The sequence below is a fragment of the Vanellus vanellus genome, assembly GCF_965231255.1.
Source record: "Vanellus vanellus genome assembly, chromosome: 2".
Taxonomy (NCBI): Eukaryota; Metazoa; Chordata; class Aves; order Charadriiformes; family Charadriidae; genus Vanellus; species Vanellus vanellus.
In genome coordinates, this window is record NC_138906.1 from 87,710,696 (window position 1) to 87,999,053 (window position 288,358).

Here is a 288,358-nt window from a genome sequence, read left to right on the forward strand (position 1 = left end):
ATAACTTGATTTTAGTTTTGAGGCCAACATGCTAAACTTTAACATGAGATCTGTTGCAAGGGAAAACTGACTCCAGAAGAGACGTGAGGCATTAGTAGTTGATGCCTGTGATCTGTTTGCCTCGTTCGTCAGAGCCTTCAAGTCCAGAGATTGAAATTCGGAGGAATTTTCCAGATGTTGCAGTACTTGCACATCAGCTTGCAAGGTTCTTAGATGACTTCTACGCTTGATTTATTATTACTTCATCTTTTCTATTTTACTCATTACTCTTGCTTGTGTACTTTTTTATTTTCTTTCTACAGCAGATACCCCAGACTCATTTTTCAAAGGCAAACCGTTTGCTTGCTTCAACAGTAATAGATCACAGCCTCCTACTGTCTCTTGACTTAAACACAGATTTCTGCTCTACAACTTTGGTCCATGTATAACTGAAAAATAGTGCATTTGACACACACAGAACCCTTGTATTCTCAAATAAATAATAAGGTGGCTGGTTACCCAGACAGTAAATGCTACAATTTAGACAGCATGGGTAAACTGATTTTTCCTGTGCACCATCATTACTTCTGTAATTTCCCGTGGAAGTATTTATCTTGGATAAATTAGCAGCCGATTAGCTCTTTAGTACTTAATATTTCATAAACGTTAATGCAGATATCCCTCAATTGCTCTAGAAGCTCTTCTTAGCCTGATTATTAGCTCCACTGGCTAGAGAGAAGAGGAGGGGATTATTATTTAGAGTTTTAGTACGGGGGAAAACTACTGTTGCTAGTCTCCTCAACGCCAAATCCCTGCGTGGCTAATCCAGTGGGGGTGGGGAGAACAACCCTACTATGTTCCCAGCTGCAGTCTCATTACAAAATCAAAAAAACCAGCAACAGTGTTTGCTATAAGCAGTGACTATATAAACAATATAACAGTTACTGTTCTTGTGTTGCTTCCACATTTGTGAGAGTTCCAGGGGGAACAATTTCTCCCAAAAGGGTCTTCGTAAAGAAATTTGGTTTGTGTTTGAAAACTTTATGTATTGTAAACCATTTTTTTGTATATTGAAAATAAATTTTTAATATAATGAAAATGTGTTTTCAGTAAAGTGAGCAAGCTCTTGTTTAAAAAAGAAACTTGATGGCTAGGAAACCTTGAGAGATGGAGCTTGGTAGTGGTCAGAATTGGACTTCTAGTGACATAGCTGCTTTTTAGATGTATTGAGGACTCGTATAAACTTATGTCAACATCCTGGAAGTATCATTTCTACATAAGATGGCTGTGTTCACCGGGTTTTTTTTTGTCTTACAAGGGAAAACTGAATGCACAGGAACTATGTCAGAGCTGAAAGATCAGTAGATTTCCATGTGGACTTTACCACTGGGTTTTTTTGTTATTTTTCCAACACAGACTGCCTAGTTACCTTAAACCTGGTGGTTGCTGGTGCAGCTATAAACATCTGGCAGGGAAGTCTGCTGAAGGAGAGTCATTACTGTGTGATGAAAAAATTAAAGACTGCACAAATGGAGAAAATTAAGGTTGCCTGGGTTACCTTAAGGCATTTCCTGTCCACTCTGCAGACTTGTTTGTTCATTTTGATATGGCATCTGTATCTACGTAAGCCTCAGGACTTTAAAATTGCAAACAGAACTATGTCCTAAAATGAAAGATCTTGCCACAGGTCCCAAGGATAATTCTCCCCCCTCTTTTTTTCATGCAACAGTTTCCCATCTGTTCTCACCACAGACGAGGAGCCGGCGCTGCAGAAAGCAGCTGTGTTGGGAGGCCTGGTCTATCAAGAAGATTCAATAACAAATTAGGGCCTGTCAGGGAAGGAAGTTGTTTTTCTCTTTCTTTGCTTAGGATGAGTTGAAGGAAAGAGTATCAGCTAAAATGTCAGGTCTTAAATGTTTGTCAGGGACACCTTTGCAAACAAGGTAATCTTTCCTTTGAGGATCCACCTATGTAAATGGACGCAGGGACACAGTATTGAAGGTCTAATCCTGCCACACGTCTTACTAAGTCCCGTGGGAGGCAAGTATGTCTGGCAGCGTGCCAGTAGACCTTCTTAGCGAGTTGCCCAAGGTCAAGAAGAAAATCATTGGCAAGCTCACGTGCAGAATTCAGGTCCCCACATCCGGCATCACAGCAGCATACTTCATTTTGGTGATGCGGACGCACCGTTACGGTTAGGCAGTTCAAAATGCACAGCAGGTCTCTGATCTCAATAAAAACGCACGCATTATGCTTGATTAGACATGTCGTAGATGATACTAAGAACAATATATAACATTAAATGTGGGCATAAATCTCTACAGTGCCATAGAAAACTTAAGATTGTGAACTGCACACAATGAACAACTTAATTGTCTTTCATTCCAAACTTTTTATAACCTGAAGATCATATTTGTTATTCATATATATTTTACACATCTTTGCAATGCTTGAAATAGAAGGCAGTAAGATTTTTTCCAATACACACATTTTAAAATGTTACCGTAATTTGTGTTTAACACACTGTCCTGACACTGTGGCCACCCAGGGGGGGTTTGCCTTGTCTGTGCCGGTGTACAATGCTTTTTGATAGAGAAAGGTTTCACTTTTTTCCCCCAGTTTCTTCTCTTGAAGAAATAGGATTCGTATTATATTAAAGAAAAAAATAAACTAAATGTAGCACACAACCATCTTTGTGGGAGCTTTATTATTGCATTTTCTGATTTGACTTTAGTTGGTTATTTTAACAACAAGTTAGTCTGGGATTTGTATATGATACATTAAGGACACCTTTCAAAAAAGCCTGGCTCTTCAAAAAACCCCAAATCTTCAAAAAACCCACATTTTTCTGCATTGTTGTAAAGGCTTGACATAAATTGGACCGTGATTCATTTTTGTGAATTTTTCATCGGCATAAATGGGACTGTTCATGTGCTTAACATTGAATGTATGTTTACTCTGAAAAATCAAAGATTAAAAATTAATATGACTCTTTTTTTTATTGATTTATTTTCCTCTCAGCAATTACACCCCAGAAGAAATAATTCACTGAAATTAGGTTATTCTCATATGCCAGTTTGTGTTCTTTCTCCTGAAAAATCATCTGCAGATAAGATGGTGGTGCAAAAGGTATACTATCGGTACGGGGAAATTATCTGAGCTTTGATAATCCGCTTGGACTAAGCTGATACGTCCAACAAGCTGTTTGTTCTACAGCTGCTTGTCTCAGTAAGTGCTTTCTATGAAAGGTTAAAATTGTAAATCAGGCAGATGTGGCTTCCACCTTAAAATGGTGGCCTGCAGGTTCTTTGAAATTCTTCTCCTCATCAGACTTCAAAACGGGGTCCAAGATCTTCTGGTCTGCAGAGACTTTCCCCACCATTTAATTACTGCTAATCGCACCAAAACATAGTTAGTGTCATGACCATTCATTTCCTTTTGTGAAACCCTGGACTTGCGAGCACAGACTTTGATGATGTGCAGTGTCCCTGCGCTAATTGCAAGGGAAGTTCATAAGCACTTTTAATTTGCTCCTTGGCTGTGATCATACACAGCTGTCATACTTCTGCACCTGTACAATCTGTTTTCAAGTGCCAAATTCTGCAAGTCCTGGCTTTTTGCAGCTCTGGATTCCGGGGTCTCATTGCTAGCTATTGGATCTATTTAACCCTTGCTAGCTGTTAAATTTACTTAACTTTTTCAAGATGGCTCGACCTGCAACATTTTCAGAAAGCTACAAAAATCTTAAACTGTAAGCACTGGGGAAGACAAGCTGAAGTCGAGCTCATCTGGGGATAGACTATGTCAATCGTATCATTTTATTTGTTGACATTTCATTAAACTGTGGGAGGACGTGAAGGGATACCACTGAGTCACACGGACAAGACGTGTGGAGGGCGTTGTGCTTTGAAACCGATTCGCTGGTCAGCAGCGGGAGCCCTGGAGCCCTGGTCACTCATTGGCACTGGGCTGCACCTACTGGAGTACTGGCTGGTGATATGTAATTGGTCCTTCCTCTGGGCTTCCGGGTCCCCTGACTCTACAGGGAGAGGTAGTATATTAAATATCTTTTCTTTCCGTGCTAGAAATGGAAGGAACCACGTGTCTGTAGCTGTCAGGCAGAGGTTATAGGGTCGTGGTTGGGCTGGATGAGAACGCCACAGCCAGAACACAGGTAACCTGCCAGACTCGCTGAGAAGAAAAATTCCCTTCTGTACTGTGCCATACAGTTAAAACTGGGCAGGAAAATGCAAAATGGATCATCAAAAGGGCTAAATTTATGAGTGATCTGGCTTGCCTCCTGCTTTAAAGAAGGTGGAAATCCTTTCTCCCAGGGCTGTGGTGACCAAGGCGGGACAGACCGTCAGTGCGTCCTGGGAACCTGCCTCAATATAAATAAGTATCGGGACAGGGGTTATACCACACCCCAGACACACCGTTTCTCCGCCCAGGAGGTTAGCACAGACACTTTCACTGATGGGTTAAGCCAGTTCACTGGCCTGTGAACTGGTGTGTATCATGAATTGCCCCACGTTTGCTTTTGCTGACTTTTCTGCAGGGGGCAGTTCAAACAGCACTAATGTAAAATAGAACAGACAGACAATAGGACTCATGAGCCTCAAAACGGCAGCTGGGCCGGTGATTATAGTTGCCACTTGAAGCAATTCCCCAGTATGAAGGGATGTGAGGAGTCACGAAAAGGAGGGAATGATGAAGCAGGATGAGTTGAGAGAAGGAATCTGGGTAAGGAGGTGTAAGTGTATCGTTATTTCTTCACAAAGAGCTTGTATGTAAGTAAGGTGGAAGTTGCAGATCTGTGCTGTGGTTTAACCCCAGCTGGCAACTAGGACCACACAGCTGCTCACCCACTCCCCCTAGTTAAGATGGGGGAGCAAATCAGAAGAGTAAATGTGAGGAAAGACTCGTGGGTTGAGATAAAGACAGTTTAATAGGTAGAGCAAAAGCCCCGCATGCAAGCAAAGCAAAGCAAGGAATTCCCATGGGCAGGCAGGTGCTCAGCCATCTCCAGGAAAGCAGGGCTCCATCACACATAACGGTTACTTGGGAAGACAAATGCCATCACTCTGAACATATGCCCCCCCCCTTCCTCCTTCTTCCCCCAGCTTTATATACTGAGCATGATGTCACGTGGCATGCAATATCCCTTTGGTCAGTTGGGGTCAGCTGTCCCAGCTATGTCCCCTCCCAACTTTTTGTGCCCTCCCAGCCTGCTCCCTGGTGGGGTGGTTTGAGGAGCAGAAAAGACCTTGAGATCTTAGCAACAACCAAAAACATTTGTGCACTATCAACAGTATTTCTCATCCCAAATCCAAAACATAGCACTACACCAGCTGCTAGCAAGAAAATTAACTCCATCCCCACTGAAACCACGACAATCTGTAATTCCCTTGGGATTTTAGTAAATCAGGCTTCTCTCCTGGTTTCTGACATTACCTGAATCTTTTGATAGAACTGCAACCCTGTCATTCACAGCTGGTTGTAATTCATGTGTTATATAAATCTGTTAAGGGCTTTCAATGATACCACTAACTATCAAAGCACTGTTCAAAATTTAAAATAAAAATTTTGACACTGTTTATAATTGGACAAGGTACTAGCATCTGTTAATTTTCGTAACATATGGGAAAGGAGAAAACTTGTATTTAGATGTTAGATGCACATGTAAGCATGCATACCCATTATATTCCTTTGAGGGTATCATTTATTAAGATCATTCTGTGATAATCAAGAGACTCTACAATTTTTCTACAGATCTATATCTGCGCATCTCATTGCATCTCATCTGTGCATTGTGAGATTCTGAAGTATCTCAAATTAATGTATTCCAGCAAACTAGAATATTTATACATAACAAACATAAAGGACACCTGTCATGCTAGCTGTCATCTAGCAATAAGCAAAAGCAGTAAATAACTGATCTGGGAATGGGTTAGTGGGTATTTCATTGCCCCTGAGACAAATCAATAACAGCTTGTTGGCTGTATCTCTTGTCATCTTCCCTGGAGTCAATGGCGTGCTTTATTGACCTTAATAACTACTATAATAAATCCAGTATAAATGACAAAAACCCTGCTCTGTAATGAAAATCTGATAGCTTATCTGTCATGTTGTCCTGTGTAAAGAGCTATGTTCATTTTGCCCTGTCCCGCAGGACATTGTCACTAGATATGCTGCAAGATTATGAACTACCACAGAATTTTATATGAGGTTCATCTTGTAGCTTTTCTATACAATGGTATTTCTCCCAATCTCAGTTTTGATCTTTATTAAATTGAATCCTGTTTGCTTCTGTCTTTTATTTTTATGATTTCTTTAACCAGATGGACTTATCAGCAGGGGAAAAAAGTGCAAGTGAAAGAAAACTAGATCCGCATTGTACATCATCACTTTTCTGTTTAAGTAAAATTAGATGGTCATAAAAAGTTGTATTCAGAGATCAGTTCTTCCATTCTCACTGCAGAAGTTTCAGCCCAGGAAGCAGCTCTGAAGTGCACATTTTCCATCACTGCATACCTTAAGTACCTAAAGCTATTGATTTTGAAAGACCTTTTAAAACATAGTTTACCTTCAGAATTATTTGGACTCCAAGTCATTAGATATAAGTACGGTGGTACCAGTTTTGAGATGTGAATGTTTAAGGGCTGTTTCGGAATTTCCTTATTGGCAGTGTTTTCTTCATTTCACCCTAGTTTAGTAGAAACACAGACCGTTTGCTGATTTTATATAAAGTCTGTACTTACAGGCTTTAAAAAACTGATGTTGTTTGACTGTCACTACTTGGATGACCTATTCATGTCTGCAGACCTCAATCTCATTACCATCCCTGTAGACTGCGATGGTCCTGACAAAGCACAGCTCTCTAAAGAAATACCAGCTGCTTCACAAGCTACATGTGTACTTGTGTGCTACTATCAGGAATATTCAGTACTGACCCTTCGTGGCAGGCTTCCAAGAAAAAAAAAAAAAAAGGATTATATTTAGAAGCTGGATTGCACCTTCTTACGTGAAAAAGCTTCATAAATACTTTATTTTGAAAGATCTCAAAAGCTGAATACTGCCAGCAGTTGATTCAAGAAACCGTTTGCTGATTTGTATTTCTCCACTGCACAATGTCCAAGTTTCAGTCAGGGTAATTAGACATAATGTGCCCTTTTTGGCTGCTGTTTTATCGTGGTGAGCATAAAGACCAACTGCAAAAGATGTCATGAGATTGCTGTATTGTGAGCACTGATGCCGTTCTGTCAGCGTTTCAAATCTTGCTACAGAGCAACATATAGATAAGTCTAAAGCTGAGGTCAAAGCAATCTGACAATAAACTTTTACAAAATGTAGACAATAGTCTCTTTGTTGGCCGGTTTCTCAAGATGAGGATACTTCAGTCTCCATTCTGTTTCCTGCTGGCATTATTTTGGGGGATATCAATTCTGCCTTTGTGAATTTTTTAGGAATAGTGTAAGACTGGAAGAAGAAAACCTCATGAATGGATCTGATGTAGTTTGGACAAAAGATGCTGGGGGAGGACTACAGAGGAAGAAGTAGTCACTGTGAGCGTCCTGATCATGCCATCCATTGTATAGTCTGGGTAATTTAAGGTCACTCAGGAAACAAAATCTCCCATTCCCCCAAAACAAAAAAGAAACCCATTCTGAGTGACAGCTTTAAAGCAGTAGACACCTCCTAACTACAAAACACTCGTGATATGTATGAACTGGGAAGCCCCATGCCAAATTTACGCTCTTACAGACCAACCCACTCCCTTGCTGTGCCAGCATAGCATTATGCTTTGTGGTGGCATCGCACTGTCACATTGCACAGGTTAGGCAGCAGCTCTCAGAGCTCAGATAGGTGCAGAAGAACACCAGAATACCCGCAGGACCAGGAGCGTCGCACAAAACCTCCCTCTCCAAGGGCTCTCCAAGCTGCAGCATAGAGGATGGGCACAGCTTAGCCAGAAGTGATAGGGTTTATGGATTTACCATGCCCATGAAGCAGCATGTACTAATGAGTAGTTGCAGACTGAGGCTTGAGCAGCAGTTTCCTCAACTGAAATTGGAGCTACTTTCCCACTGCATCACTCTTCAGAGTGCAGTCCAACTGTTTGAACATAATTTTGTCTCTCAGTTACACAGCTGTAAATCCCAGCACATTTCTAATAGGACTGTGGGAGTAACTTCCAATTAAATAAAAATAGCATCGGGTGTATTTCATAAGCATTGTTTTCTACTGTAAATGTTTAAAGCAGGAAGGATTTAAAAAATAACATTTTAGATTGCTCGCACGTCACTTCAGGTTCCTGGGTATTATTGCTAAACTGTAGTTAGGTGTTTTACTGGCCACCTTAGGCAAGATTACTGTCACTCAGTCCAGTTCAGTGCAGACTTAAGCACAAGCTCATCTCCATCCAGCTGAGACATCACGCCAAGCCAGACGTGTAGCGTGAGTCTGTGAACCTCTGCCCGGACTGCCTGCTGCTGCGTATGCACAGGACTCCCTGCCGTAGCAACGGCTACGGGCAGTCCCAAAAGCCCACTCACATGGCAATATCTCGGAAACAAAAGGTACCTATCAGCAACAGCAACAAACAGGAAGAGGTGAATACATAGGGAATGAGAAGAAAACCCTAGGAGTGCCTGACCAGGTTCCTAGCTTGTGAGCATCTTGAGGGCATCTTTTCACCACATGCATAACTAATTTTCTCAACAGAGCCCTGCTCAGACTTCTCAAACAATTAACATTTTACATCTAAATACGGAACTCTTTTTCATTTTCAAGTTTCTTCAGCATGGGTCTTTTTAAAACCACTAAGACTATTTAATCGTAAGAATGATTAAATGTTGCTACACAGCCAGATGTAAAATTAAAAATACATACTTTTTCTGGAGGTTTAGTTATGCTTTTAGAGCTGGATTGCTACCTTTCTGAGGTCAGGCCAAGTATTGGGAAAACATAAAATGACAATTCCGACTGAAGTACCCTGACAAGGAGATCCCTTTATTGTCTTACCGTTGGGAAGGTCCATTTCCTACATGACCACCAACTTAGTGCAGCATGAAGGCAGAAGAGGCCTTACAAATAATGCTCCCCCATTTCAGCAGTGCCGGTGTCACACGGTGGGGACACTGCAATGACTCTGACTGCCAGAAGGTTCCAGTAAACACCAAGCACAGTGGTAGAAGAAGGTGACTTTCAGTACAAGGTTTGAATTATTTATCTCCTTTCCCTAAAGGCAGGTGCTTTCCACAGCAGTAATCCAGCCACCTGAGTAATAGGAAGAGTTGAATTTCTAATCAAGCTGAAACGCCCCAGTGTAAACACAGCGCTGAGCCCGAGTTGTGCAGCCCTTTCGTCTGTCACTTCCCGGGAACAAAAGAAAAACAACTGCAAGCGCGTTGGTGTTGTGCGAAGAGAAGCGACAGGAGTTTAGGTCAGAGAGAGAATCTGGAGAGGAGGCAGGTTAGATGGCTGCAAACAAACCACCCCGCCTGGCTCCTCAGCTCAGCTCCTTGGACCACAGCTGAGGTCTGTCTGTGCCCATGGCCGACAAATCCCTGCCGACAGGGACAGGGTGAAGTGGCAACTGGCAAAACCAACCCTTGATCTGATTGGGTGTGAAGGGAAAGGACTCGAAGGCTGCCGAAACCCTGATTGTTCCCTGTTAGAAAATCTCGCCGGTAGCTGGGCAACCTCAAGAGATGATACTTTGGTCCTTTTTAGAGGGTCCTAACTTGAACCCTTCGCTGTCCATGTTTCTTGGTGTTGCAACAAATGGCGACTGGGTCTGGAAGCTTCCTTATGTAAAGAAAAGGGAAGAGCTTCCCTGGTTCCAGCATTACTGGCTCAGGATGGGTCCCAAACCACAAGCACTTCAGTCATCGAGTGAGTCAGTATCCTCTGAGGATGCCATTAATAACAGGAAAGACAAAACACACAGCCCTAATTTAGCACACATTTTGTTCTTGACAACACTCGGTTTTATCTTTTGATGTTTACTTTTTTATGTTAGCTTTTTCCCGAGAAAGGAGTCACCTATTTTTCTGAAGATAAGAGGAAACCTTCTCCCATTACTGCAAGACAGAAGTTGACTCACTAAATATGAACCTACAAAGCTGAGCTGCTTGTCCCTTTCAGCTAGTAAAGTTTATTTAGGTCGGTCAGCAGCAAAGACCGCTCTGAATTCAACCAGACATTTTTATTTTTAGCCGGGACAAAATATCCTTCGGATTTGTTGACACAGAGAAACTGAGTCTAGAAAATGGTTGGACTCGATGATGCTAAATGATGCTGTGATTCTATGAAAGGACTTTAGAAATTGCCTCTCTTGGCCAAGGCAGAGCCATGCTGCCAGATTACTGTTCAGCAGAAGAGCAGTAGTGGCTGCGGTGCTTTACCTGTGCACAGAGCAAGGGCTTGACTTTCTGCGGTTTTTACTCTGATAACTGTGACTAGGAGGAATACCACTATTCTGCTCAGCCCTCCAGATCTCAGCTGGCCATTTTGCCAGATTTCCCTTCAGATGATTTCCACCCATCTAACTTCATCCTGCTGGGATTTTCACACGAAGACGTTGGTCTTTGCTTCCTCTCTGAAGAGGTTTCCACTCGCCTTTGAATTTTTTAAACTTGGAGAAGAATTTGTGCTAGATGCAGAAGAAGGGAATAGTTGTGTCACAAGGTTTCTAGAAGGCTTTGGGATGCTTTTGAGTGAAAATCTCTTGCAAAGATTCAGTAGTTTTCTAACGGAAAAAACTACTGACATAATAACTGAAGAGCAAAACCCACATATACTGCACTCTTCTATTCAAACTTCTCCCCACAAACACACATAAAAAATCTTTCCAGTTGTGGAATTCTGAAGTAGTTAGGGGGAAAAAAAAAAAAAAGAGAAAATAGGGGTCATTAGTCACTATATTTCACTGTATCTGGAATTCTACCTATTTGCAGCAGCTGGGCAGAAAAAGGCATGAAGTTCTGGTAGTGCACTTGCTTAGATGCATCCCCACAGGTGTTAACTGTTTTGAGAAAGCATTTGCAAAGATCCAAATACAAGTTATTTCCCAGTTTCCTTTTGAAAGACCATTGGAATTAGGGCACTTGCTACAGTCATATTGTTGAAAAATAGCTGTTTTTCTACTGTGTTTGTTACGCAAAAGTAAATGACTGTATTTATGGAATTGTTCTCTACTTTATTTTCTGTTTACAGTTTGCTGCTGCATCCTGTGCAAATCCTGTAATTCATGGAGTAAGAAACGAATGAGCATTGCTGCACTTTTATGGGTGTTAGGGGAACAGTATAGAGTAGAGCAGCTGGGATAAGAATCAAAGGAAATAGAAGATATGGTCTCATGTATCCTTTAACGAGCCTGGAACTCAACATCGCTACCATGTCTTTCCAGTCTACTAATTGTCATACATTGCAAGTAAACACAAATACCGAATGCTGCTACAGGCAGACTGCATGCCAAGAACGTAGCTAGTACTGGGCTTACTAACTTCCCCAACTTCCTCTACCATCTCAAGCTCAAGCGCTTAGTATCTGTGTACATAAAACAAAGGTTTTCCTATTTCTAAATAGGGACATAAACTACCTCAGCAGCTTTTGATTCTATTCTGGGACAACAAGCTGATGGAAGCCAGGAACTTCGCTTTTGTTTGTACCAAAGAAATTGCATGTTTATTGACTTGAATGCTTTCAGTAAATAAGTAAACCTATAAAGTTATGGTTCAACCAAGACCTAAACATATCCTAAAATTACATGTGAGTAAGATATTAAAGCAGAACACGTGTATTTGGGAAAAAAATTAAGCTACCAAAATTGAATATATCACATCAATGCAATACCAGGAAGGGTTTTGAGAGGATTTCAGGCAAGATTTGTTAAGTTGTAAATTTGATTATGAAAGGATGCAATGATCAAACTTTATTTTTGTATTATAAAATACAGTTTTAAACACATTTCTTAAGAACATCCTCTGCTATAATGTGTAGGTTTGCAGCATTTTGAGTGTCTTGCTAAGGCTGTGTGGTTGACATTTTAATCCCTTCCAGAGTTTGTGGGAAATTATGTCTGCTTTGAATCGAATATTTTGCTCTCCTGTGCTGTGATGGGATTTCTTGATTTCAGACACAGGGAGGAATCCAGGGGCAAGAGGGAAGTATATTTCTTTACAATGGCAGATGCACGGAAAGAAACTTATAACAGAAGAGTACTGATGGACTGTATTAATTATACTGCAGGGCTGATAGTCTAAATATCTGAAAGGCATAGACTTTCCCTGAAGCACAAGGTACCACAAAGGCTGTTCCTCCTGGCTCTTTGAAACTGTGATCTGGTACAAGGAATAAATGCTAGCAGCAATGCAGAGCACCCTTGTCCAGAGAATTAGTCAGAATCAAAACTTTTTTTCGGTCAAGGCTCTTTTCAGAAACAAACAACAACAACAAAAAAAAAAAAAAAAAAAAAAACAAACCAAACCAAAACAAAAAACAGAAGTCAAAGCAAAAGAAAAAGTTTGGATTGGTTCCCCCATCCCATTTGCTGCACTGACCCGTGGAGAACTGACAGCTACATCACACAAGCAAATAGTGCAGGGAAGTAAGAGTGTAGCTGTAGAGAGAAACATTGTGCTAGGGAACCCACTGTCCATCACTTCTCTTCACAGAAAGGGTTGTCCAGCATTGGAACAGGCTTCCCAGGGAATCATAGAATAAAATCATAGAATTGTCTAGGTTGGAAGAGGCCTTTAAGATCATCAAGTCCAACCATCAACCTAACACCGCCAAAACCACCACTAAACTATATCCGTAAGCACCCATCTATGCATCTTTTAAATATCTCCAGGGATGGTGACTCCACCACTTCCCTGGGCAGCCTGTTCCAATGCTTGACAACCTTTTCTGTGAAGAAGTTTTTCCTAATATCCATCCTAAACCTACCCTGGCGTAACTTGAGACCATTTCCTCTTGTCCTATCACCAGTTACTTGGGAGAAAAGACCAGTCCCCACCTCTCTACAACCTCCTTTCAGGTAGTTGTGGAGAGCGATGAGGTCTCCCCTCAGTCTCCTTTTCTCCAGGCTAAACAACCCCAGTTCCTTCAGCCACTCATCATAAGACTTGTTCTCTAGACCCCTCACCAGCTTTGTTGTCCTTCTCTGGACATGCTCCAGAACCTCAATGTCTTTCTTATAGTGAGGAGCCCAAAACTTTAAAAGACATGTAGATGTAGTGCTGAGGGACATGATTTAGTGGCAACTCGGCAGTGCTAGGTTAATGGTAGGACTTGTTGATCTTAAAGGTCTTTTCCAACCAAAAATGATTCTGTTCTATGATTCTGCCCCAAGTGCGTTTCAGGAGGCTGTGTTTCAGACCAGCTCTAATCTGACCCCATGTCCTGAACACCCTTCAGGTGGTAAGAGTATTTCTGGGGCACACCTTTTTAGCTTAATTTCCTATGGTGGGCACCCAGTTTGCATGCTGTGGGACTGCTCCCCAGTGTGAACCAAAACATGAGAAGCGGGAGAGACCTGGAAGCTCACTTCTAAGGTGCCAAGCTCCAGCACCGAGGCAGGCTTACCCTTTGCACGTATTACAGCTGAGGGAGCGATAAACGGTGAGGATAGAGTGCGGACATTGTTTAAAGCGGGCTGACACCACAAGTGAGAAGGCAGCCTTTGATTTATATTTGCTGACTGACCAGCTGCAGTGGCTTAAGATATGAGTGGCCCTCGATGGGGTTTGCAGCCCTTTTGCCGAGGATTTTTCCTTCCGTAGCACCGCCAGTGGCAAGGAAAGTGTGGGTGTTCCTTGTTTGCCTTAGTAGAAATGAGGATGACCTAGTTTAAATTGCTAGGGGAAGTGTTTTGAACTAACCTGGCTTACGCGGCACGGAGGCAGCAAAAGGCGCCCTCGCCGGTTCGCCCGGTGGGCTCTGCTCTGCTCCGGGGGTGGTAACCATTGGAGAGGGGTAGTAACGTTTTGCACAGGTCTGACTACCCGACAAATGAACATGAGCATAAACCGTGACTGCAGGGTTCGCAACTATAAGTTGCCTTTAAGCGTGTGTCTTTAAACAGGCTTCCTGGGTGAAGACAAGGAAAATATATTCACAGCCTGATTCAGAAGAAGATGAGAAAAGCTTTCATTTTTTTTTTCAGGCTTTTTCTTATGTTTCCCCACTGTCTTTATCCCTTAACTGATTCCAAGTTTTTTGATAGCTTTTGTCTGTCACTCCTCTAGTTTTCTTCCAGCAGATGTCTTTATGTGATAAACCGATGGACTTGTACAATACAGCTTTCTCTGTTGGTATCTTTTCTAAAAACTGATACACGGAATTAAAATGAATAGGTTGCAAGTAAGATTATAAGAGAAGAAGAGCTGGATTAAGAGATGCTGGTGAGGAAGAAATGCAGTAGCTATCTTAAATGAGATGAAGGGCCGATGAGGCTCAGACAGCTGAGGGTGAGAGAAGCTGCACGTAGGGACCAGCATGCCACCACGAGCAGTGATGCTGCCTGAAGGGCCCAGAAGGAAGCAGGTCACTTCGTGATACAAGGGACTGCGTGAAGAGGCAGCCTAAGGATGATATGCAAGGGAGAGCAAGGCTCTGCAAAGGGAATGCCTGAGGGCTGAGTAGAATTCAGGAAATAGGTAAAAATATGGGGAGTTGGAAAGCTGTCCATCTTCACATGTGTGCTGCCAGCTGTTAAATCAAGAGGTGGCTCTATGTCATTGGGAAGAAAAGGTTGGAGTCTGTGAAATGTATTTTGAAATCTTGCGATAGAGACCACTTTGTTATGTGGAAAATAAAACTCAGAATCTTCCAGGTAAAGGTTCTGGCCAGAAACTGAGTATAGTAACACGTAGTTAACGCCCTTCGCCAGACCCCAAGCAGGTATGGCTAAATGCACCGTAATATGGAAATCCGGCTCCATGATAACAGTTTTGGATTTGAGCACCCCAACCAAGGAATGGCCCTGCTGTTGTGGATATGTGGTCAGCCCACCAGCACAGAAGGTATCACACCCATAATGTCTGCGATTGTTGTGTGGGAATTCTACAGTTATTATTTTTGTCTCATCCAGGAATCCATAAAAGTACTTGGACTGAAACTACAGTCAGGGGAGTTACGGTGTAAAGAGGTCGAAGTGATGGAAGAAGCTGTTGGGATCCAGAAGAAAGAGGGAGGCTGAAGAAGCCAAAAGAATGTCTACCAGCTTTTTTCCTTCATTCCTATTGGGAGTTTGTTTACATAAAAACAAAATGTTGAAATGACTTTATGTTACAGTAGCTATAAATGAAGCTGTTACAAAATCTGCCAGCTCTTCACTTTTTGTTTATTTATTACTCCTAGAGGTTAATAACTAAAGTTCATATGTGAGTATGAACAATTAATTTGATCCATTGCTTGTCATGCGTAAGGGCTAGGCTTATCCCGGCCAGATGTAGTTCGGCATAACTGGACCTAATGCTAAAGTACTTCGCATCTCAAGGAGTTCACGACCGCTAGTCAGACGCTGAGCTCCCCGGTCCAGCGCATGGGGAGAGCTGGCTTACAACCAGCCAGATTCAGAAAAAGAGGGCGGCTGTCCAGCCCAGTTGTTGGAAATTCACTTGAAAAGAATCCATTCGTTATTTGGAAAGCTAGGACCAGGACCTGGAACTGGCTTAGGAACCTGAGCACATGCTTGCGAAGGAGTTAGGATGGACAAGAACATGACAAATCTGGGTTTTTTGCTCTGCACGGATCATGACAATTTTGGCTGGAGCAATCTTTTCTTTCATTGCACCTTCAAAAGTTGTGCGGTAGCAAACTGTGCTCTGTGCTAGCAGTCTGCCTGCACGGTCACCCACTACAGAAATACTTGCTTCTCCCACAACGCCTTGCGCTTGAACTCTGATATTTTCTTGGACAATGTCAATGCCAAACATCTTGCGTACCAAAAGTTAGTTAGCTGAAACCTGACTGGAGCTCATGAGTGCAACAGCGGCTCCGGAGAATAAACACAAGTAGTGGTTAAACTACTCTTCTGGAGTAAGTTTAAAGAAACAGGAATTCTTACCAGAAATGCAGACCACATGCAAAGCCACTCTGAATATGAAGTATGCCACGGACAAAGACCCGAAGAGGAAAAATCTGAAAGCACATTTTGGAGATAGCACTGGATGAAATGAGGCCTTGAACTGGCAGTAAAGAAACACGCTGCTCCATTTTGGTGAGACGAAAACTTTAAGGTCCTTTTAATTAATAAGATTGAATTTACTGAATCTATCACTTAATTCTTCGACTGGAAACAATCCACATGTCTGACAGAAGGGACAGCGGTGCCGTGGGGTGAGGCAGATATAACCTACCTCAGTGTGGTCAGCAGGGAAAGGAAAGCTCCTCCAGAGGGTGGTGCAGAGGGAAAGCTTTTGTGCCATAAACCTGTCAGGCATGCAAAAGCTAAAATCATCTCAGTTCAATGATACCACTGTGGAAAAATGGCAACTATAAAAATAAGGTAAGTCAGGCAAGAACAAAGCATCACATGCCCTCAGTGAAAACTCATCAGCCTTTTTAAATAATCATTGAATATAAAGATTTCTGGGATAAACATGCCCCCCACAGATTTTATATTAAGGTTGGGGCAATCGAGTGAGGGTTTGCTAATTGAACAGGGGGCCGGATTTGTGAAATGCACAGAAACCATCACCATGGACAATGAGACACGGCAAAGACATGGGGCTTGCAACAGAACAACCTGTTTGGTTTCAAACACAGGTACTGTCATGGCCCCAAGGGCACCGCAAGCCCTGACGGTCCCTGCCCACCCCCCGAGGGCTGCCCCCACCTGCCCGTGGCCCGGTGCCCCCCGTCTGCCCTGCTCCTGGCTGGGGCGGTGGGATGGGCCCTGGCTGCCGGGGTCTGCCACCACCCACCCTGGGGAGCCCCCGACGCTCCCAGCCCTGAGGAGCCAACAGCACCCACGGTGCCCTGACTGTTTTGGTAGATGAGAACGGGGGGAAAGGTTACTTTGAAAAATGGACGTCTAGAATTTGACCAAGAGTGCTCGAGGTATTGAATGAGTTAATGGTTTGTTGAGATGCAATCATGTCTATGAACTTTGTAATAAATGCAGGTGCAATAAATCTTTAGAAAAATGTCCTACAAATTTGGTCTGTGGAAATTCCCAGTGAAGGAACACGGCTCAGGTGAAACATATGATTTATACCTAACTGGGCTTCAGTCAACTTACGGTAACCTTCAGTCAACTTACGTTGGTTTTACCTCCAGAGCAGAAATGGAGTGAGATGCATGCTATGGGAGATTTCCAGTTGTTGATAGAGGGAGAAGTGGTTGAAATCTGTTTTAAAAGTCCAGGGTCTTAGGAAAGTTGCAGCTGCTAAGATTACTTTGGAGCTGAGGAAGGAAGAGATGTCTGTCTTTTTGTCAGACATTTGGGTCAAATATGGACTTCAGCAACTACTGGGAGAGGGAAGAAAGGTCAGAAAAGCTGGGTGAAGATGTGACCTGACCCATGTAATGCAGCGAATTTAGGTGAGGAATAATAGAACGGTCTAACAGACAGGCTGAGAGGAAAGCCAGTCTAGCAAATGCCAAAGGTGTACTGCATGGAGCAAGAGAGAGGCTGGGGGAAAGGGGCCCGCTGGTCAGCCACCTCACCACTGACCACCCGCACAAGGTGGGAAGACCTTTATGGCCAGTGAGGAGGAGTCTCATAGGGAGGTGGAGCTGAGCCTTCCGTCCGTTTCTGGCCCTTACCCGGACTGAAAACTGAGCCGGCACACATGTGAGCAGCTTCAAAAGGAAGTAATTTACCTTAGGCACACAATCAGCGAAGGAATTTCCACTGATTAAAAGAAAATTGGAGCTGTGCACAACTGGCCAAGTCCCCAGATGTTCATAGATGTATGGAGCTTTGTACAGCATAACTGTGGGGTTTTCCAAATCCCAAAACAATTGCATAAAATGAGTAAGAAACCAGTGTGGGGTCGTTTTCAGAGCGGGAAAAGGAAACGCCGTGTTTCAATCCCCCTTTCCTATGAAACACAGATGCTAGCCCTTACAAACCGCAAGCGGGCCTGACAGAAGAAGACAACGAAGGAAAAAAGGGACACGTTTGTTGGAGTGAGCGTACAAGCTGCTCTCCCCTTCCCCTGTTCTTCCCAAATCCCTCTTCCTAGACCCCTCCTGCTCGTGCTTCTTTGCAGTTGTTCTAAATCCTAAGAAAAGTCTTAAGAGTTTTACAGTCTTTTGCAATACATCCACGCCACAAGAGAATACTCATTCTTTCTGTGATATATTTTTAGGCTGCATAAATCTGGTCCTATTCTATGGGTAATGGTTTCTTGCAATTTACTGCAATATTCATTTAAAAAAACACAGACTGCTTTTATTGGATGACAGATTCAAAGTTTTCACAAATTCCTACATCATTGTGCTTCACAGACCTGAGTACGTGCAATGCAGTAGCCAGACATGCGTGTTACATTCCAATAGCATGGTGTCAAACGAAGAACTCAATCAGAAGTCAAAATAACTTAATAAATACCCCTGATCTGACTCAGCCCTCCCCAAATTCGGGCTTGTCTGAGTGGGGAAGCTTTCTGGCAGAGTGACTGTGGCAAAAAAACCACTCCCCTGGAGTAACTTTGGAAGCGCAGTAGTTTGGAATAGAGTTACAGAGCTTTCACATCAGTTTTATACCATATAATCTACAGTGGAATAACTCTTCAGAGTAACTTCACTGTGAGTTGGTATTGTGTAGACAGGCGAATTCAGGTGAAATCCTGGGCAAACCTTGAGTTTCGAAGCAACCATAGGAAGGTATGAACCATATACCTGGGTGTAGAGACTGGGGGGAGTTGGGGATGGCTGGCAAGAGAAGTGACCCTCCCCAGGCAGCCCCCAGGAGGCTTCAGGGTGTCTTCTGGGATGTCTCCTAAGGGATGCTGCCGGGGGGACACTACGCTGAGCTACCGAGAAGGTGGGAAGCGTTTCTGCTTTTGCTGCCAGGAGCCGTTGTGGCTGGCCACGGCAAGGTGACCTGGGAGAAGCTGCTGATCTATAGAAGATGACCATGTCCAAGGCAGCTGCTGCCTTCCTGAAGGCTTCACCCCAGCCTGTTTCTGTCTGACGGAGCCAGCAGCCACAGCCCCCACGCAGGCTCCAGCAGGTACCTATTTGACAGAAGGCCCCTCTTGTGCTGGTTTGTCCCAGCTCTAACCTTGATGGCACAGCAGTCTGCCTGGATGTCTCCTGTGAACTTCCAAGACCAGCAGAACCCTATTTTGGATATTACATATCTCAAAGCCAAATCTCATTTACCTGCTCTCCTCTTTTTTTTCTGTTGTTTTTTGTTGTTGTTGTTGTTTTGGACACTAGATAAATGGAAACAAAGATGAAAGAATGTTTTCCTTGTGCAGTGTATGTATTCTTAAACTTGCTTTTTTAGCAGTGCTTGTTGTGCTCTACACATTAGCTCCTATGACAACTTAAAAAAATGAGAGTTCCACACTTGTGATTATTTCTGATATCCAGGGCTGGTCTCCTGCATCACTGCTCACACACTCAAGCTCCCAAAGCGACATTAAGATTCTGCCTGCGAACGAAAGACTGAATACTGCGTTCACTTTCTTTATGGCTCTAACTTGTTTTTTACTACAGTTTATCCTGTAATGCGAGTGAAATAGGCCCGCTTTAATAAAATGTATTTCAAGATTTGATTCTTGTTACGCTGCTTCCTGCGCTGTGACTTACCACAGGGCCAGAGCGCAAAATGATAAATGAGAACCGTTTCGAAAAAAAAAACCCAAACAAAAAACCAAGCAAACAACAACAACAAACCAAAAAACAGAAACGTAAAGGACTGGGAAAACTCAGAAAATGAGCTGCTGAAGGAAGCCCAGCGCATCCCTAGGAGGTGGCCCGAAGGCTATTTCCATCCGTGCTGCTCTCTCGGTGCCAAAGTCATGGCAGTGGCAGTATGTATTTAGGAAAGGAACACAGGTTTTGCCACAAACCCAACAACGAGCTTGCTGCGTGCAGGGCTAGCCCGCAGGTATATATATATTCTTTAGGAGACGCTGAACTCCGCCGGTAACTTTTGCCGGACGGCGGTGCTCCGCCTTGCAAAAACCCGGGAGCGAAGCTCACCCCCTCCCCCCGGCGCCGAGCCTCCCCCCGCCTTACGCTCCCCCCCGTTCGGACGCCCCTTCCCCTGCCCCCAGCAGCCGCCGGGGGCCGCCGCACCGGGACGGGACGGGACGGGACGGGACGTGGCGGAGGGGAGCGGGGTGTTGGGGGCGGGGGGCGGCCGGGGGTCGCTGCCCGCCGGGGCGGGGCGGGGGCGCGGCCGAGCGCGGCGCAGGGAGCGGCGCGGCCCCGGCTCCGCCTCTGCCCCCGCCGCGCCGGGACGGGACGGGGCGGCCGCGGGGCAGGAGCGGGCGGCGGCGGGAGCCTCCTTCTTCCTCCCTCCTCCTCCTCCTCCTCCTCCTCCTCCTTTTCCTCCTCCTTACCCCCCTCCCCCGGCTCCCAGCGGCGGCTATGTGCTGCCGGGACCGCCCGGGCGAGCGGCTCTGAGGGGGCGGGCGGACAAAGGCTGCGGGCTGGTGCCGGCGATGGAGCGGCGCGGCGGCTGAGGCGGCTCGGTGGGGCCGAGCCGAGCCGGGCTGGGCCGGGCGGCACATGGTGCGCGGCTGTGGCCGGGCGCTGCGCACCGGCGGACGGGCCGAGGGGCCACCATGGACAACTTCTTGGCGGAGGTGAGCGCGGGACCTTCCTCCTCCACCACCCTCTTCCTACTCCTCCTCCTCCTTGTCTGGCGTGGGGTGGCTTTGTGGGGCGGGAGCCGGCAGCGGAGCGGTGAGGGACTCCCGAAAAGTGTCGTGCGCGGCTCCCCGAGCCACCCCGGCTTGCAACGGGGGGGGGGGGGGGGGAGGGGATGGTGCAGGGGCGGCCCCCCTCGGGGGTCGGGGCTCCGTGAGCGGGCGGGGGGGGCACCGGCGCCCCCTCTCACCCCCCAAATTATCAGCTTTGCGGGCTGCGAGCGGCGGCGGGACCCGAGGCCGCCGAGCTGAAGCGGGGGCTGCTGCTGCCGCCACCGCCGCCCTCCGCCGGGGGGGCGCTGGGCGCTAATTGGGGCTCATTAGGGCGCGCGGCGCTGCAGCCGGGCAGGGCTGGAGGTGCCGCGGCCGTGTGTGTGTGTGTGTGTGTGTGTGTGTCCCGGCCCCGGTCTGTGAACTGGGTTCAGCCCGCCTGGCGTGGGCACAGCCTTAGGGACATAAGGTGTCCAGTGTTAATGCGGCCGCTCCTGTGCGTGTGTGTGTCGTGCTTGTAGGTTGCTGGCCCCGCGTGCGTCTGGGCTGTGACTTCTGGTGAGTGACTGCACCAGCGCTTTCGTCGCAGCCTTTGCTGGAGCGGTGGCACGGTCAGGGTTGTAAAATGCGGGCCAGGCATCTGTTTTACAGGGCTGTGACTAAGCTGCAGAAGCGTCCTTCGCCCTCGTGAAGTAACTTCCCGTGTGTTGTCGGTGCTGCTGTTGATGCTGCCACAAGAAAAATAGGTGATCTGTTTACCGGGATAGTAATTAGTCAAATAAAAGAAGGTCACGCACCTTGCTGCTTGTTAGGTTTTCGTTTGTCAGACAACAAAAGTTCTGTCAAGTGCAATAAGAAGGAAGAAATGCAGGATTAATTTTCAAAATGTCTGAGTTAAGTAGTAATATTGCTTTTTTTATTTTCCCACTGTAGAGGATGTAGCCCTCGCCTTTGAAAAGCTTGCAAGCCATGAGCAATATGGTAGCATTAGCCTAGCCTTGCAAAATTAATCTGAAGAGTCATTCGCTCTGACACAAAGTACAGTAGCGTGCCCTACATAAAGGTGAAAAAGAGAGTTAATGGTTTTGACTCCCCTATTAGCCAAAATTACTTGCCCCAGGGAAAAAGCAAGTAAATTTTGCTAGTCTGTGTTAGTATTTCAGCATGTATTTATGTTAATTCGCGGTTGCTGCATGCAGACTTTGATCTTTCTTAAGAACTCTTACTGCCTTTCAACGTGTTGATATTACTTTAAAAGATCAGTAAATACAGCGCTTCGACTTTAATCCGCATCCAAAGTCCCACCCATAAGTATAAACATTTTCCTTTCCTCACACCGGAGTGGAGCGTATGTAAATCGCATATACAGGGAGCGTAAGGCACAATAGCAGTAAGGCACGGGGCCCGGCCCAGCTGCCAAAGAAGAACGTCTGTTGAAGGCACTGGATCGAGCCACTAGCTGGGTAATTTAATTTGTGCGAGGCAGACATCCTGCAGCTGCTCTTTAAGAAAATATTTGCTGACTTATCTGGGGGAATTATTGTGCTCCTTAAAATAAGTCGCAGGGTGCGGAAGACGGAGGAAGCTGGGTGAAAGGAACAGGTAGCAGCCCTGGTCTGCTCCGCTCTCCTTCGGCAGCGACGTGACTCCGCTTGTGTTGTGTTTTGGGAGAAAAGCTGGTAGGCGAGAAGGATGTGTATACTGGCGCTTCATAGGGGTCGTTTCTCAGCGTTACCAAGAAGACCTCATCCACTGCGCTGGAGGCAGGACTGTCTTCAGGTCTGGCCGTTGTAGAAAACCACCATACAACTAAAAGGTGTTAGAGGAAAAAAAAAAACAACTACCCTGCATTACTACTTTTTCCATATTTTTCAATAGCTAGGTGCTGACTGTAACCTGCTCTTAGTCTGTGACGACGCTTGCTGGAACAGGAGGAGGCAATGGGGTGAGATACTGCTGGAGTGATGGAACGCGCACCTCGCAGAGGAGGCGCTCCTGTTGGGACTTGCTGCGTTAAACGTGACGTGGGATAACGCCAAGCTCCTGCCAACCAGCTGATGCTGCCGTTGTCCGAGACTTAACGGCTTTTTGACTTCTCAGTCTTGCTGCCCGGTGTCCTTCCTTTGCTATTTCTTATTTGTCTTTTGTTCTTCTAGGATGACAAGTGGTTGTATCTGTCTCCAGAGGAGCCTTGATCACCATCCCTATCCCAGTTTTCTGACTCAGCCAGTTAAAAAAAAAAACCCACATTCTGAGGAAAGAATTAGGCTGGAAGAGTGGTCCCTGGAACTTACCCCCCCAAAATGCTTTTATTGCTGGAAGATATTAAAGTAATTATAAAATTGCGTTCTAAATACAGAGAAGTGTTTTCAGAGACTTCTAAACAATATTTCAGGCTGTTGATTGATCTGTGCTTACTTCTGGTGTTTGAAAGAAGGTTGGTTGTGGAATCGTAACTTTTCCAGTATAGTTAGATAGTCATATTTCCATACGTAAAGTGTTAACACCTGTAGAAATCCCGGAGGTCCATACTCAGAGTTAAAAATATGGATGTGTGCAATAGAGCCATTCGGCTGTGTTGCTCAAAACAGCCTGAAAAAAATTGTTCCCTTATGTTTTACCAACAGCTAGGGTGCCCACAAGGGAGCAGTCTCCTGTGGTAGCCGAGGTCAGACCTCTTTTTTCCAATGAGAATGTGTCCCTGCTAAAAGGGCATGTATGCCATGAGGGAATGAGCAGAGTCATTTCAAGAGGAGAAGGAACAGAAGGAAATTTTGCAGAAAAAAGGCAGGAGAGGGAAACTCAAACTGCTTTTTTAGCACCTGAAGTTCCCAAGCAGTGCTTACCAGGCAGGGCAACAGGGGAAGTGGATGGAGAAGTCAAGTTCATCCTCTTCCCCTTCTGTTGGGGGGTCACTTTGCCCTATACAAACAGTGTGTCACGCTGAACCATGGTCACTGTCCTTGTCACTGGAGGAGGGTGGCGGTTGCTGGTCCAGCTGAGGTCAGAGAGTGGTTGAGGCTGGGGGGGGGGGGCGGAACGGGACTTGTGGAGGTCATCATGTCCAAACCTGCCCTCTGAGCTGGTGCTGAGCTCCTGGGGAGCTTGCGGCACAGTACGCATAGCGGTGGCTGCAGGGATCCATTGCATTTAGTTGCTGCTGAGCTTAAAAGACAAAGGATTATTCTCTCCCCCCACTTAATTTCCACAATGGGAAGAGAAGAGGGAAGAACAGCTTTGTCTCCAGCCCTCAGTCTAGCATGTGTGGGTAGATGGTGTTGAAGGAGAGCATTATAAAAGCAGCATCATCATTGAGGTCCCACTGATGTTTCTCTAACGTTCCACAGAGGTTTATTGAGAACTGTGGGTAGTCTCCTTTGAGGCACAGCAGACACTCTGTGTCCAGCATGCTTTTAATTTTAGCACTACTGCTGGTACCTCCAGATCAGAATGGCTTCCACAGTTGGAGCATATTTGCTTGCGTACCCAGTTTTAAGGGCAGGGCTCCCAGCACGTGTCCTGAAGGAGCAAGTGTTGAACCTCCCTCAGTGGGAAGGATGTGGGGCAAAAATTAATTCTGAGGCTTTGAACTTAGCTTCAGGGAGCCGTCGGAGGAAGTATCTGCCGAGCCTGGAAGCTCTTATTTCGGATACGCAGCTCGCAGCACACTTTTCCTTGGTGCTCCCGAGCTGCGAGGTTTGGAAGATCACTGCTTCCCAGCACTGAGTCCTTCACGCAGGCCTTTGAGTGGTTCTTAAAGTGAAAATCTGGTGATGCTAATAAATCAATATACACAGATTCTGGCTGTGCTGTGCAGCATGGTGTACGCATTTAGGGCAATCTGAGAAGTCTCCCAGTTTTTTTTCCGAAGTGTTTTTCTGATAGCACAAGTACGGGTTTGATGTTCCAGCTTGTGATACTGGTGTAAGCTGTGTAGCTTACTCCAGCAAAGTAGTCTTTCAGACTGGTGGGGCAAAACCATCATCCCATGAGCGATGGTGTAAAGGTTACATTTCTGGAGAGCTTCTGAGCACCAAAGCCATGCCAAGAAGGAGCAGTGCCTCTTTCGGCTGTTGACGTTGGCTGCATTTTCTGAAGTTCCTGAGCTGTGACTCCTTCTCATATTCAGGTTTTTTAAAAGCTGATGGTTGTTTGGTCAATAGCTATTTTTAGGTTAATTAGAGAGCATTATGTTTTGAGTAGAAAACGTTTCAAGGGGGCTGAGGACTACTTTACTGAGTCGGAAAGAAAAAGTTTTTGTGGGTTTATTTCTGTAAGTCAGGAAATCGCGTTCAGCTCATCAGTAGCACGTCATCGTAACTGCCTACTTGTTCACATGTGCCTTTCATAAGATAGGTTTGTGCAACTGAAGCGTAGTTGCCGTTGCTGGGCTGGAGCCTAGCAGCCCTGCTGGCACCACGAATATTGTAAAATGACACAAGAATTCTCTTAAAGCTGCAAAACACATAACTGTTGAAATTAGCCATAGAGGCGCTACGTTTTGCAGGGTCTGCTTGTGGTTTTTTTAGGTATGTTCAGTCAGACTCCAACCAAAGGAGAGCTGTGAGACCCCCCCACCATTACAGAAGTCTTGGCTGCTTCTGAGTCTTGGGTTTTTTTTTCACCATCTGGTGACACCTCACTGAAACGGTTACTTCTTTTTTTTCCAGTCTTTTTCCTGATTGTGTGTTTATGTCAGCATTTTGTGTTTAAGCTATTGTGCTCTAACCGGATTTTTTTTCTTTATATGTATTTTCATTTGGTGAACCCTGTGTATCACAGAATGGTCAGGGTTGGAAGGGACCTCTGGAGATCATCTAGTCCAACCCCCCTGCCAGAGCAGGGTCACCTACAGCAGGTTGCACAGGATGGCGTCCAGGCGGGTTTTGAATGTCTCCAGAGAGGGAGACTCCATAACCTCTCTGGGCAGCCTGTTCCTGTATGGGTGTGAAGGTTGCAAAGCTCTTTAGCTCTTCTTTTTTTTTTTTTTTTTTATTTTTGTTTTAGAGCTGTCACACAGCCTGCTGCCCAGGGAAAAGGAATCGTGTTTGAAAGCATGGCCAATCTCAATTTATTTGTGAAGCTGAGTGGCACGGGCTTTTACCAGAAATGCTCCACAGTTTTTTTTTTTTTTTTTCCATGGTTCTGTGGAGGCGAGAGAGGACCGCTTTGCAAGAGTGAGGGAAGCAGAAAAGAGCTTGAGCTTTTTGTATTGTTTTGATCGTTTAGTGACTTGATCCCATGAGTAACCTGGGAAACTCTGCAGCCTTTCAGCGCTCTTGTTGCCCCAGCGTGCTGTGAAAAGTGGAAGGAAAAGTTTGAGTCCCCTCATCAGTAATTATGCTGTTGGTTGGCTTGGTGGTACCACGTTGCGCTTCCACTGTGGTGGTGATTTTTAGCCAAATCTTGTGCCAGTATAGATAGTCTCATGAATCTGGTTTTTGGCATTTGAAGGTAGCTCAAGGAAAATTGGTAGGTCCTTGGTACTGGGGTATGTGGGTGTGGGTGGGTACGTGTGTGTATATTTATAAAGTGTCACTGTTATTGCACAGAATAAATCCAGACTTAACCCCCAGCAAGTGAATAACACACCTGCTTATTTTTTTTATTTCCCCCCCCCCCCCCATTTTTAATACAGGGAGTGAATATTGATGTAACTTCTAAAAAAAAAAAAAAAAAAAAAAAAATTTCTAGCAAGAGAAGTGTCTTTTCATGTCTCCTGGGTGGATGCAGCCTCAGAGGAAGGTGCCGTAGTCTCCTGTGAGGGCCTGGAGTGGCAGCCCCGTCCCTCGCACGCCCGGCGTGGTTCTGGAGTGAAGCACGTCCTCTGGCTAGTTTGATCTCACCAACCTTTTTGGCCGCAGGGCCAGTATTTTTCCTTAGTGAATCACAGTCCCCTAATGTGGTCAGAGCCAGGAACGTAGTTTTGGGTGGAGCCCCGGTAGGAGGGCAGGAGGTAAAAAGTCACTGTGAATTAAGATTTTTGCTGAGGGGAGAGGAAAAAAAATTAGCGGCCCTAGGTCACTAATTGTGGCTACTTTACAAGTTTTGGGATGTGACCTCAAAACTTGCTAGATTGATTATGACTTCAGGCACGTATGAGAGGGTCATGGCTTAAGCATTCTCATTTCTCTTTATCTTCCTGTGATTTATCATTATGTGACATTTTAAACCATTAGTGAGACATGAAGGAGGATGGCTTTGTGTTGGAATAGCAGTTCAGGGCAAGTTTTTGGTATTATTGGTTCAGATTTTGCATGGTGGCTTTTTTTTTAATTTACTTAGGATTTTCTAAGATGTCCTACGTATGTCTGAAATCTGAGCATTATCCAGTGGTCATATTTACTGTGATGCAACTTTGTTTTGGCCAACTGCCTGATTAAGAAAGGTTAAGTGGATTACCCTTTTGGTTAGAAGTCCATTAAGTAGCTCAAATGATCCTTTCTTTTAAAGACAGGAATTTTCAAGGTTCGGATGCAGAGTGGGAACCGATATTAACTATCTTCCAGATCCGCCTTGTGAAGTAAACTAAATCCACGCTGAAGAAGAAATTGCCGCTTTGTTACATGGAAAATATGAGCATTATATTGGAAAAGTACACTGGGAAAGGTTCGTTGTGACAGAAGGAATGAGTAAAGATTACTAGTACTTCTAACTGTACCCGTAGGAAGTAGAAGGATTTGGGGGAAGAATGTACCGTCCATTCCTAGACTCATTTCTGCCAAGTCAGTGAGCAAGACTGTCATCTTGGGGAGGCCCCAGTACCTTTCATCCTTGTGCTTAATGTCCTCAGCTGGACAGCCAGTGTAGAGCTGGCTGAGGGGGTTGTGTGGTGGCTGCTCTGCAGGGTGCTTGCTGTTCCATGGACATCATGACTGGCCAGACCCTTTCCCACTGCGAACCAGTGACTGACTGGGGGAGGCTGCTGAGTTGTTTCAGCTGTAAACACGTCACACCTGTGCTTGTTTTACTGATAAATGTAAATACTTGCTCTCGGTTTAGGTGCTGTTTTCCTTTAATGGCCAAGTGACCGTTTTTCAGTCTGTCCTGTAAAAGCCTTCTTATTTGGCAGAAAATTTATAGAGGGTTGGGGCTTTTTTTCACTGACGTCTCAAACACGAGTGATGTTGGAGGAACTTGATAATATATGTTTTTTTCCTTATTTAATACCTTACTAGGAACAGACCTAATTTTGGTTCAGATTTGAAGCGTGGCAGAAATTTGGTGTGTGTTTGTTTGTTTTTACTGACCAAAGTTAACATTTCCATTCTGTGTGAACTCTTCTTTAGAGGGGTTTAACACACAGTTTCTATATGAGATCTTGTAATTTTTCCTTGTGAGCAATTGTGCTTAGTTATTTTTCATTAAGAAGGAGCAGCCACAGTCAGTAACTGGAAAAAAACAAAACAAAACAAACAAAAAAACCCCCCAAAACAAAGAGCACTCCAGCCCTTTTAAGACTTTGAGGGAAACTTTACGGTTTACCATTTGTATGGATGGAAGTTGTCAAAAGTGAAAGGTACTGGTCACTTGCATGATTTTCTGAACTTGCACTGAAAATTCATATCCGATACATCTTAAGCTGAATTTTTTAGGTGTCTCAGTGGCCCTGCCCCCAGTGGGTAAATATAAGCACATTTCAAAGAGAAGAAGTCTGATACCACAATCCAAGTGGATTAGCGTTTGCTAATGTTAGCAAACTTTAGCAAACGCTAATCCACTTGGATTGTGGTATCAGACTTCTTTTCTTTGAAAATACATACTCTTCCTCACGTGGCAAGCCTTGCTAGAGATTTTGAGTGAATATTAAGCAAAGGTGAGTATTAAAGAAATCAATATTCTCTTCAACCCATCTCTCAGATGGGTTAAATCTTTCTGTGAAGTGACTTGGGTTTTGGTTTTGTTTTGTTCCAAATGATGGAAAGAGGAAGGAAGAGAGGGGAGCTCAGCAGCAGACTCCAGGAGCCAGGCTGTCCCTTCACTCCTCATCCTGGCTGATGGCATGCACAGCGTGAACGGCTGTGTTGGAGGACTTAGGAAATAAAAGGCTAAGTGCACTTTGATGTGTTAGTGTTGCCTCTTCCTATATATTCTTGGGAAACTATTCATAATCCTTTATTATAGGTCAGTGATACAAGAGTCTGTTGATACAAGTCTCTGTTTTGTTTTTGGAGAATGCCCTTGTGGGAGATGCTGTAAGGATACCTTAGCAGAGGAAAATGGTTGTTTCTTTTTCGCCCGGAGGCAAAACTGCATCCCCACCCTGCGTAAGTTTACCCAAGGGCTTTTTATCATGGGATGTCTGCCTCTATACTGGGGTAGTCATTAAAAGTATTGAGGGTTTTGGGGGTTGTTTTTCATGTTCTTAACTTCTTGAGATGGTAATGCCGGCAGAATGGCACCTTGCTGCCTAAGCCTGCCATCATGGTCTCAAAGTCAGGATTGATTTTGGTGCCTGGGGCACACCTGGGGTAGAGACCTGAGGCCCAAATGGCTGATGAGCACTAGCTGTCATTAACTCCAGCTGGAATTACAAAGCTGAGTATTTCTGACAGTTGTCATCAAACTTAGCAACCCCAACCCCTTGGCCCTCTTTCTCTTACAAACCTTTAAAACGCTTTAGAAAACTTGTTTTGGTGAACTCTACAACATCTGGAGAAAACATTTACGTCATTCTTGAAACGATGTTGGACTGTGAAAATGGTGCTACTGGTGAAGCCTTGCGTGGTTTTGGTGTTGTGCACCTCGTGTGTCTCTCTTCCTACTTCCCGACCTTGCTAACAGGAATGCAGGATTCCTCTGGAAAGATTCTCACGCCTCCCCTTTGCATTCAGCCAAAGTGGCCCTGGTTTTGGGGACAGGAGATAAGAGAAGTTTATTCCTTGTTTTGAAGGAGTATTAATGTTTATAGCATTAACGGAAATGGATTATTTGGTCCTATTTTGGTTGCTGTTGTTTAATGTGACGTTAAAATGTTTACTCAGATGAAGTTAAATATATTTGTCAAGAGAATGGGTTTGTTTTTCTTATGAAACTGTTTATCCTGAGGAAAAGTCAAATCCCTTTGTTTAATGTACCCATCTGGTTTACAGAAGCAGTGGAGATCATTTCTGTTTGACCATGTTAGTGGGTCAAAAACCAACTGTGTATCTTGGTTAGGGTATATTTTTGTTTGCTTCAGAAAGGAGCCAAGTTGGCAAGATGCTGCAGTTCACGTCGGGACAAGGAGTAGATGCCGATTCTGTAGGTCAGACTTCTCGCTTTGTTGGTCGTCGTCTTGGTTCCCTTCCCCTTATTAAATATAGACTGTGGTTTTGTGATTAGGGTTTATCTCCTCATTACAGCTTTCTGGTGATGGGTATGATGGATAGGTTTGTTTGGTGTGTGCAATCAGTTAGTATATTCCCTAGAAGAAAATGAGAGTGTTGTTTGCAGCGGGGCTTTGAAGGGTGGCATTTCCTGCTGCTTTTCAGCCTGTGTACCAGGAGGAACGTCCGATGAAGCAAACTCTTTGTTGTTGAAACTCCCAGAGTGGGATTCTGCCGTGTGATACCTGATAAGCTATTTCAAGGGATAAACAAATGCAGCAGATCTGAGCTAGAAAATACAATTTGCGCAGCAGCCCACTTTTTTTTTCCCCCCCCCTTGCAATTAAGTTTCTAATATTCTGTGTGCCAAATCTGAGAAGTTTTAATAGATGGCAGGTGGGATTTTGTCATAAAGTTGCGTGGCGCTTGCAGCAAAAGGGCGATTCTGTGTTGTGTGTTAGTTTTGGGGGTCTCTACTCCTAGTTTCTGTTTCTGTCGCACCGTTTCTGCCATCATTTTGCTTTGGTCATTCAGTAACTTAAATGACTACAACCCTAGTGCAGTAGTAAACTCCCTGGTTTTCTTGTACAGAAGCCCATGAGTAGATGTAATTGCAACATAATGAAATAGAGGTATTAAACTCTTACTGTAGAGTTTCCACCTTTGTCAGTAGGATGCCTTTGTACTGTGCAGTTAAGGTGCAGGTGGCATCAGTAGCTGGTGGAGGACAGAAGGTGGTACCCACATCTGTGCGTTTTCTTGTGAGCATCCTTTGGTCTTTTGTTGGTAGCTTGTTCATAGCAGTCCTTACTGAGTGCAAAGGGCAAACACTGAGTCATGGCATCCTTTTCCTTTGGATGGCGATTCAGCATTTACTGTGTTCAGGTGCTTCTGCAGTCAGGCAAATACAGGCTGTAATCCTGAATTTTGAGTTCTTGCACTAGTGTGCTGCTTACAGAAACACTCCTTTACGTTGCTTGCAAATATTTGATTTGAAAAGTGCACAGTCACTTTATGTAGTCAGAGAGGCCACAAAAGCTTTGCTGTTTTCCTGGGAATTTTGTTGGTTTTGTTGTTTTTTTTGTTTGTTTGTTTTTTTTTTTTCTGCTTGGAAGGCATGAGAGATTTCCGTAGCAGCTGTCCCTGAGCACGGGGATGTCCCTGCCTCCTGCTCCACATGTAGACAGGAGTCCTCTCTCTAGGGGAGAAAAGTGGGTGCATGTTAATTGGTGGCTCAATTGAAGGGGCAAGAAGGGCTCAAGGCAGAAAAGGTCTGGACACCTGCAGCAATAGATCATGGGTCATGTCTCTGTGGGGATCGCCTGAGGCTTTCCTGGGGAAGCGCAGGAGAGGAGCTGTCATTGGGCTCTGAGCAGGAGCAGATGCTTTAGCAGGGCGGCTTCTCAAAGGGGTCTCCTTGTTGCATGGGATAACGATGCCTGATAGCTACTGCTTTAAAATGCATAAATTAAGCTTTTTTTGGCTTTTCTTGTGAGAATAATCTTCTGTTGCTGTCCTGAGGCCAACTGGAGTTTTCCTTGCTGTAGGTTTTGAGTGTGGTATTATAAATGGCAACATTTTGGAAAGTCTTGCTTTTTAGGGTTGTCTCTTTTTCAATTTTTTTTTTTTTTTTTTTTTTTTTGGCAGTATTGAGCGATGACGTGCTTCTGGATAGTTTCACATAAGCTTATTGGAGAAATCTGGGGTTATTCTTGAGAAAGCTGCAGTAATTTATGTCGTAAAAAGTAGGATGTTGGCATTTGGTAGTACTGCTCCATCGGTGGCAGTATTATTGCAGTAAAAATTGCCATTTTTACTTTTATTGAAATTCCTACTTGAATTTTGTTGTCATGCCATCGTCTTTCCCCCTAATTTTGTTCCAGATGTTGTACCAGAGAGTAACTAGTAATCAGCGAGTTGTTCTTTCTCTCTAGAAGAACAGCCATGGAAGCAGTTGGATTTTTATCAGATCTTTGTAACTGTTAATGAGGAAGAAATTTCAAGAGCTCTCTGTCAGATGGGGCGAGAGCTTTACCAGAGACTGCTGGAGGCAGCCTGTGCTTGGGATCTTTGGGAAGTCCCCTCTACATTGTCCTCGGTGGAAAGGTCTGAGAACACGTGGAAGCTGGATGCTCCTTGTATATGCCTTAAAAAGGGAAAGGCTATGTCAATAAGCCCCAAGATAGGACTGTATAAACTGCTGCTTCTTTTGTGGGTGTCAATATTTATTTAACTTGCTGATATTTTGTTCCACTCCAGCTGCAATGCTGCGTGCTGTTGCTTCCTTTCCCTATTACCAATGAAGAAGAGAGGGGCGGGGGGAAATAATACCTTGTACTCTTTGCTGGCGTAGATCTAAATATATTTGTGCCTTCTGTATAATAATCTGTTGTTCCTTGCTAATGCTGATGTTTTTTAACTTTCTTGTATATTGCACACTTTTTTTTTTCCATTTCTTAAATTTAAGTAAATGATTTGGCACAGCTGGGGAAGTGTCTGCATAGGAGGAAACATATTGCAATGAGCTGCTTCAGGATTATTTAAAAGCAAAAAAAAAAAAAAAAGCTGTATATCTGTTCCCTCTTTCTGACTTTGTAGTTGGAATTAACTGAAACAGATTTTTTTGTTTGTTTGTTTGCCTTTTCTTTGTTTGCTTATTTTTCAATGACCTGGGAAGCTCAAAAGCTATACTGAGCAAAACTAACAAAAACATCTGAGTAGCCGAAAGCTTAAATTCCCTGCTGGAAAGGTGGTTTGTTGAGGAGAAAAAATAAGTTCAGAAGTGGTAACCATTAGTGGCTATAAATAAAGAGTTACTTATTTAGGCTTTCAGATGGATAAAAGAGAGAGGTTGTTCCAGTTTTTCATCTTTACGGTGTGGTAAAAAGTAAGGTATGTCATGCCCTGCCATTTCTTTAGATAGCTTTAAAAATAGCTGCACTTGTGCTGTTTTCTGCTCAAAGAAAGGTCTTCAAGTATACTTGCATAAATGGCACAAGTTGTTTCGCCCCAGTCTGAAATAAATACGTGAATTTATGAATCATTTCACTTTTAATAAGATGTGTTCCTCGCAGGACAGCATCTCCATTCTGTCAGTACATTTAGAGTTGTGATAAGACACTGGATTTTGTTCTAAACCAGTATCTGTAACGGTGTGAGCAGTGTGGAAATGGTATAGGGAGTAGCTAATGGGTACCTGGTGGGTCAGTAGGTCTTGTCTTTTGGAAAATAAAACCTGGTTTGCAACCTGGTGAAGGAGCAGGCTGATTGTCTTCCTTGGGGTCACCTGCTGTGGGGGTGAGGAGAATGTCACAGGCCAGGGAGAAGTAATGATGTGCTGAGGCTCCCCCAGGGACCCTGGGCGAGCCCTGAAGACCCTGGGCCCTCTGTCGACTTTGGGAGCAGCTTTGGAGGGGAGACGGGTTTTTCTAGTCTCCAGGTGTTGAGATTAACCTTTTCGAGGGGGGCACCTTCTGCAGTCTGTGGCGTTGGGTTCCTTGTGCTGCATATGGTGCTGATTCCATAAGTTAAATTTTTAGTTTAAAGTCTTCGTTTAAAGCAGCAGCTACCTTTTACACTTCGCTTAGTGTGTTTTCAGCCTAATTAAGTGAGCAACGTGGGGGCTTGCGTGGATAGCTAAATAATTAACCTCTGTTTGACTTCACTGGTGCAGAACTGCGGCCTTTCTCTTCAGACCTAGATGTTTTCTGTTGTGATGTTGGCTGACCAAGCATCGATGCTTGTTATGTCCTCTTCCCCCTTTAATACCGAGTGTGTTTGCGGACACCTTACACTTCTCGATCTCCTTTGGAAAGTAATAATAAAAGACGTAGTGCTCTTGTGTCAGAAGAAGTTTTGGTGCTGAGTGTCCTGCTCACCGTGGCTCTGTGAAGCGCGTTTTGCACATCAGCTCTCTGGTGGCCCAGAGGGCTGTTACAGAGGTCCCTCCCAAGCGGCGGGCAGTAGAGGTGAGCAGACTGTTCCCCATCGTGATCTTTGCTCCTCTTATCAGCGGACGTTGGCGGTTCTCAAACAAGCAGCCGCGATAGCAGCTTCGGGCTGGGCGGGAGGGGAAAGCTGTTGGCGAAGGACAGGCGTGCGGGTGGCTAGGTTTAAAGGTGTCGGAGAGTTTTAGGGTTTTGTTGATTATAGCAAAGCTACAGATGATGAACCCCAAAGAAGCAGTGGGAGAAAGTGTTGAGGCTTGGGCTTCTAAAATTTGGTGCCTTGACTTGCATAATATCAGGATGTGTCATTTTATTTATTATTTTTTTTCCCCATGGAGATTTAGCTCCTGATGTTGCCCTACTTAAATCGAGATCTCTTTACTTATTTTAGCAAGGTTGTTAATTCCAGGATGAAAGTGAGACTCACAGTTCCACCTGAATTAGAGAAGAGTAGTAATATATTTAAAATTAGGCATGTTCTGAAAAACCTTGTGGTTTTGGCCTCTAGCTGGGTACAAGTTGCTTGGCTTCCTACACATCACAAGCACATGTGTAGGATGTGCTTGCCATGGGGGAGTTCATGAACATCTAGGGAAAAATGTCCCTGACCATGACGAGGGGGGTTGAACTAGATGTTCTTTAAAGGTCCCTTCCAACCCAAACCAGTCTGTGACGCTGTGAACACTGTCATTGCTGGGACTCAGGAGACCCCCAAAACTCCACTTAACAGTAACGGGTCAAAATGACTAAAATCCAGTAGGTAATGACTGCTGATCTTAGTACAAATTATGCTTAAGTAGTAGTGACCGTGGTTCAGGCATAGCTTCTGCAAGTCTGCCCTTCGGCATTGCTGCTGTGGCTCCCAAGTGGGTCACGGTGGGTGCTTAACAACAGGAAAAGGGGCAATGGGCACAAACTGGAACATAGCAAATTCCCTCTCAACATGAGGAAAAACTTCTTTACGTTGAGGGTGGCAGAGCACTGGCACAGGCTGCCCAGAGAGGGTGTGGAGTCTCCTTCTCTGGAGACTCAAAACCCACCTGGATGCATCCCTGTCCAACCTGCTGTAGGTGACCCTGCTCTGGCAGGGGGGTTGGACTAGATGATCTCCAGAGGTCCCTTCCAGCCCTGACCATTCTGTGACACAGCCCCGCATGAGGTACGCCCCCAGGAGCGCCGTGTCTGTGCCGCTGGGGAGGAGGGCGGGAATCTGCCACAATCGGGTCTCTGTGCTCTCCGCACAGATGAGGCTTTGTTAACAAGTGACTTACTGCTGTGTGTTAACCCATCTCAGTATCATTGTTACATTGATTTGTATGTGACTGCAGAGTTGCTTTTATTGCAGACCTGTTCCTGGAAAGCTAGAAATGAGTTTTTTATTTCTAATAATTGTCAGTGTGTCCATAAATTATTTTTTAGACAAAATAAAAATAAATACAATTTTGTCTGAGGGAGAGACTGGTACAGCATATTGGGGTAAAAAAAAAAAAAAAAAAAACAAACCCAAACAAACTTCTTGCAAGTTGGCTGATGTTGTGTATTGCCTCTGGAAGTTGGATATGTGCGAGATGGGTCTTAACTTCATTTTGAGGAATAAAATGAAGCACGTGTCTCTGCATACTTCTAGCTATGGGCCTAGATTTTGTAGTTGTCCTGTACAAATGGGATCCTGCTTATGTGAATATGTGGTGGGGATTTAACTCCTGGGAGAAGAAAACATCATGAAAGCATGTGTGTATCTTAAAAAATACACAGAAGTTCTGACAGTCATATTTGTGCATAAACAAACATGCTCGTGCCTATCTGAAGATGAAAGGGAACTGAAAACGTGACCAAAACAATGTTGTTTAAGTGCTCTCTTCAAAAGATCTCAGTTCGGTGATAAACAGCTGCCAGAGTTCAGCTGCGCTCATCGTATACGTGAGCAGCTAGAATTATGGTGAAATTATAGTCACTTCTTCAAAACAAAGACAAGTTGATACTTGTAACAACAGGAAAGTTGTAGTAAGACGGACCCATGAGCAAGAGGGAAGGTGATGTCATGTGAACGCTGTTGTGGGATTTGGGTGATTTAAACTGCATCGCTGCATCTGCCAAAGACTTAACAGCCCTTAATAAGTAATTCAATCTGCTTTTGCCTTGGTTCTTTAGTTGCAAAATACTATAGGATTTTCTATTTCCAACATTATTTTTTTTTTTTCCCCCTTTTCCTGGGTAGAGAGGCGTAGTGCATAAGGCTCTCGCCCTTCCCAGGCCTTTGTGCTGATGCAAATAAAACCAGATCTACCGCCCGTGCTAAGCGAGGGGACGCGTTCTGGTCGACTTTGGTGAAGGAGCAGGCACATAGTCCTTGTGGTTTGCAGTATTTTCCGCTCCACACATGAAAGTAGCGTGGAGCTCCAAGGACTCAAAATTAATTTCCTTGCAGTTGAGGAAATCTCTGTTCCGCTCTGCAGAATGAAGTGTGTTACACACTGCGTAGGGGGTTAAAGGTAGTTTGTGCACTGAGCAGAAAGCTATTGTTTTTGAGTTTATGGCTGCTTTGAAAAGCAAATTGGTTCTATTTAAGGCCAAGTCTTTTTGACCAGCCAAGTCAAAGCTTAGAGGAAGCTGAGAAGGAGCTGGTGGTGGAGCAACACTTTGCCACTCAACGCTTTCTTGCAATAGGGAGTTAAGTGGCTTTTCATCATTCCTACTGTCCTAGTGTTAAGGAGCACTGCAGGGGCACCACCTTCAGCAGAACTGTTGCATGGGGTTGAGTTTTCTGGTAGTCATGACAAGATACTTCTCAGATGTTCTGTTGTTCTGAGATTAATGATAACAGGCTGTTATTTTGTTTTTGAAGAGTAAAAAAACCGTTTTGGCTTAAGCAGTCTGAACAATTAGTAACATGCTTAAAAACATTAACTTTTTTGCAATGATACTTCTGAGAGTAATTCAGTAGGGAGAGGTACCCCTCCAGGTGACAAAGTTTGAAAAGCATTTTTCCCAAAGGAGGTCTGGGCTGAAGAAGCACTCCTTCATTCTTGGGCATGTGTCACGTTCACATCAGCTGAAATGAAGCACGTGCTCTTTCAGGGTAAGGAGGCTTTCCTGAATCCTCTTCTGTTTTACAGTAATTTACCCATATAATGCTTCTCTTTGCACTGTTGCATGGTTTAGCATTTGTGGAGAAGTTGTTTTTCATCAGTGTTTAGGTCATTTTACCTAAGAGTTATTAAAAAAAAAACACCACCCAAACCCAACAAATAGCTGTTTTGTTGACTCACGGTGTGGTAATATGAGGAGTGACTTTATTACTAGTATGAAAAGTAGTAAAAGATGCTGGCTGTGTTTAGGCAAAGAAAGACATTTATGTTTGTTTTAGGCTTACGTTCTTTAGTGCCATAAAAATCTGATTATGGGTAAGTAAGATTAAATATGTTTTAATAGCACTATGTCAAGCAGTTATGGAAAATTCCCAGTCTGAGCTTGTGCAGGCGCTTCAATACTATGAAGTCCATATACTTTTGGTTTGGTTTTTGTTTTTTTTTTTTTTTTTTTTTTTTTCCTGTTCTTAGGGTTCTTTTTTTTTTTTTTATTATAATTTAAGAAAAAGCACCTCTCTGGGCAAGGAAGAATCAGTAATGCTGCATTTTGAGTGCTACACTTGCATTTTAATTTAGGCACCCTGCTAATTTGACTTGAACTTAATTGCGCAGTCACCTTCTTTATAATTAAATTAAAGCAACGTCCTTGTGATGGCAAGCCTGTAAAGTCCTCCCAGGTTTCACAGACTGGGGAACTGCACCACGCTGTGGGAAGTAGATATTTATGGAATTGTCTGGGCTGATGTTTACAAAAGAGTTGGTTGACTTAATTCATTGCTAAGTAAAATAAATCGCTGTGTAAAGGTTCGTGCTCCTGAGTAGACGTACTTTCAGAGGTAGCTAAGAGAAGGATCATGGTTCCCTGGCCTTTAGGGGCAACAAGCGCTGCTTATGAAAGCTTGCTGTCCCCTGTGTTGACTTGTAGCTTCCAACATACCTTTTGGGTGGGAGGGTGAAGGGGGGGGGGAATCTGGGACAGGCGGAGCAGGGAGGGACGCGTAAACCTACTGGAGCAGTCTCCTTGCAGGAGAAAAGCATGCTTTGGTCAGACTTGCAGTTGCTGCGTGGTCTATATATGTTGTCTATCTGTTGCCTGACAGAGGTATATTAGTCTATGGGTATTGGGTGCTGTGTTTGGAAATATCATCATAGAATAGTTTGGGTTGGGCAGGACCTTTATAAGTCCCCTAGGCCAACACCCCTTCAATGAGCAGGGACAACTTCAACGAGATCAGGTTGCTCAGAGCCCCGTCCAACCTGTGCCAGTGTTTCACCATCCTCATTCTAAAAAAAAAAAAAAAAAAAAAACAAACAAAAAAGACAAATGACTTCTTGAAGATGGGATGGGCAGAGTGGAAAGAGGTGCCAGCTCTTGGGTATGCTCGTGCTAGCAGCAGGATCCCCTGCCTGTTGGTACATCTCGGGCTCTCCACAAAGATACTTGTGCTTCACATGCAAGTACATTTCACCCCCTGTAGGTCTCCACCGTCATTTTGTTATTTTCACTAGCCTTAAAGTCTGCCGGGGCTCACTTTTGAATACTTCTGTCTCAAAGCAGCTGTGTTCTTGCTGTGCCTTTCTCTGGTCTTGAATCCATTTTTCTAATCTTTCCAATTTTCTGCCACACAGACAGTGCTCATGGGAGCTCCTGGCTGGGGGAGATGTGGCTGCTGGTCACAGCTGGCAGCTCTTCGTGTGAAGGAAACAGGATCTCCTCCCTGGATTTAGACCAAAAAACCCTGCAGTTTAGCATCTCAGCCCAAGCAGGTCACGTTGGTAGTAAACAGTACAGTCCGATTTCAGACCTGGTCCTCCTGGAGAAGTGGGAAGAAGAATCTCCCTCTCTGCTGCGATGACGCTCGGCTTCTTGCTTGAGCTGATGCCCTGGGCTGATGGGAAGAGCTTGGGTGCAACGGGCTCCCACCCTGTTACTAGAATGGTGTGACACTGGGAGGTTAAAACATATAGTTAAAATCTTTTGGCTGAGAAGGTCCTTTGCCTGCTGAGAGGCGTGCGGCTGTTCAGCACTCTCTTCATTGTGCTCTTGTATACTGGGCGTAGCAATCTACAACAGAGGCTCAGCCCAGATGCATTTCTCCTTGTACTCCTCGTTTATCTCTAGGGTAGATGTCCATTTTATCAGGTATTAATGCTTTAAATCACTTCTGTTTGGTTAAGTTCTCATTGCTTGTGGTTTAATTTCGGATTAAGTCTTCTATCAACGCGCGGTACAGTAAAATGTGCACACGTGCAAAAAAAAAAGTCACAGAAACAACTGCTCTGCGTTTCTGCTTTTTCTGTTCCAGCCACGTGTTGAGGTAGTCACTCTTCTTGTTAACAATTACCAGCTCATGTAAACGTGCATTGAAGGAAAAAAACCACACCAAAATGGTGCGGGAAATGTCATGGCAGGGATGAACAACAAGGGCGCAGAATGGGAGTGTGTCAGATCTCTAGGTGTGCCTGCAAGTGCCTCACCTTTTTGTTGGAAGGTGGAGTGCAAGTTTTTCAGCTTCTTCAGAAAGATGCTACAAGCCACGAGGAAAGGTGCGTTGCTGTACGTTCCAGGGACCTGTGAGCTGCTTTGTATGACCTGCCTGGGGGAGTTGTCTATAGATGTGAGATGGGAAGCAGTATGACATTACAGGGTTCAGTCCAGCATGTGGTGTGAAAGCATCTATGACAGGAGGAGAGAAGGGTTGCTGATATAAATACCTGCTCCGTTTGGGGGTTTTTGACTAAAGATGTTCCTTTCTGGCAGTTTATTGGTGAAGGAGTTTAAAGATTCAGTTTTTATTATATGTAATATATGTGAAAAAAATCCGAATAAAAGAGAAAATGAGTTGCCATAATGACTCAGGTGACTCACCCTGTATGTGCTTCATTTTATAGCTGCGCACTTGCAGAAAACTCAAACCATGTATGTTAACAGGAGTAGCGTTACTGGAAGGAAACATATCTGGTCAGGGAGAAGTGGACTAAGCAAAAGCAGGAGATTGCTTTTCAGGGGGTTGGGACCTTGAGGGACCGAATATAATGAACGCAGTGTTTCAGGCTGCCTTTTTACCTTGCGACTGCTGCATACCATTGGTATTCATCAGCAGTGACGGGGCTCTGCAGTGGGAAGCCATGCAAAGCATCACCTCGTCCCTGAGAGGAGTTTAAAGGTGATAAAGTGCAAAACTGTTCAAAGTGCACGCAGGAAATGCTGCCTTTTATCAGAACTTCGTCGCTTTCGAACTTCAGCTAAAATATAAGCTTGGTTGTTAAATGTGCCTTTGCTATTGATTCCCAGCTCTCTTTTCTGAAGTTGCACCTTCTGTATGTGTTGCGGTGGTATAAAACGCCACCGGTGCAGCCTGCTCTGGTGTCACGTAGCCTGTGGGAAAGCGGAGATTAGCCCTGATGGACAGTCGTCTGCTCGCACCATCCAACAGCTGAGTGACAGACTGCGCCGGGATTAAATTTCTCTTCGACTACTGCATCCTAATTCTCCCTGTCCCCAAAGGTCCCTGTTTTGCTTCTGCGTCCGGGAAGTGAATTAGGTGTTTGCAAACACCTGTTGCAATTGATTTTTGTTTAAAAACATTTGATCGCAGATTGAGAAGTAATCTGTGAGTGGCTGTTTCATACTTACCGACACTTTGGTGTTTGTTTCAGGGTTGGTAGGTTAGATCCTATTTATGAGTTATTTAAAAACTGAATGAATTTTGAATTGAATAATAAATTATTTAAGGTTATAGGTTTTTATCCTTCACAGTTTGATATAGTCTCTTCATATTTCAAGGGGGTGGGGGAACTTTTTACGTAGAAGTACTACAGTGATCAAATCTTACGTGGTTTTACATCTTGGTTCGTGGCTGAGTGTTGGGAGACTTTGTTGAGTTTCTGACCTGAGAATGAGGTAAAGACTTTAGTAATCATTGGAGAAGAAGATGGGGAGAGCTGCTGCTAACAGACAGTCCTGCCTGCTCCAGACCCAAGAGAAGTGTCCACCAAAGTCTCAGGGTGTGGTTCCTCCCAGGCATCCCGCACTATGGATGGGGTTAGGTAGGGCAAAAGAAAACAAGGCTTAGGAAAGCAGAAGAAAGGATACCTCTTTAGGGTTGTAGACAGGTGCAGTAATTTCAGAGGATCCTGTTAGTATAATTTTTTTTCAACTGCTGTGAAAGCAAATTAATTCTGAAATAAATTGAAGGGGGAATAAACTCTTTTTTTCTATCTATGTAGACCTGTGGGCCTCTTTTACAGGTCTGCTAGGGAGTCTGAGGGTCACTCTAAGACTCTTTTTTTCTTCTTTTTCTTCCCCTTTCTGAAAATAGAGAGTATCTATTAAAAAAGTTGATGCCCTGACTGCTCCTTCAGTTGCTTACTTCTGTCCCGTTGGTCGAAGCTCCCGTAACTCTCCAGCAGACGTGCTTGCCCCTTTCTGCATAAAAAAATAATACGTGTTACTTAGTGGGTTGTGAGTGCTTTAACGTGCTGCTAGGATTTAATTAAGATACTGTTGCCTGCTCATTTTTGTTTTCTAAAAGACGTGCATTTCGTTGCCATATGCAAGGCAGTGACCTGCAGGAACTCAGAGGGCAAAAGGGGTCCTGATATCACATACCATTAAAAAGTCCAAACGTCCTTCTGAGTTATCCCCTAAGATGGGAGAGATTTTTTTGCCTTGTTTGGAGCGTGTGTCTGTGTCCTCCAGGCTTCAAGAGGGTGAGGTGGCCCCATGCGTGCTGTGCGAGGAGCCAGGCTGGGCTCAGCCGATGCTCGGTGGGCACGGCTGCGTTCCCTTGCATCCGCAATCCCCGAAAAGCCAGGCTGAGCTCAGCTGATGCTCACCAGGCACGGCCGCGTTCCCCTGCATCCCCCGCGCTCCCCGAATGCATGAGCCCTGGGCCACCAACCTCCAGCGTTTCCGCCTTGGGTACGCGGGAATGTGCCAGTGCTCTGCCCTTTAATGATAAAGCATCCCATTACATTCTGCCTAATTGGTTGTGTTTTCATCAGGTGATCTCCAGACCAGCAGTTTGGAGTTGCTCGGTGATTACTGTGGTTTGCAGCATACAAATTAGTGTGGGAAGTTGCTAACGCCTAGCCTTGCAAACTGAGGACTTCAGTGGCGGGATGGGCTTTTTCCGCACTCTCCTGAAGTGCGGGAAGTGGGGAGGGGGAGGGCGCAGACAGGTGCAGCGCTGCCCTCCATTTGTTGGTATGTCCACGTGTTGCTCTGGCGCAGGATCATCCCATCTTCCAAACCTGCTTGGAAAAGCCAGGTACCACAGGAGGGCTTTCGATGTAGAGGGGTGCGCTCCCCCAAGGCAAGTAGCTTGCATCCCGGATTTTTAAGGATTTAAAGGATTGATTAATTTTCATTTAATTAATTTTTAAGGATGGTTGGGTCCTGGGTGTGAAGTACTGGTTCCCTGCCACCTCAGGTTGTTTCATAACCCATGTTGGACTTGTTCTGTGTGATGCTTCAAGCCTGATAGCGTCTGCCCGAGCTTCCCAAATTGGCCTCGGCGCTGCTGCGGGCCAGAGAACCTCATTTTGCTGCCTAGGTGTAGACATGGTCTGTGTTTATCCTTCATCCAGCTTCTGCCTTTGAGCTGTGGTGAGCTACCTGGTGCCTGCCCTGAGGGACCACGTGTGCGAGGGGCTGGCTGCTGGGCTGCCTTAGCTCTTGGAGACGGGGTGGCGAAGCAGTGCGTGTTCTGGGTTTAGGACGTTGCCCCTGCGTTAGAACAGGGCATATGAGCAGGGTCGAGTGGGTGCTGTTGGTGAAAGCTCTGTGGCTCATGGGAATGGAGGAGCTGAGCTCCGTCTGCGAAGGCTGGTGCAGCCCAAACCTGTCAACTGCTTGTGGTCCAAGCGTGGCTGGGATTTGCTCCTCAGCGTGGGGTCAGACTGGCCGGATGGGCTGTCAGAAAGGCAAGGCTGAAAGAGTTGTTGGAAGTGCTAATGAACAGGTCCAGCAGCACATCCTAATTTACCACCTGTCCAGTATTTTTCATCTCTTCCTCCTGGTTTCTGTATTCTATTAGGTATTAACCATAGTAAGTCTTCTACAGATGTTTACCCATATGCAGGGTCCTGTTGACATCTGTAGGACGTGGTAGTCGGGCAAAGTTACAAAAGGGTTCTGGTGTTTGTAGGGTAAACACCATGTAGCTTGCCAAATGAGATTAATTTAAAAAAAAAAAAAAAAACAAACCAACAACAAAAGAAAACACCTCGAAGCATGAACTAGTGATGTAAAGAAATAATTCGGTGCAATTACATACTTCAAATACTTGTGTTTCTGTGGTGAAATAGAGATAGGTCATGATGATATTGTGGCAGTGAAGCTGCAAAGAGAAATGAAGCTTGCAATAGTCTCTTGGAAATTCAATGTAAAGGATCAATAAAACTTAGGAGAAGATATTGTGACCCGATATTTTAAATTCTCCTATTTTCAATAATCAACATTTCTATTAGTGGAAATAAATGAAAGAACTGTGGGCTGAGTGGTACATTATTTTATTTTCTTTTTCCCTTTCACACTTACTTCTTAGCCTTGGAATACAGTCTTGCTAATTCTTATGGCGCCAAAGAGTTAACTGTGTCTTTTCAAAATCCTGAGTTTTAATTTTAAGCAAATAGGGAAGCAATAAGCTGCTTCTTGAAAGAAGAAGCGAAAACCCTGAAGAAACACTGCTAAAGAATGTAGGCTGGGTGGGTCAGTTTGTTTTTTGTCTTAAGGCTCTGATCTTATAGTCGTTTTCTGCAGCAATTAAGGCTGGAAATATTTTTCCCTTCTTGCCCATCCCTACTCTAACCCAGGAAAATGATTCGTGTGTAAACTGATATTTTTGAATTGCAGGGAGATGTAAACAATAAAATAAAAAATATATATATAAAAAAATCCCTGTAATATTGTTAGACCTGGAAAAAGATAATGAAAATTGACAATACAGAAATAAGAGTTAAAGTTGAATGTTTTGTACTTTGATGCCAGTAACTTGCAAAGTGAAAGCTGTGGTACTGTTCTTGGGAGTATTTTTTAAGTATGCTGGTTACCTTGCACAGTCTGCTGCTTAATATGAATTACCTTTTTCATACGAGAATCTCACTTGATTAAAAGTAAGTTTTCTTGGAATTGCCTGCTTGTTTGGCTGAGGCAGGGGAGAGAAAAAGAGGAAAGAAGACAGCACTGAGCTTCCTAGAAACCAGGAATAGTCTGTGCCTCACAAAATTCATACCCTCCTGTGTACTTTCTGGTGCAACACTGGCATTTTATCAATAATGCTCCCTGATGCAAGAATGCTTTGATAAATACCACCATAATAAGACGCAAAGAGTGGTCAATGGTAGAAAAGGTATCTTGATCAGAAATTTCATCAGCTGTGCAAATTCAAATCAGGCTGAACCAGTATAATGATCCTCTAGATGAGGCATATCCGTGCTTGTGTAGCACATCTAGCACCTGTGGAAAAATGAGCACTGCATAGTTGTTCTGCATCAGATTTTCTTCTAAAAAGTCAGTGTCCAGGTACATTGTAGAACAAAGTTAAGAACTGAGCAGTTCCTTGACTAATGAGCCTAAGAGAGATCCATGTCTCATGAAAATAAGTGTAAATGCCTCTCTTGAGGACCCATGTGTCAGAGAAATGTTTTTGGTTTGGTTTTGGTTGTGGGTTTTTTTTTTTTGGTTTGTTTGTTTTTTGGAGTTTTTTACTGAAATCAGCCTTTAAGTACTCAAATTAAAGATGTTCCTCCTAAATAAAACGCGTTGAAATGAGACTGAACATCTGTCTTTACAAGCAGGAGTTCCCATTTGCAAACAAGACTTTCCGTGGGCTTTGCAGGAGGTGAATGAGAAACACCTTTTCAGTTCAGTCTCAAACTAAACCTGGTTTCAGAGTAGTCGGTCTCTCCTGTACCACACGACTGGAGCTTGTGACTCGGCTCCCCTGGTCTTCGCCTTGCGTTCTGCTCAGGCAGGAGAGGCAAGAGGAAGGTGGAAGAAAATGCTGGGGTGTTTTACAACTCTTGTGAAAAATGGTTTTGAGACCATTAGCAATCTGTTGCAGATGACAAACTTGGTGCCTGGGAGGTTTTAAGGGCAAAGTCTCTTAAGAAGAGCTAAGTTGCGTGGCTGAGCCCCAGTAAAGAGGGTAGCGAAGAAGATATTTCTACCAGCACTTTAGCTTTTGGACTGGGGACTGTCAAGCACGCTGTGGATGAGCTACAGGCATATTGGCAAGCTGTCCTCTTGTCCCTGACTCAGTGACAGACAGTGATGCATGGCAATGTAACAGCTTACTAGACGATATGGAAAAGATTATGTTAGCAGAAGCTAGTGGTGATTTAAATTGGCTTGTTTGGGCAGTCGTGCTGGGATAACTACTCTTGATGTATTGCTGTAGGCTTTGGTGAACGGTTTTTAGAGAGTCTCTTTTCCCCCTGCTGCTTTCGTGTGTGCTGTCCTTCCTCGGTTCTGTCTTTCTTAAAATACCTGTTGAGGTTGAAAAAATCTCAGCTCCCATGGATGAAGAATTGAGGGGGCAGAATAAGTTAAAGAAGAATAAGTTAAATTCAGTTGGTTTTAAGGAAACAAAGTTTTGGGCTTTTTGTGGTTTTGTGTTTGGGTTGGTTTTGTTTTTTGTTTGGTTGTTTTGTTTGGGGTTTCTTTTTTTACATTTGTACTCATGACTGTAATTAATAAAAATCATTTTTTTAGAAAAATGAGTGCTTGGCAAAACTGTGCTGTCATCAAAAACAGAACTGCAACTCCCATTGAAATCTGTGGAGGCAGAGTTAGGGCTTGTTTGGTTCTTGGGGTAAGTTTTAAATTTTTTTGTGAGGATATTGTATATTCCTCTTTAGGAATTCAAGTAAGGGGAGAGAATTACATGCTACTTTTGAGACGACCATGAATGTACCAGGAGGTCTGTCATTTGCCTGGCCGCTGCTACCCCCCCGCCCCAATATAGATGGTGATGGACGGGTTTACAGTGGCCCCAAACTCTTTCCGCCTGTGTTCCTTACATCTCCCCGCTGTCATCAGTAACTGCCCCCTCTTCCTTCTCCTCACCCACATATTGTCTTCTTGAATTCCTTACCTGTCTTACTGAGTTTTAACAGATTAAAATTCCCCCCTGCCCACCCACAAGCTAAGGTGGGGAGGGGAGAGCGGTGGAGGTGGCATCCCATGCTGGCCGAGTCTGTGGTACCTCCTGCTTCTGTACAGCGGGACTTGGAACTGTGGATCTGGTAGATAAAGAAAAGTTGCTGTATGTTTTTCCCATTTCCCTAATTTCCCATTTTTTTTCAGTTTTATTCATGATTGGTTGCCAGGTAGTACGTGGACCACTGATTTTTTTAATTTCTGAATTAGTCAGAAATGCCATTGACTTAACTGCACAGAAACTGCTATTTCTTCACCTAAATTTGCAGGCACGCGAAAGAGCTGTTGTCCACTAGCAGCCTGTCTAGCTTGACTGCAACTGATGATGACAGTAGGCTTCCCAAATTCCTGTATTGTTGTAGTTTTGCAACCATGATACCATGGTGTAGGTTGGGCAGTTTTGAAAGCAAGAAAAGTATTTTGCAAAACCTGTCGAAACGTAAAGACAGCATTCGAATCTCTCATGAAAGTCGTAATTCAGACTGTAGCGATACTGATAACTCTCCCAAAAAGACTTGATGGCACCTTGTTGCTGGATTTGCTTTTGAAGGTATGATAAAACTGCTGTTTTGTAGCGGTGTGGCAACCTTGTCATCCTTAGGAGCTGGCAACCACGTCTTCAGAGCTCTAGTGGAGTGCAATTGCGTTTTGGCTTTCGAGTGAGCTTTGTAAGTGATGTGTGTCTTCACACTCACCAGCAGAAGGTGGGGAGGAGCGTACTTGTCTGCCCGCATATATAGAGGGTAATCTCAGCGTGCTGTTTGTGTTGGGAATAACTGGAAGATAAAATGTTTTGGTTTGGGTTTTCTTTTAATTTTTTTTTTTTTTATTTTTTCAAAAAGCCATATTATATGAAGCGGTGGTCTTGTAAGAAGCACTGGTGCTTTCAAAGGGCTGTGGAAGGTACAAGTTTATTCCGGTTCCCTCCCCAGTCAGTAATAGTAATAATATATGTTTTAATCCAGTTTCTTTTTTTTTTAAAGTGGTATGCCATAGTTGGTGCTGCGCTATCTCCAATTACTGAAACAGAAGGAGATGGAGCCTGTTCAAGGTTAATCAGCAGCTGTTGCGCAGACCTCGGGAGCAGGAGAGCTGGTGCTTTGATCTGGTGTGGGGGATGGACAGACAACAGAAACATCTCGTTTTCAAGGAGACTTTGTTCTGCAGGAAACTAAGCCCCCTCAGCTGACCTTATACCCCATGGCAACATCTTCATGGCTTTGTTCTGCTTTAAAACAGTAAAGCAAAGTGGTATTGTACAGGAGGCAGAACTAAATTTGTTGAGAGAAAGGTGTTAGTAGTTCACTCCTGCGATTAATGCCTTAAGTGTTTTGAAAATGAGATTTACCCCATTCAGCTGGATTAAGTATGTACCTAAAGTGCATAGTCAGTTCATGAAGTGGAGTTTAAGGTACTGAAATTCAGATTACATGCTCAAATACCTTCCAAGGCTGTCCTTTTTCTCACTGTCTACCGAGATTTAGGATTCAGCTAGTCCCCGTGACTCCATCTGTTCCTCACCACCCCAACATCCCCAGACGAAAACTATGGGCAGAAGGGAGGCAGGCTGGCCGGAGAGAAACAGACCCTGTTAGTGGCACCATCTTGGAGCGGTTTCTAGAATATTAATTTATTTCCTTTCCATAGGTTGTGCAGTGGGTAGCGTACGTAGACTTTTGTAGTGATTTTAGTATTTTGGCCACCACCAATACGGGCTTTTGTCGATGAGTGCAGGAAAGCTGCACTGGGGGAGCTGGGCGCTGCGGAGGAGGGGATCAATATTCTGAATGACAGAGCAATACGTCAGACAAATGGCCATTACTACTTGTTTGTTTCCCTGGACTTAGGTATGGAAGAATGGGTCTCATTTTCCACTTAAGAGGCTGAACGCTTCGTTTTGGGGTTGATCTCCAGCTTCCAGTGGACTTCATGAGTTTGCCACTGAGTAGTCTGGCCAAGCACACACTCAGCACGTTAAGGTTTTGGGGTACCAAAACTGAAGTGTTTTCAGTAATCTTCAGATAACAAGGAGGGGTGAGTTTTCAGAAGCAATAGTGTTCATTAACACGAAATTAACAAAGTCGTATTTTTGTCTGGATAGGTTCTTTCTTGCTATGGCCCTCCCTGTGGTCAGTGTGTGAATTAGTAAAGAGGAGGAATGAAGATAAATGTGGTTTTAGTTATCTTTTCCATTAGAATGCTCTGTCCAGCTTGACCTAGTTAAAAACATCTCTTCCTGTCTCTCAAACTTTGTATTTGGAGCCAAGCTACTGAGGTGCATAAACAAAAGGTTCTCTAAGTACATATTGACTGTTGTTCCTTTTGCTTTGCCAAGCCCTAATAGCAAAATGCTTTTTGAAAGCAGGTGCAGCATAACCTACATTCATTGCCCTTAATTTAAAGCACTTTTAACTGCTTTGGATCAACAGCATTGATGAGTCAACTGGGTTTTACGTTACAATATGTGAATGAGCAGCATTTTGACTTGAATAAGAACGCAGTTATTATACTGTATGTGCTTTTATATGCATACAGTATGTATAAAAATGCATGCAGTATATATAAAAATGTAATTGATGTGCAGGCAGTTATTTTATTCAGTGTATAACCTGTATGCATAAAGAATCTAGCATCTTAATTAACATTTTGTGACAAATGTTCCACCATTTAACTTAGTTGAGATAAAGTTCTTCGCTAATTTTGTAATTTCCAGCATATACTTCCAATAGAAAGTAAAAAAGAGTGGTTTTTTATCATCTCCAAGAATAGAATACAGAGGAAGTAAGTGGTAATGTTTGCATTTTCAGCAGTAAAATCTGTGAGGTTAGAAGGACTAGGGACTTCTCCAGGTGGTCTTGCAGCTGTGAGATTTGCAAACCTATTTCCTTTCCCTTTTGCAAATTTATTTGCTATGGAAATGATGGCATATGGTCCTTCTTCTGCAAATGCTATTCCAAGTATTTTTACAACCTCGTTTCGTGGAAATGAAAATCATTGGGCTTTAGTAAGTGCACCATGGCTTGGCTTTCCCCCTTATGAAAGAACAGCAGCTTGTTGGGGAGCTCTGGAGTAACCCCAGTTATGAGGCTTCTACCGTCCCAAAACAGGTCCCGACCAGTATAATACGCCGCCTGTGTGACAAGTCTTGTCCATGATTTAACTATGAGTGAAGATGATGTTCTCAAAACTGTTGCTTGCCCCTAAAGAACGCATCGCAGCGGGGCTGTAGCCCAGTTGCAGCACTAGCTGGGTACAGGAGGTGGCTGTGACTTGCGAAGCTTGTGAGGTATCTTTTGCCAAGGCTTGTTTGTTTGTTTGTTTGTTGGTTTTTGTGTTGTTGTTGTTTGTTTTTTTTTTTTTTTTCCCCTCCCCGAGATGGGAAGGCCTTGCAGAGCACCCATCCCATGGACAGATACCGTATGGTTGAGCTACCTTGCCAGGGAACACGTTGTATTTGCATTGGAGATGCCTCGGGCTTTGTGAACTGCATTGTTCCAGCCTCCCCTGAATAGCAGCTATTGACCCCTAACAATGTACATTTGTTTAAATCAAACTCTTTGGTAATTGCTTTAAAAAGCTTATTTTAGGACTAGCCCAACCGAGTGAAAGCTTCTGTGCAGGCCCCTTTTTTTCCCACTTCATAGCCAGAAAAAAAAAAATAATGCATAAGTAATTATTTAATTTCAAGATGGAAAACATTCTCCTCCTTGTGAGTGGCTATTTTGAACGTTGAGGTTTTGGCAAATTTTGTTGCGGCTTAATATTTATAAGCTTTTCATTGCCCTTGAAAGCATAAACTTCATGTTATTCGAACTCGGAGGCTTTGGCAAATAATAAACCAACGAAACAACAGGGGTTTGGTTGTCCTGAAGGACTTGAAGAACTTGACTGCATTTTGACAGTTGTTGTTTTTTTTTTTTTTCCCTGTTTATGTGTGCATTTAGATGGATTGCATTCATCGAGGAGGAGGGGGAGACTGACTGGTACAGACACTTAATGCCCAGCAGCAGGCTGGCGAAAGCATTTTTCTGGGTGGTGGGAAGTCTGGGGCCAAATTGCCTTTGCTGTTCGTGGTGACTGTAGTACACGCTCCCACCCCTTGAGCCATCAGATCTCCAGAGCTTGGCGGTGTCAGTAGTCATCGTCATTAAATCTGTCACAATTTGTGAACAAAACTATGGTTGTTTACTCTGTGTGTGTGAAGCTTTTTTTATACCTTGTTCCTGTGGGGTTATTAGGTCGAGGCAGAAAAGCCCAGTGAAGTAAAAAATTTTCTATGAGCTGACCAACCTTGTCGTCTTTCCATTTTATGCCAGAATGATCCCACTAATAACAACAAAATACTCAAACATGAAGCAGAGGTTGTAAGATTGAATAGGGTTGTTTCATGGGCCGACAATTCTTTCTCTTGGTACCTTATGTTAACTCAGGAGTATTGCATCTCATGAGGTTTCTATAGGCTGGATGCATTGGGAAAAGTGTTGCCAGCAGGTTGAGGGACGTGATCCTTTCCCTCTACTCAGCACTGGCGAGGCCATACCTGGTATAACATGTCCAATTCTGGACTCCCCAGTACAGGAGGAACGTGGACATACTAGACAGGGTCCAATGAAGGACCACAAAGATGGAGGGAGTGAAACATCTGTCCTATGAGGAGAGGCTGAGAGAGCTGGGACTGTTCAGCCTGGAGAAGGCTCAGGGAGGGATCTCATCAATGTATCTAAATACCTGGAGGGAGGGTGCAAAGAGGAGGAAGCCAGGCTCTTCAGTGGTGCCCAGTGGCAGGACAGGAGACAATGGGCATAAACTGAAACACTGCAGGTGACCAGGTACTGGCACAGGCTGCCCAGAGAGGTTGTGGAGGCTCTCATCCTTGGGGATACTTGTCAGCCATCCGGATGTGGTCCTGGACAGCCAGCTCTAGGTGACCCTGCTTGAGCAGGAGGGTTGGACTAGGTGTCCTCCAGATGCCCCTTCCAACCTCAGCCTTCTGTGATGCACAGGTGAAGTGAGGTGGCTGAGGACATACAGGAATCCGAGGCAAAAGACTCGGCTCATCTTGCCCTGAGTGTATTGCGTGGTATAGTACGGGTATGTGATCTCTCTTCTGCAGTGCCGTGTGCTTGTGCCTTACAGGCTTTAAACCCACGCTGTGGTGGACAAAGTGGGGTGGGCGGCAGCTGTGGCCGAGGACTGCATCGCACCCCCTCGCCAGGGCTGAGGGGCAGCCGCAAGCCTCAGGTTCTCACTCTCGGTCACTCTTGGGGACGGTGGGCTGACGGCAGCAATTGCATTAATGAGAAGGAGCCCTTTATCTCCCGCCCTGGCAGTTGTGGTAGATATTCCTTAATATGGAGGATGTCGCCTTCTGAGTTGTCATTGCTCCTGTGCCTGTATGTAAGGGACCCAGGCTGGCTCTGGTGGGCAAGTACCAAAGGAAGTCCAAGAGCAATGCCCTCACATCTGCCTTTCTCCCTCTGGAAAGCCCAGGGCGTTCACACCTATCGCCGTGAGGGTGTTGGTGCTGCTCGAGAAGACAAAAAACAGAGCGGCGCCCTGGGTTTCCTGATGGCCAAAGTCCAGTGCAGACCTAAGGGAGCGAGTGGAAGTCTTCCCACCGCTATCACTGGGGTTTGAATTAAATGTTCAAGTCCTCCCTATTGCTTTTACCACTTCTGGGGAGTCCTCTCCCCGCTGTTTCCCAGTCTCCTGCTCCCCCTCTGCCCTCACCCTGCGGTTTTGAGTCAACATGCCCTGTGTTTGCATTGCCTTGGACTTGCTCTAAACCTGGAAACCATCTGGCTCGAGATTTTGGAGGTAAAAGGGCAAACAGCTCTGCAGGCATTTGCAGCATTTAAAATGGAAAGCAATTTGTCAAAAGGTGGAGGGGTGGAAAAAAATGAGGGATACTCTTACATGGTCCTCTATGTGCAGCTGAGCTCTTACCATTCAGAGAAACCAAGCGGCAAGAGATTTTACATTCTCCGGGAGTATTATTTTATGTCTCAGTGCTGCTGTTCTCCCATCATAGAAACAAGAATAATGTCTATTCAACATTATCTGAAGTGTGTGCAACTCGTAATGTGGCTGAAGTCCATGGTAGACTCATGGGCCGCTCGCCTTCTATATGCAACAGAAATAAAAATCTGTATTTGTCATGGTTGTTAATGAGGACCCTGCACCCCACCAACTTTAATAAGGCTATAAGTCTAGTTTCTGTGTGTAGAAATTCAGGCAAGGACAACCTTTGGATGCTAGCATGCAAAATTAATTATTTGAATTTTTTTTTTTTTTTTTTTTTTTTTTTTTAGTGATTGTGCACCCAAAGTCACAACCTTCTGATTGTCAGGGTATATCCTAACCCTTTTCTACCACCCCTTTACGTTTTCTTTAGGAGAGAATATGACTGTTCTGGAGAAAAAAAAAAAATAAAAAAAAATCTCTGTTCTCTAAATACCACTAAAATCTTGTCTTTCTGATATGAAACCCCCTGTCCGTTTGTAGGGAACGGGAGTGTAGTTTGGGCTGGAGGTCAGACCACGGGGTGCTGCTGCTGCTCAGTGTTTTCATGCCAGCTGAAGCCTTCTACGCTGGAGCAACTTGATGGGTATTGTGAACAGGATGGCTTTTGTTGCAGCTGCAGCATCAGCTGTGGTTCCTTCTCCCACAGCCTCCTCCCTTGTTGCCAGTGCTGGGTCTTTCTGTTTTCTTGACATTAGATCTACCAGCCAGCTGAAAATTAAAATAGCCTGCACCTACCCTGTTTTACTAGACTGACTTAGGTGTCTCACTGGTAGTGTCTCTGTTGCCTCCTCACCTCTAAAAAGCAAATGTCATTTCTTTGTAACCTTGCTTGCTTGTCGGCAGTTGGGTTTTTTGGTGTGGGGGGTTTTTTTGTTTTTTTTTTTTTTTTTTTTTTGTGTGGTTTTTTTTTTTTTTTTTAAATCCTCTGCATTGCTGTGCAGCCAAGAGAGGAGGACCGTATAAAAGGCAAAGTGGTTTGGAAAAAAAAAAAGGTGAAAGATGATAGCGGGGGGAAGTGCAGTGAGTGCCTAACGGAGGTTGAAAATAAACAGGTAGGGAGCCAGCCAGCGTGGAGGAGGATCTTTTAAACTGTGTGTAAATTCAAACACCGCTTTGTAATTTTACGTGTGCTAACATGAGGCGCGTGACTCAGAACTGGCTCCAGCTGCTCTTGCCTGCATTTAGGAACTTCTATTAAAAAAAAAAAAAAAAAAAAAAGGCAAAAAAAAAAAAGGCACTTCAGTGTAGTTTTCCTGTGTTTACGGTTCCGGCAGAAACCAACAAATACTTGCTGAGAGATTATTTTATTTTATTTCTTTCACTTGCTTATTTGCTATCACTTTCTCTCCTTCTACTTGATACGTACTTCCAGAGAAAAATAGTGAGTGAAATGCTTTTTTTCAGTTATGCCATCTATAACTCTGTTTTGTTTATTGTAGGGGTCTCGGGTCTGGCTGCGAGAAAATAATCAGCATTATCCCAGTACTGTTCATTCCTGTGCGGAAGGAGTCGTCGTATTCAGGACAGACTATGGTCAGGTATGGGCATCGCTCCTCTATGTTTTATCCTTTTTTGACACTCTGTGGAAAAGAAGCTGTTCTCCTTGTGGTGAGAGCATAGGGGAAACTAAAAGCCTAAGGTTTGTGAATAAAACATTCATTTTGTATGACCTGAATGTGCAACTTTGGTTTTAAGAGCTCTTTCCATTGCCTGTCTGGTCAGTTGCTACGTTTTTTGCTGTTTTTTCAATTTTAACTGCTCTCTGGCTGTCAAGTGCTCCTGGTTCCTGCTTGCCTGCAGGGATGGAGATGGGTCCCAGCGTCTGCTCCGGTTACATCGGCCGTCTTGTGCCTGCTGCGTTAGTGCAGCACCGGCAGTGTCTGGCTGCCGGCTGGTCAAGGAGGCTGGTGCGGAGCTTGTTCCCCCCTCTTGTGTTTTTTATTTTTATTTTATTTTATTTTCCTTTTTAACCCCCAGAAGAAGGCAGAACTAGCCCTGCCAGTTATCAACAGCTTGGAAGTACTCTGCTTTCTCACACGCTGACTTTTTATTTATCTGTTTATTCTACTCTCCATTAGGGCACAGTTTGTCCAGACCTAGCTTCCTGCAGCTTCCCTGAAATTTCAGTTTTAGGTTGAGTCAGATATGAACAGCTACGCTGAGACAGTCATCAGCCTCCGGAGGACACTCCCTTTGACTTTTGGAATATGTTTGTTCCCTCGGTTTTGCTTCCTTTTCTTAGTCATTTGCACCAGATGAAGGCAGCTTCAGGTAGCGAACGAGGCTGAGGAAAGCATGGTAGACCGGAAAACATGCTGCCTGTTCTTGCTGCCTTCGCTTAATGTCTTTCTGGGTGAGCATGGTGGAAAAGCATGTCTTTCATAGCCAGGGAACCCTTACTTTGCTTGCATGCCTTTCTCTGGGCAGGAAAGGAACCAGACAGAACGGCACAGTGGTTTTTGATGGGCAAGATGTAACCTACTTGAGGTTAAATTGCTGCTGTCCTGGCAGTGAGGGATGAAAATGGGTGTGAAATAACTGGGCTTTCAGGCAGAGAAAACAATGTCTGTCTTCTCTTCAGAGTCCTTCAGTGTGTAGTAAAGGAAACAGGGTGACAGAGAGGAGGTCATGACCAAGCACCTGTGTCTGGTCATGTCTCTGGTGGCAAAACTTAGTTGTGCTCTACATCCTGAGGAGGCTGAGAGATGGGTGAAAATCACTGCAGTCTTTGGCATCTGAAGAGGTAGTCAGGGATCCCGACTCCTTGATAGCTGTTGCATTCTTACTCCCATCTACTGCCATCCTAATGTCACCGGTTGGTTCTCGGGCCAACACCTGCATCCTTCTAGAAGTTATGCTAAGGCATATGGAGGACAGGGAGGTGTGATGAAAGACAGCCAGCGTAGCTTCACCAAGAGCAAGTCTTGCCTGGCCAACCTAGTGGCCTTCTATGATGGAGTGACTAGATCAGTGGACAAGGGGTGAGCTACAGATGTTGTCTGTCTGGACTACTGTAAGGCTGGAGTGCCTCTGCTATGAGGACAGGCTGAGAGAGTTGGGGTTGTTCAGCCTGGAGAAGAGAAGGCTCGGGGGAGACCTTGCAGCCTTTCAGTACTTAAAGGGGGCTTATAAGAAAGCTGGAAAGGGACTTTTTAGTAAGGCCTGTTGTGACAGGACGAGGGACGATGGTTTTAAACTAAAAGAGGGTAGGTTTAGATGAGGTATAAGGAAGAAATTTTTTACACTGAGGGTGGTGAAACACTGGCACAGGTTGCCCAGAGAGGTGGTAGACACCCCATCCCTGGAAACATTCAAGATCAGGTTGGATGGGGCTCTGAGCAACCTGATCTAGTTGAAGATGTCTCTGCTTATCGCTGGGGAATTGGACTAGATGACCTTTAAAGGTCCTTTCCAACACAAACCATTCCATGATTCTGTGATCCTTTGCACATGCACCAGGTTATCAGGCACATTGGATTGGTGACCCAGACACACATGGTATGGGGGAAGACATCCACAAAACAAGACTAAGAGCAACTACCACTAGGTACAAAGCCTCCTCACAGAGAAACAAGGACACCTATGTGCTGGTGTTTTTTCTGTGGGTTGCATGTTAAATTGTGCATTTAGTGTTGCTCAGATTTGGGAAGTCTCACATTTTGACCTGTCCTACTGACATATGAGGTCCAGTGAAGTGGAGAGTCTGAGACCATCTCCTCTGTTGGCTCTTTGAAGCTAAAAAAAGAAGGATCCATCACATTAAAGCATCACCGTTACATTTGGGTTGCAGAGTAGGAAGGCTGCCATGTGTGTTGTTACACGAACATGTGCTCCAAGCAGTGTCCAGCACTGGGCCTTTCATTTAAATATAAGCCCTCTCCAGCTCCTTGTAGGAGTGACCCACATGCTTATAGGAGGGGCTACCTGTAATTTTCACAGGATTCCATAATTGGACACATAGCTGTAAAGAACCTGACTTTTAGAAGTGTTTTGAGCTTCAAAACCCGTATACTTAAGGAAACCACAGATGCTGTTGTAAAATGGACAGCTTGTCTTGGTGCCCTAGGAAGGGATGGCAGAGTTAATGTTGGCATCTGCCAGCGGAAAAGCTCCTTGATAATGGCCGTGTGTGCGTGCGTTACATGTGGCGTTGCTGCCTTTCCGTGATGTACATAATGCAAACCGAAACTTCAGGGAATGTGGAAAAAGCCTCGAGTCATTACCGTGGTATCATCTGACTGATTACATTTTCTTAGAAAACCTTGGTGCTATAAACATCACTGAGGGGGGGGGGGGGAAGGGACGGACCAAACCGAACCCCCCTTCTTTAGTTTGGCCTGCTTGTGTTAAAAGCAGGTGGTGCGAAACGGGAAGGACGTAGGGAGCAGCCTACAGACCTGGGACGGGGCATTCGTCTCTTCGGCAGGTCTGGGCTGGCTGCTGCCCAGCCGAAGGCATACTAGAGACTCGCTGCGTTTGATAACTTTAATTTTTTTCAAGGCTTACATTTTCAGGAGTGCGCTTTGCATGTAGAAGGATTGTGACAGCTGACATTGGCCAATTAATTTTTTTTTTTTCCCCTCCTGTTAATTTTCCGGATGCACTTTTAGACCGTCCTGCCCTTGCTGTTTGGTTACCTGCGAGCTGCAGAAGGCTGCAAGTGGGTGAAATGAAACTGAGATAGTGCAGATAATGCCACCTCTGGTGGCTCGGCAATCCCTGCAGTGCTGTGTATCGCTTTGGCGAACAAGGCAGGGGGAGCAAGGGATGAGATTGCAGAAATATGGGGCAATGATGATTTTTGAAGCGTGGCCGGCGCATTGATTCCCAGACCCTTCTAACAGCTGCAGCTCGTGTTGAAGTATAATGACGGACTGATGAAAGTGTTGGGACCTTATCAAAACACAGCATTGTTATTCGTCTTCTCTGATTTAGTAGCTTCTACTAGATGTTGCACTTCTCACCTTTCCCTTTTGTGTGACTTCTCGAGAAGCGATTGATGGGGCAGTGGGACTAGGAAGGTGTGTTTGCTGGAGTTGTGCTCCAGTTCTATGAGTTCAGACTTCAAGTCTCTGCCAACGCCGGTTTGCAGAATAACGGAAGTGTCATAGCACAGTGCATTATGTCTTAATTTCTTCTTTTTGTTCTGAGCGGTGGAAATAGATTTGCCACAAAAACCTGTGGCAGCCAACAGTTGTACGCTGAAGGGCTGTTGGTTGTAGGGAATCCTACTCAATGCCAATATTCTTGTGAGAATACGCCATGACCTTTCTATAACTTAACAGTTGCATATCAGGTACTGAAGCCCTTCTTGATAATCACATGATGATATAACCGCTCCTCGCGTATTCTTGTGTTGCCTGAGTGTTTTATTGAAACAATCTATTAGTTAATTCTTGTTAAAGACGATTGTAGTAGTGCCTTCTGCTGTTGTCTCCCTCTGGGCGGGATGGTTGTAAAGCTGGCTGATTTGATTGGCTGCGTGGAACATCTGATGCACATGATACGGATTATTAAAAAAAGGAATTTCGGGGTGTGGGTTTGGGTTTCCCTGAGCAAATAGCTACAAAACAGTCTTAACTCTTTGGGGGGGGGGGGGGGGGGGGGGGGGGAGAAGAGCGAAGTGCGGCACCGTATGGGGGTAGATGAAAGCCTCATGAAATGCAGGGAGGGCAGGAGTGCATCAGGGCCGTGTTTCACCACCCCGGCCCACGATAAAGGAGTGGGAGATGAAAGGTGTAACACGTTCGTGGCGTTGGGCTGCAGCTGGTTCTGGAGTGCTTCACAGAAGCCTTCTGGAGGCTGGCCTTCGAAACAAGGGGTCTGCACTGACTCGAGAAGCTGCGATGAGCAGGCAATTCAGATTGTAAATGTTTTCCTCTTTATAAGCACCTCCCAGCTGCTTTCCAGAAGAGAAGATGCTGTACTCATTTGCCGGTGGGTGGGTGGGTGGGTTGGTTGGTTGGTTTGGTTTTTGTTCCATTAGATGTTTTGGGAAAACCATGTCTGTGGATATACATATAAAGTATGTCAGTGCAGTGTATGAATACCTGGACTTAAAAAAAATAAGTCCTAATCTTTCCTTACATATATATATATAGATGTATACATATGTGTGTAAGATGGCGTTACAGTTACTGCATCTTTTTCTCATGTTTGAGGGTATTTTTGCTACCTCTGTTTTTATGGTTAAAATGCCTTCTTACTTAAGGGTTTTATTTACAGCGAAGCAGACTTTTCCTCATCGTCATATTCTATAAATTTTTAATGAAGTTGTGTGAGCTTATAAAGCACTCAAGTGAAAGTTTAAATAAAATGCTAAAAGCCCTGCTGTCACTGTAGGCTTTGTTTGAAATTACTTACTTTGTTTGAAATTACTTACTTGTGTCTATTTGGTTAGAGTGTCAGTGGTTCTGTTGAGGAAAAAAAATGCTTTCCAGTTTCTCTCCTTTTTTTTTTTTTCTGCATAATGTAAACTTAACTTTATTTCAGAGAAAATACTGACTTTTCCCCTTGCATGAAGGAGGACTGCATTGTGCTCTTGACTTGTCCAGGCACACTTGAAACTGTCCCCAGTGAAAGCATAGATAGCGAATAGAAAAAGTTGGGGGGGGGGGGAGCGAAATCCTTCAGAAGAGCTGTCTTGAGTTGGCGTGGCATTAATTTCAACAGCATCTTTCTTGTCTCCAAATTAGGACTTTCTACTTTTTCTTCCATTTGTACATTCAAATATACATAAAAATACGTATATTTGCCAATAAATGTATAGTCAGCATGTCTGTTGTCCCAACCCCCCCCCCTTTTTTTAATGCAGTCATGGTGGTTTGTGTAAGTGGCACTGTGTTCAAGCCTTTGAGCGTCGGTGACTTTCAGAAAAGCACCTAAGAGTGCACATTTTTAATAATGTAATAATACCCATTCCCTTGGAAGGGAAAATTTATAGAAATGTAACACATAATGTGTGTCTGTGTAGGGGAAATCTGCTCTGAAGAAACCGATCCAGGGAGAAGTAAAAGTTGAATCAGTTGCTGCAAACTGTCCGGAGTCTGACACTGACATTTTGGGATACTTCATTGCATACCTGCTTAGCTGACCGGGGGGAACTTTTAAATCAAATATGTTATAAATAGAAGCAGCTGAGCAATAATATCCCAAAAATGCAGGCTCTTCAAAAACAGATGTCACATTTCACCAGTAAAGACTTTGTCAGTTAAACCCGCTTTCTGTGAACTTTCTTTACAAAGAAGTCCTTCACAGCATGCTGTTATGTCAGCAAACAGAGTGCCGCTCTGTATCCTTAGCTTCAAATCAGAGGCACCTGTAAATGGTTTGGTCAGCAACAAAAGTATTTTTTCCTGTGTGTTTAACTTAATGTGGCTCTTCTGGGGCATTTCTGCATCTCAAGAATGGGAAGGCTACAGATGTTCCTTGTTAAACGCAGCTCAAGTATGTTTCCCGTGGAGGTTTTCACCTTTTTTTTTTTCCTTCTGGTTTGAAAGCTGGGAGAAGTTTCTCATCATGACCTCATTCAAAAAAGTTAGACCTGGGCTTTGTTTGAGATTTAGTTTTCGTTTGGTTTTGGTTTTTTTTTTTTTTCTTTTTTGCTTGGTTTGGGGGGGGGGTTCCTTTTGCTTTATTTTTGAGTTTGCAGTAGGATTCTGTTGGAGTTACCATGTGGTTATACCAGGGGAGTTCATGTTTCCCTCATTTTTGGTTTAAGAAAAAAAAATAATTAAACCAAAACAAAAAAAATACAAAACAAGCCCAAACCTGGAGGCAAATGGTTAAGCACTTTTCATAAGGACTCTTTTCTTTGCCCTGTGTCCTTTCTCGCCCTCGTTTGGGACGCCCTTGTGCTAGCCTTCGCTGCTGTGAGGAGTCCTTTTAAACAAGAGTCTTCCGTTCATATTCACAGGGCATGAATAACACCACTGAAGTTACTTGGCTTAAGTTATTGAAGTCAGTAGGACTGTTTATCAGTAAATGCTGTGTTTGGCTGCGTCGGTTCATAGGATCAGGCATCGGAGAAGTAAATCCTTCTGGCCAAGGATTTTCTTAGTTGTCGTTGAAAAGCATCGTGCTCGCTTCTAGCTCTTCCACGCGAAGACTCGACAGTATTTCCAAACAGTAGTTATTTGGACATTTCCCTGAATTTAGTATCTATTACCCTTGAAATACACCCTTACAAGGGAGCATTTTAAAGAAGCCCATTGTGCGCTCCCTTGTATATACAGCCTCTTAAGAAAATACACAAATATATGCGGTGGGCTTTGGTCTTGGCTGCTCTTAGCGTTAAATGAATCCATCTCTTTCTGCAAACTTTATTTATGAAGACTTCCATCCTTTTTAATTTCTTGGTGCTTAGGAAGAGTTGTGACTACCGACTCTGGCCATTGGATGGCTCGTGCGTGTTTCGGGCAGCTGATCTGCTGCCTTTGGGGCTCTGGGTCAACGCCGAATTTGGCAGCATTACACTAGGAAATCGGATTCCATCTGTCTTAAACACTGTAAAGTTCACTTTATTCTGCAGTTAGTTATATCTGGCTTACTTGTAATAATTCTCCGGATTATTTTTAGTGCACTTAAAGTTTGGTGCTGTGATCATTTGCATGTTGTGTGTTTTTTGGGTTTTTTTTTTTTTGAGTTTGGGGCTTTCTTTATTGCTGTTGTTTTTAAGGGATGTGCGTGGGAATTTCGGGTTTGGGGGCTGGGGTGGTGTTGGGGAGGGCCAGAAGTCAGCCGGAGCGCCTTTTAGTACTCGGGATTTATCTTCTGCGGGGAAGTGTTTACATCGTTACGTGGGATGTCAAAGTTCAGCAACTCCGGCTGCAAGCATCTGTTGACGTGCTGGTAAACAGAGCTGAGGACAGATGTGAGCCGGGCGCCGCCGGGAGCATCCGTGGGGAAATGGGCCTCCCATGGCCTGGGCTCATGCCGTCCCAGGCGCTGCCCAGTTTGGGGAGGTGGCGTTCGGTGGCATTGTGGGGCATTGTCTGGAAGGGATTGCAAGGAGGGCGGGCTGTGCCCCGCTGGCCCATGCTTTCTCCATCTTGCGCCCTTTAGAAAGAGATTTTTGGGAACCGAGAGAGGCTGCAAGCCCCCCGGGCTTCCTCGTCCTGTCCCTCCGGTGAAGCACGTAATGGAGCATCACTGCAATGCACAACAGCCTTCCTGCGCCAAGTAAGGATTTCATGCAACAGTAGGGCCTCACAGCAAACATTTTCTTTAATGGAAACGCTGCTTCAAAACCCTAGAAGTTGCTTATAAGTACGATGCTTGATCACTGGTTCAAGTGGAAGCGCTCATAAATTGAACAAGTTCTCTTCTAATGTGCCATCTTCTAATTTTTAAGTACTTACAAACTGGAAAAATCCTTAGTTTGGGTCTCTCAAATTCTCCAAAGTGTTACTTGGTATAGCATAGAAATATTAAGACATTTCATAATGCTAAAGAAAGCGGTGTCTGTAGCAGAAAACTTTTTTTTTCCTGATTCAGGAGCTAATTCAGCTTGCCTTTTTATCCTCTTTGATATAGAGCGGTATTTTTACTGCTATTGTCTGAATGCTTGTTAAAGGGTAATAGGGAAAAGCCTCTTTTTATGTGTGTTTTTGCCTGAACTCCTGTGTATTTATTACATAAAAAATACAGAGCAGGTTATGAAGTACTTCTTGGATACGTTGCACATGTGCTGTCCTGACTTTTTTCCTGTTACTTGCCTTTCTGCCAAAATCACTATCAGTTTGATTAATTCCAGGAAGGGGAAAGTTTTAATCCTGGAGTAAGATATTTTAAGAGAAAGGTTGAATTAAAAAAAAAAAAAAAAGAAAAAAAGAAAAAACAACAACAACAAAAAAAAAACAACCCCACATCAAAATCCAAAAATAGCAAACCCCAACCCTGACTGCCAGACCAAGTTGACGGTATTATTCCTGCAAAATGAACTTTCTGGCTACCAGTGCACAGCCACTTTTTGTCAGAAGTCAGGGTGTTTGCAAGTGAGCAGCCTAGGGACTTCTAATGCACTAACGATGGGGGCAGGAGGGCTGAGCAATGACCATAAATAACCCCTTTAATGTTGGGTTTTCAAGGGTTTTGTACTGTGTTTCCTAAACATAAGGGTAGTGTTTGCTTTAGCTTTACTGAAATTAATTTGTTTGGCATTAGTGTGGCCGTTTGTTAAGTGTTTTACTAACAATATAAATTAAATCTGTATGAACAAAAGCATTTCTCTTCGAGCAGAGAGTTGCTTTATGCTTTTTATAAGACCTGACTGAAAGCAGTCGATATCTGAGATGCTGACAAAGAGGCACTTACTGTGTCCCCCCTTTTTTGCTGTGGCCACGTAATGGGTTGTGGCTACGTAAACAGTTGAGATGTCAGTCTTCTCTCCTGCTCTCTGCGAAGAAAATCCAAACCATCTGTGCTTTTTTGGTGCTTTTATTATGCTTGTACTAAAGAGAGCAAAACTGCTTTTGTTTTAAGATTAAAGCAGATGTACACAGGCAGCCATATTAATTTCTTTTGTAAGGGAACACAGTTCAGCTGTTCACAAAACACGGGAAGGAATTCAGACTGCGTCGTGCCAAAAAACGACGACGACAACGATGAATCTGTAGCATCGTGACAAGCAAATTTGTCACTTGGGTTGTGCCCTTGTTCCTAAATTCCCTTGGATATGGGGCTGGGCTCATTGTTCAGTGCTGTCGGTGTTTTTAGGAACACGTGGTTTAGGTTAAGCGCAATTAGGCGCCGGGATACTTTGCTCCTCAACGGAGCACTGCTCGGTTTTGCTCTGGTGAGGTTTTGTACCTTACAGTGCAGATAAATGGTGGGTGGACACGGAGATCTTTGCTCGGAAAAGACTCCCGTGACCTTGTGTGTGAACTTATACCCATTAAGATTTGAGCAAAAGCCAAGTAGTATAGCATGCCCTAGTTTTTTTATTATTATAGATTATTTATTTTACTATTATTTAGTTTTTAAATTAAAAAGTCAAAGAAAGGACTGGGTAATTCTGGATGGGATTTTACACAGTGAGGGCTTCTGAGAAAACACTAGCGTGTGCGCAAGCAACTATTTTAAAAAGTATTGAGATCTGTGAGAGGAAGGTACCCCCTCTCTCCATGATGTCCTGCTGCTCGGGAGCCCCAGTTTGGCACAGCCGCTGCCCTGTCGGGGATGGAAGGCTGGGCTGGGTGAAAACCCTTTTAGGTTACTATTTTGAGTCAAGCGAGTCATTTAAAAAGCATAGCCATCTGACAGATGTGTAGGGTGCCGCGTTGGGCGTGCTGGTGGCCGCAGCCCTGGCCCCATTAGCAGGTGTCGCGAGGTGGGGGTGAGGACTGTGTTGGGACGTGGGCAGTGTCTGCTGGTGGGTCTTCTGGGGAAGGCTGCGGTGGCTTTGGCTGCGAGGTGCAGGTTCTGTAGATGGGAAGCTTGTTTGGTCTTTCCCCTGTGGTCACTTGAGTGGTTCCTGAGGCGCACCTTACCTCTGTGTACCCGGGAAATATGGAAACCAAGGGGGATATTCTCTGTGTTCCCAGATAGGCTTCACCACATGAGTTAACTTCGTTTACAAACTAAATCTGTGCAGTCAGATTGGATTTTAGATGCCAGATTACTTTCAAGGCTTGTTGTCTGAAGTACTCTCTGTTTGAAAGATGTAATAGTTCTTGCAGAACTTCAGGTTCTTTTAGCAGGGAACACGGGAGCTTCCCAGTGGGATAAAATGTGTCGTTCCACCTTCGGGAGCCACGTGACCTTTCTGTTCTTGAACATTTCAAAGCGACTTATTGTTGGAAAGCGTCAAGGTTTCTCATGAGAACGTTATCGGAGCGAGATTTCCCCTGAAGCATTTCTGCAATGCGATAATAAACTCTTTCAATATTGGGTGCAAAAGCAACTTTAAGTGCTCTTTTCATAGTGGTGCTTTTACGGTCGCTAAACCAGGGGAAGAAAATGTTAGTGTAGGTCACGTGCCTCTTCCTCATACAGCACACTTTATTTTGCAAAAACAAGCCAGGTCCTATTTAGCATACACATGATGGAGCCGAGAGACGGTTTAAGATTTATCTATCCAAGCTGACTTAACTAAGGAGAAGTGAAAAATGCACTTGGAAAAAGCACTGTGTTGTGAAGTCAAACCCTGAACGGTTGGGGAATGCTGCAGGACCTCTGTTTGCACTGCCCGCGGTACAGAAAGCAGCGTATTGCCCCTCTGCAGTTAGGTGGTTGTGGCACACGCGGGAGAGGAGGGGGACCTGGACCAGGGGAAGCAGCATCAGCTGGCTCTGAGCAACTTCTGTATGGGGGCGAGTATGTATGAAGGTGGAAGTAAAGGATGCTTGTTCAAAGCACCCTAATAGTCTTTCCATATATTTGTGGGGTTTCTTCTTTCCTTCTTTCTCTTTATGCCTCCTACCTGCCCTTTGTCCTGTCTTCCATGCATGGGCTCCCATGCTTTTACATGTTTGGTCTCTCCAAGTTTCTGCTTCAACTGCACTTTCCCTAACGTGTCCCCGCTCAGTCGGCCCTGCGGCCTGGCTCCTCTTTCTCTCTGACACACACGTGGATGCGCACCCTGTCATGGGTGTTCCCCAGGGTGGGTGACGGCAGGACCTGGCCACCAGGGCCCATCCTACCATCCCAGCCAGCAGCAGAGCAGCCCGGGGTGGGGGGACATCAGGACAGCCCCAGGTGTCGGGCACCTCCCTGCAAACCCGGCGAACCTCAGCAGAACACAAAACCTCCCCCAATCTCCTTTAGCCCATGGGGAGCACGAGGGACAGACGGTCTCCACGTCCTCCTCTCGCACGCTGTGCTTTGGGTTAACATAGATGGTGGGATCTGGGAGCTTCACAGAGAAGCACCGGGAGGTCTCGTTGGGCAGCAGGTAGAGCACACCAAGGGCAGACGGGCTTTCCCAAGGCGTTTAGCTGCTGGATGTCTGAGGCTCCACCGAACGCTCGCTGTGTGATTTTTCTCCAGTGATTTATAACTTTGCTGAACTGATGACTTTTACAGGAAAGATAATATCTTGCCTCTTGGAAACAATTCATTCCCTTTTTAAATTAAACTTACCTTCTCCAAAGAAGGGTCTGGTAGAGCGTTCACGTATCGAATCATCAGAATTATGGTAGGCCTGAATGAGACAAGAATACTGTTTTGCCTGTGGTGATAAAATAAGCTAATTTGCAAGTCTATGCATTGTTAGTAAGATGTGTACCTGCGATTGAATGCTTTGTTTGAAGCTTTCCATGTGTAGCAGCATTGTAAGCTATTGAAAACAGATTTGGGAAGGGAGCAGTCTTAACAGCTAGAAGTGCTACAAGCCTGTAAAGGAATGATATGTCTTTTACTGCTGATTATTTCTCTTTTTAAAGTGCATTTTTTTCACTAGCATCAGCAAGGAGTTCTAATTAGAAGTAAATAGTAAAATCTGTTCCATTATTAATGCTGCTTTCAGGCAGGTATTTAATATACATTGAAATCCCGATGGCCAGACTTCCTTGGCATTATCTGTGCATCATCACGGGCTTAAATGCAATTACACAGGGTTTCTGTCACCACAAGATTTGTCCAGGAAATGTAAAGTTCTGTCAAGGATACTTCAAGGTCTGCTAGGCATTTGAGATATGTTAATGTTTTTCACATGTCCTCAGGAGGGGGGGTGGGGGTGGTGTGGAAGAGGGAGCAGTATTTCTGCATGATTAGGAAAGCAACAGAAGCATGACAAAGTCCGGCTAAGTCCAGCATATGAGCATGTACTTCTAAGGAGAATGTGGCTGCTGCACTGAGCTTGTGCATGAACAAAACCCCTGATGTGGGCAGGGGCTGCGTCCAGCAAAGCCTGCGCAGGAGGGCAAGAAGCAGAAGGCTGCTAAGGGTCCACATTTTCTTAAGCATCACCCTTGGTTTTCTTCTGAGTTGTTTCTCTGGGCATTTTTTTTGAATGCTTGCCTTGTATTCCAGATCTGACCGGACACTGCTGTGCATATTCAGTTACTCCTGCTGTAGGTGACCCTGCTCTGGCAAGGGGTTTGAACTAGATGATCTCCAGAGGTCCCTTCCAACCCTGACCATTCTGTGATTCCATACTCCAAATCAGTTGGTGATGGCTGTTAATCCCAAACATACCCATATTGTTCGAACGCTTTCAGAAACGAGCAGATCTGTTGCAATGTAATGCAGTATATCAGTGCCTGTAATAGGTTCATACGGCTCTTCTGGAATGTATTAAGTCATAGAATCATAGAATGGTTTAGGTTGGAAAGGATCTTGAAGATCATTGAGTTCCAACCCCCCTGCCATAGGCAGGGATACCTCCCGCTAGACCAGGTTGCCCAAGGCCAGGTCCAGCCTGGCCTTGAACACCTCCAGGGATGGGGCCTCAACAACCTCTCTGGGCAACCTGTTCCAGTGCCTTACCACCCTCAAAGGGGAAAAACTTCTTCCTAACGTTCAATCTGAACCTGCCCTCTTCCAGTTTAAAGCCATCCCCCCTCGTCCTATCGCTACATGCCCTAGTAAAAAGTCCTTCCCCAGCTCTCCTGTAGGCCCCCTTTAGGTACTGGAAGGCCGCAGTAAGATCTCCCCGGAGCCTTCTCTTCTCCAGGGAGAAGTTGTGTATGTGTGCTGTGTAGATGATGAGGTGGGCGAATGTACGTGTAGATGCTGACATAGATGTACACACGGACTGCTTCCCCAAAACACTGGACTTAAAATGTGTTTACTCTGCATCACATGCATGTCCGTTTCTGTCTACAGAAACATTTCTGTCTACAGAGATCCCAGACAGCAGTAGCCTACAGAACTTTTCTAAGTGAAGGCTTGATTTTTTTACAGTTACAACATTACGCTGATGCCAGATTAAAAGAAAACCCCAGACCTCGGCTAAAGAAAACAAGGCTAGGTAGAGCAGTATTCACCTTGTGCTATTGATAAGCTCCGCCGTCATGCTTTGAAAAGTCCTTGAACATCGCTACTTGAGTCAGTGCTGTTTGAATATGAAATCCTTAAATCTGGCTCTCCCCAAGCTGAACAAACTTTACCCTACCTAATGTCCTTAGAGCAGATTAGGCAGCTCGAAGTAGACAAAGATTCAGACATGGCAAAGATTGAGAGTTGCTGAAGCTGCTCTCGAGCCATGCTTTTTTTGCATGGCTTCGAACCTGCGCGCAGCGTGATGTACTCATCCATTTCAATGTAAACGTTACGTAAATACTAAGCAGCTTATCAGATGTGGTTCGGGGTTGCAGTTACAAGCAATGCTTCCTCTGTTTATGTATGAAAATGGAAAGAAATGGCTGATTAGAAGTGGGCAACTGATGGGCAAACTAAGGGCGCACATTACCACGCTGACGCTTGTAAAACAAGCTCACCTTTGAAGAGATAGCAGCGGAAAACAGTAGCCACTTCTCTTTTCTTGAGAAATTTCTGTATGGACAGATTTATTTTTGTAACGGAAGATAAAATTAACTTATAAGGAAGCTTTAGGAACCTGGTTGCAGATTTATTTTTTTTTTTTTTTTAATTTTAAGTTGCAATCTTGAGCCGTTCGTACCGATGAGTTAATGGAGCCAGACTTTGCCACGTGAAAGGGAATCCAGTTAAGCTCATTCCCGTACATAGCACAGATGTTAAATCCATTTTTAATTTGCGTTTGGACTTTATGTGTCACCGATCTGAATACCGTAGTAGAAGTGTCAGTCTGAAAAAAGTGTCCTGTAACATCCGCAGGAGCTCAGGTATGGCGGGGTGTGAAGTAGCAGGTCCTGCATCTGCACCGGGACACAGCTGAAGCAGCCAAGTTATGGGCAGCAGTGGCCCTTCTAACCCCGATCTTTGCATGAACTTTTCTTCTTGGGAGGCGTAAGGGGCAATTGAGCATAAGTTGCCGAAGGAGAAATAGCTACCCCTCTGTACTTCCAGGCCAAAGTACACTTGCCTTTTGGAAGAGTTTGTGAGATGATGGAAAAGCAGGAAAAAAATCTGGATGCTAACCTAGTAGTTTCATCTACTCCCATAATTAAGCTCTGAGTACTTGTAGTTTAGTCGAATCTCTGTTTTGTTTGAAGCTAATTTAGTTTCCAGTCTGGCAGGAACCGTCCCCTTAATGTCAGGATTTTTTTTCTTTACCCTTCTTAGCGCAGCACATGCTTTCTGGAGACCAGCATGTTATTTCTGTCTAGCAAAGGCACCCCCAGTATGCTGATGTAGTTCTGGAATTATACAGCTACCAGCATACGTGTCCCTGGAGTGAGTAACAGCTCTTTGCAGAGCATATGTAAATATTTACATCTATTTCCCTCCCACTTGGTAAAGTACTCCATTCTTGTAAAGTACAAAGTGCTTTGTATATGGAAAAAAAACACCCATTGTTTCGTTCTTCGGTTTTGTTTTGAGGGGGCGTTATATTTATTTAACAAAAGGCCAAACGAGGCGCAGCGTGCATTTTGCAGGGAAGTCCTGCTTTCACCCAGTTTCACAGCTGGGCCGACAGATTTATGAAGAGGTGATGGACTTCTTCAAGGTCAGGCGGTGAATCGGTGGTTAAGTAGAACCTTGGGTCCTGCTGACTCCAGTGCTTCATGTAATAGTTCCAGCGTGCGGCTTTGTCTTTGCAAATTACCGCAGCAAATAAACCAAACTTGTCCCCAGCCTCATGGTTAATTTCAATAAACGAATTTTGTGGGGGGCTGTTGGGCTTATTTAAAAGGAGGTCGATTGGTACCGATATGCTCAGACTTGTCCTCCTCGCAGCAGGGAGGAATTCTGAAAATGATCGTGGTGATCCTTTCTCACTCTTCAAACACTTAAAAATATGTACTTAATACAAGTAAATGTGTGTGCGTCGGCTACTGCTGCTTTATGTTTACTGCAGAGCAGTAACACGTACAGATCCTCATCCATTTGTTACACCGCTGTACGCAGTAGCGCATAAAGGCAAATGGCAAAAGTGAGGAACTCGTTGTGCGGCATCAATTGGAAGATGCACGGCAAGTTTGGGCCAGCGTCTGCCCGTGTTGGGGCCGGGTAGGGTGGGCTGTAGCAGCAGGGATGGCGGGGGGTCCCACAGCCAGCCCTGGCATCGCCTGGGCTCTTAGGGAGCAGGTTCCTCCTTGGCGTTTTCCTCTAAGGGGATATGCTGTACGGCAGAGGGGCTGGGGCTTGCAGGAGAGGGCTTACCTTAGCTTTGGAGAGAGAGCACTAGGTTTTTCGTGCTCTGGATTTTAACTTTTTCCAGCGTTTATGTAGATGGTAGGTTCCAGTTGTTGCCTTCAGCCAAGGGCACTGCAGGTTACTTGTTGACTGAGGCAGGAATGAGTTCATGAATACTACCCGCTAATTTCCAGTTGTGAAACTTAAGTGATCTGCGTTTCTGTTAGAGAAGAAAATTACCCGTCTACCCATTGAAAAACGCTTAGTGTCTATGTTAGCCCAGGCTTGCCAACAGCGCGGCGTCTGCCAGTATTGTCCTGGCACGTCGGCTGAGCTCGGAGTCACCTGGAGCGGTGTGACTTCCACGATCTGTCAGCACCACTTCCAGCTTCCTTCCACGCTTTCCTTTATGCTCTTTCACCTGACTTCAGACCTGGCCATCCCTGTCTCAACGTGCAAGGTCTCAGCAATATAATCCGGGAGACTTAGCAAAGCTGTTATTTTTTTTAACTGATTTTGAGCAAGCGTGTACTTTAATTTTCTCATCAAAACGTGCTATTGCTAACTTCAGGTATTAAAACTTTATTTTGTTATGCATCGAGTGCAATATTCCTGGGGCACTTAATTCTGAATTTATTTTTTTTTTTCTATCCTCTACATATGGATGCAAATGGATATATTCATCTCGCTTTTTTTGTGATATCTGAGTTTTGGCCTCAGTTTGAATTCCTCTTATCAGTCCCGTCTGCGTGCAGAAGTTACAGCATGTCAGGAAAGTAAGGTATGCTCGCACTCTCTGTCCGATGCAATGCAAAAATAAAATCTCTAGCTTTATGCATTTAATAGTAAATGAATAGAGATCTTATCAGTTGTTAGAGATGTATATTGCTAAGCTCAGCTGAAAACTTGATGTGTGGTAGGAAATCAAGCTAATACTTGCTCCCTTCGTTAAAAGGAGTAAGCACAGTAAGAGGCCAAGATAATGAGATGAGTATAAAGGGAGCCGTGAATTTTACTATTAGACATAGTTTTGAAAGCTCATTATTGAACAACAGGTTTGTGAAGAGGCTTGGAACGAAAGCCAGCTCTTACTGTTAGAGTACAAATGGAGTCTGAACTTTCGTTTAAAAGATCTTGAATCCATTACAAGTACTTGGAGCTACGTGGTAGTGGTAAGTGTCTGAGTTTTGGTCCCCGATCTCGTGGAAAACTTAGTTTCTGGGACTAGGAATTGACTATTAAAAGGCCTGTCTTTCACTTCTTGCTTTGTGTTTGAAAATAGGTCTGTGGGTCAAAAAGAAAAAAAAAAAAAAAACAAACCAAACAAAAAACAACAAAACCCCAAACTGTCTTTTACATTCTGCTTGAGAAGTATCACAGCTTTTCTTACTGTAAACAGTCAGAAATGGGACTATAGTCATGGGAGTATAAGCATTTTTCATAACAGAAAATACTAAGGAATACATCCCATAGCAAGTTGAGGGGAACTTTTCAGCTCCTGGTTAGTTTAGCAGCTGTATGTGCAGCAGTACCTGTGCTGTGTTTTCACCTGTACGTGTTGGGTTTAGCCAGAGACTCCTGCTGCCGTCCCGGCGGGTTGGATCTCACCCGGAGTTGGAGCATCCCACTGGGGTGAAAGTTGTGTATCTGATGTTGAGCACAGTTTGAGTGTGGCTGCTGGGGCGGCCAGAATCTGTGCTCCTGACAGCCTCTGCCCACTGGTGATAAACACTGGCTGGTTGCTGATCCAAACCTGCTCCTTCATCCTACGATCCAGCAGCGGTTGTGGGGGCCACTTGCTTGAACTTGTCTCAGCGGTGTTATCTTCTGCGATCTCGAACCGGAGATGGCAACGGCTTACTAACATTTGAAACTCCCTTATGTTTTGGGAGCCTGTCCCGCGCCTTTCCTCCGTGGCAGGTTGCGGTGTTGCATGCCTCAATAGCGCCAACTGTGAAATCTCTGTTCCCCGTGGTCCATATCCCACTCGAGGCATCTGACTGTAGCACTGTGCTCCAGGGGGATGTCTCTCTGCCTGTTCAAAAACATCTTTCAGATCTCCCAAGTTGACGAGGCTTTGCATCCTAACTCACATTTTGACGTTCTTTAACTCACACGAGCTTATCTTTCTCACCAGATCAGACAGATAAATGTGTGCCTGTGTTATTGGCTCTTTGTGGAGGATCTTCACGTGTGAGGGAAATAGATCTCTTTCTTGGATTCTCTGCTGAAATGACAGCTGCTGCCAAATGCACGTACCTCCTTTGGAGGGATGTTTTACAGAATAACTGCTGACCACCGGAGACGTGTCTGAAGAAGGCTGTAAGCCAAATTGTGACACTGAAGGTTTTAGCTGCAGTGATACAAATTCTGACATTATCAGTGTTTTATGTTGGTATAACTCTCCCCCCAGCCCCCTTTTCTTCCCAGCACTTTTATCTTTCACTTTGTGGGAAGCGGTTTATGCAGAGTCGAAATAAAAATATCCGTGTGGGGACTGACAGCACTGTAACTTCAGCTGATGCAGCAGAGTGGTTGAACTGCAGTGGTGCGGTCGTATCGATAGAAAGAGATGCTTGTAGTTAAGCGCTGAATTTTGTCAGGGCAAAGTCATCCTTAGTTCCCTTGAAACTGGGCAGGAAAAATCCCATTCAGGTCCAAGGCCCCCAGCCTGCCAGCATGGTCTCAGATGCTCGTGGAAAAGGGCCAGGGGATGTCGGTAATAGCCAAAACAGTGTTGTTGGAAAGGGTTTGACTTCAGTTGCTGGTGCTGTGGTAGGGTGAAAGACCTTTGGACTGCTGGAGCCTGCAGCACCGAGGGAATAGTTTTTCAGTTTTATTACTTTTGTGCATGGTTTTTATTGGATTGAACTGTGCCCCAAGGGGCCTGGAAAAAGATTTTTGGCAGATGTGCTAACACTTCCCGGCCATGGGGACAGCCCGCTAACCCTGAAACAAGTAACCCTAGTAGCCCTGTGAGCAAAGAAAATTCACCAAAAAAAGCACAGTTGGTGTAAAATCCTGCTGAGGTCAAGGGCGTCTGCGAGGAAAATCTCTCATATTCGTGATTCACAGGGCTGCCTCAGCAGGATCTCGTGCAGACCTGCCTTAACAGGAAAAGCCTCTGATGTCGAGAAACGGATTTCTTCGGGGACCGGTGCTCGCTTATGCGCTGTCAGCAACCCAGTGTATCCGGCTGCTTGAGCTACCTTGCTCTGAGCTGCAGCAGGTAGAGGGGGTCAAAACGGGTGCTTTTCCAACTTTGTTATCTGACTTAATCTAATTGTGACAGGTTGTATGATGGGCACGTGCTTTCGTTGGCTTGTCCTCCCAAGAAGTGTGTCCTGGTAGTCGGCGGGTAAACCTTCCCCTCACCAACAGGCTACAGGCTTCCTCTGCTGGTACCTGGGCTGCGTGTGCTGCGCTTCCCTGCCTGGGAACGGGAAGGGGTGTTTGATGGATGTGGTGGAGGAGTGGGAACTCTCAATTTCTATGCAACCTCTGATAAAGGGTACCTATTTTGGTCTTGGGCAGATCAGTTAAATCAAAACCTATAAATAATGGTAAGTGAGATCAGGTGCTCTAATTTAGATAATGATGGGAACTGGTGTAGCTTGCTAAGTTTCTTCTAGCTGTTTAAAGTTGTCCAGTATTTCATGTTAAGATTTTGTGCTTGACTTCCAGCATCTGAGCTTGAGCCTTCCATCTGAGAAGGGCTGGCCTCCTGGAGAGCAGCTCTGTTGGAAGGGACCTGGGAGTCATGGTAGACGATACAATGACCGTGAGGCAGCAATGTGCCCTGGTGGCCAAGAAGGCCAATGGCATCCTGGGGTGCATCAAGAAGAGTGTGGCCAGCAGGTCGAGGGAGGTCATCCTCCCCCTCTACTCTGCCCTGGTGAGGCCACATCTGGAGTATTGTGTCCAGTTCTGGGCTCCCCAGTTCAAGAAGGACAGGGAACTGCTGGAGAGGGTCCAGCAAAGGGCTACAACGATGATTAGGGGACTGGAGCATCTTTCTTATGAGGAAGGGTTGAGGGACTTGGGTCTTTTTAGTCTAGAGAAAAGAAGACTGAGGGGGGATCTTATCAGTACTTATATATACTTAAAGGGAGGGTGCCAGGTAGATGAGAACAGTCTTTTTTTCAGTGGTGCCCAGTGATAGGACAAGAGGTAACGGGCACAAACTCGAACATAGGAAGTTCCATCTTAACATGAGGAGGAACTTCTTTACTTTGAGGGTGGCAGAGCACTGGCACAGGCTGCCCAGAGAGGTTGTGGAGTCTCCACACTAGAGACATTCAAAACCCACCTGGACGCTGTCCTGTGCAACCTGCTGGAGGTGACCCTGCTTTGGGCAGGGGAGTTGGACTAGATGATCTCCAGAGGTCCCTTCCAACACTGACAGTTCTGTGATTCTCTTTTTTGGTTCCATTCTTTTCTGAAAATTTCAGCTACAGCGGAACGTAGCAGATGCAAAATCGTGAGGACGGTGTTCTAATTTGTCACACTCACTTTTATTCCTGTGCGGTTACTACGAGTGGGTATTTTACTGATAGGCTCCTGCAGGGTGTTTTTGTTTTCCCCATAGACTAGTAGTATTTGGTTATAAAAGCACATGTATTTCTGTTGCATCTGCTAGGCATGCACTGTTTCGTGATGGTGGTGTCAGCAGATTGGTTGGGTTAACTGAGCTTTTCAGACAAGTGAATCCCAGAATTGAGCACTTCCAATATAACGGTAGGGTTTTTTTATCTGTTACAATACAGCGGTCTCCTGAGAATAACTTAATACCAGCTAATTTTCAAACCATACCAGAAACAAGTATGGTTTTCTTGTCCCTACCTGTCTTGAACTAAATGAGGCGTTCGGTGATTCCTCACAGGTACTGAATTTCCGTGGATATAACTGACTGTTGGAGGTGTTTCTGTACTTTGCCAGGTCACCCGTATCTTGTTTGTCAGTGTGGATGTTAAAGAAGGTATCAGTATAAAGATTTGTATTTGAAGCTATTGTAATGCAGGATGACAGATAAAGAACAAATCTTTTATTTTAATAGTTGTTAAGCATTCTACTGTGCTGAAAGGGAAGAATGCATATATCTCAATGGATTCTTTTAGGAAATAATCTCTTCATTTGCAGGTTAAATACTTTATACACATTTATGCTATGTTGTAAGAAACCTGCTTTTAGTGCTGGTGCTGAGGCATCTTTTGATGATGAAAGAGCTGGTGATACAAATGTTAAGGTGTTTTGTTTTGTTTTTTTTTTTTTGTAGGATAACAGCATTTTTCATATTTTGCAGTTGACTTAGATTCAGTCGTTAGTTCTGAGTCACCTGGTGGTGAGTCAGCTCAATGCTGCATGACTAATTTGTCATGTCATCTTACTATTTTTTTTTTTTTAATACTCTCTTGAGTCGATGGTTGGGACTGCAACTCCGAATTTGCTGAGTGCCATTGCTTTCTTGTTAGTGGGAAATATGGCCCTCTGTTGAATCGGCTTGTTACGCCTCACTACCTTCAGGTAGCGTTTATGGCAATAAAATGACTCCAAATAAAATACGTAATGGAGATTTTTGTATATAGAAGTCCTAGTAATGTGATGCATATTTTTTGTCCTTCTTGTTTGGACTTACTTTCACCTTTTTGTCCTAGCTGTGGCAAGCGTAACCACTTACTTGAAGGCACAAGTCTGGCCTAATCTCTAAAGCTGAGTTTTAAGACACAAAATTTATTAGAAAACACAGTAAAATAGACGTTTGGATAGTGGAGAGTAGCCTGAGAAGGTGAGTGGAGGGCAATGCTATTTGCTAATACACAAGACCGTTGTGTCCATGTTTCTCTTTCACAACCATTCCTCCCGTGCAAGCAGTCGGAAAAGGTAGTCCAATTTTAATCTGTTGCTTCTAATATGTTTTTAGTAACATGTGAGGGTAATCTTACTATATTTTCTGTTGAACTTATATCTAACCCTCATTTTAAAGAATATGCACTGGGGCTTTACAGCTTCATACGCTTGAGGTTTGTCAAGGCAAATTAAAAAATAAACAACAATATCCTTACAAAGACGGAAAAGTGCTGGTGTATTTTTCTTTGCAGCAAAAGCTTGTTTTTTTTCTTTCTAGGACTATAAACATTATGGTTATGTGTAAAGCTACTAAGTAATTCTCTGAATGTAAGACATTTTTATTGTCTGCCTCCGTAATTCTGACACAACTACTGAAGAAGTACTGTCCTTATGTGGGGGGGGGGGGGAAAGATGCTATGAATTGCTCTTTGCTTCTATCATGGGATCTAATTGTAATTGGGCTTCTCCAACATGATACCACCTGGTATGTCATCCAAATACGGTTTCCAGATGTAAGCACAGGCTAGCTGTGGAAAATTAAATCACACACACGCTTTTTAATAAGCAGGCGGCCTTCTTAGGTGTTAAATTTGCTCTTCTGCTTCTTGAACTTGAGGTTTGTAGTTCAAATGCAAACCAGACAGTTTTTATGCTGATTTTATGGGAGTGACTTACAGAACAGTCTGTCAAACTTCTGGAGCGAAGAGCAACTTCTTCTCATTATCAATATATAATGCATGTTCTCACACATGTCAAAGCGATATCCATGCCGTACAATATGACTTGCGACCTGGCTTCGAAAGGTATTGCATCTCGTGACCACTCCATCTGGCCATACCTGTGGATTCATGCCCTGCGATGACTGATGGGTGTTCCAGTCTCTGGGGCAAGTTCTTGTGGTGTCACTTACTTATCTTTTTCTTAAAAGAAGTCTACTGCATGAGGATGACCAAGACTGGGCATATTCAAACCTTCTACCAGTCTTTTTTTTTTTTTTTTTTTAAAAAAAAAAAAAAGCTCTAAGGTTTTGTATGTAACATCCACAGGCTTTTTCCCAAGTGCAATGAAAAGATACTCTTACCTGCACAGTAATAGAAAATGTACAGTAATACATGCAGTATTATCTCCAAGGACTTAAAAAGGGGAACTTGTAATGAGTCTAAGATAGACAAAAGAAAAGCTTTTCTTAAGCCAGTCTGTGAATTCTTACGGCTCCTGGGCCTGGTATATTTATTCATGCTCCTTGTAATTGAACTTTGTAATAGAACCAAGCAAAAGAATGTAATATTGTTTTTCCACCAAACCAGACATATTAAAATGTAGTAGTGTTGTCATATTTGTATTTCAGTATCTCTAAGAGGTCTTTCTGTCTTTGGGCTAGACACTGTAAAATTTTATAGCAAAGAGGTAGCTTTTTTTTTCCCAAAAAGCTTTCAGTCAAGAAAAGAGCTCACTTTGGCATACCTAACAACCTTTACTTTATTTGAGTAATAATCAAATTTACTAGCATGCATTTGAGAGAACCTAAGTAATTAGTGCCTGACTACGTAATCACACTGACTAATGCTCCCATTCAGTGCAGATTAGAAGACTACTGTGGCGTGCTGCTTGTAACTAAGCAGAATTTCTCTTCTTCCCAGTCTAGACATAAAGATTTTAGGCTTCGTTATAAGTAAGCATTCATGTCCAGAGCAGTATTTTCTTACAAATGGAAGTTGCATGTGGGCTTGCAGTGCAGGCAAATACACAAAAATCTGAAATTCCTATGAGTTTACACATTTCAAGTCTTCCCTCCCCCTCATTTCTGTGCCTTTTAAAAACAAGATACAGTCAGGGTTTTGTTTATTAGATGTCCGTTTTTTTTTTTATTTTTTTCCCTCTTCTTTGTACTCTACTACTTCCTTTTCTCTTCATCATGGTTGAACCATTGTGGAATATGCATCTATTTTTGTTGACCTTAAACCAAGACCAGTCCTTGGGCAGGGGAGGTCTGGAAAACTTCACTTGTGGGGTTGTCCCCCCTAAAAGTAAACAAACAGCTGAAAAACAAAAGGTGTTACAACAGGGAAACCTGAAGATACCATAAATGAGCTCTCAGTGGCACTTTGGCTCCTCTGACTCGGCGAAGGATGGCATGTGGTGGTGGGAACCCTCCGACTTCAGCTGCGCATGGGGCTGGCGGAACCTCAGTCAACGGGAGCCGGTGGGGCTGTCTGGGCGTGGGTCTGGGTTTCACGGTTGTAATGAAAAATGCTTAACCGCCTCAGCTGCTGTCTTAAGATACGTGCAGCTTCGTCTCATACTTGTCCAAACCTGTTTTGTTCTTTCTTGCAGCAAGGTCTCCTCCAGCTGCAGCTAACAGAGCTGGGGAAGGGAGGGTGAGGGGTGTGGAGAGCCAGTCCCAATTATGCCGATTTAATGAGTTTCATATTTCCTTACCGATGAGGGTTGTGGCTCTCCGTGGCAGTTCAGTGTAACAAGACATGTTGGTGGGCACTTTGTTGTGAGAATAACATACAAATGTGAGAGCCCCGAGTGCTTTGAGGCTTTAAACCTTTGCTTTATGCCACAGCTAACGAAGCGCCTCGGTGGCTTTTTGGGAAGACCTCGGGGTTGAAGAGAGTGAAACAAGGCCCCACTGCAACAGGCTGACATGTGTAACGCGCCTACAAGAAAGCTGGAGAGGGACTTTTTACAAGGGCATGTAGTGATAAGATGAGGGGTAATGGCGTGAAACTGGAAGAGGGTAGATTTAGATTAGGTATTAGGAAGAAATTTTTCACTTTGAGGATGGTAAGACACTGGAACAAGTTGCTCAGAGAAATCACAGATGCCCCATCCCTGAAAGTGTTGAAGGCCAGGTTGGATGGGGCTTTGAGCAACCTGGTCTGGTGGAAGGTGTCCCTGCGTATGGCAGGGGGGTTGGAACTAGATGGTCTTCAAGGTCCCTTCCAGCCTAAACCATTCTATCTATGATTCTACTCACTGCCCAGTAGTGCTCCTCCAAGGAGCTGCCAATGGTCATCTGCTGGAACCTACTGCCCCCTGCCTGCCTGGGACTGGTGGATGCTGCCCACACGGTGGGCACAGCAACCCGTGGTTGTCTGCTGGTGGGGAGGCAGGATCTCTTGCTCCTTCCCTCTGCAGACACAGAGTTCTTTGTCACGGTCCTGGTGCAGGGCATGCCGGAGCAGTGCCCCTCGGGAGGGATTATTGCAGAATTATTATTTCAGAGGATTTGCAGACTTGGGCAGCCATCCCTGCAGTAAATCATACACTGGCAGGTTCCTCTCCAGCATAAGGAAGCTGGATTGTCTATTTATTTTTTTTTTTTTTTATTTCTATACTGAAGCTGAAAATCTGATTTGCAGCCAACTCCCAATCTCCTGGGAGAAACAGGAGTGTGAGGCACCCTGAGTTCATGCAGGACATGCTGGCAAGAGCAGTGTAGCCCTGCTGAACCACAGAGACAGCACTGTGGACCGGGGTGTTGAGGTTCAGTGTCCCGGTCTGCGGGAAGACTGGCTCAATGGGGCGCAGAGCTGGAGCTGAGCTGCTTCTCTCCATCTCTGCTGTGCTGTGGCAAAGCCGGTAAATCCTTCCAGCAGTGTGCTGCATGAAGCCTTCTTCCATCGTGGCCTTCTTGTCCCCTTTTGGTGCTGCCATGGGCTGTAGTGAGCTTTACTGCTGGGTACGGGGAGATGGGCAGCTTAAGCCGAGTCAGCAATTGATCCCCTCCTAGACCCAGGCTGGTTCCACACACAGACTCTTCCATGTCTCTGGACTGCATCTACCAGGGTACTGGTTCACACACTTCGGTCAGAGGAAACCATACTGGTGCTGTGTTGAGCCAGCTGAGACTTAGCTCCAGCCTCAACTATGAAATATGGCTAAAGCATATTCTGTCCCTAAACTGTGCTCTTCTTGCCAATGCTTATATGGGTTTCAGGTGCCACACGAATGGCACTGGCTAATTCTGAGTGTGAATAAATTACCTGCATTTTTTTTTTTTTTTTTTACTTGCCAATACTTGCATGTTAGCAAAAAATTTTTGTTGATATTTGGGGTGCGTGCTTGGGTGGGGGAAACAATGCTGATGTGGGACTCAGCAGTAACTTGGGTAGGTTGAGATGTGGCCTTGGACATCTGCTGAGGGCTGGTCTGTCGCTGCCTACCCTACAGTTACCTCTGCACGTCAGAAGCAGGCACGTTAGGTAAGGAGGGGTCAGCCCTTCCCGCTGCTGTCTAAGGGCATCTTCTAGTTATCTTCAGTCAGAGGCGGAAAAAATCCCGATTGCTGTTTAACAGAATTAATGTCTGTAGCGACGGAGGGAGTGGCCGTGCAGTGTTCTCTTTGGGTAACCCTTTCCTGAAAAGCTGATGAATTGTTTTGAGATTAGCACACGTGATAAAAGTTAACTTTGAAATAGCATAGCCTTGCAAACAAGGCTACCATACAAACTGTACTGTATGCTTAAGTTTGGGTAAAATGCCCAATGTTTCACATTCACCTGCCTATGATTGTGTGTTGAACTTTCTCTGTTGCGTGTTATATGTCATCATGTACATATTTGTCTTCATGGATGGACGTCCTTAGGAGCTTACTGTATTCAGGGCTTGAATTTCTCCCCTTTCTACCTCCCATCCCCCGTCTAAGTTACCATTCTACACCTATAATTTTTGGGGAAGGGGAGCTGAATAGATAGCTATCTGATTAAAGGACTGCTTCAGTCAATCTTTATGACAGCATGAGTGAGGGACTGACGTTCAAGCCAGGGTGTTTGCCACCAATAATCCAGTTTCCATTTTCTGGGTTAGAGCAATAGTCAGTGGTGGCAGGGGTGTGGGTAGGAGCATGGTGTGCAGGTTGCCAGTCATGGGAGGGGTTTGGCTTGTCTTTACAAGGCAATTAGTGATACTGTAGAAATGCTATTTTGTGATATTATAGAAAAAAAAAAAAAAACAAACAAAAAAAAAAACGAAAAGTTAGTTTATAAAAAAGTATAAAGGGACTCTGGCTTTTGTTGTCTGTTAAAATGAGTGTCATGCTTCAATTCAGATTTACACTTTCGGGATTTCTCATACTCTTATTTTTGTAACATAAAAGCAAAGAAAACTCAAAGTATTTTTATATTTTTTAAGCAAGCAAAGACTCCTATCTAAATTTCACCAGAGTTGCATCAAAATTATCTTGGAAAGTAGTCACTGAAAGGTAATTTCAGAGTTCTGCCAGTTCACTCTCATGTTAACCCCTTGCCTATTGTGAATCTCTTGCCCATTCTGCTTCTCCAGAAACCTGTCAACACAGAAAGATCTAAAAGCTGTTCTTTAAATGAAGGCAGGAATGTCCTACTGAAGCAGACATATTGCTGTTGTGAACAAAAAGTTGTTTGATTAAAAAAGTTATTTGAGTACAATCGAATATTGTTGCTTTGGGGTGTGCAGTATTTACACTAGGAGAAACCAAGCCAAGATTTGGAGAAACTAAAATAAAATGGAAACACTTAATTTATGAGAGTTTTATAATTAAATGTTGTCAGGAGATCTGAAAGCTGAGATTATGTGTGTATGAACTTCCTCTATGCACATGCAAGTTGTCACATCTTTTAATTCGCGAATGGCTTTAGAAACATTCAATGCATTGGGTGTTTTTGCCTTCAGCACTGGATTTGTGAATGATGCCTGCTGGTATCATTTTCTTGCTTTACGGTGAGTGAGATGTAAACCTGCAGCTTCTCCTGTGGGTGGCTGGAGCTAAGGGAGGAGTGAGGGAAACCGAAGCTCTAGGGTGTCTCAGCCTGTTGCAGGGCTGGAGCACCTCTGCTATGAGGACAGGCTGAGAGAGTTGGGGTTGTTCAGCCTGGAGAAAAGAAGGCTCTGGGGAGACCTTATAGTGGCCTTCCAGTACCTAAAGGGGGCCTACAGGAACGATGGGAAGGGGACTCTTTATCAGGTAGTGTAGTGATAGGATGAGGGCTAATACCTTCAAACTGGAAGAGGGTAGATTTAGGTTGGGTATCGGGAAGAAATTCTTTACTGTGAGGGTGATAAGGCACTGAAACAGGTTGCCCAGGGAAGTTGTGTATGCCCCATCCCTGGAAGTGTTGAACGCCAGGTTGGATGGGGCTTTGAGCAGCTTGGTCTAGTGGGAGGTGTCCCTGCCCATGGCAGGAGGGTTGGAGCTAGATGGTCCTTAAGGTCCCTTCCAACCTAAATCTATGATTCTATGAAGTTTGCCAGCAAGACCATCCATTTTGGTGTAAAAAAAAAAAAAAACAAAAAAAAAAAAAACAAAAAAACAAAACAAAAAAAAAACAAACAAACAAAAAAAAAAAAACCCAAACACACCTTTCTGGCTCTGTTTTCTTTTTCTTTCCTCCCAGCTGCCTCTGCTGAGGGGGCCGTGGTCCACTTTCGTTGGGGGGACCAGCCGGAGCCAGGGCACGGCAAGGACCTTTCAACTTTCAACCTTCATAGGTGGTGCTGTGGAAGGCCCTCCTTGGGCTTAGTAATAATACAGTGGTGATAATTGCTACAGACTTTCCTGACGAGAGCTTTACCCCAAGCAGCTGTGCCTGGAGGCTGCTCTCCAGGCAGCCCCCTGGTTCCCCTGGGTGTCCCTGTGGGCTGGTGACAGGGGGAACGGGGATGGTCCCTGTAGGGTTTGGGTACCATCGACACCCGCAGGTCATGGTGGCTACCTGGGCAGGGTCCGTTTGTATGAAGTGTTGGGCTGAGAGGAAGGTAGAGGGAGGGAGGCCAAAAGGCTCGCCATGGCGAGGTTTTGTTTGGCATCCCGGAGGGCCTTGTTGGAGTATCGCCCTCTCCGGCCAGCCTTCGGCCGGGACAAGGCTTGCTTTGCAGGGATGGCCCCTGGGAGCTCCAGCTTCCATGTAAGTGTGGCCTCTTGTTTCATTACTGCGGTGCTCCACACAGGCTGCTCCTATTCCAGACTCGGAGGTAGTCCAGTCAGCTGCCTGCAGGGTTGTTCTTTTTTTTTTTTTTTTTTCTTTCCTTTCTTCCCCCCCCCCCCCCCCTTCTTTTTCAGAAAAAAAAAGACTTACTGAGATTAATTGCCTTGTGCCTCAAAAAAGCTGGTATAATTTGTAGGCTGTTTATTGAACAGAGTTGTTCCAGTTCTTGTCAGTGGGGCATTTTATTCAAATACGGTCTTGTTCATTCAGTTGCAAATAGTCATTGTTTATCTCATATGAATCATTGAATAAATATGACTTTGAAATTGAGAGTTTCACTTGAGCTCTAACTGATGTTGACAGTCAAGCTAATGCTTTCAGTTCCTGGCATCGTCCATAGATGCACTTTACATTGTGTGGAAAATGATGTATAAAAGGTGAGAGATTTTTTGTGTGTGTGTTTTTTTTTTTGGTTTGTTTTGTTGTTTTTTTTTTTGTGTTTTGGTCTTCCTTCTGAGAAGAGGAAACCATCAATTTTCACCCCCCTGTCCTTGGAGCTAGTTCAGGCAGTACGCATTGAAAGCAAAAGGAGTATTGTCGCTACATCTGTTTACTGGGTGCTGCTTGCAGTAACGCTGACTTGGGGCAGTGCCTTTGGTGGGGTGTCCTAAACCAGGTGGAGGATTGAACCCACGGGGATCGTACGCCCAAACTTCCTCCATTCCTCTGCTGCATTCTGGGATCTGCTCTCTGCCTCATCTCGCAGTGCCCTGCAGGTCAGAGGCCTCTTCCCTGGCTTGCTGCGTGGTCAAAGCTGGCTTCCAGCTGAGACCCTGTTGTTGACCAGCTAAGGGCCGTCTTGTGGTACGTCTCCTGCATCCCTGCCCTTGGACTACTTGACTTGGTCCGGTGTTCTGGGAAAGCCTGGGCAGCTGCAATCCCTCCTCTTCGTGGTTCAAGAAGAGAAAGGAACGCTTTTCTGTGGTGAAGCGAGTGCTGGTGACGTGCCAGGAATGTTTCACGTTTTCTGCAGTGCCGTGGTCATGGTATTTGTAGGTGGGCTTCTTAAAAATCAAGCTTTGCGGTGTCTTCAGGTGCTGTATAAATAGGTTATGCAAGGTTCCTTGCAAAGAAAATTAAATAAAAAATGCACTTTTTTTTTTTTTCTTGTAAGAATTAGCATGGACTGCCTAGAGGCTTACTACAGTATAATCTAGGTAAAATTGATGTGTTTAATTTGAATTAAATTTCTTCATTGTCTGTGTAGGCAAGCCCAATTGAAGGGTCATAAGCGCTGAACCTGTAATTGGAAGCTTGTTCGTACTTGATGATAGAGCTTGTCTACGAACGGAAACAGGTCGGTGTGTGGAATAAACTGCCTTGAAATACGTCTTGTGGAATAGGCGTTACGTGGGAAGTCTTGATCAGACAAGCTTATTGACAGTGGTCAACGCATAGGAAAAGAACAAAGAGGTGTGATTTAGTGGGTTTGCTGAACTCTTCTGTGGTGATGACCAGAGTTGCCATCCAGGCAGCATGCTGCCCCACGCTGCAGAGCTCAGGAGCAACGAGGGACATTCTGTGCGGGTGAGACAACCCAGAAGTTGTAGTAGGAAAGCCGTTCAGAGGAGGTGCTGCAAACCGTCACTGGTGGTGTCACCGCTGGAGGTTGGGGAGAGGGTGGGGGAGGGTACTGGGACAGGCTTCCAGCACTTGAATCTGGGAGCAGCTCCTGACTCAGATGTCCCAGGCCCCAGCAAGTCTGAGAGGTTTTATGAAAGGGGGACTAACGGGAAGGGTTTGGAAGAACTTCAATTAATAGGAGCAAGAATGAAGAGTGAAAATGGCTGGGACTGAAGTGAGCAGGGGGCAAGGATTAGAGGACAGAGGATAGAAGTATAGAGGACAGAGGTAAGGACACAGGATTATACACAATTGATGGGTTGTGTAGGTACAGTAACGTGCAAAGCGGACATTTAGACATTTTGCATTAGAGGTCAAGATTAACATCTAACTGGGAAGGGAGGTTGGGCTGTGGGGTGATTCCCAGGGTAAATGGGGAGGAATTTTACAAAGCGGGTGGTAAATAAGCTGATTCTCAGTTCATGTGTGTGGGGCGTATTTACTTGAAGAAATATGTTAGTTACAGTGTTAGTCACGTTAGTAAAGACACTGGTTGGTAATATTTTTTTTCTTGACATCAGTAAAAGCTTTACGTAAAATTATTTCATTTTCCTCTATAGTTTAATAGATAAGAAACTTCATTGTGGTTTTTTTTTTTTTCTTTTTGGCTTTGAAAAAAATAAATTTATACCGCATCAAAGCGAACCTTGGGCCCTGGTACATCTTGTTGCCTGAAAGATTGTTTTGGGACAGTGGAATGGATGTCTAAGGTCAGCTGTTACAGAGATATAGTAAATTATCAGACAAAAACATTACCTAGGTCGCAGTCTTGTCATGATTAACTATAGAATTTAAAATGTCAGTAGTTAATTTGCTTTACATTTGGTCTTAAATTGCTTTTGATTTATAAGAGAGCCTCCTTGTCCTATATGTTAAGTATCTACTTAGACAGTAGAGCTCTCCAGGAAAAAAGGGTAAACTTACAAGATTTTTATTTTTGTTTTTAACCTCTGGGTCCTTGGGCTTGTTGTGATTTATTTTTCTCCCTGGAATGCTGCATTCCACAGCTTGTAATGTGAGCCCAAGGCCTCTTTTTTTTCTGCTTGGACTCATGTATAAAGACATTTTGTAAGATTTATTGCATTCTTGTAAGTTCTAAACACGAGGGAAACACAAATGATGATCCTCAGTTCAGACCAACAGCAGAGAATGAAAAAAAAATTAGTTTTTTAAGTGGATGTTTCTCTATATAGTGCTGTGTGTTTTGCTGGGCTATGCTCATCTCTCTGCTGCGGGGTCAGTGACCATAAGCAAGAAGTTGCTTTAGAAAACTGAGGGCACTGATATCTTGAAAGTATGAGCCAAGTCCTCTGGAGTCGCTGTCAAGCTGTGTGGATTTTCCTGGGCATCACTGTAGCAGTTGAGATTAACCCTGTGGAAAAACTCCATGTAGAGCAGCCTTTGGGGCAGCGGCAGGAAGGCTGATGGCTTCAGGTTTTGGGTCATGATTAGCTTTGCTTTCTGGTGTCTGTGGGCTGGCCAGATGCTCTGGTAGTTGGTTTCCCAATATCATAGGCGTTATTGAAAAATATTTGGTTGTTTGGTTGTATCTTCTACTGTTAGTAAACCCATCTCCAGGATGGCATCTGTACAATACGTCTTTGCTTTCTCCTTCCCTATCTTACTGAATTTTATGTTTAAACTAACATATTTTACATTATCCCTCTGGTTATATGGATTCAAGCAACTTAATTTAAACCAAGTGCATGACAAGGCTTTGATATTTCTTTTTTTCCATGTACGAATATCAGTATTATCTTCTGTAATACCTTGCACTTTGTAGAGTACACTTAGGGCTCAAAAAAGTTTTCTTATGTAGAAAAGGGCAGCGGAGGGGGGTTGGTTGCTCCTTTTGTTACCCCTACCAAAAAAAAAAAATCCCAAACTCTTTATTTATTGCACCACCACCAGCGAATGGGGATGTGCCAAGCTGGGTAGCCTTTCCCCAGCACCGCAGCGTGCAGTACCCGGCGTTGATCGGACTCCACCACGTCTGGTGTGTGTTATCAGTGGTGAAGCTGACGGCATGTGACCGGCCGAAATGGCTGCTGCCCCGCATGGTGGGTGGTGGCTGTGAGGGATGGTCCAGGCTGGAGGCTGTGGGCAGGCGTCCCTTCCCCGTCCAGAAGCCGCAGCGGTGGGTAGACTGTGCCTGTCACCACCCTTTGCTCCAATCCAAATCTCAGTCTTTGAATTAAAGAAAGAGACCTGAGCCTGCACTGACTGGGGGTTGTGCTTGGGAGAGGCCCAAGAGGGTTCAGGTCGCTGTACAGAAGGGGCTGTTCTAAAATGCTCACAATACGTGAGCTTTTCAGTAGCTGATCAGATTCGGTAACGTTCTAGCTTGGTCAGAGCTTCCGAGATACAGACAAACCTATTTCTGCCCTTAAATAAAAATTGCACAGAAATCTTGCTAAAATGATGACGATTCAGTCATTAGTCAAATACCAAATTGTTGATTAGAAGACTTTTAGAGGACCTTCTGCCTTCCTCCCATCCAATATTGATCATCAGCATCTGACCAAAAATCCAGCTGCTTGTGAAGAGCACCCTGAGGAATTCGGTTGTGTTGGCTCGGTGCAGACTGGAAAGCCAAACTGTGATTTGTAGCTTTTGGAAGAAAAGGGGATTGTGCGGGGCTTTTTGATGTGCTTTACCTAAGCACTTAATTCAGCATTCTCCTAAACTTAATTGACTCAGCTGTTGTGAAATCCCTTGATACCATTTAATGACCTTATTCAAGCAGGGATTTTTGTCACTTGGCATCATGTCACAAAATGATACACTGAGAGAGAAAGCATGTGTGCTCCTGTCATTGAGGGCCCACTCTGACGTTCTTTCCTGGTGTTAATAAATTGTATTACAAATTAAATCTTTTGTTAAAGTACAGTTTCCATTAGATCTTGAGCTTAGGGGTAATTTGTCAGTGCAGAAAATTAATTAGACATTGTTTTGTGATACTGCCCTTAAATGCAATACTTGAAAGACTTTTTATTTTTTTCTCATGCCAGATAAATCGTGCAGGATAAAAATATCATTTTCAATGTAAAGAAGTGGGTAATACTAAGGTCTTCATGCTGGTGGTTTTCATGCTCTTTAAAAAGCATCAGTGAAATTAATTTAATTGCAGTAATGTGCCTCAAACTCCTGATTTGTTGGTGGTTTGTTTTCTTTACTTTCTCACTTGTAATTTTAAGAGTATATTCATGTAAAATACTAGTTATTACAAATTGCATGGAGCACAAGAAATGCTTTTCTGAATCAAATATAAAGATAACAGCCTTATGTAACAAATGCTTGCACATTGTTGAGTACAATATTGCACTGCTCATGCAGCAGCATTTATGAATAGATATGGTATTTATGAATAGGGAAGAATGATCTATTTAGTTGCTAAAGCCATCATTTTCAATTCATGTCTTTGCCTTAGGATGTGGTTTAGGAGTTGTTGGCTTTCCAGACGGAGTCCTTTAAGAAATTATTCATTTATTTATTTATTTATGTTGCTCCACCATTTCTTAACAAACCCCTTCACAAAACATCAACTGCCAAACCCCCATTTACCTCGTGCTCATCTGCAGTCTCACCTCTAATTTCGTTGCGTGCTGCTGTAAGTTCTCTGCCTTCTACGGTGCATTAGAGAGTGTCCGACTGGCGTCTTCAGCAAAGAGAAGGCGCTTCCTGCAGCAGCATTTGGGGATCTGGATGGTGTTTCAGAGGGTGACATGGGAGTCTGTCCCGTCTGTGCAATGCAGCCGTGCCCACATCCCGGAGATGTTGGAGGGAAAACCTCAGCAGCACACCAACTTTGTTTTCCGTTGTCTCATGTCTAAAGCTAATGTTCTCTCTGTCAGATGACGAATTAATTTTCTCTACCTTTCCTTCTTTCTCATCTGGATAGTACTTTTGGGAATTAGGAGTGTAGTTCTCACTCTCAGTATTTGGGGCTTGATGTTGTGTCCTAAGGCAGGTCTGGCAAGTGGTGCGGGTGTCACGATGGTTGAGCAGGCAGGCCTTGATGCTGCTCTGGGTATGTCCCTGTCACAGCCAGGCTGATGAATTTTACCCAGTTCTGGAGAGAATAGAATCGGGCTCATAATCCTGTTGATTTCTGAACAGACATGAATCAGCACATGGGGTCGTGTCACCAAAGCCTTGAAACAGGCTGTCACAACCAGACCAATATGGTTTGTTTTTAAAAACAGTGTGACATGCAGAAAGTGTAATGTTCATTCACATACTCCTGTCCTCTCCCACCCGTCTCTTCCATCTTTCCTTTTTTACTAGAGAAAGAAATCTGACTCAGTAGCATGTGATTACTTTTTTTCAGTCATATTTTCTTTCTTCTTCAAGAGACACAAAACAGCGTTCTTCCAGCCCTCGGGTGTGGGTTCTCCTTTCAGCAAGCTGTTAATATCTGGCCATTATTTTTGAACCTCAGAGTGCCTCTTACAGCTTTTTATCGTGTTACCCAAGGACCTTGGTCGCATTGGTTCCCTGGCTTTTCAGATTGCTTCCTCATTTGAGTCCCTTCTTGGTGTGTTCATCACGCCATGAGTAAGCCATGGTAGGGACAGTCGAGTGGTTTTGAAGTGGTGTTCTCCTTTCCTGGTGAAATGCTCTTCATTGTTGTTTAGCTACGTTTGCTGTTTCATCTTGTCTTTCTTGAGCTTGTTGTTTTTGTTGTTGTTCTTTGCATTGCTCCTTCCTATCTCAACCTCTAATTTTCACTTCCATAATAACTTTGAGAGTTCTTATTTTGTGTGCTGTCTCTTTAGGGATTAATTTACAGTTTTCCATGTATTCAGCATGTTTGTTATCTTGGACCATTTATATCTTGAGAGGAAAGAAATTTTTGCTGAATTCTCATTTAGGCTTGTCTTAAATCTTCCAAGCTTCCTGCATGTTTTACTTGACCTTCCAGAAATGCTGGCAAGATCCTGGAGGATGGACACTCCTGCGCTTTACCAATGGGCTCCTCTTGAAGTTCAGGAGCCAACTCGTTCATCTTCCTCTTCTGCATGCTGACCCCGCAGAATGCCTCTTGGTTCCTATTTCCTGAGGATTTCATCTGCCGAAATATTTCATAACGCGACCTTCTAATTACCAACGATAAAGTTCAAGGTAGCTTTTTCACGTCCTTGTCCCAGTGAAGGCGTGAGTCAAGATGGAATAAAACGAAGCAGGCCTTCCAGGGCTTGAGCAGGAGCACTGCTAAAAGCCCGTTCTAAGGAAATGAGGTCTGCACATATGATCCAGCTGCCCTCTCTGACGACTTTGATGTTGTGAGATGATTTCAACCAAGTTTTACAGTGGGTTTAGGCAATCTGAAGGATGCATGGCTCTGGTAAAAATTAAAAGTAACAGAAAAGTAATTCCTCAGTGTTGGGGAAGAGGCTCTCCTTTGTTCTGGTCTGGGTGGAAGCCATTATGACCGGTCGGTGTGTTTTCTAGCTGGTTGACATGGATTTATCTCTGAGTCAGCTCACAGAGCCATTTCCTCACCCAAACAAGGGAGCAAGGCTGGGAAGAGCTGGAAGCATGAGAACAACCAGCCTGAAGAAGAGAAACTAGTGGGTGTGAGTGGGAGGGATGAATCTGCAAAGACCATTTACGATGGTCCTGCCACTTTCAAGTCAACCATCATGTTGTTTTTCTCGGTGCGTTATTAATTCCTCATGTTAATAAGCGTGTAGTGATGTATGGAGTGCTCTGCTTACCCTCCTAACCTGTGCATCACATATCAAAGAACGGAAATCACAAATACAAAAATTCTCCTCCTACAAGTGATGTTTTGTTTCCTCTCCATGTTCACATGAGCCGCACCCACAGGATATGTGCCATCCACTTCTGGTTTCCTAATTCTCTTATTGACTCTTATTTTTCTGTTTTAATTCCATGCTGATACATGACTTCTGTTAAATTGCTTACTTTTCTAGAATTTGCTCTCCTTAAATCCCATTTATTTCCAAGTCTTCCAGATTAACAATATTCTTTGTTCTACAGTATGACCTTTGGGTTTTGTTGTGTGTTTGTTTTGTTTTTTTTTTTGTCATGGTTCTTCCAACTAGGGACTTCAGTTTATTACACTTGAAACGTAATTACCTTTAATTCCAGCTTGCACTTTGTGTGGTTAGTCTTGGGACTGCTAATGCTGTTTTCAGTCTCAAAGTTTTGTTGTCAATTGATGCTGTTCACATTTGTTCTGTCTGTTAGGTATCTGGACCACTTGCCCCTGGATCATGTACCAAGTGGTTACTTTCTCCATCCTTGTCAGCATCTCTCTGCCCTGTACGAGCACTTGTCCTGTCATCTTGATGGTTGTTTACCACGAAATATGGCTCAGATCTCTCCGTGTCTGTCTTTTTCTCGCAGTTAGGGATTGCGCTTCGGACGCTCTGAATCTGTGGGAACTTTCTGATGGTTTGCTGGCGTGTCCTGTCAACATCCGTGCTGCCTTCCAGCACCTGTTAGAAATTTGTTTCCTGGATCTCCTTCCTCCCCCCGCCTTCCCCCAGTATGCTTTGTGCCAGTGCGAATGACAGCTGGAATGGTGCGACAGCCTGTGCCAGCATTTGGCACACCCAGCATACGATTTTAATGAATGAAATTCATCAGGCAGCTCTCCTGATGTCAGCTGGTGGGATATCCGAGCGCAGAAGCTCCGATGCGGAGGACGGTCTGCGTTCAGCCTCTTGCTTCTTCAGCTTCTTTTTCTCCCTCGTCTCAGCCGGACAGACAAAATCACTATTTTCCTGAATGGCCTCAGCCGTCCTTGTTCAGTCTTTTGTTACCAGGAGTAGACGTCTGGTTTTATGCTGAAATCATTTGAGGGGTTTTCTCTTCCCACGCGGACGTGGCCCCTGGTGCTACCCCATCCATGGGGCAGCGGTGCGGGATCCCCACCCCGCAGTCCTGCAGTGCTCGCCAGCACTCCGGCTGCCGCTTATTCTGCTTCTTCCATCGCCTTTATCAATATTCTTTTAAAGGGTCTTGGAAGGTTTGTTGTTTGTTTTTGTGTGTTTTTTTTTTTTTTTTTTAATATTTCACATCATTAAAGTATTTACATAAACCCCATACTTGACTTTATTACACCGAAACGGTGACGTTAGCAGGGACTAGTATTGCCTGAGTAGCGTTGGCTATGGGATGCAGACACATGTCTATAAGGATGAGTTGCCAAGATGTTAAAAGGAAATGGAAAGCTGAATTCTAAAGCTATTGTTTTATAGTCTTTAGTGATATCATTAGTATTCATAAAAGTTTATTTAACTAGATTGGGGATGTGTACATCTTCTGAGCGTATTTGTGATAGTTTTATAGCAGATACGTAGAAGTGTTTTCCGAGTGAGTATTTAAATTATGGATTTTTTTTAGAGCTTTTACTGTCTGTTTGGAACAGGCTTCAGAAATTTGTCTCAAAACTGCATTAATTAGAAATCGATTCGCCTATTCATTTTCCAATATCTGCAGCACAGTGAACTAAGCCTGCTGCTTGCATTGGGAATAATGGCTCAACCCGACAGCGGTCCTGACCAGAGGATTGAATGGGAACATTTAAGTGGATTTCAGATCAAACATATAAACACTTGCAGCCTGTTAGAGCAATAATTTTCATTTACTGTTTTGCACACTGTAAAACATTTCCTCCCAAAGTAATTTGAGTTTACTGTAAGGAGTGGGTTTTTGTTTGTTTGGGTTTGGAATTTTTGGTAATGATTATTGCTTGGTTTATTTTTCTCCTGATGGAGTCTAACCATAGTCCAGTGTGAAACGAGATTACATTTGCCCTTAAAAAGGAAAAGACCTTACAGTCCTCTGTGTGCGTTGTCAGTATCTGCTAGTTTCACATGACCCCCCCATGCACGTATTTGGGGCTTCAATTGTTGTCAGAGAAGCTTTAGGAGAAGGTATGACTCACAGACTGGTATATTTTACAGGTCTGCACAGTGATAAACTGGGTAGGGAATATGACTGGGTATGAAAGCTCCGGTCTCGGATAGGAGTTTTTGAATGTGTGCTCTGGTGCTTATATTTTCTTTGTTTCCCCTCTTTCAGGTATTCACTTATAAACAGAGCACGATCACACACCAAAAAGTAACGCCTATGCATCAAACGAGCGCAGAGAGCGTGGAAGACATGGCAGCGCTCGTAGATCTCCATGAAGGCTCCATTATGCACAACTTATTCCAGCGATATCAGCAAGATAAAATCTATGTAAGTTTCTTCTAAAATTAAGAAAAATATCCAGAGGGGATGTTTTTGAATGGATAAGTGCTGCGCGTGTTTTGCTGTTCTGTGGTATCTCCCTTCCTAACGTTCTCCAGCTCTTTGCGTATCCACATAGAGCTGAAATGTGCCTCATCGAGCGACTTCTCGCCAACAGCGATGGAAGGAGAAGGTAGTTCAGGGCTGGCCAGGCAGTCCATTGGAAACCTTGAAAAAACAGCATGCTCCATACGCTTTTACACTTCCAGTGACACAGTTGTGTAGAGGGCTCTCATTTTTCTCTTCTCCTTTAGACTCTCTGCCCCAACGCTATGGGCTGTGTGTGTCACCAGAGAGGATGTGGTGGGATCGAATGTGTGACTGTCATCTGAGATCCCATCAGGCCAACATCCAGTTCTGATCAGCATCCCCTTTTCTGTTGTAGTAGAAGGGGGATGGTATTGCATTCATGAAGCCGAGGACCTGTGCCTTTAGATACAGGTGGTCGGAGTTTGGGGTGTGTGAGAACAGGCAGCTGTTCAACAGTTTCAAAAACTAGGAATTCGTCTACACAGAATTCTTTTTCCCAGCTCTGTAATGAAGGGTTCTGTGATTAGATTTACCTGCTCTTAAAATATTTTCATTAATCTTGAACTTACTAGATGTGAATCTTTCCTAAATCTGAAACTACACTAAATATGAGACAGATATATGCAATATTAATTGCTGTTACAGGTTGTGAAATCTCATTTTTCAGTGGTTCAGTTGTTGATTTTCTGCTGTTTTTTTTTTTTTTTAATTAATAATTACAGAATATAAATAATTTTTGCTTGCTTCACCTGTCTAGACCCTTGATTTGGCCGTATACATGCTTTATTCTAAGCATCATCAATTAGGTTTGGCTTCTTTGTTTTTAAACATAAACATAATATTAAAAAAAAATCCCCATATGTAGAAATTTCTTTATGATATAAAGCAAAAAAAGGGCAGAAGGAAAATATGTGCCTTTGTACATTAACTTTAAAGGGGCTAGTACAGAGAATCTTAAACGTTGAGGTAGTTCTCTTTGCAGAAGTCATGTATGTTTTTTCTTAAAACAAATGAACCATTTTGCCTTTCAGAAAAATCAGTAAACAAAAAATGAGTACCATATATGAACAATCTTTCATGTATGAAGGAAAAAAAAAAAGCTACTCATTAAGAGTTTAGTTTTCCACCAGCATTATTAGCTTAGAATACAATATCAATGTGAGTCAAAATAAAAAACATTCGTTTTCTGAGCAATTGCATGTACTTGGATGTGGGATGCGGATGTCAGCCTTTCTCCCTCTTAAAAAGCATGTGCGTAAAAGGTGGTGATTTTTTTTGAAGAGGCAAAGAATAGCCTTGCTCTGAAGAGACATGTCCTAGCTTACTTCTTAGCTTGTCAAGGCAAGTTTGGGGTATTCTGCTACTTGGTGCTCAGTGCGGTGTACGTTTCTAGACAAACAGGTTTGTGTGCTGTTAATAATGACAGATCTTCAGTTGCTGCTGAATACTCGTCGTCCCTTCAGCTTTGCGAATTTTACTGCTTACTCTTTTGAGTCCAGCTCACCTGAAGAATAATTGAAAAGGTGATTGGAAAAAAGGTGTGTGTTGAAATGTATATGAAAGCCTCTCTGACTTATATGCGTAACCAGGACCTGATGTAAGAACCTCCTTGGTGTACCCTACTCTTGTGCCGATGGCAGTGTTTTAACAGGACAGGCCTCCAGGAACAGAAACCTCAAGAAAACCTGATTAAATAGCTTGAATAATGTTATGAAAACTTGATAGATATATGAGCATGTGTTGCAGGAGGAGGTATTGGCGTTGCCAAATGAGCCGTGTCTTTTCAAGCCAAAATTTCTTAACTGTTTTGAACAGTGCAGCCATATTTTAATGTTTGATGTTAAAGAAGAAAAAGGCCTGAAAGCTGCATTAAGTTTAGCTTTGCTGAAGGCATACTTGCAGCTGAAGAAATTAGATTCCTGGTCATTCTGTTTTGGGACTAGACTAGTTCTTGTACAGGACAGTAGAAACCACTGGAGTCAGTGCCAGGAGCAATCAAAACTTTCCAGATTGTACATTTACCTTCTCCCTCCCTCCAAAAACTCCTCTCCCTTGGCCAGGAGTTGCTCCATCGGTGTAGTGGACATCCTGTCTCTTGTATCCGCCTCGGCACCTTGGCCGAATCTGTCCCGTGTGCGTTAGGGATAAGTCAGGAAGGCATGTGCCCCTCTCCACTCCGAGCTTAGGGGCTGATCGTCCCGTTGAAAGACTTCTTGTGATCCGTGAATATCAACCACCGTATAATTGCCGTGTCCTGGCTTTTAGCTTACAGGTCCCTCTTTACTTCAGCTGTGTGCACCTCCTTGTCCACATCCTGCCTGGGGGGAGAAGATAGGCAAAGGTGTGTGCTGGCCTTTTTTTGAGTTATGTGCCTGTAGTATTACAAGCATATTAGTGTGATTTTTGAGTCTGGCAGTGGCCATGAGACCGGGAAGCACCTCTGTACCCTCAATTAGGATGTAAGTTTTGGGGCTTGCTTCTTCACACGCACAAAAAATGTATATGAAGTGCAATATACTAAATTGTAGTGTAAAGTATATATAATTTCAAAAATACAGAAGAAACAATTAAAAGTTGCTTTCTCAGGAAGACAATTGTTGATGCAAATCTTCCACTGTTAACTGATGCGTTTGTCTGTATTTGAGGAGCTGTTTCTCTAGAAAGGAGCATTTAAGTATCTTCAAATGTTCAAGTTCAGTTTAATCTTCCTATACTTAATAACATCTTTGTCTCACATAATCATACCCGTGTTCCTAAACTCTTCACTACTTCCTAATTAATGCTATGAAGTTATTTGCTATGGATGCCAAGTTTTGTAAACATGTCAGTGACTTTCTTTGCTGCTGCCAACAGCTGCAGCTATAAAGGGTCAGCAGAGGATTTTCTGTATTTCTTGCTGTTTCTGGAGGAGGGAGGAATATTGATTTAGCATACAGACTGTGTTCATAGCGTGAATGACGCTTGGCTCTGTGCTTAATGAGTTGAGGCTCAAAGCTGAATCTGTGCTGTTAGTGAGAAGGTGAATGACAAAATTTGTTTGTGTCTATGTGCAGCCATCTCTTTGTATCATTGTCAAGTCTGGTGATGTCTGCTTGTGATTTTTTTTTTTTTTTTTTTTTTTTGGTCTGAATTTCCCTGAAAGAAAAAAGAGTGCATGCTTTCCCTTTTTGGCATGTGAGGAGCATGGGATGTACAAGCCCTTCCTTGATTATTTAAAGCGGGCTCCTGTCTGGTATTTTTTTCAGGTTTCTTGATTAATACTGCTTTTATCTAAAAGTTTGCTTCTGGGCTATCGCCGCTTTTGTTGTCCGGGGAAGGAGCAGAGTTAGGATGGTGGTGATCATACGGTGCAGGGGTTTTCATCGCTACTCCCTCCCACACTTTACTTCATCAGGAACAACCCGATATGGGAGGTCCAGCTCCTGGACATCGGCATACAAGGTTTAACCCCCATCTTTGAATGCTCAGATTAGCTTGCGTGCCAGGCTGGTGTGTGGCAAAGTACGGAGAGGTAAACACCAGTGCTAAAAGCAGAAGGTGCCCATGTTTGAAAACGGAGCCTTTTGTGAGGGCGAACAAGGGATTTCATTGCCTGTGAAGCCAGGACAGCACGGGGCACGCCGTGTGGAGAGGGGAAGTGCTGCGGCGGCCGAGCTTGTCGCTGTTCAAAGGCCAGTTGTTTCCAAAGCTGTTGATTCTGGTTTACTTTTAGTTGAGTACACGTTGCTCAGCCTTGGAGGGGACGCCGTGAACCACGCTGCCTGGATGGTGCTGCAAAATGCAGAAATTACGGTGTTTGGGCTGGCCCTGGGATGAGCCGTGGCTGTCTTGTCCCTGTGGCCAGCGGCTAGTTACTGATGCAGGCCGACGAATTTCAGAGGAGCAGACCAGAGGATCAGAGAGCAGCTTTTGCTGAGGCGAGAGGCGAGTTGGAAATAGCTGCAGTATACATTGTGCAGGTCAGTATGGAGGTTTTCGGCAGGTCAGATCCACCCTCGTTTGCCTGCGCTCAAGCAATAAACAAGTTTCAAAGCAATAAACAAGTTTCAAAGCACATCTGATTCGTTTCTTCCTTTTGAATTAAGCTCTGAAGTGCCAGGTGGGCGCGTTCCACTTTGAAGCGGTGATGACTTGGCACGTGCCCATCCTGTTTAGGTGGAGAACGCGTACCCGTGCCGGCGTGCCGCCTGGGCTGGGGCGCGGCGGTCCCTCGGTCCCTGGTGGGGAGAGTGTCCTCCAGGTTGTCCGGCAGCTGGGTGTGGTGGCCAGAAAGGGTGAGAGGGAACACAACCTATTTTTGCTCACTTTCCAATTAGGGCTGCAGCTTGCCCGCCGATAATTATAACCATCTGTTAGGTTTGTATGCGTATGTATAAAAACTTCTGTACCAGCCACGTAGACATGTAATGCTGTACCAGCCACATCCACATCAGAGGGAGGATGATGGTAATTAGGAGCTCAGTTTTCATGGCCGGCTTCCTTTCTCTCTTCAGCTGAAGCAACAAACATGGAATAACTTGGATGAGAAAGCAACATTTCTCTGATTTTTAAAAAAAGTGTTGAAATGGAAAAGTTGTCTCTTCCCTGACAAGGTTGCTTGCAGAGCTCCTAGCCACTTCACTACCCTGAAGCCTCAGTTATCTGTTCTTAAAAGGTATAGTCGGTTACTTATGCATCAATTCTTAAATCTGTTTGTGTTTGTTTCCTTTAGCAGCACAGCATGTTCAGCTGTAGTTTGTTAAACTTGCAGTAATTAGATAATTTATCTCCCTCAAAGTCATTAGAGTTCCCTGAGGCAACTAGTTGATGTTTGTGCAATATTAATCAATAATCACCGCTGGGGTTTTTTTGAATTATGTTTGCAGACACAGACACTTTAGTATCTGGGTCAGTTGCTCTTGGTGACTTCTTTGTCTAGGGTTTTGCATATTCATTTTTTTCCTGAGTACAGTGAAACTCATTTCAGATCCAGTGCAGTTGCTCTGTGCCATGTTACGACGGTCAGCGGGAAGTGGATGTTGCTGCATGCTGTAGTGAGAAAATAGCAGGGCACACTAAAGTCATGGCTAATTAGTACACACAGACAGACGTAATTCATACATTTTGAAAGCACTCCTGTTCGGATGTCCTCTACCATGGACACAAGTCGTAGGTGGAGGCAGAGAGACGAAGGAAGATCAGTAGAAGACAATAGCCCCAAAGTGTTTGCTTACAAAGACAAGACCTGCCATGACTGATTTCTTAAGTGGAAAAATGTGGATGCGCTCCCTGCAGAAATTGCACCTAAAAAGAATATTTATTTAGGACCCATACACCATCCTGGACAGCTCAACAGCCTTGGTCTTTGGCCTGTCATGCTCCCTGGTACACGTAAGTGTGGGCCATTGACTTAAAAAAACCCAAACAATGGTACACACAAGTTGTGTCATTAATTAGTACCATAAAATATATATAAATATTGTACATGTACATTTAGACCAAGTCCTTAGTAGTTACACGAGCTCCTAGAACTGCGTTTATCCTGGTGTTGTCTGCAGCCCAGCTGTGGTTGCGGAGTGCCTCTCCACAAGCATCCAGTGCTCTCCAGCAGTCACAAGTAACCAGTTTGCGGGATCTGCTCTATGGTCAGTGAGGAAACTTCTGTTTATTTAATTGCTCTGCTTTTACAGTAACGAAATTTTTAAAATGTGCTGATGAATCACAGTGTTTTCTATGCCTTCCTATGCCGTTGGGGAAATGGGGAAAATTCTCTCCCCCAGCTCCTTTAGTGGAGCTGCAGAGAACACCATTGCTAAGAATGCATGACAAATGTCTATACATAGCTACTTACCTCCATAATTAGCATGTTATGCTTACACACATCAGATAATGTTTTCAAAATGTAGTTCAAAGTGAGTTCCTGTCTCCAAGCATTAATTACAGCTTCCATTTCACATCTGTTACTAGAGAGCAGCAGACAAAGATCTATATAAACACAGCAGGCTTTTAATTGGAAATCTAGTGGAATTTATTTCTGGTGATTGCTATTTCTAAAGGATGGCCAGTTTTATAGATCAGCAATTGTCTGCCAAAGACCAATTATCATTGTTTTGTGTTTGTTTTTCTTTTTTTTTTTTTTTTTTTTTTAATACATGTTAGAGGGAGAACATAGCTGTAATGATACAAGGAGTAAGCAAATGCCATCGGTTGGTTAACCAGCTTTGCTTCTGAATTCCTCCATACTGCAGAACTTGTGGGACTGCTAATAATGATATCAACAACAACAGTAAAGAGTTTGCCTGAACTTTGTCCTCACAACTGAAAATACTGGGGATTTTAAAGGTGCATATTTTCAGATCTTTGCAAATATTTCAACCTGAGGATGGTGTGATCAACATGTTACCATTAAAAAGGTCTGTGTAATTGAGTACACTATCATGTATGCAACGGCTACACAAACACATGTATTTGTATTGTGGTTTGTAGCACATTAGGTACTTGTTGGTAACCTGCTGTGTGTATAGGCTGCAGTAGGGATCTCAGCCTCTGTCATCAGTGGGCTGTTTCAGTGAGACAGATGGGGAGGTGAAGGAGGTCAAAGTTTTAGTAATACATCAAAAAACTTCTTCTTTCTGTCTACTCTGTACCAGTATTTTTATGCTCATTTGTTTGGTTGGTAGGAGAATAAATAATACATGCAGGGTCAGCAGGGTCAATTCCTGTTGACTTCCCTGAGTTTGGAATGATACCTAAGCCCTGTTTAACATTAACTTCATATTGAAAACTGCAAAGAAGAAATCTGTCATCTTGTGCAGGTTTTTGTCATTGGTGGTGGTATATATTGCTAACGTCCTCTCAGATTTGAAGGCTTGTTTTCATAGAATCATCTAGGCTGGAAGAGACTCTTGGGATCATCGAGTCCAACCATCTACCCTACTCTACAAAGTTCTCCCCTACACCATATCCCCCAACACCACATCCAAACGTCTCTTAAACACATCCAGGGATGGTGACTCAACCACCTCCCTGGGCAGTCTATTCCAATGCCCGACTACTCTTTCTGTGAAAAATTCTTTCCTAATGTTCTAAAATGTTCTAATGTTCTAAATCTACCCTGGTGGAGCTTGAAGCCATTCCCTCTTGTTCTGTCATTAATTACCTGTGAGAAGAGACCAGCACCAACCTCTCTACAGTGTCCTTTCAAATAGTTCTAGAGAGTGATGAGGTCTCCCCTCAGCCTCCTCCTCCTCAAACTGAACAGTCCCAGCTCCTTCAACCACTCTTCATATGAATTTCGTGTTGTTTTCTCCACACCTTTATTGAATATCACTGCTGACTCTATAAGCTAAGAGCAGAAAGTAGACCGACATGCGGAATCAAAAGGAACATTCTTCAGTTGTTTGCCTAAGTGTCGACAGCAGCTTAGTGCCATTCAGTCAGAGCTTTTACAAATGGCGCTGGACGCTTCTGCGTGCGCCTTCGCCTCACTTGCAGGTAAGCTTTGGCTCCTTTCTCTAAGGTCTGTTGCCCCGAGTCCCGCAAAGGCGTTGAAAGGAGGGAAGGAATTTGGACTCCAAAATGTAAGCTGCTTGTCTGCCACCAATACATGTTTTCTTTACGTGAGTTGGGCTTTGACTGTAAAGGAAGCCGCACAAAATTTACTGCTTGTACTACACTCTCCAGCTGCCTTATTCATTCACATATTCCAGCAGCTTAATACTCGAAAGGCCACTGACAACCCATTTTAGTTGAGAATGAATTAAATTATTTTATAGCTATTGTCTACCTGTGTAAATGGACTATTGATTCATAGCCAGTCTGTTACTTTTATTTAAAAAGATGTAGTCCATTTTGTGCAAAGCAGTTTCAGCTTTTCCTTTTGATGTCTGCCGGTGTTTCCTTTTAAAAGCATATGGAGTCCGAAAGTTCCATTTAGCAGACTTTTGACTGCTAATACCGTTTGCCATCTTAGTGCTGATTTCTAGACCCACAGCTATTTGGCAGCAATTCAGTGCCATCCAACAAGCTACCTGGCATGGACTTAGATTTCAGTTATTCTGGCTTTTGATTCCTGTTTTCATGCTCTGTTAAAGCGTAATTCCTGCTCTTCCTGCTCTTCTCCTAAAAAAGCCCTTTCTATAGAAGAGGTCTTAAAACATTAAAGGACCATGGAAGTTAGGAAGATCTGGATATCAGTCTGTAAAATAGTCGCAGCAAGAATGAAACAGATATATGGTAATATATATTTCTCCAGTGTCTCTAGAACACTGGCATTTTTGTTTTCATTTGCATGTGTTTTCTCTGAAAAGGCCCTTCATCTTCCCAAGACGAATCTATAGGAAGGAAGACCATTTTTTTTTTTTTTTTTTTTTTTCCTTGCTGGAGGGTGAATTAGACCTTCAGACAGCTTTGAAAGACTCATTTGAGCATTGTGCAATAACAAAGCAGGAAGAACTAGCGTGTGGCCACAGGCCATTTGAAATGAAGTGATGGGCCATGGGGGTCTCCGCTCTCTGTGGGGCCTTTTCTGATTTGAGCTAGAGATCCCCTGGTTAGAGTTAAGCTTGTGCACTTGTGCGCACAGATTGCTACAGTCTGCTGTGCAAACCTACATTCACATGCTGTATTGCAGCCCATGAAAATGGCAAAAATCAATGTCTCGTTGTGATCGATCATGGTTTTTTGTTCAAGAGGTCACCTCTTCTCTCCACTTGGCAATAGCGAAGAGAGATACTCTTCCATAACTGTTTATATAAACAGTCTATGCACAAAAGGTCATTATCCTGACATCCAGTATATAGGGCTGCTACATGGTGGAGATTGTATTGTATTAGTCAGCAAAAAAATGTAATAAAACCAAGGAGATTTGATACTTTTTATACAGGAGAAATACTGCCAGAAACCTGTGAATTTCTGAAATAAGGAAATGTGTCTGTCTGACATCAATATTATTGTTTCTTGTTTTGGTTTTTATCTTTGGCTGTAACCATGCTCTTTTATCAGCTTTCTTTATATTGTTTTCATATTTCCCAGCTGGATTTTTTTTGTCCAGATTCTGGAAAACACTCGCAGAGTTTCCTCGAGTATCACCATCCGCATGGAAAGGTCTGTTCAGCAGGAGAAAATTAATGGGAAAGTAAGATGAGATTAAGCTCTAAGTGTATCTCTCAGCCTGTGGGAGCTCTTAGTTTTGTGTGGGTTCTTTACCATCTCTGAGCCTTCTGTGGAGTTAAGCTGAAAGATGTGACTGCCTGTGTGCACTGTTTTGGGTATTTACATCGGCGGCTAAGGTGACCAAACCCCAGTTTTTAGGCCTTAAGAAATAGACAGATCTAGGCAGCTTCGGTTAGCTGCCTGGAACAAGGACACTATGAATGTGCACGGTCGAAGCTGTAGGGAGTGGAAGGATTCACTTAGTTTAGAAGTTAAGGTAGCTGGGTTGCAAAGTACCCCTTTTTTCATGAAGAGGTAGAATAGCCTTTGCCTTTGGAGGGGCTTGGGAACAGGGTGGTGTTGCTTAATACTCTTAGAATCATAGAAATCGTCTGGGTCGGAAGGGGCCTTTAAGATCATCAAGTCCAACCATTAATTTTGTACCAAGGGGAGCTTAAGGCCACTTAAGTTGGGTTGAAGGGTCAACCTAACAGACAATGATGCGTCTAATAGGGTATGCTGCTGCCCAACAGTTGCCTCTGATCATCTGGAATCACATATTAAAAAAAAAAAAAATAATAATCCCAAATTACTCCAAAATTTTCTTGTAAGCTGTGCCAGTGAAAACAAGCATGAAGCCTGGCTTTGAAAATGCCGTGGTCTGTTATGCCTTGGATCTGATCTGTACTCAGCAGAGGAAGGGAAAAGGCTGCCCGGGAGGCAGTTGGTAGAAGAGGCTGCTGCAGTTTACGTCGTGGGCTGAAGCACATGGGAAAGTGCAGCTAAGCAGTGTGAACCTGCTGAGAAGACGCTTTTTGAAAACAGTGACAAGGAGAACATTTAGCAGATGGGTCTTGGATGTAGGTAGCTGCCTGTTGGCTCCTGGTCTTCTTAGTGACATTCTCTGTTGTGTTCTGGTTCCCGTCTAAAGGTCCTCCCCTAACGATGCTGACTCCCGCATTTGTAGTGTGGCCTCTGTGTTCACAAACGGCTCATTTTGCAATCAGTTCTACAACTGACCTTGAGAAGAAAAAAGGACAATTTAGGTGTCGTAAGATTGTGCACGTTGACAAGGAACACAAACATAAAGAAAAGCAAAGCTCATGTAAATTCGGGCAGTTGGAAACCCACCATGAGTCACCAAACACAGTGAGGGCTGCAGAAGCCCAAGCATGTAAGGATGATTATAGAGTATGACATTTCCATCTTAGAAATGGCTTGATTGGTTGAAAACATCTAAACTTGTAGTTTAGTGCTTCACTTTGATTATGGTTTTTAAGAAAGGGGCTTGGATTCAGACATTTTGGTTTATAATTTAGAGAGGCAACTGGATCCCGTCCCACTGAAATTAGCATGGGACTAGCTGAAAGAGGGGGTATACTTGCCACAGAGAGGATAAATCAGGGTCCTACCAAGAACAAGGCCATTAATTATCATCCTCTTTATGGCATACCCTTGCCCCTTCTGCTGCCTCCCTCCCCTAAAAAGCACACCAAAATATGGCCCAGCCATCTTTCTCCTTTTTATGCTGACGTGTATGTGGTGGTTGACCTAGTTGTCTGTGCCTCAGAATAAACTCGGTCGTGATTACCTGAGAGAACGGGGGGCGATGGAGGCTGCGTCTGCAGCGTGATGCAAACTCTTCTGTTCCCAGATTTTGCATCCTGACACCTTGAAATTTGGTGTTGAAAATGTAGCGAAGTTTGAGGGCTGCTGTGTGGTCTTTCAAATGTTGTCTGCCTCTGCATGTCCTGTGAAAGCACTGGTATTGTAATTCGGTAAAGTTACTGTAGCCACGCTGACTTAAAGGTGTGAGAGACACGCAAGTTGTGTGGAACAGTGATAAAAATCTTTTCTCATACATTGTCTGAAAGTGACATATAAGTAGCTTTCTAGTGAGCCAGTTGCACAGCAGTTTTATTTGAAGTTTCCCATATATTAAGGGTAAGCCCGGAAAAATAACACTTGCTGAATAAATTGTCAGGTTGATATTAACACCCCTTTAAAAAAAAAAAAAAAAAAAAAACAACAAAAAAAAAAACCACCCACCTTACTTTTCAGACACAGAAGCAATTCTTTAAGTGATTCTAGGAAAGTCAGGATTTGCTCAAAAACAGCCTAGAAACATAATTTTTGAGGCATCTGTAAACATGCTTTCGTTTCTATAAGGAGATTTTTCTTGTCCCAAAGCAGAAAGTCTTTAAAGTGCTCTTGAGAGAGTTGGACAAAGTGCTGTTTCTCAAAGTTGATGCATATATCCGTAACAAAGCATCTTAATTCCAAGAATATATTGATTTTTAGTGTCCTTGAAGAAACACGATGATAGAAATTGAGGAATGCGGTCTCCTTGTGCCTGTTTTAATAGTGCAAGGAGTTTTAATTTCTGTTGTGACTGTTTGATATCGAAGACTTGGTTTAGGAGCAGCGCATAATGCCCTTTAGCAGAGTCCTCCAGGCTGCTCCTGCCTTCTCTCCCACTCTCTCTGGAGCATGAGATAGGCACAACCTCCATAAAGTCCTTTTCTTAAGTCCTTTTTTTACCACCACCACCCCCTCCTCCTTTTTGTCCCCTATTTATTTATTTTTCTAGGAAAGAGGGAGGAATGGGATGATGGGATGTCTGACATGCAAGAAGTCTGGGAAGTACAGAGGGGTACCTTGATATAGAGGGTGAAAGGAGGTCATGAGAAAAACAGTCTGGGGAAAAATTGATGACCTTACATGGGAAGAGAAAGCTTGGGTAAAACACAGAAGTCATAAAGGATCTTCACAAATAGAGAAGTTATTGTGGAGATGCAGGAGTCTTGACATAAAAGGGAAGAGTGGAAGGTGGATTGTTGCTGGATATGAAGCAAACCCCAAAAAGCATCTGTGAAGGGGAATAGATGGAGAGCAAGGTGGTCCTGATATATGTAGTATGTTTGGTTTATAGGATTAATGACGTGATCTTGCTTTACGGCACTTTCCTTTTTCGTTGCCTTTTCTGTGTAGAGAACCTGAAAAAATTTGAAGGGGAAATTTCTTACTCTAGTTTTTCCTCTTTAATTCCAAAAGCCTTTTCTACGTGGGAAAGATATTTCAAATTGTATTTAGTTCATCTATTGCAAACTTATTTCTTGTAATTTTAAATTAACTTGGAAAAGTGCATTTTAACCAGTAAAGCTTTTTACATCATTTACATTTGTTTGGCATCAAACTAAAGTAAATTGATTTTGTCTTCCTTAAAAAACAAAACAAAACAAAAAAGCCTCTCATGTTAGACAGGACTACTCTGACATCACAAGTGTTTCTAGAGTATTTCTGTGGGTATCAGAAATCTCTGTGAGCTCTTGAACCTTGTTAAAGAACTAATTGGTTTTGAGTGTTTGAAGAAGTCTGGGGTGATTTCAAGACACAGGTTCAGAGCTGATCGCTATCAGAAGGCAACAGGCAAAACAGAAAAAGCATTCGGAGAACTGGTGAAAAAATCTCTTCTTTTCTCAAGTACATCTTTCATTTTGACTCTTGTGATGCCATCACCTTCCTGAATGTCTAGCTGAGAAGACAGGGCTGGAACTTCTAATTTTGAAAGTCCTCTTAGAGGATCAGCAAACAATCTTATTTCCTCTTTTTGTGCTAAAAGGGGGAGGAGGAGTGTCTGTGGTTTGTGACCAAAAATGTTTTGGGAGACGTGTTATCAATGTAAAATTTCAGTAAAAATTTGAAAGTGGAAAAGGAGCCCAACCTTTTAATATGGTAATCAAAGTGCTGCATTGGGTATCAAGGCTGAATAACTCGACTTCCATTCATTCTTGGGTTTGAATAAATATATTAGCGGTGATCTGATAACAAGTTGTTGCTGGTTTAGTCTGTAACAAAGTAATTCAAGAGTTTGTGTGTGGTTCTGTCTGAAGTGTTGAGTGGGTTGTATAACAGAGGAAAGTAAACTGTCTTGTTCATTCCACAGGATTTAAGAAGTCAGGCTTGTGATAGGAGCTCTACGGAGTGTTTCTCTGAAATACCTCTCAAACTATTTCAGCTGCAAATCTTCAGAAATCCTGTGTGCTTGCTAGTGCTCCGACAGATGCGCGAGCATTTTTCCTATTCATAACTGCTTTGGAGTGCTTTCATTAAAATAAGTAATTACGGACTGTGAGAATCAGATTAGAAACTGCAAACAACAAAGAGAAAATTTAATTCACTCTCTTGTAAGCAAAGTGGAAGTGACATTGTGCGAAAATACCTTTTCTGAAATTTCATCCGAGTAGCTGCCTTGTGATTTTAGCATAATAAAGTAATTTGGAGATCCTACTTCTGACTGTTAACTGCTTGAGGGTGCCCTGTGATGATGCCTGGTGCAGAAATGGTGTTCAGGAGACAATACCCATCCACTGAACAGCCCTGAGCTGCTCGGGGTCCCCCCGGGGAGGGGAAGCAGAACCCTGCGAACAGGGAGGTGGTGAAGCGGTCATCTTCTGCATCTGGCCACAGGTCATGCCCCCGCGCCTCAAGTCCCTGGCTTCGTGGCTCTTAAAGATGCCAGGGTAGAGGCAAGGAGGAGCAGGACCTACTGTTTATAAAATACTGCTGCTAGTTAGAGGGTGTGTTACTGGATGGGGAAAGTAGTAAGTTTAGAAGTGATGTAGGAAACGATTCTTGCAGCAGATCTTGCTGCTGGTGAGCATCCCAGGGGAAATTTACAAAGGCTTTGGGAAGATTTGTCTTATAATGGGAACTTTTTTTTTTTAAATAAGGGGAATAGTTTTTAATAAGGGTGCTGCTTCAGCTTATCGGTACCTTGCTGAACTACCTTGGGTTCAGGTGGAACTTTCACCTGGACCGGCTGAATCCTAGTTAGTCCGTGCAGTTGTGGCTGCTCGTGGGTTGGATTATGACACTTGACAGATAATGAATCTGATCCGCTGTGTCTGTGAAGAATATAGCAGTTTTGTGATCTTGCCTTGGGATGAGGAAGTTGTTTTTTTGAGGGCTTGAGTTTGTTCCATCTTGTATCATCCTAATTTGGTGGCAATTTGTGCATGCATTTAACTTGTTCTGCGAAGAGGTAATATGTACTCAAAGCACCAGAAGACTGGAACCACAAAATCGGAGCTATTTCAGCAGAGGTGGTTCTTTACATTTTTGCTGAAAGAAAAAGAGAGAGAGAAGGAATTTTTAAAATCGTCACATGTCCTAAGCATTACTCCATAAGGTGATTTAGGAATTGTTTTTGACAGTATCGTTTTTGCTACTCACCAGGTTTCTGTTGTTGCCATAACCTTTTTCTGAATGATACCTTTCATGAATTATGAGGCAATGAAGCCAGCTGACTTTATTTAATAAAAAACTTTTCTTATTCACAGTAATGACTAATATTGTGGAAGTGTTTATATAATTTTAAAAAAGTTATGCTTAAGCCATGTGAAAGATTGCCTCGTGTTAAGCGAGTCTGTGCAGAGGTGGGCTGCTGTTGCCTCTTACTGTTTGAAACAGTAGAAGCAAGAAAAGTCAGATTATAGCCATCGGTGGTGCAGGTTTGCCAGTGCTTTATCACAGAAAGATTGGGGAGCATGGTTGTTCTGTCAGGTACTTGATCACACAGAAGCTATAGAGTGGATGCTTACAGTTATAAAGTTAGATGGTATCGTGTTGCGTGGGGATTTTTTTTATTTGCCTCTTTGCCATGGCATCTGTTGTGATGGGATTCCTGCAGTAATTTTAGTAATACTTTGGGCAGACTTTAATAAGGTAAAGAGGAAGATCCGTAGCAGTCTCTTTTATTGGTCGTGCTTGCACTGTATTCATGTAACTTTAAAAAAAAAAAAATCTCATAAATCTTTGCCTGTGCAGTCTGTGCCCAAATACATATCGAACTGAGGAATTTCCTTCTCGGAAACTTCCTCGTTAGTTATTTAAGAACCCAAGAGGGGATGATCCCAGGAAATAAAGCTGTTGCCTCAGTGCTGTAATTGCCCTGCGATATGATCTCGTGTTGAAATGGTATCTTTCCTCTTGATGAAACCTTCTGAGCTGTTGCACAGCATGGGGGTTTTTATAAAACACGCAGACTGAAAGTTCACAGCCCTGTAAAAGGTACTTGAGTTACAGTGAGGAGGAGTATTCCCCTCGCAGCTAATAAAATTGTCAGAATCTCAAGGACGCTGCTGTAGTCCCCTTAGCAAAAGCTCAAAACTGCTACTTGGGTTGAGTCTGATGGAGGACGAACAGGTGGATAATGGGGACTGTAACAGCAGGGTGACAGTGAGAAAGGAGAGATGATACACAGTGATAATTACATGTTAATTAAGGAGAAGAAGAAGGGGGGGGGGCGTGGATGTGGACTGTAAATGCTGTGGCGGGGACTGACAAAGGAGAACGTGGAGGAGCTGATGGTGCCTGGGTCTAGGTGAGTGTCCCCACAGTGGCTTGCTGGAGAAGAGGGTGGCCATGGGAGGAGCATGTGGGGCTGTGTTTTGGTGGCGTGCAAGGTGCTGCTGCTTGCCTTATCCAGCCCCTTCTGGGCAGGGTGCTGCGGAGGCGAAGAGAGCCCCAGTCCTGCTGTCAACTTCTCAGCTGGTTCCCATCGACTGCAAGAGGGTCGACTGCTGGCGGAGCATCTCTCTGTACCTGGGGACCATGTCACAGGGCTGGAGGCTTCTCAGCCTGACTCTGCACAAGCCCCCAGCAGGGATGCTGAAGCCAGGTTCCAGCTTGTAACTGCAGAAAGGGTGGAAACCAAAATGAAATTAGTTATCACAGCGGTAACACCTCACACACCGTACAATATATCAGTTAGTTTCACGTGCCCCAGAAATGTCCTGGAAATTCTGGCGATAACATGCTTAATGTTACCTCCTACCTTACTTAATTTTACTCCATTGGAAAAATATATTGACGTGGATAGAGGGTGACTGAGAAAATGAACAGTGTTGTGAATAGACTGTTGCAAATGATCGCATTTCCACAGCCTAATGAGTTATGGTAATGGGAATGGGCGTAAGCTGCTACCTGGGTGGTTTTAACTGATGTGCTCTCTAATTGCAATGGGATACAAATGAATGCCTTGTCAGCTGCCCGTGTGCATCAAACTAGTAATAAATTAAGCTGCAGAAACCCGATGTTTTGGGAGCGTCGGCCAGTTCACGTGCTTTTCTTAGGGCCTGCTACCATATAATGGTGCTAGTGTCTACCATAATGTACGATACTTCTGTTTTAAAAATAAGTAGCGGAGATGGATACTCTACACGGAAATGCAGACTTCTGCACCAGTACTTGGGACACAGTCAGGTTTTTAGTAAATTCGGGGAGCCCTTAAAAACGGGTGAGAAGCAGCTGTAGACCAGCACTCCTAGGGGTTACTGTGCAGCTGTAAGCATGGTTAAGGCAGGGATTCCTACAGCCGAGAAGCTCTGTGCTGTAGGTGGGGTAAGTATGAAAACATGACAGAGGTGGCAATGACTTTTGCCCTTCTGTTGCTTTTGTTGACAGGAAGAAAGCAGGGAAAAATCCTAGCCACCTTTACCAAAGGATTGCTAGGCTTTTGCAAACGTGTATTTGATGTCTTTCATTTGGGAAGAGCGTCAATCTGTTCCACCCCATGTGTAATAACAATTTGGGGGTTGGGGGGGCTGTGTGCTTGCAGACCTACATCGGTTCGATAGTTGCCTCTGTGAACCCTTACAAGAGCATCCCGGGACTGTACGACTGCGCCGCCGTGGAGCGATACAGCAAGCACCACATGGGAGAGATTGCACCTCATATCTTCGCTGTGGCGAACGAGTGCTACCGCTGCCTTTGGAAGCGCCATGACAACCAGTGTATCCTCATCAGGTAAATGGCTGCGGCTTCTGCTTTGGTTATCCCTGCTGGTGAGCCTTCCCAGGGGGTTTGGGTTTGGGCCACGTGGAGAGGAGAACTCCAAAAGCAAGCAGGCTTTTAAATCGTCAGAGTTTCAGGAGAGAGTTCTCAGCTCGCTCTGTATCATTCTAAGGACCTCTGACAAAATGTTAAGTTTTTTCTTATGCATCTTAAGATTTCATTTAGTGAAAAGACCTATTGTATTTTTGCGCGTTTTTTTGCTACTCGCCCATCTAATGTTACCCTAAGTGCTTTCCCCACCGGTTTGAACGTCCCGGTGCAGCTCAGTAGTTGGTCACCACTGAACCCTGTATTGAGAGGAAAAGAAAATATAACCCACTGGTCTTGAGAAATGCGGTAAATAAGAACAGCAGAAGAGAAAACCCTCCACATTTTAGCCACTTAATTCTGCCTGATTAACCTTCCTTGCTTAATCTCATTGTGCTTTAATTTAATGGTGATTTAATAGCTTCCTGTTTGATCCGCTATGTCACTAGTATTCAGCATCTCACTGCTGCCGAACGTATGTTGAGAGCAGTTGGCATTTCAATAGCTTCTCGCTGCTTTCAGCTCCTCCTTTCTTGCTCCAGAAGAGACGAAAACACTACCACAGAATCACAGAATGGTCAGGGTTGAAAGGGACCTCTGGAGATCATCTAGTCCAACTCCCCTGCCCAAAGCAGGGTCACCTACAGCAGTTGCACAGGACGGCGTCCAGGCGGGTTTTGAATGTCTCCAGAGTGGGAGACTCCACCACCTCTCTGGGCAGCCTGTGCCAGTGCTCTGCCACCCTCAAAGTAAAGAAGTTCCTCCTCATGTTTAGATGGAACTTCCTATGTTCAAGTTTGTGTCGATTACCTCTTGTCCTATCACTGGGCACCACTGAAAAAAGACTGCCAGCTCTTTTCCCTCTCCCCTGCCTGCCAGCTCAGCTGTGTGGGACCGCATGCGGGCTGGGAAACCGAAGCCTTTCCCTCTGGATCGGCAGGAGCAGCCCAGTGGCGATGGGGCTCTGAGCCAGGGGTGACGCTTGGGGTGAGAGGGGGTGAAGAGAGCTTGTGTTTCCCTTCCCTCTCCTCTCTCACTTCTGCAGTGTTTTTTTGCGATTAAACCTGTCTGCTCTCGCCTTCCTGCAGCCTACCAGAACAAGTTAAATGTGGAGAGCTCTTCAGACGCGAGGTGACACGATTTCGGCTGTCTCCCGACCTCCACAGGAGCCCTCTCGACAGCCGTGGGACTGCGGCATGGGGCAGGCGGTGGGGCAGAGAGGAGGGGGTGAAGCGGCGTGAGAGCAGTGCCTTTTGCAACGGGCGCTTTCTACCGGCATTTAAGATTCCAGGCCAGTTTGCAAGGCTTGCCGGATAAGAGGAGGCTTTGGCACGTGTAGTTCAGCACCCAAGCTGTTGTTGGACACGTGGACCAGATGCAACACAGCTAGGTCTGCTTCCAACTTTCTTCAGGCTCTCGGGTCGCAGTCCCCGCCTGCCCTCGCCTCTAGGCAGGTTCTGCCTGGCAGAGGCACAAAGGCGGAGAGGGGGCTGGGTGTGTTTTTCAGCTTTCTTCAGCTGTATTTCTCCTTTTTGTTATTTAATACATAGTGCTGTACATATCAAGCTGAGTCCAGGTGAAACTCCAAGAAAAAATGAAACGCGCCAGAGATCTTTGTCATGTGAACATAGCTAGGCTGGAGTCATGATTTTTTTTGTTTCAATACCAGGTATTTACTTGCAAACAGCCAATGTACCCAAATTATGGGGACCGAAATAATTCCTGGTGCCTAGCAGGTGGCCGTTGGTGTTTTTGCCATTCTGTACTGGCCCAAGTATTTTACCTTTCCTTCCAGTTCCTCACAAGCTGCCAAGAGAAAAGCAGGTTGTGTCCTAAAAAGGACCTAAGTAGGAGTCTCTGATGTTCCAGAGGAGTCTCCAGCAGTCACCACTCTGTAAACCATGTGCTTTGGTACAGATAAGCCGTAACATGGAGAAGTTTTGCATTAGCAGTCCCTTTTAAAATTGTTTACTGTGGTCATGGATTAAAACAATGATTTGTTCAGCGTTTCAGACAAGTGTCACAATACAACCTTATAAGGGTATCTTGTTTCTACAGAAAGTGAGGGAACGTGCAATTCAAATCAAAAATTAAAAAGTCAAACGTGCTCTCCTAAAACAGTTTTATCTGCTGTATCTGTGAAGGACTCGGAGCAGGATTTTTTTTTTAAATTACGGAAGGTTTTCAGTGGGCCTCGTGAGGGTTTAGGAAGGTCCCTGTGATCACATACTTAGTTTGGGGCATCAGAAATGTACTTGTCATCTTCAGCGTCCTGGTCCTTCCTGTATCTTTTACTGGCTTTGAATTAGGTGTTGCAACAAGTCACTCTCAGGCTTTCTTGGTTACTACTGACATTTGAAAAAAAAAAAAAAAGGTCAAGTGGAGCTCTGCAGTGTCTGAATTCAGACAAATATTCTGGTCTTGTATTTAATGTAAGAGATGATATAAAGGAAAATTTTGTTGCATCATGAAAACACAATAAACAGTTGCATCCAGTTAAAATGAGTGAATTGTTCGTGTAGGTTTCACATTCTGATATGCACACTCCGCCTCCCCCTGACTTTGGGATCTAAAAACTCAGCTGCAAGTTGTGAGAGCCCCCTGAGGGTAAAGTACTGAACGCTTTCTTCTGATCCTCTGGACTTGAAGTGCCCCCTGCTGGCATCCAGAATTAGCTCAGCTTTATTTTGGAACTGCTTTCTTTAGGCATTGGGTTCAAACACCTGTGAAAAAGCTTCGACTGTTTTGAAATGCTTGGGATAGTTGTGTGGGGTAAGATCAGAGGGTTAAGGCAAGAACCTGAATTAAAAACTGTCATCAGTAGTGACTCAAAATGTAATATAAATGTGAAACTTTTTTCCAGTATAACCACCCAGACCAGAGGTGAAAAGGAAAGAAATATGGAAGAGATGATATTAAATGGAGCTATCCGAAGATGCTTATTTATTCATCTGTGTTACACAGGCTTGTTTTAATTCATGATAATGCTATAAAAAAAAGATCTAGCAGCCTAAAATGTCAACAAATGGCACATTGGAGAAGCTGTGTACAACATGTGCATTAGAATATTTGCACAGTTGTGAAATGGTATTTTTGCTCTCCCTGGCTAAAAATTGTTTATCTGGCTATTGAGCGAGAGTTTTCATGTAGACAAAAACATACACATCAATGAATGCTCAGTTCCGTATTGATCTGAACCTTACCACAGAGTCCAGTTTCATTTAAAACAGAAAAAGAAAAGCCCAGCACAGTTAACTTTGATGCTACAACAGACATGTTAAAAAAAAAAAAAAAAAAAAAAAAAGAACATCTGATTTTTGCAGCTGAGTGCCTCGGCAGGAGCATGAAGGGAGTCCATCTTACTCAAGGAATAGCCAAACAGCTTGTCCAGACATAGGGAAGGGACTGAGTACCCCCCCAGATTAGCTGATGTTCACAAGTTGGGACCAAGTTCAAATTTCCACCCCTTTATTGTAAGAATAGGAAAATATCTTTAAGGGTTGGGTTGGTTTTGTTTTTTTTTTGTTGCTGCTCTGTTTGAGGTGGTCTAGTCTTTGCACAAGCAAACACGTGCTCTTCTCTCAGCTTATCCACTTTAAAGCACTCAAAAAGTAGTGCAAAGCAGTCGAAGGAGCAGCAGCAGTCACCCTCAATGACATTCCAGTCTGTGCCGTGAGGGAAATCACAGTCTGACACCAGTTTGTTCTCTCTTATCATCTGGTGGCCTGACACTTTTGTTGTTGTTCAGCTTGAGAATCAATGTGAACCAAAGTACTCTTTGGACAAGACCCAGCCTTGTGATGGGAAGACGTTCTTATGAGGCTGACACACCAAAATTCACATGTGCATTTGATGAACTGTATTTGCTGAGAAGGCAAATGTCTGTGTGTATGTGTCTCTGGGATTTTGAAGGCAGCAGACAGAACTGAGAAGGGATTTAGAGCTGTGTTGATACTGCCTCACTCATGTTATGTCCTTCAGAATGAGGAGTCTCTCTTGGTGACCCTTTTTCCCACTCCGGCAGTCTGGAGTCCAGGCTGCTGTGCCCTTAGCAAGCTGCCCTGCGTAGAAGTAGTCATGGATAAAGTCTAAAGATCCCCCAAGGTGGGGGCCTTGTGGGTTGCCGTCACACTTAACGTATTCACAATACCGAATGTAGTGCATGTGGTATGAGCTGGGCACTTAAACTCCCAGGGTGGAAAGGCTGCTGGAAAGGTTGGCTGTGCACTAAAAAATTCACCCTTTTCCTGGCCTTGGCGAGTTCTTGTAGGCATAGGCTTTCCAAGGAGTCCGAAGAATTGATCCCACTTAACCTACCATTATTGTATGTACTGAAGGGTTGAATAAACAACTTGAAAGTTTAGCATGCTGCTTCTTGATTTTTGTCTCGTTAGAACTTTTTTGGTAAAGCATTTTGTAAAGGAAAAATGCAGAGCCAACTTGAGGCACATAAAATTACGAGTCCTGAGCTGAGCAATACCATGGAGGGGTGAGATCTTACTGTCGTGCCAGAGGGCTCCAGGAACCCATCCACTCGATGCTCAACAGTAATTGTAAAACTGAATAGACTAGAGTGGTTATGAGCGAATTAATAGAGAACATTGGGTAAATCCATCATTTGCTCATATCTTGAGTATTTTGCGTGAGCCTTTTTCCCCCTTGCTTGATATCCAAGAAGACTTTGCAGAACTGGAGGTGGTTCAGAGGGGAAGAGAAAGGAGCAATCAAAAGTGTAGCGTGGCTCCGTATGTGGGAATGGCTAACGGAGACGGGTGACTTGAATTGGGGGTGCTATCCCTGAAGTCATGCAGGGTAGAGAGAGGGAGCGCTGGGATGAATTGTTGATTTCTCAGACGTCAAGGGTAAAACTAAATTAAAAATGCTTCAGTATTTGAGATGGTTGAAACATATCAGCAGGTATCATACTTGTATGAAGCTTTATGAAACATTTTAAAGACTCTCTGATTCTTCTTGGGAAACACTTAGATCTCAGCTACAAAACTCTGTCTCATTATGTTTTCTGAGTGCCTCTTCTCTGATTATTTTTGTATTTGTTGGCATTCATGTGCAGGAAAATGCCATGCTGCTTTCTTGGGCTGCACCTTTCTTCTTTGCTTTTTACTAGAAAGCATCATTATACTTTGCAGTAACCTAAAATCACCAGGGTCACCTCGCAGCAATGGCACAACAAAAGACTGTCAAATAAACTAAGTTTGCTCCGCATGCCCAGCTGTGCTCCATCAAAGTCTCCCGCTTGCTACAGTGAAAAGCGTAGAATGAGACCAAAATGTACCTCCTTTCATTGGGAGTAAACTGGAATTAGGAATTAGGAAAACTAGGAATTAGGCTGCAGCTTAGGATATAATGCTACGTCTTCAGATGAAAAGTAAGCGAACCAGACAAACTTTAACCACAAGTTATGTTTCTTAATGGCTCATGGTGTGTTTTTAATTATAAGGCTATGTAATTGAAGGGAAATGAGCCAAAGTTATACCTTCCCTTTTTAGAGTATTGATTTTGAAGAGAAACTGAGTATATTGCCTTCAGTTTATCAACAAGATTGGTTATTAACAGTTTGTTTTTAAAATGTCAATTTAGCATTATCAGATAGCTTTGTTCTGTGGGTGAAGATGAGAGGTTTTACATCTCTGATGGTTACAACAGGTGAAAATTGTATATTTTGAACTCAGGTGAATCTGGTTTATTTGGATGGGCATATAAAAAGTTTGTTTAAAGAACACGTAGCTCGTTAAGAATATCAGTGTTAATTATACTAGTAGGCTTTATGTGTTATAATATGCAGCGGTGTCTGACCTCCTCCTTCTCCCAGCAGGGCTCCCTCCTTAGCTTGATTGCTGCAACATAATCCCAAACCCTCCCAGCGTAATTCGTATTCTGGACTTTCTCCCCAACCATTGCCATGCCTTTGTTCCAGCTTTGTTTTTCCATGTTGGTGAGAATTGCTGGTGGTTGTTTGTATCCAGAGAGCTCTTTGTTGGGTCATGTGTGTTGTGTACATCCTTATGCAATCACAACTGTGAAATGCTGTCTGAACAGTGGTATGAAGTCTAAAGATAGCTTGCATTTTGTGTCGAATGCCATATTCAGCAAGCTTAAAGGGGTATTCTGCTGCCGTTTGGGTATCATTTCTAATCACCCCAGTCTTCCTGACCTCCAGTTGTTTAGAGTGTGGAGGGCTGACCAGGCAGAGGGCTTTTCCCCTGGCAGGGGGAACTGTGCAAACGCTTTCCTCCTCTTCTTTCAGTGGCGAAAGTGGTGCTGGTAAGACAGAAAGCACTAAGCTGATTCTCAAGTTCTTGTCTGCAATGAGCCAACATTCGCTGGAGCTGTCCTGCAGAGAGAAGACCTCCTGTGTGGAGCAAGCTATTCTTGAGAGCAGGTACTAGATCTGTCAATACGCAGGTATTATTTCCAGAAGACATAAGCCTTGTCATTGAAATAAGAGCTTGCCATGTAATTACAGTTGTGGGTGCGTTTACTGAACAATAAAGTGAATATTGGAAAGGGGGAAACTTTCCATTAAACAAAATTACCTGGCTGCTGTAGACAGTTACATGGTATATCTTAGTGAAGCAAAAAGATGCAGAGTTTTGAAATGGGTGATGCTTTAGCGGTGGCTTTCATTTTTGTTTGGGGCTGAGTTCAAATAATCAGAGTGAGGGAGATGGGTGATGGGAGGGAGAAACCATTGGTTTGGTTTGTATAGCCTGAGGATAAGGTAGAACAAGATACAGCATGGTGAGGATAAAGTGCGCAAGTGGTAAAAACATGCTGAGGAAAGGGAGGATAAGCAGAACAGATAAGAAAGATGAGTAAATGCATCAGATAAATTGGACACACTCCACGCAAGCAAAAAAATCTCTGAGTGTTCAAATGAAATAACACATGGCTCTAAACTATTTAAAAACAAAGACAATTTGAGATGCTATTACTTTTGTTTATCATGCTTCATCTCTGTTTTACCTGCTGTATCTTGATGTAATTAATTTTTTAATTGCCTTAGGACAAGGACTATTTTCCCTACATCTGTCTAGCAATTTGCATGTGCTGAGATTTCTTAGTTCTATAATTTGAGTAGTGCAGTGAGAATTGCATGCATCTTTTGAGCAGTTACAGATTAAGCTGTGAAGTAGTTTAGTACGATTAATCTTCCTGTTGCTTGAATACTGGCATCTTGTGATAGAAAATTGAGATGCCCATTGTTAATAAATTGAGGATAATACTGAGAATTTAGGCTGTGGCTGAGGAGGGCGTCAGAAGCGAGCTTTGCAAAGTGCTGTTCCTTTCGCCTGTCCCATGTGAAACCATTTGCACGCTGGTCACACATTAACGCTCTTGTCGTTCTTCTGTATTTTAACAGCCCAATCATGGAAGCTTTTGGCAACGCGAAGACTGTTTACAACAACAACTCGAGTCGCTTTGGGAAGTTTATTCAGCTGAACATCTGTCAGAAAGGAAACATTCAGGGAGGAAGAATTATAGATTGTATCCTCGTTTGGTGATTTTTACTGCCGTTTGCGGGCAGCCCCCACGTACCTCCTCTATGGAGGGCTGAGAGAGAAGCGGCTCACCCTTGTCTGCCCTGTCACCCCATCCTGAAACATACACAATTAAATTGAGCTGATGGAGGTGGGAAAGGGAAGCAGTAGCACGAAATTCTGCGTGTGTTTGTGCGTGTGCACACATGCATTTGTGGCAGGGTGGGGGTTATATACTCTTGGAGGACCAGGATTTTGTGTTGCTGCTGCTGCTGGCATGGTTCATGTGCATGTTCCTACGTAGTGAGCTAAACCAGCCGGAGTTCTTGGGGATAATTTCAGTTGTCAGCTATTTCCCTCATTTCTTATATCCTAAGATAAGCTTCTTACTTTTCTGGAAAAGTACTTGAAAGGGCAGAACTGCAGAATTTCTTCAGTGTGAGCCTGGGTGGGTCAAATCCTTGGATTTGTCCTTCGTTTGGCAAAATTGGGCTGCGAGCCAGCTCCACCAGAGCACCAGAGGTGTGGGGATGAGGAATGTACTGAGGGGATTCGACCTAGCGTTTTGAACGTAAGCGGCTTTTGCGGTGGGACAGATTTCATCCTTAAAGTGGTTTCCACGTTTTAGGGAAAAGAAAAAGTAAAGGAAAGCAGATGTCGTTTAAAATCCAGAACATGACTGGTCCAGTTTTGATGGGAGGAGGAGAAGGAAATGTGGGAGCACACTGGTATTAGAACTTCTGCAATATTATTGTTGCTAATTTATTCATCTTGTTATGGCAGTAGGCATGTCGTAAGAAAAGATCATGATGCTCTTGCTATTGTCTCAAATGAAAGAAGGAAGATTACAAATAGCTTGTGCATTAATTGCTTTTTAATTTATTCCTTGACTGAAGTTTTTCTTCCTGATTATAGATTTATTGGAAAAAGTAAGTTGATGTTTGCTTTTGATCAGTTAATTTTTGTTTGATTTAGTACTTTCTTTGAAATTGTGGTTGAAAAAGTCTTCTTAAAAATGATTGCTTAAATGAAAACTATTTTTTACTTTGACAGAATCGTGTAGTAAGACAAAACCCCGGGGAAAGAAATTATCATATATTCTATGCTCTGCTGGCAGGGATAGAAGAGAGAGAGAAAGGTGAGTGGCAAAGTGCAAGTCACACAACCGTAGTGGCTTTCTGCTAGCAGTCAGCCATGGTGACAGCGGTGGAGAATTTAACTGTAGAAACCTGCTAACCCAAGCGGAGAAATAGGTTATTTATTCAGCCGGGATTCAGTGAGTGTGAATTTGAGCTCAACTTGATAAAGCGACCTGCTTAGTTGAAGAATGTCACCGAGCTGCCGGTAATTTTTCTCCCAGCTTCTGCTGTGGCTCTGGGAAAATTACTTGGGGACAAACACGCCTTATTTGGTTCAAGCTGAATATTTTTGCTGGTACTAAATAACTCCACAGCAACAAAGAGAAATAATTCAGGTTCCTCTATCCTCTCTCATAAAGAATAAATCCACTGAACAAAAGAAATGACATTTGTATATGTGCAAAATTGCCTAAAGCTGTCTCGGCATCTCCCTTTGGGCCCGCTGTCTCTGCATGCTAAAAAGTAGAGTTAACTCCATTGTGCAGCTAAATAAAGCAAAAACCAGCAAAATAAAGCACCGTATCTGATTTTATATTAAAACTTTTAGTGCATCATCATCATAATTTCTAAGCAAATTAATTGTGAGCTGTTTAACTCTGACATAATAATTTGTGGAGTGCTTTTGTTCGGGGATTTTTTTCACTCGTTCTCTTTTCTCTCCTCATTAGATGCTTTTTACTTATCTGTACCGGAGAACTACCACTACCTGAATCAGTCTGGATGTATAGCGGATAAGACAATCAGTGACAAAGATTCTTACAAGGAAGTCATTGTGAGTTGTTTCCCTGGTTCTTTATGCTTTAAAAATGCTGGAGGATCAGGCACCTGGAGCCCACTGACAGAGAGGGGGACAAAGCCTTCCTGTGCTTACCTGCGCGCGCAGCGCTCTCATTGGGACACTAATCTTACAAGGACTTACATTTTCTCGTAACACATCACTGTCGTTTTGAGCATGTCTTTACCTTCCCTCCAGTATTTGATTTTTCCTCTTACCGTTTCACAGTGTGCTATAATTTAGTGAAATGATAACGTTTTGGAATGAAAATAATATCAGTTGGGAAGACGGTAAGGCATTCCCATGTCTTTGCTTTTCCCTGCGTTGTTTTATACTACCGCTATGTCTGCTTCCACTGTTTTTCTGTCCTAAAGCTTTGCCCAGGTCATGTAGCATCTACTGGGTCGAGTCCGCAGTGCAGCACATGGGGAGCGAAGCACGCGGGCTTCTGTGACTGTCTTAAGTTGCAGCTGGGAAATCCAATTGTATGGAATAACTTACACAATAGAGTTGGAGAAAACGTAAACACAGATTAAAAAACAGCTCCTGATGGAGTCTTTCCCTGAACGGCTTTGTGTCTTATACCCACACCAATTAGCTACCGTAATGAGTCTATACTGACTGTTAGGATAATTGCTTACTGTATCACCGAGGTGCTATGTGTAAGACTTTAAAAATCAGACAAAATATTTGGTTTTACACCCTTCACCAAACTATTTTTGCTTAACTATGTTAATCTCTTTGACAAATTGACAAATTCATGTGTAGCAGATGCAGCGGTTATTTTTTAGTGTAAAAAAGCCTCATCTAGTATGGCGGAAGGAGGTGTCGGAAAAGTTGGTAACTTATCTATATTGTAGTCACATGCTTAAGTTGATTAGCGTAACGTTTAATTTGTGCTAATCATCCCAGGGTAGGCAGAGCATGAAATCAGCTGGGCAGGTGACGCTTGCGTGCTTGGTGCAGGGGCTGAGGCTGCGTTCCCAGAGCAGGAGGCAGACAGAAACCCCACAGTGCACCCTCGCCTGTCTTTTCCTATTATAGTCATCCCCTTTGCCTATTTTTATTGTGGTTTGAGTCCCAGAAATGTTACTTAGGGAAAACTTTTTTTGTTCAGGAGACAGGGAGGAACTGCGTGGTGAGCGTGGGCACGAACTCCTCGTGCTGCCGCCTTTCTGAGAGCTCTGTAGTGAAAGGTCTTCTATACAAAATAAACCTTCAACCTTTATCTCTTCTCTGCTTTTAATTGTGGAATGAGTCTGAGGCTTTTCCATTTCTAACTGTTGATTTATGAAAGGTAAATTGTGTCACGTGTCATCTGTCAGACACTTGCAGTGACCATAACATGATGAGTCTAACTATAAGGGTATAAAACTGTCATCTGGTCTTAGACAGGCTCATACTAGACGCACATTTGGGCAATTCTGGTAATTTCGAGAGGCATACAATTACTTACCCCTTCTATGTCAGAGGAAAGCATATGTTCTTTCTCTTGTTTTAATATTTCCTTATATATTTGCTATTCTTCTCATTTATGTAGTTGAGCCTTGATCTTTGCCAAGTTGGGTATTCATAAATTCAACACATTTTATATAGGTCTCTTTTTCTTGCTCAGTTTTGCTGTAAGATGTCAGACCACAGTGGCAGGATGTGTGTTTGAGCTTCATGGCTTGCCCAGAATATGCTACAAAAGGGCTCCTCTGTATCTCCTTGGCTGAGAAAACAAATGAGCAAATCTTACGTGTTGCTGTGTTTCCTCCCCCATGCCTTGTTCCCTGCAAGGCTAATTGGCAAAATTTGGTAAAAACACAGAGGAGGTTATCAGTTACTCATGCAAATTAGTGAAATTGCGTCTGATGCACGACTCAGTAGGGCGTTCCAATAGTTATACAGTTTTAATGAAGAATTTGAAAGCAAATTACAGCAGCCTTACAGCACCAAAAGCAGGTTTCTTAAAATGAGTGATACTTACGTGTTCCGAGATGTCCCCGTCATGTCTTACAGTGGTTTGATTTGGGATGAAACCAAAGGAGTTGACTCCTGCCAGCCCTCTGTCAGTCCTGACTTGCTTTACTGAGGCCTGACAACACTGTTGGTGGGTTTGTCCTTGTCCCCAATTTTGAGTCGGTGCGTGTGTTATTGAAGAAGCTCACGTGTCGTTCCAGACTGCCATGGAGGTGATGCAGTTCAGCAAGGAGGAGGTGCGAGAAGTTTTGAGGCTGTTGGCTGGCATTTTGCACCTAGGAAACGTCGAGTTCATCACTGCTGGTGGGGCACAAGTGTCCTTTAAAACAGGTGAGAAGGCTGTGCAGCCAAATGTAAATGTTTCTTGAGGTTGTGAAAGCTATATTCGTTGCTGGTATATCTGACCATAGCAAGGACAAACAGTGAAAGGGTCTTACTGCTTTTTAGCATCTGTAAATGTTGATTAAGATGTATTTTTTGGCTTTTTGACAGGTAAGGCACACTAGTCTGCTGCTAGGTCTTAACAAGGGAAGGCCTTGGCCACTTATTTATTCCATTAAGAGTGATGAGATTCCATTTTAATCTAATTCCTTATTTGAAATATTCTCAAGTTGATAAAACCTAAGTTCTCAAGTACGTTCCTTAAGTGAGATCTCCACTGAAGGTATCTTATGTTAGAACTTTCAATGCCTCAATTCCAAATCTGAAAGTATGTGCTGGTATGTCTAAAGATTGGGCTGGCGAGCATTTTAAATGTTTGTTCGAATATGACAAAGAGTAGCATTATGTACTGCTTTATATACCACATTATAGCAAAATTGCAAATTAAAGTATGCATGTAAGAAAAAAATCTCATTGGTTTTCTTTAGCTTCATCAACCCGAGGCAAGCTGAAATGCATTCATGTGGACAAAGAGGGAATTACTGTTTGTATCTGGAAAAATATGTTAGTGTAAGCAGTTGATTGTTTGGATCCTTGATATGTAACATTAAGAGGAAAATAAATATTTGTGACTTACTTGTGATGAATTTCTACTGCTAAATTCCTTCTGTCGTGCATATTTGCGATACTGTGCCTTTTCATGAGCAGCAAAAACATTCCTAGAGTTTCTAGTTGTGTTTTTATCTCTAATCCGCATCATTTTAGAAGCATCTTCAGTGGTGGTGGTAGTAATGAAAGGCAGGTCCTGCTTGACAAACCTGGTCTCCTTCTACGACAAGGTGACCCGCTTAGTGGATGAGGGAAAGGCTGTGGACGTTGTTTACCTGGACTTCAGTAAAGCCTTCGGCACAGTTTCCCACAGCATTCTCCTGGAGAAACTGGCTGCTCGTGGCTTGGATGGGTGTACTCTTCGTGGGGTAAAAAACTGGCTGGACGGCTGTGCCCAGAGAGTGGTGGTGAACGGAGCTAAATCCAGTTGGCGGCTGGTCACAAGTGGTGCTCCCCAGGGCTCGGTACTGGGGCCGGTTCTCTTTTAATATCTTTATCAATGACCTGGACGAGGGGATCAAGTGTACCCTCAGTAAGTTTGCAGACAACGCTAAGTTAGGCAGGAGTGTTGATCTGCTTGAGAGTAGGAAGGCTCTACAGAGATATCCGGACAGGTTGGATCAGTGGGCTGAGGCCAATGGTATGCAGTTCAACAAGGCCAAGTGCAGGGTGCTGCACTTGGGTCACAACAACCCCATGCAGCTCTACAGGCTTGGGGAGGAATGGCTGGAAAGCTGCCTGGCAGAGAAGGACCTGGGGGTGTTGGTCAGCAGCCGGCTGAACGTGAGCCAGCAGTGTGCCCAGGTGGCCAAAAAGGTGAATGGCATCCTAACATGTATCAGGAATAGTGTGGTGCGCAGGAATAGGGAAGTGATCATTCCCCTGTACTTGGCACTGCTGAGACCCCACCTCGAATACTGTATTCAGTTTTGGGCCCCTCACTACAAGAAAGGCATTAAGGTGCTGGACCGTGTCCAGAGAAGGGCAACAAAGCTGATGAGGAGTCTGGAGAACAAGTCTTACAAGGAATGACTGAGGGAACTGGGGTTGTTTAGCCTGGAGAAAAGGAGGCTGAGGGGAGACCTTGTCACTCTCTACAGCTACCTGAAAGGAGGTTGTAGTGAGGTGGGGGCTGACCTCTTCTCGCTTGTAACAAGCGATAGAACAAGAGGAAATGGCCTCAAGTTACGCCAGGGGAGGTTTAGGATGGATATTAGGAAAAAATTCTTCACAGAAAGGTTTGTCAAGCATTGAAACAGGCTGCCCAGACATGGTTTAGTGATGGTTTTGGCAGTGTTAGGTTGATGGCGGGAGTTGATGACCTTCAAGGTCCCTTCCAACCTAGCCAATTCTATGATTCTGGTAATAATGAAAATAATAGTAATAATACAACAAATTAGTTTCATAACCTTATACATTTAAGGACATATTTGTATTTGTGTCTTTTTTTTTTTTTTTTTTTTTTTGCCAGCTTTGGGTAGATCTGCTGAACTACTGGGGTTGGACTCCACACAGCTAACTGAAGCGTTGACACAAAGGTCAATGATACTCAGGGGAGAAGAAATCCTAACACCTCTTAGTATACAACAGGTAAAGGCATTCCAGTTTTGACATGGTTTTAGGATCAGTTAAATATATGGCTCAGTCTTCAAGTCCAGGGAAGTCATTGGTCACTCAGGAACAGAAGCGTAGCTCATGCATCAAAGTTGCTGTAAAAAAATACTACATCGGGTTTTTGGGAAGGGTACAATTGGACTTTTAGAAATTCTATACGTCCCATCCTATCACTCTGGCCAGGGCTTGTAGCTTGGTTCTTGTTATTCTTATTAAGCCCGATTGCTTACCATCTTTTTCAAATTCTAATCACGTAGGCTGATGTTTTTCATTATGGATGTTTGTATCAGGTGGGCATTTTTGGAAATTTTCAGCAGAAATAATTTTATTATTTACAAGAAGGGGATTAGAAATAGGTATACTTAACATGCTTACCTCTCTACCCTTCTCTTTTCTTCCTCCACACCTTAAGTGTATAATTTCCTAATTTTTGAATGCTTTAGCCTTGAAATGTAGTTTTAAAGCCACAGAGGGGTACAGCTGTCATAACCTACACTGTTAAAGCCTAAGTTGTGATGCTCTGTAACTGTTAAAACAATTGCTGTCAAGGTACCGAGGAATACAAGCCTGCTTGCATTATACGTTGTTTTATGCTGGGCAAAGGACACTGGCCAGCAAAGTCTGGTAAGTTCTCAGTTACAGGGGTGATTGATGCGTTGTGTATTCCTTCTTTAATGCAGGCAATAGACAGCAGAGATTCTATGGCTATGGCACTTTATTCTCAGTGTTTCGCTTGGGTCATTAAGAAAATCAACAGCCGAATCAGGAGCAAGGAAGACTTCAAGTCCATTGGAATTTTGGACATATTTGGATTTGAAAACTTTGAGGTAGGTTTCAAAAGTTTGTTCAAATGGATTGTCTGATATTTATCCTTCATTGTTCTACATATCTTTGTCATCTTCACTGGAACTTGATTGTTAAACATGTTATGACTTAAACCAGTTCCTTGTTTGCATAACAAAATACTTGGAGTGCATTATTTTTTGAAAATTTCTTGTCTCTTTAGGTAAACCGTTTTGAGCAGTTCAATATTAACTATGCAAATGAAAAGCTTCAGGAGTATTTCAACAAGCACATCTTTTCCTTGGAGCAACTGGAATACAGCAGGTAATAGATACCGGTGAAATTTGAAAGAATTTTGAAAATACCTGCGTTCACTTGGAATCTTGGTTCCCAGCTACCTTAGCTTCCTTTGAAAGTCAGTCTGGAGCTGTGCATTTTCTAAAAGCAAGCTGAATTTGCTGTAATTTGCAAGATAAATACATCTGCTCCTCCTATTTCTATATTTAAAATAATTTCATCGTAGTTGTCAATAAAAAGGCCCTCCTTATTTTCCTTAGGGAAGGACTAATTTGGGAGGATATTGACTGGACAGACAATGGAGAGTGCTTGGATCTTATTGAAAAGGTAATAAAGAATTTGATACCAGTACCTATTTCTAGTTTTTGTTTTGAGGTAATATGTCTTTACAACACTTGCCAACACAAAGAACAAGTGAAAAGACTGGTGAATCTGGCATTTTTAAATAGCGAACTTTTAATCAGGTCATTTTCATGCGTGGATATGTTACAGATTACATTGTAAGCTCAATATAAGTATCTCTCCTTGTAGGAACTTTTAACCGTGTATGATGATATACAAATGCAATATTTGGAGATGATTAAAAAGAATAGAAAGAGGGGGCAGAAAGAATGACGGTGTCTTGCTCCCGTAATGGCTTTTCATGGGATATGGGTAATCTTCATTTGTTACCTGCCAATTTTGGCTTCAGTTGTTCTGATTGTACTAAAGTACTTGATTGTACTGTTGTGTTCTGATTTGTACTCAAGGAACACGTGAAAGAGCATGAAGTTTCTGCCGAGTTATTGGTAGGAGCATTAGGGGCGAGGGGCAGATGAGCTCTGAGCTCACTGCACGGAAATTACAGCTCCGGCTGGATGACAAAGCCAAAGTGATATGTATCATTTCATCCATGTTCACTTCTGCCCGCAGTACAAGCAGGCTGCGTGTGATTAGATGACCGCAGAAGCGGACGGCAGCGGGCAGGAGATCCAGCTGCCAGGACGTGACTGCAGTCAGGACGGTGTGGCTTGTCAGGAGCTGCTCTGGGCCTATGGGAAGTGGCTTATTAAAATGTGCACCTGGAGAACCGTGTTTTTCTGAGAGGCTGTATCAGCCTGAAGCTCGCTGGACACGTTAATTAACTGCAGGGTAGCTTGCTTTGTTTACCACCTCCTCTGTTATGAGAAGTAGGGAACTTCAAAGGAAATTACACAGAGGCACATGCAAAGCAAAGGGAGGTTGTGTTTCACGCAACTGCATCTTTTGCTGTGCCCCTGGGCACTGTGGGTGCTAAAAGTTTGCATTGGTTCATCAACTAAGTAGATAATTTTATGGAAGAAAAATGTTTACACAAACTCCTCAAATTTAAGGGACTCCTGATCATTAGAGATCCTGGAGGCTGGGGATGTATTCTGCGGCAATGTCACTGCATGCATTTAAAAACTGCCTAAATCAGGAGGACTCTTGCTTCTTCCAGTGTCTTCTTTTTCTTTATTTTGCCCATGTATCATACGCTGTATGTCTCAAAGGAAGTGTTGCCAGAAAAATAGGATTGCAGTCCTCTGAGAGAATGGGGTTTTAGTCGTGTACGGGTGGTTTTGCGCCTCTCTGCACACAGCTTCAAGGTCTTTGTGATTTTTTTTTTTTTTTTTTTTTTTTTTTTTTTTTTTTTCCAAACTGGGAGCAATGTCTGTGTCCATCTGTGCACTAATTCATCTTTTGCCTCTTCTTGCTGTTCTAGAAACTGGGGCTGCTGGCACTCATCAATGAAGAGAGCCATTTTCCTCAAGCTACTGACTCCACCTTGCTGGAGAAGTTGAATATCCAGCATGCTGTATGTGATGCTTTGCTCACGTTTTCTGTGCAAATTATGGGGGTCTCTTTGCTTTTGTGGAAATTCATGGTTCAAATGTATGGGTGCACAGTTGTAGAGACTGTTTTGGACGTGATCCTACTTCTATGGCAATCCATATAATTTGCTGTCAAGACTGAGTTGGTGACCTGAAAGAACGTATCCTTGTTACTGTCCAGTTAAAGGTCTCCATATTGGTGAATAAGCCAAATTCTGCTCTTAGTTAGAGCTCTGAAAGCCTGCAGTAATTCAGGTTACTTAGATCTTCAATTTTCCTTGATTTAATGAAGTATTCACCTTGATGCCATTTACCGAAAGGTTGCCGTTTCCTCTGTCCAGATTAGTTTTACCTTCATTTGTGATCCTAGCATTATTTTCAAGAATTTCTGGGAGACAACCGTATTCACCAATCTGCCAGTTTAAGACAGAGCCTTCTTTTTCAAAGTGCCTTTAATAGATGGTTCTGCCAGATGGGTTCAGGTTTAGTATAATGCCTTTTTAGATACTATAAATCTGTTAGTACTGCATTTAAGCAGCCCAGACTAACGAATCCTATTATCATTATAAGTTGGTTGTTTGCTTTTGGAGCACTAATCTTCTGGGGAGTTCAGTGGAAGACAATGGTTTGTTTAGGTCTGGGTTGAGAAGATAATGTGACCCTTTGTATCGTTCCACTCCCTGACTGCTCCCCCCGCCAAACATTTTTCTCTTTTCTTTCCCCTCCAATTAGAACAATCCTTTTTATGTAAAACCAAGAGTTGCCGTTCACAACTTTGGAGTGAAGCACTATGCTGGGGAGGTAATTTTCTTTTCTTTCTTTGCTGAAATTATGCCAAACGGAGTTTTCATTAGCTTAATTTTAGCCTGAGGCTGCTCAAAATTAACTAAAGCACTCTGTTCCCTCAGCGCTTTTTACAGTACGGCTCTTGTGAGAGGTGCCTGACTACTTGGCTTCTTGTTTGAATGAGCTCTGTTTCCTGCTAGGTCCAGTATGATGTCAGGGGGATCTTGGAGAAGAACAGAGATACTTTCAGAGACGATCTCCTGAACTTGTTACGTGAAAGCAGGTACGTTTCTGCGATTTTTTGTTCAGGACGTTATGTTAAGGGGTCTCGTATCACCTAATTCGGACAGACCTTGACAGAGTTGCAATGAGGACAGAAGAAATATCAGAGGTGCCTGCAAGCAGATCTGACTGTCATTGGTTCTCACAAAGTCGGCGTTTCCCACGTTGTACAGTACTTCAGCCCTGCTCGGTCCAGGGGGTTCCTAGAGAGCTCACTTGCTGCTCAGCAGTGAGTAAGGATGCTGAAAGCTAGTGACGGTTTTTAACTGTTTCAGGGTGCCTCATAGGCAGCGTGCATGCATGGGGTGTTTGGTTGGGGTTTTTTTTTTTGCTTCATGAACAGCCTGATTTGCTTGTATTTCTGTCATTTGCTAATTTGGCTGAAAGCTTAAGGTCTGGGACCTACCGCACTGCAAATTGCCACATAGTAATTGCTTCAAAGGGAGATTTTCTGTAAAGATTGATGTTACTGAAAGTCTGAGCTTGGATGTCTTTGGTACAAGGTCTCAGGATCCTTATAGTGATACCCTGCGAGCCGGGGCGGTACCACGTCCTGTTTTTTAGGGGTATGGTTGACGGTCCAGGATGCCCAGAGGAGGAGGGAGCTGAGCCTGGGTGTTGCTGTCTCAGCTGCTGCCCTCACCTGTCCCATCCAGTCCCCCTGCCTTGCTGCGGGAGTTGCTTGTTTGTAAATCCCTTAAGCCTTTCTGTGCAGGGGAAACCGCTAATAAGCGTTTCCCTCTTTGTGTTGCTTGTTCTGGTTTCGTGACGTATCTGACATAGCACGTGTCAATTGAAGTGTGTAGGTGAAAGTAATAAATGAGTTAAAGCTGCTGGCCCCGGTTTTGCTCTTGCACCGACATCTGTCTGGAGCTCAAGTTAAAAAGTCTGTGTTTCTGTGGAGGTGGTAAGGGGAGGATACCTGACTGATAGGGTGGAAAACAGCATATGCAGCTGGTATCTCATGGTGAGGCTCATGTGGGTGGTTATTTTGTGTTATGGCCCCAAACAAGCTGGAAGTCTTGGTTTTCAGTCTGTGTTCAGGTAGAGTTCCCATTACAGTCAGCTGGAGTTTTGGTTGAGTGAGTGGAGTAAAGTGCAGTAAGGACACTGGGACTTTACTTCCCTAATTATGTGTTAGGAGTAGAGCAGAAAGAACCTCCTTGTTTTGTTTTGCTTTGTTAGAGTTTGGGGTTTGTTTTTTTTTCCTCCTCCACATAAGTTCTGCAAAGGCAAAATCTTGTTTATTAAAGATTGTGGAGAAAATCAATAAGCATTTTTTGGATGGACGAGCTGCTTTCTAAGGGACAGTGCTTTCTTTGCATTCTGTAGTGGTAAACCCCATAGTCTGTTAAGATATACTTTAGAGATACTCTTCTTCTTTCCCGTTTCAGTCTTGATTTCATCTACGATCTATTTGAACACGTTTCAAATCGCAGCAATCAAGACACTCTTAAATGTGGAAGCAAGCACCGAAAACCCACTGTCAGTCTCCAGTTCAAGGTTGGTTAATGTGTTGTCTCTGCTCTGCAGCTAATCAGTGGTAGATGAACCCTGTTCAGTAACAAACAGTTGCAGATTAAAACAGGCGAAACTTCAGCATCAAAACATTGCTGTCTCTTCTGTGAAACTGCACTTACTAATCACCTGGTCAGCCATACTGGTTTAGCTTCAAGCAGACACTAACTTTCACATCACACCATCCGCACAAAACTTCTGTTGCTTTCCACTTGCTTATTTGTCCTTATTTTAAAGCTCATCTGTGAAGTTTGTCTCTCTCGTCCTGGTTTTTCTTTCTAATCTAAAACCAACCACAAAATCACACAGAGCCTTACAGCAGTGCCTATATGCTAAGAAAAATAAGTACTGAATAAATACCTCATTAAGGTGTTGCCTTGATTTTTAACTTTAAGTTTGGAAAGCATTTTTATTAAATACCTTTTTATGAGGCTTTATAGCCCTCCCATCAAAAACAGCATCAAATTGAAATCTAGCATAAAGTCTATCTGCAAATTATTTAAAAGAGAAAGATTGGCACAAAACCTTTTCTAAATTGCATGAGTACAAGTCTGGATTAGTTGTCTTTCATTTTGTTTGAATTAATATACATTTGCACTGTTCGTTCACTATTTTTTTTTAAAAAAGGGAGCAGACTCAGACCCCTCAAGGGCAGATTTTATCCTGATAGACCATTGCTAAATGTTGGACAGAACAGCAAGGAGCGTATGCTGGGGCACACACAGTGTCTTTTATTAAAAAATACTAATGTTATATTGTTTGAACGGCTTGCTTTGTGCTACCACCGCTCGTCTCAGACAGTACCCGCTTCTTGTGGTGTGGTGGTGTCATTGCTAGCTCTCCTAGATGGCAGAAGGTACTTTTTCCACTTAGTCATTTGTACCTGTGCAGAGTAGACCTTTAAGATGTTACTGTATAAAAATTGACTGTGTTTTTGCACCCGCTTTTCAAGGTAGAACACAATGTAGAGTTCCTCCTTGTCTCCATCAGGGCCCCCGGACAGCATAAAGCGTGATAAAACATGAAATCAAAACATTGTTGCCTCTTATCTAAAGCTGCAGTAACTGAGCATTAACCAGCTGGGATGCTTTACAAGAGGTTGACCTTCACATCATGCTGTCCCCGAAGACTTAGGCTGGGTGGTTTTGCCATGTTTTAAAGCCTGCCGGGGATTAGTCCGTCTCGTTTCAACTGCAGATAAGAACTTTGCCTTCGCAGTTTTATTCTCTTGATAGGTTAGTTAACTCTGCTTTTCATTTGACAGCCTGCCTAATGCGGGCCTGGAGGTGCACGCAGAATAGCTGAGGTTAGATACCATCTGCTTCAGCCTATTGCTTAAAGCGGGGCGAACTTCTGGTTGGCTCGTCACCTAGCAGTGACTTAGAGGCGTGCAGCATTGTGCAGAATCTGGCGGTCTGTACCACAGATGAATGTGAAAAGAGGTTAAATCATTTTTGTTTAGGCTGACCAACTTTTCCAACCTCTGTAAGCGGTAGCCTGTGTTGAGAGAATCGGCTTGGTGGTCCATAGATGTTGTCATGTTCACGCAGTTTTAATACAGACGAAGCCTTTACTTTTTGAAGCTGTAAATATTTGTCTTTACACAAAAATATTTGTCTTTGTATCTTCTGGCTGTTTAATGTTTCCTGCCCTCGATTCCTGGTCCATAGGCTGGCAAAGGCACACGAACCACGAACTGTCACTTATGTTCCCAGTCACTTCACCATCTTCTCCCTTTGCTCTGTACCTACTCCTGTGCACAACCACAGCTCTGCCTGTTGTCTTCATCACTTTGTGTTTAATCATCAAGAAAGCCCTTGGTTTGCAGACTACAGCAAGAATTTGTTGTAACAAACTGCCATTGGCAGTTTCACTCCAACACATATGGTAGGGCACACAGTGTTGCTCCTTTAAAAAGTGAATTTTCTGTCTCCTTGGCAGCCTTTTCTGTATTCTCTCCGCTGCCTGGCACGTAGTGCCACCTTTGAGGGGTGAAGCACTATCACTGCTAGCTTTCTGGGCTTTTCAGAGCTTGTGCTCCCCTCCTGTACAGTCATTTGTAGCTCTGCAAAGTAAATGCAGGGCTTAATTTTAAAATGGTTTATGATACTTAATCATACAGAATGAGGCAAGTTGGAATAAGATATGGAATGACGGCTCAGGCAGGAAAGGGGTGGATGTGCAATTAAAGTAATAATCATAAAAGGACTGAGGGATTTTTGTGATTTTTATCTCCAGGCTGAGGTTCAGGCAACTGATAGTCTAATGTGTATTGGGTCATTCAGAGTTCTAAAACTAGGAACAAAAAACATGTCGTCTTCGATGTTTTTTTTTTTTTTTTTAGCTGAACCTTATAATCTTTTTATTGTTAAATGCAGTTAGCTATCACATGAAATAACTGTGAAACTGTCTGCTTTAATATTGTTAGCATTGCGTTTCAGTAAGATGAGTTTTCTTTACCACTGTATCCTTCACTCAGTTTTTGTCAATTTGAGGAAGTGGGCATTTTAAAATCTAGTATTGCTAAAACAGTGTCTACTGTGTTGTAAAGTAACTTTTTTCAGAAATTTTAAATATCTTTTCTACCCTCTTGTTGACTTACGTTTATTATCGGAGTGTCCTTTTAGCCGGAAAGGCTGAGACCACACAGGAGAGAGGAGCTCCCTGTGCACAAAATGCTGCAGCTGGCAGGGAAAATGGAAAATGAGCGGGTACGAGGTGGTCGAAATGAAAAGCGGAAATCTGGTTTTGTGGGTATTTCAGTTTTATGTGAGACCCCTTCTCCTTCCTTTTGACTTTGTCAAGTTTAGGAGTTTGGGAATGTGGATCCGAAGTTTTATGCACTCGTGCAAAAGATCCCTGAAACAGCAACTTTCCAATTTGGTGTTTCCTAAAGAACAGTTTTCTTTATCAATCTGTGTTACCTTGTTCACAGTAAAACAGTGATGACAGTTTTGATCAGAAGGGCCGGTGGAAGAAAAGAACGTGCGTGCATTGATTCTGTATGTTCACAAGCCAAGAGCTTACGTGGTACAGTAATTTCTGGTGTGTACCACTAGGTGTTGCAGTTAGATATTGTCTGCAATGGGAAGCTGCAAGAGCTTTTGCCAGGGTATGTTGCTTGTACAAAAACTCGGCTTGTGAAGTCCTGTTCTCTTTCTACCTGTGTTTTTAGGAATCGCTTCATTCTTTAATGGCGACGCTGAGTTCTTCAAATCCTTTCTTTGTTCGGTGCATCAAGCCCAACGTGCAGAAGGTAAGATTTAAAGTCGTGCCTGTCTGTTCTACGCCTTTCAGGCCTGATCTTTTGATGGCTGTCTGGTTATTTACCACTGCGTGTAGCGGAGGGTAGCGTTCTTCCCTGGGTGTGTAAAAGGCTTTGCGAGGTGAAGGCACTGGGAAAGACTTTTGAGGTTTTTTTGCACATGGGCCATGTCTTTGGGCACTTTTTTAATACTCATTGCTCACAACTCTGATAAATGACTGGCTCTAAGGACAGTTATAAACGGAAGGTAGAAGGCTCCGCTGCATGTTTGACAACTCTGTGAGAGCCTTTTTAGGAAGAAAATGTCAAATCTGCAAAGTTTGCTGTAAATCACTAGAGGCAGTGAATGGTGGTGCATACAGCAAAACTGGTGTGAATGACTGACTGTCATCAGACTCTTAATCTTTCAATTTTTGTACAATTCTAGGTGTCTTCATGATGGCTGTTGTGTTCTGTTACAGAATTATGTTTTTAAAACAGACTTGGAAACTAAGGTTTACTGTATCAATTTGTCTTTTGAGTCACAGATATGAAAGGCAATGTCAAGACTTACTTAGATATGTGGGAGGGCTCTCTGGCAATGTAGCAGTAATGGTATAGTAATTGCTGAAGTGAGTATTGTTACCCTGGTCCTGATACTGTCACGTTTGACGCATCTGGTTTTGGCTTTATAGATGGTTATTCGGGTATGGTCTGCTTATGTGAAAAATGCAGTGGGCAGAGACGCTAACAAATCTGGTTTATGGTTTTCACATGGCAACTTAGAAATAGGTGACTTTGCTGTAAGTCCAGTTTTAGATGTTACATTTTTCTGGGATGTCTGGTTAATCAGGACACCAACGCATCAAACCTGGCAGATTTCATTGCCGGTTTTTGTGTTATCTGTACAGTACATTCTCCACTTTACACGTTTTCAGTCGCTAACTGTTAACTCTGCTTTTGCACTGTTCCTCGTGGTGTGTCGAGTCGCGTGCGGGCTGTGGGCACTTTAGCAAGAGGGAGCAGCCTGGAAGCGGATATAAGACCTGCTTTCTGCAGCCTGAAGTGTGTGGTGCCCTGAGGTGCGTAGCCACCAGGTAGCCAAACCCATGCAGATGACACTGCCTTGGCCAGCAGCCGGGGTCTGTGGGCCTCGGTGCGTAGCAAAGCCCCTGATCTCTGAGGGAGGGCAGTTTTGAAAAGCTTGGTTTCTTCCCCGCTTCTGGTTCTGCCTGGAAGCCCCATGACCCTTACAAAGCCCAGCTGCTGCCACTGGAGTATAAGAAGGATTTCCAGAACTCACACGGTTGCCTTATTTGTCCTTTTGCGTCCGAGTAAAGCTCATCTCCGCAGTACCGAAGTCACCAGGATTTGCCATGGTTGATGCAAGAACCAGCCACTTGTTGCATTTCCACAGTGAGGAAAACACTTGAGTTCCCACTCCCCCGTTCCTTGTTGTTCTACCAGTCTTTTCCCACTAGAACACTCCATCCCTGACAAATTTGGCATGTGCTACTGTATCTGCGCATATATTTTACTATCATTAAAACAAAGTTCTCACAGGATTGGCAGCTGTGCAAGCAGAAGGAGCTTGAGACAGCCTCAGTCTCAGGAAACCACATCTAAATGCAGGAGTGCGTGCAGGAACAGATTGGGAAATTCCTGTAGACAATCCCTTTCAAAGTGCCTATAAAACGTCACTGAAATCTTACACAAAAATGTTTGTGCTTGTTTTCCGTTTGCTTTAATTCGATTGCAAATTTGCCTTGTTTCAATGGTTTACCAAATAAGAAATCCTATTTGAAGAACAAGAGTAGAGAAAAGGGTCACACAGTTTACCTTTTGTAGCTGATTCAGTAGAAGACTTGATGGAAAATGAGAAGGAAAGCCATATGTAATACCTGTCAGTGGCATTCTTCACTCAGGGAGGTGTTCTCAAAATGCATTTTTGGGAGTCACTGTTTTAAGTTTTGTCCACTCTGCACTGCTTTCTCTTCCCCTGTCCACGTCTCACAGGGACTCTTAGTGCCAACCTTGTGACGTTGGTGTTGCTCCTTCTGCAACAGCGCAGGAACAGAAGCGGGCGCATGAACGGCGTTTGGCTCCTCTGTAGCTCAGCTGGGTCCCGTGGATGCACGTCACGTTAAATGTTTCATAGTTTGGCCTGTCATACCACTTGTTGCTTCGTTTCGGTTAGGCAGAGGGAAATAAGGTGAGTCAGTTTGCAGAGCTCTGAAGCAGCACGGCTCAGGGACACGTTAGCTGTGCGGGGACTACCAGGGATTGCCGCATACCTGGCTCATGGTGCAGGGCTGGTTAGAAACATAACTGCTTGAAACATTCAGATGAGCCGCTGAAATGGAGAGGCTGGGACTGAAAGAAAGTAAAAAATCTTCCCTGAGTGTTTTCCTCTGTGTTTTCCATTCCTAGTTTTGCTTTGCAGTGATGGTGACATGGAATGATAAAATGTCACATTTGAACAGTGCTTGCCAAATAACAAACGATGTAAAAAAAAGGGGTGTTTTAATTGCTTTTTTGAAATACGCAGCATTAAAGGAGAGCTGGACCAGAGAGACTCAGCAAGTTGTGTTATTGGGAGCAAAGCTTCTCCAGCCACCCTGGGTTGGGTACGGATAGGTGACACACATATCGGCAAGCATCCTCTGTAACTCTGGAGGGGGGGAGCTGGTGGTGCTCGAGAGCTGTTTACTCTGGAAGCATGTTTGAATTCTGTAGGTGAATGAGGTTGAGCAGATGGAAGACAAAATTCAAGCCTTTGTAAAGCAGAACGCGCAGCAGACAGTACTTCCTCTGCTGTTCTGCACATGTTGGATAAGAGGTGTGGTAATTTACAGTAATTATTTGATTTTTTTTTCTAATTGATCAAAAGTTTAATTTTTAAATATGTTACAGTGGCAAGCAAAAACAATTCAGCATATGCAGTAAACCACGGAACATTTGCATGTCAAAGCAGGATCCGCGCTCATTAGAGCAATTTCCTAAAGGGAGCGCACAGAGTACGTGACCTTTTGTCACAAGACATTTCGGCAAGCGGGCCTCAGACAGAAGAACAGAGGACCCATTAATCTTCGGGAGACCCCCAAACAATCACTGTATCTGTTTTCACAATTTCCAGTCTGTTCTGAGCTAGCCATAATGTGGAAACTTTTCCACCTGGTATGCTTAATGAGTATTTTCTGCTAATGAAGGGTCTTTCTCCTCAGCTCCCCTTATCTTCAATGCAGCTTGCAGAACTATGGATCATATCATCCTTTTGAACTTTGGCACGTCTTTCTCTGTGTCTTGGTCTCATGTTTCTTTTCATGCCTCCTGTTCTATTCAGTAATGATTCCTCCCTGCAACCTTGCCTTTTCTGGTCTCCATCTATCCTTTTTTATGCACTTAAATTAAAAAAAAATAAAATACAAACAACAACAACAAAAAAACCCCAACAAAACAAAAAAGACTGTCTTTTTGAAACAAACTACAACCATTCCTACAGCGATCAGCTAAATGCTTTTTCCAGCTTGCTGCTATTAATAAAGTTGCTAAGCCTTGGTGCCACTCAGGAGGCAGTTCAGGGTAAATTTAAGATCTGAACTTCCTATGCAAGCTGTTTCAGAGGCAAAAATTTTCCTGTTAGCCAGAAGGAGCCAGCCTCAGGCAGGTTCGCTCAAGTGCCTTCTCGAGTTCCCTCCTCCATTTAGGATTTCTCTTCAGAAAATACATTGGCATAATCATAGCAAGTGGCATAATGTTGGTATAATCATTGCGAGTGGGCCTCACCTCCAGCATCTGCATAGCCTCATCTATACTGGTGTCTTAAAACCTCAGTTACTACAGCTTACTTCTGTAATTCCCTTTCTTGAGACTTCAACAGGTTTGGACGCGGCTTTTCTGTCATGCACGGAGATAATGCATCCACTTGTCTTTGGTTACAGGTCTAAGTCCAGTTTGGTCCTGATAGGCAAAATCCTGGCTTCATTAGAGTTGGCATGAAATATCTGGGGTAGACAAGAATTTAACTTTTTTTTTTATTTATTTAAGGAAACCCGTTTTGGTGAGTGCCATCTGAACAGGATCGCAGGGTCGCCACTCGTCTGCCTGTCTACTCCTTCGTTGTCTGTCTCATTCCTCTGTTGCAGGGATGGTCTTGCCACTGGCAAGATAAAAGCCACTTTTTCTGAAGCTTGTGAGCTTTGAAGGGGCAGTTCTGTTTCTCTGCAGGTTTTTTTAATATTAATTTTTTTAATATTAAAATCTAATTAGGTATGGGACAAATGAGACAAAATTAAACCTGTATTGTAAACCTACTGCAGGGTAGGGGTTACAGGGAGCAACAGAAAAAGTGAAACTAGTAATAACTTTGCAATTCAAAGGAAGACTGGTAGAAAAAATGTCTGTAATAAATCCCGTGAGGCTTACTGCTGCTTAGGAGACCTATCATGTTCCGTATTCACTCTGGGAAATTTACTATCAAGGCAATAAGTTTGCTAACACCGCTTCTGGGGACCAGAAGCCATTCAAAGGGATCAAGGTATGGCTATTGGCACCTGCAGTGTACTTTGAGGCACAGGTCATTAGTAGCCGTGAGACGCCCTGGAATAGCAAGCAGGATGTCCCCTAATACGAAATCAGATGCAAACCTATTTTGCTTGGCGTCAGAGTTAGACTTGTGCTCTTAAAATAACTCTGAATCATTACAAAGGTAAGTATAGTGTGATACCAACTTAAACACCAGTTAGAAGTACAGCTCAGGAATGCAGTACAAAGGAGCTGTGAGAGAAGAGCTTGGCCCCATCCGCGAGGATGGTTGTGTGCAGGGTGTGGAGCAGGTACGAGTTCAGTGAACGCAGCGTGTGAACTGGTTGTCAAGCTGGAATTGCGATATTGTCATATTGAGGCTTGACCGTATGGATTACTGAGTTGGCCTTGTAGAGAGAGATTTATATTTTTTTTGCAGAAATACGGATAAGGACAGTGCAAGTCTAATGCCACTGCGCTGAGAACAGCACTGACATAAAACCTTGAAAGATGCAGGGAGGGAGACTCTGAGCTTGAAGAATATTCTACTGTACCTTCAGTACAGGATTGCTAAGCATCTGGATAAAACTTTACTTTTAAAAGTCTTTATTTTAACAAGTTATCCTTAGTAAAGCAGTCCAGCTTCAAACTTCTACACAGGTCCATCCTATTGCAGCTGTGTACCACGCACGTGCTTTGTACACCAACCTCAGTCACCCAGCAGACTCCTTACTGGGGAGTATAGATGCCTTTGTGGGTTTTTAAAGATGCTGAGCCCAGCAGTTAAAAGCTAAAACGTATTAGGCCCTAAATGGAGGCGTCTTTATGGTGTACCCAGTTGCAGAGCCCTGGGGTAGCCCTTCTGCAGCGAACCTGCAATGTTCTCTGGTACTGGGAGCTGTCAGACCACAGGGTAAATTTGACTTGCTATCCATAAGAAAAAGGGAATAGAAAGCCCGATCATCACACTAATAGCTACTCTGTCATACTTGGAAAGTAAAGGGAATAGATTATATGGCCCAGGTACAGCTGCTGGGTGTGTGCGGTGCTGTCTGTAGAAGGTTAAGGCCTAGTAGTATTCATTTACAGCTGTATAAGCAGCGCATGTATGAGAGGTCCTTGTTGCCTGTTTCAAAAGTCTCCCTTTTATCTCACTTGTTCTCAATAAATACTTGTTCTAAGAAGGCTTTCTGGCTGCCAGTTACTGCTGTCATTGCTTCTGGAGGAAGCGGAGCCACAGGCGCTGAGCACAGATGGGGCTTGCTGGGGCAGCCTGGGTCGGGCTCAGGGAGCTGCTGCTCAGGCTCATCCGTTTCCCAAAAACACAGCACGTCAGCCCGATCTCGCAGGTCAACAAGGAGCCGAATAATACAAACTATTTATCCTTAGCCCTTTAACTAGTTCATAAGGCTTTACTGTTCGCACTGAGGAAGGCGCAGTCGTAAGGTGTGGCAGCGCGCCTGGCCAGCGCCGCTTAGTTCAGCCAGCGGGATCTCCTCGCCTCGGGTTTTGCAGAATCGCATAGCTTCAAATCAAGACTTGTGGAGCGTGTCCCAGCTGCGTCATTTTCTGGCACATCACTTTGAGTAATTAGGTCAGGCGCTCGAAGACTCCTGAGGTGTAAAAGCGATGAGGAAAGTGGGTGTGAGGGAGGCGATCGCTCCCGCTCGCAGAGTGATGTTACGTGTGGCTCTGAACCCCTGGCTGAAAGAACGAGACGATTCCTGCCAGGAGTTTTCATGCTGCCCTGGCCAGTGCCTGTCTTCTGTGTCGCCTCCCTAAGATCGCTCCCGTCCCTCCTGCGGTGCAGCCTCTGTCGGTTGTGCTGCCCGGGAGCCACTGGGCTGTCCCTTTGTCCCCATCTCAGAGCGTCGCTGCTGGCTGGGCTGAAGTAGGTCATTCCGCTCTCCAGGCAGTCCTCCAGACAGGCATGTCCTCCTCCTTCATCAAGGTTTGTTGTTTCCTACGCAGGGCTGACTAGGCGTGCCTGTGCTAAGCGTGCTAGGGTTTGTCTTGCAGCGACCACGGTATCAGGAGTTTAAAATTGAGATGTTTAAGGCTGGGGACGGGGAGCTGAGATGGGGCGCTGCCGGGGAGGGAAGCGGGTGCTGGGCTGGAAAGATTGCATCAAACTCCAGGCGGTGCAGGCAAACACATTTTTGCATGTTTTGCAGCACGTACGTGCAAGGTCGCCAAGTCTCCCGGAAAGACCATTTGGTAGGACTCTGTCCAGAAGTGGTGGGAGTAATTTTTGGGTCTCAGATAGTAACCGCGGCAGCGTGCTCTTGTGAGCAGGGTGGGGGGACACATGGGGAGCAAACGCTGCTTCAGGAGGGACGTGGGAGGAGGTGGCCCGAAAAGCAAAGTACCAGAACAATCCTGGGGAAAAAAGAAAATACCTAGGGCTGGGGTATTTTTAAAGTGCAACGCTTGCTGTGTAGTTCGGTGTAATATTTAGAAGCGAGAAGAATTTTGACTGCTGCGGCGATTGATCTGTCAGCAGCAGAGGTTCTTACTGCCTCCAGCTGACTTCAAGCACTGCAATAACTCTGCATTTTGTGCCACCTGATGGATTATTTTTTTTTGGTGTGTTGTATGAATTCCTTCACATGTGATTGTGACATGGATGGGCATTCGTGGGACCGCGACGACTGATCTCAAGTCTGAAGTATTTGCTTTTTATAAATACCGAGCACAGAACTTGGCTTTTCTTCCTTCTTGTGCACTCTACCGAGTATTTGAATTGCAAGCATTGTCATGCAAATGTATGCGCAGAAAAAGTGTGTACTTCATCAAGCTTTGGAAGTTTTCTTTTTTAAGGACAACAAAAAAAATCCCCCCTCATCTCTAGATGGCAATTTACATTCAAATCCTGTTTGCTGTGTTCTCATGGTAACTACTGCAAGGGAATATGCACGGTCCATGATAAATAGACATCCCTAGAGCTCCAAAAGCATCGCTGGGGAACAGAGTATTGTTGTCTAGCAAAAACTTTAATGTTCGTAACTCTCTTGCTAAACTGTGTCTTAGGGCATTTTGTGCGTTTTTATCTCGTAAGGTTCAGGAATTTGTTGGCTGTGAAATATATTTACATTCTTGATGCCTATGAAGCGAGATTAGCCCTGGTGTCCTGTTAGTCAGGAATATCTACAGCGATTGCTGTAGAGCCAGCCCTCGCTAGGCTTGACTTCCTTTGAGTAGCAGCAGGAATGAATTAAGCAAGTACAGCCAAAGATATCACATGAAAGACTTGAAATACCAGTGAGCTGAAGAAAGCCCTGCTCTATGTGTGTGTCTGTGTGTGTGTGCGTAGCTGCAGCTGCTAAAGATTCAGTTTTTCACAATGGGCAAACGCTGAAGGGTGAAAAAGCCTTAAAAGGTAAGGGATTTAATTCATGCAGGTTTTTTAATAATTTTAATCTTGCATACTTGGAGGTGTAGTGGACTTGTAGAAAAAGAAAAGAAAGTGCCTGGAGTTTGGCTGGAAATGTTTCTGGGCTTGTATTTTCTTTTAAAGAGGGTAAATGCATGCAGAATCAAGTTCATGGAAAAAAATGACTACATTTACTGGTCTAATCATATTTTCGCATGCCAGGAGAGCTTTGCTGCCAAGCAGTCTGCTTTAATAAATCACACTCCGTTTGAAAGTTAAAGGGGTGATTGTTTACGGAGCTGGGAAAAAGTCAGCAGGAGTAGGGCTGTGTGTGCAGAGGGGGGAAGACCTGTGTTGTAGTGATGGGCTGCTTTCTGGAGAAAGATCTTTCCTGTTGTTCAGCAGTCTACGGTGTAGATTCAGGAAAACCAGCTATGTAAAGTTGAGGAGTGTAGCATTCCTGTAATTTATTAAGGCACAAGGCATGGCTGTAGTTTTGCTTTGATTACATGATAAGAAAGCGACACTGGGGACCACTATTTTTAGGGGATGGGGGGAGTCCAGTGAGATATCTGCAGCACCCAAAAGTCTAAGTTAATTTTGTAGTTTTACTGGAGAAACTTGATGGGGTGCATTTGAGACAGCAGTTCTTTTCGCTATAGAAATACAGGAAACAGAATATGCTTGGGGAAAAAAAAAAAAATAAATTGCTGTAGTAATGGAAAGGATACCATAACAGCAGTATATTTCAGCGTTGTTTTCTGTGTCAGCTCCCCCTTCCACCCTCAATGAAATAAACCCCCCAACCCAACTCAGCAGGTAAAATAGCTCTGTTCTTCACCGCTGATTGCCTTTGCTTCTGGGATCTGCATTTTGTTCCTTGCTTTCCCACTTAAAGAGCTTGCCTCTGCAAACCTTCAAATTCAGCCACAGGGTAGAAAATTAGGATAAAATTGCTTGAGAGAACCTGTTATGAAGGGAATGGGTTTGATCCTGCATCATTGAAGTCTATGGGAGTTTTATTCTGGTCTCAAGGAGAGGAACCCCAGATTTGCCTTGCAAATCTAGATGGAGGAGATATGATCTGATAAAATGCCTATGGGACCGGGAAGGGGGGGTTCTCATAACTTGTAGTTGTTCTTCTCTCACTGATGTAAAGATGTGTCCTTTTAAACCCCAAGTGGTAACAGTGGCGGTAGGCCAAAATGTAGGTATTTTTGTTTTGCGGAACATCAATGATACGTATTCAGTATTTCTTTGCTAAAACTGCTTAGTTTCCAAAAAAAGATAAGATTTGTTTTGTTTCTCATTTGTTGGCTTATTAAAAAAAAAAAAATATTTACAGCCTGTAACATAAATGGAAGCTTAACAACAGTGATTTTTTCCAGTACAGCTGGATTACTGATGGGAATTTTCTGAAAGTTATAGTATTGTCCTAACTATTCACAAATCTTTGTCAGAGCTACCCTCAGAACACAAAATCTGTGTCAAGAGCAGAAGGTAATGTTGTTTAAGAGTAGATGGGTCGGTTGCTGAACTTTTTTCTCTTTAACTGTATCTACCTATTTATGTGTGTGTATATATATGTGGCTTTTCTCAATTTAGTCACAGAACGTGGCGAAGAAGCAAAGACTTCATTGGGGAAGACCTCACTGTGATGAATTTGTAAGGACTTTGGAACATCCGTTGTCACCTCGTAGGATGAAACTTTAAACATGAAATGCTTACTGAAAGCGCATCAAAGCATCTTGTCTTTGTTGTCTAACTTACGCTAGAATTTACTGTTTCTGGTGGTTTTAGTCAGTTTATAAGCCTAAGAAGCAAGGCAGGCCTATTCCTAGCACTGTCATTAGAATTACAGAAGTGAGGTTGTGGTTTCGGTTTTATGAAGTGGAACATAGTCGCAGTGGAGTCCGTGTTTCAGGACATCGGCTGAATCGTAGCTGTGTGCCGGCGGTCAGCCTAAGCTACAGGAAGCTTTTTGGCTGAAGCGTGAGGAGGTTTGAGGCTGCTGCTGTTGGTTTGTCTCCTCCACGTTCCTGACGTGCGTTCCCTGTTGGGGCAAGAGGGAGCTGGGCAGCTGGTGCCGCCGGCGGGAGCTGTGCTGGGGAGGTGGCAGCACTGCAGCTCCTCAGGCTCTGTGGGCGGTAGTGGTTCAGTCCGTGGGCAGCAGTAGTTTTGACGTTCAGTGCCAGGCACGGGGTAAGCGTACGCTCTGTTCCAGTCTGTGAAGTTAGTGGTGAGCCAGGAAGCCCATTGCACCGCGTCAGTCGTTCGGGACGCAGGGAAGTTTTCCGTTTTGGCTGCCACCATGGATTGTCACACGCACCTGCTGTGTGAGCATTGCGCGGTGTTCAGTGTCGAAAAGGCACATTTCTCACCAAACTCATAGTGCTGTGTTGTATTTCCACCGTTTACATGATGAGGTCTGTCATGGCATTTTTGAAATTTACTCTCTGTAGATCTAGAAATCTTAAAACATTAAGTAGGTGGTAAGTGGGGGCTTTGGGGGGTCTCAAAACTCCTAAAAGTCAATAAGAGATAAAGTAGATGGGGGGGGTCTCAAAATTTATAATAGTCGAGCAGACATAACGTAGATGGGTTGAGAGAATACTTCCACTTTCAGAATGCCAGATAAATGCCATGATATGATACTGGCTTTCTAGAATGAATGGCTGCCCCAGATTCAGCAAGAAAACGAGTATGTCCATCTGCAGCTTGCCAGCCACACCATTGGTGCGTATTTAGCCAAAAAGAGACAGCGTCCAGCCTCATTAATTAAGTAGTCTTTCAAAGGAAGAAATTATGATTTTCGTTGAAAGTGGTTTAGCACTTGAATTAGCTTCACAGGAGTTTTTAATATAAGCAAACAATTCACATAGCAAACAAAGTCGCATTTAGGAAAGCCGATTCTATCTTCACTGACTCTTTCTGACTCAAACATGAAGGGTTATGTTTTGTTGTATACTTAGGCCAGCCTAGGAATTTCTCAGGGGAGAAATGGCTGTTCAGCCATGCAAGATTGCCATTTCCCTGTGACCACTGGCGTGCACAACCTGGCGCGTCTCAAATCAGCCAGATTCTGAAAGGGCATGTACATCTCATTGGCCTCAATGAGCTCTAAGCACACATCTGAATGCTTTGTTTAAGTTATTACTGGTTTTAGACTGCTGTGGGTGTGCTGGGCAGCACATAACAGAGTGCCCGGAGCCGTGATCCCTCTTGTCGCACAGCTTTGCAGAGGAGTGAGGCGTATGTGCAGCTCCCTTACAGTTCTGTATCCAGCCGAAAGTGGCGACTGGTCCGTGCAGAAGAGGAGGGAAGACTTGTTATGTCCATTGCTCTGGTGGTGTGGAGTCCACGCTGCTGGCCAGCCCCAGGAGAGAAGAGTGCTGGTGTGTCAGCAGGGAAAATGTGTCTGACCGATCGTGGAGTCTCAACAGTGTGTTTTCACCAGGATCAGAAAATCTGTGAGAAGGACAGAAAAAATCCACTGCTGGGGCAGGAAGAGCCATGTTGTTATTTAAATGCGACACAGCAGATTGTAAGAACATAAGTAAGGGCAAAACTCTTCTCCACAGGATCATCCTAAAAATAGGTAGAGTCAACTAAGCGTGTGCTTCACGTAACTAAGAAAAGATGGAACTTGCCTTAGAGAAACAAAGGGCCATTGACTAGCGCCCCTGCCTGTAAGCTCTGCAGGCTTTGTGGAGATGAACAGTGGCATCACAATTAAATCACTCAGAAGGTGGTTGAATGTTAAATTAATTAGTGATGTAATTGTACTATTATAATTCAATTTTTTTCTCTCTCTCTTTCTCTCTGTATAGTTAGATCAGTTAATAGTTCGATAATCATATTGGTGTTAAGGGAGGTTTCTTGCCATCCATTTTGGGTAACTCTGCACCATGCTAATACAGCAAAGTTAATCTACTCTATAGTTAACTCTTATTTCACAGATGTATAGGAATTGGAACAAACACGTAGTTTCTGCTTTTTTTTTTGTGACGGAATAATATACGGTGACTTTCATTGCAAGTGTTAATGATTGCCAATATATAATCTATAGCAATAAGACTGCAATGGTTTTTTGCTCTACCAAATGCGATTATTAGCAATGCTTGCAAGAAGCACAGGAGCTATCTGCTGTTCCAGCCAAGGTGATGTTGACTCACCTGTGCCTTCAGCGTGGTCTCTGTGGCAGCACAGATGGCTGTGATCTGCAGAGCTCTTCCATCTCGTGTTTATGTAATATATGAAGAAGTCAGTAAAGGGGCTTTTTGTGTTTGGTTTAGGATAGAAATTTCAGAGTTATCAGAAAAATCTAATTTGATCTTGATGTGGTTCTCAAAGACATCAAAGAACCCAGGTAGGAGGCTTTCCAACTCTTAAGGGGGCGGAAGATGGGGTGGGAATGGACTGTTGTGTTGTAACAAAGCAGTCCAAGGAGAATACATTTGTTACCTTTTCCTGTGAAATGTGTGTACACAAGAACAAACAACTACCTTAATTTTCTGTCCCTTCCCTGAAAACACGCACATACACACGTTTCACTAACCTTGACATCTTGTTGTATAGTCAGTTGCAGATCTGCCTGGCAAGTCCTGAATTTATAATGTAAAAATGCGTACGGATACAAGAGCAGCAGCTCAAAGGACCAAATTCTAAGAAAATGCCAAAGTTAGACTGATGCTATCTGAGATGTGCCGAGATAAAAGATGTGGGAGTAATAAATGTGCTGATTACATGGGATTGAGCTGGGTCATTTACCTGGGCCATCAGGCGACTCTTGCTGTAGCCAGGCAGACATCTGTGCTGATCACAGGGATCCCCATCACCTTCTGTAAACTTGAATTTCCCCTCTCTATACTGAAAAAGTACCTTAACTGCAGTGTTAACAGGTTTCCTCATACTTCTGAAGCAGGATCTCCAGACCACCCACTGCAAGTCTGCTGCAGCGTGGCTCTCAGGCAGCCCCCACCCCCCCCCCTCGGTGTCCTGGGCTCCCCCCAGTTGAAGCGAGCCCTCGCTAATGACGAAAACCAGCAAAGACCGTGCACAGCCCCCTGGGGTGTTTTTGGTGCAGAGGGGCATGCACAGTGGCCACTCCGGTGGGGGTCGGTGCAGGGTCCTGGTGGAGCCGGAGGGGGGCCAGGGATGCTCCGGGGGAGCCGGGTTGCAGCACCCGTGTGGGCAGCAGCCCCGGGGCGGCAGCTTGGCTGTGAATGGAGCCCTGTGCCTGTGCCGGGGTGGGAATAATCTGTCCTTTCAGTGCTGTCCGACCTCCGCTGTCCTAGCAACCCGAAGCTGTCGGGCGGAATATTTTGTGGCGTTCCTCATTTACACGTATTGGGTATTGGCTGTGATTTGAGCCTGGCTGGTTTCCCCATTGCAGCTTTCAAACAAAAAGCATGATGCAGGAAGGAGAGGAGAAGGGGCTCCTTAGGAGATAATTTTATAGAACCACATATATTTTTTTTCTGGCTTAGGAATCGCACTGGATCATTTCCTTGCTTGAGAAAGCACCAAGCGGCAAGTCTGCGCGTTATGTCAGCCTTGTGCTTTGTTGGCGTCTTTTGTGGGCCAATGAGGGAATGAACCACGTGCAGGGGCGAAACGCGTTGGAGAAGGAGAAACTGCTTGTGGCCTCAATATTGAAAAAGGGGTGCGATCAAGTGCTAACTTCTTAATGTTGCTTGAATCTGATTTTGACTTTTAGCTAGGAAGTTGCTGGCCCTCATGGCCATCCAACAAACTCATCCGCTCCACACTTACATCAATTACAAAAAACTCAAACTTTTTTATTAGTTTAAACCGTATGGTTTGCAGAGGTGTGATTCATGATTGTTGCAGGGCTTTTCCCATTTTTAACAAGTGGAGCTGATAACGTGGAGGACGTTTTTTTTGTTATTTCATGGTGAATGTGTGAAGGCTTTGTAATGACTTAATCTAAGCAAGTCTGCAGCCTGTCTCTTCACAGACAGTCGGTCACAGTAAAATCTCAGCCAAACTTCCCTTGCTGGACCGCCAAACTCTTGCATAAGTGATGAACTTTCTCCCTGCCAAGGAGAAGCTTGCGCTTGGGAAGCACGGTTCTGGGTTGCGCCGTGTGCTGCAGGCCAGTAGCCGTGTGTCGTGTCCCTCTCGCTGGTGCAGAGTTTGGGAGTGCCAGTACCAAAGGTTACAGAAGTCAGCACTAAGCTTCTTCAAATAAATGAAAGCAGTATTTTTTCCACAGCTGGAGTGCTGAAAGGGGATTAGTTAGATCATTTAGTCTAACCCCGCTGGGTGGCAAACTTTAAGGAAGCCGTTAACGCCTGCTGGAAGGAGGAGGACATCCCGTGTTTTCTTTGACGTGACTGGTGGCTTTAGACGGTCCCACCACCCTGGGTAAGCTCTTCCAATGACTACACTCAGTCAGAAAAAGGTGTGCCTCCTGGGATTTTTCATACTTTTTATGTCTTTATCATCTGCTGCATATTAGAAATTGTTGTTGAAGGTATGCCCTTGGTATAGCTACTTACAGCTTACTATCAAGGCCTCTCAGCTTTCTTATTGGTGAGCTCTTGAGGCTTTTATTGAAGTCCCATACTGCTTTTTTTTTACTCAGATCTTTATTCTTATGGCTCTTATCTAAATGGTTTCCAGTGTAGAGGTCTCCTTTATTGTGGTCCAAAATTGGACACAACATTTCAGTAGCAGTCACGTAGCTGAGGAGGACAGGTTAGCCCACAAATCACGGAAATGACTTCCGAAGTATCAGAGAATTTTTAGTATTCTCTTTAAGTCAATGCCCCAAAATAGAAGAGTCTCAAGATGTAAATGGCATTCAGGCATGGAGACCTAAAGGAATAAGGTGTGACCAGATCTAGAGAAGCAGCAGGTGGGTGCCCAGGACTGAAGGAGGGAATCGGGTGAGATTTAGATTGAGAGTCCTTTTCTGCTCTCCTTGTGCTCTCCGAGTTGAAGTCTCTTGTCCCTCCGTGGAGTGCGATGTTAGCTGCCTCCACCCGTCCATCGCGAGCTGTTCTGGCTGGAAGTGAGGTTCTTCCACCTCCTCCTTTCTATTTACCTGCAGTAGAGAAGAGGAGGCGATATCCCTGTATCCTCTCTCCCACTGTATGGAGCTGCAGTCTGACAAAAAAGTTGCTTAGTTCCGAGTCACGCGGGTAAGCAAGGAGAGTCGTGATAATGTGGATGAAAGTTATCTGCAATACTATTTCAGGATGTACTGCTGAAGTGATACTGCGTTCTCATTTCAGTGAGAACTCGCTACGTGGAGGGTTTCGTGTATTCAAGTGTGAGGTTACTTGTAGTAACACTACACTGGGCATTAGAAATATGCAGGATTAAGTTCTTTCACGGATTGTTATAAGAAAAGGTTTTACAGCTATGTCAGACTGTGGCCATGCAAGATGAAATTCATCTTAAACAGGTTCTCTCAAGTATTTTCATCGGAATTTCGTATCCCCCGATGAAACTTCCTATCTTTCAGGAATAAATGCTTGATACTAAACACCATTATCTGAAGAAATCATGTTAGAGGAACTATCCTAAAACATGATTTACATCTTTTAAGTATAGAAATGGACTTATATGCCCAGCCTGCCAATAAAATGTCAAATAACAAAGAAAACTTGTAAGGTGTGGGTGAAAAGTCTGGCAGGGAGGAGCAGAAGTACAGTGGGAAAATTATGGGGGGAAAAAGAAAAAAGAAAGGAAAAATAGTAAGTTATTTGATGCCATTGCTGACGCGGAGGGTCGGGGTTTCACCATCTGCGGTTGGTCTGTATGCAGCCTCAGCAGACATGGAGCGGTGTGTGGGTTTGTTTTCTTGGCTGTTGTAGCGAACAGTGGTGACGTTGGTGTTGGCTGTCTTGACACGGGGTCGTTAAGGAAGGACAGCTGTCCTCACAATTGGTACCTCACAGCATGTTTCTTCATGGTATGTCTGTGGCTATGAGGCAGCCTGATTGATTTTCTTCAGGAGAAGCCTGCTGACCAGTCACAGTGTGGGGAGAACGGGGCCAGATTGGGGTTTAGTCTGCAGGGACTGGAGGCTTTAGTGAGGATGACCTCAGATGAAATGGCAACAGATTACTCACAGGTGGAGAAGGAGGGCCCATGAAAAGTTCCAGCTGGGGTCCGTGCTGCAAGTCGCACCTTCTGTCAGGGTGCTGAGACCCTGCCAGAGCGGCTTCGAAACTTAAATCCCTCTTTTCCCAAATGCGCTTAATGGTCTGTCTCACATGGCTGGTCCTGCAGTTGCTGTTCTGGGACAAACAGCCCCTGAGACTTGCTGTGCATTTCAATGGATTCCCTGAATAATGTATTCAAGCAACAAGGGTTCACTTCAGCTGAAAATGTAGGCAATCACATAGATAGCTCTAAACATGCACTTAGAAAACTTAAATAGCTCTGGTGTTCAAGCCTGTGCCTTTAACAATCCATTCCTATTCCATGAGGTTTTAAACCAGGGTGTAAGAAATTAGACTGTAATTTTGAGGAGGTAGCATTCCTCTGGGCATATATGAGAGAGGCAGACAAATTGTGTCTTCCTTTAGAAGAAATTCTATATTCCTTTCGAAAGGAAGGCTTGCAAAGAGCCTACTCAGGGGTAGCCTTCAGTCCATACAAACCAAACAAAAAGAAGTTTACTCTGAAATGCGAGAGTACAGTGACTAATAAAAAGTAGATTAAATAGCTCCAAGATTGTGAGTTTATCGATCCTTATTGATGAAAGCATGAAATTGCAGCAAGCCCGTCAGAACCATTTGAGCATCTTTTCTCCAACGGTGAAGCGAGTTCCAGCTCTTTTCTTTGCTATATGCAGACAAGTAGGACCTGGAACACGACTACAGCATCTTTGTAGATGGATCAAACTCAGCGGTGTCTTGACCTAGTTGAAATCAGTGCAGAGGGTCAGTGTGGTAACGTACTGCTTCATAGCTCTTAAATGGGCTGCTGTTTTAAAAATATCCTTGAGACGCCCGTGACTGTAAAGTAAGCTGGGCGACAGGCTGAATATAAATACAAAAGCATTTTCACATTCATTTATTGAGTCTCCTCCTGTGCCTGTTCTGGTACAGTAGAACTCCTCTAAAATTACAGTGTTCCTTCTATACAGTGTTATTTTTAGCAGGGGCAACTCTAACCTGTGGCATGAGAGTGGCTAATTCAGAAGTCTGTCTCTTATCTGAAATACTGAGGGCTGGACGGTGAGTCACGCAGGTCAGCTGCAGTAGTTGGAACTGAAGAGAAGATCAGCTAATCGTGTAAACGCTTGCTGTTGGTAAATGCAGCGCTTTCACCTTGGGACCTGTAGAGATTGTATACAAGAGCCAGCGTATCATTACTGAGTTTGCAGTGAAATCCGGCCTGGAGTTTGCAGCAGAATTTTTTGAGACACAACTGTTGTTGCAATATACCCGTGCTCTTTTTCTAGCACGTTGCCACCAGCTGTGTTAATAATTTTTAAAGGCTTTTTATGGGGCTGTGGGGTGGGTGTGTGGATAAAGGCCAGAAGATCTTCGGACATGCAAAACGCTTACTGTTATTTCAGGTTTATCCAAATATTCCTTGACTTGCTGGTGCCACACAGTAGAAATACCAAATAAACTTTTTAGCTGTGGCATGTTCTTTGTTTTTGTTCTCTGATGCTCTTATGGTGTTTGTCTGTGGACAAAAATACTCTGGGACAGTAAGGGAATGTCTTCAAAAGCAAAGCAGGCACCAAACTTGTCTATGTTTTGACCTGAACCTTTTCCAGCTACAGCAAGCTGCGTGCTGGAGGAGACCAGGGAGGGCTTCTTCCCCTGGAATACCCATATTCTTAGACCAGTGGGACCTGATGCTCCGGGTTCTTGGAGCACACAAGTGTTAATGTTCCTTGTGCTGGAAGCGCTGCAGTTCTGAGGTTGAAACTCTGATGACATCTGCTTATTCAACAGAGTTTATGGTACAAGCGACTGAAGAAATGATGGTTAGAAGAGCAGGGGGTGAAATGGTTTGTTGGAGGTGGGAGGGTGACCAACATGGCACTGCAGCTGACGTCTCTGGATTTGACAGGGAGGTTGCCCTCTCCTTGCCCTTCCTGGCTTTGCAGTGCATTTCCCTATTGCAGGTGCAGGCGTTTCCCTTTCACTTCTTGCAGGTTACCGGCTTGAGTCCTCAGCAGGAGTAAAGGCTGCCGAGCAGTACCCATGGATAAGAATCGCTGAGCGTAATGTAGTTTACAAAAGGCAAACAATGGGCGCGCAGGCATTTTCATATCAGTTCAGCTGGATTACATATTAGAAGTTAATTTATTCACACTTTTCAAATTTGCCTGGGAGGACAGCCTGGCATTGGTTTTGACTCGTGGAGCTGGTGACTGACATCAGAAGACCGTGGGGACTGTTTCAGAAAGGTCTGGCTTAATAAGTCCCCCTATTTCTGAAGAAATAGCAGTACATGTTAGGATGTGAAAATGAGTTCAAAACTCACTCTAAAGCAGAGGAAGACCGACCTCTTCTTAATTTCTGCTGCTTTTCTCCATAGTAAAATTGCCAAGACTTCATTTTTGGAGTAAAAGAGTAGATTTAAAGAACTAAGACATTGAGGAAAAGTTACTAGTTTTTAAATAAGAAACTACTTTTTCACATCCTCTTAACCTGTTTTTCGTGTTTTCTTTCTCTGTACCTGTCTTCCACAAAACACTATCCTAAGCCAGGGAAATCAACGCTTCTAAGACACAGTAGCAAAGCTGACATAGTCCTACTCAACTTCTCACAGAGAAATCTAGAAACAAGGGACTGGGGTTTTTTCCTTTCTTTCCACGTCCCCCGAATCTCTCTCTGCAGTTCCTCCTGCCAACGTAAAATCCATGAGGCTGCTGTAATCTGTCATTATTGTGTCTGTACTATTCTGAGGCAGGCAGTAGTTCAAGGAGGAAGAAGGAAGGGGAAGTCGGGTATCCTCTGTGTTTGAACGGAGCAAATGATGCACAGGACAAAAAAAATGTTCTCTTCATGTGTTGTTCGGGTGCTTGGGGTCCCCACTAAAGATGCTGTCCAGGGTAAAGGGATGGTGTTTATTCAAGCCTTGGTCAGACTGTAATCTAAGGAACTATTTTATCATGAAAATTACACGTAGGTGTTAAATGTCTGTCCTAATGGCTGCTTCTAATTGTGATTTCAGGCAGGAGCTTTGCCCTTTAGGAGGCTCACAACAGATCAGAGCAAGCATTTAGCAGCTTAAGGAGCCAGAGTCTCGCCAGCAGAGACTCCAGGTCGCATTAAAGCCTTGGCTTTGGTGCTGTCTGGCGCAAATTCAGTGGAGACTTTTGGATTCAGGAAATGATAAATTACAAGTTGTGCTATGAAAGAGTGCACCGCAAAAAACACCTTTATCAAGTAGAACAGACTTGACTTGTAGCTATTAATTGCACATTGATGTTGCTCATTGCCCTAATGTGTCTCTGACCCAGGTGAGTCCAGCTGGTGATTTTGTGTGTCAGAGTGGTTTAGTGCTGCCATTCCTTGATAAAAGTAAAGTATCTTGAAAATTAAATTGATTTGAAGTTGACTGCTTTTTGGACAAATTTGGAAGCTCTCAGTTGACTTCCTTTTCTGTTGCCTTCTCTTTTATACATTTGATCTTACTTTGCAGGAGTCTTACTTTTAGCTGTTAATGCAAATTTTTAAATTTGGAAGACATTTTGGTTTAATATCAGTTATGGTTCTGTTGTCTATCTGAAATTTTCCTACAGAATATAATTTCTTCCCAAGTGTCCAGTTTTTACAGCGTCCCTAGTAAAAATTTAGCGGACCCCAGAGATGAGTTCTGTCCTGTGTTACTTTGGTATAAATCTGAAAGTTGGATTGTTTACCACAGGAAGTCTGAAGGAGCACCAGTAAAGATACAAGACTGAGCATCAGCTGCATAGGTGACCCTTTGCATGGAGATTTTATACTATAACAAGTTTAACTCCTTAGTGCTGCACTGAGTATCGTTGAAGTGGTCATCATTCCCTGTCTTAGAAGTGTCTGCAGTTTAATCGTAGAATCATAGGTTTAGGTTGGAAGGGACCTTGAAGATCATCTAGTTCCAACGCCCCTGCCATAGGCAGGGACACCTCCCACTAGACCAGGTTACTCAAAGCCCCATCCAACCTGGCCTTGAACGCTTCCGGAGATGGGGCATCCACAACTTCTCTGGGCAACCTGATCCAGTGTCTCACCACCCTCAGAGTGAAAAATTTCTTGCTGGTATCTAAATCTCCCGTCTTCCAGTTTGAAGCCATTCCCCCTGATCCTATCGCTACATGCCCTTGTAAAAAGTCCTTCCCCAGCTCTCCTGTAGGCCCCCTTTAGGTACTGGAAGGCTGCAATAAGGTCTCCCCGGAGTCTTTTCTTCTCCAGGCTGAACAACCCCAACAACATTCAGCCTTTCTACATGGGAGAGGTGCTCCAGCCCTCTTATCATCTTCATGGCCCTCCTCTGGACCCACTCCAACAGGTCCATTTCTTTCCTACTTAGGGGCTCCAGAGCTAGACACAGTACTCCAGGTCTCACGAGAGTGGAGCATAGGGGCAGAATCACCTCCCTTGACCTGCTGGCCACACTTCCTCTGATGCAGCCCAGGATGTGGTTGGCCTTCTGGGCTGCAATCGCACATTGCTGGCTCATGTTGAGCTTCTCATCAGTCAGCACCCCCAGGTCCTTCTCCTCAGGGCTGCTCTCAATCCATTCTCCACCAAGGCTGTACTTGTGCTTGGGATTGCCCCGACCCAGATGTAGGACCTTGCACTTGGCCACTTAATAGTGGGATACAGACAGTACTTGCACTCTGGTTCAATAAGTGCTGGCTCAATTGATTTTTATGCATGAGGAGTCCTGCTGACTGGCAGTTATGCTTAAAGTTATCCCTGCCTGCAAGTGTTTGTACAATTGAGGCTGAAATCCTCTTCATCCACAGGGTAAACCTACCTGAGGTGCAGTGTATCACCGAGTCGTGAGGTGGATGTGCTGGGTGCTGTGGTGTTGCACACAGGACTGCATTTTTACTTCTTCTGGTTGCTAGACGTGGGAAACCCTGGATGCATTTTAGTGTTTAGGGTTTTGGCTCTCAAGAGCTGCTGCGATGGCTCAGTCAAAAAAACCCCAGGTGATGGGGAGTATCTTCTGGTACTCCATAATCAAAGTGTAAAAGAGGAGTCCAGCACATCTCTTACCTACCACCGCCCCCAGGTTACTCAAAGCAGCCAGACTTGTTGGCAGATGTAATTCCAGTGATACGCCAGGGCAGGATTTGACCCTCCAATTTAATAGCTTCATGTGTCTGTGAGCAATTAAAAGTTACTAGTGATGTAAAGCAAAGGAGTATGCTTATGTAATTAAAAAGGCGATAGTCTTTATGTTGTCCTGCTGTGATCCTGTGTTAACATCTCTTGCTGTGATTTATGCTTTTCTTTAAATTGCAGGCTTCTGGAGTTTGGTGACTGTGTGACAATCCCAGCTCCTGGTGACAGAGCAGGGCTGTTTCTAACTTCTGTAGTTGCTGGAGAAGTACCATGAAAACGTTGCTGCTTCCTCTGCAACTCAAAACAGGGATGGATGGAAAGAGAAAGTTTGTTTTTTAAAAAGTAACATGAGCTTTCAAGCCCACCTGCTGGCTGACTTTTGACTTTTTAAGTGCCTGGGGCTGGCAATAAAAGGATTAGGTGGTGCAGCAGCCATCTGGCTCCCAGAGGAGGTGCTTCCTCGCAAACTGAGGGGCTGCCTTGTGAGAGAGACGTCTGTGTGTCCCCTAAATTTTGCCCGGCTTTGGTGTATCCCCACTCCCATCCGTGCATCGGCTTCCCGGCCTCACTGCCCCAAAAATACTGTTTTGTTTCCAAGTCTTGCGAAGAGTGTCACTTTTTGAGCTGACAAGTAAGGGTGGGGTAGAAGGACTGAAAGCTTGTGTAGTGTCAAAGAGAAAAAAAGATGTATTGACCTGTGTCCATTCGGGGCACGAATCAGCCTTGGGTTACATGAGGCAAAAAGTGAGTATGTTTTTCCTCGTGGTTTCATTGCCTTTCCTGTCTGCATCATCCGCCACCCACGCAGAAACAGGCAGGCAGGTGTGTGCAGGGACATTCGGAGCGCTGCTTCCCAAGGCTGGTTCCCTAACATGCCTGGCTGCCATAGGGTGGGCACCTATGGAAAGCACTGTTGGCAGTACCAGTCACGACAGTATCGATATCTTTATCGTACGCATTTCATACTGCATGTTCACTAAAATGCAAAGCTTGTGGTGTATTTTACTGGTGGTGGCAAAATCCAAAGGAAACACATTGTTGAGAAAGAAGAGTTTCTTTGCATCATTCGCAGAGGCATTTTCCCCCTCTGGAACATTAATTTTTTATACGCGTGGCTATGGAAATCACAGAATCACAGAACGGTCAGGGTTGGAAGGGACCCCTGGAGATCATCTAGTCCAACCCCCCTGCCTAAAGCAGGGTCACCTACAGCAGGTCGCACAGGAACACATCCAGGCGGGTTTTGAATATGTCCAGAGTGGGAGACTCCACAACCTCTCTGGGCAGCCTGTGCCAGTGCTCTGCCACCCTCAAAGTAAAGAAGTCCATCCTCATGTTTAGATGGAACTTCCTATGTTCGAGTTTGTGCCCATTACCTCTTGTCCTATCACTGGGCACCACTGAAAAAAGACTGTTCCCATCTACCTGGCACCTTCCCTTTAATTATATATAAGTATTGATAAGATCCCCCCTCAGTCTTCTTTTCTCTAGACTGAAAAGACCCAAGTCCCTCAGCTTTTCTTCGTAAGAAAGATGTTCTAATCCCCTAATCATCCTAGTAGCCCTTTGCTGGACCCTCTCCAGCAGTTCCCTGTCCTTCTTGAACTGGGGAGCCCAGAACTGGACACAATACTCCAGATGCGGCCTCACCAGGGCAGAGTAGAGGGGGAGGATGACCTCCCTCGACCTGCTGGCCACACTCTTGATGCATAAAGAGTTAAGTCACATTTCTAACAGAGCCATTGATGTAACAGTGGCCAGAGTGGTGCGGAGTTGATGTAGCTCCTGAATCTCCCTGGGGTGCAAAGCACCGGTCTCCGAGGGAAGGCAAAAGCAGCAGCTGCTGGTGGTGGCTGAATTTCTCCATCGCCCCCGTCCGCCTGCTCGGGCCGGATCAGGTCCTGCCGGCACGCAGTGCTGATTGCCCCGGGCAGGGCTCACCGTGGTGACCAGCGACTTTTTAAAACACAAATTGTTTTCATTTTTCTTCAGTGCTACTGCTTGTGGAGGAGGGGCCGGGCTGTGGTGTTTTTCCATTATGAATTTTGGCCCCAGTAACCAAAGGAAGGAGTTGGAAAGGAACGGGGAGTGCTGGGGAAGCACTTGCCCATGCCTGGCTCTGCGACGGCTCCCTGTGGAAGCACTGCTGCATCTACTGAGGAGTATCCCACCTCTGATCCAGAAAAGAAATTAATGAAAGAAGGAATAGCAACATTTTGGGTTAGACATTTTGGCTTTTAAAGGAGTATTTTTGAAGTTACCTAATTAACAGTTCAGAGGTATCATCACTAGCACACAGTTTTTTGGTTTATGCATAAAGGTGCTGATGGAAAAGTTTAGACTGGATATTTTAAATGAACTTTTGAGTATGTGCTTTCCTGAAAGTGCTTTTGATAAGTCAAAATTTGGGGGAGTCATTTATTTGTTAAGTTGAACAAGGGGCATGATTAAAGCCAGGTAATAGATACCAAGAGAGTCCCCTGATTTACAGTTGCTCAGGGCTTGATCTTGCTGTCGTTTCTATCAGCTGAAGAACTTCAGATCTTATATAGACTATTGGCTGTATCTATGAGTTCCCACCTTCTGAACCTCTTGCAAAATACTAAGCACTATACTCCAGCCCTGCAAAGCACTTTGCTGGAGGGTCACCTGGTGGGTTAAAGTGGATGTTTGGTCCGATGAATTAAATGGTGTATTTATATGTGACATTATTTTGGTATCGGGGTTGCTGGCATTTTGCAAGACAGCAGTTCACACTATCTTGAGTAACTTTGTGTGGCTGTTTTACCTCAAAGCGTGGTGAGAGCACAGGTGACTCAGAGGATTCTGAAATGGAATGAGAGGATTCCCGAGGCTCCCAAGGGCAGGAACATACGGATCAGTTTTCACAGGTTTTCATGACTGAGTGGCTATAGGGTGAGCTGTATTCTAGATGAAAAATGATGCTGAAAGAACAGCATGCAAACTAATGGAAACTTATTTCAGATAAACGGATTTTTTTTTTTCTGTTTACAGATGAAAATATTTCTGCTGTTCAGAGTAGCAGCAAATAGAAACTCTTTGAAATACAGCTTATTTGAGATTTGAGGTACCACTGGCAAACTTCCATCCCTGTCCATAGTAGATGAATTGTCACTACACTGAAAATTAAATCTTTTCTGCCCTTTAGGGTTTGGGTTTTTTTTTGTTTTGGGTTTTTGTTGTTGTTGTTTGTTGTTGGATTTTTTTTCTAAAGGCCATATCACACCACTGTATTTGTGTATCTTCAACATTTGGGACCAGCTACAGGGACTGTAAATTCAGTCACTAAAGAAACAAAATAGTCAAGCTTATAGCTGTTGACCTGTTAGTTGCCTGTGCTTCTTTGTGTCATTTCTTCCTGCACAGCAATGGCCCACGAATATACATGAAATGGAAAGAGAGAGCTGGTTGGATTAAATGGCTGTAAATGTTGTCTGTGGAAAGGATATTCTGTAACTACCCCTTTATTTCCATCCTGTAGATATATTTTTATAGGCTCAGAAATGCTAATGTCCTTTAAGATACTGCGTAGCCAGTTTTTAGCCTCTGTGCATTTCAGATTCATATAATTTTCCCTTTGTTTGTTTCTCCTGACATCTCTAACCATTGCTATTAAAATCCTTGTTTTGAACCTGCTCGTTTTAGATGCCAGACCAGTTTGATCAGACAGTGGTGCTTAACCAGCTGCGCTATTCTGGGATGCTGGAGACAGTCAGGATTCGGAGGGCTGGTTTCCCAGTCCGGAGGCCCTTTCAAGACTTTTATAAAAGGTAAACACTCTGACTTGTGCGCTTCAGATGCGATTCACGGGTACCAAATCAACATTCCCATGTTGAGGAATGAAGTGAAAATCTAATAACAAAAAAATCATATGGAAAAAATAGAACTTGTGTCTTAAATGAAGTAATAAATAGGTTTTGGTTGCCAGGTATAAAGTCCTCATGAGAAACTTAACTCTGCCTGAAGATTTACATGAGAAATGTGCCGTCCTACTTCGTCTGTATGACAACACAAGCACTGAATGGCAGCTTGGAAAAAATAAGGTAAATAATCTGACTGTGCGTATTGTGGGGCTGGTGCTTATGCAAAGCTGAGGGGACAGGATTTAGACTGCACAGCTGCAGAGATGTAGTTGTAATGGTAATTACTTCTGGCCTTAAAAGAAGCTGCGCATGCCTGTTGGTGCCCTTGAAACCCTTATAGCAACAATTAATGGTTGTGCTGAGGAATTTGCTGTCTAAGGCACTTAGACACTGACTGGTGATTTCAGTCATGGAGAAAGAGTCCACTTGAATTTTCTGCCAGTGTTCACAAGCGATAGCGCTGGTGAGGATCAGAACTTAAAACACGGTAGCTGGATTTTAACATTTTTTTGAAGTATCGAGCATGTGAAGTAACACCTTTATTCTACAGGGAGCTCCACTCATACCAGTAAAGCCACCTGCATGATACCTGCTCAGTGGCTGAAACCAGGGGGAGGAATTTAGCCAGTGTTCATGTGGCAGAGTTGAGCTCTAAGTGTGTTTGCCATCTTAGTCTGAAGAGTCTATTTCAGAGGTACATAAGACCTCAGTATGTGACCTACCGGACAACCTGAACTTTGCCTACAACTTTTTTTTTTTTTTTCCCCAACAAAAATCCAAATTATTTTAATTGAAAGAATGGAGTTCTAATTTAAGAAATAAAACAGTCCAGGTGTTTTTGCATGCTCGTTTTTCAAGTTTGATTTTGGACAACAGTTGTGTGCAGAGCTTCCCTTGTGAAAGCATCGTGTACTCAGGAGAGGATTCCCCACTGCAAGATTTGAGATCTCTTAAATCTTAAAAACGCCTGGTGCAAAGGACTAGAGGGTGGATTACAAACATCAGACCATCACTGCCAAGGATCACCCCCCAGGCCTCTGCAGATAGCTTTCTGTTCTTTTTTCTCTGGGTAACTCCTGTTGGTGCTCCCAGGGCTTCCATAGCAGAGGGAGAACGAAAACCAGATCCAGAAGTAAAGTTTGCTGAATTATGTGTTACACTTGCAGTTCTCCTGTCAGTTGTTAGAACTGTGAAACTTTCTCATAAGGCGGCAAAAATATTTTGTAAAATCTGATTGATTTCTGTGTGAAACACCCTTTCCCCTCATCCTCTTCTCCCCCACAGCGGCATATTTTTGAAGGGTTTCCTCCACTCCTCTGCATGCTTAAGGAGTCTCAGAGATGCTATTGGGAAAGTTGATTTAATAATTTTACAGTTATTGTAAGGGATAGAACCTGAAATATTCTGATGGCAGTTGAAGTTATCTTTTATCCCGTTTTGGTAGACGATGGCTTACACGTAATACAGTGATAATGTTCGGCCGCAGGGCTAGGCTGTGCTTCCCACTATATTTTCAGATTGATATTAACAGTGCGTACACATGGACCCCGGACAGCGCTTTGGCATCTTAGGGACATATATTTACCAGAACCTGAAATTGTTCTGACCAGCTGCTTGGTAGGAGCCAGAGCTCTGTTGTAATTTCCCTTACTGGGGCTGTGGCTCATCCCCCCCCCCAGGAGCTGCCTGCACACTTGTAAGAGTCTTCATAAACAGCTTATTGTAGGGAAGGACAAGAGGGCATTGGTTTCAGACTGAACATGGGTTGGGGCACTATCCTGCCCGTGTGATTTAAAAGGGGTAGTAAAGACTTTGCAATGATTTAGCTTCAGTGTGATTTTTTTTTTCCTTGTCTTTTACATCCCAAGCTGCAGTGCACCTGCTCAGGAAAAGGCATGAGCCTGGGTGTAACATGTGCTTAACATCCGTTTTTGTTCAGGAAGTAGCTGAATGCCTTTCGGAAGGAGAATTTTGTTGCATTTTTAAAGCCAGTGTGTGTAGAGCAAAGAAAGATTGCCCACTGAGTGAAAGAAAAGGCTTTTTCCATGCCTAAAAGCTTTCTATAGAAAGAGCTACCCAGGGCAACTCGGATACTGGAATGTTGTTTGGGGACTTTCTGTGGGACTTCTTATGTTCCTTAGAGTTGGATAAGTTGTAGTAAAATGTAGTCCCTTTCCAGCTACATTCAAAACTCACGACTGTGTCTCTCCTCAGGAGTCCTGCTTTGTCTTTGGTGATAGGCTTTTTTCCCCTGAACATAGAGGGAAAACCTACCTTTTTTTCTAATTGAATACTCCCAAAAGTCGTATTTTTCTTTCTTTTTTTTTTTTTTTTTTCCACAGCAAGAAAAAACCCAAAACACTTCAAGGAAGCATTGCTGCTTTTAAATGTCCTTGCAGCCTTCCTCCCTTAGCAGAGCCCATGCTGTCCGTGTGCTTTCCTCATCACCCCGTTGCGGTGCGCAGCCTGGCTCGTCCCGGATAATCCAAGTGTCGCTGCACTGGATAGTTCCGGCTGCTCGTGCCTTAGGCAGCAGCACGCCAGGCTGTTGCCACCTACAGCCGATACCAGCAGACTTAGCCTTCCAAAAGGCACAGTTGAGAGGGGCTGGAAAAAGCGCTGGCAGGAGATAGCTCACCTCTTGGTGAGTCTGCAGTAAAGAGCAGGTGTCGAGGCGGATGGAAGAGGGAAGCTGCATGCCCTGTGCCTCTGCTTGGCTGGAGAAGCACTTTCATTCATTCAAGGCAAAATAAGCCAGCTTAGCTCAACGTATGTCAATGCCACGTGCTAAAGCTGCCTCTAAGAGGCACTAGGCAGTCTGGGCGAATGACCCAGGTTAGTGCTGGGATGAGAGCTTGGAGAGCGGTCCGTCTGCCGGAGGGCGGACGGCTGTGGTGGGGTGTCTGGCGCCGGCAGCTGTGTCACCCTGTAACGGCAGGAAAATGCAGTCGAGTCGAGCCAAATATGAAACGACTCTCGTTTCTACTTACTTCTGCAGGCTTATAGCAATGCCGTCTGAAGCGATGAGGCTTGTAAGGGGTTGTGAAGGCTGCCGGTACTGTGAAACAGCTAAGTCATCGGGGTGGTGTTTCTGCCCCTCAAATCAGGAAGTTCATGCTAAGTCCTCCAGCTTCTTTGGCCTGGGATACTCTTTGGTGGGAAAGGCTGTTTAACAAAGCCAGTAATTATGTTGCTTTTGGAAAAACCCTACTCCTAATTAAAACTTTTGTTAGTGTAATCAGGCTCTTCCCACTGAAATCCAAAGCTAGAGGATCATCTGCAGGTATTTTCTTTTAAGAGGAATGCGTTTTGTTTTTTTCCTTTTCTGTTGAGGAAATGGTATGTTTGTCTCTGAATTCAAAGCTGAGGCTTGCTGCTCGAGCTGACGTTGGCAGCCCCCTGGCTGTCCTCTATATATGATGCTCTCCGCAAGTTGTTAAGCCACAGGTTTTCTCATGTAGGTGTTTCTCCGGGAGTCCTTGGAACACAAGTTGGAGAAACAGCGAGAGGTGGAAGTCACCAAGGCAGCAATGATTATCCGAGCTCACATCTTAGGTTATGCAGCCCGGTAAGTGACTAGATGGGAATATTAATAATCAAGCTTTGGAATAAATGGCTGGGGTGCCACAGAGTTTAATCCTTCTGGCTCACTTCTTAACTTTTGCTACGGACCAGGCATCCAAATCCTGTAAGTGGCTTTTGAAAATGCCAGCTGGTATCTTTGCCAGATCCATGAACAAACCAAAATGGAGTTTGAATTGGTTTAATGTAATGAACAGGACAGTATGGAAGTTTGGAGGTCAGCCAGTATCCATATAATTGTATCGTGGCGTTAGATCCGTGGTAGGAGCTCTAGCTGGATGGCACCTAGTGGGGCTGCCCCAAGTTACCAGCTGAGATTCAGACTTATCTTTGCTTCGTCGTGGTAAGAAAAGAGAAGGCAAATAAAACTAATCAGTTTGGTTCTTGAAGAACCATGACATTAGCTAACTGATTAATGTTTCACTTGTTTACCTGGCTTCATGCATTATGTATTAGGTAGAGTTGCTCATCCCATCTGTTTATTTCTCTGCTTTTTCTACAAATCAGTAGACAGTTTAAGGAAACTTGTTTGCATAATGAGGTAATTTCTCTTCATGTGTATATTAGTCCTGTCCTTATATTCTGACCAGTATGTTACTTAAAAACTGTATTCCTATTTTAATGGCAGAGCTTTCCTGCTGTTCATGAGACGTGGGATGAGTATCTATGTATATTCTGTCTCTGCACGTGTGCACACACACAGAGCTGTCCTTTTAGCATCTCCTTGTCAGGCACATAAGAACATGTAAGAGAGGTAATGTGCATTTCCTTAATGAAGACACACAGAGCTCTGTCATAGAAATGGGAGAATCTCTTTCCTGTCAAAGGGAGGAGAAAGTGAACAAGAATGGAGAAATCATCACAGAGCTAGAAATAACAAATTGGTTTTGCTACTACGGGCTCATTACTGCAGGTCACCATGGCCAGACTTCTTGCGACTGCTCGTTAATTCCTTGTTTCCTTAGAAATTTCCTTTTTTTTTTTTCCTTATCTCCCAGAAAGCGGTATAGAAAGGTTCTCTACTATGTGGTTGTGATACAGAAGAACTATAGAGCATTCAGTGGTAGGAAGAAGTTTCTGTGCCTGAAGAAAGCAGCCATAATCCTTCAGAAGCAGCGGCGAGGCCAGCTTGCTCGACGCGTTTACAGGGAGCGACTAGAGGAGAAGCAGAGACAAGAGGAGGAGAGAAGAAAAGAGGAGGAAGAAAGGTGCAGTACGCTGTCTTACATCACTCTCCTGTCCGTGCTATATTAGGTTTTGGTCTGAATAGCCCTTTTTTCAGGCTGTTTTTGATAAGTGATGTTGAAAACCTTTGTTTCTTTTGCTAAAAGATGCATGTAGCTATTGTGGTAGTTTCATATTCACAAACGTATCCTCGGTGACCTTATTTTTGGCTGTCTTTTCCATGTGGCAGATGATCTCTGTAAGTTGAGATATTGCCCTAGCAAAGGTATGTGATGAGCTTATGTTGAGCTTGATTTACTAACTTCTTTTCTTCCTTCTCTTTTAGGGAAAGACAAAGGCAAGAAGCAGAGCGTCTTGCCCAGCAGGTAAATGATATTCTTAGTGCTTTCAGCCATCCTGTTTATTTAAGTATCTCAACCCAGCCATTAAAAAAATAAAAGGCATCTGTGGCATTTAAACTAAACTTATTACAGGAGTTGGCAGATAAAGCCAAAGGAAACTTGATACAGTTGTTTGCATGGAAGTTTCTTTCGCCTCATGCTTCATTTAATTTCTGGCAAAGTTTGAACTTTCTGCATGTACCTCAGCTTTCCAGTATCTGTGAGCAAATGCTTTCGTTTTTCTTTTTCTTTCCTATTCTTTTCTTTCTGATGTAGGGATAGGGGTCCTTTTAAATGAACAGCATGGTGGGAGAACAGTGCTTTAGAAATAAACAAATTTTAAAAAGGAATCTTGCCTTGAGGGGCTTTATTTTATTTTATTTTAATTTTTACTTTGTTTTATTTTGAATGCAGGCTGAAGAAGAGAGAAAGAAGCAGGAACTGGCTGCCATTCAGAAAGCCCAGAAGGAGGCAGAGCTGAAGCAAGAGGTGGAGAAGCAGAAAGAAAGCAGACAGGTGGAAGAAATCCTGCGTCTGGAAAAAGAAATTGAAGACCTGCAGCGTGTGAAGAAGCAGCAGGAGCTGTCTTTGACAGAGGCTTCGTTACAGAGGCTGCAGCAGCTTCGAGACGAGGAACTCCGGCGGCTCGAGGACGAAGCATGTCGAGCAGCCCAGGAGTTCCTGGAATCTCTGAACTTTGATGAGATTGATGAATGTGTCCGAAACATCGAGAGGTCTCTCTCTGTGGGCAACGGGTATCCTGCTGAACTGACTGAACAGACTGGAAATGCCTGCAGTGAAAAGCCCAATTTTAACTTCAGCCAGCCATATCCTGAGGAGGAGGTAGATGAGGGCTTTGAAGCTGATGACGATGCATTTAAGGATTCGCCCAACCCAAGTGAGCATGGCCATTCTGATCAAAGGACCAGTGGCATCAGAACAAGCGATGATTCCTCAGAAGAAGATCCCTATATGAATGATACTGTGGTGCCAACAATTCCTGCTGCTAGCAACACCATGCTTATACCTCCTACCCATGATACAGTCAGTCTCCACAACTCTTCAAGTGGTGAATCCACATACTGCATGCCAGAAAATGTATCCTGTAGACCCCCAAATTCCGTGGAACTTATTTCTCCTGATGGAGACTATGATTACGACCAAGACGATTATGAAGATGGTGCTATTACTTCTGGTAGCAGCGTGACCTTCTCTAATTCGCACAGTAGCCAGTGGTCACCGGACTACCGATGCTCGGTGGGGACATACAATAGCTCTGGAGCATACCGATTTAGCTCTGAAGGAGCTCAGTCTTCTGTAAGTATCACTGGTTTTATTATCTAATGATTGATATGTGTTTTTTAATTATTAGTGGGTTTTTCCCACTGGGCAGCCGTAGAGTCACCACTGGGGCTGTTCTTAAAGACGTCTGTGTTGTGTAGTTTGACTTGCTTAGACTGCGTATGGACATAGTTGTCTGTGGCCATCTAGATGCCACTGGGGTGAGCGCGTTAGACTTGGAGGCAGCTCGGGTGCTGCTTGCAGTCCTAGGCTTATGCAAGGATATGGTTCTGCCTGTTTTAATGCAGAACTGCGTATTATTTGGTGAGGAGTTCGGTGCATGGCCTTGGATGCAATGCATAAGCAAAACTCTTCTCTGCGTGTGTGTGTGTGTGTGTTTCGAGGGGGGTACCAGGTAGTACGGTGGAGAACTGGTTTCAGAAAAAAACAGGTTCAGTTATGCATGCAAGTTACAACAGTGCAGAGCAATAAGCGGCTTGCAGAAGTCCCAGAAATCCCAGGTGTATTTTGAGATGATTTGGAGAGTAAGTTTCACATGATGGCTAAAATTATTGAGGCAGATACTCATACTGAGGAACCGTTTACTGAGCATACTGTGGGCTTTGGTCCTACAAACATTTTGGGAAGAATATGATTCCCTCTACCGCTCACAGAATACTTCTGTGAGACTGTGTGACTGGGAAAATGAAAAAGTATATTAGCAATGCTGGCTTATTTAGAAGGAAAACGTTAACACTAAAATACCTATTACAGTTGAGGTTATAAAAGCCGGTCAAAGAGCCATCATGGTTGTTGGGATAAGTTGACAGTTCTTGTCTAAGAGAAAAACACTTTTAGCTGTCTCTATTGAGGACTCCTTCCTGTTGCACGACTCTGGGTGCGTGACAGATGCAGAACAGAAATTCCGATTATTTGGGGTGAGGGTGGAGGAAGCCATTACCACAGCATGTGGAATATGTTTCTATTTCAAGACTTTTCTAAACTTCACTTTTCTAAACAGCACTTCAATGATGGAGGGAGGTAGCACAAGGTAGCGTGTTCTGGCCATGCTCTTGCAAAGCGATAACTTTTCTGAGCAGCTACAAAGCTGTTTCATAGATTTGTTATATGACATTAGAGCTAGCAGTGTAATCAAACAGAACCACCTGCAACTTACTATAGTGTACTCCTTCCTTTCTGCCCTGGACAAAAAACAACGAGGAATCGTGTCCTTCCAATACAGCATAAAATGTTTTAGCTGAAGACTTCTAAACCGATTTCATCTAAACTCCTTCCTAAGAGGTCATTTCACCTTTATTCCTTTCTTCTGTAGTTTGAAGACAGTGAAGAAGATTTTGACTCCAGGTTTGATACAGATGATGAACTTTCCTACCGGAGGGATTCAGTCTATAGCTGTGTCAGCCTGCCCTACTTTCACAGCTTTCTCTACATGAAAGGTACTGGGTGAATCAGAATTTGCTAAATATACAAAATAACCAGAAATGTTTATTACACCTTGCACTTCAATTCCTGTAGTGTTAAGCTATTTTCTAATTTTTCAGAGGGTAACAGAAAAGTCTGGAGAGAGCTGCTCTCAAATTAAGTTACTTGCAGTGGCTTACATCTGGCAGCCTTTTTCCCTTCTGCAAAGGAACATCAACATTTTGGGCTGCCTCTCTCATTTTACATCTTTGCTGGTTCATAAACAATGGAATATACAGTATAAATAGAGCAAAATAACTCACAAAGTCAAATAGTACCAAATTTTGAGGAAACCTGATTCCATCTCCCAAAAACTTATAGACAACAGCATTTTATGTTGCAGACCAGTTTTACTGACATCAGTCGACTTTCATGTTGAATCCAAAAGACACAAAGAAGGATATATGTAGCAAAGGGGCGTGAGGGACTATGAAAGAATATACGCAGGAGTTCTCTGGTTAAGATTCTTGGTTTTATCTTCTGATGATTGATAGCAAATCATAATCTAGATGAACCCTTGTATGATACGCATCACTGTAGAATAACTTATTTTCCTGGAATAGGAACAGTGATGAATATGTGCATAGCTATGTTTGTGTGAAAAATAATGTACACAGTCATCACTAGCATGGCTTTTACCTTCTGACGTAGTTAGCAACAAGTTTTTGTGGAAGGACAGGAGTATATTGATTTGGTGAAGGTTTTGATGACTGGCATGTAACTACGGTGCAAGGTGTATTGTCTACGGTGTAGCCACACTTCGGTATGGCTGAGCTCACACTGATGTATTTCCTACTTAAGTATAGCTTTTTCAAGTTTTGTGGTTTTGAGCTGAACGTTGTTACCTCCTAATAACCTGGAGAGAGGAAAGAGTTTAACACTAAACTTTTCTTAGATTATCACTGAGATACATTGAAAACAGTGTTAAAGATCTGATTGTTATGTTCAGTAAGACTTTTTAATAATTTAATATTTATTATATATATATGTTGTGTATAAGTATATATAATTATATATATGTTTCCCTTCTGTAGACATACATTATAATTTATAATTTAAGGGTCTTTAGATTGCCAACAATATTGGCAGCCATAAGGATATGCAAAAATGAGATCTTTGGTTTCGTGACTTACAGCAGAGACTCAGTTTAACTGCAGCATTGTTGGTCAGCATCTTCCAGCGTTGGTTTGGTCACAGCTTCTGTTTTACAGTATAATTGTTTGTCTTAACTATGTATAAACCTACATCTGTGTCTCTTGCCAGGCGGCTTAATAAACACATGGAAGCGACGCTGGTGTGTCCTGAAAGATGAGACCTTCCTGTGGTTTCGTTCCAAGCAGGAAGCACTTAAGCAGGGTTGGCTTCACAAAAAAGGGGGTGGATCATCTACGCTTTCCAGAAGGAACTGGAAGAAACGATGGTTTGTTCTCAGGCAGTCCAGGTTGATGTACTTTGAAAATGACAGTGAAGAAAAGCTAAAGGGTGCCATTGATGTCCGAACAGCCAAGTAGGTTTATGTGGTTTTATACGTTAGCCATAGTTCTTCCTAAATACTTCTTGGGGCTTAATCTGGGAAGATGTTAAGTGCCCTGCCTTCAAACTGTGTGAATGCAAGCATGAGAGTGTGCGTGATGAAGTTGTTGAAAGCAAGTTTTGTCCTTACTTGGCTCTCTCCTAAGTCTCCGGAGTGCTCCAGAGCTAAGCCAGTGCCAAATACTTGAGAAAACTGCTGCTATAATGAACCCATTTGTGCTTTCTCCCAGACTAGAGGCCCTACTTAGTCTGTAATGATTCCCAAGGCAATTTGGGACACGTTGCCAAGTCCGTAGCTGCAGGCAAACCTAGAATGGAGAGGGTGGAATTAATAGGCCCTGAGTATATTTAAGTTAGCATGGGTCAAAGCTGTATCTTCTGTATGCGTTTACAATTTTTTTCGTCTTTGAAATAACTGTGGTAGTGGTAGAAAAGTCTTTAAAATGTGTATATTCATTAAAAAAAGTAGAATTACTAAACCTGGCTTAATAACTTACGTCTTGCTAACTAAAATTCCTTACGCCTTAAAATTCTATGCTTCCTGAAGCATGCGTGAAAAAAGTTTTGTAAGGGATGGTATTTTTCCTTCTAAAGAGTCAGTATGCTTTATGAACTTATGGATTATCTAACTAATTTAAAAATTAGAGTGTGCTCACATTGGTAGTCTCATTTCTGTACAAAAATGTGCCTAAGCTTTCTTCCAGGGTAGAGAAAAATAGAAATGGCTGTAACACTTGATTCCACTCTGCTCCTTGTAATCTGCAACTATCCATTTTATTTTGTTAATTTAACAGAGTACTTAAACTAAATTGAAAGCTTAGATTAATCTTTTCTTTGGAAGTCCTGTCTTGAGCCTGATTTCAAGCAGAACAAAGTAGTTTCAGTGAGCATCCCAACTTGCTCTTGTAAAACCAGTGGGCTGATGGCTGTCAAGTAAATCTCTGAATAGAGACAGAAGTTCCTCCCACATTTTTTTTTGTTGTTGAAACTGAATTGGACTCTGTCTCATGTACCATAGCATTTATTTAGTGTATTTTTCTAATATGTTTAAACCTTCTGGTTTTTGTTGTCACCGCACTGTTTCATTGACTGTGCCCTATAGAAGTTCTTTGCTGAACATACCTTTAAAATTGTCAGGTAAAGGTTGTTCAACCTAACTTGAACTGTAGGTTCAATCAATGACTATTTGTGTACAAAATAGCTAAAAGAAAGGGTACTTGTATTTAAAGAGCTGTATGTCATGAGAAACAAGCTTTTCTAGGTAACTTTAATATTCACTGAGTGCATTCCTAATGTATCGTATGACTTACATATTTCACCACTCCATATTAGGGACCCCATTCAAATTAAGTAAATCTTAGGCTGATTCACTTAAAACACAGAAGAGGAAAGTGTTCTGTTTGACGCTGTTATTGGGAGGGAAGGAAACCAAATTAAAGGAGACATTACAGAATTACAGCTTTATCTTTTAATAGCAGATAAATTGTCCTCATGAGTCTGATAAGCAGAGCTTGCACGTGTTGTTTATATGTTAGAGATTGATGAGAATAGTATAGCTGATAAGGAAGTATAGCTAGTTAAGGAAATCATAAGCTTCAGACAAATGCAGTAATACAGCAAAAAGGAACTCAAGTTGATTTCTTAAGCTTCAGGAAAACCTGAGGTAATACTGAAATTACTCCTTAAAAATCTTGTGCTTTGTGGCCCATGATTGTTTAATACATCGATACTTAGATGTCCAAACTACAAATGAGAAAGATGTAATTTTTCAGCAGATGAGTACTCAGCTTTTTCTGGAAGTCATGTTTGGAATTGTCTTTATGCTGACTCACAACCACGCAGAAACACTAATCCAGGTTTTGCTTGCTTTTTATTTTTAATCTTCAAGAGCTTTATTTTTACCACTCAAAAAATTGCTTGGGTATGCAGTCAGTTCAGAAATATATCCATTTCTCAACTCAGTCATCCTGGCTTCTTTTGAGGTTTGATAATGCTTTTGCTTTAGTTATTGTTAAAATAATAACAGAATAGTCAACTTGGTATAGTGACATTCATAATAGTTTGAATATTTATACCGTATAGGCAGAAAACACAACTGTAGTTTGGTGAATTAATACTGTCTGATAAATCACATTCTGAGTATTGCAAATGAACCCGATCAAGGCTGGCTGCTGTTATTTTAAGTATCAGTAGTTTGTGAGCTACTCAGCAGAAAGAATTTTCAAAATGTTGACAATCTCTAATGCTCAATCTTGGCTTTTTCTTCTTTTCAGAGAGATTGTTGATAATACGGGCAAAGAAAACGGTATTGACCTAGTAATGGGTGATAGAACCTACCACTTAATTGCCGAGTCTCCTGAGGATGCAAGGTATGAAAGTTATCAGGCCTTTTTCTTTTCTTCTTTTTTTTCCTTTTTAACCTCTATGCCATCTTGACTTGTAGTTGCCATTGATTTGTTTGCCCTCTGTCACAAAATCTTCAGGCTGTATTAAACATGTTGTATTTAACACTTTTTCAAAAGGCCTGCTCAGAAGAAAATCTTGTGGCAGACCATTACTGGGAAGAGTCAGACTGCCAATGAAAATTTGCCTAGAATTTGGCTGTTACCCATTTATTACTAGCAACTTTCTGAAATACCGTATGTCTGTAGAGAGGGAGTCGTCAACCATTGATGCTTGTCTTACCTTAGCCATTACCCTGCTGTGTTTAGCTGCATAGTTTAAATCAGTATTTAAAACCCTGTAATGTGCCTGAAATAAAGTACTGTTCTTTAGGATTGGCATCTGTTTGTCTAAGCAGAGCCTAAAATTTTTTCACATAAAAGTCGTAATGTGGTCGGTGGGTGAAAGCATGTTCATGAATAAGAAGAGTGTGCAACAGACTGTTTCCCTTTCTGCTGATTTAAAAAGGGTCTTGCTTTTGTTGCTAAAGGATCCATATCAAACTGTAGGGGGAGGCTGGTAGGTGAGGAGCAAGCCTGACTTGTCGGATCGGTTGTAGTGCATCTTTTTAAAAAAAAATCCCCACACTAGAGTTCCTGCGAGATAATAATATGCTTGCCCATAAAAATCAAGCATTTAAATAAAGTGAACTTAGTAATCAAAGCTTATTACCCACTGCCTTGCTGCCCCAAGGCCAGAATACAGGATGCCTATGTCAACATGACTTGAGCTAGTTTTGCTCTGAAGCCTTGAAAGTTGCTTCGTATTCTATTCTTTTTAAAAGTATAATACCTTCCTATATCACAGGACCCTGAGTATAAATTTAGCAATGCTTACAACGCAGAATCATTCTTCATTTTTTAGCCATCCCTAAAATTACCCTTGAAATAAGTTACGAGCTTTCCAACAGTTATTGTTAAGATTGTTGTGTGATGTCTGTATATTTTAAAATGAAGGCTTAACTAAAGTCTTTTCTGTTAGACTTGTGTATATGCCCTAGGGTCCAATAAGAAATTATCAGTATAAAGACTTGTCTGTTGTCATGCATCTCTTTTTTTTTTTTTCTTAAACATGAAGGAGGAGCCACTATATGCTATTGTTGTGCATAGCACACATAATGCACCACCCAGATTAAATTTCTTTTTACCAGTGGATTTCATGTTTCTTTTTTCTCAGTCATCCCAGAAGACTTTAATGAGGGAGACGTGTAAAGATTTGCAGATAGGCTTAAGTCAAAGCCTTGTTAATATTTGTCATTGCTAAAAGTGAAGTACAAAATTACTGGACAGTGTTGGTTCTGGATCTGCTGTTGAAAAAAATATTTTGTACATGGGCTAGACCATGATCTGAGGTGGCTTTTTGTTCAAATAAAGGGAAAAAAACAAGAGAAACCTGACACCCCCTGCAAAAGAGGAGTTACTATTTTGATCATGGAAGTATATTTGAGGAAAGAAGTAATGCTTCAGTGGGCAGCCCCTGCTGAGGTTTTATTTCTTTCAAACACCTAGTCTGTCTTTTTTTTCCCCGTTACTGGGTTCTGGGACTGAGCTGGAAGCCAAAGGAGGTCCCGAGAGAGAAGAAAGCAAAAGGAGAGTAAAATCTGCCTTTGTCTTTTGCAAAGTATCATGATTAAATCTTGTTGTTTACACAGAGATTACGTGAAATTATGAAAACTCTGAATTGTTCTCTAAAATCCTGTAATAAATTACTACTAAATGTGCATACAGTGCTATGAAGTCTTTTTTTCTTTTTAAATAGATTGACATTTAAATACATTTGCAATTCTTGAGCCCAAAAAGGAAAGCTGAATTTGATTTGTGGGGATCTTATGGTAAATGAGGTTTAGGTTTTTTTTCAGTTGATGGTTCCTTCTCTTTAGATGACCCTTCCCTCATTTTGAGGGGCTTTCAGTGACCTTGTCTTACATCGCAAAGTAAGTGTTAAGCACAACCTCTCTGTGGCTATCTCTCAGTCTTAACAAAAGAAGCAGAACTAAATATGTTCTCATTTTCTTTATTGTCAGGCGTTCTAAATCTTCATTTTTCTTCATGCCTTGCATTGTTTCTAATGAAAGCATAAGCTGTTAGAAAGGACTTAGGATATGGCAGCAGTGTTGTGTTTTGACAAACTGCATGGGTTTTCTCAAGCTATTTTGACGGTTCAGTTTCCAGATATCTACATTATGGGGAACAGTTGGTTTCTGAATGCTGGACTTAAGGAGGCAGCACTTCATTGTCATAAGCATAAATTCTGTGACTACAAGCAATTGCAGAAAACATAGCTTTATATTTAAAGCCAGTAGTTTTGCATTTGTTTCCTCAACCTGGTGGTGGTGGAGGAGCCTCTGCAGGAAAGTGAGGAGTCTGGTTTAGAGGCTGGGCTTCTGAGCGCTTTGAAAACTTGCCCCCAGGTGGTTTTCATTAGAATGGCAAATTCATATCTCAAAGAATGTCATTCAGGAACCTGCTGAACAGGCCAAGCTCTACCCTCAGATTTCAGTGGGATTGCTTAGAGCAGTTGAGCTTTATCATATACAAGTGCCAGGAGGGTAGAGATTTCCCAGAAGCAGAAGGTGTGGTTGGAATTAAATCCTTCTGCAATTGTTGTTCAGCACTAGGGGACGAAGGACTGGAAATCTCTCTGCCAGTTTTCCTGTTGTGGATATACACAAGGCTAGTGGAGTGGCACAAATTGGCTCTGGTTCGACTTCACTGGTCCTTCCAGCAGCTGGATTTTCCATTGCTCCATAGGGAACAAAAAATGTTAGAGGCATTTGCTGGGAGTTTTTATTCTTGTTCCCCTCTCAGCTGTGCTTCTACAAAGGACTTGATGGATTTGGGTGGTCTTTGCACAGGTATCATTGTACAAAAGTATTACCGGTCACACCATCAGTGCTGCGGAATTTATAATCTGAAGGTTGAGTTTCCCATTAAAGGCTTTGTGTGTAGCTAGTAATGTGTTTTTTTTCAGATGAAATGTGTGGAACGTGTTGCAAATATGCTCTAAGCACTCAGATGTTTCCGTGTGCTTACTGCCAGTTTTTCAGAGATGCCAATTTTTATTCAAGGTATTTTTCTTCAGGAAGAAGGGTATGACATGAGCTTGGATGGGCGATCTGGAGGGCTTTGCTTCTGCCCAGTATTACTTGAACTGATGTAAAGCCTTGCTGCTTTTATGGATGTTGACAAAAGGAATCTTAAGCAATTTCAAAAACCTGCAGAACCTGCTAGATCTCTGCAGAACAAAGGTGACAGAAGGCTTGTGCAGAAGCAACATTTTACTTTACACACTGCTGCCTTTCTCTCCACAGCCAGTGGTTTAGTGTACTCAGTCAAGTCCATGCGTCCACAGAGCAAGAGATCCGAGAGATGCACGATGAGCAGGCAAATCCACAGAATGCTGTGGTAAGTCTAAATCTGACAAACTTGTCAAAACAAGTATTTTTAGAAAACAGGGGCACTGTGGTGGCCACAGCTTGAGCGTCACAACCTAGGTTTCCTTAAATGCAGTGGTAGGTGTGACACTGGCTAGAGGCTCCATGTCCTTGACCCTGTAGCTATACAAGAGGAGAGTCTGACTTCTGATCCCTCTCCCATCATTCATCTGGATGAAAAATAAGTGTTGCTTTTGGGGGTGACTTTTTCTGTTCCAGTTTCCTATCACACCACAGTGTATGCTTGAGTTTGACGTTTGGCAAAGATACAGTTAATGAGTAAATTAAAAACCCAAGAGTAGAAAATTCAAAATTTCTCTGGTCTTGCATTTATCATTCTGTACAACATACACTGGGAATAAATGGGATAAATTTGGCACCTAATACCAAGCAAATGGAAATAAAAATTTCTGCTTAATGGCTTCAGAAGTTTGTTCTGAAAGGATGCCATTTATATTGGGATGGCACTTTCAGGTGAGAAATTCAAGCAGGTTTGGAAGCATAGAAAAATAAAAGCAGTTTTTGAGCTGCCTCCAACTTAACTAGAGATACTATTTTACTGGATCTGTTAATCTGACTCTCTTAGTTTTCCCCTCAACACTTTTAATGGTTAAGAGAAACCGATGCCCAAATCTCAACTTCATTTTGGTTGATCAAATCTGCTGCTCCTTTCACCTGTTTCTGAGAAGAGTACTGTGAGTAATGTAATAGTAAATATCTTCCTTCTCTTCTGGTTGGATATTTGTTTACAGGGTACGCTCGATGTAGGACTAATTGATTCTGTCTGTGCTGCTGACAATCCAGACAGGTAAGTCAGAACCATGCCTGGTGACTCTCTTTTTCTCCTTTCTCCAGCCAAAATTGGATGCTTTAATACTTAAGTCTCTCTAATCTACTAACCAACCATGCATTAAAGTGATTCGTTATTGTCTGCCTTTTTAGAGTAGTAAACACCACATGTTAAAAGATGGAATAGGAATGGCAGTGGTTTTTGTGGGGGCTTTATTAACTTCCCTGACACTGCTTCGTATATGAACTGTTCAGCTACTAAAGTGATGCCAAAGTAGAGTATCAAATATTTCCTTCATTTATACAAGTAAAGGTCCTGAAAAACAGCAGCTTACTTTTGAGTCCTTTAGCAATATATTAGGCAGAAAAAAATCATTTTAACATTTTTCTGTTCAGCTTCTCATGCAACAATGTTGTATTCTACAGGGATGAGAATTATTTCCCAGAAAGGGGCCTACAGGAGAGCTGGGGAAGGACTTTTTACTAGGGCATGTAGCGATAGGACGAGGGGGAATGGCTTCAAACAGGTAGAGGGCAGGTTTAGATTAAACATCAGGAAGAAGTTTTTCACTTTGAGGGTGGTAAGGCACTGGAACAGGTTGCCCAGAGAGGTTGTTGAGGCCCCATGCCTGGAGGTGTTCAAGGCCAGGCTGGACGTGGCTTTGGGCAACCTGGTCTAGTGGGAGGTGTCCCTGCCTATGGCAGGAGGGTTGGAACTCGATGATTTTCAAGGTCCTTTCCAACCTAAGCCATTCTATGATTCTATGAATAAAAACATCTTGTAACAAAGACAACAGTGCAGGATAAAAAGTAACCATCAGGATATTCTTAGTTCTTGAATAAGTAACAGTGTTTTGGGGGATAAAAAGTAATCTGGGCTCAGGCTATGACTCTGGTTATAAGGTTACTGGCTGTGAGGTATTATTTGTACTGTAAGAGTTCATTTCAGTCTCCTTATTGCACGTGTGTGAAACAGCTGGGTTTAAGTTACTGGTTTGTCCTTGGCCTGCCAAGACACTGATATGACAAGTAACTGTGATTACAAGCCCAGGTTTCCTAAACGATACAACACAAATATCCAGAACTTTCAAAATTTTAAGTTAGAAAGGCATTTCCCCTCTAAGCATTTTTCACAGGTATTTGTTTTCTTGTAATTTTTTTTTTTTTAGCTCTCTGGGTCTAAATCAGTGATGGAAGGTTTTTCAATTAGGAAACGAATTTCACTAATACAGGCAACAGGTTATTTTTATCTTGATGCATATGAACCTACTATTGCAAGCTCAAAAGAGAGAAGCTGAGCAGAGGGCCCTTTGAATCTGCATTCAGAAAGAATCCCAAGAATGAGGCTTCTGTTATTTTCCTAAACTGGGGAGGAGGAGAGGGGAACCTGGAAGGTTCGCTACTGTTGGCCACCATAACCTCTTGTTTGATAGCTTGATCTACCTTAGTTTATACCTTAGCGCTCTCCTTTTTCGGTTCTCTTACTACAGCTCATCTATAGCTTCTGTCCTGTGTATCACATTATCCAGCTTTCTAGAGTGTGCTTTATGGAGCTCAATCTAAAGCTGCCGCCTCTTCACACATTTTAGAACATGGTCAATAAAATTCCTCAGTTCACATACCCCCCTTGTTTCCTCATCCGCCACCCTTCCCGAATAACGTAGCCCTTCGGCACCACAGTGAGTCTGGTGATTCTTATCACTCCCTTACCCCCTTCTGAGGCACTGGGGAGCACTAGCTGTAGATAACTTTTAAGATAACTTGCACACTTCTCGTGTTACTTGATTTACTGTAACCTTCCTTCACACAGTTTTCTAATTTTTCCTTTTAATAATTTTATTTACTTTTTTCTTTATCCTGTCATCCATCTAGCTTTCACATAGCACACGCTGTTTTTGGAGAATGGTATCATATTTGGGTGAACCTCTCCGTCCCCATAAACAATTTTTTGATTGGTTCTACTTTCTACCCAGTTACCTTCTTGCAAGAACTGTAAAAGGAAGCCCGTGAGCTTCTCGTGCGTGGCGTGGCCCGGCCCAGACTGCATCATTGCCATTTTCTACATCTGATACAGTTCTTAAAAACTGATGAAAAAATAAATGGTAAAGGGTTAAAACAAGTGTTTGTAGACTGAAAAATGTGCTGCCTCTCTAATCCAGAAAGCCCTCAGCACAGTTCACTTGGGCTGGTTCGTCATGCTTCAGTGAATCCTGGTGAAGGATTGGGTAAAAGCCAGGCTCTCATTAAAAATAGATTGTAGTCTCTGCGAATTGAGCTTCACTGCATTAAAAATAAAAGAATCTGTGTTCACATGCTGCTTCACTATAGACCTTTGTAAATTGTACTGGGTTTTAGCTAATGTAACTACTGAAGCAGACACTCTAAATAGATCTGACCCTGAAATAGAGTTCTGATTCAAATCCAAAGCCAATTAAAGATTGCAGGCTTTTCTCACCATAGATTTATTTTGAGATAAGACAAGTTGCAATTTAACGTAAACTTTCCCATCATTCAGAGCCCTAGCATTTTGGTGTGAATCCAATATAATTGAGTCTTTTCAAATGGTTAATTTATTTTTTTTTTTTAGGTTTAGTGGTGTTGAAATAAATACTTCAGAGGTAGACAGTATTTGTCTGCATAGAAAATGCAAGTAATGGACAGTATTTATGGTTATGGTGAGTGAGGTAAACTGTACGTATGTTGATTGTAAAGGCTTTTTCAATCTTCATTTATTTTCATAGACCCAATTCATTTGTGATCATCACTGCTAATCGTGTTCTTCACTGTAATGCTGACACTCCTGAAGAGATGCATCACTGGATAACACTGCTCCAAAGGTCAAAGGGGGACACTAGAGTGGAGGGACAAGAATTCATTGTGAGGGGTAAGAACTGAGTGGGACAGCAACAAAGTAATTAACATCCATTAAGCTTCAAAGACATCGTTCCCACCGTACAATCTGTGTGATATGCTAGCATTGCATGGCAGTGCTAGAGCCTCATCTTTGTACCGTGGAGTTTACTCACAAATTAATACAGCTGAAATTATACTCCTGCTGTGCTATGTAAAAAAACACTGTAATGATGACAAAAGCATTTTTGTAAGTTGACAAAAGAATTTTACTAGGTAAACACCAAAGGAGAAAAGTTTTTATTTGGATTTTATGTAATGTCTTCATCATTTCATTGTTTGAGAATTTTAGTAAAAGTTGTGTAACGTGGGCTAAACAATTCACATCATATTTTTGTTGTTGTTAAAAGTATACAACTAACTTTTAGCAACTTAATTTTGTCCGACTGTTTCAAAAAAAAAGAAGAGTGATTCAAATTGTGTCTTTAACAGGATGGCTACACAAGGAAGTAAAAAACAACCCAAAGATGTCTTCATTAAAACTAAAGAAGCGTTGGTTTGTTTTGACACACAATTCTTTAGATTATTACAAGAGTTCAGAGAAAAATGCTTTGAAATTGGGTACACTGGTCCTGAACAGCCTGTGCTCAGTGGTCCCACCTGATGAAAAAATCTTCAAAGAGACAGGTAATTGTTTGCTCTTGTTCAAATATGCTTTTAGTTGCCTTCTGTCCTGCCTACCTAGCAATGCACCAAACAGTGCATAAAAATATTTAAAATGGATTATTACGGTTGCAGTTTGAACAAATCAGGTTCTTAAGTCACTGAAGCATTTTACAGGGACTTACTGGACGAAAAACAGAGCTAATAATGTATACAGGAGGAAAATTTGTTCTCACCAACATTCAAGTTACACTGCTGCTAAGTTAATGTGAATGCTTATGCGTACACATCAAAGACCTGGGGAAAGACGTATGAGTAGCAGTGTCCTTATACATTATTTTATGTGCTGAAGGAACTATGAGGACTAATATTGGTGGAGCAAGTATAGGGAGATCTAGAGTAAGAGTTCAGTTTGTGCTAACCTACATGCTACATCTGAGTCAGCTCCCCTGTGTGTTTTCCAAACTGGTTTTCAACTTGGAAGTGGCTGTTTGCAAATGAGAAGCAACTGTTGACAGTCCTATATAATCTCATTGGGGTCACTGACACTTCAAAGAGACTTTCACTAGTGAAAGATGAAATTTTCTTTAATTGAATCTACTTCATAAAAAGCCCATACAACGATGCAGAGAGAGAATTTGGAAATGCTCTTCCTGTCATAGTTGCCACTCCATTGGTGTGAAATTAATTACTTTTTTACAGAGAGGTAGTTCAGGCTTTATACTTGTTTGTACGTGCGTGCAGATGATGAAAGACTCTCGCATCGCCTACAAAGCAAGACTGTCTCAGGTTGTCCTGTTACAGACAGAACTGGAGAAGTAGGGCTCACAAGCCACATGTAGCTAACAGTATTCCATAGTGTTGTCGTATGGTCATTTTTACTTAGATTACTGGATATAATAGGAGGCTGCATGATGGTTCTCCTAGGCTTTTTTGAAGGAGAGAATCTCCTTTAATACCATACTATCTGTATTATGATACTTAGTCATGCAACTTCTTAGTTCCTGAAAAACTGCCAGCATGATCCAGAAAGCAGCACTTGGAGTCTGATGGGACTACAGCTGTTTTCAGATAAAAGTCGGGGTATTTTTATAGATACAGCTTCTGTGATTAATAATTTTGACTGTTGTGCTAGGTTATTGGAATGTAACTGTGTACGGACGCAAACATTGTTACCGTCTCTATACAAAATTGCTTAATGAGGCGACCCGCTGGTCAAGTGCCATCCAGAATGTGATTGACACAAAAGCGCCAATTGATACACCAACTCAGCAACTTATTCAGGATATTAAGGTAGGCACAAACAGGAGGGAGTGGGGTCGGAAAGAATGGTTACTTAAATATTTGAAATCAGTCTCTTTTTTTTATGGTGGCTTTGCCATTATGGTGTAATAAAGCAGAAAATGTGGGTTTTAATCCTGAAGTGACATGGACTGAAATTGTGAAACCTGAATGTATTCACTGACCTGATAAAGGAATTTCTATCTAAACAGTAAAATAACAAAGTATGAAGTGCAACTTGGAGGGCAAGAGTGATAGAACTTTTTTCCATGAAAACAGTAACAAGTTTTACTGGTTTGTGTAACTTGACAGATGTTGCTACACCAGGCAGTGGAGTGCAGCGTGCAGGTTCATGAGTTAGCAGACCTGTGTCCACAGTGAGCAGCAGCACAACAGGATGTGGACTAGACAGATCCTGTGATATTATTTTTTTTCATGACGGTTCATTTTTTGATCTATGATAGCACAAACTAAGCATCTCATGTCTCTGCATGATAAATACATTCAATTAATGCTTACTGCTTTATGGTCCTGTTGGAGACATTGCCTGCATAGCCAGAGAATGTCTTTCTGGAGACTTTTGCTAATGTACTTTCAGGAGAGATTCCCAGAAGAAACAAAAAAAAATAGGGGGGAGAACAGCTACAAATGTTTTGCCTTAGAGGATGGCACCTCTTCTCTCATGGAAAAGAAGAATCAAGTCCTAAATTCCAAGACAAAGAACGCTATTCTGCAGAGCAGTAGACATATGTGGAAGTTGAGGATCGATGGAAGACAGTTGTCACATGTCTGTCAAACGTTGCCTAAGAACAAACAGTATTTAGACATCAGAGTGGGTGCATCAGGTTTACAGCAGCAGTTTTTCTGAACTGTTTTGTTATGGTAGCTCCTGTAGATGCCAACTGAAAAGGCCAATTAGTTATGCCAGAGAAATATTTTTAAACAAAATTTGAATATGGATGTCTTAATTCCAGTTATGAAATACTGGAGTAAAAACAATTGTAAAATGAAAACACACTTAAAAAAAAATTATGAAACTTCATTTTTGTCTCGTGCAGCTCTGCTGTGGTTTGTTTTTTACTGCACAGGTAAAGTAAGCTTATGCAAGGCCTGAGGTTAGAAGATACTGAGCATTCATATGCCACAGAGTGCCATGGGAGCCACAGTACCCACAACTGGATTTAGCACCAAATAGTGTTGGTAACACTGATGACTAATTTTTTCACAGCCATCCTAAAGGCACAAAGCATTGCGTTATTGTTAATTTGCTCTTCAAATCCTCCTTTTTTCTTAACCTAATAGGAAAACTGCCTGAATGCTGATGTGGTTGAACAGATTTATAAGAGAAACCCTATTCTGCGTTACACTCATCATCCGTTACACTCACCTTTACTGCCACTGCCATATGGGGACATCAATCTGAACTGTAAGTTTTTCAATCATAGAAACGCTTTTCCTTGTGAAAGACTAAACCAGAGGAAGTGAGTTTTTAGTCAGTGGGCTATAGTGAAGTAATGGTAGGCAAAAGATACGTTTATAATACAAATAGACAAGTTTCCCTGTTCTCTTCCAGGAGGTAGAGAGTAGCAGTTTGTCTAGCACAGAGCCATGGGCTTGTCATGCTCCTGCACGGGTGTTACTGAAGAGAAGGTTGCTATTGCTGCTGTATTACAAGTTTGTTAATCTCAGCAACACAGCTAAAACTACCAAGTTTGAAAAGCCTTCTACTGAAATAAGCAAATAAACAATAGATTCAGTCTCCTTGAATCGTATTCTTCTCAAAGCATTGTTGTTTCCTACCCCATGTGGGGAGCTGCAGCAGTCACAACTTCCAGTTAACGAGTGTAAGTTTCATCAGTTGTGTTGGGAAGCATTACTTCTGGGAAACAACATTTGAGTGGACGTGATTTTAAAAAATAATGGTTCGTCTACTCCTGAAACAGGTGTAATCATGTCTTTTAATATCCTTGGTTCAATCAGTAACTTAGAAGTCTGTTTTGAGTTAATGGTTCAGAACTACAGATGGTTGTGATTTTGGTGTCTTTAAATGGATTTGCTTACCTTATTTTGCAATTGTGTGATAAACAAGACATGACTCAGATGAGAAGTTCCACCCTTGAGAGGAGGGTGGGAGGTCACAGTGGATTAAAAGCTAAGGTATTCAGGTAAGACTTCCTGATAACTCAAGCAATATCCTTCTGCCCAAATGAAGACCAACTGATGTCATCTACCTGGAGTTGTGCAAAGCGTTTGACGCTGTCCCACACGATATCCTGGTCTCTAAATTGAAGAGACATGGATTCAACAAATGGACCGCTCGGTGGATAAAGAACTGGCTGGATGGTCATACTCAAAGAGTTGCGGTCAACGGCTCGATGTCCAAGTGGAGAGCAGTGACGAGTGGCATTCCTCAGGGGTTGGTACTGGGGCCTGTACTGTTCAACATCTTTGTCAGCAACATGGACAGTGGGGTCGAGTGCACCCTCAGCAAGTTTGCCGATGATACCAAGCTGTTTGGCGAGGTAGACATGCTGGAGGGGAGGGATGCCATCCCGAGGGACCTGGACAGGCTGGAGAGGTGGGCCCAAGCAGTTCAACAAGGCCAAGTGCAAGGTCTTACATGTGGGTCGGGGCAATCCCAAGCACAAATACAGGCTCAGCGGTGAATGGCTGGAAAGCAGCCTTGAGGAGAAGGACCTGGGGGTGCTGATTGACGAGAAGCTCAACATGAGCCAGAAGTGTGCGATCGCAGCCCAGGTGGCCAACCGTATCCTGGGCTGCATCAAAAGAAGTGTGGCCAGCAGGTCAAAGGAGAGGATTCTGCCCCTCTATTCCACTCTCACGAGACCCCACCTGGAGTACTGCATCCAGCTCTGGAGTCCCCAACAGAAGAAGGACATGGACCTGCTGGAGCATGTCCAGAGGAGAGCCATGAGGATGACCTGAGGGCTGGAGCACCTCTTCTACAAGGAGAGGCTGAAAGAGTTGGGGCTGTTCAGCCTGGAGAAGAGGAGGCTTAAGGAGATCTTATTGCGGCCTTGCAGCACCTAAAGGGGGCCTACAGGAGAGCTGGGGAAGGACTTTTTACTAGGGCATGTAGCGATAGGACAAGGGGGAATGGCTTTAAACAGGTAGAGGGCAGGTTTAGATTAAACATTAGGAAAAAATTTTTCACTTTGAGGGTGGTAAGGCACTGGAACAGGTTGCCCAGAGATATTGTTGAGGCCCCATGCCTGGAGGTGTTCAAGGCCAGGCTGGATGTGGCCTTGGGAAACTTGGTCTAGCGAGAGGTGTCCCTCCCTATGGCAGGGGGGTTGGAACTCTATGATCTTCAAGGTCCTTTCCATCCTATCCCATCCTATCCTATTATGTATGAGAAGGAAAAGGAAAATCCTTGGAGAAACCTTTCCCTTCTCTTCCCCCCCCTCCCTCCCCTCCCCCCCCCCCCATCTTGTACAGTGGCAAGGCAAAGTTCTGGTCTTCTCGGCACTTGAGCTGATTGTCCCATGCAGGAGTGTAGCATGGTTGCTCTCTGTTACCCCTGGACAGGAACAGCTAGCTCCCTCTGAGATATAAGTCCTGCCGAAGTCTTCCTATATTAAGTGTAGCTCCACAGATGGACAGATGCTCAGTTACTTGCAGTTGAGTTCTAGTTATTTTCTGTATTCATGTAATGTCAGATTTGAAACTTCATACGTTATGTTTGTACTGTTTTGTGCTTTGATGGCTAGTAGGCCTAACTGATTCAGACGTCAGAGCAATCTCTTCCATCTCTTGAACTCAAGAACTGTATGGTGCTTTTAAGTAGATTGTGAAAGTTGTTAGCCCACGCCGAATAACCTGTAGTACCAAAACCAATCACCTTCTTTTCCAGCACTCAAAAAGCAAGTTGGAGTTTCATGGCAGTGTTTTAGTTAAGTAGTATTGTTTGGGTTTAATTGAAATGCTACTGCTGTAGACAAGTGATGCCACGTATCTTTGTCACTTTCCATAACTCAGTCATGCTTTACTTCATTTATGATCTGATTAGATTTTCAGTTTCTTGTGACAGCGAAAAAGTGATAGACACTTTAGCAGTGTGGATTCCTCTGGAAGATTCTCCATCAAAAAAAATCTGATCAAGCAAGATACACATTTTAAGTTATGTTCTCAGAAAATGTCAATATGGGATTGTGTTAAATTCAGATCAAATCTCAGTAGCAACATAGCTTGTAAAATGAATTTGCATCATACATTTGAAATGGAAAAGATCCACTCTAATATCCTGCATAATAAGGATCACAGAATAGCATTAAGCAATTCCTGTGTTAAGCCTCAGTGCTTTCTCTTTAATATCTCAGTCTAAGCACCTTCCTCCCAATTTTTCTTTTGTAGTGCTGAAAGACAAAGGCTACACAACTCTGCAGGATGAAGCCATCAAGATATTTAATTCTTTACAGCAGCTGGAGTCTATGTCTGATCCCATCCCTATAATCCAAGGTATCCTCCAAACAGGACATGATTTACGACCCCTTCGAGATGAGCTCTACTGTCAGCTCATCAAGCAGACCAATAAAGTGCCTAACCCTGGGAGCGTGGGCAACCTGTACAGTTGGCAAATACTCACCTGCATGAGTTGTACATTTCTGCCGAGTCGCAGCATCCTCAAATATCTCAAGTTCCATCTCAAAAGGTGAGAATCTTTGAACTATTAGAGCAAGAAAAGAAGTTTCTTCACTCACTGTTTTCTTCCCCACAACTTGTAATAATGTTTAAACATCTTGAAGTGAGACTTGAAGATGCATTCACTCTAGTGAACTGGTTATGCCAAACAATAAATCCAAAAATAATGTTGTAAGAGGGGTTATGAGTTGATCTGGGTGGAATTATTCTCATCAAACAAAATCTCACTAAACTGAATGCATAATTTATTCATGTTGACAAAAGGGAGGCTTTCGGTAAAACTATAAAGTTGCTTAAATGACTTGCAGCACATACCCCAGGTCCCATTCTCAACTGTCCAAATCAACCCGTTAAAAATTCTTCATTCTGCTTATCTTAGTTTTATGAGGTATGCATCATGCACCTAAAAGAACATTATCATATATAAAGATGTATTTGAGGTAAAAATGTCTGCTTGCAAATCTAATTTTAAGATATTAGTGACCATTAAAAAAAATCTTTTTTTGACAGTTCAGCATTAACCGGAACATGGAGTTCCTCATGCTGTGATGCAGCAAAAGAATGCAGACTGTGTCATTAAGAAAGTTAGAGCAACAACAACAAACTGTTCTCAGTAATTTAAAAGTCATGTCTGTATTTGTGCTAGAGCATAGACTTTGTCAATCACTTTGCTAAATCTAATTATTTTATAAATATTTGTAAATTGTTTGTATTGAAGATACACCTTTCAACCAAAGTAAGATCAGTGAAAAACATCAATCAATTTATAAAACTGTTAAAATGAAAAAATCCAACATTGATTCACTTTCTTAGTTTAACTCATCCCATTAACTGGGCTCCTAGTTAATAAAATTGCAGCTGACAGAATATTTGTAGGTTGGTTTCAATATTACAGATGCATAATCATTTTACAGCATTTCTGTAATCCTGCAGTAATCTTTTTATCCCTTGTAGATCACAAATCACTGTACTTTTTCACATAAATTAAACCTTTGTAGCTCTACAAAGCTGATATTTTATTACTGGAAACATAGAAACACTCTGTACTGAAAGCTACCCAAATTTAACAGTTTTCAACAATTAAGAGTTGAGCTCATTAAAGTTGTTAGTGAATACTCATAATACTCACTGCTGAATAGTAACGTCTAGAGAGAGTCTTTAAGAAAATCAGGAACAAAAATCAAGCGTCCTAAGTAACACTGCCACAAAACCAAGCAGTCAAATATGTTTTATTGTTTTTTTTTTTCTGTAGTACCTCAGTGCAGTTCAGTCTTTGTTCAACAGCTGTTACTGTCAAAAAGGAGACTTGATTACAAGAAGATTTTTATAGTTATCTTGCTGTCAAATCGGAGTCATTACAAGATTCCTGTAGTTAACGCTATAAAGGTAGCACAGTTTTTTCTTTCCATTAGGTTTGTAGAATGAAATGATGAAAGTATATAAGTTATCCCACAATAAACCACAAGTTAGAACACTTTCCTTGACAATGAAGATAAATCTTTGAGTGTGGCAATTAAATAGCCTACTGGATACAGAAGTATTTTCAGGAAAAAAACCAACATTCTCAAATAAGTGAACTTTCTATTTTACAGACTGGCAGCTTAAAGTAGTAATATTTGTCTCACAGGGTTCGTGACCAGTTTCCAGGAACTGAAATGGAGAAATATGCACTTTTTACTTATGAATCTCTGAAGAAAACCAAATGCAGAGAGTTTGTGCCATCCCGGGATGAAATAGAAGCTCTAATTGGCAGGCAGGAAATGACATCCACAGTTTATTGCCATGGTGGGGGCTCCTGTAAGATTACAATCAACTCGCACACTACAGCTGGAGAGGTGAGAAGTGGTGACTGAATGGCTTTGGCACACCACTAGTGTGTCCCTTTACATGCCAGTTACAGCCAGTAGTAGCGTCAAACTTTAGAAGCACTGGGGGGTTCTCTACCAGTCTCTCCTTTCAGGGGAGGGAAGGTTTACAGACCTGTCCCTCCACCACCCCAGCATGTTCCGAAGAAATCCCTGCTATAAAAACTGTCTTTATTCTGCAGAGGATTACCCACTTATAGTTCCTTCTTACAGGAAAAATTACAGGAAAGACTAAGCAATTCAGTAGGGTCATTATTGGAATAACTTCAGTAGATATTGGTGTGTATGATAGCCAAGTTGCTTCCTAAAGCTGGAAGACTTGCTGGTTGGTGAAATACAGGGGTTATATCTGGCCAGGTGATAGCACGTACATATTCTGAAAGAATCAGCAGTATTTAGTGTAGAAATTGAAGTATAAAAACAATACTGCTGATGAAAACATGTTAGCAACATTTTTAGCCTAATGTAAAACCTAGCTCTGAATTTTCTGCTAATTATTTGTCTTACTCTGTGGTGCTGCTTTTCCATGCTATGGTTTTTTCATGTGCTGTTTTTTATTAGGTGGTTGAAAAGTTAATTCGTGGCTTGGCCATGGAGGATAGCAGAAATATGTTTGCTTTGTTTGAATACAATGGAACTACTGATAAAGCAATTGAAAGCAGAACCATTGTGGCTGATGTCTTGGCAAAGTTTGAAAAGTGAGTGCGCCTCTCCTTCTCTCTCACCACTCTAATAAGTAGCAATTAAATACATTTCCAATGTCAATAATGCTGAATTTTCTCTTTCCTCTGGCTTGTTTGTGATGACGCAGCTGAATTACACACATGGCCATTTCTGGAACAAAAGCATCTTTATTTTTTTTTCTTAAAGGAATTGATGAGCCACCTATTCAATTACGTTTGTTTTTCCTCTGTCCTTGACACCAGTAGAGTAATATTTCTCATCACTGTTTCCACATTTTCTTTTCCACTACTAATTTTCCACCATTACTAGCATGGTGGCTGCCCCAGTACTGGGAGAACTGAACTCCAGGCAGTCATTGCCATTCTGACCTACCTGCTGCCTAACTTCATGTAGAAGCCACCACAGTGCAGCTCAACACTTTTCTTACCAGAAAAATTGACACCACCTATAGCACTGCAGTAAGAAAATGTAATAAAAGCCTAAATACCTGTTTGTCTTTACATTATATGCATGGCAATCAGCCCTCCTGTATCCACGTAACAGGGGGAAAAAATCAATGTCTGAAGTGTTGAAATCAATGTCTGAAGTGTTGTACAATTACATTTTATAACAGGGACTTAACAGTGTTGCTTTTATCAATACCTGACTGAGCCACAAATAAAAGTTTATTAAGAGAATTTGTCTTAAAAACAGTTGACTGAGGAGTGAGTCAACATTTTAAGTCCTTGGTTTTGCTGTAGGCTCTAAATACACCCACACATACATCTCTCTCTCTCTCTCTCTCTCTCTCTCTCTCTCTCTCTCTCTCTCTCTCCTCTCTCTCTCTCTCTCTCTCTCTCTCTCTCTCTCTCTCTCTCTCTCTCTCTCTCTCTCTCTCTCTCTCTCTCTCTCTCTCTCTCTCTCTCTCTCTCTCTCTCTCTCCTCTCTCTCTCTCTCTCTCTCTCTCTCTCTCCAAATTACATCAGTCACGTATACTGCTGAAAACAATTAACTCCTGGTCAACAATACCAGTTTGATAGCAGGTGTAACAGAGCAAAATTCAGCTGATGCCTTGCTTAGATTCTTCAGGTGTCAATTTAAAAAGGAGTTTGATTCACAGATCTGATCTCTCTCCCTCTTCACACACCCTTGCAGACTTGCTGCCACTGCCGAAGTTGGGGACATGCACTGGAAGTTCTACTTCAAGCTCTACTGCTTCCTGGACACAGAAAATGTCCCAAAAGATAGCGTGGAATTTGCCTTTATGGTTTGAGCAGGTAAAGGACAAAGGTTCTATTTTGAGGCACTTGTAAGAGGAGGAAAAAGCAAGAGATCTAGGCAGCACAGAGAGCGCTTCTGTTTATGCTTCTGTTTCAGTAAATGCACTACTACTCAAGCATCAAGTGCAAACAAAGCAGTTCAGGGGTCAAATTAGGCTTATCCTGACATAAGTGAAGCAACATATGATTTACCTAATGTTTCTACTTTTTCTTACTTCTGCATTACTTGTGTATTGCTTTATGTATGGTAGTAAAAAATTGGATAACCTGGGTAAAAAGGGTAATATTTGCTTTTGATTTGCTCTTATGAAACCATTTTCTTAAGAAAGTGCAAGAAATAAAGTGAAATGTGTAATTGGCAACTGGACAGAACTAATCGACAATAGCTTTTTCTCTTTTCAAAAACTGATTGGTATTTCATAGGCACCATAGTAAAACAAATCAGTTCAGTCTCAGCAGTAAACGTAAGGCAGCTATGATGAGCAGAAATTCACAATGAATGTGCTGAGCTCAGAATGAGGCCATATTGCAAAACATAAACAAAATTGATTTATAATGAAAATTAAATGCATCAGCAGTTGGATTTCTATCATGTGATGTCCTGTAGTTACTTAGAAACTCTGACTGATGGTATTTATTATTGTTTATTGACCTCCTTCTTCTCTGCTATATTGCAAATGACTAAAAATTTTTCCAATGGACAGCTTCTTTCAAGTGAGCACTAGAGACAGATAAGGAATTCTGTGTAAGGCTATTTGCAATACCAGGACACAGATGTTCTGTTGGTAAGCAAGTCTGATGTGATCAAGAACTGCCATATATACGAAGCCTTTTTCCTCTTTCACAGAAACATCTTCACTGTAATAGAGTATTTCTTCCTTGTTCACAGTTTAGGTTTTAAGGTGCCATATTACATCATGAGACTACCAAAAGTCTCCTTCCAGACCCTAAAACTTTAGCTCAATCTAAAACTGCTTATTGCTGGTTGAAGGATCTGGGCAATAGATTGCCTTGGTTGGGCTTAGAAACATTGCTGTTCTGACTGTCTGTCTGTTTTCACATATAGAAGAGTCAGTCCATTAATGCCTCTGCTTTGGAATAAAGTTTAAACAGTAAGAAGAAAATCCATGAGAGCTCTGCATCAGACATTTTACATTACATCATTGGTTACAGAGGCCAATTTAGGCAGTTTTCCATATGAATAACTAAAACAAGCCCATTTGCTGAAGCAGATTGTTTTCATGCAGCATTCTGTGCTGACTGGTGTTTGGCCAAATATTTTGTGTCTTGCCTTGCCAAGACCAATAGTATTTAAGTTATAAAGCATGGCACATTCAATCCCTACAATTAATATTACAGCAGTACCTTAAAGAGGTGACTTATTATATTCTAACATCAGTTCTGTTCTTTTTTTCTAATTATCTGCTTTTGATCTGTCATCAACTATTTTCAGCCAATTAAGGAAGTTCCCTTTTGTCATCGGTTTTAGTTTGTAAACTCCATTATTTTAAAGTGTGAATCCTTTAATTCATAAGGCGCTGAAGAAAATCTTTTAGTTCTTCTTACTAAAATACTGTCCTTTCGTTTCAATAAGGCAGCTCTTTCTTCCACATGTGTACAATCTTGGGTAAACCATCTTGCAAGTGTAAAGGCTCATTTTGTCTCCATCCTAAGTGTACACCTAAATGAAGTAGCTCTTACTCAGATGTGAATTATCTCTGTGCATTTACTAAACCGCTTGCAGTTCCTGTGTCTCCAGCCATGAGGTGTGTTTGTTTCCCGTTTTAGTGGATATGAAAAAAAAAATAAAATCTTAGCTGCTGCACATTTCCAAAGGTTTGAATGGGTGTGCAAAGAGCAAGGATCTGAAAGGGTTGTCTTGGTTCACAGTCTCATCCCTGATGATACAGACCCCTATAACATAAATGTTTTACTAACTATATCTGGGATCCATTGAAGATTTACTGTTTTCCCTCAATGAGGCTTATTACAAAGCTGTCTTAGGGCTTTGCATAATTGGCTGGAAATGACAGTTTTCACAACCAGATTATTGATAGCAGTGAGCAAAACTAGATACCAATTTCTTCCTAATGCCCCTGAATGTAGATGGCTTCCTCCCAATCAGGTGTTTAGATCCTGATTTTCTCCCCTTCAAATTTTATTTTCCTTTTTAGTAATTCAGTTGCTGTTATATATGTGAGTTCACTAAGAGCTGTACTAGTAACAGTAATTCCCATTCAGCAAGTTCCTCAATTGCCTTGCAGTTCTTCTGGTAAACCCTGCCTTACCCAGTTTAACAAATTTGCCAAGAGATTTATGACATTTGATTTATTTAATGGATCATTTATTTCAGATCCTGGGTTTGCTTGGCAGTAAATCTAGTTCCCATTTCTCTCTTAGTCCTTTCAAAGACTGGTTTGTACATAAAAAGCTACCTTTTCCCCCTCAATAGGCTCATGAGGCAGTGATTAGAGGACACTACCCTGCTCCCGAAGAAACCCTCCAGGTCCTTGCAGCTTTGCGTCTTCAGTACCTTCAGGGAGATTACAGTCTGCATACCACCGTACCAGAAATGGAGGAAGTCTATCCCTTGCAAAAGCTGAAGTCTCGGATTACACAGTCTACCAAAACATTTACTGCAGCAGAGAAGGCTGAGAAGAAACGAGCCAGCTTTCTTGAAGGAACATTGCGGAGGAGTTTTCGCAGTGGCTCTGTCAGCAAACAGAAGATTGAGGAGGATCAGATGTTAGACATGTGGGTCAAAGAGGAAATCTCAGCCTCCAGGACCAGTATTATTGACAAATGGAAAAAACTCCAGAGGATGAACCAGGAGCAGGCTATGGCAAAGTATATGGCTTTGATTAAGGAATGGCCTGGCTATGGCTCAACACTCTTTGACGTAGAGGTGAGTACAACCTCCTGAACACTCAAACTGCAGTTTATACTGTATAGATGGTGGTTTCATTACAGAGTAGGGAACCATAAATACAGTATCACAGTGCTCAAACAGCTGATATAATAAGATGTTAGATATTGAAAGAATACTCCTGTTAGCAAGCACTATAGCCATTTCAGTCCACTAGCTAACCATAAAATACAGAGGGACAGAATGCTAGCCTGATGCGTTGCAAACAAATTCAGGAGAAGTGTAAAAGGCCACATTCAAAGAGGGACAAACAATATGCACTTTTTAAAAAATGGTTACAGACCAGAACCTCAACAGTAAGTGTTGTGTGAGTCCTGCTGTTCCCTTTGCTGATAATCTACATTTTTTCCTCTAGTGTAAAGAAGGGGGATTCCCACAAGAGTTGTGGCTTGGAGTCAGCGCTGATGCAGTTTCTGTCTACAAGCGTGGGGAAGGAAGGCCTCTGGAGGTTTTTCAGTATGAGCATATCTTGTCATTTGGTGCACCACTTGCCAACACCTACAAGATCGTGGTGGATGAGAGAGAACTGCTTTTTGAAACTAGTGAGGTAAGAGCAAGAAGGAATTTTGTTATTGTGGTCTTAGTGTTTTGATAGCCAGGCTACTTAGTAATTTAATAATTTAGCTGCAAATGTTACAGATTTATTCAAGATCCCTGTAAAGCTGAAGGGAAGACATAGTGAGATGGATAGAAGTGCTGAGTATTTTTATTTCTTTAACCACAAAAGGGTTTTATTGAATGTGCAACAGTTTTATATTGTTAGCTTCTAAAGAAATTCGTTCACATACTGTTACCTTAGTAAGAACTTTGCTCTTTATACTCTTTTGGCAGGTGGTTGACATTGCAAAGCTGATGAAAGCTTACATCAGTATGATCGTGAAAAAACGCTATAGCACCTCTCGATCAGTGAGTAGTCATGGAAGTCAGGGCAGCTCCAGGTGAAAACAAAACCAGTTCTACTGTGTTCTAAATAGAACATATTGCTGCTTGGCCTCAAAACAACCTGACGATACTGATCACATCTGTTGACAAGCTAACAAAGAACCAGAGTTTCCACGGAAAATATCTTCAAGCATTGTTTTAGAAAGACCACAGGGTGAGGAGGGGAAAATCAGCTGAAATAGTCATATACTAGAACTGCTGGCTCGTTCAAAACTTTCCAAAGCATTATTAACTTCAGTTGATGTAACAAATGCCTTAAGACTTGATCCACTGCAATACAAGCAGTAATAAGTGCCTTACAATATTAAACCCAACTTCTAATGACCTAAAATTGCTGATAAAATTCAAGAGGATTATTTTTGTCCTTCCAGAACACTGAAAACAAAGTTATATTCATCCATTCTGCACTAATCTACTGGCCTGTATACACATGGGAAGGGGGAGGGGAAAAGATCAAGGTTTTTTTTTTTTTTTTTTTTGGAGAGCTGCTGGCAGCCTTCCTAATGGACGCCAACATTTTGTTTCCCCTTGCTTCCATGGATGTGCACATTGTGCTGTATTTGAGCTGTCAGTAAAATTTGACTAATTTTATTCTGTATTTCACAAGTCTCTTGAAGCAAAGGGAATAAGTATGTGCAATGGTGTAAACAGTCTTTCTGTACATTTTAATAGTTCAGAGTTATAGTTGTTACAATTGTATGGTTACTTTATAAGCAGTTTTATTAACAAGTAAATTCCAGAATTTTCATACATTGATTTTACTGTTGCAAATATGTATTACCATATAAGTAGCAGAAGTCTGCATTCTGTATCTGCTGTATTATAAAGAGAGATGTAGCTGAGAATATTTATAGACTACCCTAATATGAAAATACAATTACCAGTTCAGTACTCAATAATGTCAGCTTAAGTTTTTAATACTAAATTTTTCTTTTAAAGACATCACTCTTTTATATTCTGGCTGGATTCTCCAACTTGGACTGACTGCCAAAGGTCAGAGCCCTTCAGAGTTGACTAAAGAAAGCAAAGTTATACAATGCAACTTCTTTTAATATAGAGTTCTCTATTTTACTTGGTTGCTTGATGAAGGTTCTTGACAGTACCCTGTAAATAAATTGGGGAATATCAGCTAACAATAAGCTGATTTTGGACTTCTATTTTTGTACAGAAATACTGTAATATAAGGCAAAACGTTGATCAAAGGTATCTTTTTGTCCACAGCAAAAAAAAAAAAAAAGAAACCTGAAAAACCTTACTGTTATTAAAAACCTTCAGCCTTTAAGGAATCATGCCTACTTACAAAAAAAAAAAAAAAAAAGTCCAGCAATAAAGAAAATATATGTGATGTGCTCTGTTTCCACTTCATATTTTGTTGGACTTGCAGGAAAGCCCTAATTTTATCTGTCTTCTCAGGATCCAAGCCAGGAACAGTGTAGGCTATATATAGGCTTTGGCTTGGAAAGGTACACGTGCTTTGTGTTGTAATGGGGCAGGGCAGGTTTCCCGCTGTGATCACCGCTACCTCCTTGATCATGTCGTATGTGTCAGTTATACCAAGAGGACAGAGGGGAAGGACTGTTGAGCAATTCCACTCCACAAGGAATGTGCAAGTAAAGCTTTTGCTATTTGTGTAGCCCTGATGCAAGATGGCTTGTTTTTACTAGCCAGCCACAGCATAGTAGTGCAGCATGTGCTGCCCTCATAAGTGTACACAGCCTTTATAGACCACAAGGCTTGCTGTGAGAAATCCTCCACCTCCTCCAACTGGTAGATACATTTAGTCACTCCATCTGTGACACTGCTCCTTAGTCCCTAAAGACTTGCTACATTACACTACTAATTTCATGTCCCCACTCTCCCAACAAAGGTGAACTTTTCTAAGGAAAACAAGAAAAATGAGAGAATTATGACTATAGTATGTATAGCTACACACACACAGAGCATCTAAGACTCTAACATTACTGATGATTTTTCCATATGCAAGTCATTTAGAAAGAACTTAGCTGCTCTTAGCAAGGCATCCTTGGAATGACACAATTATACATTTTCATCAGCACAGCAAGAAGGTTCAGTTTTGTCTATGTGCTGTTTGTAAATATGCTCAGAGAAGTCCCTGATGCATCATCATCATTAATTGGTCAAAAAGCAGGTGTATACAAGGTGGTGGTTTTGTTCAGGGTCACAGTCTTGAGAAGTTGACACCACTTCTTCAGTCCCAATTTGTTTACCTCCTGACTGACTTCTGGATGCTATCTACCATTAGGAGGGATGTTTGTTTGTACTCAATGCACAGAAGTGCTGTCACTACATCTAAGAGCTTCTCTTCATTCAACCTGCCATGCAAATCTTACTTCAGTTGCTTCTATTGAGGCAAATAAAAGCTGTCATAATTGTTGATAATCACAAAAAAGAATGCAGAGTTTATCAAAATTGCATAATAGATACACCTGAGTTTGGAAGTGAGAACAATGTTCCTTAAATTATAACATATTTAAAAATTGATTGAGGAGATAATCTATTCTTGCAAATTGTTTTGCTTCAGTAAAAGTTTATTCCAAGAATACATGAAATTTCATAGTAGAGCCAGAAATTCTCTCCTACCTATGATCTCTTCTGTTAGGCTAGCAGTTGAGTGTATCTAGAGGAGAGGAAATTTCATCACAAATCAGAATACAATTTTATTCTTGTTTTGAAATAAAGGTTTATGTTTTCAAAAGAACAAATATTGTAGAAGTTTAACACTACTTATAAAGAAAGATATCTGTACTTCTGGAGACAAGCCGCAGTATTGCAACTCCTACACTCTGTAAGTTGAGAGCATCAGAAATCACAAAGAACTGAGCATTAGAACTTAAAGGGTTCTAGGAGAAACATCATACCTTGTCCAGTCCCTCTAGAGAGAAGGGGAATTTTACTGTACGTGTTGGGATCTTCAGGACTTGAAACAATCCTATTTTTTCTGAGAGAATGAAGAGCCGTAATTCCTGCCCCATGTCCCATCTCTGCTCCGGGAGATCCACCACCCCCGGGCAGTTACACTGACCCTGTCAAAAATGGCAGATTCCCTCACCCCCTGACTGTGCCTGGTTGAACAGAGCCACAGCAAGAAAAGCCCCAGGACCCCACCAGCCAGACATGCTGTGAGAGCGCAGGCTGGGCAGAAACTATGCTGTCCAGCCTAAGACTAGAGTGGCAGCTGCAGCAGAAATACAATTGCATTTCATCTTATTAGCTCACCTTAGAGCTGGCCATGCCTCAATTCCACCTATGTCCTCAGGCTTTAGACTAGGACTTTCCCTGTGCCTCATAATACCCATACATCTATTTTTCAGGATGCCAGAATGCTTAATAAACTTAATTATACAAGTTATGCACAGGAAATTGCTTCACCCAAAAGTGTTGCATCAGAAATCTAGGTTTCAAGCCCCACGTTTCTGAGGCATACAGCTATAACAGGTACACGCAGGTTTGTACCAGTACAAACACCTAACGCAGACATGCTACAGCATTGCAAGTCATGCTGGCATAAGTCCATTCTACAGCAACTTGGGCAGAACAGTGGCAATTTCTTCAGTGCTGACACACTATTTCTCACAGCACATGCACTCCAGATCATTTACAGTTCTGTGAAGTAAATACAGAAGCGTACCAACCAAATATGACAGCACGGTCCTGAATATACTAACTCTGCATGGTGCCCAGCCCTAGAAAGCCATGGCATTTCACTCCATCAGATACAGGAATACAGCTACCAGCTCTGCTGTGGGACAACTGTACTTTCACGCACAGAGTTGCAAGGTAGGTGAGATTGTGGAGACAGGCATTTGCAATTGGTTCATGGGACTTTCAGTCTCTGAGTTATTAATACCAGTTAAACTCCCATTGCAAGCAAACATCTAAAAAAGTTTAATCTTGAAGGAATCCACTGAGAATATCTCCCATAACACATCACAGCAGACACAAGCCCTTTGGTGCAACGCATCAAAAACTACACGTGCAACAACAGTCATGGGAAGCAAGCAGAAGAGGGCAGCAGCAATCCAAAAAAGTGAACTATACCAACAGCATTTCCAGCTGTAGTATGATTTTACCTGGTCTTTATCAAAAGACAACAGGCTGGGGTAGGAGAAGGAAGATGGAGCCCTCTCGTCATTCTTGCTGTCCACCAGACATGTGATTAGGACAAGCAACAGCTAGTCAGGTTGCTTCTCAGCCATGCCAACCTCTAGCTTTGGGCAATCGTAAAGTGAAAAAATGCATTAAACGTGAGAGGGGCTGGAGAAAGGGGACAGCAACAAAGTAAAGAGTGAAACTTCAAAGGCCAAAGTTGCAAGTTTCTAATGAAACAGTCACTCCTTTTTACTGATACATTGGCTGGGGGTACCGGGGAAGCTGCTTAGTTTAATTCCGCTTACTTGCCCACATTACCCTATTCACAAGGCTATTCCTGAACTTCTCTGTAGACATTTTTCCAAAATTTCTTGTCTAAAGTTGATTCATGACCAAATTATTTGTTCCCGTTCTAGCACAATCTTTTGATTTTAATAATTTTTCCTCCATGTATATATTTTTACCCACTCCTCTCTCCCAATACATTTTATAAAGAATAGTTGCATCATATTCCAGCCTTCATTTTGCAAGACAACTCAAGCCAAAACTTTTTTTTTAAATAAACTTTTCTCAAAAGCGAGTTTTCCATTCTCCCTAGTCAGCCTCCTAGCATCTTTCAGATTATTACAGTTTCAGTTCTTTAAAAACAAAGGGGGTACAGAGTTCTAAACACCTTTCTGTTGCTTCATAACAGTACTACTACCCTTGTCTAGAGAAAGTACTTCACCTGTATCTCACAATCTCACTAGTCCTATTCACAGTGACATCCAGTTAATTCTGCATGGGAATTCTAGACATAAAGATGAAAGAAGGAGGCAAAGGGCCAAATTTAATCAACTGACAAGACTTTGGGAATTAGTTCCCAAGTATGAGATTTTTCATTCTATGTTGTTACACCTCATTTCTCTTACTCTTATCCATAAGAGCATCCAGGCCTTCCCTTATGATTATCCCACCTAGTTTTGCTTCATCTACATCTAAACACTGTTCTGACAAACATGCTGCTAATGAAAACACTTAAAAGGATCTCAAACCAATCCCTGGTAGCACAATTATTAACTTTATTGATTTATATTAGCAAGGTCCCTTAAAAAAAATCCCCTTTTGCACCTTCCCTCCCACCTTATTTTTGTAAGAATTCCTATCTTCTGTATCTTAAACCAGCAATTTTCAAACTTTTTAGATTTTTTTTTTCTTGTATAAGAGTTTCTTTTTCCCTTGCTGCTAGTCACCCACACACATCTCCTTGGCAGACCTGAATCACATTCCTGATATTTACCAGCTAACAAACAATAAGACCACAACATCCTCTAATTTGACGGTGTCAGAATTAAAAAATGGTAGATGCTGATGAAATCCCATCTTCCAGATCTGTTTTCTCAGTTATAACAAAGATCTTGTGTGCACTCTGGGAAATCACATATAAAGGGGACTGTGTCTGTTTTGCATGCTGAAAGATACTTCCCTATTTTTTTTTTCTTTCATGCTCCCTTCAGAGAGTATTTCCCCACCCAAGCTACCACAGTCAGTCTTCTAGGTACAGTGCCACAATCCAGTTTTCTCTAGCTAGGCATTATCTTAGCCCCCTCCTCACTAGGAGCTCGTCAGTTTACTAAACCAAACGTTACACCCAACTGTCCTCTCTACAGATTGCCACCAGGAATTTCTGCCTTTTACCCTCAAGTGAAATTACCTGTTTGCTACTATCCCTCACCAGCGCACACTGATACACCCACTGCCATCGGGCAGCCTTAGCTGTACAGACCACAATTTATAGCACTCTCCCTGGAAGCAGCTGGGGTTCCAGTTCTGACTACTTACACAGCAGACACTCTTCTCTCCATTGTCAGCTGCTCCTAATCTTGTGTCCCATGCTTCTTTCCACTCTGAGGATCTTGATCTCTTGAACTACAGTTTTAAAACAAAACACAGCATCAGACATAACTCTTGACAGAACATATCACCCACATAGCCAGCATCTAAAAAGGCAGTTCATAAATACACAGAAGTCAATGTAATAATCAAATACCTCTAATTACTTTCCTCTCCACAATACTTAAAGCATTTCATATTTTTACCACAGTACTAATATTTTTGCTTAGATCACTCTCTGTATAGATAAAGCCAAAAGACTAATGTACAGATTTGCTGATTCACAGTGATTTTGATTCTTCCTTGCCAATGACAACTCCCATATGAGCTTACCTGTTTCATAAATTCTCAACAATTGCTAGATGCAAAAAGGTCGCTGGCCTGCTCTCAGGCGGAGTTGACCAAAGAGTGGAGCTAAACCTATAAAGTCATTATTGACTCTCTATCACATACATTTAAACAGATAATGCTATCTAAGAGATTACAATAAATAGGTCCAAAATTAGATGCATGAAAAACAATTATTCTTATTGATTTTCCACATAGCATGATTAAACAGACAAGAACAGCAACATAGTTTGCTGCTGAACATCTATAAATTATTATATAAATATTTTATGAGATTGCTATACAATATGATTTCTGGCCTAAAAGCACTTGTTTTATGTGTTTTGTTTTAATTGGCTTCAATCATAACTGTTGAGACTGTCAACATACATTTTCTTTTGCAAATTCCTTTGTCTCGGGTATTAAACAGTTACATCAGAGATATTGTCCTTTCTAATTTACAGCTGATCTGTCTTTATTATCCATCTAATGCCACACCAACAACTCAAAACATAGAAATGTATATTGTTATACTAGCTCAATTCTATAAAACCTGGATTCGGAAAAGAACAACACTGCATTTGAGAATGAAACATTTACTATTGTTCTCACACACATTAACCATACAATTAACCCCAATCATGCAGGGTTATCAGACCATCCTGGTCACGATCTGTGTTACAGAAAAAGTAAACCAAAAAAATAAGCATGATTCTTCCATACATTACTTCATTGTTGGGTTCTACTCTTAAAGCTTTGAGTTCACAGGCATTAAGAAGCAGCATAAGGATGATGGTTAGGAACAGGTTGCCCAGGGAAGTCGTGGATGCCTCATCCCTGGAAGTGTTCAAGACCAGGCTGGATGGGACTTCAGCAGCCTGGTCTAGTGGGAGGAGCCCCTGCCCATGGCAATGGGACTGGAACTAGATGATCTTTAAGGTTCATTCCAACCTAAACCATTCTATGATTCTATAACCTAGCAGAGAGGGAAAAAAACCCAAACAGATATTAACATATCTGGATAAGAAGTAGCATAACATTCATATAATTTTGTCATTCTTTCTTTTGTTACATTTTTTCATCTTGTACCACCTGGTAGATTTAGCTTACAAGGCCAGTAGGTCACATGAATTCCAGCTGCCCAACAGATAAACATTTCAGTGTAACATATGAGCGTTTTGAAAAGTCTGAATTGGGAAAATTTAATTTTGCTTAGCATGCTGGGCTCATTAATGTATTTTTGCTCTAAACATACATCTTTGCAGACCCACTGTTAAAAGCACCAAGTTTTAATTTTATTCTACTAATATTGTTTACCACAATCCAGCATAATTATGTATATGCTAAGCAGTCTCATAACCTCAGGCGACTAAGTATCTCATTTTAAGGTCCCTTACAAGCTTTTGCAAGCACAGGCCTTCCTTAAGATTTGTTTTATAAATCAACCACAGTTTTGATTTGTAAATTACAAGTTCTCCTGATTTTCATTATTTATATTGGGAAAGTACCTGGGAACTCTGTCTGAGATTGCACCCTGCTTCGACTTGGCATTGCACAAACACCTATGAGGTCACCCCTATGTGTAAAGACTTCAATCAAATAGACAAGACAAAGAGCAGGTCAGGAAGATACAAGCAATCTTACCCCTCACACAGCAGGACAGTGGAAGCACTGAAGGATAACACAGGTCTCTTCACTCTTGGCCAGTGCTCTATTTTCCATATTAGTGTAACTTTAAAAAAACAGCAGAGGCAGTGCAAGCTTTCTAAACAGCATCATCCTGCAGATGACAAGGAGTTAGGGGTTTTTTTTAATTAAGTTCTCCCATAAACTGTCCTTCCATTTTAGATTAAAAAAAAAAAAAGGAAAACAAATTTATGAACATGAGAAGTAAAAATGAGAGAGAGACAATAAGAAAAAACAACACACAATCCTCATACAGTACCAAACAAGACCTTAGTGACTAAAGTTCTTTTTGTCAAATATAATCTGGGACGAAATGTACTTTGCTGGATTTGACTCACAAAACTTAAAAATATTTATTTTCCTACCCTATGTTTGCTTCAAGAAGGTAAAAAAGAAACCAAGAAGCAAGGCTGATGGCTGAGAGAAACAGCAGAGGGCAGCCTCTAAAATAAGATGTTTCTGGATTGATGTTCCCTCAGACTAACTGGTAATTATGCCTCTGAATTTCCCGGCATTTCCTTTAACTACAAGTAGTTAGTTATTTAGTTGCAACAACCCACATGGCTGTACTGACACCCAGAACCCAGAATATTAAACTGAATGCTGTGTTTTTGAAGCCTGTGGCAGGGGACAAGAGTAGAGTAGGACTGTTGGCGCCTGCCATTTTAACTGATATACAAACTTGTATGTAAAATACTTTAAAATGTATGTCACAGTCCTAATTGCATTTTGCATAACATAGGACAATATTTAACATTCCTGCTCCATAGTTTAAGATTATGATACATTACAGTTAAATAAAAGAATAAATAGTTTGAGATGCAGCTTCAACAATTCTCCACAATAGAGTAGAGTCCTTTTGGACGCTAAGAGGGTATGCATCAATGGATAAAACTGTTTGCCAATTATTAGTTGGAAAGTTATTCTACAGTATTAGTTATTAAACAGTTACTATAAAAGATATCAGTGTTTGGTAAAGAGACCCGTGAGAAAGTCCACAAAAGCATGCACGAAGCTTCAAGCATAAATAGAATTAAAGAAAGTTGCATGGTATGTATGTGACGTATGATGCCAGTCTTTGAAGAGTTTGAGGGGTCTAGGCATCTAAAGGCTTTAAATGTTATTTCGGAAATATTTTAATAAAGAATTCAATTAGTGGGCACCTGAAGAAGTACAATCTACTGGGGAAAAGCAGCACAGGTTCTGTGAAATAAAGCTCTGCCTTAGAAATTTGCAAAGTTCTTTGACAGGCTCAATGACCTCTGAATGGATTTCCAAAAGGCTTCCAGCAAAATTCACCACCTAAGGTTTTTAAGGAAGCTATGTAGCTATATACGAAGGGAAGTCATGATGTGGAGAAATAATTGGCTGGAAGATGGGGAACAGACATAAGACCAAACGGTCCGTTCTCAACAAAGGAATGAAGCCACCACTAAAGTTCTTCAGGAGCTCTGTTTCTTCAACTATCCAATAGTGAACTGGAAAAATGATGAACAGCAAGCTCAAAGTTTAGTGATGACACAAATTATTCAGGAAAGTGAGGACAAGGGCAGAGTAAAGAACTGCATGACTTTACAAAACTGAATAGCTGTCCAATAAAATGGTAGAATAAATTCCAAGTGGATAAAGTGAGGCAGGCGAGGGGGTAGGGTTTTGTGGGGGGACGGACTCAATCCCATATTTAACTGTACAACAAGTGCTGAACTGATCATTATCACTAAGGGACAAAATTGCAAAGTTTTAAGAGTTCCAGGAAAACATCAATTCAATGTTTTTCACCAGTTAGGAAAAAAAAAATAAAAGAAAAAAAGGAAAGCAGACATTAGAAATTATTACAAAGGGCATAAAGCAAACTACAGAGCATTGCTATGAAACTATTTAAAGCCATGACCTGCTCCCACTTTGAACACAGAGATGATGTGACTAGAAATGCACAAGAATGACATCTTAGATCTAGAAAAGGTTCAGGGAAGGGGAACAAGGATGACCAAAGTCACAGAACTGCTACCATATCAAGAATGACTAAGACAGGACTCTTCAGCCTCAACACAGAGACAAGATAGGAAGTGCCATGAGGATAACTGGATACAGAGTCAATAATCATGCACTAATTAGGGATCATTAGTAGAACAAGGGAAGTGATTCTTCCCCTCCTACCATTTGTGAGACCACATATGGAATACTTTGTCCAGTTTTGGGCAACCCAATACAAGACACACGCTGACATACTGGAAGGAGTCCAGACGGCCCCTGGATGATCAGTGGTGTACAGCACATAATGTACAAGAAGAGGCTGAAAGAGCTGGGTTTGCTCATTCTGAAGGACAGAAGGTTAATGAAGATCTACTTACTAAGTACCTAATGTGTGGTTATAGAGCAGACAGGGCCATAGTCCTCCCCCTGTGAGGTGCAGACCAAACAAGTTAGAGGAAATGGGCACAACTTGCAGAAGAAGAAATTTTTAATAGATAATAAGAAAATATTATTCACAATGAACGCGGTCAAATACTGGAACAGGTTGCCCAGACTGTGCTGTAGAATCTCCAGTCCTAAGAGATGTTCACAACTAAGTTGGTGTTGAGGTTTAACGGTAGCCAGCAAGTAGGACCATGCAGCCGTTCACTCAGTCCCACTCCCAGTGTGATAATGAGAAGTGGGAGAAAAAGAAAAGAAAACTCTGTGGCTTGAGACAGTTTAATACAACAGTAACAGAAGAGAAAATAATAATAATGGTAAAAGAATATACAAAATGTGTGATGCAATGCAATTGCTCGCCACCCAGTGATTGATTGCCCAGCCCATCCCAAGCAGCAATTGTGGATTCCTGCCCCCCGGCCAACCCCCGTTTATATACCTAGAATGACATTTATGGTATGGTATATTCCCTTGGCCAGCTTTGTCCTGTCTATGCTCCCTCTCAGCTTCTATGGGAAGCTGAAAAAGTCCTTGACTTAATATAAGCATTACACAGCAACAACTAAAACAACACATGTTATCAAAATTATTCTCATACTAAATCCAAAACACAGCAGCTACTATGAAGAAAATTAATTCTATCCCAGCTGAAACCAGAACAGTTGGGCAGGACACTTTGAAGGAAAGCTTTGAAGGAAAACAGAACCTGTCATTTGTTTTAGTGGCCAGCCCAGCCCAAACTATGACAACAGAGCAACCTGTCATGGCCAGCTAGCAAGGTGCTTTGAGTGTGTACGTGGGGAGAAAGGTTAGACCATGTCTTCCAAACGTTCCTTACAAACCTTCCAAACTAACTTATTCTCTGATCCTGTGATGAAATGAAGCAAATGGAAAACAATTAAAAAAAAAAAAAAGAAATAAATCATACCATTTTGAGCTGGAATCCTCAATTGAATTCAACAATGTTACTCTATGCTGACATCAGAATTTTCAAACATATTTCAGAAGCATCGGAATGCTTTGATATATCTAAGCTCCTTTGATAGAACCATTGAGAAAGCTTTCTCCTCCATTTTCATCCATCATTTCATTGTAGTCCCTGACACCAGAACTGCAGTCCCTACCCTAATTCTGTGCATTACAGCAACTATGCACTGGGTGCTACTCCCAGTTTTTCCCACCTCAAATTCACAAACTGCACACAAACCTTTTAAACCCTGGCAGGCAAAACATCAAAATACAGAAAGATCAAAGCCAGAGATCACATTTACTACTATTTTTTTTCTGAAAAAGACATCTAGACTTTCAATGGCTTGGAATGAAAGATCCCTATCTTCTCACACTGATGTCTATACCTGAGCGCTTTCAGTAAGCTTATTTGTATAAACCCAGCCCAGTAACTATCAACAGTGAAAAAGAAGAGCTGGTGTCCATCAATATGTGAGGCATTTTTTCCATTAGCTAAATTACAAAACCTATTCTGGAAGAACTTTTCACTAATTTCTATTCATGGTATAGGCCAGGAAAGCAAAGGCCAGTAATCTAGAATGGATGTAAGTTTAATCAAAATCAGAAAGAGTTCCCACACCTATCCTCCACCCTGCCCACTGAAACCCCACCTCATCCTCCCCTCCCAGATTCCATCCCCCCTTTTCTGAGGAGAGGATTCTTGAACTCCTGTGACTGAAGGGAGTACAGTATAGAGTATAAATTAGGGGAAAGGGGGGACATACAATCATACTCCAATGTTTAAAAGCAGAAGTGGAATACTGGTAAGGGCAGATTGCCTAAAACCTGCCATGGTTTTAATCCTTAGAGCCGTAGGATTATATTACCTTTATCAACATTTCACAAGCTCAGTACCAATCAAGATCTAATATTGGTTAACCCCAAATTTAAACATTTTAACCCAGTCTGCTTTCTCAGGCTAACTATCCCAGGGTCACTTTAAAATTGCATAAGGAACACCTGACTTCTTTCCAGGCTTATCTAGTAACCATTTGCAGTTAGCTTGACTTAGGTGCTGAATAGGACAGCCCACATTACTGAATTAACTGAATGCTAGCAAGGGAAAGCAGGCTGCCACTGGCTATGCTGGGGATGGTTTTGGCAAGTTATGGACAGCATTCACTAGAACATCAGCTTGGCATAGATAAAACAGCATCCTACAATGGCCTGAAAAAAAGGATAAGTACAGGGGAAACTCCCTTATTTGCACTCCTGTCCCTACCTCTTTTTCCTCCTGAGAAGACCCTGGTTTTACTCTCGTGGACTGATAAGGTTCCTTCTGCTCCCACACCCAAAACCAGGGAATTGGTATCTGCAGGCAACCACTGCACACACCCTAGAGAGGCGTCAGGTGCTCAAGCGGTACCAGGAGTGCTCAGTAACTGTAAGCAGCTGCCTGCACACACAGGAGACAACTGCCTGTGTTCCAGCATGGGGAGGACACCCTCTTTTGACCAAGTCTTCTTTGGGCAAAGTTTAATCCATCAGCATAAAACTGAAGCAAAAGGACAAGGTGTTTCTCCAGCCTTTCTTTTCCATACGTGTGTTTTGGGTACCTAGAGGAGCCCATCTCTTTCCTTTTGCTCTCTCAGATCTTCATAGACAACACTTAATCAATTACTTTTAAGCTAGGCTTATTATTCAGGCAGGTCTGCCTGGCACCAGGTTCTTAGAAGTAAGAGCATAGTGGTGTAACAAATCAGCATAAAACTAAAATGTCCTTTAGAAAAAATTTAATTGCTTATGTAGAATAATGTTCTGTATGTTTCCTCTCGAGCACAATTCATATACTAGAGTATGTGGAAACAGAGAAGTAACATAGCTTCTTCCCAAGGTTATCTGGTCAAAACACATAGCAGATTTTCAGCCCAGAGTTAATGCTGCAACTTAATTAATTTTGTGATCTTATTTTGTCTTCTTTTACCTCAGAGGACAAAAGGCACACTGAACTTAAAGTAAGTATGACTCCTTTTCCTGTAAAAAGATCAAGCTAATCAGGGGTACTCAAGCTAGAAACAGATGTTAACTCCCAATCCAAAATTACTCTTCTATTTTTCTTATTTTCCTATTGCAATAAAAATTATTTAATTTAATTTTATGCAGTTTATGCTGTGAGACATGTTCTTTGATTCAAATTTTTGGCTGTTCCTGTTCAGCAACAGATGCTTGAATGATATTTCTCACCAGGCACGCTCTCCAGAAATCACATTAGCTATCATGCACATCATCACCTTAAAGATTGTGTCGAGCTTCCATCTTGAGCCTGAGGCTGGCCAGATACCTAGTAGCACAGATGACAGGACAACATGGTATAGACTTTCAAGTAAGTTTCTTGGATACTTAAGATGCAGATGGAAGCCACCAAACTCCTCTTAGCCTCCTTCATGGTCTCAGGAGATGTTTCCAGAACTGTGAGAACAACAATTCAATTTTTGGGACAATTTTGGAGATTGTTGCTTGGCTGTGGGATATACAGGAGGAGGAAATGAAGGAATCTCAGTAGAAATGTCTTCTGGTAGGTTTTATAGAATCACCACACCAGGAAAAAGGAGGCCTATAGGGAGTGGAAACAGGGGTGGGTAGCCTGGGAGGTATACAGAGGAATCGTTCAAGCAGCCAGGGATTGGGTTAGACAAGCTAAAGCTCAGATAGAACTAAATCTGGCCAGGGACATTAAGACAAACAAAAAAAATCCATCTTTAAGTATGTCAGCGAGAAAAGAAAGACTATGGAAAATGTGGGCCCTCTCTGGAAGGAAACACAAGAACTGGTTACCCGGGACAGAGACAGAGCTGAGGTACTCAATGACTTTTTTGCTTCAGTCTTCACTGGCAAGGACTGCAGCTGCACTGCCCATGACACAGAAAGCAAAGATGAGGATTGGGAAAATGGAGAACTGCCCACTGTAGGTGAAGATCAAGTGTGAGACCACCTGAGGAATCTGAAGGTGCACAAGTCTATGGGACCTGATGAGATACATCCGCGGGTCCTGAGGGAACTGGCAGATCAAGTCACTAAGCCACTAGCCATCATATTTGAGAAGTCATGGAGGTCTGGCGAGGTTCCTGCCGACTGGGAAAGGGGAAACATAACCCCTATTTTCAAAAAGGGAAACAAGGAAGACCCAGGGAACTACAGGCCACTCAGTCTCACCTCTGTGCCTGGCAAGATCATGGAGCAGCTCCTCCTGGAAACTCTACTGAGGCACATAGAAAACAAGGAGGTGATTGGTGACAGCCAGCATGGCTTCACCAACAGCAAGTCATGCCTGACAAATTTGGTGGCCTTCTACGAAGAGGTTACAGCAGCAGTGGACAAGGGAAGACCAGCTGATGTCATCTACCTGGAGTTGTGCAAAGTGTTTGACACTGTCCCACACGATATCCTGGTCTCTAAATTGAAGAGACACGGATTCAACAAATGGACCACTCGGTGGATAAAGAACTGGCTGGATGGTCATACTCAAAGAGTTGCGGTCAACGGCTTGATGTCCAAGTGGAGAGCAGTGACGAGTGGCATTCCTCAGGGGTTGGTACTGGGGCCTGTACTGTTCAACATCTTTGTCAGCGATATGGACAGTGGGGTCGAGCATACCCTCAGTAAGTTTGCTGATGATACCAAGCTGTTTGGTGAGGTAGACACGCTGGAGGGGAGGGATGCCATCCAGAGGGACCTGGACAGGCTGGAGAGGTGGGCCCAAGCTAACCTCATGCAGTTCAACAAGGCCAAGTGCAAGGTCTTACATGTGGGTCGGGGCAATCTCAAATATCTCACAATCTCACAAATACAGGCTCAGCGGCGAATGGCTGGAAAGCAGCCCTGAGGAGAAGGACCTGGGGGTGCTGACTGACGAGAAGCGCAACATGAGCCAGAAATGTGTGATCGCAGCCCAGGCGGCCAACCGTATCCTGGGCTGCATCAAAAGAAGTGTGGCCAGCAGGTCAAAGGAGGGGATTCTACCCCTCTACTCCACTCCCGTGAGACCCCACCTGGAGTACTGCATCCAGCTCTGGAGTCCACAACATAAGAAGGACATGGACCTGCTGGAGCATGTCCAAAGGAGAGCCACGAGGATGACCCGAGGGCTGGAGCACCTCTTCTACAAGGAGAGGCTGAAAGAGTTGGGGCTGTTCAGCCTGGAGAAGAGAAGGCTCCGGGGGATCTTATTGCAGCCTTGCAGTACCTAAAGGGGGCCTACAGGAGAGCTGGGGAAAGACTTTTTACTAGGGCATGTAGTGATAGGACAAGGGGAAATGGCTTTAAACTGGTAGAGGGCAGGTTCAGATTAAATATCAGGAAGAAGTTTTTCACTCTGAAGGTGGTAAGGCACTGGAACAGGTTGCCCAGAGATGTTGTCGAGGCCCCATCCCTGGAAGTGTTCAAGGCCAGGCTGGACCTGGCCTTGGGCAACCTGGTCAAGTGGGAGGTGTCCCTGCCTATGGCGGAGGGGTTGGAACTCGATGATCTTCAAGGTCCTTTCCTACCTAAACCATTCTATGATTCTATGATTTTACGTCCCAAATCAATAAGGCAACTGGTTCTCCAGCTTTCCCCAGCAGGTAACCAAAACCCTCAACACTTTTACCCAGTCACTTCTGCAAGCCGGTAGAACACCTATGATGCCTCCACTCACCAGACGGCACCGGCAGCTGGGAACACCCATCCCGGGTGTAACCTCACCGGCCTGCCACGCCAGGGCCCGTACGACGGGACGCTGGCGGAGAAGCGGGGGGAACAGCCGGCGCGGCCAATGGGCGCTAACCGCCGGGCAACAGTCACCCACCCGAGGACGCCACCCTCCCCGCGCGCGCACTACCAACCGTCAACACCAACTGCCTCCGCCCCCGCTCGCGAGGCACTGCCCCCCAGCACCTGTCACGCGCACGCGCAACCCCTCGTGACACCTGCATAGAGGGCGGTTACCCCCGCTGCCCCACCCCCGCCCCCGTGTCTAGCGCGCGGCTCGCGGTGACGTCACCGGCGCCGGTGGGTGGGGTCCGCGGGGGGGTGTAGGGGGTGTGGAGGTGACGGCCGCGCTCCGGGCCCCGCCTCGACTCCACCTCCCGCCGGCCCGGCGCGGCCCGGCCTCGCCCGCCCCAGCGGCAGCCCGGCGGCCGCCACCGAGCCATGGCGAGCGCGGCACCCGCGCAGCCCGGCGAGCCGGAGGCGGGCGGGGAGCGCGGCGGCGGCGGGCGGGAGCGGCCGGAGGTCTTCGAGGATCGGGGCGCGGCTGCGGCGGCGGCTGGGGATGCGGAGCCGGCGGAGGTGTCAGGCGGAGCCGGGGCGGCGGCGCTGCTGCTGGGGGAGACGGGGCTAGCGGTGGGCTGCTGCATCGCGGCGGCGCTGAGCTGGGAGCGGCCCCTCCATAGCCTGGGCGGCTTCGTCTGCGCCAACCTGCTCTTCTGGTGAGCGAGCCTGGCCGGGGTGAGGGCCGGGGCTGGGACTGGGGCCGCCCCCCGCGGGAGAGAAGAGCCCCCATCACGGCCCGCCGCCGCCCCGCCCGGCGACCGGCGCCTGCTCCCCCACCCCAGCGCTTCGCTGCCCGCCCCGGGAGGAGAGTTTGCCTTGCTCCCTCCTTCCCTGGCCGCCCTTTGAGGGGAGCTGACCCACTCCCCCGCTCCTCCTGTTGCCTTGCTCTCCACCTGCGCCATCTCCTCCCCTGCCCCCGGCAGCCGCCCTTGGGCAGGGTATGGCCCTTGCATCTGCTTCGTGGGGTTCCTTCACCGGCTATGTCCGCTTTTTGCAAGCCCCCCCCCCCCCCCCCCCCAACATACCCCCTTTTTCTTACAGTAGCCAGGACCCTCGGCTGGACGTGAACTTGGAGGGGCTGCTGTACGCCCTGCTGAGAAGTTGCATTTCTTGCCATTGAGATGAGCGGTGGGCCTGGCTTTTTGTGCACAGTTTTGAAACCTCGTGAAATTAGGCCTCAAGCCTGTCATTAGCGCTGCACTGCTGCTGCGGTCCATTACTTCGGAGTTCGTTTTGGGTGTGCGAGCTTTTCCAAATTAGTGGCCTAGTTAGTGGAGGCTTTGTGGAGTGGGGGCAGCGGGACTGTTACTGCAGTGCACCAGTTCTCCTTTTTGACAAAGCATTTTCTAGTCAGATACAGTTTTGCTGAATAAACCCTAGAAATTAACATAGGGACGTGTTCACTGTTTTGTTTGTAACAACTCTTTTGTTTATTTCTGTAGGAAAAACTTGTCATTCTATGTGAAACTTCTTCAGGACTTTCCCCTGATCTTAGGTTTTGACGATCTCTACGTTTTTCATTTTCTGGTCTCCTAAAATGTTGCTGTATGCCTGCCTGCTCATGTGGAGTGATTTATGTAGTAGGGCTCTGTCTAATAATACTGTTGAGACTCTAAGACTGAATTGTGTTTCCTCTGCTGTGGCTAGAACTGTCTCCTTTCCTCTTAAGCAAATGAGTGGCAAACAAGCGAAGAGGTGGATTAATTGCAAACTGGATTTAGTTGTCTATAACCCCTGATAGTATGATGTTTAAACATGAGATCCAAGTCATGGAAAGAGAACTTTCTGAAGATTTACGCTGTGCAAGAAAATCTGTGTGAATATTTTCAAAATCATTTATCCTCTTTAATTGCAGGAGCAGTGTGTATGATGTCTAATTTAGGTTGACTTTTATTATCCATCTTGCTCTTAGATAGCCAGGGTAGATCCTTTCATTGAGGAAGTTACGTAGTTTTGCCTTAATTTTCTGCATACTTCAGAGATCATCTGTTCTTTCAGTGATTTGGAAGGGTCATAATGCTTTGTGTTTTCTTTGCAACGTGGCTCTGTGTCCTCATTTCAGCTGGGATAGAGCTGTTTTTCTTCCTAGTAGCTGGTATAGTGCTATGTTTTGGATTTAAGACGAGAATAATGTTGACAACACACTGATGTTTTAGTTAGTGTAAGAACTACTCAGCAACAAGTCAGGGACTTTTCAGCTTCTCATACTGCCCTGCTAGTGAGGAGACTGGAGGTGCACAAGAACTTGGGAGGGGACACAGCCAGGACAGCTGAACCAAACTGGCCAAAGGGATATTCTGTGCCATAAGGCGTCATGTTCAGTGTATAAACTGGGGGGAGTTAGCCAGGGGGTAGCTGCTGCTCCAGGACTGGCTGAGTGGTGAGCAGTTGCATTGTGCGTCATTTGTTTATTATTCCTTCCTTTTCTGTCCTATTAGCGTGTCTTTATCTCTGCACATGAGTTTCATCTTCCCCCCCTCCCCGGGATTCCCTCCCCATCCCACTGCAGAGGGGAGTGAGTGAATGGCTGTGTGGTATTTAGCTGCCTGCCGGGTTAAACCACAACAGTCTGATTAAAATTTTCAAGGACAGCATGGCAGAATACATTTTTGCATCTCAAGGAATAGTAGCTGCTGGGCAACCTGTTTGCTATTCTTGTGTCCAACTTTGATCATAAGCAAGGTATATAGTGCATGCATTATGTAATGCTTATACAAAATCTCTTGTGGTAGTCTTACTGGCAACTTGTTATATGAGCAGTATTTGAACTTATTTTATCAAAATTTATAGTTCGTTCTACTTCCTTACTGTCAAGATGAGTCAGAATGGCAAAAGTCATGCCAAGGATTGCTTTTATTTTGGTGGTATTGTTGTACTTCAGCAGGAAGCTTTGTAGCCTAGTGCCAGGGAGATTTGAGAGGTGGAGACAAACTAGAAAATACGTAGGAGCAGGTATGATGGACAGTGAACTTCTGTGGTTTGAAACTGAAGAAAATCAGCAAAGGTCTTGTTAGCAAACCTATGAAATCTGACACTTTGATAATGAAACAATTGTTTAAATCTAGTTTCACATTTCCCTGCATTGGTGTTGGCATCATGTCTGCAGCACAGCATATTTGCTGCTTCTCCTTTTCTCCTCTGGGATCCAGCTGGTCAGCCTGGTTTGCGATGACTCAGCCAGTCGCTACTGATTCAGGACTGGGAATGAGAGTTCGCCCCTGCTGCCTGTGAAGTCTCTCCTAAGTGGGCTCTGTGCTCGCCAGAGCCGAGGTTGAAGAAACATTTCCCAGTTACTGCTTCCTGTGCCTCATCTTTCTTCATCACATGCCTGCAAGTATCCCTGACTCCATGCAGAGGTAGTTGCACTCCCAGTGCCTAGGGCCTCTCATCTCAGTATTCCTCAAAGTTGAGAAGTCTGTATTGCGGGGTGGGAGATGTCTCTCACGATATTGGCAATAGTGTTGGTGCAAGAAGGAGGAAGAGGAAGTGAAGTTTAATTTCACAGTTTTCCAAATGTTGGAAGAGTAGTTATAATTTCTTCCTTACATCCCTTTAATTTTGGTGGGATTGTGTTTTCCCTCACAATTTAGTTCTTGTGTGTATGCCACTCAAAACGCTTCATATGTAAACTTGCAATAGGAGCTGCTGAGGGTCAACTGTTTCTCTGGTGTTCTGTTGCAAAATTTTTTATATATATATTATTTTTTTTTTTGATCTCTCATTTAAAATCTTTTAATTCTGGTACTGTATATAAATGTATTTTTGATGTTTACTACTGAAATAATTGTCTTGTAGGTACAAGAAATTTACTAATTTAATTTCATTTTGTTCTTCATTTTTTAATATTTTTAACAAATCATTGTGGCTCTTTAACAAGGCTTAAAGCAACTAGTTTGTGATCTTGACTTCAGGACCTTCTTAGACTAGGCAGTACTGCACTCTACCATTTTTCAGTTTCCTTGGTTTTCTAACATAACTAAACTAAGTTAGACATAACTAACATTTAGTTAGTTAAACATAACTAACTAAAGTTCAGAGCCTGCAAAAGCTGACACAATATGCTTCACTTTAATATTTTGAATAAATGTATCAAATGTTAATTGTAATACAATTTAGATTTTATATATACTGACATATTTAGCGAACTAACATTTAATAAAATTTTCTTAAAAATGAATGAAATGAGGTTGGCAGTTAAATCTGGTTATTGAAAAAGCATCTATCACCTATGACACCTATTATTTGTTCACCATGAACAGTTTTAAGCCCTCCACCCCAAATGACCCCAATTGAAAATCTTTAAAATGAACAAGGGTTAAATATGTATTATTTAGTTCCTAATCATCTGAAATGTCATATAGATTCTACTTTTCTGCTGTAGGTAGTTTACAGACTGAAGTCAGAATACCACATGAGAAAATAAGATATTTTTTTCCTATTTTACACACATAATACTGAAAAAGTGAGTGGTTTGCCCAAGAGCAGAGAAACTCTGTGCTGGTGCCAGAAGTTTAGTCCAGGTATTTTAAATGTTAGGCTGCAGGCTGATAACTTTCAATCTTGGGTTTAATCTTAGACAAATATTAACAGTCAATCCTAGATTTTAAGCCTTTTCATTAGCTTTTCATTTCTTTCTCCCAGTCTGTCATCTTAACTATTTCTGTGAGGTCAGGAGGACAAGTTTATTTTTAGTAATTCTGTGCTGTTATGTCTCTTTTGTAGTATTGCAGATACTTGTTTCAAATGTATGTTTTATATTTGCTGGTCTATATTTCAAACATAATACATTAATGTCTGCAAGGTCACCCTTAGATGCACCAGTTGCCCAAATGACAAAATTTCCATAGTGTTTCTTGGGAAGAGAGGCAGTAGAAAGACTAAGATGTAATGGATCTTTTCTCTCTTTCTGTCTCCTTGTGGGATGAATTTATTGCGCTACCCTGTTTGCTGTTCTCATTGCTAGCCCAAATCCAAATTTGAGGATTTTTATATGCTTTATGATATACAAATTTGTATGTTACTGCAGATCTGTTATATGATGTTATTGTACTGGATGAACAAATTAACTGACCAACTGTGTAAAAGACAAGTATCATTCCTTGATTTAGACAGGTATGCTGGCCAAATTTACCATTAAAAATAGTGTCTTTTGTCACCATCCGTATTCAGGGTTTTTTTTTTGTTTGGTCTTAAGCCTAATGAATATTTTTTTTGTATAGGAGAATTTATTAATCAAGAGAGGAAGCAGTATTTCTTGTATCTGAACTGGCCATGTGCATTGCATCAGGTAAAGGCTGTGATAGGAAGGGTATTTCAGATATAAAATACAATTGCTATTTAAATGTTAGTAACAAATACACATTCAGAGTTTAGATGTTTGGTGTGTTTTAAGTATCCAGTTTGCTTTTAAGATTTGTTATTGAAATGTTTGTTTGGGTTTGGTTTTAAGTATCTAATTCACTTTAAGATTTGTTACTAAAGTGTTTCTTACTTGAAATCTCTGCTTGGCAATGATAATGCTTATCGTGGAGAGATCTCAAAGTACTTTTTCTTCATTAATTTATTTTTTTTGACTGAAGAAAATAGTACTGGGCTAAGTGTTTCTTTGAGGTGTTTGCACACAAACTATAAATGGTGTCACTACTGCATCTTGATGGATAGCTTGTCTATAAGGCAAGGTTTCTGCACATTCAGAGCAGCGTGCATACAAAGTGTATGCCTGCATCTGGATTTTTATTCTTTGTTAGGACAAAGAAGCTGACCTATTTGGTGTGCAGCAGCCACATTTGTATAGCTGTTCATAGCTCTATATATGGTTGGTATGGCTGTTATTATGTTCCATTTTGAGTGTTTGAGAAAGGGGACTGTAAATTTCTGCCTGCTGTCAACATTAACTGGGTACCACTGGAAATGCAGTCCTCAGGGAACTGCTTAGTCAAACAGGATATCTTAGTGAACTTGGCTTCCTGAACCTTAGGAATTCTACTGCTTACAAAATGCTTATTTCTTCTTGGTCTTGTCTGTATTAGGGAGTTGTCTTATGCTAGTGATGTTATTCCTAGAAGGCTGGTGTGGTGATCAATAGTGTTTTTCAGTCAGTGTAGCAGTACTGTCTGGCGGTTGTGAAGTTGGTGGTTGTTTTCCCCCAGCAGTTTGCATGGTCCTTTCTTTAAGGATGACTCACTTAGTCCTTGTACGAGGGTCATGTGGCTTTTATCCATCCAAACCACTCCTCATTACCAGCATGCTACCAGATGTCATTAATAAGAAATTTACAGAGACTCTGTATAGATTGTATTGGCTATGTAAATTCAGCTTTTACTTTTACTTGAACAACTCTGGATTTTTTGATAAGTCCAGTTATTGAAATTGCAATATATAAATATTTTATTCCCTATTGCTTTAGTTCAGCTTACACAGCAATTCAGATGTTTCAGAATTCTTTTTTCCCCCTCGCAGACTTAAGGCTTCCCAAAACCACACTCAAATCTGAGAGCATACTGGGCAAAACTAATACAGAAAGAGTTAATTCTGCCCAAATTTAAAACCTTGGGAAGAAAATATTTGGTTCAAAGTACTTGCTTTCATTTAGAATATATGTGGGAAATTCATCAGTGGCCATGGACAGGAGGGCAATTACCAAACTGACTTAAGTAAGAATTGGAATAAAAGAAATCTGGGAAATCAAAACATAAAAAAAAAAGTATGAAAATTAAGTGGGTAAGCAGGGGTATTGACATATTGAGGCCAGTTTGTAGTACGTTTGCCTTCAGATCACTATCTTAAGTTTGTAGTATCTCCCAAGTCAGGAGAACACATCTATATGTTTCTGTGACAAAATATTTTTCTTATAGCAACCAGATGCTAAATGGGATTGTGAATTTAGGAAATTTCAGTCTTCAGCTATCTTTGTTATATAAGTAATATTAGAGCTACCTTTTTAGTTGTTTTGGGATTACTTTCTGAAAATCCAAAGTATCAGGTTAACACACAAGTACATAGTTTAATATAGATTGCAATCCTGCCTCAAATTCTAGTAAGAGTTTCTGTCCCTTTTCCCTTAAATAAGGGCAGTAGAATAGGTTATGTATTGATGTATTTGTTTTGTAATTATAATACATTCATTATCAGAAAAAAAGAAGAAAAAAATTCTGACATAGGCAGTTCTGAAATTCACTGTGCATCCACATGAATGGGTTTCATACATGGTTGCTAATTCGTTTCTTATAGTCTGATCTTCTCAATTTACTTAATTTGCTGCCTTTTAACAATCTTTTGTAACCTATTGGTATTGTGATTATTCTATTACAGCTAGCTACAGTACAGTAATTTGCTATTTGTTCTGCAAGCTTAAAAAAAAGTTTGTGGTTTGGTGTTTCTTTTTTTTCCCTAGAAGGTGATACTCCAAAATACGCTTTCTCAAGTAAAGCTAAAATTCCAATAGCAACACAAGTTATGATATAATTTTAGTGTCTACTTGTTTTCACTTAGGCAGTTTTAAGCTTATGTTCACTTTTTCAATACAAATTATTACAGCTTCTGAAGGCTTTGGAGGTAGAAAAGTGGAACAGAAAGATAAATCAAAATAATTTACGTAGCAGAAAAATTAAAGCTATTATCTCAACAGCTTTTTAGTGACAGTTTGCATAGTTTTGGCAGAGATTGGTTTACAGGAATGAAAATTGACATTGTTTTAGAGCCAGACAGTGTTACATAAAAACCTGGACAGTTTACAGCATTTTTCAACCAGTAAAATGAAAACAGGATCAATCAGGAAAGAAATCAAATGGGATAATTGAGGAACTGAGGGAAAGCGAGCATTACTGAACAATTTAGGACCAAATCCAGGCTAAGGACTTTGCGGAAGATGGTAATCCTGAACAAAGGAGAATAGACGAATTGCAGCATGGCTTGGTTTTATTCTGTCTTGTTAAACGTACAAATTCTGTGTCTAAAGCAGTTGTCTTAAGAGAGAAACGATAATTTCTTCGTGTATTAACTCAAAATAATGAGACCTTTCAAATAGTAAGTAGAATTTTGAGAACAATGGAAGTTTTAGGGGGATATGCTATGTTCCATGGTAGATGTTACAGGACTAATGAGAGCATTAAGGAAAAGGAGATTTAGGGCAGCATGGTAGAGGTGAATTGTTTAACATCAAACTGCTGCTACTGTATGAGAAAATGGGATTAAGATTTCTTCTGTACTTTGCCAGAGTACGGGTTAATTAAGGTCATCTGGGCATGATTCTGCAAAACTAGAGGAAGACAGGTTATTTGATTTTATGTGTTTATTTCAAAATAATTTTAACTTCCATGGAAATATCATCCCCTCTTTTCACTGGTGTAACAGGTAGCATTTGATGTCATGGTAGACTCAGAAGGTATGTCATTTAGGTCGTTTAAACTTCCTCCTTCTCAGTTGTTTATTTTATACGCATATCTGAATGCAATAGGTTACAGTAAATCTGATCCACAAGCCACAAATGTTGAAACATGATTCTAACCACTGCATTCCCCAAGGTTTCCTTGCAAACAGCATGAGATAATTTTGCAATGTGACATTTTATTATTGACTTATCCTTTTTCCCAGACCGCCAATATACTTCCAAATTTACCAGCTTATAAGCAATTTTCTCTTTGATTAAGTGCAAAGGATTTTAAACATTTTTCTAATATTTTTGCTTAGAAAATTGTACTATTTTCATTCTTAGACCTATTCATAAGTTTAAAATGTTGTTTCTTGTAGTTGGGTTACAGAGAATATGCAATTTGAATTCCTATCCTATATGTTACTAGGTCGAGTTAATAATCATGTAATTCTTTAGAACTGTCCAGCAGTCTTTGCCTTTTGCCCTGCAACCTGAAAGCACTACCACTTCCACAGGTGGCTGTCAAAGTGATAGTAATTTAAGTGTGTTGGAGTCTTGTTTCTTATGACAAGGGGTTTATTTATTATTCCAAAATCTTTATTCCTAGTAAGTTCTAGAAGATTTCCTAAAGAATAGCTGTCCAGGTTTGATTTGATCTGTGCTTTCTGGATGAACAAATATGATCCTAATCTTTTGAATGACACCTGCCAAATAAGCCTCTTGGATAAAAGGTTGATGACCAAATTGTCTTTGTCTTAACAAAGAAAGAATTAAAGAAAATGCTGCAAGTTTTAAAATAATAATCATGCCTCTTCGTTTTTTTTTTTTGTTGTTGTTTTTTTTATTTATTTTCATGTACTTAATGATAGAATTTTTAGTCTTCTGGGCACTATCTAATGGAAAACTCATTGCTGGTTGACACATAAGTCATGAATCAGCTGCTTTCCAGTTCTTCATTCTATTCTGGTTGAAATATTTTATAAAAAAATCTTAGATATCTAAGTTCTTGGATGGCATTCTTAATTAGAAAAACCTTTAAGTGGAAAATGTGTTTCTTCCTAATTTAAGCCTTTACAGAGGCTTATTTGTTTCTCCGCTAGTAAAAGTAATTTTAAACAGGTTTTAATGTACACATTTTAAGAACCATTCTGTTACAGTATTTCACATGTTTTCAGCTAAACTGATATACAGTTATTTGAGTTCAAGCTGCCAGGCATCCAAAGTGGTGGTGTGCCTATTAAATCTGGGTTAACATGTTGTAATTTCTTTGCAAAGTGGAAGATGTGGAGTAAATGTTTTTAGTATTTTCTTGAAATTATTTTATTCAACAAATTATGCTTTTTGTAGGGGTGAGGAGGTTTGTTAGAATTTATAAAGTCTTTGTTCATTCTAAATTTTTTGACAACACATGCAAATATACTTTGTGACAGGTAGGATATTTTACTCTTTGCAACAGGGAATCTGCTGTAACACAGTTTTTGTGTATCTTTCAGACATGCAGATTGACAGTTAAATACTATGTAAATTTAATACGATTCTACCATGCTCTAGTCTATAAATAGATTCTACAAAAAAAAAGCGTGCATAGCTTGTTCTGCCATAGGTGGGTATTTACCCTTTTTGTGCAGGGATGGGGAAAGGATTTTTGCACTGTGATTCTTGATCAAGTATCTAAATACTTTGGATCAGTCCAAGATGTACTGAAAGAACAACAGGAAAAATTCTGGATTATTGAGTTTTGGATTTCAAATGTGTTGAATACTTGAGCATTTAGATTTTAATATTTATGAAGCTTAGAATGAAAATCATATACATTTAAGAGCAATTCACATAGAAGTTGTAAATTCACATGTTTAATAGATGTAAAAAGCAGGTTCTGCAAACTGCTTTGGGATGTTTTTTCAATTAGGAGAGTCAAGGTTTTAAATTAAATTAAATAAAATATGGTTTAATTGAATATGTATTACTGCCTCTTGATTCACAAAAGGGCAAACAAAATGATTGAGCCAATGATCTGTAAGAGCACAAGCTTTCTGATACTGCCTTTGCAGTCTGTTTTAGTAGTGTTCTTCAGGAAGTGCATTTCATGCTGTATTTAGAAGAAAACTAACTGTCCTCCCCTTCCCTGGACCTCTTGCTTGAAATAAGCATCAGAATTTGTTGCAACCAGACTGGTGCTGATCACTCCAGTAGTAAGCATGGAAGAATGGTCTACACGCAGCTCCAAGCAGTAAACTGTTACCACCAGGAAATAGTTATGACCATGTTTTTTTCCTTGTCTATAGTGATGGCACATAGATATCTCTCTGAAACAGCATTGGGCAATTCCCTGTAAGAGCAGGAGTAGACATACCTTTAAAATTAGCAGATAAGAGAGCAGAATATCCATTGTTGGCAGTTGAGCACTTCAAAATGCATTCAAAATATTTGCTCTGTACCAGTGAGAGCTGTTCTTTAATTTCTTTACGTCCTAGCCCACACTTGCATACAGGTACCTCATTTGGAGCTGTGGCCAGTTCTCATGTTTGTTCAGTGTCTCGTTGTAGCCATGTCTTATGAAAAAGACCTATTGTATGGTGAACTATGGCTGGAAGGCGTTAGTGGCTTTTCAACTTGGTGTTTAATGAGGCAACAAGTATGTACCAACCTGCACTATTTAGAAGACCACAAAAATACTCTGAAGAGTTTGGGCTCTGGTTTTAAGATGTAAATGTGTTTGTTGAACACTGAACTGAAATCTGCAAATCATTCATGCAGCCAATAAATGTGTCGGAATAGCTGATGGTGCAGCAAAGCTTTATGTTCATATCTGTTATTCACAGCTTTCATGTATTTGTGTGATTATCTCTGGAATTTATCTGAGGATAGATGGTTATTAACAGTGTACCTACTAAGGCTTTCTAGAAATAAATGGTTCTGGCTGCTGATAATCTAATTTATTTAGTTCTTGATGAAATACTTTCTTATGGGTTGTGTTTGCAAAGTGCAAGTCATTCATAATTCTAGAATGTGGTGTAAAGAATATACTTTTACAGCTGAAATGAGGGTTGTAGCATCAAATTGATACATTTAACCTTTAAAGCAAAGCAATTTAGTAGGTCCGTGCCTTCCCTGTATCTCACAAGTACAATTAAAAATAGTTTTTGCCATGCCCTATAAGAGTTCATTATGTTTACAGACCTCAATATTGCGTGACAGTGTTTGCCTCTGAAATTTCTTAGCTGGCTTGTGCCACTGGGAGGTGGCTACTTCTTGATATAACAGATCCAATGGATGATTTGTTGTGTTAGTTAACATATCTTGCCAGTATTGACATACGACCATCCCATATTATAAAGAGTTGGAGAAAAGACAAGAAGGACAGGGTACCTTAGGGTACTTTTCTATGTTTAGGTGATGCAGTATTAGATAACATCACCTCCAGGAGCAAGTATTGGAGATTAGGTCTAGTCATTAGTTTTAACGTGTTGCTCTTCTACTATGTACAGTTTTGCTTTTGCCATTGGGATTTCAGCTGCATTTGTTGTTCCATCTTTTCTTTCCATCTGACCTTCGCAGCTTTGGGGAGCTTGTCAAAAGGAGGTTCTCTTTTTATTTTTAGTCAGAGCACAAATCTTGAACTTAAATGTAAAATTTTAGCAAAACATGGAAGTTGCCAAAATGCTGAAAAGGTTACATTTGAATTTAGCAACTTCTGAATAAGCAGCAGATATTAATGGCAACATGTATTTATTTGTGTGACACTAGAAATAAAGAAGTATGACTTGCTAAAAGAAGTTGCATTGTGGAATTTAAGAAAATTATATTGTACTCTGTAGGCAGGAAGAAACAAAGGTGACCGAAATGCTGAAGAGTAGGTTGCGTAGCTCTCAGTGGACTTTCAGAATGGTGTACTCTCTTTTTTCAGTAAATCTCACACTTGTATGTAGTATTTTATATATATATGCGTTATTTTAAAATTGCAGTAGAAAGAGTTTACCATTATACAGTTGAAGGATTTTGACTTTTAATTCTGGAAGTTATCAGGTTTTGACTCTTAATTGTGCAGTTTAGAGTCATTTCAGTCCAGCTGCAGTACAGCCAGCCCAAGAAATGAAAACTTATGCCTTAAAATTCTAAGTTCAGCATCTTACAGAAAAGGATTTGGCAGCCACTATTAATAGACTAAAGTAGTCACAGAATGAAAATACCATTCAGGTATGAAGGTGCCTCAGGATGTCTCTAGTCCAACTTCCAGCTCAAAAAAGATCAGTACTTAATTCAGAACAGATTGCTCAGGGTTTTGTCTCAACAGCCTTCAAGGATGGAAATTCCACAACCTCTGTGGACAACCACTGCATAATTATCCTAACAGTCAATAGTTCATATCTCCTATTTCATTTTATATTAATGTTTTCTCAGTCTCCTACAGTGGAGTTCAGTTGCAGGCATGGCTCCATCAAGGTCACATTCTTCCTACGTAGAAGAATGTAGTTTGGGAGGTCAGCTAGTTTAACCTGCTCAGATCAGGTCCAGTTAGACCAAGTTGCTCAGCTGCTAGCCCAATCATGGTTTTGGAGATCATACTCCATAGTGGTCTGCCATCTGCTTACTGCCTCCAGTGGCTCTTTCACTTGACTGCTCTATACCTCAACCAGAAGACATCTTTCACAGGTGAGGCCAATGTTACTATCAGCCCAAGGGAGGTGCATTTCTTGCAGCCCAAAAACCAGATGGCTCTATCCTACCTCTGGAGCTGTGTCTAAGTGAAGGCGTCTCATGTGCCAGGGATACCTACTTCAGTCAGTGCTGGGGACTGAGTCCTGTGGTACCTCGTGACCCCTTTTGTGCAGTCCCACAGTCTACAGCAGAGATTCTTTCCCCCTTGTCATGCAAGCTGCCCTGTTAAATGCTCAAGTCATTATGTAAAATGCATAATTCTATACATTGTTTTAACCTTTGATCTCTGAAAACCCCTCCATATCTATCAAAATATTGCAGAATTTCATAGGCAAACCAACCTTGTTTATATCTCTAGTAATAGTTGTTACTTCCACAGCACTTGTAGAAGAAATTCAACAATTTGAACTTCAGCCTGTTTTGTTTACTGCTTGAACAGAAAGCATAAAAGTTTGTTGAATAAGTATAGCTATTCATTCTTCTACTAAACAGAAATATTTTTGTACAGTATATGATGTCATTCTGCAGCCTTTCAGTTTTGTCAGATATACGTGTGTGTTAGAAATACTTTAGTATCTCTGTTCTTTTCCGTAAAAAAAAAAAAACCAACAAAAACAAACAAACAAAAACAAAACAAACAAACAAACAAAAAAACCCCAACAAACCGGGGGGGGGGGGGAAGAGCCCTGACTCCTAATAGTAAGCAAAAATACCACTGAAACTTTTTGTTAGTCTGGTTGCTATGCATCATGTTGATAATTCCTATAAGGATTTTGAATCCTGGCACTGTTAGCATAATAAGTGGTTTTCAGATTGCAGCATGTTGGACTAACCTTTTGATAAGCTTATGATAGATATAAAAAAACTACAAGGGGACCTTACTAGCTTTTGACCGCTAAGGCTTCAAGGACATAGATCTGTCTGACATATGGCTTGCAAACAGTTTTTCCAATCTGTGTTGCTGGAGCACCTGAGGGCTGACACACACTGGCTCTGAATGAATTCATAAGAGATGATCTTTCTTGCAAACAGCTCAATCTAAATAAAGAGTCCTGAAGCAGAGGAGGAAGGAGTGTGACAGCTAATAATGTTGCAGCATGGGAAGTCCAGTCAGAACAATTCAAAGTTCTCCAAATAAGTGACAAGCCCTTGCTTGGCTACTACATTAGCTGCTCCAACTAGATTACAGTTTTTTTTCCCCCAAAGCTATGGGTCAGAAAGACTGCATTATCAAGAAGGTAGAATGGCATGACTTGGAAGCATCTTTCAGAGATGATGCTACCTTGTTAATCCTCGTTTGCTAATCCTTGTCTGCATTAGTGCAATTGTTTTTAACAGCAGGTGACAGCTGTGATTGCAGTGAAAGTAGGAGTATGGTTTAGTTGTGAGCATAAAGTAGGTCAAACGTGTTCTACATATTCTTTGTTAAAGGTAAGATAAGATGTTTACTAAGAAGGTTTAGCCTTTCTTTCAACTAGTAAAGTGTGTGGGTATGTATGCACACGCATTCCCACACGCATAGATAAATTTCAGTATTGATGTATCTCTTTAAATCATTGAGGACAGGCCAGTGGCAATGGCTATGTCGGGGCATAATGTTTGATTCTATAAAATACTAATGCACAAGCACCACGAAGAACCTGTAGAATAGGCATGTTATTAAGCCCAAATAACTTAAATGTCTGCATTTGTTACAAACTTCTGATGCCTATAAGTTGTATGAAAAATTCTTCATTAGATTTTTCTCTACAGTGCCGCATCTCCCGCCTCTCCTCCATTATCAATAAGTTTAATAAGTAGGTTAAGCAAAGTCTTCAGTGCCATTAAACTCGATCCTTAAACAGAATCAAGGATGTTTAATGGTGAAGATTATCACCAAGAAAAACAGTGGGACAACATGGTGCAAAGCTGTTAGGAGTTTTGATTTAATGAGCTATGCCTGGGCAGCTTCGAAAGAGCTTACCTTGTAACCGCTTTTCTCTAAACTTCTCTGTTGATTTTCTTGAACTAGCTGAAATTATACAGAAGTACTGATTTCATACTTGGGTTTTGGTTCTTTTTTTTTGTTTTTCTTTTTTTGATAGGCATAGTCTTGCAATTCAGAATCTGCACAGATCTAGGAATCCTTCACATTCAGAAAAAAATTTTCAGACTGAGCTTATCTGTTTGTACTGGAAACCATATCCCAGTCTGCTCAGGGTGATTGGGCATTGTGAGTTTCTGTTAAATGTGAAAATCAGGGCATGGACGTTTTCTTTGATGCAATCCTGTTTTTTGAGGATTGCAAGGAATACTGGAGCAATTTTCCAGAAGTGCTGGGTGTCCTGAGCTTATTACAAACACCTGGAAGTCAATTTTCTTTTTGAAAATCCAAGTGTGCTCAAAGGGTGTCTCTTGGCTTCCTCCTTTTCACTTCCTTTCCCCCTCTTTCTTGCAGGAAAAATTCTGCAGCAGCAACTAGTTAAGCAGCCAGTTGCCCTGTTTTCAAATTCAAGAGCTTTCTTGGAAACCTCCCAGCTTTGTATGGTTTTATTTCTGTTGGTATTCTCATTTGATCCACTTCCTTGGACAGTGGCTTCTTACTGTATCCTTAACTTTTTTTTTTTAACGTAATTGTTTTTGCTTTTACCTTGAAAAAGATACTAGTGTGCTCATTATCTGTATTCAGATCTCTTGTTTAATGTGCTTGAAACAAGCCATTAAAATACTTCAGCTTTTTTTTTTCTTTTTTCATAGTTCTTATACGCTTTGAATCCTTTTTTATGACTTAAGATACTTGTCAGTAAAATGGATAGAAGAGCTAATCTCCAAGCACGCCTAGATAGCGAAGTCAGCAGTTCATGGAATTATAAATCATACATTCTGAGTCTGGGTCTGGTTGACTTGACTAGACATCTAAAATTTTTATGTAATGAAAAACAAAATTCACAAAGCTCATTAAAGACAAGTTTGAGTATTATACCATTAATGCTACAGTTTTACCTTATTTTTCCATTTGAAATAATCTTTTGTATAAAAAATCTTGTGTGAACAGAGATCCTATAGGAAACACAAGAAAATAGCTAACTTTTTTTGTATGTGAAGAAAAAAATTGTTGTGCCAAGGCAATTTATGTTAATAAAACCATAACTAATTTTAAAATAAGTAATGTGTCCTATGCAATAATTAAAATACTTTGTTTTCTGTACTTCTGTGCTTAGATAAAAGTGTGGACAAAAACCTACTACAAACTCAATGTATGTTTAGCAACTGCATTTTTAATTGAGACTGTCATGCTTGGAGCTCTCAGGGTTTGGTTCCTATGAAAAGGTTGTGGGGAGAAACTAAATTCAATTAACGTAGTATCAGTCTATTTTTTTTTTTTTTCTCTTTTTCAGTACTAATAGCAGCTATTGGTTTATGTACACTTCCAATAAGTTTAAAAGTATTTAAAGTTTATTTCTTCTTGACTTTCTAGGTTTGTTGCACTGACCCCTTGGAGAGTGTATCATCTGACTTCTCTCATAATACTTGGAGTACTAGTTCTTCAGATAATAAAGGATTTGGTATTCTCGAGGATAAAAGGTAAGGCAGTATACTGAGTTCCTTGCTTAAACACCTGCAATTCGGAGCATGTTAGTTCATTACTAAATCCACTTTGACATTATGATTATTGTAAAAGTATTACATTATTTCTCTCTAAAATTAGCTATCTTTGATCTATTACCATTGCCAGTATTTTGCTATATTTTATAGAAAAGGCAGTAGGAGATTCGGTTTAGCATGAGTATAATTGGTATCAGTGAACAATCGTTCTTGTTTCTTAACTGCTAGGTCTGAAAATGCATTTTTCCTAAAATGCAAAGTTTTCCTAAACATTTCTACTTCCTCTGACATTACTCTAATCCCATCATTGTTGGAAAGTTTGGGAGACCCAATATAAGTTGGTCAATAATTCAAATAGATTGAGAAAGGACCTATCATAGAACAGTTGAAATAAGAAGTGAGCAGTATTTTTTTTTCTACATTATGTAGTGTTTAGTTTCCCATATGTATGAAGTCTTACCTGAATACAACCAAGTTTGAAAGGGATTTTGAGTTTGTTGGCTGGTGCTTTTTTTTTTTTTTTTTTTTTTTTTAAATTCCTATCCTATACTTCATTACCATCTTGAAAGTTCTGTGGCAAAATGCTTGTCATCAGTCTGTACTTTTCATTGTTAGGAAGATTTTTATTTTTTTAAAGTGTCTTATTTTACCTTTTGTTTGATGTTGAATCCTTATGCCAAGTGTTTGAAAAATCACCTGCACATAGTGCAAAAGCAGGAAATAGGTGTCAGAGAAGCATGGTATTCCTGTTTGAACTGACACATAATTTCTGACTCCCAGAGGCTTTTGTTCTCTGCTAAGTTATGTCAGTTACGCAAAATCTTCTTTGAAGCTTGGTTTATTGTCCTTGTCTTCTCCAGAGTCTTCATTACCATTCTGTTTCCTGCTTGAGCATTGCAAGCTCAGAGTCCAACTTAAAAAGCTTAGCAGAATTTGATTCTTAGGCTCTTTGTTATATAAATCACCACTAATGTTTATACCTCACTAGTTGGATTTACTGTAGTGATTTACTGAAATTCTCTCTTAGCTGTAATTACTAATATTTTTGTATTGACCAAATCCAAGATGTACCAATATTGACCAAGCTAAGAGAGTAAGAATATAATCCCATCTTCATTTGTGTTTCAATTCCATTTCGATTTGATTGTTTAACCATTCATCATAGAGATGAGGCTAGGAAGACCTATGTTTCCCAGCTTATGGAATTATTATTTTACTACAGTTAACTTTTTTATTTTACTATTGCCTTTGATGGTATTGTACACAGAGCTCAAGAACAATGAGGTTCTTGAAGTAATACTGTAGAAATCTCATGGTAGTGACTTGAAATCAATGAAGTGCCACTCCAAAAAGCAGAAGAAAATTCTTCCCAGTATAACACTTCTGTGTAGCTGCTTCACACTTCCAGCCAGCCACTAGATGGCAAGACTATTACAGATTCATAAAGAATGCAGAAAGTGGTTGTCAGTTTGTAGATATAAAGCATAAGTTACCTTGTCCTTCCAGGTGAAAATGTAGCAATATAAGATACAGATTTTTTTTCTATTTATGTTTTTAACTGTTATGTTAAGTTTACAGAAAACAATTCAAAAACGTTACTCTAAGTTAATATACCATTCCTGTTTTGACTGCTACAGAGACTTCCTTAGTAATTTTGTTCAAAATTTGAACATTTCTTATGAATAAAGAAAAATAAAATTGTTTTTGGTTTAGTGCAATGTGTTTCATCTTATATTCCCACAATTGCAGGTGCGCAGCTTTGGAGGACTATCACTGGCAAGTAGGTATATTATTTTTAATATATTGGTTATTAAATATCTTTTTTTAATAGTTAATCTGGAATTTAAGAATTAGTCTATTTTTCCTATAATTAAAGTAGAACGGAATTATTTTGATCTTAGCATCTTTTCTAAGTTTATTAATTCTTTTTCATCAGTTTTAATGTTTAATAAGTTTCTAAAAAGTGTATTTTTTCTGATTAGAGCTGCAGTATACACTAACATATCAAAATACTTTTAGAAATTTTTTTTTTTTCAGTGGGATTATCATGTTTTGTGTTTTCTGGGAATTGGTGTTTTCTTTAGGGTTGGTTATTAGGGGAAAAATACTGTGTTGGTTAAGGAGGTAACTTTCTTTTAGAACATCATTATACCAGTGCTCCCTAGAAGCAGGTAAGCTTGCTGGGGTTTCCCTTTATCTCTGTAGTAGCCAACACAAGTAATGGATCATTATAATTTCACATAAATATTAGTTAATATCAACAGGAGTAGCAATTAATCAGGAATTTTGGTCTGTTGACTTGCCATTGGGATGACTCAGTCTACAGTCAAATGTTTGTATCATGTTGTTAGTGTTGGGTATATAATTGATTTAATTTGCAGTCTAAACAATGTATAAACAAGGGTTTAAAAACAATCTATTTTCAGAATACAAGTTTGTATATTGTTTGTATATTTAAGGCATTATTCTTCTAAACAGACCACCAACAATTGTGTATCTGACATCATTTGAAAGCAACTGCTGCATTACAAACATCCATTAATATGCTATTGTATTACACCCTGCGACTGAAGAGAGAGTAATGCGAAGTTGAAAAGGGAAGATGCAAGTTTTTGTTTTCTGCCTAGAAATAGACACCAATATCATGGCAGTTACAGAACGCAGTTCAGATGTATAGTCTTTCCTAATCTTCTACAGGTATGAACTATCTTCAGGTTTTCTTACAAACCTGGAGGGGAACTATATGGCACTAATTACAGGTTAGCTAATGAACTGAGCAGCATAAAATGGTTCTAGTGCTACTCAGTGTATCTGTGTAGACCAGCAATGCTTCAGAAGCTTTAACTGAGGAGCCATTGCTGTAGCACAAGAGAGAGTGACTTGTGTTTCATTCTTTCATCCTGTTCCTTGAGAGAGAAATTTACATAAAATTTACTGCCTTTTTGGTTTTTTACATCTGAATTGACTTGTCTGTTTACACTAGAGAAGAGGAAGGCAGAAAAAAAAAAAATTGCTTGTGGAATGGAAGGAAGCATAGGTTTTTAACTGCCCTTTGTTTCCAAGAAAAATAATTCTGCAGTCTGAGACAATTTTTTTTTCTCTTGCTCCCCAGTTCATCAGGTCCCGAAATCAGAATACTTTGGTCTTCATGAAAAGCCTATAAATAGTACTTGGGTCCAGGTTTTCAGGTGTCCAGAATCTTGGACTTGACTTGCTGTTCTGTGGGAATGCCTATGCTATTGGGTAATATAATACAAGCGTCTTGTGTCTCTGTGTAAAATAATTTGCAATGGTAAGAATACAAGATTGGTTCATATGTCCATCTAGTCCAGTGTGTGCTCTTTGAAGGTGGCCAGCAGGGACAGACATGGCCTCGGGTAGCGTACAAAAGCAGGACAAGCTTGCAATGTGCTTCTCCTGGTGTACTTTCCCAGCCTCCAGCTGCTTCCAGTTAAAGGACTTCTAGGTACGAGAAGTGGTGTCTTTTATTTCCCCCCACTAGCTCTTCTAGGTGGACCTTCCATGAATTTGTCCTATTGCTTTGGTTCTTACAAACTTATATTCACAACATCCTGTAGCACAGATATCCACAGCTTAAACTATCTGTTTTGTGAACATAACCTTGTGTTTGTTTACTGCTATGAAATAGTTTCTTAATACCTTTCTAACTTTTTTTTGTTGGAGCAATCACTCTCTATTAATATTCTCCAGCAAGCTGTGACTTTATAAACCTCTATCCTGTCCTCTTCAGTCCATGACTTCTTAATTGTTCCTAAAACATAAGTTCTCTGTAGCTTTGATATCTTCATTGTGCTTTTCTGCACTTTTCTTCCATTTCTGCTGTCCTTTTTGTTGGTGTGGAGGAGCAGGATTAGAAATAGCATTCAGGAAGACCTTGGACTATACATTGGCATAGGACTATACATTGTCATAAAAATGACCTCTCTTCTTTTCAAAATAAATCCTAATACTTGATTGGCTTTTTTTTTTTAACTTCTGCTGATCTCCAAATTGAAGTCTTCATGGATTTTTTTTTTTTTTTTAATCATCTCAAGATCATGTTCCTGAGTAGTGAAGGTCAGTTTAAAGCCCATGTGACTTTAAGATTTATTTTTTTCTAAGTGAATCTCTTCACATTTCATCTGCCTTTTTGCAAACAAGTCACTTGATACTTGATTAAAGTTCTGTGTAATTCCTTGCCATTGGCCTCTATCTTTACCAGAATAATTCTTTTCATATCCCGCAACTTCTTAGTCTCCATAAAAGCATTTGATGGGGGAGACTTTGTTAAAAGCTTTCTCAGAAATCCAGGTGAGTTTTTATGGATGTCAGCGTTCTTCTAGAAGCTGGTTGACTCTTTGAAAGCACGGAAGGTTTGTAATGTGATGTCCTTTACAGCGTGCCGTAGGACAGGCATACATATCCTTTATTAGATTTCCTGACAGTTTGCACAGAACAGAGATGAGTCTTTACTGGTTTGCAGTCCTCTGGCTCTTGCATACCTTCTCTAAAAATAAATGTTGCTTTAGACACTTCACAGTCCTCTGGTGTTAAGGTGGCTTTAAGAGAGATTATTTAATATAAATGAAATTTCAACTGTTGCACCCTAGTTTTCATTTGGAACTTTTATAAGTTCATATAAGTTCATATAAAGACTTTGCATTTGTTTGTACTGTGGGTGGGTATTTGTTGTGGTTGTTTTTTTTTTTTATTTTTTTTTTTTTTCTGAATACTAACATAAATGTGCCGGTTGATTGGGCTGAAATTGGAAGAACTGTTGTAAGGTGTTGAGGCCAGCTGCAGGGTTGCTTTTCATTTTACTCAAGATTGGATATGAAAAACTGTTTTCCTGCTATCTTATAGAAGCAAGATGTGTTGAGCATCTCTCCATGCTGCCTGTTTACAAAAACCACTACTCAGCAGAGAATCACACGATTAACATACAGAGGAAAACAATACAGTAGGTCTGTGGTGCTTTGCATGAGAGGCAAAGCCTACTGTAATAAACTAAATGTGTTTGTGACCATTCTCTGGCATCGAGGCCCACAGGCACAAAACTGTGTCCGTAGCATTTAACAGCCTTACAGAATGGCCCTGTGCAGGTTGGAAAGGGATCCTGGTCTGTGCCAACTGTGAAACTACCTTGGGTTGTTTGGGAAAGTGCTAGTTGGCATGTGCCAAAACTGTGCCAAGAGCTATTTTAATGCTTTAGCTACATAAATGACCAGTTTGCGTGCCCAACAACATTGCCACACACTGTTTATCAAAATAGATATAGTCAGAAAATAAAAAATTATCTGAACAGGCTGGTTTCCTCCCTTACCTTTGTGTTATGTAATTCTGGTTTTGGAAATTAATATCAATCACTCGCTATCACACTAATGTTTCATAAATGGTGGCACAGCTTTATGATAATTTTAATAGTGAAATAGTATGCTTTGTACTGTAAATCTTGCAATTAAAGCTTGTGGTAGCTGGTGGGTGCCCGACTGATATCACTGTTCTGAAACTTGCATTTTTTTTCAACATTTGCATGCATCGTGCATCCCTTCTGCTGCACATACAGTCCAAGCATCCATTCTTCACATGGTTGTACACAACTGCATGAAACCGAAGAAAAAGGTCCCCATGCACATACAGGAAGGCAGAGGGCAGAATACGGTCTAATAGACAAATAGATAAAAATAGGCTTCAGAGTGCAAGTATTTCCTTCTTCGGTTGTTTCAGTATAATCTGAAGGCATGTAGTGTACTCAAAGATTTCCACTCCTGGTATTTTGTAATGTTTGCTTTTCTGTTCATTTCAACTAATATATTCAAATGAGTTTGTGATGGAATATATGTAATTCTGCTTAAAAATACGATTCACCAAATGTTCTTAGTATAAAAACGTGGTTGCAGTCCTGCAGACAGCAGATGCATACTTGTGAAACTGTAGTCTTAGCAAATGGAAACTGAGTTTTATTTGCAGTTTAAACCTATATTTTATTTATTCAGCAGCCACTGTACTGTTCAACTATCAAATTGTAATTATCCTTTGTTTTATATAATGCATTGTCACAAATCAGATAGCTAGCAATATGCATGGTGGCTTTTCCTTTCCAAATCACAAAGGCACATTATATATAAACGTTCACACCCTCCCCCCCTGCAGATTGCAGAAAGAATTGTCTACGTTGCAAAAATTTCTTGACAGTTGTCTTTCTTTTATATCGTGTGACTTTTTTCCTGTTTTCTGGCTAGTTATTTTCAAATTGTTAGCTAACTTCTCAGGTAGTATGTTCTTCATAGTTTATTTTTATATTTGATAAATGATAAAATCAGTATTTGGTAAGATTCTGTATATTTGTTTTCTTACAGGAACAAAAAATAATACTTAAATAGAAAGGCTTTAACTTTGGCAAAAGTGTCACACTTAAAGCTGAAGACCATTTAATACATTTTCCTACACACCTATACTTGGTTTTTGGTGGGTTGGTTCTTTTTTGTTTAAGGGAATCGGGGAAAAAAAGGAGATGACATGCCGTTGTAGGTGTTGTGTATCTTACTGGTAGAAATAGTTGGTTTCTTTAGCTTGTTTTTTCCCTTATATTTGCCAGAAATAATGTGTGCTGCATATAACCAGTTTCCTCTCATATAGAGAGGTTTGCAAACTCCTGAAGTCAGGCCCATTTCCTTTGGTTCTTTAGTAATTTGGTTATAACGTGATTCTGCCTTAGCCATCACAAGACATTTTCCTCTCTTCCTCATCTGCAGGAGCTCAACTCGCCTTTCATTATGGAGAGTACATGGAAGGGATGAGGAGAAAATGTTGGAATTGTCCAGCTGCTTTACTACTACCAAACAAACTTTGCATACCTCTTTCTATAAGCCTTATTTGCTTTCTGTCCCTACTAGTTAAAAATAAAGGTTAAACATTCTTATGGCTGCAAAAAAAGAGTAGCTTCTGAGGAAATAAGGGCAGACATAAAGGACCAGCAGAATTTTACTGGGTCTGCTTTAACTTTTTTTAACAGGGCTATATTCTGTCAACGCAATTTACTGTTTGCTGACTTGTGAGTTATGTTTTCAGAAACTTTTATCATTCGTGTTTGAGTATTGGTATTGCCCCTAGCATGGTGCCCAAACTGAGGCCTTATCAGTGAAAAGAGATGAATTATCAGTAAAACAGATGAATTCTGCTGTATACCATGAATGTCTTGTAAATGCATCCCAGACATAGATTTGGTTTTTTCTAAGACAATTGCAAATAACTCAAGTAGCTTATATTCTGTTGGGAACATTCTTCTTTTTCGCTATGTTGCTTGTTTAGTAAGTAGCTTCCTGGTTTGCGTTCATGCATGTGGCTTGTCAAATACAGTATTTCCCTGATAAGTTTGGCTGGTTGATTGTTTCATCTCATTTTCCAGTTTCAGCTCCTCTTTGAACCCTGATTCAATTCTGATTTGAACCACAACCTCTACAGTGTCTGCCACTCCTCCCAGGGTATTGCCACTCACTCATCTGAAGGATTAGTGCAGATACTGAATGAAAATGCTAAGGACATATCAACCTCAAATAACAAGACACTTCTAATACCTGCCCTTTGGTATGGCTTTTCAATTAAAAGTGAAGTTATCCTATGGGGATTGCATATGAGCCATATTTTTGCAGTTTGCTTTTAAGTGTTGTACAGGAAAGTTTCAAAAGCATTGCAACAGTTGAGATGTATGCTTTCATCTTTTCTTTTAGGATGGGCTAAATATTTTTTTTAAAGAAATATGCCTTCTTTTTTACTTGTTTCAACACTGAATAATCCTCGTTGACTGCTTTAACAGCTTTGCAGCTGTGTTACTAATTTGGTCAGTCTCTCCAACTATCCAAGTGAGAGCAATTGATCTGAAATTGCTTGGATAGCCCTATTTTTTTCTAGTTTTAACTTCATAAACAATAACTCCTTGAGAAATGTATTACTTTCTTCATTTGTCCCACAATCCTGTCCCTTCCTCTAACCCATAGGTAGTCAAAACTATCAAGAATAATTTTAAACTTTTTTTTCTATTTAGAGAGCTCTGAAAGATTTACATATTGTATATTATAATTTTGCAGCACTGAGATACTAGGGAGTCATTCAGAAGATTGCCATTATTTACCTCTAGAATTTTTTTTTAATTCTTATAAAAAAAGTGGTTTCATACAGGTATTTAATTAAAATTTCAAGATATGGAACACCACCTTGCATAGTCTGATTGACAGTTGTTGTTTGGTCTCGCTAATCTCTCAGAGACAGGAGATTTCAGTAATCATTTCTAAGCATATTGTTTGAAAGCTTTTTTTGAAGGGGTGGCTTTTTGAGGTGGTTTTTTTTTTTTTTTTTGAGCGGTCTGTTTCTACCTTCTCAGGGATAAACAAATATTATTTATTGAATAAATCAGAAGGAGTAATTTCATGGAACAGCAGAGGCTTCTAAAAATCCTTATACCTAGAATTTTGCCAGTTTTCCTCCGTGTTGGAAAATAGGTCATCTGGGCACCAGCACAGTGAGATGTGTATTTTTATTATGCTTAAATAAACTAGGTTTGAAATACTTTTATTCAAGTGAAGTCACTGCATCTGTGATTAAATGTGTGAAATAAATACCTGACATAAATGCTGTCATTGCAAACTGCGGGGTATGTTGCGTCCTGTGCAAAAGTAACTCAGTAATTAATTTCCTTTGTTACTCATTGGTAAAAATGAATTATTACACTCAGTTGAAAAATGCTAGTTCCATAATGATGGGAGGATGGAAATACAGCCTTTGTTTTTTTTGGTTTTTTTTTTTTTTTTTTTATTTAAACATGAGGCAGTTTTTCTTCAGCAGTTTTCAACATATAGTAAAGCCAGCTCTATCCCGTGTTTAATTTTTTGAAGTATGAAGCTGCAGTCACCATTCGGTTATTCATGAGAGTGTTGCTTCTGGATCAGCTGCGTCAAAAATGCAGTTCTGTTAAAGGTGTCTTGTGGGCGCAGCCAGGTGGATTTGTACTTTGTGAACAACCTAAGAACTGCTAATTCTGAGCTGACCTAGTTCTGATTGCTCTGTGTCATGCTCGCTGGCATGTCACATAATACCCATATTATCATCACTGGGGAAAAAAAGCAACTTTCCTGCTGCTGCCTACCATCATTTAGGCTGCCTGACATTTTTATTTATTGCTGTTTATTGTAATGATAAAATGTTTCCTTTGATCACAGTATTAACTAAACTTTAAGTACAAGATATGTAGAATTGCAGGTGTTTTGGATTTTTTAGTTCAGCTTTTTTCCAGCACTAAGAGAACAAAACAACTCCTGGGAGCTGATGGGAGCTGAAACAAAAGTGATAAAGCAAATACAGAGAATTCCATCGAGGATGTGAGTGAAGAAATGAACCAGAGATTCACAAGAGAAAATGGCCAAAATGGTTAGTGTTACTCTGGAGCTCTCCCATGCCACTTGTCCCTTTCTCCACGTTTCATTATCTCAGTAACGAGTGCTTAGATCTACTCTTCTGTCTTAGACAAAAACAAGCGTGGCAGGCGCTGCATTTGAATTTACTGATTTGCAAGGCGCACTTGTGTGCTGCTTGCCAAGTTTTCTCAGCTTTCAGCAAGGAAGTTTGGAGGTGTCCTTCACTTCTTAGTATTTTCATGTTTCTTACTGATATGGCAATATTGGCAGCAGTATTTTTCAGCAGCAGAGATAAAGGTTTAAAAGTCTAATTACAGGGAAAACCAAAAATACTCTTCTGTGTTGAGTTGTGGGCTACACTTTGGACATACAATGAAAGCTATAAGCTTCTCTTAAAGTATTCAGCTATCCCGTCTGCATGGGTTGATTTCTTAAGCCTGTGAACATCTCTATAGAAAAACTGTATCTGAAAAACAGAGGAACGGTGCTGTTAACATCCATCTCGGATCGCTTTGTCTGTCTGTCTTCAGGGACCCCTCTTGAAGCAAGCAATTAATCTTTGCTCGTTGTGGGGTGCAAGATTCCCACAAAGTATCAAATGAATTAGAAGAAAAGGGACAATATTTGGGTACCTCCTGAATATAAAAAAAGTATGTTCCCTGACCATTTTTGAACAGATCAGCTTTCTCGTTATCACCATTGCATCTGTTATGCTTTCCCTATTTATTTTTCAAAGCTGCTTGTGAATTGTCAGCTATTGGCAGGCATACTTTATATATTGCTGTCAATTCTGAGTATTGCTGTGCTTTCAGTATAAAGCCCTTTGCTTTGTTTCTTTTTTTGACTTGTTTATATTTACAAAGCATTTATTATAAATAGCATGCTTCAGAGGCAGGGTGTAGAAGGGTACACTCTTATTTTGGCTGCCAGCCTAAATAGCATTATAAGAAAACCTGTCCAAGGATGTGATTGACAGGTATTTCCTCAATAAGAAAGTGAAACTTGGAATAAAGTGGGGGGGGGGGGGGAAGTGACAAAGACCCCTCATATCCTAAAGATCTTTCCAGTTGAAGGATCCAAAAGGTTTGGACATACCCTTATAGAATGTCAGCCAAAAAGCAGCGTTTTTTCATAGACAGGTGTACTTCAACTCCCATGTTGAACTTAGGCTTAAGTTATGAACTGCCTTTTGAAGGGTAGCAGAAAAGAAGACTTGGATGCACTCCCATCATTCTGAACAGAAGATCTGGTCACTCCCTGCTTCTGTCAGCCCTTACCCTGAATATTGATCCCTAATCCATAGACTTTTGAACAAGTATTCAGTATTCTGGGACTTTCTAATTTGTGGTGGGAATCCATGTCAAATGTCTTGCAATTTGTAGTTGTGACTACATAGAAGGAGCTGTGTATCAGTACACTGGAACTAACATGAGGTTACGAGTTGGAATGCAATCTTTAATTCCTTATTTTCAAGTTGAGGTACTGCATTCCAAGGCTTTGCACACAGCACAAACTGGAAAAAGTCAGCTCCTTCTTTAGAATATCCTTTTTTTAAGGTAACTCTCAAAGTTACCAAGGCTATCTTCTAGTTAAAATATTTCAAAGAGCTTAGGCAGACTTAGTAAAACATCTAGACAGGTAGATCTTAGCTGCATGTTGCTGTGTCTTTGAATTGATTAACAAGCAATAGCGCTTTTAGAGTAGCAAGGTACCAAGCCCTGTTAAAGAGAAGAGAAAACTAACATACAGTCAAAACATCCTTTTTGTAACTCTTTGTAGGGTTATAGCATACAATAAATTTAACTATTGCCTAGTCCAGGAACAGCATGTCTGATTGCCACAGAGCTGCTGGGTATGTTTGCCTACCTCAGAGACTTGTTCTGCTTGCAAATGTAATGTTCATATTTTTCACCTTTTGTACACATTTTTAAATGTTCTTTATTTTATAATTAGGTGGGTTGCATCAAATTATTATTAATGCCTAAAACAGAAGAATATCATTGCAACAAGTACCAGACAGATCGTGAGTAGAGGAAGACTGCATTTATAATCAGTGTAGAGCTTTGAAAAGAATGACAGACCTCAAATTGCTTATCAGGGGAGAAGTTCACAAAACTGACCTTTTTAAAAGGTAGAGAGTAAACTTAAATTTAAGTGGAAAGATTAATGTTAAAATGACCATGTGTCCTATTCCCTATGCTTATTCTATTGCACATATAACATTTTCACCATGGGTATTTTTATTCTATTCTTACCGCTTTCCATTTTAACAGTTGAACAACTGTGAGAGATAACTTACAATCCTGAAGTCATTTGACTTGTCATCTTAAAGGGTATTTATAAACTATAGCATTCAGGGAGCCCCCAGTGTTACTTTAAATAGACAGACTGCTTTTAGGATTAAGAAAAAACCCAGACTGTTTAATTTTGGAATTACTTTTCTTAAACAGAAGTCAAATTATATTTGACAAAACACTCCATTAAAACAGGTAGCAAGCTTAACCATATTCTGTATTTTCATATTATAACTAAAGAATGCATGAAAAGGAAATTGTATGGCTTATGCCAAACACAAAATTGCGAAAAAGATGTTTTTCTCCTGCAAGTGCAAATAGCTTTTTTTCCCCTTTTAATATTGGTCTATATTGTCTGTTTCCTGTAGGCAAAAATGCTACTTTTGTTATTTTATTATTTTGAGAAGAATAGGGTTTGTTCCACACAAAAGAAGTTACTGAATCAAACACCCAAACCTGCCATAGGTATATTTATCAGAGGCATTTGTCTCCCGGTTTCCGTGTTTGCCTGTCACAGTTGTTGCCAGTCAGTCACAGATTATTTTTTTTTTTTCTCTTGCCACACAAATCAGCATCAATCTGATGATAAGAATATATGTGCATGATGTACAGAAATGGTTTTGGGGCCAGTTGTCCCTAAGCATTGATTTTGGCATTGTGAAACCAGCTTTCGGGTCATTCTGTAGCAATGCAAAGGTTTCTAGAATCTGAAACCCAAGTCATTGAATCAGTATCTTTTTTCTCTGCTTAGGAAGCTTGCTTGTCTGTACTGTTATATGTGGTCTGAGAAACTGAATTATTTAAATAATATTTTGTACTCTCTTATATCTCAACGAGAACAAGGATAGAAAACTTTATACTGCTTCAGCTTTCTATATGCAGTATTCCGCCTGTATGCAGCAAGAATATAGAAATTACATTTTCAGTTTTGTAAAAATGTTGTTTTTCACAAGGAGAAGAGAATGTGTGCAGGTCTAACAGCCTATTACGTTCACTTTCAAATACTAAACAATTTATAAAGCATATTGGAAACTTTAGGGTAATAAGAAGGAAATAGAAACAGGCAGTTTCTGTTAATTTGAGAACTTGATAAAAGAATCAAGAAACACTTATGATTAATGAAACAAGGTATTAATAAATATATAGTAATTATTGCCATGGAAGGAAGAGGATGTCTTTGCTTGGAATTTTTAGAACGGTGATAGTCAGGGGAAAGATCAGAGTAAGTAGAGTTGAGTTTATATAGTAGTTGGGTTTTGACCTTTAATTGCGTACAAGCATTAGATTACAAAACGCATGATGGAAATTATTTACAGGGGGCATGAGAACCGATAGTCATAGTACTTTTTTTTTTTTTTTTTTTTTATGTTATGTTGCAGACGCCTGGGTTGTTGTAACACGTGAGGGTGTGTTTCCCAGCACAACATCTGATTAGTCACTAACTTAGTAAGGAATGTCCTGGCACACTGTTTTGAACCATGTGAGCCTATCAGCAGAATAACATATTATATTCTTTTAGGTGTTTCAACATACAGTTGAGTAAAACAGCCCCGCTGTTTTGAAACAAACATTATGATATTTCTTCCCTGAGTCTCCCTTTTTGGTTTGTTTTTTGGTTTGTTTGTTTGGTTTTTTTTTCTGTCTTCATACTGGCAGAAGACATGTTGCATGTTTACCTATTGAAATATACTCCATGCCTTAATTCTTTTTTTTTTTTTTCCATTAATATTCCAAGATGTGTTGGTGTCTAAGTAACACCGGAAATCAGGTCTATAAAGCTACAGCTTTTTTATTTTAACACTGAGGAAAATAGAGGGTAGCATATGCTCATTATGTTTTTCATAATTTCAAGTTGAATACAGATGATCAGACATAATCAGGGGACCAGTTTAGTAAGAATTTTCAGAGATAAATATTTACTGTAGCACAAACCCATGAAAGTTCTTTCAAGTCCACCTGAATGTTATGATCACGGCACCATATGACACACGCTTCCTTTTCCTAGCTCAGATTTGATATAAGGATAGTGATACTCTTTCAAAAGTTCAGCCTTTTTTTTTTTTCCTAAGTGCTTGGATTGGTAGTACAATTAATAGATCACTGACGTAGCTGTGGCCATAAATGTCACTGTAGGTCAGCTCACAGTGTGAGGTAATGCTTAAGAGAATTTCACAGTGAATATAAAAATATCCAATATGAAAGTTGTAGCAATGTATTTTTTAAATACTTTAAAATATCAACATTCTTTAAAAATCTATATTAAAAATTTCAGATGAGAAGACTGTGACACAGTGTTGAGTAGAGATTGATGTAGTCCAGTTGAATTTCCAGAAGGCATTAGCTAAAAGCAAGTAACTAACTCTGGAATATGAGAGGAGGTCCTCCCATGAAGAAAAAAAAAAACCCAGATGGAATATGGGGAACAGCAATGAGAGTAAATGGCTAGCCTTCATGTTATGGAAGTTTGGAGAGTGAGTTCTGCAGCAGTGTGTGCTGGAACCATTCTAAGAAATGTACTCATAAGTGATACTGAAAAGACAGTGAATAGTGGGATGGCCAGGCCTACTAGAGGTACCAGACTATTCAAGGAAATGAAGACAAGGACCAACTGTGAAGAATTTCAGAAGCTCCTTACAGGATTCTTTCACAGTAAAATCGCATATGAAATTCAGTGTAGGTAACTGTAAAGTTATGCAGGAACACCTGTCCTAAATTCACATATAAAATCATAGTGTCCAAAGGTGACTCTAAGCACTTCTGAATAAGATGTAGTCTCACAAAACCAGCATTGATCAACAGACTAAATCTACTGATAAGTATCAGTAAAAAATATATACAGGGCAAAAGTAAGCACAGCCACATGCCACTCTTACAAATTTGTTGTATGTCCATACCCTGAATGCTGTGTGTGATTCCGATCTGCTACCTTCCAGAAAAAGATACAGGAAAAAAGAAGTCCAGAGTAGAGCAACAACGTATCTATACGTAACTATTTCCATATAAAGAACAAGTAAATGAGATAAGATTTTTCAAAAGAGAAAAGGAATAATTTAGGAGAAATATAATAGAGGTCTCTAAGATGCCATAAGGAACATGCCTTCTCTCAAGCTATATGAGGAGGCATCAAAGTAGCAGGCTGGGGGGAGGAAGGATGTAATTAAGCTTTAGAAAATTGGATTGTCATGAACATTAGAACTATATGTGGATTAAAAATATAAACTAAGGACAGTTCTTTGAAGAAAATTAAGTGAAGGCTATTGAATAAAAAATCACTACCTCTGGCTTTGAAAATCCCCGAGTTGCAGATTGTTGGAGGCTGTATTGTATTTTATGGTGGTATCATTATGTATTTTCCCGTGTTCTTACTCTGTTGCTTGGGTATCCCCGGGTATTCAATTGTGGCAACTGTTGAAGATGGGGCACAGGGCTAGATGGACCTTTCGCTGACCCAATATAACTGTTCTTGTTAAAACCGTTACAAGCATTGACTTTTTATTCAGTTAAGTGACATAGTAAGACTGAAATAAATACATCTATTTATTTCTGCATTTGTATATGTTGTTAATAAATTGTATATAAATGTTAAAGTCAGAAATACCAGAAGGGCATGTGAGATAGCTGTTGCCCAATTTTAGACTGAGTGTCTGTTGCTACCACCCCATTCCATGGACAATGCAAGGTCAATGTGTACCTTAAGAACTCGCTTTTATGCATTTAGGCATGAGATCAGAGTAATAAAATCAATCAGAGCAGTAATATCTGAGGTTTGCATGTCTGATCTTTAAAAAAATACTGTCCTAAACATTTTTAAGAACTTTCAGCCAAATGCATGTATATGTGTTCTTAGAACACAAACGGAGACAAAACACTTGTTAAACTTGTTGAAGTTTCAAAAACTTTGCTCAAAACCCAGATGTACGTTGGAAAACATTCATTTCATCAATCAGTAATTATGTGTTCTAAACCACCTTATGAAATGGATTGAATTTAAATTAAAACTAATAGTAAAAGAACAGGGAAAGGAAAATTTCTCTCTTTTATAGGAAAATATATCTCTTTTATACTTTGAGACAAAAGTCTAGATAACTGGAGTTAACTTGGCTTCCCAGTAGTGCTGTCAGTCTCTCAGCAAAATGTCACGCATATTATCATCTTCTCAAGGAAGGGCGAAGGTTATCGGGTGCTCAGCGCTTCTGGCTGAGTGTTCTGGCAGCACTTGCCCAACCAGTTCAGGGGATTCCTCTAAATTGCAGATCTGCCTGTGCCCTTGATGACAAACGGGTTAGGCTGCAGGTCTTCATTGATCATCACTCCTGGTCTCTTTCTTGACTTCTGTTAGCCCGAGGCCCATTTAGCTCTGTAGTTGTTTTGGGGATGGTGTGATTGCAAGAGGGGGTTGGGTTCTCTCTTGCAGTCTTGGCCTCCCCCTTGCCTTTATGTGGAGCTGTGGGGTGTTTCATTGGCTTCCATAGCTTTACATTTGCAGTTATTTCACAGAGGGATGGATGTTAAAAGAGCAGAATGATTGTGGTTTGACAAGTATTTACTTTGGAGAAACTGTGGTAAGAAATTGGACACTGCAGTCACTCCAGGATAATGTTACTCTTGTTTCATCAATGCATCTCAGAATTAACCATCCTATCCAGTCTGCAATTGTGTATGTGTATGAATTATCGTGTGAAGCATACCATTGTTTTGTATAATGTATTTCTTGCTCAGTATTGCCTAATTTACCCTTGTATGTTGTTGCCTGTGATATTATGCAGGCGTATTTTCTTTAATTTTTTATGTTAGCATTTAACAAGGTTATATGTCTGGTTTCTCTTTCCAACTGGTGGAGCTATAGTGTAAGATTAAATGGTAACACGAACTGTGGTGAAGTGTTCCTATATTTTATTTTCTTTTTGAACAAGCTGGTTGATGTACATACACAAGTATGTGCCTTCTAAAATGGCATGCATTCTGGCATTATTTTCCCTGATCTGTTTTAGTTTGTAAATACTTTAAATTTTGCTTATATGAATTTACATTTTATTGCTTTCATTATAATGTATCAGCTTTGCTAATGCGCTGTTACATGCATTCAAGTTGGAAAGTAGTGACAGATAACAAACAAATTACCATTTGCTCCATCAGATGAAAATATGGCCTTGAAACCGAGTCACATTAATGGCAATATTTTTTTTTTTTTATGTCACAGTTGCACAGCCTACCACAGTGAGACTGAATAAAGGTAATTCTAATGAAAAAAACCCTTTTTAAAGGGGGAGAATATTACTGAAATTTTACAATGAGGCATATTGAACTCTTGAGGCTTTATCTCGTGTCACACAGTAAACCAACAAATAGATAGTAAATTGATTAAAAAGTTAACAGTACAGTTTGATAAACTGTCTCACTGTCATTATATAGGCATTGAGAAAGGCTGTGCCCCTGAAGGAATCAAGATGAAGTTATATTTAGTATGAAAGCATTTGGCTAGCAATTCTGAATATTAATCAAGAACTTTGGCTCTTTGAGCTGGGACACAAGAATAGGGCTGATGTCAGTGAAAATGATTAATAATATGTAACTATGTGCTGTGCTTCCACTATAATGTACTTGAAGTCCTGTGGCTATTCATCCCTAAGATTGTAAGGTCTAATTCAGGACTGGTGACCTGGACTTCAATACAGTTGTGGCTTGCAATTGCAGTAACCATTCTCTGATGAGATTTTCTTACATTGCACAGAATAAAAAATTACATGATGAAGTGGAAAACTGGCTCATTCCCTCTTCTTCATAGGTTGATAGCAGCATCAAACTGATGATGGGTTGTCTTAGCAAACTGAGCATACCAGCAAAACCTTTTGGATGTAGGCATTGTCAGTACATGGCTCTGAGTGTCCTAATAATCTTAAGAGATTCTACGTAGCTGAGTGTTCTTAATTGAATTACATGTAGAATTGTCTTCTAAATATTCTCCTTTTCTTCGTGGCTTGCTGGCAGTCTCTTTTCCTTGCATTGTTTTGTGCTGTGTTTAATACTTAGAAAACAACAAACCTCAGGTTTGTGCTGTAACTCTTTGTATCGACACTTTTGAAAAATATTTTAAATTCTTCCTGCATTCTTACCTATTTTTAATCTTTTGACCAATTTGTTCAATACAAGCTGATTTCATTGTGTCCTTGATATTTGTAAGACCTTGTTATTTGGTCTGCCTTTCATACAGTTCATTCTCTTTTCAGTGGGAGAAGAAACCAACTGCTGAGTAAAAACAGATTCAGATTGCTACAGACCAAATGAGACGAGTGGAGAGGCAGGTTTCAAAATCTTGAGTAGCATGTGTGCCTAGGAAAGAAAAATTGCATTTTAATGTGACTTTACTGAATTACAGATCATGATTATTGATGAACTAGTACATAAGTACTTTTGTAGGTCTTGGGGTAAATAGGAAATATGGTATAATAAACAAAATTTCGTGAAACAGTATGCAAAGAGTCTCTTGAAAAATTTGGAAAAACATTCAGTTATCTTAAGAAATTGCTCAGATCATTGCTAGGTGATGTATTATATGGGGGGGTTTCCCCCTCCAAAATCTGTTTCTTTTATAGCTGTTTAACAAGATCACATGGCCACAATGTCCCAGAGCAGTTGAGATACTCACCCATGGTGGTAAGATCTTCTACCGCCCTGTCTCCAGCTCTTCTCTGTCACACAAATCCAGCATGATCTATCGTATTTGTACCAGAGGAAGACTTGCTATCTTCACGTGACTAAAATGTAGTCGTTTGCTTTCTAAACTGCAGTTGAATTGTCTCTTCCTTTAACTCTTCTTTCTGCTTGTGTTTGAAAACTTGGAAATGCTCTCATGCATGGTGGTGCATTATTATGCGTGCTTTATGATGAAACACTAATACTTCACAGTGACAATTCATTGTTGCTGATACAAATCGGGTTTTGGTGTCTGTTGATAGGCACATTGCTTTCATACTCGATTTTTAATAATTCTTTTAAAATACATATGCTTTATTCTGCCAAGTAAATATTTCCTGCATGCAACTATCTTACTTAGCTTTTTGAATGTTGCATAACTTTTTTTATGTCAAACCTGAATGTTGTGGGTTTTTTTTCCTGAATATGGAGCTTGTGATTTAAAAATGTTTTAACAATTAGTTATTTCATCCAGGTACAAAGAAGAGTTCTGCATAATGTGCAGGATTCTGTGAAGAGAAATTTTCCTGAGCACTTACTTTATTTCCTTTTGTTGGTCTTTGACTGTTCAAAGATATGTTTGTTGTCTTATTTTTTTTTTTCCATTCCTAGTTCTCGGTACAGATAAATACTGTTTTGTGCGTAATAAGTGTCTGAAGTGTTTTTTAGCACACTGTTTGCCAGGTTGAGGTTATACCTGCTATAATACTCCAGTAAAGAACTGAGCTTGTTCAGCAGGTCTGTCTTGATGATTTTCATTTACACTTGTATGAAAGGCTTCCTCTCTTCTAAAACAAGCTGCCTGTGTATATCTTGTAGTGTATGAAGACAGTCAATGTTAAGTAAATATAATAAGCATTTGCAATTTGAAGTCAGCTTTACATAGTCAGAAGAAATTGGGACAGGTATCATTCAGCAAATTTGGATGTTGAAAATATGGAAAAATTGGGTGTGCCCTTCAAATTGATGATATCCAGTAAAAGATGTATTTTCACATGTGCTTATAAATACATACATACATGCATTCCTGCTCAAACATACACACACAAATGTGACCAGTATATTCAGTCTTCTATATTGAAAAAGGTGGGGGAAAATAATCTGTTTTGGGGAACTTAATGTATGTTATTAATGTGATTTTTTTTTTCAGTAACAGAAACACGCATTTCAAGTTAGTTTTAATCCTAAACATGCCTTTGACAATGATGGTAATTTTTAAACACATTGTCTTGCTGAAAATAATGTTGGCATAAACAATCTACAAAAAGTAAAATGCTAGACTTTCCATTCGTTCTGGAAATATGAACTACACTACATATTCTTTTTGGAGTGTGTTTTTTGGCTGTGAGTCAGTTTTTTGGATGTCTTCAAATGTTCAGAATGGTATACATGATTTTTTTCATCTATGTAACTAGAAGTGAGACTTGTTCATAGCTGAATAATTAGAACAGGGTTATACATTCAAGGCACCGTCTTACTCTTCTTTTAGATGAGCAGAGACATGCAAGATGGCAGTGATTGTGACTGCTTCTGGAGTTGGTTGACCAGCTAAAGCATGCCATAGGCCGACTAATTAAAATCTATGAAAGCTTGCAGATTGGATGGGATACACCATCTATCACGCAATGCTAGATCATACCCCTTGCACTCCACACGGACAGCATGTTGCCTTTCACCCACCTGCTAAAGCGCCTGAGCATCTTCGCTATCTGAATACATAAAACAGTGAATCTGACGCTCTTTCCAATCCTCTCGGCTACTCAGTAAGGCTGCTTCCTTGTCGCCAATGGAGTCATGCATATGGAGTCACACAGATGGAGAGAAGCAACAATATACTTTATATCAATAAAAGACTGAATTTACAAAGTTCAATGGTAAACGCTACAGTGGTTTGATGAGATTCAGTGGCAAGGCACGGTGTACAGTCTGGCCCAAACCATGCCAATCACTTTGCTAAGACTTCGAAGTTTAATTTAGCATGCTATTAATCACTTACTGAGAATCTGTTGCAGCAAGGAATCTCTTAACCTCGAGGTGTAACCTTGAGAGGTGTCCCTACTCAAGGGGAGACCCTGGCATGCAGCCCACTGCCGTGCAGGACAGCTCAACTGGCCCTTTGCTGTCCGCTATTTATAGAGTAAGATGATTGACTTACAGTTATATTTGCATACCAGTGAGACATCTGGATCCCTGTTCCAGACAGCCCTTGGCTACCACGTTGCCATCCATCCCCTAAAGTCCAGCCTAGGCTGGATGCAGCCATCATGACCCCCACTGGTGGTTATGGTTTGGGCTGGGGGGGAAGCACACTGCCACACTTGTCTCTGGCAAGAACATAGCTTTTATTTTCCTTCTCTTGCTCTTGACATCCTCTGAAGTTTTTGGTGCCTGCAAAATGAAAATTTCACATACATGTCTATACTGTTTGGGGGGAAGGCCATTTACTTGATAATTTTGATACATGTTCAGTACAAATCTGTACTCAGCAAGAGCAATGCTGCCAAGATTCCCCGATCAAGCAATATGTTAGGCTGGCATCTGATCTGCATGCCAGCACATATTTTGGGGCATCTTAATTCCTAAAGGCAAAGAGAGCTGTTACTTACCAGCTATCAAGGAAGTTTTGGGAAAGGTCTAGGAAAGGTCTGTTTAGTTGAAGAACAAGGTACTGGAAATGAACAGAAGTAAGAAGGACTGATTTTTAGTTATCCAAATAAAATAAAGAAGACCATGTATTCTGGAAAGCTGTATGTAAAAAAAAAAAAAAAAAAAAAAAAAAAAAAAAAAAAAAGTAATGAGGGTCAAGAGAGCATGAGGAACAACTCACAAAAAGGGTCAAAATGTTTAAATCAATAGCATTCCCTCACTGGCTGTAATTGGTTGTACATTTCTGGTCTCTCCCACCTTAAATCTGTTATATTGAAAGTAGGAAGAGTTTGGAAAAGAACAGTGAGGATGTTTGGGATGTTTGAGGGCATGCAAGAAGATACATGCATGAAACAAGCGAGCAAAATAGGGCTTCTAAAGCTGAATGAGCTGCCAAGAGCAGAACGTGATCGATAGTATCTTTTTCCTTTTGACTACAAAGTCAATAGCTTTCACGGGAGGGAAAATTTCAGAAAATGCTGGATGTGAGAAGTGAGAGAGACATAGCAACACTGGAAGATAGAAACTCAAGCAAAGAGGTTGCTGAGAGGAGCAGGGGTTAGTCATGTGAGTTGGGGCCTCAGAGGAAGCAAGAAGGAACTTAGAAGGGACAGAGTGGACTGACCAAAGTCCCTTGCAATTCAGAAAGTTGTAGTGTTAGCTGCAACTAAGCAAGGAAGTAAGAACCTCCCTGAACAATAATTTCCTTCCTCAGTTTTGTCGTTTCTAGTCACTTTGAGTTTTCCATGTTGAAAAAGTTTAAAACTGATTTTTAGCAATTCTCATACTGGGCGAGCTCTTTTCTAGGCAGCTCTGTGTTTCAATTCTGCAGTCCCATCAAAAAGAATATTATTATAGTCTGCAAAAATTATAAATAGCTGTGAAAAGCTAAAGAGAGAGATAATGGTCATCTACCTGTTCCAGTATAAGACTTCTTAGAAATCAGTTGAAATGGCTAGATCAGAGCAAACAAAATTGGGTGGGGTTTGGCTGAGTTTTTTGTTTTCAAACAATATGTAGTTAAGCTGCAGAAGCTCTTGCCACAAGATGTTATAGATGCTATCACAGGATGGAAATCCAGTCAGAACTAAAAAAAAAATACAGATATCACTGCTGGTTCAGAAAACCCATGAGCTATAAGCTGGAGTCTGGAAAACTATTTGGTGAAGGCAGCAATGCGTTTTTCTCTAGGCTGCGCTTTTGGATGCAGTAGGAGATGCCAGAAACCCTTTGGCCTGATTCAGTACAGTACTTTTGCTCACCTGCTGCTGTTCCACCCAAGTGTACTTAGAGAGGTCATTCCATCTTGTGTGGCTGTGAAATAGTCTGGAGCCCAATCTGCTGGAAACCTCCAGATGGGCCAATACAAGCTTAATTCCCTAGGGTGCGGAAGAATTCAGAATGATGAAAAAAATGAGATTAATGTACTAGATAGTCATCTTTGTGACACTAAGCAAAATACTTTAGTGTGATTGTAGTTTGGCTAATTAGGCACTCATGGTGTTCTGAAGTCTGATTTGCAAAAATGATGAGCAGTGATATCAGTAGAAACTATTTTTTTGAGTATTGAAGTCTTTTATGAATGCTTTACTTCCAAGTTAACAGGTCCTTGACATTTCAGTTAGGCACTCATTTAGTAGACACTTTGGAACCTAATCTTTCCAGGAATTGCTTATTGATAAGTAAATAAGGAGATATTATCCCCTTACCTCGTTGAGGGCTGGTTAAGAGTTCTAAGGAACTATAAAAGTAAACAGCGAACCATTTTTCTGCTGTAGCGGTGGGCACTGTGTACAGAGGATGGCAAAGAAATGAACAGTGCAGAGTTGTACTTGAAGAGTTTGGGAATACATCAAGTTCCAAGACTGAAATACAGAGATAGACACAGTATTGAAAGTTTTTAATCTGAGTGTGATCATCAAATGCATTAAAAAGGAGTATTTTGTAAAAAGGCATTTTACGTAGTAAATACATGTGGCTATGTAAAACTATATTGCGATGTATGTAAACAAACAAAAGCAACTCAAATTGGAGAAGGGGTTTAGTTTTGCTTGCTTTCATTTTTGATGCTACATCTAAATTTTGAATGATGGTTTTGTGTGTAAAGATTTCAGTTATTTCTTTTGATTCTTTTCCTAATTAGAGGACCTGAGAATTTTAATCTGAAAATGAAGCTGTCACGCAAAACCTTTATTAATTAAGGTTTTTTAATTTATCAGCTCTACTGCTTCAGGGTGAACTTGAAGAAAATTCAGCTATAATAATTTCAATTATAACTATCAGAAGTAGAAAAAGAAATGAAAAAATAAGAGAGGATGATATTGGAATATGCAGGTGACCATGGAACATCTCTGTTGAGTAGGGCAGCACATATTTATAAATGCATATTAATATATTGCCTTGCGTAATTTAGACAGGACTTTATTCCTGTTTTCATTCTCCCTCCTTTCCTTTAAAAGTCCAGTGTGGTTAAACTGCCTCAGGAAAGACAAGTCTTGTGAAAGATTGAGCAAAGATATGAATATAGAAGATAGGATGAAATTAAGAAAAGGAAAAAGGAGCTAACTGGAATGTTGGGAGCAGAGTTTAGGAAGTTGTCATTCACAGATAGGCAGCGTTCCTGTTTCGTTTTGTTTCCTCACTATTTCCTGAGATCATTTTGTTAATTCAGATACTCATACAGTGACTATAAATCACGCAATTTAAAGTAATAGGTCTCTGGGTATATGGTTCAGGGAATTTTTGCAATTTTTAAATAGATCTTACTAGTCATTTTGAAGTATTTTATATTACAATAAGAAGAAAGGATAGAATCCTTTCTAGTTTTGAAAGTTAAGCAGCTTTCCAGTTACCCACAATGCGTTCCCCATATGCATTACGCACAATGCACCAAACATGGCTTACCAAATTCAAGATAAGGGGTGGTTGTTTTTTAATCTGGCATACCTTTTGTTCCAGCTTTTTTAAAATTTACTTTTAAGATGTGAGATCCCCATGACAATTCCTACTATCTCATGCAGGAGAGACATGTCTAAATCTTGCTGGGTTCCCTCCTAGAAAAAAAGATTTCTATATGAAGATCTCTAGATGCAATATTTGTTTGAAAATATATTAAGAATAATAGGTCATGCTGTTTGATGGAAGAAGGAAGCCACACGAAGGAGCAGTGCTGAGCAATGTGCTGAACAACCTACATATGTGATCCTTGGAGTCTTGGGCTGCGCTGCAAAGCTTCATCAGCACAGATAAGGTTGCTGGGGTGTTGAAAATTAATAGAGACATAGCTGGAGTGACAGAATCCCTGTCATGCACGCAGCAAAAAGCAATACCAGGCAAGTGAATTTGTCAATTCAGTTTAGGTTGTTCACAAAGGCATTAGATGTATTTTGGCAGAAAACCTTCTTTTGTCAGCATACTTTCATTTTGAGGACTTTTCCAGTGCGATTTGCTAGTGTCCCTATGACAGCTGAGACTGCTTGCAGCAGACAAGCTTGGAATCAGAACTTAAAAACAATGCATTAATCTTTATTGAAAACTTCTTTTCCTAGTCCTTGTTTTAAAAGAACTGCAAAGTTTTTATTTCATCTGTGAATTTAGTCGACGGAGAATTTTGCTCTTCTGACAGCTTGTGACTGACACTTTGTAGGGAGGGAAAAAAAGATATTTTTACAGTTGCAGTAAGCTCTTTGCTCTTATATTTGCAAGTGTGTTACTCCAAAGTTTGGGTCATTTAGCTTCCTATCATTTTGGTTGCCACTCACTTAGACCCGAGAAAAATGGGAGACATTGAGGACGATTTCTAGTGGAAGCAGAAAAATAAAATGTACTAACTGGGTGGTGATTCTTCCTCACATGACTAAAAGAAAAAAAAAGCAACCACCACAACTGTTTTGCTTTTGGCAGTGCTTGCTACTAAACACCCTGTCATAGTGTGTGAGGTGAGTCATGACCTGTTTATTTATAGCCTTGGCCAATCAAAGCCGAACACTCTGAACTTCATTCAAGACCAGCAGGCACTTAGGATGTCTTGTAAACATTTGCTCTCTGAGCAAGGAGTGCTCTTCTTGGCAGCAAACAGGACAGGTGCCTGGGTTGCCGCTTCTAAAACACAAAACAGACTAGAAGATCTTTGCCTGGATTATCTAGATTGGTAGAGAGAGAGAGAGAGAGAGAGAGATAATTCCTTTACATCTGAAATGCCAGACAGTGAGGATCTGGGACAAGATGAAAGGTACTGTACGTTGATTCTGATGGCCTTCTCGTGCAGCGCAGTACGGATCGGGGCTCTGTGTAATTACTCTGTGTGCTCCTGAGGTCTCAGCCTAACATCACTTTGCTCTGTGTTATAACAGATCATCTAATTCTTGAGGGGTTCGCCTCTAATGCTAACTTAAGGCTTCTTAGGAGACAAGTGTTAGATCTTAATGTTTGCATAAAGTTTAAATTGTACAGCTCTTAAGCATTTCTTTAACTGAAGCTGAAGGGAAGAAAATACTGTGTGGTTTCTACCTAGTCACTTCTCCCAACCGTGGGACAACTTACAAGCCTCAAAATGTCAGAGATACAAATAGTTTAGTCAGAGCTGCATTACTGACAGAACCATAACTCATTACTATGAGATAGGGCACTGTGTCCCTTTGAGGTATGCCTGTCTTTCTGAAGTTTAACTTGTGTCTTAATTAGCTTATAAAACCAACGGTCAGGACAAGAAGAAAAAAGTTGGATCTAAAACTTAATAACAATTTAACAAATACTATTTTCTCAAATGTGATCCAGCACATGCCTATGAAATAAATGCAGTAACTAAATTAGCTAAATATACAGATTTTAAAATAGATATCTTAAAAATAGTTGTTATTTATGTTAGGCTATGACAGAGTTTATAATTTAGGTTTCTTAAAGTTCATGTGGTCTTTCCATAGTTGCGATTTTTATTGTCTCGATGCTAATCAGAATGTTTGCTCTAAAATGATGTTAAAGAAATATTTGATCTTGCAAAAAAAAATTGTCAGGTATGTGGAAATAGACTTTTTGGATAAGTTCATTAACAAAATGCCAGAATATAGAAGCAAATTTAAGAAATTACAAGAATCAGAAGTGAGTATTTCATTATGCCTTGGGATTTGATTTCTTCTAGTTATATTTAAATTTGAACGTTTACGTGGATGTTTTTCCAATATGTATGTCCATGTGTTGTTGTAACACAGATGAAATACAGATGATGTTTCAGGTTGTCTGTTGTAGATCAGTGTATTCAGGCATGGTCACCTAATTGGATGAGTGTGGGTGAATGGATCCCCAGTAGCATAATTGGGTCTCTGCAAGGGTGGGGTCACCTATGCATTTCCGTTTGCAGGGATCTAAGTTGTGTCCTATATGTGACATAGATTAAAAGTAATTGTAGTAGGTAGCATTTTTTTTTTCTTTTCTTTTAAGGAAATGTTGAATCATTACTGATAGCCACCAAAATGTTAATTGCTATTCATTAAAAATGCTTAGCTGGATCTCCAGTTTATTACATTGTGTATTTTTCAATACAGGAAAACACCAATGCATGACACATTAAAAAATGAGGTTTCAGATCATAATCAAGTTTTTTTTTTTCTTTTGAATCAATTTTATAAAGGATACGCATCATCTCCTTCCTTGAAAATGTGTTGGGTTTTGTTTTTTTTTAAAGTCAAGATGGGATAAAATCTTAGGAGCTGAGAAGAAAAATAATTTTGAAAAAAAAATATTTCAAAGTTCAGATTTTGAAAAAAAAAGCAGCAGTATCTACCAATATGTACAACAATGCAACTGGTATGCAAAACATCCAAGCCTTGTAATATCTAACTTCCTTTGTTCCCGATTGTTTTTCTATAAAGGCTTGTAGCAAGCTTTGGCAGGTAACCAGAAGTAATACTATGCATAAACCCCTAAGATTTATTTTTTTTTATGAATCAAAGTTGTTTGTTTTTAAACAAAAACAATGAATGTTTCTAAAGCAGTAAGCTGAAAAAGCATGATAATAGGGCCTGCTCTTCCCATTTATCATTTCTGAAACTACCATGAAATAATTGGCTCTGATTCTAGTCCCTCATCCTTTTGTCTTTGCTATTGAGCAAAAAGGTTTGAGAAAATAGTTTAATCAAAAGGTTCAATTTTTTCTGGAATTAATTTGCCATTTTGTCTTGGTGGTAACAAATAGGATATAACTGGAGAACATTCCTACAGAAGTGATAATGAGATTTGGTGGAGGTCAGAATATTTTGGTCCAAGTTAAACAGGAGGGAATAGAAGCAGGAGCTATGGGAACTATACTGGAGCAATATGGGAACTGTACTGGAGCAACTAATTTTAGAATCACAAAAGAAGAGACAGTAAAGTAAATGCACAGATAATGGGGTAGTTTTGAGGGCATACTGAATCAAAGCTACCACTTTATATATTTAAACAAGGAGGGCAATGGTATTTTTGTAGAAGCTGTAGAAGAAGCCTTGTTCGCTGATTGGTTTCAGTGCACTGCACTCCTTGCAGCTCCTTCTCAGATGCAAACAAATTCTTCTTACATCCTCTCCTTTCCTGAGTTCGTGTCCTACTTCAGAAAATATGTAGTATTACATCATAAGTGTATTTCATCATCATTATAACATCATAGTTAAAGATGTGGCATTGGTCAATAGTCTGTTAGTCATACTGTGAATTTAAATGTGTAATAAGCAAAGAAACATATGCACAAACACTTCTAAGTAAGGCTACTAAAAAAGCTAAAAGTTGTGAAGATTAGGTTCCCACTCATGTCTTCAGTTTTGTTTTGTCATATGATCCTGGGTGGTAGCAGATCAAGAACAGCGAGGAAAGATGTGGTCAAAGGTAAAGGACTGAAAACAGTTTAGCACAAGCACAATGTTTCCTCCTGGTAATTCTTATCATCAGGTCTCCTATAGCTTTTGTGTAAGATGATAGAATTTATATTAAAAAAAAATAAAAATTGACAACTCATGAGGAATCTAATGCTGGTCAAAAATGTATAAAAGGGTACTGTGAATAATCAGTCCTTAAGTGGTGGGCACACCTGGCCGTAGGTCCTTCAAACAGATACCAACATGTAACTTCCTCTATCAGAACAATGCCTGTGTTGTTCTAATTGATGTCACCTGCCTATTGAAAAGGATGGTGCACTAAACTGTTAGCCAAGAACCTTTTATGACTTGAATAAAAATGGGAGAGAAAGCTACATTATTTTGAACCAGTAGTTTTTGAACTACAGTCTTACAGTGCATGACCTTTCTCAGTATGTGCTTCGACTTAGAAAAATGGAGATCCAGTTTAAAGTAAAATCTGCATGTTATTTAATTACTCAAAGCATATTGATTTGTAACTATGTATTTGTTTCTTCTGCTAGTATTAGTTAATAACGTGGAAAGTTTTTTATTTCCTTTTATGATTGAATTCAATGTACAATTGTAGGCAACGAGTGGTTATCTCATGCCAGGAACTCTCAGTAATGCAGTAATGCATCAAAGTAAATGATTCCCCGCCTCATACCAGATACATTAAAACCCACTGAAAAGAGTCAGAATGAAGTTCTGCACAGAAAAAGTTAAAGATGCCTTGTAATATTACACAAAAAGTCGTTTTCATGGTTTTGTGGGTTAAAAGTATTGTCTGGCTCTTCAAAATCCAATTTTCCTTTTTTGTGCAGCTGCTCTGCAACTCAAGGAATGCTCAGCTCATCTTTCCTAGCTGTTTGACTTTGAGAGGCCTTGAACTAGGAGTATCCCAGCTGAAGAATGTGGAGGCTGAAGGAGGAAAATGAATTGCGTTTGTGAGAAAGGGTTAAGAGTTGTCTTTGCAGGTGAAAAATAAATGTGAAGGAATTGCTTCCTACAGCTGGGCAGAGCTGTTTAAAGTTCTGCAAACTTTATTCTCCTGTTAATAGAGACAAGACTTCCTTACTTTTCTGAACAAAAATAGTGCAATAAAAATGTCTCTTTTGCATCACAAGTTTCTATTATAAATTGGAAGCTGACCTGGAAGATCCCAGCCCTTATACTGTCTTGGTAGAAAGACAACAGCATGTAGTAATAGCATAGTCTTTGCTGAATAGAAAGCAAATCTATAATAGTATTTGCGTGTCACTGGAACACCCAATTTTCATGCAAATTCATGTTTAAGAAATCTGCATGTATTGACTAAGTCATGACTTTGAACTAATAGCACTTGACTATCAGATCACATTTCACATTTTGAATGACCTCACACTGGCGTAGCTGGTGTTCTACTCAGGAGAGCTGGACGAGAGTAGTACAGGTCAAAGGAAGGGTTTCCCGTGACAGCTGACCTATCAGTTTGCTTAGAAGAGGAGCTGGACAATGAAATGCCCCCAATTTAGTTGCAGTGTATTTTGTTTATTTTAGCAGGAGTTTCAGCAAAAAGTAACAAATTTTAGGACAATCTGCTGTGGTGGGGAGCTTGTGTACTGGAATCACCTTCAAAAAAGTTGGAGTTAACCAGTCTGTATCTGATCAGCCAAAGAAAAACAATACAGCTCCTTGTTAAGACTTCATAAGATGACTGATGTTATACTTGAATTAAAGAAATTAACACATCTCCTGCATAATAAAATCCTGGTAGTAACGGGTCTTTTTTTTTTCTTTTTTTAAGCAACCTGTAGGACAAGGTGAGTTCCCCTACCACTTGGCCGAACACTCGAGTGTATTCTTATAACAATAGGATTGCTTTCATTTTCAGAAAAGTTTCTTCTTGACTAGTAATATAAGAAAAAATAGCCCTTTATTTATGGGATTGATATCGTTTAGCAGCACAGCGGTGGTAAAATATTCCCATGTCAGTTGAAGAGAAGAAAATACCATTATGACTTTAGTTTAACACACTGTGCAAGAAGCATATAGAATCAGGGATGAAAGGTTGCTTATGTTATGTTTTGTTGAAAGTCACATGGCCTGACCAGTCTGCTGTGCAGTCCATTGAGAAAAAACACATCCAGCCTCATCAAATGCTGATAACTTAAACATATTACTTGTACAGTAATATTACTGAAAAAATATTCTTGGTTAAGAAATAAAAAGGGGCATAGATGTAACTGCAAGCTGTGAAATAAGATCTTTTTTCCACTTTTTATTGCATACTTTCCCCTGAAAAAAACACAGTAATGGCAAGTTGGACTGACTCATTGTTAATAAAAAGCACAAAATTGAAGTGTCACATGAAGACAGATGCGGTCAGAAAAAAAACACTTTAAAACCCTGAGAAGCAACATTGCAAGGTGTTAACAGAATTCATTTAGTTCTTAGAAATGATGTATTTGAACTACAGGAGAGATGATAATTAAAGGAGATTTTTAGACTTGGGATTGTTGTTAGTTACTCTTTAAGGTTGATAACTACATTCTCCAGCTTCAATTTAAAAACAAAATCTAACTTAGAGATTCCAGGTGCGCCCAAGCCATAACACTGAAGGGATATCAAATGTGATGAATTAAAGGATGTTTGCTGTATTGGTGAAAGCCTAAACCTGTGCAGCGCCTATAGATTAGCAATGGGAATTAAAGTGCATATGGGTGTCTACAAGCTGGAGAGATTTCTGTTAGAAAAGCTTCGTGAAGTTTGTAGCAAAAAGGTTTTTCTGTTAGAAAAGCTTTGTAAAGTTTGTAGCAAAAAGGTTGTAGGTGAAGATTCTCCCTAAAGTTTGAGAACAGAGTGTGTTCGTGGATGCTTTCTGTGTTCCTCATTCTTTCAGTGATACAGCATCCTTTCATGGAACTCTTTGAAGCAAGCAGGATTTTATGTGGTGCCCCAGTGAATCATTTCAGTTGCAAGTCTTGTTGACTCGGTCATAGCCACATGACACAAATATAATTATTTTAGTATACTTAACTATTGCATAGGATCCAAAAGTGGCACAGGATAAAGCACAATTCAACATAATCACCTTCTAAATTAGCCACATAGGTCATTAAGATGCTATGCTCTGAGTTCAGCAGTGCTTGCTATTATTTCTTTCCTCATAGCGCACATATATACAAATTTGTTACCTTGGGTTACAATAAGGCTAATCGATATTGCATTGTTTTCTACCACACAGTTCAATAGAAGATTTTCAAGGTTTTGCCATCAGTACTTTAAAACACTTAACTGTAAAATATGCTTTTTACACTATTTTATATTGTATGGTTATTTACATTTTGAGTATGTGGTCACCTGAAATTTAAATGTAAAAAAGCATTTAAAATGTTTTTTAAAAACTTTTTTAATCTCAGTAGTATTTTATATCCATTATCTCTGTACCAGAATAATTTAAAAGACAAATTTTAAAATATATCTTTGGCATAGGTCTTAAGGTATAAAATGTTTGTTCCAAAGAAGGGTAACTGCATCATTATAATCACTGCCTTCTGCACTGTGGTGATTCCTCTTCTCACGGGAGAGACCCCTGAAAGCTCTGAAAAGGTAACCCTGTTTGATTGGGGTTACAGTTTATACACTTGATTTCATTTGGTTGTACTTAACTCCTGGTTGCCTATGAGGTTTGTCCTTAGATATCCACATTCCTTACAGCTGCATTGTTCTATAAGCTCTAGATAATACTTTTAAAAAGACTACAAAGTAGCCACATTACATATATTTTGATTTACATATCTTTGGGAATGTAACTTTCGGCTCTTCTAGCTTGACTAATGCGTTCTAAGTTACCCTTAAAATTACAGAGTCTGCACAGGTTTCAAGCGTGTGTGGTTACAGTTGGGAAATCAAGAAGGTTTAGAAGCTCTATAATTACTAACTCGTTGTTTATGTAGGTGCAGTCCTTCAGATCCACCACATCATAGTGTACTTTGTCACTGCTGCAGTTCTGAGTAGCGTATCTACGTGAAGATACATACAAAACTGTGTACACATAATTCAAAAAATCCAGCACATCACGAAGAGATCTTTAAACCAGTAACACGATAGCTACTGACCTTTCCGAGGGAAATGTGACGGGGCTTTGCTTGAACAGATGTCTAGATACAAAACGAGAGCATGACACCATCAGTCATTTTTAGAGAATGTAATGCCACTGACTCTTCTGGCCAGAGTTTGTGACTGTGATGGGTTGAAGCATCTGCGGTGGGAGGGTGGTTGTTGGTTTTGTTGGGGTTTTTTTGCAGCTACTAGGTAACAGTTTGTGCATTTGCTCAGTTTTAGAAATGATGCAGCAGGTAGTCAGGAAGAAATGAGTAATTAGTTTTCCCTCTGAACACCTTCAATCTTACTGACGGTAGTTTTAGAATAAAAGTGTAGTACTTTGTATATAATACTCAGGATAAGTAATGGGAGCATAAAATATATTCTTTCTAAATCATGCACGAAAACCTTTGCAGGTGTTCAGAGGGAGCTGGCTGCTCATATTATCAAAGGAACACCTTGACAGGAGTCTCAAAAGCTGTTTTGTCAGGAAGTATAGGGTTCATATTGAAGTCATTTATTAAGGTACTGTAAGTAACTCCACTAATATTATGTTGAAGTAGTTTTTTATGTTCTTGGTTGACTGATGTCATGTACTCCGCGTTCATCATCTGTATCACTTCACATGGTGTCTTCTTTTTTTTCCATGTCTTTAAATGTGATCATTGAACAATGAATTTGTCTGGATTATGCAGAGTGTACCCTCAGCAAGTTTGCTGATGACACAAAACTGGGAGGGGTGGCTGACACACCAGAAGGCTGTGCTGCCGTTCAGCAAGACCTGGACAGGCTGGAGAGGGGGGCAGAGAGGAACCTCATGAAGTTCAACAAGGGCAACTGTAGGGTCTTGCACCTGGGGAGGAATAACCCCATGCACCAGTACAGGTTAGGTGTCAGCCTGCTGGAAGGCAGCTCTGTGGAGAGGGATCTGGGAGTCCTGGTGGACAACAAGTTGACCATGAACCAGCAATGTGCCCTGGTGGCCAGGAGGCCAACGGTATCCTGGGGTATATTAAAAAGAGTGTAGCTAGCAGCCAAGAGAGGTCATCCTTCCCCTCTACTCTGCGCTGGTGAGGCCACATCTGGAGTACTGTGTCCAGTTGTGGGCTCCCCAGTTCAAGAAAGACATGGAACTACTGGACAGAGTCCAGCAGAGGGTTACAAAGATGATCAAGGGAATGGAGCATCTCTTTTATAAGGAAAGGCTGAAAGACCTGTGTCTCTTTAGCTTGGAGAGGAGAAGACTGAGAGAGGATCTCATCAATGCTTATAACTATTTGAAGGGTGGGTGTTTAGAGGATGGGGCCAGACTCTTTTCAGTGGTGCCCAGCAATAGGACAAGGGGCAATGGGCACAAACTGGAACACAGGAAATTCCATCTGAACACGAGGAAAAATTTGTTTACTTTGAGGGTAACAGAGCACTGGAACAGGCTGCCCAGAGAGGTTGTGGAGTCTCCTTCTCTGAAGATATTCAAAACCTGCCTGGATGCATTCCTGTCCAACCTGCTTGAGGTGAACCTGCTTTGGCAGGGGGGTGGACTAGATGATCTCCAGAGGTCCCTTCCGACTGCTGCCATTCTGTGATTCTGTGTCTGTCAGCTTTTGATCTAATGCAAGTTTAATGTTTATCTCCGTTTCTACAAGGGCGTAACATAACCTCTCTATCTTTGCGTACATAGAAATACACATACTCCCTTCATGAGGGTCTCTGTTCCAGCCCCCTGGTTCCAACCCTTTGTTCTCTGGGTAACAGTGCTGCTGAAGTGGGCTGTGGGGAAAAGGGACAGGAGGGACAATCATACAAGGGCTGGCAGTTGTTAGGAGGTGTGAACAAGAAGCGGTAGCATGTGGATCTGATTGTCGCACTGAAGATCAGCAAGCTGACTTTCTTACACCTCTAGTTGCCCAAGATCAGAATAAGGCTTCAGAATAGTCCCTGGTGTTCCTTGTAAAATAGAAGTGTGGCTTAAGTAGAACTGACAAAGGTGTCTCATGTTTTCTTGTGGCCTACAAGAAGCTGCCAAGTATTCTTTTGTGAAGCAAGGTTAATAGTGGGTTTGTAACATTTTGAAGCAAACTTCACCTGTACTATCCGCTCTTCTTCCTTGGCTGCTGCTTTGCCAATGCACCACATCTGGACCATGGGACCAAAGCATCTAATAATACATTTTATCTGCACTGCAGCTCATACTTTTCAACATCTTTTAAACTTGGCAAAAGAGAGCGTTATTAATGACCAAGACAAGCAACTCCAGAGAACTTTCCCTGCAAATGTGCCATTTTTCTGCATAATTTGCATGCTTATTTTGAATTGTTATGTTATCCCAGTGTGCCTTGTTTTATCCCCTGTTCTTTAATCTATATTGTCTTCATATTGGTGGTTAGCATATATGAAAATAGTTTGCATTATTATTGTAGTTTATGCTTTCATCTTTTCCCCCTCCTGTTTTTGCAGTAAACTTAAAGTTAGTAAGCCAACTATCTACAGTTACCTCATCTGCTTCAAAGCTCTGTTTTGATAGTAGGCATTAGGCCTATCCATTTTTTCTCTTTGGGCTCCCACAAAGTTCCACTTTGATTGTCAACAATATTAAATAAAGGGTAGGAGTAAAGTCTGTAAATTTATTTTGTAGTTCAGAATGCTGTCATAATAGTAGTTTTCAACGCTAGAATAAAGAGGCAACTCTTAAAATACATATTATTAATGCTGCCGAATGGTTTACAAATGTTCCCTTAAGGAGAGTGGCCTATCCATAAAAACGGTAGTCCTCATAAGACAAAACCCCTGTATACTGCTTTTCTCAAGCCGCTAATTATCAGAGAGGATGGAAATTGAAATGGCTCTTGTGGATGGGAGGCAGACAAAAGGTCTGTGTAACATTGGTAATCCTTCCCCTCATGTTCTTCATGAGTTACTTAATGGTTTTACGTCCTCTCTCAGAGACAAATGCCTGCATGCAGTGCCATGCCTGGCTGGAAAATATGTTGTATTTTCTCTGCCTGACAAAAGTCACCCAGTCAGAGACAAGAGATTTTCATCCTATGAATTTCAGGTACACTATTTTTGACTGTTTATGTTTTTCTCTTAAAGGGCCGGGGGGGATGGCAACCCTCACCCTGAATATTTTGTAATGTAAGAGGAAATTGCACCACTGCAATACCATAAATACTATACTATAATAAATCCAGGAATAAGGCAATGATTCGGGGTTTGAACTTTAATCAGTTTTACACCGTGGCTGAAGTACTAATTTTTCTTTAAGTCAATTTCTGTGCTTCACTATGCATACAATAGTTCGAATATGAATCTCCCATGCATGCTATTTATGGTCTGTATGAAATGGCTCCCAAACCTTGCTCTAATACCGATGTTGCTGTGTCACCACCTCGTGGCGAAGTTGCTGTACAGTAGTCCATGTATGTTTCATTAGACATTTTTGACCAAAATTATTCCTGACATTTTTACCAAAATGAAGCTGCTCAAACTATGTATATGAAAGTAGGAGAAGGTCATTAACCCCCATTATGTTAGGAAAGCTGCTTCCAAGTAATCAATAGGTCTGCAGCGCACCAGAAAAGAAGGTATGTAACATTCCCATGTAGAATAAAAATGGATATTATGTATGTGGGAGAAGACAACATATTCCTGGCTTAGATACAAGTATGTAAAAATTCACAAATTTAAATTTGGGCAGCAGTTTGACCAAAGCGTACAATTCAGCATAAGCCCAAAATCCTCTTAGCCTGTGTGTTTAGGAGAAATGAGAGCAAGAATTTATAATTGTAAGAAAAAGTGGCTTTAGCCACTGTATTTAGCCACTTTAGCCACTGCCACTGTATGTCAGATACGTTGTCTGGCGTTCGGTTGAAATGAAAGTTAAAGATTTTAAGGAGAACTTAAGTTTGGTGTTCTTTTTGCTGAGACATTGGATTTGAAATTCAGAGTTTGCTTTCTCCTTTTATCATAGTTCTTAAAATAGAAGTGACATACATTTTGGGTTATACGACTGAAAATTTATAAATAGAGAGGTTTTTTTAGTTGGAAAATGAAGTGAAATAGGCATTTATATATAGTTACCTATCATATGCCTAGCTTTGTGATTAATCTGTGACCAGAAATATGAGGTAATAATGTAATCCCAAACTTTTCATTTGATGTTATAATGTAATAAACAGTGTGGAATACATTATTTTTCTTTCTATTGTGATTCATCTTCTGCCTAGTTTAGGCCACTTGACCCTTTTAATAACCATCCCTTCTGTGCCGTGTCAGTGTATTTTGCATACTGCCACGTGAGAGATCGCTTCCCTTTCAGTGCAGTATCAGCATATAGCACCAGTTCTGCAAAGAGAAGCAAGTCAGAAGCTTATCTTTTTAGAAAAAATCAATGTATCTCTTGTAGTCCAGTGCAATTATATGTGTAACTTTCAAGTAAATAATTTCCAGAATTCAAATCCATTTTCCTTCAACCTTTATCTCTGTGGGCTGCGTAAGTAAACCAGTTGCTCTTGCCAGAAAGATCTGCATTGCAGTTCTTGGTGCAGGTGGAGTGTGGTCTCATGCCCATATAAAAACATTACTGTACCCTGTGAAAAAGTAAAAGTAACATGAGGGAGCAAATTTTTTTAAACACTTTTTAAAAAAAAAAAAAACAACTTCTGATTTGTGGGTTCCTGAAAGTTTGTGAACTAATTTTAAGGAAACTGCAAAATATTTATGAGGCAAAATAATCCTATTTTGGTCAAGTTAAATTGCTATATAGGGATCCACATCCATTTTGAAAAATGTTAGGTGTTAAGCAAATTAAAAAGCAGTACTCTAATTTTAAGTATGCACCATTTTGTCTGTCAATTATGGGAACAAAACTCCAAAGCACCACTGGGGCCAGGAGGCTCAATAGCCTGTGGACATCAGGGTTGTTGTACGTGTGCATTGATATTGCCAGTGGCTCACAAAAATACAAACATGTTCAAAACTTTAAAATCTTCATGGCTTTCCTTGTATCTGGAAATGAGAGGCATTAACAAGTTTGTATCCTAAAACATAATGGTGCCTTATTAGTGAGAATGAACACTAAATCATAGCTAATAAAATAGGGTACAGCAAAGGTAGGCTATGCATGTCTCCTCCGTTGAGAAGGTAGACAAAAGCAACCTACTAACCAGCTTTCAACTGAGAAAACTCTGAGTGCTTATGATGGCTTTTAACTTTTACAACATGTGCCAATAAAAATGACTAAGCAATCTGTGGTTGAACAAGGATAATATTAACATGGAAGTTTTTAATCACTGCAGATATTTTTACAAGTGATGATAATTATTTTTTTTGTCTTATGTTCACTAGAAAAAAAATGAAATTTTGTATCCCGTTATTCCTAATATTAAAGCTAATGTATAAATGTTACTTTTGAACACTAAGTTCATATAGGGTAGAGTTTAAACAGCAAAAATCTTATCAGTCACTTACTGATGTTTGCTAAAATTTAAGTTGTCCCAGGGAACTATCAGAGGGCATTTGCATTCTGAATAACATGAAGAACTGTTAACAGGGCCATCTGGTGTTTTAGTAGCTAAATAGAAGAGTAATTATTTGGAAATATGAGTTAGCAGTTTCATCTGACACTCTATGTGTGTGTCCTTATCGCTGTACACCAATCCTTTGACATTCATTTTTTTCATAATACAGTTTTTGATTTATCGTGTAATTTGAGCCACCTACGAAAAAATGTTACTATTAATGCAGTGATGCATTGGACATTTAATGGATTATATATGAGTCATTTGACTGTAGGATTGTTTATGGCTTACTTGCATTCACTGTGATCAAAAGTGTGTGTACTGAGCATTGAATTATGTGAAAGATAACTTCATAAAACTGGTGCAGAATTTATTTCATATTCTGAATATTTGCATTGTGGTACATTCATGCTTTGTACCAGTCTGATTTGACATTGACTGGCCTGTGTATGTTTTTCCTTTCATTTATTGTTTCATAAAACAGCTTTGTTGTAGGTGTTTTGTCTACTCTAAAAAGGTACACAATACAGTCATTTAAAATGGATATTGTCTAAACTGATCAGCCCCAAATTAGATACATACACTTTTTCACGTTTTCCAGCAAATTCTTCAGTACAGCTTTTTTTAATTTTAATAAAAGGACTGAACAGTCATAAGCTAAGCTTTAGAAACAGTCTTTTAAATAGAATACAAAAATAAAAATTGAGTAAGGAAATGAATGTAAACATCAAGACTTGAAGAGCAATTTCTTTTTCTGAGTTGGATAACAATCTCTTATGGATCATCATAGTTGGCAGAACAAGATGAACAAATAGGAAAGAAAAAGCACAAGGATTATATGCATGAAATTAAATGTATTAATATGTATGGCCATCCTGTGGCAATAAAAAGTACTGTGTTATATTTTTTAAGAAAAAATAATATTAAGAAACAAGTTTGGGGTTGCTTAATTTAGATGGCAACTATGCCTTGAACTCAGTGTTTTCATAGAGCCAGAATGAATAAGCAGTAATTTCTTCTGTAATTGCTTGTGGGGACTGAAAATCGCTAGTACTGAGCAGAATTTTTTTGATTAAAAAAGATCAAATTAGCCCAATATAAAATATGTGGAGAGAAGCACAGGTTTCTGTAGCGTAGCAGCAGCCATTGGATCGCTGTAGGCTACAGCTTTACAACAGCATGTTTTCAACCCGTTTCAACTTTCATATGAGCTATAACCAAAGTTGCTGGGTATTTTTGTTTGTTTTACTCAGCTGGAAAGTCATCAATTCCAGACAAGACTACAGACCCAGAATAAATCAGTGCATTTCAGAAACACTGATGAATTTATTTGTATTCCTTCAAGAAATGTCCCACTTCAAGGAACAAAACCCTGGCAAGGTAAGCACTCCCAAGTAAGATTAACAGTTCGATATTGTTTAATGAAAAGATGAGATAGATTTTTTAAAAAACAAGCAAGAAAAAAAATGGAAAATAAAATGCACGTTATGATACATTCAGTCATGAGTTTCTGCTAACTTTTTCCCGTGCAGAACACAGGTAGGTCATCAGTGAGCAAAGCTGCTCACAGTAAAGTTTATAGCAGTACAGTCCCTCCCCTTACAGCTCCTGGAACTTCACCAGTCATTCCATGAAAAGGAAATTTAAAACAACACAATTTAATAAAAATTTGAAAAAGCAGGAAGAGTACACAGTTCCTAAACATACACATTTTTTTCCAAGTAATTGTAGTTTTCAGAAATAGCGGCACAAGTAGTATATGATAGAAGACATTCCTTCATATTTTATTGTGATCATTTTTCTTCTATACAGATTTAGTTGTTTGGGTTTTGGTTTTTTTTACTGGAAAAACTGAGCTGGAGAACCCAATTCATGAAGAGGCAAGCAAGAATAATGTTTCTTCTTTCCTAATAGGAAGAAGATTATTATGTAGTTCTAGCCAAAAGTGAAGCAGATTTCTTTCCCAAATAAAAATATAACTAACGTAGAAGTATATCATGGTAGTAGTAGATTTCATTTTTATATATGTGTTGCTAAATATAAAAATTTAAAAGGAGATTAGGAGTTTTTTCCCCTTTTTGATGTCAGTTAAAGTCTTTCACGAAAACAGGCCCTTCAGAATTAGCAATTTGGAAGTAGGTAGCACCACAGTCAAATATTAGGAGTTTAGACTGAAAATAAAGATGAGCAACAGGATTAAATGCATTTCAAAGATGAATAAATAGTACAAAAAGAAGTTACATAGTTAGGATAATAAAGTTATATTTAAAAGAAGTAGATGTATATTGAGGTGAGGTAATGCGGTATACAAAATCCCATAATTTTGTCATGTAATAACATGACAGTAACTGTACGCTAAGATATATCTAATACTGATTTAGAAAAGCTAATCTTGACGGCATATTTTCTTTTCTTTTTCCTGACCTCATTCTCTAAGCCATGTCACCAATGCTTATAAATATCTGAAGGGTGGGTGTCAAGAGGATGGGTCCAGACTCTTTTCAGTGGTGCCCAGCCATAAGACAAGGGGCAACAGGCACAAGCTGGAACACAGGAAATTCCGTCCCAACATGAGGAAAAAATCCTTTACTTTGAGGGCAACAGAGCACTGGCAAAGGCTGCCCAGAGAGGTTGTGGAGTCTCCTTCTCTGGAGACATTCAAAACCCGCCTGGGTGCATTCCTGTGCAACCTGCTGTAGGTGACCCTGCTCTGGCAGGGGGGTTGGATTAGATGATCTTCGAAGGTCCCTTCCAACCCTGACCATTCTGTGATTATTTTACTGCTAAAACTACAAGCAAATTAGGCACTGATGCTGTGTGCAAAATTTCTTTGAATTAACCATTTTATTGCAATTTAACTCCAAAAGCAAATGGATTCCTTCTGTCAACTTTCAACAGATCAATTCTGTCCTCAGCATTGTGCAGTTGTGAAAGAAGCATTATATGTCTCAGTCACAACAGAGGCTGAATCTCAAGTTTTATACTGAAAATTCAGCTCAGTATTGTCGTTACGGGGATGCTAGAGTAGCCAACAAGCATTAGGAGAATGCTTGCCAGCATATGAGAGAAAACAGCTTCACGAAGCAACACAACAGGGGAGAGAACTGCACTCATCAGAAGGATTTTTTGCTTTTGTAAGCGTGCGGCAAATATGCATTGTAATATTTCAATTAGTGATTTGGATTTCTTATTGCGTATCAACTCTTTAGCCTTTTTTTGTGTAATGAAGGTGAAGTAATTTCTAGTAATGCTAGCAATAACCACGAGCTTGTTAAAACTTTACAGTGAATGAAGAAAAATAGCGTATTTTTATAATAGTAGAGGGATTATATCCTAATTAGCCAAAATAAACTCTTTGATGCTTATTTGCACTCGTTGTGTTGAAGTATTTCCTAATTTAAAAAAAAAAAAAACTTCCATTTTCTACTGCATTCTAGATTTCATTTAGCATGTAACATTTTTCTTTTTTGCAAAACAATCTAAATATTTAAACAGTGGAAGTGTTAATGGCCAATTTTAATGTTTTTGCCAGTTTTGCCTACTAGTCTGCAGTGTATGTACATTTTTCACTGTCTTGGGAAGTTACATTCCTGGAGTTGTCCTCTCCTATGTCCTGTGTAAGTATAGTCTCTTTTTCAATCATGATTTATGTATGTGGTTTGTTCATTATTTGGTCTCTGTATAGGGAGTACTTGTTTATTTATTTATTTATACACACACAGGCATATATGTATACACATATATACATATATATGTAGGTTCTGACAAGTGCCTTTTGTCATATGGAATTCAGCTTACAAGTTTTTTTCAGCCTGTTGATTCTGGCACAATGTTGCATAGTCATGTTTCTCAGGTAGAGATATCAAAATCAGTCTAGATCTAGATAATGGTAAATGCTAAAGTGATCATCGGTTGTGCCTTACTGGAAGTAAAAAAGGTGTCAGTTGATATGAATACAATGGTATTTTCTGCAACAAGTGAGAATGGCTCCTAGAAACTGGATTTGAGATTAACATTTTGATGTGGGCATTTCACAGTGTTTTTCTGTGTAAAACTCATTGTATTATGTAAAATTAGTAGTTATCTTACACAAATGAATTGTTTAATCTTTAAACTTCTTATAAAGCAGTATTTCAATAAAATTTCTCTCTGTGTCTTCATTTTTATCACAGTATTGTGTGCCTTTTTATGTCCCTTCCTTAAGTGCAATGAATTTGGGCAGAAAGTGTGCAACAAAATTAAGACTGTTCTGATGAAACTAGATTTTGGAATAGTGGAATATATCAACCAGAAGAAAAAAGAAAGATCTGGTGAGTAATTAAGTGTAGTCCCACGTAAGTAATTAAGTGTAGTCCCACGTAATGTATTTCTGTATGCAGAGAAAATTTTATTCACCTTGCAGACAGTTTGATTTGTCCTGTGAAGCCAAGTGTAAAGGTATTTCTGGCTTTGAACTGCTGCTAGCTTTATAAGGAGTGATAACGTATGTCAGACGTCTGGCTATGGTAAGAAAAATATTATTTCATGGAAGGAAACAAGGCAAGACTGATGGTTCACTTGATTAGATGTACTGCTTGTAGATTTTCAGAAAAAAGTATTTGCTGTAAAGTATGCGATGCTTATCTCTGTTTAGATAGGGCAAACATCCAGGAGAGAGACTCGTTCAAGAACATAAAATGAGTACATAACAGAATTTTCAGTAAGAGACCGAGCTCTGTTCCAGCATCTAAATCCGCTTTGGTTTCACTCCCAACAGCAACAAGAATTTGTTTTCTTCCGCAAATACTCAATAAGCATTAAGAATTAATCCAGGTTTTTAGTTAGAAAGGGGAGAAATCGGATTAAAATTAAATTTCACCTATATCTCACCTGAAAACATTTATAATGTTGGAAACTTAGATTTTAGGTAATAAAGCTATTTCAAGAAAAATATTTATATGAACGACGTTATCTTTAGTTTGCTTTTTGTGTGAACTACAGTTTTGGTTATTAAACCTTTGTAGTGTAGCTACGTGACTTGCAGGTAGCCTACCCCTTTCAGTTAGTATTATATCAGTAGATTTCACTTCTGCTTTAAAACATGCAGTTCTTATAACAGTTCATCATACAATGTGCTGTTCCTGGACACAATGAGAGGACCCATCTGCCTTTTCCCCTACTCTTACATATAATGCAGTAGTTGGAAATAAGGAATAATGCACTGAAAATTTTATTTCCTGTGTTATTCCACCTTGTACTACTTTTAAGTGAAACTGCCAGAGAGATCAGACTATTGTTTCACAAATTTCATAAGCCAGCGCTGGGAAAACGGTTGAGGTTAGATTCATTCTTTCCTGCCTCTCACCCTCCAGTTTAATTTAACCAAGACAAGTTCCCTGCCTTTTTTTCCACTTGGGTTCACCACATGGGTTCACAAACCCTGGTACTGGCACGAGAGGAAATAGCAAGTTCCAAAAATAGGCAACCAAGAATAATATGGCTGTGGTTTTCAGCTTATATGGGTTTAAAATATTCGTGAGGCTATTCTGAGACAGGGAGAGGAGAGGAGAGGAGAGGAGAGGAGAGGAGAGGAGAGGAGAGGAGAGGAGAGGAGGAGAGGAGAGGAGAGGAGAGGAGAGGAGAGGAGAGGAGAGGAGAGGAGAGGAGAGGAGAGGAGAGGAGAGGAGAGGAGAGGAGAGGAGAGGAGAGGAGAGGAGAGGAGAGGAGAGGAGAGGAGAGGAGAGGAGAGGAGAGGAGAGGAGAGGAGGCAAAATTTGTATCTGCGTTCATCTGTTAGGAGCAGCATCTACCAGACTTCAGAGGATGCTTTGTATGCATATTTGCATATAAATATTGCAAATGCAGGGGAATGGGGTGCAAAGAAGAAAGGTTTTGTGAATGAAGATTACATGCAATTATTCAGAAAATTGCATGTTCTCACGTAAAATTAATGTGCTGGGATAACTACACTGCCTGTTTTAACAGTATGTTACAACTGTGCATTGTACCAGTAGTGTAGTTTAAAAGGTTGATGTATATTGCCAGGCAACATTATATTATGGTGAGCAACAGAGACTTCTGAAACTAACTGACTAAATGTATTGGAATGTATTTCAGACCAACAATATCTCTCCTGCTCTGTCTGCTGCACGATGTATTTTGATAAACGTCTAGCCTCTCAATCAGCCTTTTTTCCATTACCTGAGTAGCATATTATTAAATGATGCACTGTGTCAACAGGTGAAAGTTTCCTGTATTAAGCCGCCGTGTGACAGGGAACGCGCACTGAACCTCAAAGTCTGTTGTCATGAGTAGGATTAAAAATATTTTTTCTCTTTCAGAAACAGCAAAAACAAAACCCACAGAAGATGACAGTGAATTGGACATATCAGCCCTGTGTCCTAAGGTAACTTATTTTCAGTCAGCCCTATCTTGCTTTTAAGATCTGTATAGGTAATGGAGAGTATCCAGGCTACTGTCTCTGTGGAAGACTTTAACCTACCCAGGAGGCTGTGTTCCTGAGCTAAGCAGTAATGCTTTAAAAGAGATTCATAGTCTCCATCTTTAGACTTATACTATTTAACTTACTGCATTTTTGACTTGAAGGTAACGGTTTCTTTGGCCTACGACACTAAGAATGTGTTTATTTTGTATTGGCTGTGGAATGATTGAACAAGACTTCAGTAGGCAGCTAGACTTTTAAAAGGCAACTATTTTTATTTGCAACAGTGAAATGGCAGTTAATTTTTATCAAATTAAAATAGAAAAGGGAAATGTTCGTGGAAAACCTACATAGTTTGTCAGATACTTTTGTACTCACTTTTCTGATCATTTTCAATGATAGTGTAAATCAGTATATTATCTATCAGTATCTTTCTAGGCATGTATGAGAACATTCTAATATCTCCTTTCTCTCTTAATATTCTAAATGGCGGTATGGCAAAAGATTTTCCATTATAATCAGAACACTGGTTGATATAAAAAGAATTCCATTTATAGGAATTCTTATGCAGTATTTGATCAGTAGTGTATAGACCCTGACTTTGACAGCGATCGCTTTGAAGGTGGTTTTGTATTCTAAAAAAAATAAATTTATATTCCATGGAATAAAAATTTGTAGCTGACACAATTGAAATTTGTTGTGTAAATTCGTAAAGGATAATGATTTTTTTTTATTTAGCTATTTTTTTACTGTCTTAAAGACAAAGGGGGGGTGGATCCAAGTTTATACATTTCTTTACGTTTATGTGTATTTTATGTTTGCAGGCTCATTCTGCTTTCATTACAGTAGGTTATTACTTTCAGAATGAATAATTGGAATTTTCTATGCTTCTTTAGTCTAATACAGCTTTCAGTTATTACAAAGAGGGATGCTTCAATTCTAAGTATTGTATACTCCTATTATTTTCATGCTTCTACAATTAAAGCTTAAACAGGAGACAATTCATATTGCTATGACATGCAAGAGGCTTCTTTTTCTGTATCTAAGCACTGGCTTACTGTAATGTGAATTTTTTGAGTATAAGAATACCATGTGTGGGACATTTTTATGTTTAGGTTAGTCCTGCAGTTGTTGCCAAAGAGCTGTCAGTGTCTGACACAGATGTATCAGAAGTATCTTGGACCGATAATGGGACCTTTAACTTATCCGAGGGGTATTCTCCGCAGACAGACACATCTGATGGTATGTAATGGCTTCATCTATTTCATCGATAAATTGCAGTCATGTAAGTTACCTGAAAATGATTAGAGAATTTGAGGACAAAAGTTTTTTGGGTAGGTTTTTTTTTCCCCCTACAATGAATACAAAATTAATTCCAGTGTTTTATGTAATTTTGGGTACATCTTGTGTAAGAGCTGTCCTCATCTTAAAAATAATGAAGTACATCAGTATGTGTCTAAATGAGTAGGTAGTGGTGGGTAAAACCAACATAGTTAATGAGTGCCAGATTTAGCTTTCTCTTCCACCAAACCTTTTAAGCAAGTAAACCTTTTAAGTTAGTATCACTGCCTTTGTGGAGCTTTACAAATAAAAGCTGAGGAATAAAAAGTGAATATTTTGAATTGCTAAACAGCCAAGTAAAGAAAGTATTCTGGGTTTTGCTTACAACAATACTGATGAAGCATTGAGCCTAAATGAGATGTGAAGACTAAGACTAGGAAAAGATTCTTGAGCGCTTGTCTTGATCTTGACCAGCTCTTTAAATTCTTACTTTTTACAGACCAAGCTTTCAGTTAGCCCTTTGCCTGAATAAAGATAAAACAGCAGTAGTTTGGTGTGATCTTAGCTGTGGATTTGTTGCTCTGCTCCTTTTGCATTTCTCCTCTTCTAGGAAAAGATCACTGTAAATGACAAGTAGGGTGATAGTACTTAACGACATTATACCTTCCTAATTAATAATTTAAATTATTTTGTTAATATTTCAAGTGGTAAATAGACAGCATTGTACAATCACAGAATCGGAAGTTGGAATGAGCCATTGTCATTCGTCTCATCTAACTTCCTGTTCAAAGCAGGTTCAACTTAATTGAGTTGCTCAGGGCTGTGACCAGTTGAATTTTGAGCACCTCCAATGGTAGAGATTCAGCAACCTTCCTGGAGAGCCATTTTCAATATTTGATCACCCTCATGATGAAAAAGCTTTTTTCTTAAAGTGAGTCAAAATTTCCCATGTTCCAGCTTGTGTCAATTTACACTTACCCTTCCGCTGTGCACCTTTAAGAAGAATCAGGCCCCATCTTTTCTATAACTTCCCATTAGGTAGTTAAAGAAAACTATGTGATCCCCCCTTTGCTGCCTTCTCTTAAGGCCAAAGCAAGCCCATTCTCTCAGCATCTCCTCATATGTTGTGTTCTCCAGCCCCCTAATAATTGTGCTGACCCTCCAGGGGACTCATTCCAGTCTTTCCTTCTCTGTCTGTACTGAAGAGGTCAAAACTGGGCAAAGTACTCCAAATGTGCATTCTCAGGTGCTGAATAGAGGGAGAAAATCCCTTCATTGACTTTCTGACTTTGTTTTTGCTAGTGTAGCTCAGTATGTGGTTGGTCTTTCTTGCTGCAAGGGTATAGCACTGGTTTGCTGTCCACAGGTCTTTTTCTTGAAAGTTGCTTTCAGCCTTGTTGCCCCCAACCTGTACAGCTGCACTGGTTATTCCATTCCAGATGCAGGACTTCCCATTTGCTTTTGCTGAACTTCATGATGTTCCTTTTCAGCGTGTTCATTTGTCCAGCCTGTTGAGATCCCTCTGAGGGTGATGTGCCCTCCAGAATATCAAATACCTTGCCCCAGAGCAGTGCCTTTCTGCCTGTGAACTTGCTGAGAGTGCACTCCATCCTGCCATCCAACTCATTGATATAAACATTGACCAGTTTTGGCTTCAGTACCTTTGAGAGACACCACTAATAACTGGCCTCCAGTTGGACCTTGCATTGCTGATCACAGCCCTTTAAGCCTGGCAGTCGGGCCAGTTTTCCACCCACCTTACAGTTCACTTACCCAGTTTGCTCACCAATTTGGCTGTAAGAATAAGGTGGGAAACTGCATTAAAGGCCTTGCTAAGTGAAAAATAAGCAACATCCACTCTTCTCCCCTCACGGAGCATCTCAGCAAATGGGACATACACATAAGTGCAAGACCAGATGGGATGCATCCAAGGACTGGCTTATCTCCTCTCAAAGCTCTGTGCATTTGGGTCACCACTCTGCATACAGCACAACCTTTCCTCCTCACCTTCCCAGCCTATTTTTCCTGAAGAAAATGGAGAAAATGATGTACCAGACATTTTTAGGATTCATTTCCTTAACCCTTATGAATGCTCCTATTGCTTGTTTTCATAGAAAGTAAGTTCAAAGTGATTATTTTTTACCTTCTCATTCAAATACTAGATCAAAATATTCCCTTATGCTCATTTAGGTCTCTTCCTTAGACCATGTACTGTGGTCAGTATTTTACACATTTATAGTAACAAATATCGTGCTATTAACGCAGTCATCAGAGTCTAATCTTTTATTTGTTTACATTCTGCTTTTTATCCTCTTGAAAATGTGAAACTATCCTAGTTATCTGTAGAGTTTCTATTTTCTGTTTCCTATTTAATAAAAGCATTGGCCAAGAAAGGAAAAAGTTATAAATTAGGTCTTTACATCGGTTTTATATCTTTATTTAAACAGGCAAACATTCTACAAGTGTTTTAAAAGCTTGTAATACATTCATATGCATTTACATAATTGAAATTTATATATATTCTGAAGAAAAACGTTTAAAGATCTGTTGTGACGTCATAAATTTTAGGACTTTATGTGGCTGGCGTATTTAGAACAGGTTGTGCTGAAGATTTGCATTGCTTGTTTCATATACAGCTAGATACAATTTAAAAAAGATACTATCTTCAGATGACTTTCTGAGATAGGTTGATACCAGGTGTCTTGTGGTAAAAAGTTTACGACCTCAAAACCATTTTATTTTAAACGTAACACAAAGCTTCTCTGCATTAAGGCTATATGAGACTACGTAAGACTACTAGACTGGATTAGTAAACGTATTTAAAGGAAAACTTACTAATTGCATTTTTACATTTGGCTGCTATTTTGGGGGCAAAGCCTTTCGTGTTTGCTAATGCTGTTTCCTTCTGTTCATCCTGTAATAGATTTTGACCGACCTAGTGATCATGAAGAAGCTTTTGCTAGAGATCTTGCAGAATTTCCTTCTTTAGAAAATGGTGCCAGAACAAATGATGACGATGACTCAAGCATCAGTATGCCCATCCAGCAAAAACGAAAAAAAGAACAAGCATATTTCAAGGTGGATCATGCTTCCAGACAGAGTAAAGACAGACCATCCACTGCAGGGCTCTCCTTGCCTTTGACCAGTGACCAAACCTTTAATTTAATGAGTGGAATTGCTGGGGATGTCATCGCAGCTGCGGTGTCTGCTGCCATCAAAGACCAGTTGCAGTCTGCACAGCAAGCTCCCTCACATGCAGTGCCCAGTTTGAGCGAGGAGACAGACACAGAGGAAGCTGATGATTTTGAACTGCTTGACCAGTCTGAGCTGGAGCAGATTGAGAAAGAATTGGGACTTTCACAAGGCCAAGAAGCAGAATCCCAGGAAAAGAAAAAATCTTCAGGCTTCCTTTCAAATCTGCTGGGAAGTCATTAACCTGGAAATTGCAGCTGGTAACATAGAAGAAATTAAACATAAAAACACACTTAAAAAAATCAAATGCAAAAAAAAAAAAAAGGAAAATTCTGAGCTGTAAGCTTTAACTATCCCTTTAGATGTGTTGTAATAATTTCCCTTACGCAGAGTGAATTAACTGGATAAATATCAGCTGATACTGATAGTTTAACGTTTCTGGTAGTTACACCTCAATGTAATAGCATGGAAATGAATTATCTATCCACTGTTTGGTTGCAGATGAGTGTTGGAGGTCAGTTTTTCAAAAGAATCAGGGGAGAGGGTTTTTTTATCTTTTTGCTGACCATGTATGTTGAGGTCCTGAGCCAAATTTTCAACACTGGCAGTTTATTTACTTTTGGTTGCCGACCATGTAATACAATTAATGATTCACACAGACAGGGTAAATTATCAGAGGATTGCAGTGAGGTTAACTAAATCTCGCCTCCTTCAATCGTACCGAAAAGTATGAATCCCTGCAGTTAGCATTATGTGTAGTGCATCTACTATATATGAAACACATTAACCAGCACAACTCTAGTTTAAGTATGTGTGCAACACTATCAAAGAACTTGATTTCATACTTAAAACCCTTGAATTATTTTGGATATGGTGATGCATTTCCAAGTTTTTTGCTGTTTTAGGCTTGTAGAGTTGTAAAGTGGCATGCTATTTGACTGACCACCTGCTGTGTTCCTTCATAGAGTCTGGTCCTTGGCAGTGTTGCCCATGTAAAGTCAGCCGACACATTTTTATATTCAAGAGTTAATATCATGTAAACCGAACAACCTTTTTTGGGAGCAGGTGAGGGTAGTTATTGTTTGCAATAGAGATTAGAGTTAAAAAAAAAAAAAAGAAAGAAAAAAAAAAAAAGAAAAGGCTTTTTTAGGTGCCACTTCCTTCATTCAAGATTCTGTGGGTTTTGTTTGTTTTTTTTTTTTCCCCAGGACAGCTGCCATCACTTGCAACAAAAGTTATGTTGCAAGCTGAATCTTTTAAGAGACTTAAAAGTATTCAGTGAGGTCATTTGCTATAGAAGATGCTCAGAATCTTCTTCTTGGCATGTAATTTAAAACAAACAAAAAATAACTTGTTTAAATTATTTGCCAGTTTAAACTCCACACATGCTCAGTGAGTGGCATGGGATCTTAAGCAGGTAACTTATTTAACTTTTTCTAGGGCTTTTTTGTTCACCTATGACAAAATTGAATTGTAATACCAAGCAATAGTAATCAAAGAAATAGGAAGAAGTAAAGCTCGTTTTCTTAATGTGATGTAAACTGTTAGCAAAGTTGAGGGACCATGTCAGCTGCTACTACTACTCAAGTGATTTTCCATTTGCTGGCATTTGAAGAGGTGAATTCTGTCATCTAGGACCCTCAGGAAGTACAGCAACAGATTATAAAAATCTTCCACTAACGTATATGTGTAGGTAAACCTGTGTTTGAAGTTAACTCCATTTTAATTTGTTTTTCTTTCTGAGGTGAAAAAATAGGCAGATGGCCAAAAAGAGTGTAGTGAAAAGAAAGACGCTGAGAGTTTTTGACACTAGCTTTATTGTTGCTTGTGCTTTTGTGTCAGTAATGCATATTGACCGTGTTTGCTGTCCTTTACCAGTAAAAAAGTGAGCCTGTGCCTTCATTATCAAATCCATTACGAAGTAAGTGGATGCTGGGTATAGATCCCACAAGATGCAGCTTTTGAAATTACAACATCTTAACATTAAAAGCGAGTTTCTGGAAATGATTAAAAAAACACGGCCACATCACTTCCACAGTGTTGGTTGTTAAGTTTCCTTTTTAGCTTCCCCCAGCCCGTCCTTCCCATTTGAAAAAATAAAAGAAGCTTTTGCTGGGAAATCAATCAGTTTAAAGGCCATTTAAATTTCTCAGATGAGTTAAAAGCCTTGTTTCCTTGCTGCCTGTTTAGGACAATCTATACAGTTAGAAGAGTACAACTTCCAAATTGCTGATGAAACTTAGTAGGACACCCAGACAAGTGTGTGCTTCCTTGTACGGGAGCACTAGTGCCAGGAGAGGAAACGGGCTATGGGACGGGGAGAGGCGGGAGGGAGCCATCCTTCACAGGCTTTTCTGGAGCAGATTGATGGGACAGACTAACTGGCTGTCAATGGTGGCATTATAACAGCGTGCACTTTATTGTTGTTTTATGAAGAATACTTGTGGTTATAAAAGTATGTAATGCAGGGGCACTCTTCTAGAATAATAGATTAGATCATGAACGAAAAGCAGTTGGTGGAGTTTCTTGGACTTTTTGTAAATCATCCATTTTCTGGTTTCAAGATAGAAAAATAGATTGATTTTTTTCCAGTATGAGTCTCAATTTTTATTTCTTTTTTTTTTTTTTCAGAAAGAAAAACAAAGCAAAACTTGAACAAGCAAACCATTAAAGTTTAGGGGCGTAATTGCTTATTTGAGTGTCTTTAGAATTTTCTTTTTCTGTTCTCGTGGTAGTCAGTTACATTCGAGCCCCTAAATACTGTGTAATGGGGAGGAGGTAATTCTGTAACGTATAATATCCCTCCTTAGGTAGTGGGAAGATGCTTAATTTTCTGCAGAAAATTACCTCTTCCCTCCCAAACAACCGCACATAAGAAACACTTTGCTCGGATGCGATACATTCCACTGCCAGCAGTTTGACAGCAGAACACAAAGAAAACATTTCTGTCCTTGGTGAGATCCCCTCCACACTGCCTTCAGTCGGAAATCCCTCAAGAAACCTTCATTTTGCTGTATTCTATCAGCAGCTGCAAAACAGCAGTTACTTAAAAATTCCCGTCACGGTGGTCCACAGCGTCTTTCCTGCCCAGCGCTGGCCGTTTACTTCCCGTCATCCAAAACTGGACGTGCGGGCGGGGAGAAAGGCGAGCGAGTAGGAGGGAGCACGTAGCTTGGAAACGTGCATTTGTTCCGTGGAAAAGCCTGTTTGCCCACAATTTTCCAGTCGAAAGGCAGCACCATCAGCGTCAAGGGTGAAAGCAGGGAGTGTGGACACGCGAGCAAGTGCCCATGGGGTGACACGGGGTATGACCTTGCCGTGGGGATGAGTCCTGCCGGCGTTACCTGGTAGCAGATTGAGGATGGGGTGTGTTTTGGCAGCAGTGTGGTTGAAGCCCTCCCCTCCTCCTCGCTTTGCAGCAGCTTCTTCTCGCATCCCTGCCGGAGGAGAACGACCCTGGGCCAGGACAGGATCAGCGGGATGCGGCTCAGCCCTTCGTCCTCGGAAAATTTCCCCTTGCGTTAGTACCTCAGAGTGAGAGACGGAGCGGTCGGTGTTTGATGAGCAGCTGTAGGTCTGTCAGATCCAGCATCAAAAGGTCCCGTTTCCCGCACACAGGGCTTCCCCTGTCCACCTCGGACGCACCTACCGACCCTCCTTGGGTTTGCTCGTGAAAAAAAAACAAAACAATTGTACTATGCAGAGGAGGGGAAATAATTTTAACCCAAAGTAATAGGATCTGAAAAAATGCTCGTTTTACTTGTTTTTTGTTCGTTTTGCACTTTTTTCCAGAGGGTTTAAGCCATCTGAACAACCTCCCTTTAGTCTCCATGTCTGTTCTTGGCACACGAGCGGCGTAACAGTCTGTAATGCACACACTGTCCGGGTAACCAGAAACTGGAAAATTACAAAATCTTTATTTAAAATTTTTTGCAGCACTTTACCTAGCCTGATTACTATTTTGTAAACATGGAATTATTATATTGTTTGTAAAACCATTTAATAAATATGTGTTAGTTTTTATCTTTCACCATATCTAATTGTATGTTTGTTCCCAAAAGGGGGAAAAAAAAAACCAACACCACACCCCCACACCCCCGCTCCCCCGCTTCTCAGCCCGACCCGGGACCTCCCCGGCGGCAGGGGGCGCTAGCGGCGGCGGCGCCGGGCGGCAGGGGGCGGCCCCGCCCTTCCTGCCTGACGCTGCGCGGCGACTTCCTGCCCGCACCTCCTCTTCCTCCTCTTCTGCGGGTACGGGCAGCGGCTGGGAGGGATCCCTCGCTCTACGGGTGGCAGGTGCGTGTCCCGTGAGGCCTGCCGGGCGGGAGGGCTGTTGTCGGAGCGGGCCGGGGGGCCTAGGATCGCCGGGAGTGGTGGGAAGGGCGAGGCCCGGCCCGGCCTGACCCGGCCGTGAGTCGCGGCGGGTGGGCCGCGCGGCCTGGGGGTGTCGGTTGCTCTCCCTCAGGGCAGAGCCTCCACACGGGCCCTGCCCGAGCCACGTCTGGAGGGTCCCGGCTTCTGTCTGCGCCCCTTCCTGCGTTTTGTTTTACTTTAATTTTTCCCTCCCCCCGGGTTTAAGTTGTGCTGTCATTTCTGGTGTCCGTAGAATCATGGAGTCAGAATGGTTTAGGTTGGAAGGGATCTTAAAGATCACCTAGTTCCAGCCCCCCTGCCGTGGGCAGGGACACCTCCCACTAGACCAGGTTGCTCAAAGCCCCATCCAGCCTGGCCTTGAACGCCTCCAGGGATGGGGCATCCACAACCTCTCTGGGCACTTGCTTGTCAGTCAGGCCTTTCTGCCTTGCATCAGTCTTATAGACACCGGCTCTCTTTAAGCTCAAATAAAGGAAGCTAAAATCAGCTGTATTGAAGACCCTGCAGGGAGAAGAGATTTGTCTGGACCCTTGGGCTGAAGGCTTGTGAGTGCCTCAAGTTTTGTTTTCCTGAGTCCCACATGGGGAAAAATTCTGCGCTTTGGTTTTGTGGGTTAAAATAGTGGGGAAAAAAGCTCGAGTGGATAATGGGAAGTCTTGACATAACTACACAGGATTCCATAGGTGCTTTTTGTGCTTTATGCAGCTTAAATTGTAGCCATTATTTTTCCATGCAGTAGTCGGATGTGAAGGTTTATGGTTTTAGATCCTCTCAGCTGCATACCTCTTCTTCTGATCACCACCAGGGTAATCTAGTGCGTAGCTGCTGTCTACCTGTAATAGACCAGATCAAACTGTTCTGTTCCTGAGGTTTCTGCAAGGAGTTTGTGATTAACAGCAAATGTGATTCTGCATCGGTTGGTTTATGGCAGTAAAATACCTGCTTGGGCTAGGAAAGAGAGAGAGAGCTCTGCAGGTGGGAGGGAAATGCTTCAAAGAGCAGTCAGGATCCCTGGATAGGCAGAGAATGTGTTTTCCTCTGAAACAAAAAGCATCTGTTACACTGAATAGACACTTACAGTATTTCAAATAAAATACTATGGTCTTTATATTTTGCTAATGTATTTCCTGTTACTGTAGGATTGCAGATAGTATGAGCAGTAAATCAGGAGTCCAGCTCTTCCAGAGAATGAGTGTTTCATAAAGTACCTTTCAGCTCTGCATATTTCTTTCAGTGCTGCTTCCCCCTGTTGATAGCTTCTGGGAGAGGTTGCTGTTACTCTGCTGCTTTCAAACCCCCTCCTCCTGGTGTATTATTTCTTTTTTTTCCAGGTTAAACCATATTTTTTCTAAATCAGTTAAATGATGGGGGTGGCTTTTTAATTGCGGTAAACTTTTTTTTTTTTTTGCATTTGATAAGGCTGTGGAAAATGGAAAATAGGCATGAAAGCAGCTTTTTCCCTTTTACCCTTATTTTGGAGAAATCAGTAGGCTCCTTAAAAGCCTATACTTGGCAGAACATGAGCTTGAAAATAAACTTTAGTTTCTGATCTCCAGTAAAGAGCTCAGTGCTTTCAAAGCACTGCTTCTAGGGCTGGGAACGAGTTCTGTGTCTGAGCCCTGACAAGCACAGTGGGTGCTTGGTCCAGAGCTGGAGTGCTCTGGTGCTGCTGTGGTACAAGTAATCTCTGATAACTGTATCAGTCTTGTGGTTTTTTTGCTGCTTCTAGTATGTAACATGCTGTTTGCTAATGCTGCTGTTTAATAAATTTAATTCTGCGTGAGAACTGCGTATCTTATGCTGCTTTATGTGGGTGCTGTCAGGATGTTGTGTTTGGGGTTTTTTGTGGCGGTTATTTGTCTTTGTGAGCATGATTATTATTTTTTCCCCACTTTCTAGTAATGGCAACCTACACTTGTATCACTTGCCGTGTGGCTTTCAAGGATGCTGACATTCAGCGTGCTCATTACAAAACTGACTGGCATAGATACAATCTGAAGCGTAAGGTTGCTGACATGCCTCCTGTCACTGCTGAGAATTTCCAAGAGAGAGTCCTAGCGCAGAGAGCAGTAGCAGAGGAGCAGAACAAAATCACTGCCACTTACTGCACAGTTTGCAGCAAGAGATTCTCCACCTTCAATGCCTACGAGAATCACTTGAAGTCCAAGAAGCACCTGGAGTTGGAGAAGAAAGCTGTTCAAGCTGTCAGCAAGAAAGTGAAAACATTAAATGAAAAGAACCTGGAAAAGGGGCTGGCCCCAGAGAGTGTAAACAAAGATGAAATGAACGCAGCTATTCAGCAAGCCATCAGAGCTCAGCCATCTTCATCGCCAAAGAAGATGCCTTTACCTCCTAGTAATGCAAGCAGCTCTCCAGTTTCTACGGGAAGTGCCAGCTTATCACAGAGTAGAGAACGAGCAGAAAAACCTCCACGGCTACAGTGGTTTGAACAGCAAGCAAAGAAGCTGGCCAAACAACAAGCAGAGGAAGAAGAAGATATGGAGGAAGGTAAGGCAATAAAGATACTGACAAGAGATAGCTTGGGGTAAGCTATGTTGTTGGTGGTTTTGTGTAAAAGCCTCCTATTTCTGTAGTAGTATATTTTCCATCATGAAAGGTCTTCCTGTTGATTAAATTTTCAGACTGACAAAGGAGTTAAGGTAGGCCCATTCTTGCAGTCAAGGACTCTGTTAGTTTCTGAACTGCCAGCTGCACGAGATACTAATGCGTGTGAAGGTTGGATAGAAACAGTTACTAATAAGAGTGTTATTTCCCACATAAAATTCCAGGGGAAGTTTCCTTTAAGGAAGGCTAACATAAAAGGTTACCCTAAAACTACTTCTGAAAAACAGATGAACAAAACTCCGATCATGATCATTTGCTGCTGTTCCATCAATTGCTGTACTGATCTGTTGAAGGGAGGTGGGTGTGGGATTGGTTTTGTTTTTCTCTGCCCACCAAGATCAGAGGAGAACGTTTGCTCCTTAAGCTGACACTGTGTGGCATAGCTTCTCAGCGTATTGGCATCTATATTAAAATTGTTGGAGGTTAGCCTGAAAAATGGACAACTGGGAAGATCAGAACTACAGAATTGCCAGAAAAGGGTTATTTTTAACCTGATGCTTTCAGTCCTGTAGGTTACAGTGCAGCTCCCAGTGCATCTACTGGAGCAGTTGAATGGGGTGATTAAACCGCAGCAAGGGGACAGGTATGAAGGAAGTGGGACTATACTATGCCTGCTTCATTACTGAAACTGTTGTGTCATGTTATTATGTCTCTTACAGCAGTTTTATGCTGGTGAAATTTCAGTTGCAGTTCAGGGAATCTGTTCTACAAGAGAAGAAACATACACCTCTGAACATGTGTCTTAACATCTAAAGAAGGAGCCAAGTTACACCTGTTTTGTGTTAATGTTTTGCTCATAAATTGTAATGCTAAAATCTCAGTAGGTTTCTGAATGTTAATTTTCCTCTTAAGTGTTTGTTCAGGAATGTTTCCTGCAAGTCCTGTTAATTCAGTGTCAGGCCTTTAAAATTGCTAAACTATATCCTATAGCAAATATCTCTAATTAGCAGTGTACAATGCTGGGGAGGACCGTGTTCTCAAATGCTCTGTGCTCATGGCAGTTGGAAGGGGACCAGTAGGAATAGAGTACTGGGAAATACTCACTACCCCAGATCTGAACTCCTTAAAGAAGATTTCTAGACACCTCTAACAGTGTAATCAGATTGCTGGTTTGTCTGTCTATTAATGAGCTCTGCAGTAATCTTGGAAATGTCTAAAATTGTTAGTATATCTTGCAATATACTAACATATAAAGTAACATACTATATCTGTGACAGCTGACTCTGTTATTCTCTGTTGTTAAAGATGTATGTGTGAACAGGAGTGTGTTTTCCCTCACTGCTGAGTCACTGCTGGAAATGAGTATTTTCATGATTCTGACAGTTGTATTGTTTTTAATGAGCCATGCACTTGTTCTTGTGCTGTGGTGAATTAAATTTAAGGCTTTGAAACAGCAATAAAGTGTTAATAGTTGAGAAAATGGAGGGGGGGGGGGGAAATACTGGATCTGCCAACTTTTTTATGAGCAGACTTGAGCTTTGCTGTGCATCTTACAAAGAAATGTGTTTTACTGGCAATAGTATATTCTCACACCTGGAAGTGACTGTGTGGCACTTAGCTGTAAGAATAGAAAATGAAATATTTTCTATGATAATTTTTTCTAACGTAACTGGGACTTGTTTTGCTTGGGAGAAGGAATTATATTTTTTTTTTTTTTTTTTTTTAAAACTTTCTTTAAAAGACTGGGAAGATATGGATTCCGATGAAGATATTGGCTCTGAAGAAGAAATGGAAGATGTGGGAGAAGAAGAGGAGGAGCAGGCAGAAGCTGAAAGCACTCCTGCTGTTGGGGCCATACCAGTCACGGACTGTTTGTTCTGTCCCCACCATTCAAGATCTCTCACGAAAAATGTGGCCCATATGACAAAAGCTCACAGTTTCTTCATTCCAGACATAGAGTACCTTGTGGATCTCAGAGGACTAATCAAGTACCTAGGTATGCCTGTAAATGTTCTCTGATTTTTGACCAGGATAATTATATACTGTTATTGCTTCTTTTCACTGGTTTATGACTTAAAATGTTGGGTTTGGTGTTTTTTTTTTTTTTGGTGTAAAATCTGGTGCTGTCTCATTCAGTATTTTGATCATGAACAGGACCACAGGCTTTCCAGGGAGAGTGAGAGAAAACACCACTGAGCAATCATGGTTGTGTACCCCGTAGGTCTCGCATAGTTTTCTAATGTTGAGAAAGTTGTTCAGCTAGCATGGAATTTAGGACAAAACTCTATTGCTAAAGTGCGCATATGAACTGTGTTATCCTACTCGTGAGTCTGAGTCTTTGCCTCATCAGTTTACAATATTTGTGAGAGCTAAAAACTGGAAAAAATGTATCTTCCCTAAAATCTACAAGTAATGATGAAAACAAAATAATTTTGGAGTATCAGATAGAAAACTGTATTGGAAGTATGAAATTTGTTATTGAGAATACATAATGGTCCATAACTTGTGAGATGAAATCTTTAAGTGCACAGGCTTGTCCCTGATGGAGCCATATGGTTGAGGCATAGGAACAGCAGGGCTTTTCTGGAAATGAAGGACTCAAGGCTCTTCCTTGCTCTCTCTGCTTTCAAGCTGGGAAGGCTGCATCACAGAAATGTTAATTATTGACTAGGGAGGCTTAATTCAGACCAATAGAAATGTCAATGTTTTCTGCAGGAGAGAAGGTTGGTGTTGGGAAAATCTGCATCTGGTGCAATGAAAAAGGGAAATCCTTCTACTCTACAGAAGCCGTACAGGCTCACATGAATGATAAAAGCCACTGCAAACTCTTCACAGATGGAGATGCTGCCCTGGAATTTGCAGACTTCTATGATTTTAGGTGAGGATGCTTCTTTTTGAGTGGAGCACAGACGGGGACAGAGAAAAGGACAGTTCAGTATTACGTCAAAAACTATTACTCATTCTTAGAATTTAGTCCTGTTTCTGATGCTTATTTTGTGTAGCTGGTTCACCACTTTTCTGGGTAAGCATAACAACATGATTGGTTCTCCTCTCCTTTGACCACTAATGGCAGTCCTACGTGAAAATATATTTTGAATTCTATTTTATATGTTTGCTGTTACTAAGTTTAGATTTCAGTGAACCAGCAAAGACTGTAAAAGGGCATAACTGTCTCTTCCATTACCTTTTAGGCAGATTGTGGGCTTAATACCTAATGTGGATTTTTTATTTTATTTTATTTCAAAGTAGTTGGAGTTAAACAGGACTGCTGTGATTTAGAGGCCTCTTGTTGAATTTCCTGTAACTTGTCCTAAGCTTTGTTCGTTTTGGTCAGAAATATCTCCTGTTATGGTGACAGGCGGATTTAGTGGAGCTTCTTGGAGCGCCCGTTCAGTAGCTGTGCAGAGCTGGTGAGCTGCACCGTGGTTGCTTTTCACCGTGAGTGGCGGTTAAGTGTGCAGTAGCAGAACTGTGGTGGGTTATAGAACCAGTTGGAGGAAGGGTGGTCCTTGTCTTCAGCCACTGTTCAGGGCAGGGCGCTACTAGGAAGAACTCTCAAACCAAGGCAAGTAAAACATGACAGCGTTTGTGGCTTGCTGTAGCTGCGCATGGCAGTTCTTTTGCGTAATGGGTCTGGATAGCTGTGGCTGCTCACCGTGCATAAACCGTATACTGCTACTCTTCCACAGGAGCAGTTACCCTGATCACAAGGATGGGGAAGATGTGGAGGTGCCTGGAGAGCGTCCAGCAGAGAGAGAGTTGGATTATGATGATGACACTATGGAGCTGATCCTTCCTTCAGGTAGGCATAGGATTTGTGTTATGACGTACTTACTCTGCCTTTCTCATAGCTGCAGCCATTACCTGCAGCATAGATCATCATTGTAAGTGTTTTTCTTTGACAAGGGAGAAAGTAATTTTGCATCTAAGTGTCTTTGGGGTTTTGCCCTCACCTTCCATTATTTTCACTACCAAGTCTAGCTTTTTCAGCGTTAATGTATATGTAGGCTGGGGCACATTGTGTGTATGTGACTCTTATGGTATACTCCAAGAGTTTCCATATCTTGTTTTAGTACAACTTAGAGAGGCTATAACTTCAGTTTTCTACTGTAGTTTTGTTGGTTTGGTTTTTTTTTTGTTTTGGTTTGTTTTTTTTTTCAGAGAGTCAGATGTTAACTAATTTATTTAAACAACCTTATTCTTGCCTTGTATAGCATTTGGCACTCTTGCTTGCATTATTTTTTTGGTTTTGTGTTTTTTGTATGAGGGGACCTCAGCCCTTTTATTCTGAAAAGTGCTGCCAACTGTGGAGTTACAGAAGATGTCCTGAATGTCAACAAGTTACTTCCCTGGTTACTTGAAACAGCATTGCGTCTCTGCTCATTCCCCTAATTTAATTTTTTTTTCTTCAAGGTAGAGTGCAGTACAGCAGTTCTTACAGTAATTACATTGAGTTCCTAATGGTCCTAAAGTTTTTAAAGTTTTGTGCCTTTTAAAAGCATTTCTCAGTGTTGGGATTTTCCACAGTTTTCACAATATGACTGAATACTTCATTTCAGAAGCTGCTTTGTTATGCATAATAAGATATCCCCTCCTGAACAGGTGCAAGAGTGGGTCATCGTTCTTTAATGAGATACTACAAGCAACGGTTTGGTCTGTCAAGAGCGGTAACTGTTGCGAAAAATAAGAAAGCAGTGGGTCGGGTGTTGCAGCAGTACAGAGCTTTGGGCTGGACAGGTCAGACAGGTAAGTGACTATGTGAGGTGTTTGCAGGGGAGGAAGTTCTAGGATGTTATCACTCTACAATTAAATAGGTTGAGCTTGTTTCATATTTGTGGGATTTTATGCAGTAGTTTGTCTTCCACTCAGTTGCTTTTCATTGCTGACATCCAGGCAGAGTAAGTTATAGGAAGTTGTTTGTGTCTAAAATCCATTGCAGTTTCTGTGCAAGCCCTTCAGTTCGTTAGCATGTGTGTTTGTGATATTTGGTGACTTCCTATGACTTCTTGTTTCCTAAGGTAATAATCTTTCTCTGCCTGTCAAAACTACTACTCTTGCTGTTTAACAATGTAACATAGATCACTCAGTTGGAATACTTTTTCAGTTGGGGAGCAGTGATCTATATGCACTTCTGAAATAAAGAATTGCACACTGGAATGCAAAACAACCTCTTCCCTTAATGGGTAATGGTCATGGGTGTTCACAGGGGAACTGGCCTTTCCCAAGAGAAAAGTGAAAAGAAGTGTCCCAGTATGGGATGGAAAACATACAGCTAACTGTCAGTTTAAATGGACAGATTAACTGATTTGCATATTAGTAGTAAGTAATCTCACAAACATTTATCCCTCTTTCTCTTCCTCCTCTCTCCCTGAAGGGGCAGTCTTTGCTCAGCAGCGTGATATGCAGTACCTGCAGAGGATGAAGTCAAAGTGGATGCTGAAGACAGGAATGAGTAACAATGCTACAAAGCAGATGCATTTCCGGGCACAAGTCAGATTTTGAGTTCCCAAGAGAGCTGCATGCAACTGGTTTGGGGAAGGAGGATTTGGTTTATGGGTTATTAAAATGGACTTGGTACCTATCAAATGGGGATGTGTATGCTGGTCTGTCTTCCTGTCTGTGAGAAGAGCAGGGAGCTTGTCTCTTCTGGTGAAATGATGGTTGGCCTAACTTAAAAAATAAAGTCTCTTAAGCAGTTTATGTGGCAAAGTAGTCATGCCTGTGAATGATGATGCACGCGTAGTCTTGCTGCCCATCTTTGTACAGCCCATTTCTGTGGGGCAGTTGACACTTGTCATTTATCTGAATATCTTTTTTCCAGTTCTGCAAAGTGGCTGAGGCCAAGAGAAGATCCTAGATGTAAGAGCCTGAGATGGAATATATTGAGGGTGTTCACTTGTGGTGACAGCCATAAGTTAGCTGGGTGTTTTGGACTTCTAGCTGGCACTACTGACGTGAAAATGTGAGATGAGAGATTCTGGGAAGGTTAAGTGATAACTGTTTTAAGAAATGCAGTAATGGAAAATTTAACTCCAGGATTAATATCATCCTTGGAAGTTGACTATACTTACTTAATGTTCCAGCTCAGGGCTGGATTAATAATTTACACTGCAGTTGTTTAAAAACTGCTCAAGATTACCATAACATTTAGATGAATGTCAATCAAAATTTCTGATGATCTGTTAAAGATTTCCTGATTAAAACTTTGAAGTTGCTGTTGATGTCAGTTTTTGTTGTTCCTGTTGAGTACTGGTGTTTCATATGATCTTGCTGAAGGAAAGTGACCCAAGACATGTATTGGCTAGAATGGAAGCACACTCTCCCACTTAAGCAGGTGAACAGGCAGGCGTAGAGAAAATCTGCCTGTTAAAGAGCTGAGGCAGCAGCGCTCGTGTTGGTCCCGGTGTAGTAGATGTTAAAAGCTTCCATGGCTTTACTGGTTCTTCTTACCTTCATGTAAGTAGGTGGGCACTTACACACAAAGGTGCAGGGCAGCTCATGAAGCCCCGAGCTGTAGTGTGCTGGACACTGAGTGTATGCCACAGGAAAATTGCTATTTGTCCATTCATTGTGAAGGCAGCTGCGGCTGGTTCCAGTCAAGTTGTGCTTCTGCATTTTAGGATTACTCTGCATTCCCTAGTAGTGGCTTTCATTGGCATGATTTTAATATAAGTTCTCTTCCTCTCCTGTGAATGGTGTGTGCATAATATCACTGGGAATGGTAGGGGGAGGCTTTGTTAATAAACACTGTATTTTGACCTTTTAAAATAATCCATAAAGTCTCCCTAAGAAGTAAGTTCAGAAAAAGTAGTACTTTTGGCATATCAGCACTTCTGAGAGTGGTATATTTATGGGACTCTTGGGAAAGTGACAGTTTCACAATGGAGGTGCATGCTATGTATTTTTGTTTTGTGGATTTGACCATGGTGTGTTGCGCTTTCTTTTTTTTTTTCCCTTTTTTAGTAAGTTCTGCTGCCTTGGAAATTTTTTGCTGTTCCTGCTTTTACTGACGAGACAGAACTTGATCAGTAATGGAGGCTGTAGATTTGACACAGCATTTACGAAGTCAAGTGACTAATACATTTAAAAAAAGCACAGATTTGAGTGAAGGGAAAACTGAAGCAGAGAGAATTTTAAAGAAAGGCTGTGTTCAAAAAATCTTACTCATTTATCAACCCAACTTGAGTTTATCTCCTTTTTCCTGGCAAGTCAGAGTTACTGCCATTGTGTATCCATAGCTGCATCTGCATTTGAACGTGTTCTAGAGGGTTTGCTCTGGGTTATTGGGCTTTATTCTCAAAGCTAGAAGTAAGAGATCTAATCTCAGCTATGTGACTAAAGCTATGTGAATCCCAAGACATCATATCCTTTATTACACTCATAACCTGGCCCAACTTGCAATTATGGTATGGATTTCTAGCACTGTGGGTATATAATACTTGTATTTGTCAAGCCTCGGCATCTGGCCCTTGGGAGCTGCTCATATCTTTTTCTTTGAAGTTAGAGATTACTATCAAAGGGTCTTATGCTTATGTTAGATTTTGTTTACACGTAGAGCAAAATGAAATGCCACAAATGTAGAAATAGAACGGTTAGACTTCTTAACCTGAATCTTAACTTGAAGCCTGCTGAGCTGGCTTTGAATACCGGTGTAAGTCAGCAGTGAGCATCAGAATGGTATTCAGTCTGGAGCTTTTGGAAAACACGTGTGGAATATCCAAGACTTACGTTAAGGACAGGATAATTATCCTAGAAGAGTCTTGGGCCTAACCTAGTACAGTTGCTAAAGTCTTAGAGGTAGGTGTTAAAGGAGTCTTGGCAGTGAAGGCAGAAATACAAGGAGATAATTGATCCAATGACAAAGGACTTTGGGTCCATAAGATTCAGGATGAAGGTGCATGGGTTTGCTGCTCTCCTCAATGTGAAAGGGCAACCAAAAGAAACTCCTATTCTCTGTGCAGACTTGCTCAAAGAAGCCAACTGCTTATGAAAAGATAGGGATTGCCTGAATTTCCTGAACAGTCTAGTTCAGAAAGAAATGCAAGTAAGCAAAAGTGGAAATTGGTAGTCATTTGGCAAGTCACAAGGAAGCTGAAGAGGCAATTCATATAGTATGTACCTATGATTCTGTCCTATATGTCTTACTGTGGTTTAGTCGGAAGAAAATGGAGGAGAGGTATGGAAACCTACTGCTATTTTAAAGGAAGAGTTTTAACTGCAAGCTGAAAATGGGTGCCTTGGAAAACCAGCAGAGGGCATAGGGAAGCTTTTCTCAGAATTGTGTTTACTATGAAAATAAATAAAGTCTAGTAAGAGTACATTCATGCAGAATACTGGTGGGGTGAGAAGGCAAAGCTCGCCACTAACACGAGTTAAGATTAGCACTAGACTTCTGTGAGATGAATTGCTATTAATATCTTTATGTAAGTCCAGGGAGAGCATTGCTTGCAAAGGGGTAGCTAGAACAAGTATGCAGATTGTCTGCAGTATTCAGCAACAGTGCTACAGTCTGCACAGCTTGTAGGTACCTCCAGCTATGTCACAGTGTCTGAGAGTGTTTTTATTAAACATGCTTCAGTGTTAACAGTTTAGTCTTTTACCTCCCTAGCCTAAATCCTAAAGCTTGTGCAAAGGATAGCTGAGGGCAGTTTTTTGTTTCCTAAAAGAATTCCAAATGATGATGGTACCCATCAAGGAGCTATGTTTCCAGCTATGACCTTGTGCTCCCCTGCTCTGACCTTGCATTTTCTGGCTCTTGTGATCACAGTATCACACAGTATCACAGTATGCTAGGGATTGGAAGGGACCTCAAAAGATCATCTAGTCCAATCCCCCTGTCGGAGCAGGAACACCTAGATGAGGTTGCACAGGAAGGCGTCCAGGCGAGTTTTGAATGTCTCCAGAGAAGGAGACTCCACAACCTCCCTGGGCAGCCTGTTCCAGTGCTCTGTCACCCTCACTGAGAAGAAGTTTCTTCTCAAATTTAAGTGGAACCTCTTGTGTTCTAGCTTGAATCCATTACCCCTTGTCCTATCATTGGTCGCTACTGAGAAGAGCCTGGCTCCATCCTCATGACATTCCCCCTTTGTATATTTATAAACGCTAATAAGATCACCCCTCAGTCTCCTCCAAACTAAAGAGACCCAGCTCCCTCAGTCTTTCCTCATAAGGGAGATGCTCCACTCCCTTAATCATCTTAGTTGCCCTACGCTGGACTCTCTCCAGCAGCTCTCTGTCCTTCTTGAACTGAGGGGCCCAGAACTGGACACAATATTCCAGATGCGGTCTCACCAGGGCAGAGTAGAGGGGAAGGAGTGATCAGAATGAGAAGAAAGTAAAGTCTAGAAGCAACCAAGTAGATTTGAGACAGTCTCTGGATATAGTGGGTACTCTGGCAAGAATTTCATGGTGTGGTTGTAATTCAGTGGGTGTGCTGTTCCAAGAGGAGCAGGAGATCCCTTCTTAAGCTGGTGCATCCAAAGTAGGAAAGAGTGGGAAGAAGCCTAGGAAAGGTACCCCGTTTTGCACAGGGCTGGGGTTCTGCTTGCCTGTCAATCCAGTAATAGCTGAATGTTGAAGTAGTCCCGATGCTGCGTCAGACATTGCAGAATGAATCAGCATAATGAGAGAATTGGCGAAGCTGACAGAGTACATCTGCCATCTCCTTTTGGAAGTAGTTCTTCTGTTTTGTACACTTAAGTTATCTAAAAGCAACCCAGGTGGTACTAGAGGGGAAAAACATGTACCCATTATCTGGAAGGGAGGGGCTGGGAAAGAAAGAAGCATATGGGATGTAGAGTGGCAGAGACACAGGACAGTCAGATATGTAAAACATCTTAACAACTTATTACGATGAAGTTGCAAGTCAACAAATAAAGATCTATTTAAAGTAAGCACTCCCTTTAACAGTGCATTATCGATCCCTAATTGGTTTCCA

At 41.7% G+C, this 288,358-nt stretch overlaps 3 protein-coding genes across 3 annotated transcripts; all 3 read left to right on the forward strand.

Annotated features, from left to right (window-relative positions):
• Positions 1-20,685: 20,685 nt before the first annotated feature.
• Positions 20,686-190,747, forward strand: MYO10 (myosin X; the record flags this gene model as incomplete). Its single annotated transcript, XM_082479786.1, is given in 43 exon segments — positions 20,686-20,736; positions 20,739-20,762; positions 53,790-53,888; positions 92,013-92,171; positions 109,006-109,193; positions 115,534-115,668; positions 116,650-116,774; positions 117,683-117,696; positions 117,821-117,905; positions 118,575-118,678; positions 120,847-120,976; positions 123,108-123,226; positions 123,931-124,077; positions 124,257-124,357; positions 124,591-124,657; positions 126,054-126,146; positions 126,895-126,963; positions 127,149-127,231; positions 128,625-128,733; positions 131,924-132,004; positions 156,839-156,963; positions 157,122-157,236; positions 160,518-160,624; positions 161,637-161,846; positions 162,149-162,188; positions 162,618-163,520; positions 164,818-164,941; positions 166,230-166,473; positions 168,773-168,868; positions 172,252-172,345; positions 173,127-173,182; positions 175,905-176,047; positions 176,506-176,700; positions 177,812-177,969; positions 179,260-179,383; positions 182,332-182,629; positions 184,247-184,454; positions 185,046-185,182; positions 186,303-186,414; positions 186,416-186,424; positions 188,880-189,332; positions 189,709-189,900; positions 190,185-190,747. Coding segments are annotated over 43 exon segments (6,237 nt in total). The 3' UTR covers positions 190,296-190,747.
• A 57,370-nt stretch (positions 190,748-248,117) lies between these two features.
• RETREG1 (reticulophagy regulator 1) lies at positions 248,118-275,512 on the forward strand. The gene is made up of 7 exons (XM_082499319.1): positions 248,118-248,351; positions 261,842-261,968; positions 264,121-264,205; positions 264,761-264,898; positions 266,909-266,973; positions 268,125-268,251; positions 271,214-275,512. Exons 1-7 carry the CDS (start codon positions 248,317-248,319, stop codon positions 271,723-271,725), a joined length of 1,089 nt encoding a protein of 362 aa, XP_082355445.1. The 5' UTR covers positions 248,118-248,316; the 3' UTR covers positions 271,726-275,512.
• A 63-nt stretch (positions 275,513-275,575) lies between these two features.
• ZNF622 (zinc finger protein 622) lies at positions 275,576-284,623 on the forward strand. Its single transcript, XM_082479291.1, has 7 exons — positions 275,576-275,778; positions 277,756-278,364; positions 280,163-280,417; positions 281,137-281,299; positions 282,111-282,223; positions 283,024-283,167; positions 283,796-284,623. The coding sequence occupies exons 2-7, from the start codon at positions 277,758-277,760 to the stop codon at positions 283,921-283,923; spliced, it is 1,410 nt and encodes a 469-aa protein (XP_082335417.1). The 5' UTR covers positions 275,576-275,778; positions 277,756-277,757; the 3' UTR covers positions 283,924-284,623.
• Positions 284,624-288,358: the final 3,735 nt, after the last annotated feature.

Coding starts and splice junctions, on each gene's coding strand:
- ZNF622 (XM_082479291.1), top strand. CDS start 277,758: ATGGCAACCTACACTTGTATCACTTGCCGTGTGGCTTTCAAGGATGCT. Junction 280,418..281,136: donor AGGACTAATCAAGTACCTAG/GTATGCCTGTAA, acceptor TGTTTTCTGCAG/GAGAGAAGGTTGGTGTTGGG. Junction 283,168..283,795: donor GGGCTGGACAGGTCAGACAG/GTAAGTGACTAT, acceptor CTCTCCCTGAAG/GGGCAGTCTTTGCTCAGCAG.
- RETREG1 (XM_082499319.1), top strand. CDS start 248,317: ATGCCAGACAGTGAGGATCTGGGACAAGATGAAAG. Junction 266,974..268,124: donor TATCAGCCCTGTGTCCTAAG/GTAACTTATTTT, acceptor TTTTATGTTTAG/GTTAGTCCTGCAGTTGTTGC. Junction 268,252..271,213: donor GCAGACAGACACATCTGATG/GTATGTAATGGC, acceptor ATCCTGTAATAG/ATTTTGACCGACCTAGTGAT.